The 273,189-nt window shown below is 37.9% G+C and overlaps 15 protein-coding genes and 5 long non-coding RNA genes across 34 annotated transcripts; 9 read left to right on the top strand and 11 right to left on the bottom strand.

The window, feature by feature from the left end:
- Nucleotides 1–15,953: 15,953 nt before the first annotated feature.
- psmc3 (proteasome 26S subunit, ATPase 3) lies at nt 15,954–22,536 on the bottom strand. 2 transcript variants are annotated; one of them, XM_065289490.1, is made up of 11 exons: nt 22,385–22,536; nt 21,739–21,819; nt 21,506–21,631; nt 21,264–21,368; nt 21,054–21,116; nt 18,626–18,763; nt 18,315–18,458; nt 17,960–18,205; nt 17,738–17,883; nt 16,855–16,936; nt 15,954–16,289 (listed from the first exon to the last, which is right to left on the bottom strand). In XM_065289490.1, the coding sequence occupies exons 1-11, from the start codon at nt 22,424–22,426 to the stop codon at nt 16,179–16,181; spliced, it is 1,284 nt and encodes a 427-aa protein (XP_065145562.1). In that variant the 5' UTR covers nt 22,427–22,536; the 3' UTR covers nt 15,954–16,178. The 2 variants fall into 2 exon arrangements, with proteins under 2 accessions (XP_065145562.1, XP_065145563.1); XM_065289491.1 differs by having other exon boundaries at nt 22,391–22,510.
- Nucleotides 22,537–23,926: 1,390 nt separating this feature from the next.
- On the bottom strand, nt 23,927–30,078 carry mtch2 (mitochondrial carrier homolog 2). The gene is made up of 13 exons (XM_065289493.1): nt 29,917–30,078; nt 28,932–29,016; nt 28,586–28,692; nt 28,392–28,415; nt 28,181–28,237; nt 27,875–27,932; nt 27,711–27,762; nt 27,568–27,627; nt 27,300–27,393; nt 27,107–27,154; nt 26,941–27,008; nt 24,882–24,957; nt 23,927–24,701 (listed from the first exon to the last, which is right to left on the bottom strand). The coding sequence occupies exons 1-13, from the start codon at nt 30,001–30,003 to the stop codon at nt 24,615–24,617; spliced, it is 903 nt and encodes a 300-aa protein (XP_065145565.1). The 5' UTR covers nt 30,004–30,078; the 3' UTR covers nt 23,927–24,614.
- An 8,939-nt stretch (nt 30,079–39,017) lies between these two features.
- On the top strand, nt 39,018–47,525 carry LOC135778865 (uncharacterized). The gene is made up of 17 exons (XM_065289496.2): nt 39,018–39,145; nt 39,224–39,254; nt 39,351–39,413; nt 39,492–39,644; nt 39,732–39,849; nt 39,958–40,136; nt 40,341–40,422; nt 40,519–40,640; nt 45,558–45,664; nt 45,743–45,773; nt 45,870–45,932; nt 46,036–46,101; nt 46,341–46,484; nt 46,627–46,744; nt 46,950–47,128; nt 47,209–47,290; nt 47,393–47,525. Exons 1-17 carry the CDS (start codon nt 39,080–39,082, stop codon nt 47,523–47,525), a joined length of 1,737 nt encoding a protein of 578 aa, XP_065145568.2. The 5' UTR covers nt 39,018–39,079.
- Nucleotides 47,526–69,146: 21,621 nt separating this feature from the next.
- LOC135778864 (high choriolytic enzyme 1-like) lies at nt 69,147–175,043 on the top strand. Of its 2 annotated transcripts, none has more exons than XM_065289494.2 (11): nt 69,147–69,289; nt 84,884–84,974; nt 85,053–85,083; nt 85,180–85,242; nt 85,346–85,411; nt 85,651–85,794; nt 85,937–86,054; nt 86,278–86,456; nt 86,545–86,626; nt 86,729–86,853; nt 174,781–175,043. In XM_065289494.2, exons 1-11 carry the CDS (start codon nt 69,198–69,200, stop codon nt 174,789–174,791), a joined length of 1,002 nt encoding a protein of 333 aa, XP_065145566.1. In that variant the 5' UTR covers nt 69,147–69,197; the 3' UTR covers nt 174,792–175,043. The 2 variants fall into 2 exon arrangements, with proteins under 2 accessions (XP_065145566.1, XP_065145567.1); XM_065289495.2 differs by lacking the exon at nt 174,781–175,043 and adding an exon at nt 87,106–87,264.
- Nucleotides 86,351–90,358, bottom strand: LOC141281048 (uncharacterized). Its single transcript, XR_012335436.1, has 3 exons — nt 89,608–90,358; nt 86,708–86,842; nt 86,351–86,461 (listed from the first exon to the last, which is right to left on the bottom strand). It is a non-coding gene; the product is annotated as an uncharacterized lncRNA (long non-coding RNA).
- On the top strand, nt 116,180–122,551 carry LOC135778948 (uncharacterized). The gene is made up of 7 exons (XR_010544665.2): nt 116,180–116,240; nt 116,375–116,444; nt 116,601–116,660; nt 118,408–118,446; nt 119,569–119,607; nt 120,832–121,028; nt 122,423–122,551. It is a non-coding gene; the product is annotated as an uncharacterized lncRNA (long non-coding RNA).
- Nucleotides 149,545–151,614, top strand: LOC135778949 (hatching enzyme 1.2-like). The gene is made up of 9 exons (XM_065289594.1): nt 149,545–149,610; nt 149,691–149,721; nt 149,818–149,880; nt 149,969–150,121; nt 150,209–150,326; nt 150,432–150,610; nt 150,811–150,892; nt 150,981–151,102; nt 151,382–151,614. The coding sequence occupies exons 1-9, from the start codon at nt 149,545–149,547 to the stop codon at nt 151,393–151,395; spliced, it is 828 nt and encodes a 275-aa protein (XP_065145666.1). The 3' UTR covers nt 151,396–151,614.
- Nucleotides 157,266–159,707, top strand: LOC135778867 (high choriolytic enzyme 1). Its single transcript, XM_065289500.1, has 9 exons — nt 157,266–157,280; nt 157,673–157,748; nt 157,937–157,940; nt 158,083–158,148; nt 158,386–158,529; nt 158,675–158,792; nt 159,004–159,182; nt 159,391–159,472; nt 159,575–159,707. Exons 2-9 carry the CDS (start codon nt 157,686–157,688, stop codon nt 159,705–159,707), a joined length of 789 nt encoding a protein of 262 aa, XP_065145572.1. The 5' UTR covers nt 157,266–157,280; nt 157,673–157,685.
- On the bottom strand, nt 164,204–167,432 carry LOC141281853 (uncharacterized). The gene has a single exon (XM_073813657.1). The coding sequence runs from the start codon at nt 167,375–167,377 to the stop codon at nt 164,372–164,374; it is 3,006 nt and encodes a 1,001-aa protein (XP_073669758.1). The 5' UTR covers nt 167,378–167,432; the 3' UTR covers nt 164,204–164,371.
- On the top strand, nt 171,376–174,511 carry LOC141281047 (low choriolytic enzyme-like). Its single transcript, XM_073812655.1, has 8 exons — nt 171,376–171,484; nt 172,435–172,699; nt 172,852–172,917; nt 173,154–173,297; nt 173,430–173,547; nt 173,683–173,861; nt 174,202–174,283; nt 174,379–174,511. The coding sequence occupies exons 2-8, from the start codon at nt 172,618–172,620 to the stop codon at nt 174,509–174,511; spliced, it is 804 nt and encodes a 267-aa protein (XP_073668756.1). The 5' UTR covers nt 171,376–171,484; nt 172,435–172,617.
- A 3,208-nt stretch (nt 175,044–178,251) lies between the features above and the next one.
- LOC135778950 (uncharacterized) lies at nt 178,252–179,136 on the bottom strand. The gene is made up of 2 exons (XR_010544666.1): nt 178,781–179,136; nt 178,252–178,685 (listed from the first exon to the last, which is right to left on the bottom strand). It is a non-coding gene; the product is annotated as an uncharacterized lncRNA (long non-coding RNA).
- Nucleotides 179,137–193,010: 13,874 nt separating this feature from the next.
- On the top strand, nt 193,011–201,756 carry c1qtnf4 (C1q and TNF related 4). 2 transcript variants are annotated; one of them, XM_065289502.2, is made up of 3 exons: nt 193,011–193,187; nt 196,246–196,302; nt 198,418–201,756. In XM_065289502.2, exon 3 carries the CDS (start codon nt 198,423–198,425, stop codon nt 199,566–199,568), a length of 1,146 nt encoding a protein of 381 aa, XP_065145574.1. In that variant the 5' UTR covers nt 193,011–193,187; nt 196,246–196,302; nt 198,418–198,422; the 3' UTR covers nt 199,569–201,756. The 2 variants fall into 2 exon arrangements, with proteins under 2 accessions (XP_065145574.1, XP_065145573.1); XM_065289501.1 differs by lacking the exon at nt 196,246–196,302 and having other exon boundaries at nt 193,014–193,187.
- A 2,527-nt stretch (nt 201,757–204,283) lies between these two features.
- ndufs3 (NADH:ubiquinone oxidoreductase core subunit S3) lies at nt 204,284–207,106 on the bottom strand. The gene is made up of 7 exons (XM_065289503.2): nt 206,976–207,106; nt 206,558–206,614; nt 206,375–206,472; nt 205,814–205,963; nt 205,361–205,486; nt 204,911–205,030; nt 204,284–204,564 (listed from the first exon to the last, which is right to left on the bottom strand). The coding sequence occupies exons 1-7, from the start codon at nt 207,028–207,030 to the stop codon at nt 204,403–204,405; spliced, it is 768 nt and encodes a 255-aa protein (XP_065145575.1). The 5' UTR covers nt 207,031–207,106; the 3' UTR covers nt 204,284–204,402.
- Nucleotides 207,107–207,245: 139 nt separating this feature from the next.
- On the bottom strand, nt 207,246–209,694 carry ptpmt1 (protein tyrosine phosphatase mitochondrial 1). Its single transcript, XM_065289504.2, has 4 exons — nt 209,378–209,694; nt 209,142–209,222; nt 208,866–209,057; nt 207,246–208,073 (listed from the first exon to the last, which is right to left on the bottom strand). The coding sequence occupies exons 1-4, from the start codon at nt 209,522–209,524 to the stop codon at nt 207,942–207,944; spliced, it is 552 nt and encodes a 183-aa protein (XP_065145576.1). The 5' UTR covers nt 209,525–209,694; the 3' UTR covers nt 207,246–207,941.
- An 851-nt stretch (nt 209,695–210,545) lies between these two features.
- On the top strand, nt 210,546–237,509 carry celf1 (cugbp, Elav-like family member 1). 9 transcript variants are annotated; one of them, XM_065289512.2, is made up of 17 exons: nt 210,546–210,704; nt 212,719–212,761; nt 220,410–220,532; nt 224,495–224,682; nt 224,813–224,895; nt 225,123–225,171; nt 225,301–225,435; nt 226,645–226,724; nt 226,948–227,109; nt 228,225–228,282; nt 228,966–229,088; nt 229,453–229,569; nt 229,746–229,934; nt 230,109–230,129; nt 232,150–232,293; nt 232,455–232,626; nt 235,766–237,509. In XM_065289512.2, the coding sequence occupies exons 3-16, from the start codon at nt 220,429–220,431 to the stop codon at nt 232,580–232,582; spliced, it is 1,581 nt and encodes a 526-aa protein (XP_065145584.1). In that variant the 5' UTR covers nt 210,546–210,704; nt 212,719–212,761; nt 220,410–220,428; the 3' UTR covers nt 232,583–232,626; nt 235,766–237,509. The 9 variants fall into 9 exon arrangements, with proteins under 9 accessions (XP_065145584.1, XP_065145580.1, XP_065145583.1 ...); XM_065289508.2 differs by having other exon boundaries at nt 228,966–229,136; XM_065289511.2 differs by having other exon boundaries at nt 228,213–228,282.
- A 77-nt stretch (nt 237,510–237,586) lies between these two features.
- Nucleotides 237,587–242,956, bottom strand: LOC135778874 (acyl-coenzyme A diphosphatase NUDT19-like). Its single transcript, XM_065289516.2, has 3 exons — nt 242,180–242,956; nt 238,502–238,709; nt 237,587–238,105 (listed from the first exon to the last, which is right to left on the bottom strand). The coding sequence occupies exons 1-3, from the start codon at nt 242,954–242,956 to the stop codon at nt 237,876–237,878; spliced, it is 1,215 nt and encodes a 404-aa protein (XP_065145588.1). The 3' UTR covers nt 237,587–237,875.
- Nucleotides 242,957–243,951: 995 nt separating this feature from the next.
- On the top strand, nt 243,952–246,577 carry LOC135778951 (uncharacterized). Of its 3 annotated transcripts, none has more exons than XR_010544669.2 (6): nt 243,952–244,356; nt 244,563–244,673; nt 245,043–245,241; nt 245,488–245,538; nt 245,874–245,979; nt 246,116–246,577. It is a non-coding gene; the product is annotated as an uncharacterized lncRNA (long non-coding RNA). The 3 variants fall into 3 exon arrangements; XR_010544668.2 differs by having other exon boundaries at nt 243,952–244,345; nt 246,116–246,576; XR_010544667.2 differs by lacking the exon at nt 243,952–244,356 and having other exon boundaries at nt 244,420–244,673; nt 246,116–246,573.
- A 1,732-nt stretch (nt 246,578–248,309) lies between these two features.
- Nucleotides 248,310–250,898, bottom strand: LOC135778952 (uncharacterized). The gene is made up of 6 exons (XR_010544670.2): nt 250,500–250,898; nt 250,200–250,293; nt 249,632–249,830; nt 249,335–249,385; nt 248,894–248,999; nt 248,310–248,757 (listed from the first exon to the last, which is right to left on the bottom strand). It is a non-coding gene; the product is annotated as an uncharacterized lncRNA (long non-coding RNA).
- A 2,179-nt stretch (nt 250,899–253,077) lies between these two features.
- Nucleotides 253,078–258,286, bottom strand: LOC135778875 (acyl-coenzyme A diphosphatase NUDT19-like). The gene is made up of 3 exons (XM_065289517.2): nt 257,387–258,286; nt 256,342–256,549; nt 253,078–254,083 (listed from the first exon to the last, which is right to left on the bottom strand). The coding sequence occupies exons 1-3, from the start codon at nt 258,158–258,160 to the stop codon at nt 253,854–253,856; spliced, it is 1,212 nt and encodes a 403-aa protein (XP_065145589.1). The 5' UTR covers nt 258,161–258,286; the 3' UTR covers nt 253,078–253,853.
- A 1,074-nt stretch (nt 258,287–259,360) lies between these two features.
- On the bottom strand, nt 259,361–270,254 carry slc7a9 (solute carrier family 7 member 9). 2 transcript variants are annotated; one of them, XM_065289520.2, is made up of 13 exons: nt 270,020–270,254; nt 268,062–268,218; nt 267,376–267,523; nt 266,576–266,818; nt 266,167–266,292; nt 265,803–265,902; nt 264,949–264,993; nt 264,658–264,781; nt 263,544–263,647; nt 261,642–261,738; nt 261,335–261,484; nt 261,040–261,214; nt 259,361–260,902 (listed from the first exon to the last, which is right to left on the bottom strand). In XM_065289520.2, the coding sequence occupies exons 2-13, from the start codon at nt 268,164–268,166 to the stop codon at nt 260,841–260,843; spliced, it is 1,479 nt and encodes a 492-aa protein (XP_065145592.1). In that variant the 5' UTR covers nt 268,167–268,218; nt 270,020–270,254; the 3' UTR covers nt 259,361–260,840. The 2 variants fall into 2 exon arrangements, with proteins under 2 accessions (XP_065145592.1, XP_073669757.1); XM_073813656.1 differs by having other exon boundaries at nt 259,362–260,902; nt 268,062–268,206.
- Between the last annotated feature and the right edge of the window lie 2,935 nt (nt 270,255–273,189).

The raw sequence follows: 273,189 nt of genomic DNA, 5'->3' as shown, positions 1-273,189 counted from the left end.
CGCAGCAGAACCACGCAGAAACGATTGCAGCACTGTTGCTACAGAGCCGCCCAATTATTTGCGGCTGGCTCCGACCTCCGTTTATATCCGTTTCGAGCCGCGAGCTCGCGCTGCTTATGCAGCGGGGTGCATGCTTGTTAACATGGGCGCTGAGAAAACCACGCGCCGCGCGGCCGCAGCCACTGCTCACCCTTGCTGTGTGAAACCGGCGTGGACTGAAGCAACTCGCGTTGCTACTACTGCGCCGCTTTTTTGGGTCTGACGAATCGACGCGCATATTTTGCGTCGACGTATTTTTTGCGTCGACGTCGTCGATTACGTCGACGCGTTGTCCCAGCCCTAGTAGTGTGCTGTTCGGAGTACGAAGGGACGCAGACCAAGAGCTGTCCGTGACCGTGAGTAAACCATTGGAAACATTCTTGGTGTAAACTTACCTGTGTCTGTTTTGTCGCAGAGTCAGAGGCGAAAGGGTCCGCCGCCCCGTGGTCTCTACGAAAAGGGCGCCCCCGTCTAGGATTCGATCAGGCCTATGGGCATTGGAGATAGGGCAGCGCTCGACCCGGTGAGGTGGTGTGTGACCTTCGCCCCTCTGCTGACTTACGGAGGAGAACCATACCTACCCAGAAAGCTGTAAACAGCAGAGCCGGTGAGAAATACTCGAAGTCTCAGTAACAGTATCTTTGTGTCCTAGTGGCCACCTGTGGAGAGAGAGCAGAACGAGAGTGAATGATTGAAGAACAGACTGTGAACGTGATGCCTACCCAGAAAGCTGTAAACAGCAGAGCCGGTGAGAAATACTCGAAGTCTCAGTAACAGTGTCTTTGTGTCCTAGCGGCCACCTGTGGAGAGAGAGCAGAACGAGAGTGAATAATTGAAGAACAGACTGTGAACGTGATACCTACCCAGAAAGCTGTAAACAGCAGAGCCGGTGAGAAATACTCGAAGTCTCAGTAACAGTGTCTTTGTGTCCTAGCGGCCACCTGTGGAGAGAGAGCAGAACGAGAGTGAATAATTGAAGAACAGACTGTGTAGCGTGATACCTACCCAGAGAGCTGTAAGCAGCAGAGCCGGTGAGAAATACCCGAAGTCCAAGTAACAGTGTCTTTGTGTCCTAGTGGCCGCCTGTGGAGAGCAAGGAGAAACAATTGGAGAACAGACTGTGTAACGTGATACCTACCCAGAGAGCTGTAAGCAGCAGAGCCGGTGAGAAACACCCCAAGTTCAAGCTAACAGCGCTTTTGTGTCGCAGTGACTATCTGTGGGGCACAAGGAGAACGTGGGTGGAAGACCCCCTGCCGACCCGAGGAAAGGTACACCGGCAGTGGAGATCCTCCTTACCAGTCACACCGAAATTATTCTGCCTCCAGGACGGAAGAAGGAGGGCGCCACGGTTAGCAGGGTCCAGGCCGGAGCCTGACGTTTCCCTTTCTCCCCCGGCTTATGGTGGTTGGCACCCCTGTTGCCCTTGCCCTGTCTGCCCGTGGCTGCAGTCTCCCTGGAGGGAGGAGAAGAAACCTATTAGTTTTAATTTCCCCTTTCCCCAATTCCCAGTTCTTTTAAATATTTAAACCAAATAAAGCTTGTTTTAAATTTTACTTACCTGTTCCCGTGTTTGTCTGGTCATTGGGTTGGCTTTGGGGACCTCCTCGAGGTGGGAGTTGAAAAGGGGCGTGGCTTTAGTCCAACATAGCCAGCCCCTGGTGGTGACAGATTTTGGCGTAGTCGGCAGGGCCCCACCTCGAGTTGAGTAACCAAGGTCACCCAATGACTGACAACGCGGGGCCTGCAGCCCCACCCCGTGCCACATCTATTATCATGGGAAGCCCATGGATCCAGAAATATGGAGGAGCAGAGTCGGAGGTACGACTGACCGAATGGAAGGCCCAATTGGAGTACTTGGCCGACTTACAGGGCCTTAGCGCCGCTCAGCGGCTCCAGTTTGTGTTGAACTCCCTAGAGGGAGAAGCACGGCGAGAGGTACAAGCCGCCCCCGAAGCAATCCGAGCCACCGCCCAGACTGTGTTCCAGTTCCTTACCGAGCAATATGGCGACCATACCCCCGTAGCTGTCCTCCGTTCACAATTTTTTAATTGTAAGCAAGGCCCCCGACAACCTATTAGAGCTTTTGCCCTCAGGCTGCGAGAGCAGTTCACTCGCCTGCAGGCCCGACGAGACCATGGGCTAGGAGACGGAGAGACCTTGTTACGCGACCAGTTCCTCCTGGGGATGAAAGAGGGCCCCGTGAGACAAAGTCTGAGGGTCCAGTTTCGGAGGGACTCCGGGCTCACCTTTGAAGACCTAAAGAAGGAGGCGCTGGCCTTGGAGGGTGATGAGGTCGAAGTAAGTGAAACCCCTGTATGTGCAGCCGTAAGTGGGAACACCGCAGCACCACCTGAACACGCAGATTGGAAGCAAGCCCTGAGAGTAGAATTGTTGAAAGATGTCCGAGAGCAGATGTCGGAACTATCTAAGACTCTTCTGGGAGAACTTCGCCAAGGTAGGGCGCGAGAGGAACCGAGGCCGGCACCCCGAGAGCGAGTCTACTCTGAGAGGGGCCGAGAGCCACCGGGGCGCCCGAACCGTTTTAACCGGCCCCGCTTCGAGTGGGATGACCAAGGGCGGCCAATCTGCAATCGTTGTGGAGAACCAGGGCATTATAGCCGTCAGTGTGGGCCTCGCAGGGCATCGGAAGGGGGTTTTTAGGACGACCGGCCACAGTGGGTCGTGTGGCCGGGACCCCTCGAGGAGACCCGGGAAGACGTGATAATTCAAGAGACCAGATGGTTGGGCATAGCCCAATGGCGGAGGTGAAGGTATGTGGCAAGACAGTACAGTGCCTGGTAGATACAGGCTCTCAAGTGACATTGTTTGCCGAAAGTCTCTCGCAGGAAGTATTCGGGAAGCAGAGAACCCAAGGAGGAGAGGCCCCCTGGCTGACGTTGCGGGGCGCCAACGGCTTAGAGATTCCTTACATTGGCTATCGGCTGACGGACTTAGAAGTTCACGGGGTGTTAGTTCCCCAAAAAGGGGTGATCATCGTGGAAGACAGGTGTTTGGGTGTCCATCGAGCCCTATTAGGGATGAACGTGCTCTCCGAGTGTTGGGAGGAGTTATTTCGGGCTAAGCCCGGCCCTAGGATCTCCCCTGTCGAGAGGCCCCTATGGGAGCGGGTAGTCGCCGACTGTCGTCGGGTCCAGATGACCCAGGTCCGCAGAGGCCGGGAAGAAGTAGGAAGAGTGATGTGTCGCTTTGCTTTGTCTATTCCCCCTAGGAGTGAGGCCATGGTGTGGGTGAGAGTGGCCCCCCGAGGAGTTGGCCCCGAAGAGTGGGTATTGGTCGAACCCCACGCCGATTGCCCCCAAGTGGAAGTAGCACGAGGCCTAGCGGCGGTCCACCGGGGGAGGGTCCCTGTAAAGGTTCGAAATGACCACCCCTATCCAGTACACTTACATCGGCACCAGCGGCTGGCCCGACTAACGGGGGTTGCACCCCATCAGGTGAGGGAGGAGAGAGATGTTAGTTTCCGTCAGGTGTGCCCCACTGTCATCGAGGTGGCCCTGACACAGATGGAAGCCCCTTCGAACAACGGGGAGAGGGATGTGCCGAGACACCTGGCAGGTGAGTCCCTGCAAGGGGAAAAGCTGGAACAGGCGCAGACACAAAGACTCCAAGCCCTCCTTCAGAAATGGCAACATGTGTTTGCAAGACACGAGGAGGATTACGGATGCACTAAGGTGGTAGAACATCATATTCCGACTGGAGATGCAGGACCCAGTAGGGAGAGGTACCGGCCGATCCCACCCACCTTGTATACAGAGGTACGCTCACTATTGCAGGGCATGCTGGGGCGGGGCATCGTCCGGGAAAGCAGTAGCCCATGGGCAGCCCCCATCGTACTTGTGCAGAAGAAGTCGGGAGCTTGGAGGTTTTGTGTGGACTATCGTAAGCTCAACCTGGTGACCAAGAAAGACGCTTTTCCCCTGCCCCGGATCGAAGACTCCCTTGCGGGTCTCACGCGGTCTGCATGGTACTCCACTCTGGATCTGGCCAGTGGGTATTGGCAGGTGCCAGTGGCCGAGGCCGATAGGGAGAAGACCGCTTTCACGACCCCGTTTGGATTATTCGAGTGGGAACGGATGCCCTTTGGGCTCTGCAACGCCCCAGCCACGTTCCAACGCCTGATGCAGCGCTGTCTGGGAGGTCAGTTAATGGAGTCAGTCTTGGTATATCTAGATGATGTAATTGTGTACTCCCCAGATTTCGATTCCCACCTCCGGCACCTCGAAGAGGTTTTCCAGGCAATGGAGAAATATGGGCTGAAGTTGCAACCCGATAAGTGCCATCTGTTGAGGCGAGAGGTCCAGTTCCTGGGTCACGTGGTCAGCGCTGCTGGGGTGGCTGTAGACCCTGGGAAAGTCTCTGCAGTAAGAGATTGGAGTGCACCCAAGACTGTGAGGCAAGTACGTTCATTTCTAGGGTTTGTGGGATACTACAGACGGTTCATAAAAGATTTTTCCAAGATCGCTAAGCCACTTAACCAGCTGCTGGTCGGTACAGGGCGGAACCGGGGACGGGGATCACCCCCTATTGACTGGGATGAGTCCTGTGAGGGGGCATTTCAGAGATTGAAACAGGAATTGTTACAGGCTCCTATCTTGGCCTATGCAGATTTTACTCAACCATTTATCTTGTATACAGACGCTAGCAACCTGGGGTTGGGAGCGGTCTTGGCCCAACGACAAGCGGAAACAGAACGGGTGATTGCCTACGCAAGCCGAAGCCTCCACCCAGCTGAGAGGAACGATGCAAACTACAGCTCATTTAAACTGGAACTGCTGGCCCTGAAGTGGGCCCTGAGCGAGAAGTTTAAGGACTACCTCTGGGGTGCTAAGGTAACGGTGATTACGGACAATAATCCTTTGGTGCATTTACAGACAGCGAAGTTGGGAGCTGTGGAGCAGCGCTGGGTGGCACAACTTGCCAATTTCGAGTACCAACTGCAGTATCGGCCGGGGCGAGAACACACGAACGCAGACGTCTTGTCCCGATTGCCAGAGGCGGACAACCCCGGTTGCCGGGGGGGCCAGGAAGAAGAAAGCCAGAGGGAAGGTTATCTGATAGGGGCCGTGGAGGCACCAGGAGGCCAGCAGGAGGCGGTACCGGGGAATTGGGGCTGGGACCCCTGTCGGTGGAAAGCGAGGCAGGCCCAAGATCAGGATGTGTGTCAGGTGAAGATGTGGGTGGAGCAGGGCCGACGGCCAACGTCGTCTGAGAGGCTGACCCAGACAGAGACGGGAAAAAGACTGCTGGGACAGTGGGACAAGCTGGAACTACAAGAAGGAGTACTTTGCCGAAAGGTTAGTGACCCGAAGCTGGACGAAGAGGTGCGCCAGATCGTGGTGCCCGCCGATCAAGCAGCAGCCTTGGTGTCCGCCTACCATGATCAGCTGGGGCACCAGGGACAGGAACGGACAGTATCGCTGCTGCGCAGGTTTTTCTACTGGCCGGGGCTGGAAGCATCAGTACGCAGCTTGGTCCAAGCTTGCCCCAGGTGTATGTTGTTTAAATCTCGACGAGAGGCTCGAGCGCCGATGGTGCCCATACATGCCAAAGCCCCCCTCCACATCATGGCGATGGATTTCCTGACACTGGGCCGGCCACAGGACCGCTATCCGAACATCTTAGTAATCACCGACCTGTTTACAAAATACGCATGGGCAGTTCCCACCCTTGATCAGACGGCAAACACCACCGCAACGGCTCTATGGCGGCACGTCTTCCAAACGTTCGGATGTCCAGAGTTCCTGCACTCAGACCAAGGGGCCAATTTCGAATCAAAGGTGATCCGAGAATTATGCCAGCTGTATGGGTGCACGAAGACCCATACGACGTCGTATCACCCTCAAGGAAATGGTTGTTGTGAGAGGTTTAATCAGACCCTGTTGGGGCTCCTAGGGACCCTGGACCAACGGAAGCAGAGCGATTGGGTGAGTGCTCTACCGAACCTTTTGCAAGCTTATAATAACAGCGTTCATAGTACGACGGGGTATGCCCCCACTTATCTGATGTTCGGCAGACATGTGCGGATGCCCACGGACCTGGTCTTGGGAGTGGCCGCTGGCCAAGAGGAAGGGAGCGTGACGGAATGGGTGGGGCGCCACCACCAACGGCTGCACTTTGCTTACGAACAGGTATCCCAGAAGATACGGGCTACAGGGGAAAAGAACAAGCGGTTGTACGACCGGACGGCCCGGGACGCCCCCTTGTTACCAGGAGAGAGAGTCTTGGTACGAGACAATCGGCGGCAAGGCAAAGGAAAGCTGAGTGACCGTTGGGAGACCACCCCGTACGTAGTCTGCAGGCAACAGAGGCCGGGACAGCCGGTGTATACCATCCGGCCGGAAGGAAAGGCCGGCCCTGAACGTGTGGTACACCGAAACATGATTCGCCCTTGCCCAAATTATCCCGAGGTCGCGAAGGAGGTAGTGGCGGAACCGGCACCGACGGCCCCCTGGATGGAAGGATGGGCTGTGGTACCAGGCCTACCCATGGTGGCACCACCCCCGGCCGCCCCAGGAGAGCCAGAGCTAGCACCTGAGCCAGTTGAACCCCCGGCCGCCCAGAGACAACCAGAGCCAGTACCAGAGCCAGCCGAACCCCCGGCCGCCCAAAGACAACCTGAGGTTGTGCCCGAGCCCGCCGAACCTGACTCCCCTGTGAGGCGCTCCCAACGGGAGAATCGAGGCCGACCCCCTTCCCGTTACGGTGAGTGGACTACTCAAAGGCATTCCAGGGACTAGAATGCATTGGCGGGGGAGGATGTCACGGGGCGACGATCTTTCAGGGCGGAACCAAAAGTTGAGGAAGTTTTGGTTCCGCCCGGATGTTTCCGTCCAGACCGGAGAACGGAAACACCGGACATCCGGCAGATTCGCGGAGGCTGTAATCAGCCGATTGGGCACAGCTGTGCCTAGTTGAAGAGATCGCCGGGCAATTGGATGACTGAAGTACAGAGAGGAGTATATAAAGCACAGTTAGAACACAGTTGGAGGTGCGTAGTGTGTGCTGAGAAACGGAGCTGTGCTCATTGTTGGACGTGGTGGCTGTCTGGTTTCTCTCTCTCTCTCTCTCTCTCTCGTTGTAGTCTCTATTGTGGACCTGCTGGAGTAAACAGGAAAATCCTATGGGTAAAAAGGAACTTTGTTCTAACCAATACTGAAGGAGTAAAGCAGGAAGAAAATTGACCTTCTGGTACAACGTAAACAAAGGCTATTCGCCGTGAGTATACCCTTTTGGTGTGGAGTAACTTGCAAAAATTAACTTGTGTAACCATTGGAAACCTCCAGGAGAAGGAGGGCGGCCCTACCCCTACAATAGTGTGGTGGGCGAGCCGTTAGAAGTACAAATTCAAACAGCCACCGCTACGAGACTTTATTGTGGTCGTATTTCCCATCGCCCCTAGCTTAGCCCAAGCGCAGTGGAGGACACCGGGCGCTTCCCTTGTTGTGGTGCACTTATAGTGTGGTGAGTGAGACTGTGTAATAAATCTTTTCACGTTGGAGTGGTGCTGTGTATTTGCTGTGGGTTGCTGTGTGTCTTGTAGACGAAGCCCCGCATCATCCATTTTCTTCCACTGGGCAGAGGACGGAGAGGCCAACGACCTCAGAAATTACTGTTACCATATGTAGTGTGCTGTTCGGAGTACGAAGGGACGCAGACCAAGAGCTGTCCGTGACCGTGAGTAAACCATTGGAAACATTCGTGGTGTAAACTTACCTGTGTCTGTTTTGTCGCAGAGTCAGAGGCGAAAGGGTCCGCCGCCCCGTGGTCTCTACGAAAAGGGCGCCCCCGTCTAGGATTCGATCAGGCCTATGGGCATTGGAGATAGGGCAGCGCTCGACCCGGTGAGGTGGTGTGTGACCTTCGCCCCTCTGCTGACTTACGGAGGAGAACCATACCTACCCAGAAAGCTGTAAACAGCAGAGCCGGTGAGAAATACTCGAAGTCTCAGTAACAGTATCTTTGTGTCCTAGTGGCCACCTGTGGAGAGAGAGCAGAACGAGAGTGAATAATTGAAGAACAGACTGTGAACGTGATACCTACCCAGAAAGCTGTAAACAGCAGAGCCGGTGAGAAATACTCGAAGTCTCAGTAACAGTGTCTTTGTGTCCTAGCGGCCACCTGTGGAGAGAGAGCAGAACGAGAGTGAATGATTGAAGAACAGACTGTGAACGTGATACCTACCCAGAAAGCTGTAAACAGCAGAGCCGGTGAGAAATACTCGAAGTCTCAGTAACAGTGTCTTTGTGTCCTAGCGGCCACCTGTGGAGAGAGAGCAGAACGAGAGTGAATAATTGAAGAACAGACTGTGAACGTGATACCTACCCAGAAAGCTGTAAACAGCAGAGCCGGTGAGAAATACTCGAAGTCTCAGTAACAGTGTCTTTGTGTCCTAGCGGCCACCTGTGGAGAGAGAGCAGAACGAGAGTGAATAATTGAAGAACAGACTGTGTAGCGTGATACCTACCCAGAGAGCTGTAAGCAGCAGAGCCGGTGAGAAATACCCGAAGTCCAAGTAACAGTGTCTTTGTGTCCTAGTGGCCGCCTGTGGAGAGCAAGGAGAAACAATTGGAGAACAGACTGTGTAACGTGATACCTACCCAGAGAGCTGTAAGCAGCAGAGCCGGTGAGAAACACCCCAAGTTCAAGCTAACAGCGCTTTTGTGTCGCAGTGACTATCTGTGGGGCACAAGGAGAACGTGGGTGGAAGACCCCCTGCCGACCCGAGGAAAGGTACACCGGCAGTGGAGATCCTCCTTACCAGTCACACCGAAATTATTCTGCCTCCAGGACGGAAGAAGGAGGGCGCCACGGTTAGCAGGGTCCAGGCCGGAGCCTGACGTTTCCCTTTCTCCCCCGGCTTATGGTGGTTGGCACCCCTGTTGCCCTTGCCCTGTCTGCCCGTGGCTGCAGTCTCCCTGGAGGGAGGAGAAGAAACCTATTAGTTTTAATTTCCCCTTTCCCCAATTCCCAGTTCTTTTAAATATTTAAACCAAATAAAGCTTGTTTTAAATTTTACTTACCTGTTCCCGTGTTTGTCTGGTCATTGGGTTGGCTTTGGGGACCTCCTCGAGGTGGGAGTTGAAAAGGGGCGTGGCTTTAGTCCAACATAGCCAGCCCCTGGTGGTGACAAAGTGACAGTAACAAGTTACAATAGTCTATTCTTGAGATCAAAAAAGCATGGATAAGCTTCTCTGAATCTGATGCAGACAGCATATTTTTTAGATATTTAGATGGAAGAATGCTGTGCGGCAGACGTTGGAGATATGACTATTGAAAAATAGACTGCTGTCGAACATTACACCTACCGGCAGGTTCTTGACTGTGAAAGAAGGCACCACAGTGCAGCCATCTAACTTGTAATGTGGCATATTTTGTTTGGAGCGATTTGGTTCAATAAGAAGTATCTCTGTCTTATTGGAGTTTAGCATGAGGAAGTTATTTGCCCTCCAGTCACTAATATCGCTAATACAGTCTGTTAGCTTAGAAAACTGGGTTTTGCTAGGATGTGAGGAGATTTAAAGCTAGTATCATCTGCACAGCAGTGAAAACGTATGGTTCCTGATAATGTCTCTTAGAGGTAACATATATAACGAAGATAAGAAGGAACTGGGGCTGCAAATTAGCGTTTGGCTAGAAGCCTATATGTGGAGCATTGGCTGCTTGAAATTGCAGCAATGTCAACACAGACAAAGAAAATATTTTCCCTGTCTTGACTGAATAACTTTTGTAACTTTCCTAAGGATTAATTCAATTTATCTGATTACTTTATTCAGTTTCTGTACTGTAACTGAAAACTGCAGACCAACCTGACAACAAACCCTGGCAGCAAATATATTTTGCGGCCGCTGGGGTGCGTCTAGATTTCTAGGCTAGACAACATGAGCAGCAGTGTTTATTTCCTTTGTATGTTTGTTATATTGTATTTTTTTCTATTGGTCATAATTTGCTTTTTTTTCTACTGACCATTTACTTGTCTTATGAGTATTTGAAATGTATGAGATAGTTATTTATAAAAGTTAAGGGTAAAAAACAATAACAAGGCCTATTTTATTTTATGTACATCATCGTCTACCATGTTTAAACCAAAGAGATATGGCAAAGAGAGTAGTCAGGAGATAAGCGATGATGTCAGCAAGTGGGATGTCTGTGCCATGAATAGAGGACAAAAGTTATGTGCACCTCTGTATATAGGCTACTACCAAATTTATCCAATGGTCAAATTAAGTTACTTCAACATATGGTAACGTTACTGTGTTTTTAAGATCTTCTAAAAGCGCTATTTCCTTACCTAAGAATGAATCATCGAATAACCAGTATTCCCGCATAAACACAATAGCACATCTGAAAAAACAGGTTACAGATTACACAAAGTTTAAGACCGAAAATAAGGTGGTTCAAATGGAACGCCCTAACTTGCACTTGTGAACTTTCCCCACCATCATTTTAACTGTGCAAACTGCAAAGCGCGAGCCGCTGAAGTGAAGTACGTGGCAACACACTGGCGAACCCTGCCGGTCAAAATAGTGTTAAAGCAAGATCTGTCCAAACATTTTACACTTTTACAAAAAATAGCAAAACTTTGTTTTTAAGAAAAATAAATTATTTAATTATGTATTCTGTATTTTAAGTTTCATTTAGGGCAAACAAATAATTTAAAACTTACTCAGTTATGCACGTTTGTCATTCAAATCTTTCTATAAACAAAAAGTAAACAAAATGGTAGTGTTATTAGTCAGAAGGATGAATGCTTAATGAACTTGCAAAATAAAACTGTTTTTTGTGTTGAATCCTCGGATTTTCCGAACATTCGAAACGCGCTGCAAGAACCGACAGCCGGATGACGACAAAGTACCGCGAGAACAATTGGAGAAATCATACGAAGTGTAACTTCGTCTCGCGGCGCGTTGACGTCATCCACTTGACAGTTCTAGCTGCGCCGCATGAAGTCGAACAAGCCTGCCTGATGCCTCGTTTGCTAAAATCACGTGACTTGGCCAGTTTGAAACAGGCTCCGAACCAATGATTCGAAACAAACGATTCATTAATGTTTCGAACCTTTTTAAGAAGCAGTGTTTCGAAAGCGACCATCACTAGTCGTGACTCAGGTTTATGACAGAAGAGGCATAGGTAAGCTCCATTTAATATGTTTATTTATTTTACCTATTTAACCATTGTCCATTGTTCAAATTCACTACCCTTTCGGGTTGTTCGTGGATTAAAACATCCACTGTATTTAACAGCTGTAAAAAAATTTGCATAAACCTTTTAATCAACCTCAGTACTGATCAAAACTACTAAATGTTTACAAAAATTCCATGATTTTAACTCTTTAATTGCCAAGTTCATAAGTGATGAAAAACACACAAAATGACTGATTTTCAATATAAAAAGTAATTGGGCATGTCAAAGATTGTTAAAAACATAGGTTTTGATGTATTTTTAGTTTTTGTGCAGCATCAGATTTTATTTTTTATACTATTTTTGCACCATTGACTTCCATGATAATGACATTTTTTTGACTGCAAAGCAAACAGGTAAAATGAGTCATTTTTACTGTTGATCAGCAGCCTACACACACTCTAATATTCTGTTATACTCCATATAACTTAATGTACAAGTCATTAAGTTCTGTTTTTGCACAGGCCTACTTTTTACAGCAGTTAATGATGCCACATGGTGATCAACAGTAAAAATTACAAATTTTACCTCTTTGCAAAAGGAAAAACCACCACAAAAATTAAAAAATGCATCAAAAGCCAATGTTTTTATTCATCTTTGACATGCCCAAAACTGTGATAAAGGTTAAAAGATCCAGTCCACAATCACTTCTATATTGAAAATCTGTCATTTTGTGTTCCCCCCCAAATCAGTGGCATCACTTATTAACTTGGCAATTTAAGGGTTAAAACCATAACATTTTTGTAAACATTTAGTAGTTTTTTTAATCAGTATTGAAGTTGCAAAATGGAAAAAAGTATTCATCTGATAAAATTTTACAGCGGTTTAATTTAGTGGATGTTTTAATCCACGAACAACCCGAAAGGGTAAAAAATTTGCCAACGGTGTATTGTTTTTGAAAGATTTCAAAGCGTTTTTCAAAAATATGAGGCAATGTAAGATTTGTCACCTGAAATCATTCAATCTGCTGAAACACAGGGAAAGTTGTGGCCAAATTTAACACACAAAAAACCCCCATAATGCTGCATTGACACCAAAGCGAATAGAGCGTCTGGTGCAAATTATTTCAATGTTAAGTCAATGTAAAGATGCTTTACGCGGGTCTGGAGGTAATCCGCCTCATTGCGCCTTTATTTCGAAGACGGCATGATGTCCAATGTCGCCAAATGTGTTAGCAATTAGCTGATATCATTTTTGTACGTAACAGATGCAACAATAATATCTACCTGTTAACATTGAGGGTCGGTTTCCTGGACTAGATTAATCCAGAACTAGGCCTTTGTTATATTGAATATATAACAATATATTGTTGTATATTCAAGTGTTTTTTAGAAACGTACCTTACAAAAACAATACTGGTGTGCATCTTGAGACAAAACAATGGCACTGATATATGTTAAGAAATATCAGTAGCAGATGTTTTTAATCAAGGCAGCTCAAACATGAATTTTAGGAATTGGAAACCAACCCGAGTGTTCAAGTATTGATTTTGCCTATGATCAAACATTTAGTTGAAATGTTTTTATAAAGATGGTGCAGTAATGAGTTAGCTGTGTTAACAGGGCATTTACTAGGTCCCCACTCAAAGCATAAACACATATGACAGTTTATGTTGTCATTTAATCAAGGGTGCCATCCAATGTAATTTTAAAGGCAGCATTATAAAAGAAAAAGAAGCTGTGTGTTCGTAATGAACAATGATGAGTTTTCATTAAAAAACAAACATGTATTTAATATAATAAACCTGCTTAACTTGCTCTCTCTGTAGAGAAGAAAACGCATTATGAAAACTCTGGTTGTATTGGTGTTTGGTCTGGCTCTTCTGGAGCTTGGTATGTACAGTATGAATCTTTACTTAATGTAACATTTAAACATTACTTGTTGGCCAAAATGCACACACTTCCTTAAGACATATCCCAAATAAAACAAATATTTTCATTATTACATTACTAAAAAATGAGTGTTGTTATAATATTTTGGTCTTATATAAAAATGAACGGTCATGTTTTCAGTGTATTATTAGTCATAATCTTTTCTCTCTTAAGGTTCTGCACTTAAGTGCTATACATGCGATAAAGGATTATGTAATATAACTCAGGTTTGCACCACTGAAGACTCCTGTTTGTCTGCCAGTAGTGGAGGTATTTTCTTAAGCATATTATTTTTAATAGTCTAATAGTTTAAATATTGCATAATATACTTTTACTCTATATAATAAATACAACTGTATTGGTAAATTGTAACTATATTTTGTAAAATAATATAGCACATTTCAACTTCTTACATCCTCCTCTCCACTTTTCTTTCAGATAAGAAGTTCAAGCAATGCCTCAAGTATGACGATTGCAACGTGATGAAACTCCTCCAAATGTTTCCTGGTTCTCAAGAAATAAAATTCAGGTGCTGTACGTCAAACTTGTGTAACACAGAATCGGTGTCCGACAACTCACTGTGGAAATCACTGCTTTCCAAAGCACGTTCCTGGTGGGATTCTCTGTAATTGCCGTTGTTCACAAACAGAACATTATGCATCCTTTTCAAGGGAATAATTTTTAGGAAATTAACTAATGTTCACAATTTATAAGTCAAGTATACACCTCTCATCACAAAAACATCCACATAAAAGTGTTTCTTTAAAAAATGCCTTTTCCGAATACTAATAAACCAGTTATTAATAGAAGTCTTTTTTTATTTTGCCTTTTGTTTTTCTTTATAAAGGATTAAAATACATTTAAACATAGTATTACTATTATAACAGAGCAGATGTAAGTCATGTCCCAAGTCTAATGGACTAGTATACAAAACATTTCAGTATTGAAAGGAATAGATAACCTGTAGACTTAAAAAGTGATTATAACCATTGCAGTAAGGTGTTTTGAAATATAATTTTAATACTGTTAGTGATGAGATGAATGGGATCTAGAAATCGACTGAATGCACTAATTCTGTATTACTACGCTTGCTTATTCTACCAGAAAATGCCCTGCCTGAATAAATATGAAGTTGATCAAAGCTTTTTTACATTTATTTTACATTTATCTTGTGGATTGCTATTGATTTTTTGCTCAGAGACTCGGTTCTCTGTAACAAACCTGCTTAGACATGTATATACTTTCTCAGTGAACAACTCACTATTAACCTCAACAACTGCATCTTTAAATATTGTCAGTGCATTGCCTCGTAAATAGTTGCCCTGTTGACTCCATCAGAATATTCTTAAAGACAAATAACTCCCTTTTTCATTCTTATTGAAAGTCTCAAGGCACACATGCACAAAGTCCACAGAAGTGAATGCTTGAGTTTCGGAAGTGTTTAAACAGTGTAACATCCAGACTGATCAAACAGTTCATGCAGACCACAAACATTCAGCTAAAAGAAGAAACCTATAAATCGATTAAACAGAAGCAGGCCAAGAGTTCACACTGAAAGTGTTTGCCTAAAAGCACAAAGACCTCCCATTACCAGTTCACATAGTTAAAAAAGCCTCTCAATTGCTTTCCTCATACACCTTCTAAGACTTTAATGAATCGCTAAAGCAGTTGTAACTTTTAGTTCAGTCTGTCCACAATCGTTGCTCATGTCAGGTATGAGTTTGGGTCTTGCTTCGAAGTCTGAGTGGTCTGCTGCAGAAACAAAACTCTTGACAACTGGCAAAAAAGACAAATTGGTGTTTTTCTTATATGTAAATTACTGACTAAATTGTTATAAGTAAACTAAATGTCAGTAATATGCAGAAGACACAGACAGCTGCAGATACATTAACATAGAAGTAGGCTAACTGGTGTGTCACAGTGGCTGAAAAACAACTGTTTGACCATGATCTGCGCAATGTGTTTTTCAATAAGGAAGGAAAAATATGAGTGGATTTACAATTAAGATCAATCAAAAGGCAATAGAGACAATTTTAAATATTTGGGTGTTATTTCAGATTCTCATTAGAGTGCATGTAAAGAGGCTGTGTAGAACAATCAGAACATTGAAATGTTTTTACATGATTAGACCGTATAGATCTCTAAAACAGCGAAGTTATACATGTATGTAATGGTCTTTTCACATTTATCTTATTGTGTGACTGTCTGGAGTCAGGTTTCTCAACTGACTATGAAACCTGTTAGATCTCTATATAAACAAACACTAAAAATTCCGGTCAAGAAACCAAATAGATGGCATCATTGTAATATTTTACAAAAACATAATTTGTTTTATCAACATTTTTATTAATTTGTCTTTTATTTAATTGCTTTTTAAATGTGTAAAAAATCTTGCTCCTGACATTATATGCCAATTAATATCAAAACACAGTAGTAAGGGGATCACTACATGTGCAACTTCTCGGAACTGTACAGTACCAAAGAGAAAAACCAAATTTGCACAATCCACATTTCAGTTCAAGGTACACTGCTTTGGAACAGCCTGCCAACTGAACTGAAAATACAAACAGAGTTGAACTTTAAAGAAATTTATAAAAAGGGGTTCAAACAAAAGCAGGTTTGTGAACACTAATGGTCGTACAGTCTCAGCTTTTTTTCTTTAACTTTTGCTTGGTTTTTGTGTGATTATTGTTTTACTGTTGTTAAAAATGCCAGAACTGGGGTTGCAAATGAGCCTTTGGCTAGAAACCTATATGTGAAGAAAAAGCTACTTGAAATTGTAGCAATGTTATACTGCATTGTCCCTGTTAAATAAACAAATAAATACAAATAACACATGAATGAAAAAAGGTTTGTGTTTTTAATGGATTATGAGACAAACAACAAGGGTACTGAAAATGTAATCATTGCGAGGCAGTCCAGTTTGATTTTAGCTGATCTGTCTCTTTCAAAACAATGCATTCAGAACACTACTGGATCCAAATGCCAATGTGTGCCTGATCCTGATGTTTACCACATACACGCTTTCATACATACATGTACACAGACAGACAGTCTACGACTGTGTTAAGCATAGTACTGCAGGTTGGCCTTCTTCTTTGCTTGCACCTCCAGAATGCCTTCCATGTAGTCCTCATGGTTGAGTTCAGTGGCCCCACGCCGTAGAGCAATCATGCCCTATCACACAAATCAACATTTTAGAAACACGCAATAACATTCAAGAACTTTGACCCTTCATGGAAGCTATGTTTATCCATCTAATCAGGATAAACAGAGAGATCAAAGCGGTGTGTCATAAAACTACTTTACTACTTTATAAGTGAAATTTGTGTTATCAGATTAAAATATTATTACTTTAAGTGAATAAAATCCTGAATATTTGTTTTCAAGCAACAAAAATTTTGCAGATATAATTTGGCATTAAAGTGAATGAATTATCACATAAAATGTACCCAGCAATAAAGCACATAAATGAGCAGAGTATTTTTTTTACATCAGTCTTAGTGTAAATAGGCCTTTGGAACAGATACTTTTTGGACACAAATTTTATAAATCGTTCCATTAATGAAACATGGTTTGTGGAGTGTATTTGGTTATTATGCTCTACTCTGAACTGTAGTAGATAAGTGCCCCCTCTTAAAAACAGACCTTTGACACATCTCAAGTCTAAACAACATAATTAACATCACTTCATTAAGGTAGTGAAAATGCAGATGTCTTTGCAAGGGTAATTCATACTTACAGCCTCAACACACACAGCTTTACACTGAGCGCCATTGAAGTCATCAGTACAGCGTGCCAATTCTTCATAGTTCACATCAGGGCTGCAGCATATACAGAAACAGATAACACCATTACATGAAACAGCAGGTGCACAAATGCATATTCATGCTTTTATGGAATTACAATCGAATGGATAACAGTCTCTCTTTATATATATATATATATATATAAATAAACAATAGTTGTGCATTTGGAATCTTAAACTAATGATAAACAAACATATTCTAAAGATTTTTTTCAAATAGAAGTTATTATCTGTATTACTATGTTACTAATTGAATGCAACATGCATGGTCGGTTACAATAAAAAAGTAGGTGCAACTCCAAAAGGTATCAAACTGTATGTGTATAACTGTAACAGCATGCTTTTCAAGAGAATGTGTTTAAAAATGAATATTTTCCATGAGCTTTTCTCAGTGCACTCCGTTATAGCTAAAGGCGGATTTATTCTTATTAAAAAAAAAACTTCCACTGGTAACATTAGAACTAAAAATGTGAGTACATAAATAAAACGTCTATTATAAATTATGTATATATAATTTTTTTTATTAAACATTACCATTTAATTAAAAATTTTTATTAAACAAAGGTTTTGATTTAATCCTAATCCAACAGTAAATTTAAAAGATGCTCATGCAGACGCATTGAGTACAAATTAGCCTTAAGGCATAGCGCGCTTTCAGCATTGTTAGGAAAATACCAATTGACAACAAATAGTTGGTTGTCAGAAGATGTTGACTTATCTCTACCATATACAAGCAAATGCTTTTTCAAAACAATTTATATAATCTTTTTAGAAACCCTCACATAAGCGTAGACACAAAAGAACAAACTTTCAGTACCAGACATTCATCTTCCGTGAATGGATCTGCATAATGCGAGCACGAGCCTCCTCATTGGGCATAGGGAACTCAATCTTACGATCCAGACGACCTGACCGCAGCAGAGCCGGATCCAGGATATCAACTCTGTTAGTAGCAGCAATCACCTGAGAACAATAATGACAATGTAATACTAATAAAAAAATGACAGGTCTGTTTATGATCTGGGCCGACTGTGCATACCTTCACTTGCATGTTTGGCTGAAAGCCGTCCAGTTGGTTAAGCAGCTCCAACATGGTCCTCTGCACCTCTCTGTCTCCAGCCTTTTCACTGTCAAAGCGCTTAGTGCCGATAGCATCCAGCTCATCAATGAAGATGATAGAGGGAGCTTTCTCCTTGGCGAGAGCAAAAGCATCACGCACCAGCTTGGCACCATCACCAATAAACATCTGCACCAGCTGTGGGCCAGCCAACTTCAAAAACGTTGCCTAAGAGGGACAGTAAGAAGCCAAACAATGTAACATTTGATGCAGAAACTTTGAAGGCAGCTCCACTTTAGTTTGTAACCATCATAGCGATGATGGCCCTGTACTCTACCTTGGTTTGGGCAGCACAGGCTCTTGCCAGCAGGGTCTTTCCTGTGCCTGGTGGGCCGTACATCAGAACTCCCTTTGGTGGTTGGATGCCCAGATTCTCAAACTTCTCTTTGTGGTTCATAGGCAAAACGATTGCCTCCACCAGCTGTGAAAAACAAACCAGTGAGCTTAGAAATCAATAAAAAATAGGATTATATCTAACAAACAAATTTTACTGCTGGTGACAGGAGTCAGACAGAGACTGTGTATCTGTGGTTTTGTTAAACACTACATTTGAAATCTCTAAAAATGAGCTGTGTCATGAGATGGTACCTCTTGGATCTGTTTGTCAAGACCACCAATGTCACTGTACTGCTCTGTAGGCCTCTCATCCACCTCCATGGCTTTAACTCTAGAGTCGTACTCAGTGGGTAGAGTCTCCAAAATCAGATAGGAGTCTTTATTCACACCCTGTGAACAGGTGCAGAAACACACTGAAAACATCTAGGCAAAAACCATTTAAGCATTTCTAGGGCAAGGAGCATAAAAGTAACTTCTATGTTATAACTAGGGCTGCACGATGTGAGGAAAAGTTGCGATGTGCGATGAAATTGTTTAATGTTGCGATGACGATGTGATTTGCGATAAATATTTTATATTTTTTCCATGTTTTAGAGGCCATTCACATGTCGCGCCTAAAAATGGGTGGAAAATGCTAGACACGTAGGTTATTGTCACATGACCTGCACGCTGCGCTTGTGTCATTCTGAAAAGTTAAAATGTTTTTGAAATACCTGGAAATAAAGAGCGCGTCGCACTGCGTGCGAGTCGTGACCACGGCGCTTCCAGAGCGAACATACATTTGAAATAATGAACTTGAGCGCGCAATAGACGCAATATATGTGAATCACCGCTTCCACAGTACCTGTGTTTGCGGCGTCATCTCTCCTAAATCCAAAATAATTCCAGCTGAAGTGCTGTTCCTTTTTACCACAAGATCTTCGTTTGACAGCACATTTTCCTTACTATTCTCTCCTTTCTCGCCATCATTTTTGCTAACAGGCACAGCTTCGCAACTGACACCTCACAAATCAATCTGAGCGTAGCTGACTTGGGGGTTCCCCTGAACGCGCAAACCATCCGTGCGTCTTAAAGCTGCCGTCGGCAACTCTGGAGGATTGAGCAGTTTCCAAATGTTTACAATTTCATGTCCCTCCCCCACTACCTCCGAGCAACCTCCCTCAGAGCACGTTCTCGTCAGCGCGTGTGCAAAAGTATTATTGTGAACGCATACTTAGCAAGAATACTTAGATTACTTACATAACACTCCGAAATACAATCAATGGTTGATAAAGCACAATTACCTGTCGAGAAGAAATGTGGCAAGCTCTGCATCCAGCTTGAAATCTCGTAGATTCCTTTCAAATGCCGGTCCGATATTGATCCTAGTTTTAATACGGTCACAGTCGCTTTCTATCTTTGTTTCCTTCTTTTCATTGGTTGTTTTCCTAGCTCTAGTTGTTAACCGAGAAATCGGAAGTTTGTTACTGAAAGTTCTCTCCGCCATCACGCTGCATTCAAACCAAAACAACTATGAATTCAGGCGGATGCACGTGATATTGTAACGCGCGCGAGGGGGATGGGGATCTGTGGCGCGTGCAGGTACTGTGATTGACAGGCAGATTTTACACAGCCCTGCGCTGATTGGACCAAATGAACCAGCCTGCGCTGATTGGACCAAATGAACGGGAGCGGTGGATTTTTGCAAAACAAATAACAGGCTCCAGGTGGAGCTAGAAGCGCGGGGTTTTTTCTTAAACAGTCTAGTTGATGTTGTTCTATCGGAGCATAGTGTTGGTTTCAGTGAATATGATCAAAAAATATGATAAAATAAGTTGTCGACGGCAGCTTTAAACTGCCTACTTCCATACTATATAGTATCCAAAGAGTACGAGAAGTAGTGCTTTTCGCCTACTATATAGTATGGAAGTATGCGGTTTGGGACGCAGGGCATGTCTTCAGGAATAAACGTGATAGGTCAAACGTTCATTACATGCGCTTACCGTTTTCCCTTCATTCATCGCGTCAAGGCTGTCTGTTGCGATGTGTTCATCGCGTGAGTTCATATCGCGATGACGATGAAAATTCGATGTATCGTTCAGCCCTAGTTATAACTGAAAAAAAACAGCTGTCTTGCAAAAATTCACTGATTTATCAAATGAGGACCTCGGATGCAAAAGCCACTAAACGCCATCTCTGTCAAAAATTAGATAATGATATTAACCGAATGCTCGAGACATATTATACATTCATCAAATTCCCTTGATGACACAGAGATTACGAAAAATGGGTCTGGATCAATTGATTTTTGGTTCAATCACACTGCTAATGATTTTCTGGAATCTGTACATACATGGGGATGTGAAAAATTGTTGGCCCCTTCCTGATTTTTTTATTTATTTTTTGAATGTTTGTCACACTTCCAGATCATGAAACAAATTTAAATATTAGTCAAAGATAACAGGTAAACACAACATGCAGTTTTAAATTAAGTTTTTTCCCAAACCCACATGGGTCTGTGTGAAAACAATGTTACAAGGTCCTCTTTATGGGAGCGATTACATTTGCGGGACGTGTTTGTGTTTACAAATTTTACGGAAATTTTTTGGGGACCAAACTGCTGTGTAAATGGGTTTTAGAGTGTTTTGCACAACCTCTTCAAATGTTAATGTATTGATTTACAGCACAAATATTCACTTACCACAAGATCACCAGGTTTCAGTTTCTCAGCATCCACCAAACCAATCACAGGCAGGAAATAGGTCTGCAATTAAAGCGCTACATACTTCATATTCCATAAAACTATAAACGTTATATACATAAGATCAATTACAACATATTTTAGAAATGTATGGCCACACGAAACAAGGTAGAGAAGTAGCAGCATGTTCAAATAATCTAACAGACTTACCTGCCGTGTAGAGGTTTTGATGACAGCACACTTGCCCTTCCTCTGTGAATCCAGATCAATGTTGGCTCCATCCTCTTCTTGGTCATTGGGATCTACATCCAGCAGCTTCCATTGAAATACAAAAAAATACTTCAGGTGCTTTAAAGGCTTTCTAGCTGAATTCACAGTGTGCATTTCCAAAACAATTTAAAAAGTCCTTCTTGACTACCATCTTAAAGAAAGCTTTGACAAAATGACCTTACCTCTATGACATTAGAGACAAGGTATGGCAGAGTTTTATTAACTTTGATCTTTTCTGTGTTCTCCTTTATTTTGTCTTTCATAGCTTGCAGCTCATGAGTGACACGCAGAACTTCACTCTTCATGATCTGAAATCAAATACACTATAAATCCAGAGTCGAGTATTTCAGAAACCATACAACATCCAGCCACTCTATGTATATAAATATTACTAACATTAAAACACGAATGCTACCTTAATCTCACTGTCCAGAAGTCGAGTCCTTTGAACAATCTCCTCCGTCGACATCTTAAGGACTTCCTCGCCGATGCCATCCTTTAAAATAAAACATTAAACAATAAGCTAACTGTAATGTAATAACAGAAGCATAAACAAACAAAACAACCATTCGTGCACGTCAATTGTTCATGTGCATGTTTTCAATCACTATTCTGAGTCCATTGCCTCATATTGAAATTATCTCCAATAACTCGAAGAAAATATCTGCTGATCGTGATCTCAAACATGATGCGAGCCACCGTGATCACAGTTAGCATTCTTATGCTACTGCCAAGCTAATGTTATCTTAGCAAACCAACGCTAATCTCCTACTAAAGACTAACTTTTATATACATTTCGATGAAATAACCGATCACAGCTCTTTTGTTCCTTTTATTCATGCCGATTAATGAAATACAGACATTTAAAAATACACATTTATAACGAATGAATGAAGCAGAATAAAATTCACTGTCATGCTGTGCTGTCTGATCAGAAAGCCTTCACACTGCGCGCACACACGCTCAAACATAATTTATAAAAGCTTACACTCAAAACAGAATATACTTCATTATTACTTATGGAATCATTAATTACTACCTATTAGAAACATAAAACAAACCTCCACCTCATCCCAAACTGACTTGTCATTCAGCGACGACATCTTGAATGTTGTTTCTTCGCAGGTCCCCAACACTGCTTTAGTTTATCTCGTCAGTGAACGACACTGCCCCCATCTGGCGCGGAGGAAAACTGCTCTCAGCTCGACTGTCATTTCGAATAACCAAAAATGTTACTTTTCAAAAAAGTCATAATAAATTACAACTGTTTTATTTTAGGAATTTTTTAGAAATTGAGGAATTTGCAAAAGTGTACTATTGGCATTTTTTTTTAGGTCCCACCCTATATTTAATATCTAGATTAAATATCTAGATATTTTTACTAGGGTTTGACAGGGTTCACTTCTATTCTGGGCTTTAATTGGTTGCGTTTTCTTCATTATTCAATCCAAGTCAGACATTTCAAAACATTAAACATTTTGGTTTCGTTATATATTCTTAACGCCAATCTAGCATCTGTGGCCATATTCATGACGAGAACCGGTTCGTCTATAAACAATCAACACAAGTTCATCGCTGTCACAAAAATTGTCAAAATATGTACCCCAGCTGTCAGGGGGGCAGTACCCTTAAAGAAGGTCCTTATACCATTAGGTACAGATATGGGAGACACGAATCTTTTTAAAGCTTCGAATCAATTGAACCAATTGCTTAGAAAATTGATTCAGTTTTTTATTGAAATTTATTGAAAAGATTTCGGGTACAGGATATACAATCCTCTATCCCAGACTCTAAAAAAATCACTAACAAATACATATAAAATTCATATTTAAATTTTTTTTCGAAGCGTTCGAAACACCACACACACACTGGCGACACCTGCTGGTTAAAATAGATTAAAAGCAGTTCTGTCCAAACAATTTACACATTTTTACAACTCCCCCTAGTGGTGAATCATCAGAGTTTCGAAACGTTTTGACCGGTTTTGACCTATGTTTTGACGTAATGAAGCCTCGTTTGCTAAAATAACCTGACTTGGCCAGTTTAGAAATTCGCTCCGAACCAATGATTCGACACAAAAGATTCCAAAAAGTTTCGAAGCCTCATTAAGCAGTTCTTCAAAAGCGACCATCACTACAGATATGTACACATTTGGTACCAATATATGAGGTACTAATTTAATTTTTTTGGGGTGGTTCCCTGGACAGGGATTAACTTTAACCAGGAGTAGGCAAATTAAATTAGAAAATATAACTAGTTTGAACAAACATGCCTTACTTAAAACATTACTTGTGGTCATTTTGAGGCAAAACAAAGGGTACTGATGTATTTTAAGATACTTTCATATGTTCAGTTTGGACAGCTCTTACAAATTGTTTAATCTAGGACTAGTCTAATCCCTGTCCGGGATTAAATAGATCCAATTCTGTAGTTTATGTAAGGTTACCGCCCCAGAGAGTACTGGGGTAAATATATTGACCACTTTTTCCTCACATTGTCATTTTGGTTTTGTAATGAAAGAAATTAGTATTTCATCAGTTATATGTTTATCGATAAGTATGTATATTATTAGTTTGCAGTGTAGATAGACAGCTAAGACAAAAAACATTCTCAGATTTATTTGGGTCAATCAGATAATGAACATAAATTAAACCTGCTTTTGAATGGGACCAGGAGCTTAAATAGAGGTAGAGGTCAACCTCCAAACCATATTGTTTTAACTCACTGATAAAATCACATAATCTCTCTCTCTCACACACAAACACATACATTGACTGAGTCCCTTTGGATTCACTTTATGGTCAGTATACTGTTTGCAGAGTGTAACATTTCTTGTTTGTCTGTCTGCCAGATAGCTAGTCATTACATTAGAGAGCAGAGACAAAAGCAGGTAAAGAAGGACTAATTTACTTATGATCATCATGACGAGGTCAATGAGAACAATAAACAAAAAAGCACGTAAAAGGCCTGTACTCGATCCAGGCATAGATGGAGCCAGGAGAGCGCCCTCAAGTGCTTTACTGATACAATTCTATTGGGGTATTTTTAAGTAGGGCATGTATACAGATCCCAGGGTTTTAAAATAAAACTCTTTATCTTTCCAAATCAAAGCAACAACAATGTAGTGAAAATAATGTACTGATAAAATAAACAGTAATAATCCTAGAGGCTGATTATCAAAAAGAAAATTCTGTTATTGTAGACAAGTGCATACAAAGGATTAGGAGTCCAACTTTATGGGCCAACTCAATTAAATTATTATAATTAATCTCTATGCTGATGGCTTCCCAATCAGAAAAATCTCTTCTGCTCAATGGCATACGTCTTCCCTGCAGGGATCTTTCTGAAGAACAAACTGTTGCCTCTGCTCATGTTGCCCTGAAAAATACAAAAAGAATCAGACTTTATTTATTTTAATTCTTCAGACTGTAGTATTTCTATAAAAACCATTAACACTCTACTAGACATTGTAGTCAACTGGAAGTTGCTCAAGACACTACAAACCAAAAAGGTCACTTGACAGTCTAGTAAACAATGAAATAAAGAATATATGCTCACCTCTCGGCTCAGGTGACCCCAGCAGTAAAGCCAGTTGGGATAAATGTCAGCATAGGGCGGTTTACCTCCAGCCAGCCTAAGTCAGATCAGAAGAAAACTTTAAATACAAACTGGTTTTTACCATTATCTGTTTACATAATAATATTTTTCACCAGTTGTCCTAAAGGTCATGTAATTTCTATGTCACTAAACAGATTTAGTTTCCATTTAGTTTGTTAAAGGAACACGCCCACATTTTGGGAATTTAGCTTATTCATTGTATCCATCAGTGTTAGACACGTAATCCACGAGACGAGACGAGACACGAGATTGGGTTCACGAGAACGAGACGAGACGATATTTTTACACTTTTTAAGAAACCCTCGATGATAAAATAAATGAATAAGAAACTGAAATCATGTTATTTTTAAATGTTTTAACTAATCAAGGACTGCCCCTAACAATTATTTTACTAACTGATAATGAAGTAATTAGTTATTTTTGGGTAATAAAAATAGACCCAAGTGAGCAGTAGCCTTTAAAATTACATAATAACGAAGATGCAATAATAATTGGTTCAAATAAAGTATTAAAACCAAGTTACATTAAACAACATTACATTAACAAACACATTACATTTGTGGTCTATAAATAAATAGCATTATGTATATATTATAACAAATGCCTGCAGGGGGCAATAGTAGACTCGTCTCGGATGCTATCTTCACTTTCACTTTCACTTTAGACGGAAAAAAACGCTTATTTTTTAGCCAAACAATGTTTAAATCCATTTGAATATTTAATATACGTCCATTTCTTTACAATAGAAATGAACATGCAGACATTAAATCATGTAAACTCTGTGATGGTTTAATCTGCTGAGACTTCACATCTGACACTGATCTACAGAAAAACACAACACGTCTCAGACTTCATACGAGCTCCCAAACGAACATTATTGGAAACCCAAACAAAAAAGCAAATGCAGTAAAAGACAGAATATAATGCATGCACTGTAAGAGGCTAATTATACCAACCACGCTTTAAACGCTTGGAAACGCAAGGCGCGACGCACTGCCTTTTAAAAAAAAAAAGAGCAGTGCGTGTCGACGCGGCTTTTAATATTGCTAGGCAACCACCTAGTCAGCTGTCTTGTCAATCAAATATTGAAGCGTGCGCTCTTTTGCTGTTGACTGTCATATTAGCAGAAACTTTAAAAAGAGGATGCTTGATCTGACCTTGTTTGAGGGTGAGAGGTGCACAAACACGCAGGAGAGAGTGAGCGAGTGGAGTCCGGATCTTCAAAGCAACTGTAAACTTCCCTCACCACAACGTAAGGCCCGCATCTCCCCTCATTCGAGTGGACAATGGAAAGACGCGAATGACGTCGGGCGCTTCTCCGCTCTCAGCGTTCCTTCAAAGGCGCGTGCTGCGGCCGCCGGCAAAAACCGCAAGGCGCTCAGCGCGCATAAACAGCACGCAAACGCTCCATGCCCATAGAATATCATTTAAAAAAGGCGCCTGCAACTGCCTCCTCCGGAGGTCGCATATGCAGGCTGCATACGTCATTAAGGTTTATTTCAGATCATTAACTGAGCATTACATTCGCAAGTCGTGAGCATATTACAACAATTTGCGATTAACTAAATTATTAGTAAACTTTATAATTGTTAGTCTCTAAAAAGACAGTCTTTATGAAGTAAATGCAGTTTAAAAATGCGACCTCCGAAGGATGCAGCCTTTTTTTTTGAGAAACGGCCAGAATTTCACCTACACAAGAAATCTCGCGAGACACACTTAATCTCGCGAGACACACTTAATCTCGCGAGATCTCGTCGCACGAGATCTCGTCACATCCCTACTAGCTGGAGCCATTTACTTCCAGGCTTTGTGCCAAGCTAAGCTAGCGGGGGTGCATCAGACAGAGTTACGGCACACGCAGGGATGAAAAAGGTATGTATGGACTTATCTAACTCTGGGGGATATGGCAAATAAGCTAAATTCCCAAAACGTGGGCGTATTCCTTTAAAGGTGCCTAAATGGGTGGGCAATAACATGGAACATAAACAGCATTCCTTACCCACTGTTATTAACAGCCATCAGGTTGGACACCAATACAAACGGATACGTCAACATACTGGCAAAAAACTGTAAATGAGAAATAAAATGTTACAGTGAGATTAATAGCAAAATGCAATAAATACCCAGAGTGGTCATCTGCAAACAGCCAGAGCTATATTACTTACTCCAGTCACAGCCTGAGAGCAGTTCTTTATCTCTCCTGTATGACTTGTCTAGAAGACGGGAACAACCGGACAATCAACTTAAAATACAATGCAATGTAAACACAATGCAAATGATATTGTTATATATGTTTAGAATTGATGAAAAGTTGCCATGTTGTTTGTTCATCAACTAAATACGCGTGTGCTTACATACCGAGTCATCTATAGCGTATGTATTGATGGTGTGCGCAAGCATGTTGCAGATCCATAAGGAAAGAACGTCACCCAGTAGACGAGGAATGAGGCCACTTTGGATCATCAAACACAGATAGAGAATTTATGGACACAAGGACAAAACTTCAGCAAGGTTCTGAAGCAAAGTACAATTAGTTTAAAATATTTCAGCTCAGGTTTGTGATAACAGGTGCTTTGGGAATTGCAGGTACAAGCTAATGTCACCTGCATGTTTACTTAGTACTTACGCAAAAAAACCCAGGATCCCTTCTTCTTTGTAGATTGTAATAATGGAGTCAAATACACCACTGCAGGAAACAAACAAAGACATCAATTAAGCAAAACGGAGAGAGACGAATACAGAGAGGAAAATCAGAAAAGACGAACTAACCTGTATTTGGCTTCTCTACCGATAAACTGTACCATACATCTGAGCGTGATCACTGGAGTGAAGAAAAAATAAAAAAAGTGTATAAAAAACAGGCAACACCAACAGATTGAGAGAAAAGTTTGAATTTACAGTGTTGAAAGCATTTAACTACATTAATAATTTACCATGAAAAGGGTGCGTGACAATTGTGGCACAGGATCGTGCAATCATCTCTTTAGTGGTCTGAGAAGATAACATAAAAAGGAAGATAAAAAAGCCAGAATATGTATTGTAAAATAATCTCCTAAAGGCCACTTTTTGCTATTAAAATGAGACAATGCATCTTATTAAACTCCTTCACGCAAATTCAATAGATTGCACCGTAGTTTTCTCTCAGAGACTGGGTCTTTGAATCAGTTTGGTTCAGATACAAAACAGCTTGGTGTGCTCAGGCATTTGTCAACATAAGGAGGTACAAAAGCCAGTCTTACCTCATTTACTACATGTTGCAGAGAACCATCTTCTGCTTTCTGACTGCATCCTAGCACCTGCAAGAGTAGGAAATAATCATTAACCCAAATGTGACACTAAACAGGTCTGTATAAACCATGACAAACAGTAAAGTTAAATTAGTAAATATAATCCTTGCATTAAATGACCAGAGTTATAAATATATTTCTGAAGACATATACATGTTCTCACCTCAATATTTTTCTCTTGGCATTTCTGTGGGTTAAAATAAAAGGTTAAAGCCAGATAAAACTGAGTATAAATAACTCTTGCTCCACTGTCATGTGCTGCTGCGCAGCCAGATGAACACAAAAGTCACATAGCAACAGCAAGATCACTACAACATACATACACCAATGTTATTATAGATGGTGAGCAATTCATACCTGTAATGCTCTACTATGTACAAGAGTTCCAATGGTCCCAGCACAAAGCCTTGGGGCGAGGCCTTTAAACAGGCCGGACTTCCCATCAATCTTTATGATGTGTTTGGCTATAAGAGACAAATACATTGTGGAAAAACTTCACAAGCTTTCTTAAAATGACCTTTGAAATAAACAGGTAGCTCAACTGATCATTGCGTTAACAAACAGGAAGGACAAAGGTTTGAATCCAAAGGAACATGCATACAGATGAAAGTTACTTTGGATGAAAGCAACTGTCAAATGAAATGTAAAATATAATCCCAGAGATAGTAATACTTAAGAGCAATTAGTAACTTTGCAGTCTTACCGTATGCAAAAAGCCCTGGAAGCTGATACACTTGTCTGCCAAATAGATTCCTTCCTAGAGTGGGAGGGAGGGGTTCATGTCCAACCTATATATACACGATAATACCAGTAAGTCAGAAGACTGTAAATGTAGGGTGTAAATGTCATAACCTGTAATACAGTTTCCCTATGAATAGTAAAGCAGACGAGTTTGCACTTTTTGTACAATGCTGATAAAAAGTTTTTTGAATAACCATTGCTTGTTTATAAGAACTGTATTTTTTTGCAATCCTGTTTAGAAACAAACATGTGCTGTGTTATGTTAGACTATAATCACATTCAGTTTACGGAAACAAATGCGTCTGGTTAACTTACTTTCACTTCTACACAAAAGATCAAGAGACCGTGGCATCTGTGTTTGCCTACTTAACCATACTGGTATTAAAACAAGTGCAGTATGTGATATAACGTTAACGTTACACTCCCGTACTGCTAATGAAAAATCTCAGTAACCTACATTAACCTTAATCAGTGGGCCAAAGGACATGCTTTACCATAACACTAAACAGCTGCTGGTGTACATATGCTCGCTTTGTTTTGACACAAGGAAATATCACAATGTCTTTAATAACACGAGCATTTAAAATGAGTCCTGACAGACCGTACACAATGACTTATTAGGACAAAAACTCATACACTAACGTTAACAGTTGACGTTACGTTAGAGATCATCAATAAACCTGCTAACAACACAATGATGGGAGGATTAAAAACTATAAATAAACACAATTATCTCCCTTAAAAGACGACCTGGACAAAAACGTGGTCGTATCTCAAAAGGAGTTGCTGTCATGTGCATTAAATATATACTCTTATCGTAATTCAACGAACTAGCTAACGCTTATCAACATGCTAGTGAAACTGCAAGTGAAGGACTCTGTGCAGCGCGTGCGCAGGAGTAAACTTAGAACGGAAGCCGTTTTTCAGAATTTTATGTGCAGCCTTACCTGAACTAAAACCTTGATGTACATAAGAGGGTGGGACAGGACAGTTAGTCCGGACCCGAGAAGGATTTGGCCACATGTGTCCGCCATTACTAAGACGATACGATACGATACGATAAGAGACGTCACCCTCCCCGACAGAGCAGGACTGTTGGCATAGCGCGAATCACGTGATCCACTTTGATCACCTGACAGGGCTTTTACCTCATTATCCGGCAGATGGCGTAGTTTCACATGATATGGAACTATAGTTGCTGTAAGAACTAAAGATTTGTTTTAGGGCTGTCAAAAGATTAATCGCGATTAATCGCATACAAAATAAAAGTTTGTGTTTGCATAATATATTTGCGTGTGTATTGTGTGTAATTATTATGTATATATAAACACACACATACATTAAAGAAATTTAAAATAACATGTTATTTATGTATATATTTTAAAATGTATATATAAAATAAAATATATCAAAACTTAAATAAATATAAATATGAATGTAAATGTTTTTTTTTTTAATAAATATGAATGTGTGTGCATTTATATATACAAAGTAGTCACACACAGTGCACACACATAGGCTATATTATGCAAAAACAAACTTTTATCACGATTAATCTTTTGACAGCCCTAATTTGTTTATATCCGCGAATGCAGCGAGCCTCGTATTCCACTACACGCGGCGCTGCATAGACCGATCGGTGTATGACATCAATGTATCACGAGAGCGATTCCAAATATATGATATCGCGGTATTCTGATGTCATGAGCCGGTCTGGCCTGTGGTGGCTCCTCCCCTTTGTTAAGCAAGGTTTTGTGAATATAAAATATATGTATGACCCTAAACAATGTTTAGACCTTGGACATACTATAGTCATTTAAAATGAATAAATAGTGACCTATTTTATTATTGTATCATTCTGCAAAATACTACTATAAAATATCATGTATCAAACATCAGATATTTGCATGCTATCTCACAGAAGTTTCAACTGGAGCAAAGCATAAAATCCCTTTCAACTTAAAGTATTAAAGTGGCCATGGTCTTTGGAGGAATATTTGCATTAAAATTGTGTATCTGTGTGATTCATTTAGTTGCATTATATAGGACTTATAATGGGTTAATATGTATATCTTATTTGTGGTCAGACGTATATTTCATCAGACAGACCCAAGCACAAATTGCGTGACCGCAGTAGTTAAGTCTTGCTTTAGTCATCAATGCTACCCACTGTGCCCTTTTAAAGTGAAACATTTTAAAGCATAGATGTAGGCCTATTACAATAACTATTAATCACAAATAAAGTAATCTAGTATAATCATGATAGAAAATGGGATACAGTATTCATATTCAAAACCAATATTCTTTCATATTTATAAGGACAATGGACAGTTATAGATTTTTGGTGTTCAAGTTGCAAAATGCGGCTGGGCTGAGGCAACAGCATCTTAGTAAAAGACATTTTACAATGCAGACAATTTTATTCAAAGTGACTTACAGGGTATTCAAAGTTTCAAATGTTAAAATGTTTTTTTTTTATGATTTTGATCACTTTTGATCTAAATGAATATGCCAGAATGTTTGAAATTAGGTTTGTTAAGAAAAAATATAATTTCTCTAACATTTTCATTTATTTAATTAGAGAATACATTTTTTTTTAATTATTTTGAAATGGATGAGCAAGTTGGATCAATTTGAAGAAAATCTGATAATAAATAGATAAGTAGATAACTCATACATCACTGTTTAAAAAGCTTGATATAATTAAGCTGCTTGATAAACTTTAGAAGTACCTGTATATTCTTCTAATGCTATAGGCAATTTTTTGAAGATAGAAAAATGTATGAATTTAGATTTGTTTATTTCTAGACTTTATTTTTTCATTTCTAGACTTTATTTCTAGACTAGTAATTCTGTAAGTTACATTTGTTTTATTCCATCATTTTCATGAATTTACTATTGTTCAAAAATGTGAATATAAAAATAATTAATAGTATAAATATGACTGAATGCTACGTTTCAAACCTAAACTGAACAGATGTTTATAAGGATTACTAAACAGAACAAACAATTAAATACAAACACATATTGCTCCCTCTATCTACCTATCTATCTGCCCTATCGTGCCAAAGGTGGTCTTTTGAAATATTTTGAAATATTTACACATCCTCTTTTGCTAACCACATGTATTACAATCTGGTTAATGGAAAACCGTCACTTCTGTGTAAACCAGGTTCGTGTTTTAGATGTTCTGCGTCAAAGAAAATTGCACAAAAAAGTAACATTTCCATTTTTTTGCATTGTCTTCAGAAACCACTATTTACTTCATACAACACAAATACATAGACCTGGAAGCTTGCATAGGTTGTTAGAAAAAATTGAACACATGCTGTTTGTTTTGTAACAAATAACTACAGCATGTTTAATAAACCTATGGAGAATGTATAGACAAAGTATTGCTCAAAAGCAACCGCTTTACTGACCATAAACGTCCTTCTCACAGACCATAAGCATTTCCTTCTCTTTTCCCATAAATTGTAGTTCAGTCATACATATATACAAGTTTAATTTTTTTCTATAATATTTTTTATACTACATATTTTATACAACCGAGTTTCTCAAATGTCTTCTGTGTGAACATCATATCAACATCATACATTCACTACTGGTAACAATTGGTCAAAGTTGTAAAAAAGTTGTTAAAGAATCTCCTGGTCTGAATGATTTTTCTGAAGAGACTTGATTTTATGCTTTTGTTGTTGTCTCTCTCTGTTAGTTGTCTATTATATTTAGAGTTATTTTAATGAATGTTTGCTGAGGTTTGTATGTCTACCCTTACGAAAAAGAAGTTTATTCAAGTGTGCTATAAGTATACTTCTTTTAAACTTAAAATAAAAAAGTATACTTTCAGTTTACTTTTTATGTACCTCTCTAAAATGTACTTTAGGTACTTCTCAAAAATATATTTAAATTGTACTAAAGTATACTTGACCTATACTGACCGAAATGTCTAAGTATATTTGGCCTATACTTGTTTACTGACATATACTTAAAAGTATTAAGTAAAAATGCAAAGCTACATCAAGAAAGCTGCAAAAAGCCATATGAATAGCCCTGGTGAAAAATAAATATACTTTATTGTATTTCAAGCATATTTAACTTTGCATGTACCAACTTTGAATATATTGAAAGTATGCTTACAACATTTTGCTTACAATTAAACTTTTAACATATTTCAAAATAATTATAATTTAATATATTTTCTAAAAGTATACTTTAAAAAAAATATACTTGGAGTTAAAGTTCTATGCAATTTTTAAAGTATACTAATTTGAACTTATTTTAAAGTTTATTTTAGGTATACTTTATCTGTTAAAGTTATCATTATAATAATGCACTGACAGCATATTTATAAAATACATTATTTAGCATCCTTTAGAAACAGTACATTTTTAAGTACATTTTGAAAGTATATGTAGTGTACAAATGTATATTATCTTCATGGAGAATCTTTAGTGTTAGTAGGTTATTAATTTGGTGCTGCAGGTATACTTGCAAGTATTCTTTTACTATACTTTTAGTTAACTAGTGTACTCATACTGAAAGTGCACATGCAAGTGTTCTGTTAGTGTACTCTTAGTAAACTAGTAAGTTACTAATTGTGTGCTGCAGGTATACTTGCAAGTATTCTTTTACTATACTTTTAGTTAACTAGTAGTTTACTACTCAACTTTACTTTAAGTGAACTTAACATCATACTATATATATATATATATATATATATATATATATATATATATATATATATATTGCACTTCAAGTACAATACATTGTTCCTGTGTATTAATTTTTATACTTGACATATACTTTTAATTGTACTTTCAATTTGAAGCTAAATCTTTCGTATTCTATCAGTGAGCTAATCAAACAAAAATAAAATAAAATAAAAATTATATATATATGATGGGACACTACAGTGGGACACTGTAGAAATTGTGAGTAAAAAAAGGAAATGGAATAATTACCAAATCTCATAAATTTATATTTTATTCACAATGGAATATAGAATATATCTGCCCATCTTGACTTCTGAGAGACACTGCCACACTTTTTATACCCAATCATGTTGCCAATTAAGTTAGTTGTTCCTTATGTACATTAAACTTTTATACTCTTATTGCTACCTGTCCCAACTTTTTTGGAATGTGTAGCTCTCATAAAATCCAAATTGAGCCAATATTTGGCATGACATTTCAAAATATCATTTGATATGTTATCTATATTCTATTGTGAATAAAATATAAGTTTATGAGATTTGTAAATTATTCCATTCCTTTTTTACTCACAATTTCTACAGTGTCCCAACTTTTTCTGATTTGAGGTTATATATCTATATATATGGCTGAACCCCCTGAATATTAACTTTCGTTCTGGACTCCATTTCCCATAATCCCGCATGCCTGGACTGATTAGTCTGTCACCTGAAACTCATTGGACAGCCTATATAAACTCTCTGGAAACATTCAGTCAGTGCAAAGTCTTAATTTGTACTGGCTGTCATTGCTGAGCGGTTTGCCTGCCTGCATATCTATCTGTATTTATTGATTTTTATCTGTTTTACCCGGTTTATGCCCTGACCCTTTTGCCTGTTTCATGACTATGAGATTTGCCTGCCCTACATTGCTGTGTTTGCTGTTGTTTGACCTTGCCTGATGGAATATGAGTGTGTTTAATAAAAACCTGCAGATGGATCCTCAGTGTCAAAGTGCTTTGTTACACAAGCAGTATACAATAAGTAACATACTAGTTTACTAAGAGTACACTAACAGAACACTTGCATGTACACTTTAAGTATATGACTAATAAACTACTAGTTAACTAAAAGTATATTAAAAGAACACTTGGAAGTATACCTGCAGCACACAATAAGTAACCTACTAGTTAACTAAGAGTACACTAACAGAACACTTGCATGTACACTTGAAGTATATGACTAATAAACTACTAGTTAACTAAAAGTATATTAAAAGAACACTTGGAAGTATACCTGCAGCACACAATAAGTAACCTACTAGTTAACTAAGAGTACACTAACAGAACACTTGCATGTACACTTGAAGTATATGACTAATAAACTACTAGTTAACTAAAAGTATATTAAAAGAACACTTGGAAGTATACCTGCAGCACACAATAAGTAACTTCTGGTTTACTAAGAGTACACTAACAGAACATTTGCATGTACACTTGAAGTATATGACTAATAAACTACTAGTATACTCATGAGTTCACTTACATTACAAATGAAGAACTAATTGTGCACTAGTTGTACACTTAAAGTTGACTAGTCTTACACTTATAGTACACTTAGAAGTATACTTTTATATACTAAAAGTGGGCCAATTTAGTCCCAAGCGGTATTCAAGCAGTACACTTACAAGTATACTACTAGAACATAAATGTAAGTACACTTACTACATAAAGTATACTTAAAACTATACTCCAACATTACTTAAGTACACTTAATAAAATTAACTTGAAGTGTACTTCTTTTTCGTAAGGGTAGTGTTGAGGTCTAAGGCTATGTTCATACCTGGTATTAAGATGTGTTTGCGTCTAAAGAGTTTATGATAATATAGTGATGCTCGCGTTTGCCAGACACTCGCTTAATCTCATGTGTATTCAGAGTTTAGTGTTAAATGAGTGTCTTGAGAGTATTTCGTGAACTGAAGTGCTTTTTTTATCATAAACTCCTTAAAAGCATATGCAGCAGGCACAAATTTTGACAAGACTCATGATGGACATATATAATAATAATAATAATAATAATAATAATAATATGTTTTATTTATATACCTTTCAATAACCCAAGGACGCTTTACATGAAGTTGGTATACAAACATGTATACATATGAGCAAACAGTCAGTATACAACATGTAATCAAACAATCTACATTAGACTTACAAAAACACCCATAGTGCTGGAGAAGACAGACAATCAATTAACGAAACATAAAGTGAATAAGTAAGTTTTGAGAGCGGTTTTAAAGGTCTGAAGAGAAGAGACATCATGAAGATCTTGCAGTAGTTTGTTCCAGAGCTTTGAGGCAGATTTGCTGAAAGTCCTACCACCCACACTAGATAGACTGGACTTGGGTACTGCAAGCAAGTTTTCAGAGCTCGATCTCACGGTACGGGCAGGGGTATAGGGCATAATCAATTCGGAGATGTAAGGTGCTTAACCATAACAAGCACATGGTTCACATGACGCAACAAGCACATATTTTGAAATGACAAACGACACTCTGTACACACATCTTGAATATGTGCCCCTCGAAAGAGAAGTCACCAGCCGCCACTGCTTGCAAAATAAAACAAAAATGAAAGAGGCGGAGAGCAGACGGTTTAGCAGACACTTTTGTTTGAACACATTTGACCACTTTAGAATCTGAATGTGGTCAAATGTAGACAAGCTCAAAGCGTTTTACACCCCATTTCACCTGTATTTAGTGCCGTCTACTTGTGATCCGATCAACCAAAACACATCTTACTACCAAGTGTAAACAGCCCCTAAGTGTAAGATGCAGTAGGCCTGTAGCTCAAAAATATTCAACACAAACTGTTTAACAGTCACTTGATCAATTTTGAAATTGGACATAGTAAACTGAATTAGGTGAACAACGTGGGTCAAAAGTTGAGTAAACTTAAAAATGTTTTCATGTTTGTTGCATTAAATCAACCTCAGATTTGTTGATTGTGCTGTTAGTTCATGTTACTAATGTTAATGAATGAGACCTTATTGTGAAGTCTTACCGAACCAAATTTGGTGTCTTGTGTTATCATAAACAGGAAGACCTTTGTTTTGTGTATTTTGTGCACACTGTAATCCCAAATCAGTAAGCAGAATTAAAAAAATCTGAAGAAAATGGTCTGTGAAATTTCTTTAAAAAGTAAAATATTTTGAGTAAAACACGACAAGTTCAAAGTACTCAAAACTTTTTAAGAAACCAACTTAAAAATTTTAAGTAAATAATAGTAAAAAAAACAATTAATCTCAACTTAAACATTTGTATTTCACTGTCTTTAATATTTACATAATTATTTGAACACCCTGCTATTTTGCAAGTTCTCCCACTTAGAAATCATGGAGGGGTCTGAAATTGTCATCGTAGGTGCATTTCCACTGTGAGAGACATACTCTAAAAAAAAAACACACACAAACAGAAATCACAATGTATGATTTTTTAACTATTTATTTGTATGATACAGCTGCAAATAAGTATTTGAACACCTGAGAAAATCAATGTTAATACTTGGTACAGTAGCCTTTGTTTGCAATTACAGAGGTCAAACGTTTCCTGTAGTATTTTCAGCAGGTTTGCACACACTGCAGGAGGGATTTTGGCCCACTCCTCCACACAGATCTTCTCTAGAAACACGGAGTTTGAGCTCCCTCCAAAGATTCTCCATTGGGTTTAGGTCTGGAGACTGGCTAAGCCACGCCAGAACCTTGATATGCTTCTTACAGAGCCACTTCTTGGTTATCGTGGCGGTGTGCTTCGGATCATTGTCATATTGAAAGACTCAGCCTCGACCCATCTTCAATGCTCAAACTGAGGGAAGGAGGTTGTTCCCCAAAATCACGCAATACTTGGCCCCGGTCATCCTCTCTTTAATACAGTGCAGTCGCCCTGTCCCATGTGGAGAAAAATACCCCCAAAGCATGATGCTACCACCCCCATGCTTCACAGTAGGGATGGTACTCATCATTCTTCTTTCTCCAAACATGTCTAGTGGAATTATGACCAAAAAGTTCTATGTTGATCTCATCTGACCACATGACTTTCTCCCATGACTCCTCTGGATCATCCAAATGGTCATTGGCAAACTTAAATGGTAAAATGGTAAATGGACTGCATTTATATAGCGCTTTTAACAGACCTATGGCCATCCAAAGCGCTTTACAATTAGCCTCACATTCACCCATTCACTCCCACATTCATACACCGATGGCGGTGTCAGCCATGCAAGGCGCCAGCCAGCTCATCGGGAGCAAGCTGGGGTTAGGTGTCTTGCTCAAGGACACCTCGACACTTGGTCCAGTGGAGCCGGGGATTGAACCACCAACCTTCCGGTTTGTAGACAACCTACATGAACCACTAGGCCACTGCCGCCCCCTTAAGACGGGCCTGGTTTAAGCAGGGGAACCTTCTGTGCCATGCATGATTTCACACCATGACGTCTTAGTGTATTACCAACAGTAACCTTGGAAACTGTGGTCCCAGCTCTTTTTATGTCATTGACCAGCTCCTCTCGTGTAGTTCTGGGCTGATTTCTCAGCTTTCTTAGGATCATTGAGACCCCACGAGGCGAGATCTTGCATGGAGCCCCAGTCCGAGGGAGATTGACAGTCATGTTTAGCTTCTTCCATTTTTTAATGATTGCTCCAACAGTGGACCTTTTTCACCAACCTGCTTGGGAATTTCCTCGTAGCCCTTAGTGATGGGTCATTCGCGAACGAGCCGCTCTAAGAGCTGATTCTTTGTAGCAAACGAGCAGAGCCGAATCTTCAGACGCAGGCAGGGGTGGCACCGTAAGAGCCGGCTCTTCTAAGGGAGCCGAGCCAGAAGAGCCGAATCTATGAAAAGAGCCGGACTGCCATCACTAAAATGTAGAGCCGGAGCTTGAGCCGAAAGAGCCGAATTTATGGAAAGAGCCGGACTGCCCATCACTATAGCCCTTTCCAGCCTTGTGGAGGTGTACAATTTTGTCTAGTGTCTTTGGACAGCTCTTTGGTCTTGGCCATGTTAGTAGTTGGATTCTTACTGATTGTAGGTGGACAGGTGTCTTTATGCAGCTAACGACCTCAAACAGGTGCATCTAATTTAGGACAATAAATGGAGTTGAGGTCGACATTTTAAAGGCAGACTAAATAGGGCTTTGAGAGTCAGAATTCTTGCTGATAGATAACATTTTTGAGTTTACAAAGTTCTTTGACTCATATTGTGTTTATAGTTCACTCATTTTAAATGAGTACATTGCACTGTTTGGGTTTACAGTGCTTTTATGGGGGGGGGGGGGGGTACAAAAAGGGAAGTTAACAGCTCTCAAAAAACTATTTAACACTCAGCTCTGTTTGATCCCAGTACTGCTTTTCTAGAAGCTCTCATCATGTACCTGCTGGTGTTCATCTCTCTTCTGCTGAGCTTTGTTCCAGCTCAAAGTCGTTCTGTTGAGGTGAGAGCAAAGGCATCAGACATATAAAAAACATTTCTTTTTAATTAAAGATACCTAATCTACATGTGTTTAAAACAGATTTTCTTAAGAAGGATCCCTGAGACGCCAGGTAAAAGGGGTTTAATTGTTAAAACAAATATGAATGATGTTTATTATACTGCATTTTGTGTGTTTTATTAATGGTTTACTGATTTTAAATACATAGTTAACAGCACTGAGAAAGATGGCGTTCCAGTTTCTGCAATACTTGAAGCCAACAAAAATGCAGGTAAATGTATATATTTGCTTTGAAAATTACATTCTCAGAATCAACAGGTTGCATGAATAACTAAATTATATCAAACAGGAGAGGGACTGGACGATCCTTTGATCATGTTTGGAGACATAGCTGTAGCAACAGGATTGCAGAATGCAGATCCATGCACAGCTCGTGGATGTAAATGGCGTAAAAGCAGAAATGGAAAGGTCTATGTACCCTATGTCATCTCCAGGCAATACTGTAATTGACAACTCTTACTCTCACTAATTTTGCATTACTTCATGACAGACAGTACAAATTCTACTCAACCCTTTGCTTCTTCCACAGCTCCTGAAGAAATAAGTGTGATTAAAAAAGGCCTGAAGTCCTTTCAGTATTCAACCTGCATTCGGTTCACTCCTCACAGAGGACAGAGGGACTTTGTCGACATAAAGTCTGTCTCGGGGTAAGTCTGTAGATTATTTTTCTCTGTCTGATTTGTGCATATAGTAAATGTGTGCATCAGATTCACAATAAAGATTCCTGCGGTTTTTGCCTCATGTGTGCCATACAGCTGCTATTCGTATTTGGGACGTCAAGGTGGAGGGCAGGTTGTGTCTCTGCAACGCAATGGGTGTGTTTATCACAGTATTGTTCAGCACGAGCTGCTTCATGCTCTCGGGTTCCATCACGAGCAGAATCGAAGTGACCGCGACCAACATGTCCAAATCCTATATCAAAACGTCATACCTGGTACGTCGAGTTCTTCTGAGAAATTACTTCAGATTTGGTTTTAAACTATTCAGCGGGTCAAAGGTTCTAAACAAAATGTATGTCTTAGTGAATCTTACAATTCTGCCAGAATTATTGCATTACCTGTAGTCTAGATTACTCTTTACAGTGTATAAACCAGTTTCACGTTTACAGTTAATAACACGTTCTTATACACTGTAACAGAAATGCAGTACAATTTTGACAAAAAAGAAACCAACAATCTGGGTACTCCTTATGACTACAACTCTGTGATGCAGTATTCAAGGCAAGTTTTAGTTCAGTCTTTAGACCAAAAATTATTTTTACAAACTAATAATAACACTTGATCATCAGTCTAATGTTTTTTGTTATGTGGTTTCAGGTATGCTTTCAGCAAGAACAATAAACCAACCATTATCCCCATTCCAAATTCAAATGTTGTGATTGGTGAAGCAAAAAGTATGAGCAAAAATGACATCCAGCGTGTTAACAGGCTCTACTGTGGTGCGTTAATCCTTTCTTATGTGATGAGAATCCTTTCTCGTTCTCATTTTGTGTTTTCCTGCTGAAATCACCACAATTGCTAAATGATTGGTTGCTTACAAGCAAGACTTAGCTGGTGAGGCCGGTCAACCAGCTTGGTCTTCTTGGTGAAGATGGTTGACCAAGAAAGTGAAGTGTTGCAATTGAACAGCAAACCAACATTTCATGCTATGTTGGTCTTTTCAGCAGGCTTAAATGTTTTATTAAGTGTCATTACAATGTAGTCTTGTCTTTCCAGTCATGTTCATTGCTTTTTATTATTTTTTTCAGATTAAGCAAAATAATGGCAGGCTGCATGAAGAAATTGTTTGAAGAAACTTTTATGTTTTTATGCATTATATTTAAAGACATCTTATTAGAGATGCCACATCCTCTATTTAGCACATCCTTATCCTCTATTTAGCACATCCTTATCCTTATCTAAATCTGTCACATCTTATACATTAACTGTAAAGATAACATGATTCATATTATTAAAATTTTATTAAGACAAAATTCAAATATTGTGGATGCAAATGCTTGAATAAATAATAAATTCATTATGACTTTGTTTGTTGTAAAACATTAATAAAAATATTTTTAAATTGTGTGCGTTTACTTATTTCTTTTTTAACAGTAAGCTTCAACTGTTATCTTCTCTTGAACAGGTACATTTCATACTGTTATACATTAAATATTTTATGGTTATGTAATATTATTTATGCAAATCAGCTTAAACAATGACTTGGTATAAACAATGACTTAATATTAAAATGCATGTACACATATACATTGTACATTGGGGTTACTACACTGGTTTAGAAACTGTAATTATCATGAAGGCTATATTAAACCATTTATCTAATTAACTGACAAAAAAATACATAGCTCGACCAAACCAAACAAACGTTTCTGTCAAATCATATCTCTAGGCTAATATTAACTTGTTTTATCTCCATGTTTCAGTCTTTCTCCTGAGACCAACAGACCCATGCCTGGTTCAGCCTGATTCTATGCTATACCGAATTATGACCACAGAAGGTGATGGAAATCTTATCACAGCATGCAACTTTGCATCCCAAGGTCAATAGAATAATGGCAGACCCTATCAGACCAAATGCTCATCATTACATGTCACACAACTAAAAACAATGTATGGAGTAGACCTATATGTATGAATGTATGCATGCAATGACCCAGCAAACAATATAGTATGGTCATTTTAGCTAGCTTCTACAAATAGTACTCATCTTCTGTCGGAGCAGTGTCATTATAATTTTCCTGTTTTTAAGTTGAGTTGTAAAAATGCAAAAATGTCAAAAATAGAATATAAATGAATTTTATTTATGTGATTTTAATACACAAATTTTATATTGTATGACATTTTATGTAATGGAAAAAGTAGAAAATATAAGAATTTATTTGATGTCTGTTTTGTTTTTAAACTGTTAAACCTTAAGTGCTGCAAAAATATATATACTTGTTCACATAACTTGTCTTGTAAATATACTAATGCCACAATAGTTAACTTGTCTGGAACCGAGCAGATATTCAACCATTATACTGTATTACACTTGCATTACATGCAAAAGACCCCTATGCTATTAGGATTTTGTTTCTCTTTCCCTGTCTTATACTCGAAACCGAGGACACTGAGACTAACAGACACACTTCCTGCTGTCGTGAAGCTCCTCACACCACTGATCTACTGGCATTTCTTCAACGTGATGCTCAGCTGATGCCTGCACAGCGACCACTGCCATTAAATTTACTTGTATTTAATTTTCATTCATTTCATTTTTTTATGACCAATGCATCTGATGTTGAAACAACAATAAATTGTATTATTTTTCTTTTAGTAAACATTAAAAACTGATCACACAGACCCGAACACCACACATGAGTTAAACAATGTTCAGACCTTGGACATACTATAGGTATTTAAAATGAATATATAATATAATAGCCTATATTTTATAATTATATCATTCTGCAAATTATGAATGAAGTTGAAAATAGAATTTCCTAAAATATTACTATATAATATCACATATCAAACAATAGATATTTGCATGCTATACCACAGAAGTGTGAACTGGAGCAAACATAAAATTCTTAAAGTATTAAAGTGGCAGTGGTCTTTGGAGGAATATTAACATTACAGTTTTTCTTGATTGCTTTGACCTGGTTAAAGAAACTAAGATCCACTCAGTTTTCATCATCACTATCTCAGCAAAGCAGAAGACATGTCTTGCAAATGTGTTGACTCTTTCTCATTGGATTGACACATTTTCCCCACGCTTTGTAAAACAGCAAACACGGATGTCATTCAAGCAGTCCAAACTGCATTGTTTTAACCATGGTAACCAAACAGAAACCATCTATTCCTAACTATTAGACACTACCTCTGAAGCACCGGTTTGACACTAATTCACACAAACTTTCAAATAGAAATCAGTCTGCAGGCCTTATAAAAAATATGCCACGTCTGTGTTGTTCTTTGCCAGCATCAATGGAGGAGGTCTAAGGCGTTCCAGCACTATCGCCTTGAAAAATTTATAAATTTATGTCATGTTATCAATAAAAAATGCATCAAAAGCAATTCTTATTCTAGATCAAATTTTGTGCAAAAAGGCAAATTTGACACAGCCAATATCGAAAGACAACAAATGGCACTGGCAATAGGCTACATGGACGGGCAAAGGTGCACTGATTCGAGTATTTTGTATTTTGTTGTCCACTGTGTAATGATTGACTGAAAGAGCTCATATACTTGTGAGCAAGTTGTGTTGTTTGAAGGCAAATTTTGCTTTTGTTGCATATTTGTTTTGGCGCGGTTAGAGTCTTTTGCAAACAAAATGTGTCATTTTGACCATGAGTGCCACTGTTTAGTTCTGTGTGTTAACTGTTTTGAAAAGTTTGAGTTGACGGCTGCGTCAAAGCAATCAAGAAAAACTGTAAAGTTGTGTATCTGTGTGAATCATTTAGTAGCATTATTTATGACTTATAATGGGTATAATGTGTAAAGAAATGCATAAAATTGCCTTGCATTCAGATTGACATATCGGTAGATAAATGCCAGGGGTGGAACAGACGTGCAAGAGGATTTTCCTATTGATACATGGCTAGGGCCAATAAAGCCTGTGATGTGGAGATTCTCCCCCAGAACAAAGACGGGATGTTGAGGCAGAATATTATTTTACAGTTGTGCTGTGTATGAATGAATGTGCCAATGCATACATTGATTGTGTCTTTTTTTGGTCATGTGAAAGGGTTTTTGAGGGGGAGAACCACAAGCAATAGTTTTGGATATATTGTTTTTATTTTATTGCACCAGTGTGTAATACTATGTTATAGTGTGTGTGTTTTTGAACGCGTGTGTGAAGTCTGAGGAAAAAGTTTGGTTTTTCAGCAAGAGAGAAATGTTTTAAGTGTAGAGCTTCATTTTCACATGAAAATAGCATGTTTTGGGAATTGGGTGAGATGTTATGGATTTGTGTTTACTGTTTTGAGAATATGAGGCATAGTTTCAAGAAATGTGTTTATGCAACCGAGAAAAACTGTAGTAAACCTATGCAGAATGTATAGACAAAGTATTGCTTAAAAGCAACCTCTTTACTGACTATAAACATCCTTCTCACAGACCATAAGCATATCCTTCTCTTTTCCCATTAATTGTAGTTCAGTCATACATATACAGTTATATTTTTCTAGAAAAAAATAAGATTTTGAACGCCAAACACATATTTTGACATGATGAGCCACACACATAATGGGCTAAATACATGTTTTGATGAGCTTTGCCCTAGAAAAAGAAGTCACCGACGGCCACTGTTCACAAGTAGATGAGAGACAGATACACATTCCCGTAATGATCCGATTTTAAAGTTGACGCTTACTAATATTATGTCAGAGTCTTTCCTCTACTTGTGTTGTTATTAAGCATTTGCCAGGTACTCGCTTAATCTCATGTGTAATCAGAGTTTAGTGTTAAGTGAGTGTCTTGAGAGTATTTCGTAAACATTAGCGTCTCTTTTATCATAAGCCTTGCAGCAGGCACATATTTCGACAAGAAGAATGATGCACATGGTTCATATGACGCAACAAACACAAGCAACCTACATGACATTCTGAATTCGCGCCCCTCTGAAGAGAAGTCACCAGCCGCCACTGCTTGCAAAATAAAACAAAAATGAAAAAGGCGGGGAGCAGCATTTATTTCAGTCTAGGACAAGTCTTATCCCTGTCCGGGAAACCACCCCTGTGGGTTCACGCTAGAAGCCATGACGGATGGAAAAAACATAGTGCTTGATTGATATACATATTAATTCAATTTGCAGAGAGTAGGCACCTAGGTGGTCTTTTGTGTGAACACATTTGACCACATGAGCGTCTACACTGGAAAAGTAATCTGAACATTGTCGAAAGTAGACGAGCTCAAAACGTTTTACACCCCATTTCACCTGTATTAGTGCCGTCTACTTGTGATCCAATCAACCAAAAAAACATCTTACTACCAAGTGTAAACAGCCCCTAAGTCTAAGATGCAATAGGCCTGTAGCTCAAAAATATCCAACACAAACTGTTTAACAGTCACTTGATCAATTTTGAAATTGGACATAGTAAACTGAATTAGGTGAACAACGTGGGTCAAAAGTTAATGAAAAAAATTATGTTTCTTGCCTTAAATCAACCTCAGATTTGTTGTTTTTGCTGTTAGTTCAAGTTAACTAATGTTAATGAATGAGACTGTATTGTAAAGTCTTACTGAATTACCAAATTAGGTGTCTAGTTTTATCATAAACAGGAAGACCTTTGTTTTGTGTATTCTTTGCATTTATAAGGGGTGGGATACAAAAAGGGAAGTTAACAGCTCTCAGAAAACTATTTAACATTCAGCTCTGTTTGATCCCAGTACGGATTTTCTAGAAGCTCTCATCATGTACCTGCTGGTGTTCATCTCTCTTCTGCTGAGCTTTGTTCCAGCTCAAAGTCGTTCTGTTCAGGTGAGAGCAAAGGCATCAGACATATAAAAAACATTTATTTTTAGTTAAAGATACCTAATCTACATGTGTTTAAAACAGATTTTCTTAAGAAGGATCCCTGAGACGCCAGGTAAAAGGGGTTTAATTGTTGGGACAATTATGAATGATGTTTATTATACTGCATTTTGTGTGTTTTATTAATAGTTTACTGATTTTAAATACATAGTTAACAGCACTGAGAAAGATGGCGTTCCAGTGTCCGCAATACTTGAAGCAAAAAAACATGCAGGTAAATGTATACATTTGACAATAAATGCTATGAAAATTACATTCCCAGAATCAACAGGTTGTAATGGTTGATTACTGAATGGCCTGATGTGTTTTTATAATAGTTATTGAGGAGAATGCTGCTGACTTGCCTGTGGGTGAACTGTTGCATAGAGCCAACAGAGGCATCGGTAAGCATACATCACACACTTTACAACATATATCAATGCAACACAGACACACCAAAACTATTTTATGATTCACATCATTTTGTTTATGTGTGACAGATTCATTGTTTCTTTATCTGTGCTATTTTAACATTAATACTCAGACCAATAAATCAACAAGAACAAAAAATTTCTATCTTGTAGTGGAATACTTTTCATACATGTATTGAGATCACAGCTAATACGTTTTTTTTCTGTTTTAGTTCCTGAACCTGATGAGCCCAAGCTAATGGACGACATTGCTGTGAATTTAAAAAATGCTGATCCCTGCACATCACGTGGTTGCCGTTGGCCCAAGTACAAAGATGGCAATATTTGGGTACCTTATGTCATTGCCAATCACTACTGTAAGTTACTAATATAAAGATTCCTCTTGAAGTCCTAAGAATAAAATAGTAGGAGATTGGAGAGTGCTAGAATTTTATAATCAGTGCAATGTAACTGTGAAGATAAAATATCATAAATAACCTCTGCTCTTTGCCCTCTCAGCACCCAGTGAGCTACAGATGATTCAGCGTGGTCTGGCTTCTTTCACGACTATCTCCTGTATCCGTTTTTTCCCTCGCACCAATCAGAGAGATTACATCAGCATTGAGTCTCGCAGTGGGTACGTAACAGATTAGAAAAATATTACACAAATATAGTTTTGCATCAGCATCAGGTGATTGTTAGCATATCACAGTCACAATTATAAACCAGAAGAGATAAAAGCATAATTTTAATCAGAATAGGAGTAATATTAAACTTTTTAACAGGCGGACACGGATCTGAGATAATGGTAAAGAAATTGATGCATTATTTTGACATTACAGATGCTACTCATACGTTGGTCGTCAGGGAAATGCCCAGACTGTGTCTCTGGCTCGTTTTGGCTGTATTTACCACAGTACTATCCAGCATGAGCTGCTCCATGCTCTTGGCTTCAACCACGAGCAAACTCGCAGTGACCGCGACAGTTACATCAGAATCCTCTGGAACAACATCCAAGATAGTAGGCTACATTAGATCAAAAGTACTTAAAGCCAGTTAAATTTCTGAATGAGAACAGTAAATGTTATGTTTTTTTATCAGACATGAAGAGCAACTTCAACAAAATCAACACCCTTAACCAGGGAACTCCCTATGACTATCGTTCTGTGATGCAGTACGAGAGGTAAGATAACTTTGGCTTAAGATGAGATATGTGTTCACTGTATGTAAAATGTTCTGGATTGTAGATTGTTTCTAACTGTACCTGTGTCCTTTGAAACATCAGATATGCTTTCTCAAAGAATGGCTATCCCACTATGGTCCCAATTCCAAATAGCAATGTTCAGCTGGGCGGAGCTACTCAGATGAGCAAAAATGACATCACCAGACTCAACAGACTCTACAAATGTTGTAAGTGACATGAAACAGACACATTCATTTTTCTCTCTGTTTTTCATTTGTCCAAAACATGCTGAGGTTATCATGCTTCGTTTTTAAGCTCCTTGTCTTCATTCACATTCATTATTTTAAGTGTAATTAAAGAGAATATATGATGGTTGTATATACTGATCACTTTAATGCTATGCTCAAAGCTACTTGAAACTTTCCTATGCTTATTTTAAAAAATTTAACCTTGATGATTGTTTCATTATTTAGAGAGACTTGAATAACATTCAGCACCCTGACATGCAGCACAGAAAACATGCAGAAAAGACATTCATCAAAAAGCCTCAGTCTCTCTGATGGTTTTGTCTCCTGTGCTTACTTTATCAGTTATGTAATAAGCAAAACAATACACCAATAAAGCTTTAATTAATAAGAACATCAAGCCTCTTTGTCAGTTTATTCATCAAAAGTCATTGTGTTTGTAGCTACAAGTTTCTGCAAAAAATCTTTTACAGTTGCTTATAATAAAACCAGTCCTAAAGAAACTGGTTGATCCTGAATTAAGATCAGATTTAACCAGCCAGCATTTGTGGATGGCAAAGTGAACTGTTTCTACTGAGTTTGCTGTACATTTCGCTTAGTTTGAACATTTTTTTTGTTTGTTTTTAATGTATATATAGGTTCATGTAATTGCAAAACATTGCTTGTGATTTTATTTACATTTTTTTCCATAATTTTTGGAATTGGGGTTTGTATTTTTTGTTATATTTAATTAGCCATGCACAAGAATAAATGTTAACAGTTTTTATGAAATGGATTCTATAGTGCCTTATAGTAAAGATTGACTAAGAATGCTTTTTACATAACAGTAATGATACATTACTGTTATACATTACTAATGATACAAAGAAAATACAATAAATACATGTTGAAACTAAATTATTTTGTTTGTATTAATTTTATTTGTATTAATCAATTTATTTATCAAATATCCGTGTAGAACATCAACCAAATACATTAAACAAACTAATAAGGTACTGAAATATACAATCACTTAACAGAATCAATAAGTTAAGAGTCATTAAACCCACATGCAATGTGACATGGGGGGATTTAGCTCTGATTTAGCATTTAAGTTGAATTTGTATACTCTGAGTGATGTGCAATGACCCAAATTGGCATGAATGAGCAGTAGAAATGGGTGGCATTCATTCTGCGGCAACTGTAGCTGCCACGTCCAATAGTGTCCAACTGCAGGCCCACAACACCCACGATTCAGGCCATTGTCTCGTACATATTTCTGAAGGAAGGACTTCATAGAAAAAGGAAGACATTAGCCCGTTTTTAGGATAGTGAAAACAGCCGTATAGAGATAAGTAAATTGTGTGAAAAATACCGAGTTTTTTTACACATGAAACATGAACACATGTTATACTGCCACTGTAAACACAATCTATCATTACCATTACCTGGACTCTACTTACCATTGTCGGATTTCGTCTTTATTATGGTTATTTACCCATCATCTGTGGATTAAAGCTCTGTTAACTGTTACCTGTTGTCCTCCTCATCTGTTGTGCACATACCTTGACAACTCTGCACCATCATGGATGTTTAGATGAAACATAAGCCTTTATCCAATATCATTAGTAGTATCAAGACCCATTCATTTAAACAGCTTGACTATAGCTCCGTTTATGTTTTTGTTCAGCATAATCATTAACACGTATTCATGTCTATTCTTAATTCTGAAAATCTTATTCCAGTATCCCTGTGTAGTACGTTCAAATACGTTGTTGACTTAGAGCTTAGAATAGTTGTAGACATTGTTTAATTTATCCACGTTTAGTTGGTGTTGTGGTTTACCCAGTTTACCGCATAACTTAATCCAGAGCAAACACTTATTTCGGTTGAGATGTGGCTTGGGAAAGGGTAAAAAATACACAATGTCGCCCAGCATCTCCGGATACCTAGTGGCATTGTTGCATGTACCCCATGCACACTGTTTGACTAACACAGTCTCACCCCATTTCGTCAATATTTGACGACACTTGACCATTCGTCATATGTTGACGTGAAGGGTATACCTTTCGCGTCATTTTTTGACGAACTGGGGACTTCAATACTATTACGTCCGTTGCATTCTCTTTCCTATTTTATTACCATTTGCGCGTCGGTTTAGGGTTAGATTACGCAAAATTAAACAGTGTACGCGAAATTAAACAGTGTACGCGAAATTAAACAGTTGTCACCTGGCGTTGGGGTTAGAAACAGTTGTCACCTGGCGTTGGGGTTAGAGTTAGGTTTGGGTAGGGATGTCATTATGTAAATCTAACCCTAAACCGACGCGCAAATGGTAATAAAATAGGAAAGAGAATGCAACGGACGTAATAGTATTGAAGTCCCCAGTTCGTCAAAAAATGACGCGAAAGGTATACCCTTCACGTCAACATATGACGAATGGTCAAGTGTCGTCAAATATTGACGAAATGGGGTGAGACTGGGGTGTGGGCAAGCTACTTGGAAAATGTATTGAGCTATGCTACCAGTTACTTCACATTAAATGAAGCTTCACTACACTGAAGCTACCCCTCTGGGAAATGTAGCAAGCTAAGCTACATCAATAGTAGCTTGCTACGTCCAAGCTACTTTTTTATTTTTAACCAGTTTTTTATTATGTAATTATTTATTCAGTTTCAATTGATAATTTTGGTAATTATAGGCAATACCAGCATAATGTAGGCCTAGGTACTTCACATTTTGGGGCTGTTTGGACTTATCCTTCTCCCAGAATAAAATGCATGTTTGAGCTGCCTTTATTCAAAAACAGCTGGCCCTCACATATCTTAACACAAGGGTCTCTAGAGTCTGTGAGGTGCCCGCCAAAGCACATTCTACTAATAGTTTCAATTGTAATATTTATTACATGTTTATATATTAGCTTGGCTTGGTGACATAACCCAATCAGAGGTAGAGCACAAGTCTTCACAGAATGCGAGTGGTAATGTTTTGTATGAATGAAGGCTGCACAACTCGAAAATACAGAACAAACGACGTCCTGTGTCGATTCAAATGACGTGCTTATTCTCAAATTCAGGACGACTTCAGAAATGTTTGGAAAATTGTAGCTTGTGTGAAAGCTACCTCACTACTTGGTCAAAAAAAGAGCTTAGCTAATGAAAAGCTATTTGATTTAGAAAGCAGCTAAGCTACCGCCAAGCTACTGAAAAATGTAGTTAAACTACTAGCTTCGCTACTTGTAGTGAAGCTACTGCCCAGCACTGCTGTTTGACCATTTTAAACTTAAAATGACAAGAAAAAACATATTAAAACGAATGAAAACCGACTAACTGCAATGCATTTCAATGGACGTGAAAGCAGAGAATGTCCGAGTGGGTTAGCTAGCGCACTGTGATTGGCTCATTGTGTTTGGGGGCGTGGCTTAGCCATAGGTCAATTTAACTTCGACAGTTAATGATGATGTAGAGCGAGAACACAAGGACACAAGATTGCTGAGGAACGCATATTGAGAAACATCTAAAATTGCAGCAACTTTCACAACTTTCACACTGCTGTAATAAATAAAAAACACATTTGTAAAAAAAAATATTTTAGGAAATAGAATGTGCTAGAGTTTTGGCCAGACATTTTTATGTAAGGGATAATTTAGATAAAAAAAATAATTGTGACATGATTAGTTTGAGATATGGGAGAAATAGGCCTACTGTAAACTTAAGCACTGCACAACACAGATGCTGCAGACTGAATATTTTAAGTATTTATTTCAATACTTACAGTATTTCTTACCATAATCAGCTAGAGTACAAGTACATACACTTTGACTCTGAAGAAAAACTACTGTAAAAGCAACAAGAATCCTGTAACTATTCATTATCTCTCCGTCTGGCTGCATCAGGCCATAAGAACATTGCTCCATGGCCTGAATGAGGGGCAAGCGGTCATAGGGCCGCAGTTCATATACCTTACTTCAGGATTCAGGAAGGGGGAGTATGGGGGAAGGTATAAGACTTCAAATTCAGGTTGCTCATGAAACCAATTTTGGACCAGAGCAGCCAGATGGAATGAGACATTGTCCCAAAGGACAATGTACCGCAGGGGTCTTCAACTACTCTTCTTCGGGGGCCAGATTTTAAAATTGTAAATATGACGCGGGCCAAACTTTTACCCCTATTTTAACTTTTGATATATTTTTTACTTTTACATGTGTGTGTGTTGTTGTCGTTTTTGTTACTTTTGTTGTAGTATATATATATAAAAAAACATATTAAAAACATCCATTTAAAGTTGCTGTTCAAACGTGCTGAAAATCCTCCTTTTCAAAATGTACGTTTTAAACGGAAGTAAAGATAACAACCATGCATTAGGAAAATTAATAATTGCTTTATTTAGGCTATAGTATATTTTCTATAGACGTGTAAAACCATATTTTGGGCGGATTGTTTTTTACTTTCATTGTTTTTACTAGTTTGCCTGCCCATTTAGTCTTAATAATTAATGGAACCTAAACGAACTTGGCTTGCTGTTCTCGAAGGCAGCTCGAATCTTGGTCGGGCTCGAGACCCAATTCCAAGTAACAGAAGAGAAGAAAAATGCAGTGAAGGAGGAGAGATGCCAGAAGAATTGCGGCTGGGCTCAGAGGCACGGAGACTCATGTTACCATGATTAATTTATGATTGACACAGGACTGTTTAGGTTCCTTTCAAACTTACGTTAAAAGTGTAGCCGTTAAAATATTATTAGCCTAATAGTTTATTTTGATCATGGTGCTACGATCGATGGATAATTTTGAAGTTGTTTTAAAGAAGAATAAAATAATTACTTTTCAGTCATTTGCGCTGTCACACATTTGAATGTCTCCGCATATGTACATCATTGCGACGTACATTTGCAAATGATTCATAAAGTCATACCTCCGCAATTTTTTGATCGATTGTGTTTTAGAAGTACTGTATGCTCAAACTCTAATGCAGGGGCGTCAGTTTGTTTTGAAAAGTGGTGGGGACAAAAGATCAGATGAAAAAAACATTACAGCAGGAAAGGAAAAATGTTGAATAACGGCCCATCAAAAATGGGCATAGCTTAATAGGCCACTTAACAACACGAAAATACTCAGCATAAAACCCTCAACAATGTCGACTGCACATCTAACAGTCCTTACCACACCAGCTCAACCGAACAGTGCCAAAGCACCATACTGTAGAAAACAGCAGCGCGTAAAGTCAATGATTACAATGAAATTCATCATTATGTAAAAGAAAACACACTATAAGCACACAACACAACATATGTGTCCCTGGACCACAAAACCAGTCGTTCACTGCAAAAAAATATTTTCAATAAAAAAAATTCTTAGTATTTTTGTCTTGTTTTCAGTAAAAATATCTTAAAACTCTTAAATTAAGATGCTTTTTCTTGATGAGCAAAATTACCTAAGATAATAAGTCTAGTTTTTAGACCAAAAATACTAAATGTAAGTGATTTTGTGCATAAACAAGCAAAAAAATCTTGAACATTTTTCTTAAACACTAAATTCAAGAAAAATTCATGAAAAAATTGCTTACCCCATTGGAAGATTTTTTTGCTTGTTTTATGCACAAAATCACTTAAATTTGATATTTTTGGTCTAAAAACTAGATTTTTTTGCTCATCAAGAAAAAGCATCTTAATTTAAGAATTTTTAGATATTTTTACTGAAAACAAGACAAAAATACTAAGATTTTTTTCTTGAAAATCTGACTTTCTTACTTAGTATTTTTGTCTTGATTTCAGTAGAAATATCTAAAAATTCTTAAATTAAGTGTTTAAGAAAAAAGAAATCTTATTTTTAGATTTTTTTCTCACCCTATTGGCAGATTTTTGCTTGTTTTAATCACAAATTCACTTAAATTGTATATTTTTGGTCTAAAAACTAAACTTATTTTCTTTGGTCATTTTGCTTATCAAGAAAATACATCTTGATTTAAGAATTTTTAGATATTTCTACTGAAAACAAGACAAAAATACTAAGTAAAAAAGTCATTTTTGCAGTGTAAGTCGCACAGGTATTGTTTAATTTTTAGAACATTTTAACCAAATGCTTTCAAAAAGTGGTGGGGACAAAATCAGCCATTTCAAAAAGTGGTGGGGACATGTCCCCAGCGTCCCCAGTGTAAATGACACCTATGCTCTAATGACAGCAATGTGATTGCTGATGCGCTGGTAGAGAGAGAGAGGCGGAGAAAAAGAGAGAGAGTGCGGCTCTGTTCAAAAGTGGAAATGATTGATGTTATTTGAAGTCGGCTCTTACAGTACAAAATACCCGATTAAGCTATTACGTGGCTATTATACACATTTTTTTTCGGGACGTTCTTGCGACCCGGTGGCAACTTGTCCACGACCCAGTACTGGGTCGCGACCCGGTGGTTGGGGACCTCTGCTTTAAATGACCGGTAAGCAGGATCTTTCGCCACAAGTGTTGTACACAATGCTGGGCTTACAAATGCTTAGACAGGTTGCTCATCGCGTTGTCAGCAGTTGAAAGACACTTGTCGTGTGGGCATAGTGTGCATTTCACACGAATATTTCTGTCCTTTCGAGCAATAAGCTGAAAGTAATGTAAATATCGCCCCAGTGTCCGAAACCCTCCGTCTTCATTTCCCGCTCCCCTTTGCACTAGCAGCTATGTCAAACTCAATCTCTATTGCAACGGCACACGTACAGGCACACGCATGCACGCACCACTTAAACAGACAGAACTTTACACCCAGGCAAACAGTGCTTGGGTAACACAGGAAAGCGCGTTCCTATAGTCTAGTAAAGTAGTGTAGTTACCAATATTATTAGTGTAATGCGTTACTTTACTTCGTTACCCAAAAAAGTAATATAGTTACTGTAATCCGTTACTTTGTAGCTCGTTACCCCCAACACTGGTCGTTTCTAAATAAGGCTGCAGCCTCCGGAGGTCGCATTTCCAGGCTGCATACGTCATTCCTTAAGTCTTATTTCAGAATTTTAACAATTATAAAGTTGACTATTATTCTTAGTTAATCGTAAATTGTTGTAATATGCTTATGATTTGTAAATGTAATGCTCACCCCGGATTTCCACCGACTGCGGAGCAGCTGCAGATCAGCTCCGCTGCGTTACGGCTCCGCACTCCGTCGTCCGTCAATACCCACCAGATCCGTATTTGTTGCAGAGCGGCTGCGTGCTGAAGTGATGAGGACCCATGAGGTCTCGCAAATTCACGTGAAGATCGCGCGATACCTAGTTCTGTCTCTGCCCATTCCGTTGAATTATGACGTTTTTACAAACCAGCCCAGATCACAACACGAGAACTCACGTAGACAGAGCAGTACATCATATCCATCCAAAATTCAAAAAATAAGGCGGCTGCTAAAACATTTATTTATGCTCTATCTTTAATGTATTTATTTGAAACTCCCACTGGCTCTGTTCTTGTCTATTATTTGTTGTTTCTGTATTAATGACTTTATTTGTGTGTGTTTGTAATGTTTGTATTGCAAATATTTTATAAAAATAAACACGAGTTCTTGCGTATTCAGGTATGATCACGCGATAAAGTCATGGCTCCGCCCTGCGGAGCTGTCCGGCATCCGTCAAAAATAGAAGCTCTGCGTATTTGTGCCGGAGGGCTGCGGATGGCCGGAGCTGTGACGGATTCGGAGCGCAGTCAGTGGAAATACACACATTGACTTGAATGGAAACCGATTGACTCCGCCGCCGTTCCGCAACGGATCCGCAGCCGTTCCGCAGTCGGTGGAAATTAAGGGTCAGTTAACTTAAACTTGATGACGTATGCAGTCTGCATAGGCGACCTCCGGAGGCTGCAGCCTTCCGATTGAGAAACGGCCAAAGGTGACCGGCGGGCCGGATAAAGATGATTGGTGGGCCGCATTTGGCCCGTGGGCCGCCAGTTGACTAGCCCTGATGTACCGCATCTGGTCCACTTGGTTTAATGCTGTGACAATCTTGTGCAATCTGTCAAGAAATGCAAGTATTAGATTGCAATATAGGGTCCCATATTTGCATGGTGGTGGAGGACCCCATTTTGTGTAATAGCAGCGCAAAGGTTGATGTTACCCCCTTGCTGCCCTGACACATTGGTGATTGCCCTGTGTCCAATTACATTTCTTACTCTTCTTCTTTTTCCTACTTCTTCTAGCTCTTCTAGCTTCTTGCGTTTTCAAATTAGCACATGTGTGCTTCCACACCTGGTGGATGTGATTATCCAATTCATTCATTAGTGTGGTCATTGGCAATCCAGGGCTTTGTAATAACAAGGAAGTAACCTCACAATCCTTATCTGTGTCTAAGGTGTGAAAATGTGTGTAGAGTATTACAAATTACTGTGTGTAATGTTTTGCAAAAAGAGTGAAGCAAACATTGTGTGTAATGTGGTGCAAATCTGTGGAGGTGTTTTGCTCATTGGAGTAGAATTGTGTAAACAATCGTAAAAAAACTGTAATACGGTCACTTGCCGCCACCTATTGGTTTTAAAGGCATTATTGATTGTTTTATATTATTTGTTTAAACATCAAAGGTTTAACAATTGTCCTTATACATGTAAATAATGACCTGTTATAAAAATCACAATTAAGCAGATTTAAGTATGTAAAAGATGATGAGAATATTACTTCAAATAAATTGTATTTATTTGTGACAGACATTATTTAACTCTTTCTTTGCGATTGACATTTTATCTCTTCAATTATGAGTTAATATTTACCTGATTAAGACGCTTTCCTGACGGGTTTTTACGGGGAGATGTAATATCGCTTAAATTACCCAATTTATAAAAAAAACTGAAGAAAAAATCATTTTATTCATTTTAAACTTCGTGTAGGCTATGTTTTGATAATCATTCTGAATCTAATCTCTAACAAAATTCCTTTACAAAAATGCAATTTTTAAAGCTTTTTGCTCAAATTTTTTTTTTTTTTAAGAGAAATATCCATGCACCAGAATGCTTCATTTACATGTTTAAATTATAACAATCAGTGGCGGTTCTAGACAAATTTAACTAGGGGGGCCAAGGAGGGGCCAGTGTTTTACCAGAGGGGCACATAAAAAATGGCAAGAAATTATATTTAAAGATTATAGATGTGGTTACAGGAATTAGTTTAAGACAGGACTAGGCCTTAGTTTAATTAGGAAATATAACTAGTTTTAACAACATGCCTTACTAAAAACATTACTTGTGTGCATTTTGAAGCAAAACAAAGGGCACTGATGTATTTTAAGATATGTCAGTACAAGTTGTTTTCAGTTTGGACAGATCTTACATTTATTTTAGTCAAGGACTAGTCTAATCCCTTTCCGGGAAACCACCCCTTAAACTTTATTTTACTTTACAAATTACAACCATATAAATATTTATTTAATACAAGAGTGAGTGCAGGTGCAAAAGAGGAGCTGGAATTTTTTCTAAAGCCCCAAGCGAAAATCATGCGAGCCTACTCAATAAACTTTATGAAATGCAAACTTTTATAATGACTAACGTTTGTTTTAGTTTACATATAAACACACATTGCTAGACAGTTAGGGACCACAATCTAAGCAATATTTAAAATAATATTTATTTTAAAATGTAAACATTTTTATATGTTACATTTAATTATATTCCTCCAATTTTATGCACGTATATGTAAAAGCATAATAACAGCGCTTTTTACAATGTACTATTTAAAAAGTCAGCGAGATGTTGGTTTTGCCGGTTGTTGATGAGTGACAGCTGAATGATCACAACGTGCTTAAGCAGCCACGTCACAGGAGAAGAAGTGAACAGTGTCCCAATGTGATGTGAGCTAGAGTCCTTACCAGTGCCCAAACCTGCATACACATTCACAACATCGGGAGATTGGGAACGAATTAAGACACTCGCCGAGCAGCACCCGCAGAGCCGCTACAGTGATTGGGTGCGCCGCTCTAATTTGCCCGTGTAGAACGTTGCGTCGCATTAGTTCCGCTTTTGGCGCTCCCGTGTAAAATCAAAATAAATGTATACTTTTTTATTTGGTCAGCACGGGGTGGCCACAGGGGTGGCCAGGGACATGTTCACAGAGGCACGGGCCACCCTTTGCCTCCGTGTAGAACCGCCACTGATAACAATTATCTCATGTGGAATAATGCCCCAGACCACCTTACAACAAATTACTTAAAGCTCGGATAGGTAATGTTTGAGAGCTAGCAAAATTAGAAAATGGCACCTCTTCTAAGCTACACCCCCTCTCGTTAGCACTCCGTCCAAAGCTACGCCCCCACAAACATGAACGCGCATCCACAGTCGGAGTCAGCTGCAGGTCACAGGAAAACCGAGTATTTCAACACATTATAGGCATCAACCAAACGACTTCATGTCTCATTCACCTGTAACTCAACTGATTTACACCGACAGAGAATCTAATGTTAGCATTGGGCTAATACTAGCTACAAAAATAGCTACGTTGCCTAACGTAACATTTATCATGGAAATAACAAATCCCCCGAAGCAAAACAAATTATTACCTGTTCAGCAGAAAGACCGCAACCTCGGCATCGCTTTTCAGGCCCTTCAGCTCCCTCAGTTGTCTCCACCGTTCAAATGCTCCACCGATGTTTACGCGAGTTTGTCCTCTGGCTTTATCCAGTACCTGTTTAGTTGCAGCCTTTTCTGCCTCAGATTTTCTTTTTCTAGGTTTTTTATTAGGGCGAGCAGTTACCAGCAAAGCTGGCAGTGGTAGTTTTGGCTGCTTTTTATCTTCCATTGTGCCGGTGCCGCAAACTCCTGCTTACTCGGTGTAGTGTTCAGGGTGACGATGACGTGATTAGTGCACGCAGGGCAGCGCGCGCAGTGGGGCTGGGCCACGAGACATGAAGGCATCTGATTGGTTCTTTACACACGCACCGAATGGCAGTGATTGGTCGGAGTTTTTACTGTCCTGCAGCTGCTACAGAGGTCTGATTGTTTTCATTCCGTTTTCTGAACACATAATGTATTGACTACTCTCAGGATAGAAGGACCATTTCACCCAGTATAATAAAAAATGTATCTGAACAGGATTACCTATGCTAGCTTTAATATGTCACCTTTTTCGCCAGTTGTGAGTTTGTAGGCGGAACCACTCACACCGAACCCTAACCTTGAGGCCCCAACCTACAACCCCAAATCAGAAATATAGCTGCATGCAGCGATTCTGGGGCCAAGCCCCTTATGGCCATTTTTGACATTTGAATTTTAACTTTTTAACCTGATAAGGAACACTGTGCCGTACACGGCACACCCCCTCCCTTGCACGTGAGGCTGCATTACGTCATTGTAACTTTGAAGCATTAAATCTTCAAAATATACGGTCATGCGGCACATCGTTGTAAAGCTTAGACTTTCGGGATTCCAATAAGCGCACACAGAAAGCATAATATGATTTTTAGCCGTCATAAAACTGTAATCTAGTTGTTAGTTACCTGAACCGGGCGGCGCCGATTTAGGATATTTACTTACCTTCAAAATCTTTCCTTTATCCGCTTCGGTAAAATTGTCCAAAACAAATTGTTCATAAATCCCCAAAAGTCCAAGGAAATGGAATATCCAAGCCTTTTAATCCAAAACGATTTGTTCATCTCACAATCTTGACGTTTCTGACCGAATTACGATATAAATAGTGTATACAATAAGTTCACTAACAGACATTCGTTCGAATCTCACTTTTCATTCACGATTTATAATGAATATATTCGGATGTCATGTTTATTGTGCAACGTCTGAGGAACAAATGCGCCCCCTTGTGGATTTTCAGCCGTTCCATAAGAGGCTACACATTGCACAATTCCCATAGTTAAACACTTGCTACACAGTGAATTAATAGAAAACAATCAAAGCTTTAGCCATTTGAATACGGCATGCCACTTGTACACAAATATCCGTTTGAGTTGCAGGAATTAACTCTAAATTACAGAACACTGCACAGTCATCTAAAGTTGTACCAGATGGAAAGCAAACCCAGAAAAACGCTCCTTACACATGAATCGAACCTGAGACCTCAGAATCAACATATGCCAATCACAGAAGGTGCAGAAATGACAGAGCAGAAATAACAGAGTTGCAATGTATTTGAAAATCAGATAACTTTTTGATGACAATAAAGTCAAGAAGAACATTTTGTATAGTAATTCACAACACATGCAAATATTGTCAGATTTGTTTTAATATGACAAAGAGACAGCATCACAGGGAGAGTCAACTTTACAGACCTATTTCAAAAAAATGTACAAGGTAGCACAAAAATCTGTTCGGTCATTTCTGTGCCAATTGCTCCAAAGATTAAGGGGCGGTTTCCCGGACAGGGATTAGACTAGTCCTAGACTAAAATAAATGTATGAGCTGTCCAATCTGAAAACAACTTGCACTGACATAATATGTCAGTGCAAGTTGTTTTCAGTTTGAAAAGCTCATACATTTATTTTAAAATACATCAGTGCCCTTTGTTTTGCCTCAAAATGCACACAAGTAATGTTTTTAGCAAGGCATGTTTGTTAAAACTAGTTATATTTCCTTATTAAACTAAGGCATAGTCCTGGCTACAGCTAATCCCTGTCCGCAAAACCACCCCTATAAGAGCAGAACTTGGCATAAAATAGAGAAAATTTGTAATGCATGAACAGAGCTCATTAACAGAATGTTGGAAAATGACAAACGAGTTGAATACAATTTCACAAAGAAAATGAATATCAGACAAGTATTCAGAAGTTATAAGCAGTTATAACCCCTAGGTGGCACTGTACTCAGACTTCCCAGGTACCTTCAGGACATCATGCTGAAGCTCTCTACTGATTTTTGCACCAATATGTCTAATACTTCAAAACATATAGCAATTTATGACACATTTCAAAATGGCGGACAGGCGGTTTGGTCAAACCCGGCATAATTTATAGACAGATTCGGCATGAGCCAAGGAATCCATAGACACCAAGATCATTAGTAGTTATGGGCAAAAGTAGCCTTTTTTCATATCTCATGACCCATGGTGGCGCTGTCCTCAAATTTGTCATGGACCCCCAGTTCATGGTCCACATGAAGGGTACCACGTTTCATTTCAATTGATCAAAGAATGACCAGGAAACAACCTCAGAACCATTTTTGGGTCATTATCGATACTCGTTCACTACTCGAATTCGGTCGCCACTCGAATTCGGTCACCACTCGGACGCCACTCGAATTCGGTCGCCACTCGGTCGCCACTCAAAATTCGGTCGACAATCGACAATTTTTAGCAAAATATGCGAGTGGCAAAATTGGCGAGTGGGGAAAATTTGCGAATGGCAAAATATGTGAGTGGCAAAATATGCGAGTGGCAAAATTTGCGAATGGACACGGAAAGTAGGGACACAAATCGGCACCGCAACTTTCGAGATAATGAGCAACAAAGTGTTTATTTTCAAAATTTGTGATTTTCGTTTTATTGCAGAATCTGTTAGTTGAGATAACGAAGAAGCCTCTCCATGTTTGTGTAACATCTGGCTGGACGTCAACTGGAGGTCTCTTCAGTCTGGGTCGTTAACGGTTTCATACTGTGACCCTAGATTGAGTTTTGTCACCAGGTCTGCTCGGACGCTTTCATCAGAAGATCCTAATCTCCTGATAACACACATTTCCAGACCTATCGACTCTCTCTGGCTGTTTTATTGTGCCAATCTAAGCAAATTAACACCTCAAAGCAAACTTCAAACCGTGAGCAGAGATGAAGCAGCCATGACACAAAAATGTGTCTGTCTAAGATCACAGCTAAGACCAAAATAAATTGGTTTAAATTGTTTATATTATATTTACTTGTATTGCATGTTTGTATCTGTAATTAACCACTTTCTTGTAACACTATAGGGATGATTTGTTCATCTTAGCATGTCTCATAATTCACATACATGAGATTACTATTTGATGTGTGTTTCAAACCATACCTTGTTTACACTCTTAATAATACCCTTTTCCTTTCCTGATCAATTATGTGGATCATCTTACCATAACTGATATCAAACTTGTTAAATATTAATCCAAATTATTATTTAACAAAATCTTTAGCATAGTCCATCTATGCAAATGAGTCTGGTAAAACAAAGACAAAGTTTTCCTACTCTATCAACACCCTTTTGGATTGGTCATCTGAACTTCAAGGGGTTGGTTTAAGCTCAGGTTAAGAGGCCTGCACCCCAATTCATCGATGCTCACAGCTCACAGTCGCGCCCAGCATGCCACACGGCTGCTCAACAGCGAGGCCGCGGCGCCCAGCCGGGCCCGCTATGAGACCTATCCCTCTAGTTTCGGGTACCCTGCCACTTGGACTTAAACTTCAACTCCTACGGACACCTCCAAGGACTCCGTCATGTGACCACAAACTCAGGAACTCTCTTCCTCGCATACGCGCCCATACAGCTGGACGTACACACGTGCCTCACAAAAGCCAAATTGGCGAGTGGCGGAAAATTTGCGAATGGCAAAATTTACGATTGGCAAAATATGCGCATATGCGAGTGGCAAAATTGCCGACTGGCAAGTAGGAGAAAATGTGAGAATGGCAAAATATGCGCATATGCGAGTGGCAAATTGCTGAGTGGCAAAATTGCCGACTGGCAAGTAGGAGAAAATTTGAGAATGTCAAAATATGCGAGTGGCAAAAGTAGCAAAATATCCAAGTGGCAAAATAGCAAATGGCAAAATATGCACATATTTTTAGCAAAACATGCGAGTGGCAAAATTGGTGAGTGGCGGAAAATTAGCGAATGGCAAAATTTACGATTGGCAAAATGCGCATATTTTTAGCAAAACATGCGAGTGGCAAAATTGGCAAGTGGCGGAAAATTTGCGAACGGCAAAATTTTCAATTGGCAAAATATGCGCATATGCAAGTGGCAAAATTGGCGAGTGGCAAGTGGGAGAAAATTTGAGAATGTCAAAATATGCGAGTGGCAAAAGTAGCAAAATATGCGAGTGGCAAAATATGCAAATGGAAAAATTGGCGAGTGGCGGAAAATTTGCGAATGGGAAATTTGTGATTGACAAAATATGCGCATATCCGGGTGGAAAAATTGGCGAGTGGCGAAAAATCTGAGAATGTCAAAATATGCGAGTGGCAAAAGTAGCAAAATATGTGAGTGGCAAAATTTGCGAATGGCAAAATATGCGCATATTTTTAGCAAAACATGCGAGTGGCAAAATTTGTGATTGGCACAATATGCGCATATGCGAGTGGAAAAAATGGCGAGTGGGAGAACATTTGAGAATGTCAAAATATGCGAGTGGCAAAAGAAGCAACATATGCGAGTGGCAAAATTAGCAAATGGCAAAATATTCGCATATTTTTAGCAAAACATGCGAGTGGCAAAATTGGCGAGTGGCGGAAAATTTGCGAATGGGAAATTTGTGATTGACAAAAAATGTGCATATGCGAGAGGAAAAATTGGCGAGTGGCCAGTGGGGGAAAATCTGAGAATGTCAAAATATGCGAGTGGCAAAAGTAGTCAAATATGCGAGTGCGAATGGGAAATTTGTGAATGACAAAAAATGCGCATATGCGAGAATGTCAAATTTGAGAATGTCAAAATATGCGAGTGGCAAAAGTAGCAAAATAGCAAATGGCAAAATATGCGCATATTTTTAGCAAAACATGCGAGTGGCAAAATTGGCAAGTGCCGGAAAATTTGCGAACGGCAAAATTTGAAATTGGCAAAATATGCGCATATGCGAGTGGCAAAATTGGCGAGTGGCAAGTGGGAGAAAATTTGAGAATGTCAAAATATGCGAGTGGCAAAAGTAGCAAAATATCCGAGTGGCAAAATAGCAAATGGCAAAATATGCGCATATTTTTAGCAAAACATGCGAGTGGCAAAATTGGCAAGTGGCGGAAAATTTGCGAATGGCAAAATTTGCAATTGGCAAAATTGGCGAGTGGCAAGTGGAAGAAAATTTGAGAATGTCAAAATATGCAAGTGGCAAAAGCAGCAAAATATGCGAGTGGCAAAATTTGCAAATGGCAAAATATGCGCATATTTTTTAGCAAAACATGCAAGTGGCAAAATTTGTGATTTGCAAAATATGCGCATATGCGAGTGGAAAAATTGGCGAGTGGCGAGTGGGAGAACATTTGAGAATGTCAAAATATGAGAGTGGCAAATGTAGCAACATATGCAAGTGGCAAAATTAGCAAATGGCAAAATATGCGCATAGGTGAAAAATTTGCGAATGGCAAAATTTGCGATCGGCAAAATATGTGCATATGCAAGTGGCAAAATGGCGAGTGGCGAGTGCGGGAAAATTTGAGCATGTCAAAATATGTGAGTGGCAAAAGTATGACGAGTGGCGAGTGGGGGAATATTTCAGAATGTCAAAATATGCGTGTGGCAAAAGTAGCAAAATATGCGAGTAGCAAAATAGCAAATGGCAAAATATGCGCATATTTTTAGCAAAACATGCGAGTGGCAAAATTGGCGAGTGGCGGAATATTTGCGAATGGCAAAATTTACGATTTGCAAAATATGCGCATGTATGAGTGGCAAAATTGGCGACTGGCAAGTGGGAGAAAATTTGAGAATGGCAAAATATGTGCATATGCGAGTGGCGAAATTGGTGAGTGGCAAAAGTAGCAAAATATGCGAGTGGCAAATTTGGCGAGTAGCATAAGTAGCAAAATTTGCGAATGGAAACATATGCGCATATTTTTAGCAAAATCTGCAAGTGGCAAAATGGCGAGTGGCGAGTGCGGGAAAATTTGAGCATGTCAAAATATGTGAGTGGCAAAAGTAGCAAAATATGCGATTGGCAAAATGTGCGAATGGCAAAATATGCACATATTTTTAGCAAAACATGCAAGTGGCAAAATTGGCGAGTGGCGGAAAATTTGTGAATGGCAAAATTTGTGATTGGCAAAATATGCGCATATGCGAGTTGAAAAATTGACGAGTGGCGAGTGGGGGAATATTTCAGAATGTCAAAATATGCGTGTGGCAAAAGTAGCAAAATATGCGAGTAGCAAAATATCAAATGGCAAAATATGCGCATATTTTTAGCAAAACATGCGAGTGGCAAAATTGGCGAGTGGCGGAATATTTGCGAATGGCAAAATTTACGATTTGCAAAATATGCGCATGTATGAGTGGCAAAATTGGCGACTGGCAAGTGGGAGAAAATTTGAGAATGGCAAAATATGTGCATATGCGAGTGGCGAAATTGGTGAGTGGCAAAAGTAGCAAAATATGCGAGTGGCAAATTTGGCGAGTAGCATAAGTAGCAAAATATGCGAGTGGCAAAATTTGCGAATGGAAACATATGCGCATATTTTTAGCAAAATCTGCAAGTGGCAAAATTGGCTAATGGCGAGTGGGGGAAAATCTGAGAATGTCAAAATATGCGAGTGGCAAAAGTAGCAAAATTTGCGAGTGGCAAAATGTGCAAATGGCAAAATATGCTCATATTTTTAGCAAAACATGCGAGTGGCAAAATTGGCGAGTGGCGGAAAATTTGTGAATGGCAAAATTTGTGATTGGCAAAATATGCGCATATGCGAGTGGAAAAATTGATGAGTGGCTGTGGGGGAATATTTCAGAATGTCAAAATATGCAAGTGGCAAAAGTAGCAAAATATGCGAGTGGCAAAATAGCAAATGGCAAAATATGCGCATATTTTTAGCAAAACATGCGAGTGACAAAATTGTCGAGTGGCGGAATATTTGCGAATAGCAAAATTTACGATTGGCAAAATATGCGCATATGTGAGTGGCAAAATTGGCGACCGGCAAGTGGGAGAAAATTTGAGAATGGCAAAATATGTGCATATGCGAGTGGCAAAATTGGGGAGTGGCAAAAGTAGCAAAATATGCGAGTGGCAAAATTGGCGAGTGGCAAAAGTAGCAAAATATGTGAGTGGCAAAATTGGCGAGTAGCGGAAAATTAGCGAATGGCAAAATTTGTGATTGGCAAAATATGCGTATATGCGAGTGGGAAAATTGGCGAGTGGGAGAAAATTTGAGAATGGCAATATATGCGCATATGCGAGTGGCAAAATTGGCGAGTGGCAAGTTGGATAAAATTTGAGAATGTCAAAATATGTGAGTGGCAAAAGTAGCAAAATATGCAAGTGGCAAAATTTTTAGGAAAATGGCCTCAGCCTACTATTGTGTCTGAGCTGTGCTCATTCCTGGGCTTCTCTAGCTATTACTGCCGTTTTGTGGAGGGGTTTGCAACATTGGCAGCCCCTCTGCATCGGCTGGTGGCAGCACTAGGAGGCACAAAGTCCTGGACTGATAAATGTCAGGGGAGCTTTGAGGCCCTGAAAGGAAAGTTTACCACTGCCCCCGTGCTTGCGTATGTGGATTTCACATTCCCCTTTATTCTTGAGGTGGATGCTAGTTTTAATGGATTAGAGGCGGTCCTTTCTCAAAATCAAAGGGGTCAGGTGAGGCCAATTGCCTACGCAAGTGTTAAACTGGCTATAGTCTTTGGAGAAATATTTACATTAGAGTTGTGTATCTGTGTGAATCATTTAGTAGCATTATATAGGACTTATGATGGGTTAATGTGTATATCTTATTTGTTGTCAGACACCTATTTCATCAGACAGACCCACATGTCTAAATGCCTTTGGTTTCACAATAGCTCAAGCACAGATTGTGTGACCACAGTAGTCGTCTTGCTGTAGGCAACAATGCTACCCACTGTGCCTCTTAAAGTGAAACATTTGAATGCATAGATGTAGGCCTATTACAATAACTATTAATCATAATAAAGTAATTAGTATAATCAGGATACAGCATTCATATTCAAAACCAATATTCTTTCATAAGGACAATGGAAAGTTATTCAGGGTATATGCAAGAATCCTGAAGTAAATTTCAATACCTTTTTAAGACTTTTTGAAGACCTTCTCAAAATATTTAAGACCTCATTGCGCTTCAATTTCTAATCAGCAACAAACCTTTAACTTAATAAACAGTTGTAGTTTGCAAATAAATCTATAGAGCACAACCATAGAACTCACTGACCGAGCACGCTGCTGTTTTTTTAACAGTTATGGGGAGTAAAATAAATATATTCATGCATACTTTTTGAAGTCAAACTCTTTTGACAAAGCTTAAAAAAATTTAATACCTCATAAAATCGGGATTAAGACTTTTTAATACATTTTAAGGGCCTTAATTTTCCCAAAATGGATTTATCAACTTTTAATACTTTTTAAGACCCCGCTTTTTTAGTGTTCAAGTTGCAAAACATGGTAAAACATCTGACATTTTTACATGCAGACACTTTTATTCAAAGTGTCTTAAAATGAATTCAAAGTTTCAAATGTTAAAATGTTTTTTTTTATGATTTTGATCACTTTTGATCTAAAGAATATGACAGAATGTTTGAAATAAGGGTTGTTGAGAAAATTATAATTGCTCTTACATGTTCATTTATTTACAGTTTTTTTCGATTGCTAAACGACAGTGAGCACAACTGGAGCTACATGTGCAAAACTCTAACTACAGTCTGCACTACCAAAAGTCACCTGAGCACAACTCTTAACATATGACTCAAAACAGCTCAGTGCAGCCAAACACAAAGCACAACCCTCACTGAGATAACACACACTGTCACTCACAACACACTGAGAGGAAAAACACTAACATCAAACACCAATACACAAAACACTAACTTTATATCTTTACAGTTTCAACAATTTCAGTGATTTCATACAAAGTAATATTTTCTTCAAATAATTATTTATTGATTGATTGATTTATCACATGATTTATTGACATTTTAGACCAGAACAGTTCTTTAAGGTAAATGAAAATTAGCAGTTTGCTTCAGTAGTCTGGAGTAATTTATGGAATTACAGTAATGAGAAAAAAAGGTAGAAACTAAAACTACATACTGTAATTCAAACAAATAAATGAGGGGCTAATCCTGCCTCTCTCTAGCATCAGACCACTACATGCCACCCTTCTCCCTCCACAAACCCATCTTCCTTGTTCCATTTCCAAAATTTGTCTTTCTAAGCTCTACCTATCATATTTATATAAAAAGTAATATTTTATATATATATGAAATATATATATGACATTGGAATTTATATTTATGAAATTGCAATCAGCAGTGTTTGAAAGGCACAAGGCTGAAATCAATTGTGTTTTGAATGTGTGGTTCACAGTTTTGACAACAGTGTGTTAGCATTTGAACAAAGTGCTGTAAATCCACAGTGTTGTGCAGGTTTTGGTTAAAGTCATGGGTTAAGTGTGTAGAGTTTTGAAAACTGTGTTCAAGCAATGAAAAACGAACTAGAGTTTGGTCCACATGAACTGCTGCTGTGCAGACTGTAGTTAGAGTTTTGCACATGTGACTCCAGTTGTGCCCACTGACGTTTAGCAATCGAAAAAAAACTGTAATTAGAGAATAAAAAATAATTTAAAATGATTTGGATCAATTTGAAGAAAATCTTAAAAATAAAAGAGATTAGATAAGAACTCCTTCAACACTGTTTAAAAAAGCTTGATATAATTCAGCTGCTTGATAACATTTTAGAAGTACCTGTACATTTTTCTAATGCTAGGCAATTTTTAAAGATGCAAAAAAATATAAATTTAGTTTAGTTATTTTTTTATTTCTAGCCTCACTGTAATTCTGTAAGTTACATTTGTGTTATTCCATAATTTTCATGAGTTTACTATAGTTTAAATATGTGAATATAAAAAAGAATTAATAGTTGACCCTAAACTTTTGAATGGCAGTGTACAAGATTCTGTAATGATGAATCACAAATGACTGAATGCAATGTTTCCAACCTAAACTGAACAGATGTTTACAAGGATTACAGAACAAACAATTAAATACGAACACATAATGCTCCCTCTATTTACCCATCTATCCGCCAGATCTTGCAAAAGGTGCTCTTCTTTTGAAATATTTTGTAATATTTACAGATCCTCTTTTGCTAACCACATGTATTACAATCTGGTTAATAGAAAACAAAAGACAAAACCGCTACTTCTGTGTAAACCAGATTCGTCTTTTAGATGTTTTGTTTCAAAGAAAATTGCACAAAAGTAACATTTCCATTTTTTTGCATTGTCTTCGAAGTGTAAACTTGCATAGGTTATTAGAAAATTTGAACACATGCTGTTTGTTTTGTAAAAGATAACTACAGCATGTTTACAGTTTTTCTCGTTTGCTAAAACACTATAAACAAGCTTTTGAACAAAAATTTCCATAAAAGCACACCCATTTTGCTAAACTATAAACACTATCCCCCTGCTTTTTGGTGAACTGTTACTGCAAAACTCTACACACAAATCCTTACATTTCTCAATGCTTACACCATGTGGTCATATGGAAAGCACTAGCATTCAATACTGTTCACTCAAGTCAGCACAGAAAAGGCTCAATTAGCAAACAATTACCAAGGTGGAAACACTAAGACTCAAAATTGAACACACATCAATCAGATCCTTCAATAGATAGATAACAGGGCCTGAATATGTTCACTGAGCTTTGGAACAATGAATCCAGAGAGAAATAAAGAAATAGGTTGAGAAAGAGAAGGAGGGAGAGGAGGAGGAGGATGTGGTGAAGGAGGAGGAGGAGGATGTGGTGAAGGAGGAGGAGGGAGAAGAAGGGCAAGGAGACAAGCAGTCTCAGATGAAATTCGAACCACTTTAGTTGACCATGGCCTTGTCCATGGTATGACTATGAGGGAGGCTAAGCAACGAGTACAGCCAAATTTAAGTCATTTCACCATCGCCTTCATCTTAAAAAACTTCATGGAGGAAAACAGGTAGGTGTACTTACAGACTGCTCTGTACAGTAACTTTAGAGTGCATACACTGGTGGATAATGCTACTGGAATAAAGAAATGAATAAAATTGTGTGTGTGTGTGTGTGTGTGTGTGTGTGTGTTTGAATGCTTGTGTGTGATGTCTGAGGGAAAAGTTTGTTTTCAGCAAGAGTGAATGGTTTTACAGTTTTTACCAATTGCTTTCACATGTTTTCAAAACTAAGTCTCATTTTTTTAAACCTCTACACACAATTCTCAAAACTGCACACACAAAATGGAAAGTAGCTCACATCTCCTTCAAAATGCAACACTGCATTCAAAATGAACACATGTCAGAAAAGAAGCATTTGCATCAAATGGCAAACACTTCTTTCATAATAATACATATTTGGAAATACCATGTAAACACTGCTGTTCTAAATCTTAAGCTCTTTGGTCTTTCATGGGCTATTTCTCATTTCATGAGTCTAAATTTCAATACAATGTTCTACAGTGAAAGTAATCTGTTGAGAGGGGACACAAATGCACTGGAAACGCCAATACAATGTAGAAAAAAAAAATATTTATTAGTCCAAACATTACTGTTGTATACATTAGCATACAACAAAACTATAAACATGTAAATCAAAAATATATTCTTTACAGTAGTATACAGTAAATTGTGTGTGGGGTCTCAGTCCAGGAATTGGCGGGGGGTGGGGTGCAGATTGCAAAAACAGGTAATCTGACCTTTGACCTATTTATAGGCCTATCTATACTACTGTAAAGTAAAGCAGTGATTGGTTAGTGATCAGTTAAGCATTTAGTGTTTGCAAATGTGAGGAGTGTGTCTGTGTGACCTGGGGGCGTATTACAGAAACTTTCTATCTTAGGTCTTAACTTAAGATATGATGTGTTAAGTTAAGATTTTTCACAAATTCATATTACAGAAGCAAATCTTAAATTGATTTAGGATTCTCATCTTATTTCACCAAATCTTATCTCATTTCTAGTTAGGAAATCCCAAATCGCTTAATCATGTTCGGCTATCTACTGTCATGTTTGTTACCAAGCAACCAGCAATGCATGAGCTGCTGATACAGTAAACAAAAGAATTGTCCTTTTAATTTCAATGGGCCAGAAAAATACATTTTATTAAATTCATAGTAATCATAGTGTGTGTTTTTTGTATTACAGTTTTTTTCGATTGCTAAACGACAGTGGGCACAACTGAAGTCACATGTGCAAAACTCTAACTACAGTCTGCACAGCAGCAGTTCATGTGGACCAAACTCTAGTTCATTTTTCATTGCTTGAACACAGTTTTCAAAACTTTACACACTTATCCCATGACTTTAAACACAACCTGCACAACACTGTGGATTTACAGCACTTTGTTCAAATGCTAACACACTGCTGTCAAAACTGTGAACCACACATTCAAAACAGAATTGATTTCAGACTTGTGCCTTTCAAACTCTGCTGATTGCAATTTCATATACAGTTTTTTACAATTGCTATGACAGATTTTTCAATACTTTTAACAAGTTTTCAAAACTCTTAACACAGTTAGCACTACATCCACCTATGTAAGCTATACTATTACAGTTTTTTTCGATTGCTAAACGACAGCGGGCACAACTGAAGTCACATGTGCAAAACTCTAACTACAGTCTGCACAGCAGCAGTTCATGTGGAACAAACTGTAGTTCGTTTCTCATTGGTTAAACACAGTTTTCAAAACTTAACACACTTATTCCATGACTTTAACCACAACCTGCACAACACTGTGGATATACAGCACTTTGTTCAAATGCTAACACACTGCTGTCAAAACTTTGAACCACACATTCAAAACAGAAAAGATTTCAGCCTTGTGCCTTTCAAACACTGCTAACTGCAATTTCATATAAATATAAATTCCAATGTCATATATATATATATATATATACATATATATAATATTACTTTTTATATAAATATGATAGGTAGAGCTTAGAAAGACTAATTTTGGAAATGGAACAAGAAAGACGGGTTCGTGGAGGGAGGGAGAAGGGTGGCAGGTAGTGGCCTGATGCTAGAGAGGCAGGATTTGCTCCTCAATTATTTGTTTGAATTACAGTATGTACTTTCAGTTTCTACCTTTTTCCTCATTACTATAAATTCCATAAACTACATCAGACTAATGAAGCAAACTGCACATTTTCATTTACCTTAAAGAATTGTTCTGGTCTAAAAATTTCAATAAATCATGTGATAAATCAATCAATAAATAAATCACTCTTTGAAGAAAATATTACTTTGTATGAATTCACTGAAATTGTTCAAACTGTAAAGATAAAAACTTAGTAATTTCTGTATTGGTGTTTGATGTTAGTGTTTTTCCTCTCAGTGTGTTGTGAGTGACAGTGTGTGTTATCTCAGTGAGGGTTGTGTTTAGTGTTTGGCTGAACTGAGCTGTTTTGAGTCATGTGTTAAGAGTTGTGCTCAGGTGACTTTTGGTATTGCAGGTTGTAGTTAGAGTTTTGCACATGTAGCTCCAGTTGTGCCCACTGACGTTTAGCAATCGAAAAAAACTGTAACACATTTCTTGATGGTTTAACACAAAATGCATACAATTAACAAAAATTTAAGATGCTTTAACTTCTTTTACAGACAAGCTCAAACAAGACCAAAACAGTAGATTTTACAGTTTTTGCCTATTGCTTGAACACTTTTTGCAAAATTTGGCTCATTATGTCAAAATTCTACACACAAGCCACACAGACATAGCACTTGGAGATTAACAACTCACATCCATGCCAAAATGAAACACTGCAATCAAAACTTAGCACTCCTTTCTAAAAATGAAATTCTTGTAACAAAACCATACACACAAGCACCATTTGAATTACTCTTTCATATCACCAGCAACACACTAATCCGCTTTATATATAACACTGCAGCCTTTGTGGTTTTATTTTTATCGTAATTTTCTTAGACTCAGTCTTTAGTAAAACTCAAAAGTAGATTTATTTAAAGATATATTTATTTGTTTAAATTTATTCAGTAATCAAACAAGAGTTTTTACCCAAAAAAAAACATTCTTAAAGAAATAAAGAAAAATAGAACCACAAGTCATTACATTTAGCCACAAAACAAAAGTAAAAAACAAAACAAATACTGGATAAACTGCTATTGTGGGGAAAAACACACTTGTTTTGTGTTTGTGTGCGCATGTATGTGTGTGGTGGGGGCCTGGGGGGTCTTATGGATCCCTCCCTCTGTTCGTATCTGGGCACAAGACCTCGTCGACATCACAGGCGATGTCCTCGCGGGCTAGGCATCGGGGAAAATATCGTCTTGTGTGCCTAATCCACCCTTGGATGGATCCCACCTCATTGTAACATTACAATGATACTCCTTTACATTCATTTTTGAATAGTACTGTACAGTAATACTGTAATATGATACAGAATCATGTGACACATACAGTAGGTACAGGAGTAGAAACTTGAAGATATACCTGTTCTCCAGTCGGAATGTTCTTAGTATTGACGCTACTGTGTAGCAACTGAGGTTAGGGTGGACTCTTTGCCCACCCTCCCTCATAGATAGGCCATGATGTCATCCGATACACGTCTCCGCACTGGTCCTCGTCTTTGTCCTCTTCCATGTTCACATCCACGTCCAACTCCTCTCTCTCTTTGTCCTCCTCTTACTCTTACTCGCATTGCCTCCATGCTTGCAAAGTTCTCAGAATGTCTTATCTGAGGCCTATTTGTAGTGCTAAGACTCAGACCGATTGGTGTTCTGTTTTCTGTACAAGTGTATTCAGGTGTGTATGTTAGTGCCTATAATTGCCAGATGACTTTTGGATTTTGAACAGAGTGTTTTCCCAATGATAATAGGTGATTTCGTTTTTGAAAAATGTGTCTAATGTAAGAAAACGTGTGTAGTGTTTCGCAATAAGTGTGCTACAGAATTGCAAACAAAGTGCAAAGTTGACAATGTGTTTAAGCTATGGTTACACTGTGTTTAAGCATATGCTACAAGAAGTTTAGGTATTGAGGCTTTGGTCTAAGCATTCGGATTTAGTGTGTAAGCAATAGGCAAAAACTGTAAATGTCAAATTTACAAATGCTTTCACACAGCATGTCAAAACAGATAACATCATGTGCTAAACCTCACTTATAGTCAAAGTAAACAGCTGTTTATATGATGAATTGAAACATAAATATACACCCTTTATTTTATTTCATTTGGAATGAAAAACTACTTATTGTACAAATGCAAATATATAAATCACAGCTGATTCCCACCTAGGAAACAAACTCAGGTTCTTTCAATTACATGACTATATGGTATACAATAGAGTAAAGGAGGGCCTAGGTTGATCTTGTGTGGAAAAGGAACAATATGAGCAACACAAAAAAATAAGATATATGTCTGCACAAGTCAACGGAAGACCACCAGGACAAGGGGGAGGTTTTCCTCCTGTCCCACCTGGATGCAATTGATGGTGCATTCAGAGATGTCACAACTGAAGACTGTCAGGGTGGATAAGACATGCCAAAAGATTCCTTACAAGATGCCTTGCCAGAGAAAAATCAGGTGTAATGTGAATGAGAACATGTGGCCAAATAGAAACGCAATAGATTAGATGATGAGATTTTCCTTTTACTTTATTTTTCAGTGGCTTTTGTTTGTTTATTTTTACTGTAAATGGCAGTAATATTGAATATGCTTGTTATCTTGCAGTAATGTCCTGTTGTAAATACTGTAAAGTCTTTACTGCAACAATTCTACTTTTTTTCATAAACCGTACTCTAAGATGAATGATTCATTTTTGTCTTGAATTGCTGCAGCAAAACAAACATAATACATGCATTTACAAAACCCAAATAAACAAAAATATAACCAAGTTTTCAAAAGAAACTGCAGTGCAAAACTCAGTCTATAATCAATACAATCTACTGTCTATTGTTTAAGGACAGACTTACACATAAACTTATGCAGTTTTTGTTTTTCCATCTTATGTTTGTGTTTTTCATGACATTGTGTTATGATTGACTAAATGTTTCTGTTGGAAGAGAACATGTGTTGGTGATCTGGTATAAAAGTTGATTCTGAAACATGTTTACAGTGTTTTTGTAAACAGTGTGAGAGTTTAGTTTACAATGTGTGATTTTGAGGATAAAATTAACTGTTTTGCCAGTTGTGTGTTTTAGGTGTGTTGGTGCGTTAAGAGTTTAGAAAATTTGTTAAAAGTATTGAAAAAAGTGTCATAGCAATCGTAAAAAACTGTAAATATAAATTCCAATTTCATATATATATTTCATATATATAAAATATTACCTTTCATATAAATATGATGTATATATATATATATATATATATATATGTAGAGCTCAGAAAAACTAATTTTGGAAATGGAACAAGGAAGACGGGTTTGTGGAGGGAGAAGGGTGGCATGTAGTGGCCTGATGCTAGAGAAAAGCAGGATGACACCCTCAATTATAAAAAAAAATTTCATATATGAATTACAGTATGTACTTTTAGTTTCTACCTTTTTTTCTCATTTCTGTAATTCCATAAATGACTGCAGACTATTGAAGCAAACTGCAAATTTTCATTTACCTTAAAGAATTGTTCTGTTCTAAAAAATTCAATAAATCATGTGATAAATCAATCAACAAATAAATAATTATTTGAAGAAAACATTACTTTGTGTGATGTCACTGAAATTGTTGAATCTGTAAAGATTAAAAGTTAGTATTTTGTGTATTGGTGTTTGATGTTAGTGTTTTTCCTCTCAGTGTGTTGTGAGTGACAGTGTGTGTTATCTCAGTGAGGGTTGTGTTTAGTGTTTGGCTGCACTGAGCAGTTTTGAGTCATGTGTTTAGAGTTGTGTTGCTTGAAGTGAGTTTTGTGATATGTACAGTTTAGCTCAGGTGACTGTTGGTATTGCAGACTGTAGTTAGAGTTTTGCACATGTAGCTCCAGTTGTGCTCACTGTCGTTTAGCAATCGAAAAAAACTGTAGTGTTTTAGCACATCATCTATCAGTTACCATTCAATTTAAACATTTAGCAAATGTGACTTACAAAAATTAAAAAAATAATTCTTCCTAAGTGCTAGGATACTATTGTACATTTCAACATTTGATAGAGACATGAGAAGAAATAGATGCTGAGTCAAGTGTGTACTGTATTCACTATAATCCCATCAAGTGTTCACGGATAAGATAACTGTTTTTTAATAATGAGGGATGACAGAAATTGAAAGATCGCTCCACTAGTGAGAAACATTGTGATTATGTGAATGTGTGAAGGTAAAAAACATTCAAAGGGTAATCCAAAAACAAACATTGATGTTTTTCATCCTCCACTTTGTTAAAAATGTAATGTCATTCTCCCGCAGCTCTATCATAATGTGATTGTTTCAGCTGGCTCTCATTAAAGTTTTAAGTTAGGACACCTGTGAGGTTACCCTAAAGTTAAGACCGTTTTTAGGATGTTTTGTCAAGTTAGGATGCTTCTGTAATACCACTTTCCTATCTGCAGTTAAGATAAGATAATGCATTTAGGAACATCATTCTGTAATAGCTTTTGTCTTAAATGAGGTCCTAACTGAAATTACCATGGTTACCAAACAGTTAAGATAAGATTTTAAAGTTAGGACTTTTCTGTAATACGCCCCCTGGTGAATGAGTGTAGCATTTTGATTGGTTGTGTTTGGAAAAAGAAAGCAAGTCACTTCCTCATAGATCTTTGTGTTTTAGGTAGAGAATTGTGTGTAGTGTTTTGAAAAACGTGTTTTATTCAATTGAAAACTGAGTCAAAGGCTGAGAAATAGCTTGGTTTCGAAGATTTGGCATGTAGTTTTGCACTTTGAGTGAGAGCGTTCCAAAATCGTGTGACACAAAAAGATTTTGTATGCAAGCAATCGTAAAAAACTGTAAAAACAGAGAAAACATTGTATAATGCTACATGTTTTTTTAGTGTTTTTTAGGTCATTGTTATGTGGGTGACAAAGTGTGTTTGTCGGATGTCAACCTTTGCTAGTGTTCAGGAAGAATGAGTTGATCTGAGACCTGAATAAAGTGTTTTGGTAGTTGTAGTGCATTTTGAATGTGAAATGAAGTGCTTTGCCAAGCTGAAAGTTGGTTAGGAGAACTGTGTGAAGAGTTTTGCAGAAGTGACCTAAGTATTGAGAAATGTGTTCTAGCGTTTGTAAAAAACTGTAACTTGTTTTTAACTTGTCAAATAACCGTGGTATAAGCGGGATAATCCACGGCTAGCCATGCATTAAAGGATTTTAATGCACTCCGCAGAGGCAACCACCTTCTGCTACGCGTCGGGTGGTTCTTCGCCGCTACGTCATGCATTAAAATCCTTTAATGCATGGCTAGCCGTGGATTATCCCCTACTTGACTTTCACCTGTGCTCACCATTATGCAGCACGGGTGCATCGCAATGAAAATGCGTTGGCAAGTTGTGTCTAAACAGGTGAAAAGTGCTTATGGTTTTGCCAAAAAAGTGATTGATTTAATCAGTGGGTTCAGGCAATTGAGCATTTGGTTCAGGCAATAGGGTTTAGTGTTTTAGCAATTGAGAAACTGTAGTACAGTAATACTGTAATATGATACAGAATCATGTGACACATACAGTATTTTAGCAATTTTGCTTGCAAAGTTCTCAATATGGCTTACATGAGGGCTATTTGTAGTGCTAAGGCTCAGACCGATTGGTGTTCTGTTTTCTATGCAAGCGTTTTCAGGTGTGTTTACATGAACAAAGTGTCTAATGTAAGAAAAGTGTGTAGTGTTCTTTGCCAGCATGGATGGAGGAGGTCTAGTGGTTCCACCACTCTCGCCTTGTCAAGGGGTACAGTACACCCTTGTATGATGATGCTGTTCCTCCCAGCATATTCCCCATTTTTGAATTCCATAGAGAAATTATTCAGTGCTTGGAGGTTGAAGGTTTATGATTACCATCCCTATGAGCAGATGCGCTTGCTGAATACAATGACTGCTGCTGCCCAAGAAATCAATGCAAAGGAATGTCAAGGTTGGCATAAGGCATGCAAGAAGATTTTTCCCTTGGTGCATTGCAAGAGAGGATATGGAATGTGATGTGGATGAGGCCATGTGGCCCCATTGTCAAGACAGAAGAGACTGAGTATCGATAGTGGCTATGTCTTATACTCCAATAGATTTTACTGTATTTTTGGTTTACGTGTATTCTCAGATATGGTTTGAAAGAAAAAGAATGTCATGGAATCAATAAAAATGCATCAAAGCATTTCAAATTCTGGATCAGCAGTTAGAGTCTTTTGCAAACAAAATGTGTCTTTTTTTATGTCACTTCTGACATGAAAATATCATGTTTGGGGAATTGGGTGAGATGTTATGGATTTGTGTTTACTGTTTTGAGAATATGAGGCATAGTTTCAAGAAATTTGTTTAAGCAACCGAGAAAAACTGTAATAAACCTATTGAGAATGTACGATCAAAGTATTGCTTAAAATCAACCTCTTTACTGACTATAAACATCCTTCTCACAGACCACAAGCATTTCCTTCTCTTTTCCAATTAATTATAGTTCAGTCAGACATATATACAGTTTTTTTTCTAGAATTTTTTTAAATATTTTTTCTGGCAAACAAAAGTTTATCAAATGTCTTCAGTGTGAACATCATATCAACATCATACATTCACTTCTGGTCACAATTGGTCAAAGTTGTAGAAAATGTTGTTAAAGAATCTGCTGGTCTGAAGGATTTTTCTGAAGAGACTTGCTTTTTTGTTGTTGTTTCTCTCTGTTAGTTGTCTATTGTATTTAGAGTTCTTTTAATAAATGTTTGTTGAGGTTTGTATGTCTAGTGTTGAGGTTTAAGTCATACTTGGTATTAAAATGCACTTGGTCAATCGGTTCACAAGCAGTGGCGGTCAGTAGCCATGTTTCCATCCACATGTTTTTATCCGAATTAAGTGATATCGAATGAAAAATGCCTTATGGAAACAGTAAAATTCGATTGAATTTCATGAATATCGACTCAAAAGAAATACGTTCGATCTCATCGGATTTTATCTTGATCGATATGTGGCTTATGCGATAAACGCTGATGGAAACGTTATTTGCCGAATAAATAATGATTTGCGATTAAGGTTTAGGTCATTTTATGGTTGCAACCCACACACAAAACAAAGAAGAAAAAGTTTTAGGTCCGCTCTGGTGGCACACATGGCGTGTGTCAACAAAGTCATATGTAAGTGGACACACGACGAGACGAGATTCATTTAAAATTTAATTTACCAGAGAAAATAACGGCTATTTTAGAGCTGAAGATCTTTGCCCGAACCCGATGGGTTCGGTCGGATTCGGGCTTCATTTCTAACATTTTCAACGGGCTCGTGCTCCGCCTTTGCACGGTAAATGAGCGGTCAAGTTCAATCCTGCTGAATGCCCTATCAGTAAGCGCAGGACCACGCTGAAGCCATTTACAGTGGATTTAATAATTTCCTCAACAAAAATGTAGCCTAATCATGGTGAGTAAAGGTTTTTTAATGTTTAACTAAATACATAATTTAGACAGAGGATATAGACTAATGTTGGCATGCCGAAGCAAATCCCACGGAACCTTTATCTTAATTTCGTTATTCTCAAATAACCATCTTATTCAGAATGTATTATCTTAATTTAATTCGTTAAGAAATTATTGTTTTTATTGGCATGTTGGCCTATTTATAATTTATTGCATATGCCTATTAAGAACGAGATGTTAGTTACAGAATACAGATGACTTATTTTTTTTCTTTGTTTCAACTTCCAAGTGACGTGTAGCCCAGTTAGTCATTAATATATAATGTTAAAACATTTGTAAATTACTCATTCTTGATAAAAGCTGTTTGCGTGCGCACATTTAAATAATATCTGGCTGTAAACGGGTTCGGGCTTTTAAAAAGCTTTCAATCTAAATGTGCTTTCGGGTTCGGGCTGCATTCTGTCGGGCTCCGGTTATTTCAGGCCTAACTTTTAAGGCACGATTACAGCTCTATTTTAGATAGCAAAAATCTAAGAAATGCCATAATTTATTAGGAACTCGCAAAGGAAATGTCCAACAATGGTTATGACAAGACGTGGGACGTCCTCCGGAGTAAATGTAAGGTGCTCAAACAGCGATATGTGTTTAAAAAAAGAGAGTTATCTCGCAACGGTGCCAGAGGGAAAATAAAAGCAAATTCGACCTTGATGAGATGGATCCTTGGCCAAAGAACCCTCGTAGTTTCATTGGCTTCCAATATTAACAGCTCAGGAAAGATATTTGTCGTTCTCATTTACGTAAAGCATTGATCCGGACTATCATTTCACGTTAATGCCTCCGTTGTCGTCGGGCATTTACATGCATCTGCATCATCATAGCAATTTGATGTTAACGTCATTTTCTTATTATTATAGCTTGATATGTCGCTATCAGCTCAGCTGGCACATAAGCACTTATAACTTGTATGGCGCAACCCATTTTGTCTAGCAAAACTTTGTTCGCAAATGTTTGCTTAAATATTGTGCGATTCAGTGTGAAAATGAATGGAAACACCTTCAAATGTCTCAAATCAATTCGATATACCAATTTGATCGCAAAACAGCATGTGACGTCATTACGTACAGGTTTTTATTCGCTTTAAAGCCGTTGGATGGAAACACACTTTCACCCGCTTTATTCGCATACGTTTTTTTACCGAACTTCAGATAATTCGATTGACAAGTGGATGGAAACTTGGCTTGTGACTTTTTTTCAAGGAGTGAAAATTCAAAATATGTGTTTGGAGTGTCATGTGTGAATGTCATATGACGCGTCGAACACATATTTTACATGACGAGCCATACACATGAAGGGATAAATAAATATTTTGATGAGCTTCGCCTTCGAAAAAGAAGTCACCGGCCGCCACTGTTAACAAGTAGATGAGAGACAGAGACACATTCCCGTTCACACTTGGTGATCAGATTTTAATTTGTTTCTTTTGTCCACTTTTGACCTCTTCTACTTGGAGGGGATGGTCTGTGAGTGAGTTGTTAAAACACCAGCTGGTAAAATTATGGGTTACAGTTAACAAACACTTATATTATGTGAGAGTCTTTCCTGTGCTTGTGTTGTTATTAAGCATGCTACACAACGTTTTGTACATGTATATGTAAGGGCATTCTTAGATATTAGAGCAATTGACTAAATAAGCTTGTGCAACTTTCACATGCTTGCGAACAGTGGCGGCCAGTGACTTCTTTTTCGTGGATGCACGATGCGAAGCTTATCACAAAATGTATGTAGCCCATCATGTGTGTGACTCGTCATGACAAAATATGTGTTTAGCACGTCATGTGATCCTGTGTGCATCATGTGTCTTGTCAAAATACATACACATATTTTGAAATGAAAAGCAACCTATATTCCTGCTTTGCCCCTAACGACTACTGCCCCATTTACTCCCTGTGCAAATGCATTGATGAAGTTAACAGTTGGATGTGCCAAAACTTTCTTCAGTTAAACAAAGAGAAAACGGAAGTCATTGTGTTTGGAAACAAAGATGAAGTTCTCAAGGTGAATTCATACCTTGACACTAGAGGTCAAACAACTAAAAATCAAGTCAGGAATCTTGGTGTGATTCTGGAGTCAGACCTTAGTTTCAGTAGTCATGTCAAAGCAATAACTAAATCAGCGTATTATCATCTCAAAAATATCGCAAGAATTTGATGCTTTGTTTCCAGACAAGACTTAGAGAAACTTGTGCAGGGGTGAATCTACCGGGTTGGCACGGGGTGGCAGTTGCCACCCTAAATAAAAGCATTGCCACCCCATATGCCACCCCAGCGCTGGTATCCTAATATATACCCGAGTAGGCTCTTTTCACCAGAAAGGCAATGGAGTTTTTCTCTGCGTGTGTTTAGGGGTGGGAGACACGTATCTGACGATGATTGGTGTGTGTGTCTTAGAGGGGTGGGACAACCACATAGCTGATGATGATTGGCTTAATTTCCATCGTTAGCCAACCAGAGGCAGCAGAGTTCATACACAAGCACGAACAGTCAGTCCCAGCAGAAAGTCTTTTACAGTATAAAAAAAGTCTGTGCAGTCTTGCCAACTTGGTGACTTTGTCGCTAGATTAAGAAACTTTTTAGACCCCTTTAGCGACTTTATTAAAAAAGCGACACGGACAAATCTAGCGATCTTTTCTGGCGTGGTTGGAGACTTTTGGAAACTGCGGTGAAAGGATGCATTGCCCCATCCAAGGCACTCACATGCAGCTCGGTTCTCGCGCTGCAGTCCATCCCTTCCGAGTCGCACAAACCCGCAACAACAGAGCGATGACAAGTACAACGATCTCAAATCAAAGGTAGCGGACGCAAGCACAAAGTATAAAAAGCACAGACGTTACTTTTCCATCGTTTCGGTGAAAGGCAAGAATGTTTATGAACGTGCAACTTATGCCCATGAAGAAAGAGTCTCTTCAGGTCTGTAGCAGGTAATTCTGATCTAATAAAGCACCTCACATGCCAAAACATTACTGGTTTCTCTTTAGTGTCTTAAAGTGATTAAGTTGAGCATCACATTAGCAAATCAGAGTAATTGTTGCTTCAGGATAAAATACAAAAATTAAACTGTGATTGTTTAATATTGTCTGTAGTAACGGTATAGTTGCTTGGAAGTTATAACTGAACTGCAGGTTTGTGTAAGCAGTTAATATCTTTTAAGCAGTTCTTTCTAGCCCGTCATGTCTTGTTAGCTACTGCAGCAATCAAAATATTCCATACGTGCATATGAAATCACTCGTTATGATATAGTCTAATGTTTTTATTTGTCTTCATTAAGGAGACAAGACTATTCAGTGTTGTGTATGTTTAGAAAGCTTGAAAGAACTTAATGTTGCATTTTCCAGGATACTACGAAAAGAAAGGCTGATATCCATTTTTTAATACTATGGGAGTGGAAGGTACAAATAAAACAGAAAATATGTTGTGGAAGGGAGAGGAGTAGATGAAGTCATGAAAGAAAGAAACATAGAAATGGATGGTGAAGAGCTAAAAGAAGTGAAAAAACAGAAACAATCCATCATGAAGTGAGTGAAAGGATTAAAGAAGAGGGTTATGAGAGAAAGAGATGTGTGCCTTTCAAATATGTTTTACATTAATATAAACTAGGCAAACCTATTTTATTTATGTAACAGTCTTTATACCATTATGTTCAACCTTGTATGGTTACAGTCAGTGTTTTTAGATAATGGTAAGATGTATGTATTAACTTTTTTAGACAAAGGGTGCTACATTAGAGATGCTAAAGGTAGCTGCTTGGGTACTTATAGCAACATTTGTTGTTGCATTTTTTTATGTTATAAAAATTTGAGGTCCAGCGTATACACCGAATATAGTATATACAGTATATCATCTCTTGTATCCACGACAACCATGCAAGGATGCTTACTTCATTGCCACCCCTCCTAGTTCTCATGCCACCCCCTTGCCACCCCAAAAATAATTTTCTAGATCCGCCCCTGAACTTGTGCATGCTTTCATCACCAGCAGGGTGGATTATTGTAATGGCCTCCTCACTGGCCTTCCCAAAAAGACCATTAGACAGCAGCTCATTCAGAACGCTGCCGCCGGGATTCTGAGCAGAACCAGAAAATACGAACATATCACACCAGTCCTCAGGTCTCTACACTGGCTACCAGTTACATTTAGGATTGATTTTAAAGTATTACTAATGGTATATAAATCACTCAATGGACTAGGACCTCAATACATTGCTGATATGCTCATTGAATATAAACCCAACAGATCACTCAGATCATTAGGATCACATCAGCTAGAAATACCAAGGGTTCACTCAAAGCAAGGAGAGTCAGCTTTTAGCTATTATGCCAGTCGCAGCTGGAACCAGCTTCCAGAAGAGATCAGATGTGCTCCAACAGTAGTCACATTTAAATCCAGACTCAAAACACATCTGTTTAGATATGCATTTACTGAATGAGCACTATGCTGCGTCCGAACTGATTGCACTATATTTTATATGCACTATTTTAATTCTTTTTATTTCTCTTGTTTTTATTCTTATTTTTAACTGTTTTATACTTTTATTCCTGTTTTATTTTTTTCACACATTTAAACAGTTTTTATTAAAATCACATTTATTTTCTTTTGATTGACATTTACATGAAATCAATAAAATCATGACATATGCAAACCATGCAAATGATAATAAATACTGAATATTAACATATTATGACATTACAGATGTATACATTTGAGCACAAACAGATAGATGGCAGTTACCACAGATTCCCATTACCTGGCAGTGGTCATCATCATACAAGGTTGAGCATCAGGCCGAACAAGATTTTTAAGTGTTGGTCATGAGTGAAAGAATAAGACATAGACGAGTTTGCTTCCATACTGTATGTAAAACATGATTTGACATAAGTTTTATGTGATTCTGGTAAAGTTACCTCTTTTGTCAGTTAACAGGTGAATGGTTGGTAAAAGATTCATTTATAAATTGAATTCACTGAATTCACATAAACCACTGTTTATGCCAATGGCGGACCTGCAGAGCTTCAATTATGATCCACCTACAACAGATAGACAAAAATAATAATAAGTAATTCTGCTATTACAAGTAAATGTGCCACAAGATCACACACACAATCTCCAAAATGTTTAAACAGTAAATAACTATTATTTTAATGTCAGCATTGAAAGTAACATGCATACATCACCTTTAAAAACAGGATGTGTCTCTCATATCAAGAGGTCATACGCATTGCCTTCACTCCCAGCAAGATTACCTGAAAACTCTGAAATATCAATTAAAAAAAAACTAAACACATGTTGTACCACATTCTTTTGATATTAACTTTAATAAACTTAATGTACAATATACATGTACTAGCTTTAACAAATCATTTAATATATCATTTAAAACAGAAGCTTACCTGTTATAAAGGGAATGAAGCTTACAGTTATAAAAGAAATAAATTACAATAAGAACACACAAAACTTGTTTTAACAGTAAATGATGACTATTTTACTCTCTTGTTTGTGTTGTTAATATACAGGCGGTTCAGCAAAAATGAACGTGGTCGAAAGTAGACAAGCTCAAAACTTTTTACACCCCATTTACCCTGTATTTAGTGCTGTCTACTTGTGATCCGATTGACAAAAACACATCTTACTACCAAGTGTAAACAGCCCCTAAGTGTAAGGATGCAGTATAGCTCAAAAGGATTCAACACAAACTGTTCAACAGTCACTTGATCAATTTTGAAATTGGACATAGTAAACTGAATTAGGTAAACAACGTTGGTCGAAAATTGAGTAAACTTAAAAATGTTTTCATGATTGTTGCCTTAAATCACTCTCAGATTTGTTGTTTGTGCTGTTAGTTTATGTTAACTAATGTTAATGAATGAGACTGTATTGTAAAGTCTTACCGCATTACCAAATTTGGTGTCTAGTTTTATCATAAACAGGAAGACCTTTGTTTTGTGTATTCTTTGCATTTATAAGAGGTGAGATACAAAAAGGGAAGTTAACAGCTCTCAGAAAACTATTTAACACTCAGCTCTGTTTGATCCCAGTACGGCTTTTCTAGAAGCTCTCATCATGTACCTGCTGGTGTTCATCTCTCTTCTGCTGAGCTTTGTTCCAGCTCAAAGTCGTTCTGTTCAGGTGAGAGCAAAGGCATCAAACATATAAAAAACATTTCGTTTTAATTAAAGATACCTAATCTACATGTGTTTAAAACAGATTTTCTTAAGAAGGATCCCTGAGACGCCAGGTAAAAGGGGTTTAATTATTAGAACAATTATGAATGATGTTTATTATACTGCATTTTGTGTGTTTTATTAATAGTTAACTGATTTTAAATACATAGATAACAGCACTGAGAAAGATGGCGTTCCAGTGTCCACCATACTTGAAGCAAAAAAACATGCAGGTAAATGTATATATTTAACAATAAATGCTATGAAAATTACATTCACAGAATCAACAGGTTGTAATGGTTAATTACTGAATGGCCTGATGTGTTTTTATAATAGTTATTGAGGAGAATGCTGCTGACTTGCCTGTGGGTGAACTGTTGCATAGAGCCAACAGAGGCATCGGTAAGCATACATCACACACTTTACAACATACATCAATACAGCATTGATACACCAAAACTATTTTATGATTCACATCAATTTTGTTTATGTGTGACAGATTCATTGTTTCTTTATCTGTGCTATTTTAACATTAATACTCAGACCAATAAATCAACAAGAACAAACAATGTCTATCTTGTAATGGAAAACTTTTAATACATGTATTTAAATCATAGCTAATAATTTTTTTTCTGTTTTAGTTCCTGAACCTGATGAGCCCAAGCTAATGGATGACATTGCTGTGAATTTAAAAAATGCTGATCCCTGCACATCACGTGGTTGCCGTTGGCCCAAGTACAGCGATGGCAATATTTGGGTACCTTATGTCATTGCCAATCACTACTGTAAGTTACTAATATAAAGATTCCTCTTGAAGTCCTAAGAATAAAATAGTAGGAGATTGGAGAGTGCTAGAATTTTATAATCAGTGCAATGTAAATGTGAAGATAAAATCTCATAAATAACCTCTGCTCTTTGCCCTCTCAGCACCCAGTGAGCTACAGATGATTAAGCGTGTTCTGGCTTCTTTCTGGCATGTCTCCTGTATCTGGTTTTTCCCTCGTACCAATGAGAGAGATTACATCAGCATTGAGTCTCGCAGTGGGTGCGTAACAGATTAGAAAAATATTACACAAATAATGGTTTGCATCAGCATCAGGTGAATGTTACTGTAGCATATCACAGTCACAATCATCAAAATTATAAATCAGAAGAGATAGAAGCATAATTTTAATCAGAATAAGAGTGATATTAAATCAAGTTTTTTACAGGCGGACATGGATCCGAGATAATGGTAAAGAAATTGATGCATTATTTTGACATTACAGATGCTACTCATACATTGGTCGTCGGGGAAATGCCCAGACTGTGTCTCTGGCTCGTCATGGCTGTATTTACCAAAGTACTATCCAGCATGAGCTGCTCCATGCTCTTGGCTTCGAACATGAGCAAAGCCGCAGTGACCGCGACAGTTACATCCAGATCCTCTGGGACAACATCAAAGATAGTAGGCTACATAAGATCAAATATACAGTAAATCTTAAAGCCAGTTAAATTTCTGAATGAGAACAGTAAATGTTATGCTTACTCATCAGGTAGCAAAAACAACTTCGAGAAAATCAACACCCTTAACCAGGGAACTCCCTATGACTATCATTCTGTGATGCAGTATCAGAGGTAAGATAACTTTGGCTTAAGATGAGATATGTGTTCACTGTATGATAGATGTTACAGATTGTAGATTGTTTCTAACCATACCTGTGTCCTTTGAATCATCAGAAATGCTTTCTCAAAGAATGGCTATCCCACTATGGTCCCTATTCCAAATAGCAACGTTCAGCTGGGCGGAGCTACTCAGATGAGCAAAAATGACATCACCAGACTCAACAGACTCTACAAATGTTGTAAGTGACATGAAACAGACACATTCATTTGTTCATTCAGTACATGCTTGCAGAGCTTTTGTTTGTCAAACAATGAGGTTATCGTGCTTAGGTTTTAAGCTCCTTGTCTTCATTCACATTCATTATTTTAAGTGTAATTAAAGAAAATGTATGATATGTTTACTGATCACTTTAATGCTATGTTCAAAGCTACTTGAAACTTTCCTATGCATATTTTTTAAATTTAACCTTGATGATTGTTTCATTATATAGAGAGACTTGAATAACATTCAGCACCCTAACATGCAGCACAGAAAACATGCAGAAAAGACATTCATCGAAGTCTCAATCTCCCTGATGGTTTTGTCTGCTATGCTTACTTTATCAGTTATGTAATAAGCAAAACAATACACCAATAAAGCTTTAATGAATTAGAACATCAAGCCTCTTTGTCAGTTTATTCATCAAAAGTCATTGTGATTGTAGCTACACGTTTCTGCAATAAAATGCATCTTTCAAAGTTGCTTATAATAAAAGCGGTCCTAAAGAAACTGATTAAGATCAGTGATCTCGATCATTATAACTTTTAGATACTGTCTGTAAAAAAGAAATAAAATTTTTACAATTTAAGATAAAAACAAATTTATTCATAATGGAACATTGCATGTTTTAAAGGTGCTGTAAGCGAATTCACGCGTTTTAGACCATAAACATTTTTTGTTACATACAGCAAACATCTCCTCACTATCTGCTTGCTGCCTGTCCGCTGATCAAACTGTGAAAAAACGCGATCTCTGTAGACAGCCCAGGCTCCACAAACTGCAATAAAACACAGTGGCCAAACCTAGCATCACGAAACATAAAAAGTGTTCCCGCCAATAAATGAAAGAAGGATTTGGGGGTGGGGGTTGGGCGCGTTCATGAAAGCACGAAAGGGAGGGGGAGGAGTTAGCTACACTCCGTTTGTTTGAAAACAGTTCAAACATCAACAAAAAGTGACGTCTCACAGATTCGCTTAGAGCACCTTTAACTGAAGACCATTTTAAGAATAATTATTACATTTTTAATTTGATTGCACAACAGATCTGGCATGTCCGGGTCTTGTTTCCTTCTTTGCATAATAGAGCTTTAGCCAGCCAGCCTTTGTGGATGGCAAAGTGAACTGTTTTAAAAAACAATGATTTCTGGAGGTGTTTCTAAACCCATCATGCTATCCGCTGAGTTTGCTGTTTACATTTTATCACATTGTCCACAATTTTTGAAATTGGGGTTTGTATTTTTTGTCAAATGGATTCTATAGTAAAGATTGACTAAGAATGTTTTTACATAACAGCAATGATACATTATTAAAACCATACAAAGAAAATACCATAAATAAATGTTGAAACTAAATGATTTAGTTTGTATTTATTTTATTTTTATACACCAATTTATTTATACTAATATCCGTGTAGGACATCAACCAAAGACATTTAACAAACCAATAAGGTACTTAAATGTACAGTCACTTAACACAGTGTTTCTCAAACTTTTTCTGCCATTCCCCACTTTGGAGGTAGGGAAGGGTTTCGAGCCCCACCTGTCCCTAATCGCCCAAACAAAATGGTAATCAACTAGGCTTTAAGTTTAACTGTTAAAATGTATTTAATCACATCATATTATAACCCATAACAGCATAAACACTTTCAAAAGAGCAAGAAATGTGCAAAGGTGTTATCCCTTTGCATGAAATTAGACTTTTTTCAAATGTAAAAAATTATATTGCAACTGTTTGCATTTTGATTCTTACAAAATTCATCATACTTTCTTTTTGGCTGGCTTTTTGGTTTATTAGGTCCACTGACTGTCTTGGTTTTCTCTGCTGGTGCTGAATCCAGTTTTCTTCTCATTTCGTGTCACAAACCTATCCATTATTAACTTTTATACCCGCTACCACCTATACTGCCTCTCAACATTCAAGTTTTTGATCAGCTTCAATTAACATTCCGACATTTAGTTATCTTTGAAGGGTTTCGCGTGACATTTTCTTCACAGTCTGATGTTGTTTTAAGTAAGGCTTATATTTAAATGTGTTGTTTTGAGTGTATGGTCAATAAATAAATAAATGAATTAATAGAGATGGCTGTGAATGTAATACGGTTTTACCAGTATTACGTTCGGTGGTTATAATGTGTGTGTGTGGGGGTAGGTGGGTGTGGGCGCACCTGTGCATGACAGTTTGTGCACGCACGCGCAATGATGCATAGAGGCTTATATATAATGCATATATGTAATTGGAAAACTTGAAAATGTAAACAAGGATCAGAAATACGCTTCTTAACAAACATGCATGTTCTTTTGCCACCGGTGGGTGCTGGTCACAACATCAAGCAATGCTTAAATTAGGCTACTTACCAACGACAGACACTCTGGAGCGCCCACGCGATTTAAAAAGAAAGAGGAAAACGGCGCAATTACGTTTATTTGCGTGGTTTTAGATGTGAAATTTGAGCCAATTGAGAATATGTGCTTGGCCATGACGGGCCAAATAGCGCAGCCGTTTGCGTTCGCACAAACTTGAAGACATCTTGCTGGCGAGATTGTACTGTACTTAATATTTTTCATAGTTTGACAACCGTCACGTCACAGCCTTAATGGGCACAAAAATGACAAAAATGTCCTCCCGTTTGTCACGCCCCACTTGTAATGTTCCCATTCCCCACTAGTGGGGCCCGCCCCACACTTTGAGAAACTCTGACTTAACAGAATCAATAAGTTAAGAGTCATTGAACTCACATGCAATGTGACATGGGGGGATTTAGCTCTGATTCAGCATTAAAGTTGTATTTGTAAACTCTGAATGATGTGCAATGACCCAAATGGACATGACTGAGCAGAGGAGTTGTGTGCCGTTCATGCAGCGGTAACAGTAGCTGCCACATCCAATAGTGTCCAACTGCAGGCCCACAGCACCCACGATTCAGGCCATCGTCTCAGACCGGAAGTAAGGGGCAGGCCCACAGCAGATGTTTTATGAAACACGCAGAAATGCGTAAAATTATAAAAACATAGACAACACGGTTATAACATTTATAGTTTTTCTGCTATTATGTCATGAACAATCACTAGTGAAGTGTTTATATAGCAATGCTGACATCGCGGGCATGCACGTCAAACTTCTGGGTCAAAAAATCTGTTTCAACCTGCTTGTTACTTTAAAATGCGTGTCATGCAATATCCACTTCTCGCTGCATAGTTGTATGTTTTTATGAAATACTACAATAAATACGTGAAGAAGAACCACCAGAAGTGTTTAATATTTTGAGCTTTCAGTCCTGTTGTGTTTTTTATTTTACAAAATTTGTTTGAAAATTTGTGTAACTTTCAACCGGCTGGTGTGCTTCCGCTAGACTCTGGGCACTAATGAAAGGTCGGGGTGACAAAAGATATATCTTTTATTTTGATACTGATAAAATTTCATCTAAACCTATGGAGGAGAAGGTATTTAAATAAATTGCAGAAATTTGGTAGTCACGTTTGTGGTGGTAGATTGACATCAGAACTGCAGGCATCGTTCTTAATAACCATGAATCTGAGTCTGAATTTGACAAACTAATTTCAACTAAATGGCCCATTCCAACTAAAATAGTAAATGTTCATGATTTCATTTGAATTTAATTTTAATTCTAACATCTGTTAAAATTTCATGCAAATATCTGATAAAATGAGAAAGTTACAAGCAAAATCATGTGAATAAGCAGCCTTTTCAGTCACACACCTTCCATTGACATCCATATATAACTTTTTCCTCTAATATTAAAAATATCATAACTTTATCAGTCCTTAACAGATTTTTACAATTATGATATCTTTGTAAATGGGAATGTCTGCTCAGTTTAGTCATGTGATTAATTTTGAGCTTTGGGGTTTTTGAAAATGTTGTCATCATACGTAGTACTTTGGCTTCATACCTAGACACTAAGTACTGATTTTGTGAACATCTTTTTTATTATTAAACATTAAACCTATCGTCTTTTACCGTTTTTTTGTTTTTTTTGTGTGTGTGTGTTTTTAATTTAGATTTAAAAATCTCATGGAACAGCTGGAAGATTCCAGGGAGACCTTAAAGTCACACGTGTTTCCTGATCCCAAACTGATTTTCAAACTAGTTAGTGTGTAATGTTGCTGTTAGAGCATAAATAATATCTGCAAAATGATAAAGCTCAAAGTTCACTGCCAGGCGATATATTTCTTCAACAGAATTCCCCCCTCAAAGCCTACAGCGAACGGCGGGTTTGGACTACAGCCCTCTACCTACTGCTCTAATGACATCAATAAAACAGTTTTTGACTAAACTCCGCCCACAGGAAGACGTCAGTCGCCAGCTACAGCTCAAACAGTTGCTAAGCTAAGTTGCTGGTCGAATCACAACACACTAAACAAACTACACAATCAGAACTCGTTACATATTTCTGAAGGAGTATTTTTTAGTATTTCCAGATATTGTTTTCAAATAATATACATAAATTCCATTAAAATTGATTTAAAAATAAGAACGCTACAAAAACCATATATGGTCATCACTTCCGGCCTGAGCCAGGTGGCCTGGAATGTGTGGACTGAAATGTGGGTGCTGCGGGGCTGCAACTGGATATATGTCGCCACGTTAGCAAGAAAATTCCTCTTAGTATAAGGCTTCACCCCAAAAAAACCCATTCATTTAAACAGCTTGACTGTAGCTCCGTATAGGTTTTGTTCAGCATAATAATTAACACGTATTCATGTCTATCCTTAATTCTGAAAATCTTATTCCAGTATCATTGTGTAGGACGTTCAAATACGTTGTTGACTTAGAACAGATGTAGACATCCTTGTTTAATTTATCCACGTTTAGTTGGTGTTGTGGTTTACCGCATAACTTAATCCAGAGGGCTATTTTGTAGCACGCCCGCCTTCCAGCTGGCAGTACTGCAGTAAATTCTGTTTAATAAAACAATGAGAGAGACAAAGTTGTGCTGTTGTAACTCACGAGTCGCTCATGTAATGGCGTCTTCTTCTCCGCGACTCAAAGTTACCCACACAGACTCTGTTCAGCACATAGTCTCCCCCTATTGTCCACTGAGGGTATTACGCATCACGAGTCCAGCATAATAACAGCAATTGAAACGATATCATCAATACAATAGAATAAATCAAATACACAAAGAGGAAAAAAATATAATTATTCAAAAAATATAATTATTCCTGTGACTATAAAAATATAATTATTCAAAAATATAATTATTCCTGTGACTATACATACAGGGTGTCACACTCTCCCTGACAAAAGAAATGGCTCCAAACAACACTGACCCTTTAACCCTTGTAAACAGTTTACTCAAGAACACAAACATTCCTCTCACATTGTAACCAATTACAAGATTTCTGTGTCAGAGTGTATTATATCAGGGTGTTTCTTGTTCACATGTGCGTGTGTGTGTTTTCTTGTAACTTCTAATTCTCTAGTATACACTAAATGCATAAGGTGGTAAGGTAGGATAAGACCCTATCTGATAAGGAAATGTAGTTGGGACGTGAGCACAAGTCACATATACAGGCCCCTGTACCCCATTAGAGTAATATGGTAACTGTTGTGTCTGCATCAATTGAGCAGCTCCTATCTCAGTAGGCAGTTCATAATTGGGCTGACCCAAGGAGGGGTAAGTGAAGACTCGTGTGGGTTTCCTTTCTCTGTTGGATCTCCTCACATATCCATCTCCTGAATCATTTCTCAATGGGCTAATCATTTGATTTCCTTCCTCCACAGGTACCATGTCTCCAAGCTCATCATCCATCCTCTCAGATCCTGATGCAGCTGGTAAGTCAGTCAATGAGTGGTTTGCCACTGGTTCAGGTAAGTATCCTTCCTCGACTTCTAGCATAATCTCTTCCTGTCTTACAGGCCCATCCTCACTATTTCTTCGTCTCCAATCTCCTCTTTGGTAAGTGTCAGGTTTAGCTTTCTGCTTAGATCTCTGCTGTTCCGAGGAGCGCAACCAGTAGTAAGCTCTCGGAGCATCACTGTCATCCGAGCATGTATCACTTGAATTTGCTTCTTCAGGTTCTCTTGCTGGTTTTAACAATCTTTGTCTCCTTCCCTTAGGTCTACATGACTCATCAGCTCCCAAGGATGACGGTTCTACAGGTAGGTCATTAACCAAGTGAAGCAGGTTCCGGTGCAAGGTGCGTATCATTCCTGGATCTTGGCCTCCACTGGACTCAGGGTACACTTGATAGACTGGTCCATCTCCTATCCTTTCTTTGACCACGTGCACAGTTTTCTCCCAGTATGATCTCAGCTTTCCAGGTCCCCCCCGCTCGCTCAAGTTCCGAACCAGAACTCTATCGCCGGGTTGCAACACAACGCCTCGAAGATGCTGGTCATAGTATCTCTTGTTCCGTGCGCTAGCTTGCTTACTGTTGTCTGAGGCTAGTTTGTATGCATCAGCCATCCGTTGTGCCCACTTCTGTGCATAGTCTCGAGGTGAGTATTGGTCCTCTCTTGATCTTAGACCAAATACTAAGTCTACAGGCAAGCGAGGATGACGTCCATACAAGAGGAAGAATGGAGAAAACCCCGTCGCCTCATGTTTTGTGCAGTTGTAAGCGTGCACTACCTTTGGAAGGTGATCTTTCCATCTTTCCTTTTCCTTCTCCTCCAGGCTCCTCAACATTTGCAAAAGAGTCCGATTAAAACGTTCTGCTGGGTTTGCTTGGGGGTGATAAGGTGTTGTCCTGGAGTTACTGACACCTGTCATCCGTTGCAAAGTCGCGAAGAGATTGTTCTCGAATTCACGGCCTTGGTCATGATGGAGTCGACACGGATAGCCAAACCGTGGGATATAATCGTTAAATATCCTCTCTGCTGCTGTCCTTCCAGACTTGTCTTTCGTCGGGTATGCTTGTGCAAATCTCGTAAAATGGTCCACCAGCACCAGAATATATTCATATCCGCCCCGGCTCCGCTCCAGGTGCAGATAATCGATGGACACAAGGTCCAGTGGACAACTTGAGGTAAGACTCCCCATCGGAGCTCTGATCTTCACAACGGGTTTCTTCTGCTTCACGCATTGGCACTGCTGGGTGACATAGTGCTCGATCTCCTTTTTCATAAAAGGCCAGTAAAATCTGTTCCTTGCTAAGTCCAGAACTCGTTCTGTCCCTACATGGCCCATGTCGTTGTGTAGCTGTTTCAAGACCGACTGCTTAAATTTAGCGGGGAGAACAAGTTGAGATCTATGATTGGTCTTACGATAGAGTAGTCCCTCTTCAAGATCCAGTTTTCTCCACTCATACAACAGTCTCTTGAGGCCTCCTTTAGCAGTTTTTGTCATTTCAGGAGTCAATTCTCCACCACTCTCCTTTAATTCTATCACCTTACTGACCACAGGATCTTCCCTCTGTGCAGCTCTCAACTCAGAGCGGTCAAGTGTCATGAAATTGTTTTCAAACTGACACTCTGTATTCTCTTCACGTGCGTTAAGGGCCGCAACCCAGGCTACATCATTCTCTTGGTCTGCCTGACTTCCTTCCCAGGTAGCCCGGACCACCTCCTCAGTCAGCACTTCTGTACATGTGGTCATCAACTTAGTGATATCGAGGGGACAGCGAGAGAGCATGTCGGCGTCTGCGTTCACTTTGCCTGGTCTGTAGCGAATGTCGAATCTGAAGTCTGCCAATTCTCCCACCCACCTATGTCCAACAGCATTGAGTTTGGCTGTCCTGAGGACATACGTCAAAGGGTTGTTGTCGGTGTAAATGGTAAAGTGTGGCGCATAAAACAGGTAATCGCGGAACTTCTCGCAGACTGCCCATTTAAGCGCAAGGAACTCCAGCTTTCCGGAGTGGAGTCTATACCCTTTCTCGGCAGGAGTCAACGTTCTGGAGCCATAGCCAATGACCCTGAGTTTGCCCTCTTGATGTTGGTACAGCACAGCCCCGAGCCCCTGTTCGGACGCGTCTGTATGGAGCACAAACGGAAGTTCAAAGTTCGGGTAAGCAAGTACTGGGGGGTTTGTTAAAGCTCCAATGAGTTTCTCCAACACACCTTGGTGCACACTTGTCCACTCTACTTTTGCACGGGATGACAACTGGTTCTTTCTTTTCTCAGTTTTGCCCGACTTATTCTGCTCCCCAGAAGCTACTGAGCTCGGAGACTGGAGGAGTTCGTATAGTGGCTTAGCAATCCGTGAAAAATCCTGGACGAAGGTGCGATAGTAACTGAGGAACCCCAACAATCGCCGCAGCTCGCCAACAGTAGTGGGCTTTTGTTCTTTCAGGGAGAGGACTGCTTCTAGGTCTTTTGGGTCGATGCGGACACCATCCTCCGAAACTAGTCTCCCCACGTACCTGACCTCTCTCTTGAAGAGTTCGCATTTTTCAGGCCTCAACTTCACTCCGTGATGGCGCAGTACTCTGAGGACTCTCTTTAACCCCTGAACATGGTCACTGAATGTTTTACCAAAGCAGAGTATGTCGTCAAGATACGGGATACATAATTCATCCCTCAGTGAGTCCAGCATCCCCTCCATACTCCTCTGGAATGCTGCTGGTGCATTAGCTAATCCGAAGGGTATGCGGACCCAATCATATAGTCCCCAGGGGGTTGTAAAAGCCGTAAGGTGCCGAGATCCCTCCGCCATAAACCCCTGGTGGTAGGCCTTTCCCTGATCCAGGATTGAGAACCAACGGTAGCCTCCCAAGGTGTCAATGAGGTCCTGGATCCGGGGGAGTGGATGTCGGTCTGGGACTGTCTTCTGGTTTAACAGCCGGTAATCTATACACAGTCTCAGTGTGCCATCCTTCTTCCGCACGCACACCACTGGGGCTGCGTATGGAGACTTCGACTTGACCACCCAACCTCGAGCAAGTAAGTCCTGAACGTATTCCTTCACCTCCTTATATAGGGGTTTGGGGATGGAGGCATAAGCTCGCTGAACAGGAATGTCATCCTTCAGGTTAATCGTCATTTGTAAACTCGGGATACACCCAATATCGTCATCTCCATGAACAAACACATTGGATTCTTCATAGAGCATTTCTTTGACTAATTTCTGCTGTTCTTCTTCCAGATGGCTTACATCAACAGGCGGATGCCACAAGCTGTCTACCCTGCGGACGTTTTCTTGACCTTGGAAACCTGGTTCTTCTCCACGGCTCACTGGTAAGTCAACTCTGTCTACAAAGCCTTGCTGCTCCGTTTCGATAATGCTTGATATGGGTTGAATACTTCCTAGAGGTGTACGTCGTCTGATAGTAACTTCACAAGCAGAAGGATTTCCCAGGGGAATCCTAACATAGGGCTGGTCAGTCCCCTCTAGTTCCATTAGACCATCTCCAACATCGAGTTGAGTTAGTGATGCACTCTCCTCACTGGACTCGAACAGTACTACTGGCTCTGAGCATTTCAAGCTAAGTGGAACTTCACACTTAATATGAGTCACCTGACCGGGTGGTACAACAACATCTCTAAGGCCCACTGTGACAATAGCTGTAGGGTTCACAAAGGGTGGTTCCTGAATGAAGCTCACTATCGCATTGGCTTGTTCACCTTTTATGTCCAGGGCCATCCTTAGGAGTTCTGAAAATGTCCATAGACCAGACTCAGTGTCCTTCTTTCCTCTTATTATCTCCTCGACAACATTAAATCCCAGCAATGGCCGCTCTAATGGCATCTTCCCCACGAGGAAAGGCACTTGAATCGCCAGACTTGGGTCATCATTCCCGGGGAGGTTCACTGTCAACTCTACCCATCCCTCGAATGGCAATGGTTCTCCATTAACAGCTGAGACATTGATGTCACCCCCATCGATTATCTCTGACAGTGGTCGCAGAGTTTGATCTGGTAAGTATTTACTCTTCCAGTTGCAGTCGATTATACTAACTTGTGCTCCTGTGTCTAGTAGAGCAGTTACTGTGAATCCATGAATGTGGCACTTAATGATAGCTTTCTTTCCAATGAGCTGGGCTACTCGATCACAGGGACTTTGTCTTTGATTTGGCGAATCAGGTGTTCTACTGCTCCGAGCCTCTTTCTCCTTAAGCTGGGACTGTGTTTTCTCGGTCACTGGTCGCCCCTCATCAGTGGCCGTTGGTCGTTTCCCGACCTCTTTTCCCTTCTTAGACAGCCCACCGCTCGATGTCCTTCCTCACCGCACACAAAGCAATGATTGCAAGAGGTGACATCCTTGCTACTACATTTGGGACACATTCGTCGACGTTGCCTTTGCTGTGGCTGGCTATCGATGGCTTTGCACTGGCCTTCTGTCATCCTCGCCTTTGCAAGTGATTCAACAGTCTTTGTAAGAGCTTCAATTTGTGCACTCAACTGACGTATCGTTTCAGTTTGGTCATTTTGTTTACTGTCATCTCTGTCTTTACCTCGGCTAGACTCACACTGTGCACTGAGGGCATTCGATACTCTCTGACGCGCAGCTTGCCCCAACCGACGTTGTCTTTCACTCTCGTCACTGGCTATCTGGGTTACTTGACGTAGAAGTGCCTCATCTGTCACCAGGCGGTTTGTGAGTAGTGGCTTCAATTCAGTGCGGAACTGGTTGTACTTTGCACCCATGCCCTGATAAATCGTCCTCAAAAAGACATTTTGGATTGTTTGTTCGTCATACTCCAGGTCTGTAACAGCTTGTTTGGACAGAAAAATTAGTTTCTGTTTCAGTCCGATCAGTCTATACAGAAATTGTTGGGGGGTTTCATTGTCATTTTGTTTCCCACACATTAACTCCTGGAAGAGCTCAGAGCTACTCCTCTCATTTAGATGCGACTGAAGGAAACTCTTTAATTCTGAGATAGTCAGTGCCTCCTTGTTTATTAACATGTCCTTAAAGTTTCCTGGCTTAATGACTCTCAAGACCCCTCTGATGATGTCATTTTCACTGTGATTAGCTGCCAGTCCCTCATCTATTTGTTTGGTGACACTTGTGTAGCTTATATCAGAAGTACTATCACTAATCTGCCCCCCTTGAATTTTGAACTCTCTATGCTGGAATGGCAGTAGCTGAAGGTCACGGAGGGAGATCATACTTTCTCGTTTCCCACCACTGGCCTCACCGGTTACATTCACAGGTAAGCTACCACTACTTTTGGGAGATTCTGCTCCATTTGGGTTAACATCAATCTTGTATTGTGCTAATTTTCTCCCTAACTCTTCATAGCAGTCTACCAAACAATTATACTCCATTGGCTGTATCTGTGTATTTGTGGTGTGTGTAAGTTGTTGTGGAGGTGTAGATGGCTCAGTATCATGCAAAACAGTTTTTACATTACGTTTCTGAATTATAACATCAACATTGTCTTTCAACAGTAACAATTGAGACAACCCTTCATCTTCTAACTCCAGCAGAGATTCACTGTTCATGTAAGCAACAAAGTATTCAAAGCAACACTCCTCATCAGTTATATCCAACCTGTGCTTTCCTGAGTCTGCAGATGGCTCCAAACAATCCAGCAGGCTGACCAGTTCATCACACGTGAGCTGATGAAGTGCTTTCTTGATTTCCCAGACTGTTGCTTTTCTTTCGCTAGAAGCCATCTTTTCGAAGTTCCTGTTGCTGATGGGTTCACACTCGGCCTGCACCACGCTGCACTACTCGTCCCCAGCCAGGAAACTCTTTCACTGCCGTGCCTTGGTTCTCCTGCTGCTGTCGAGCTGCACTTCGTGGTCCTGGTGTTGTTTACCCGTCACTCCGCCGTTCTGTGATTCATTTACATTGGATCCGCATACCAGCAGGTGGCGCTAGATCCCGGACGAGCCCCCAAAATCTGTAGCACGCCCGCCTTCCAGCTGGCAGTACTGCAGTAAATTCTGTTTAATAAAACAATGAGAGAGACAAAGTTGTGCTGTTGTAACTCACGAGTCGCTCATGTAATGGCGTCTTCTTCTCCGCGACTCAAAGTTACCCACACAGACTCTGTTCAGCACATAGTCTCCCCCTATTGTCCACTGAGGGTATTACGCATCACGAGTCCAGCATAATAACAGCAATTGAAACGATATCATCAATACAATAGAATAAATCAAATACACAAAGAGGAAAAAAATATAATTATTCAAAAAATATAATTATTCCTGTGACTATAAAAATATAATTATTCAAAAATATAATTATTCCTGTGACTATACATACAGGGTGTCACACTATCATAAAACTCACTTGGAAAAGTGAGGATTAAAGTTACAAACCTGACTTGAATTTACCTAACAAATGAGGCAAGGCTAAAGCGGTTTCAAAAAAGGTTTCCGCAATCCAACTAATTTGATCCAGATTTCCCTAGTCAAGATAACTGCGCGTGCACACTATTCTTGAGCAGCCCTAGAGGTTGAGCGTGAATCAAATCGATCAAAGTTAAAGAGAAAGCGGTGATTTGTGATAAAAATGTATATAGAATTTACTAATGACTGAAAATTATAATACTGCTGCAATAAACAAACCCATAAAATAGCTGGAAAGTCCCTATGGATTAAATCCTTTCATGCAGCAACTAAATTAAAATCTATTGTTATATTTTAAAACAATCACATGAAAGCTTGAAATAATATCAGAAATGATAGCCTAGTGGTCAGTGCTCTCAACAGCGCATTCATCGTTCCGGGTTTAATCCCTGTCAATGTTTGTGTAGCTCTATTTTGCTTCTACTTTTTCTGTATTTTTTTTACTTTTTTAATATAACACAGAGCTTAACTTTTAAAAGACAATATGTAGGTTACTAAGTAACCTATATAATACATATTTAATAGATGAATGATTTTAATACATTTAACTTTAAATGTAACTTAAATTTAAAAAAAATTATTTGGGGGTACATTTCAAAAGCAGCAACTTGAGTGAACAAAAATGTAACAGGTGAAAATAAAACATAATTATATTGTTCATAAGAAGTGTAGTTGATTTAAGCATAATCATATGCTAGAAGTGTCTAATCTCATAGGGCTCCATCTTGCACCCGGCGCAATGCAGCGCAAGGCGCAACGCAAGTGTCTTTTGCTAGTTTCCACTCTGCACAATTATCATTTTTACGTTTAACGCCAGGTTGTTTAAATAGCAAATGTATTTGCGCCCCCTTTTGCGCTCATGGGCGTTCTGGTCTAAAAACGACGTGTGTTCAGGCACATCGTTGGCGCGTTACTATTTTGAGGCAAATAAAATAGACTACGCCATTGACCAACAAAAACCTGGTCTAAAATCTAAAGTCAATGGCGCAATAAAGCAATAAGCCCCAAGAAGCAGTGGGTTACCAGTGCATTTTATAACAGCTAAGGGGTGTTGTTAGGCACGCGAAGCGGAGTGCCTAAAACCCCCTTAGCTGTTATAAAATGCACTGTAACACCACTGCTTCGCGGGGCTTATTGCGTTTATAAAACGGTTACTTCATATGCATAGCAGGGTTTCATAAAAAGAAACACAAATAAGTTGTAATTATATTAGTACAAATATTACTCTTCCGCCAAACAAAGTAGTTCCTCAGAATTAAGTGTGGCTGAAACAGAGCATAGTTCCCAACCAACACAGACGCAACAAAGACACAATGAAAATATGGTTGTTTTTTATTTTTATAAATCAACATCCATCTAATTTATACATTAACATTTATATAGTGCAACTGTTGAAGTGATGATCAAATATGCTTGGAAGCATGCTTAACTCTTTCCCCGTCAGCGTTTTGTAGCGAATCAGCGGGAGGAGGAGAACGGCGTTATTTAAAACACCATAAACCTCCAACCGAAACACTACGGGAATTTAAGGGAATTTGGGAAATTCCCATATTTAGCTCCAATGGAATAATAAGTATAATTAACTGTAATTAATTATACAAATTATTAAGATTTTAAACTGATTTAGCAGAATAATAATAACAATTAATGAATGTATTGTCCAGCAAATACTCATAATTGTACATTTAAGAAGTTAATTCTGTGGCCTTTAGAAAATAACATTCTTACTGCTATAAAGTATTTTTAAGCATGTAACTTTAAGATCTTAATGGCAGATAAAGTGACATTTATTTCATGAGCATTAAACACAGAAACAATTCAATTGGGAAATGCAAAACCGGTTTATTAAACTACGTTACACTACAAAAACACACAAGACTAACTATACATACAAACAAGAAACATATGAAAGAGAAAGAATGGAAAATTAAGAGAGAGAGAGAGAGTAAAGGAAGGGCAATATCACTATAGACTTAACTTCTGCACAAATCATCAGAACTCTACGAATCACCTTAATTAAAAGGGGCAATAACTTTTACAGCGAATGAACAAGCGATACTTGCGTTTGGCTTTTGTGAGGCACGTGTGTACATCCAGCTGTATGGGCGCGTATGCGAGGAAGAGAGTTCCTGAGTTTGTGGTCACGTGACGGAGTCCTTGGAGGTGTCCGTAGGAGTTGTTCCTTTTTGGGTTAATCCGTCGGTCTGGTTAATCTGTGGCGATTAATTTGTCCAATTTGTTAAAGTTTGTCCAAGTGTCAGGGTGCCCGTGAAAATAGAAGGATAGGGGTCCCACAGCAGGAAGCTGAGCTGGGAGCTGAGCTGGGAGCTCAGCTCCACGCCGGGAACGGCGTGTCGTCGAGAACTGTAGGCCAACTGTGTGCTGATGAGCATCGATGAATTGGGGTGCGGGCCTCTTAACCTGAGTTTAGACCAACCCCTTGAAGTTCAGATGACCAATCCGAAAGGGTGTTGATAGAGTAGGAAAACTTTGTCTTTGTTTTACCAGACTCATTTGCATAGATGGACTATGCTAAAGATTTTGTTAAATAATAATTTTGATTAATATTTAACAAGTTTGATATCAGTCATGGTCAGATGATGCACATCGTTGATCAGGAAAGGAAAAGCGGATTATTAAGAGTGTAAACAAGGTATGGTTTGAAACACACATCAAATAGTAATCTCATGAATGTGAATTATGAGACATGCTAAAATGAACAAAGCATCCCTATAGTGTTACAAGAAAGTGGTTCATTACAGATACAAACATGCAATACAAGCATATATAATATATACAATTTAAACCAATTTATTTTGGTCTTAGCTGTGATCTTAGACAGACACATTTTTGTGTCATGGCTGCTTCGTCTCTGCTCACGGTTTGAAGTTTGCTTTGAGGTGTTAATTTGCTTAGATTGGCAAAATAAAACAGCCAGAGACAGTCAATAGGTCTGGAAATGTGTGTTATCAGGAGATTAGGATCTTCTGATGAAAGTGTCCGAGCAGACCTGGTGACAAAACTCAATCTAGGGTCACAGCATGAAACCGTTAACGACCCAGACTGAAAGGACCTCTAGTTGACGTCCAGCCAGATGTTACATATTCCCCCCTTCACGACCGTTAAAGTCCAGGGAGACTTTGGCGGGCGATGATCAGGCAGGTCATGAAGTCTGGATGGCAGGTGTATCTTAATTGTCTGCAGCGTTCTGTCAAACAGGCAAAGGGTGATTTGAATGAGATTGGGCTCTGGCTCTGCCTGGGTGTGCTGCCTTCCACGGTTCCATTTGAATGTCCAACAGGATGACAGCTGTGCACCTGTTCGCTGAACTCTTGCATCCCGTTGACTCTTCATTATGGGATGAAGGTTAGGCTGAGAGTAAGGATGTATCCTATTCCTGCGGAGAGGCACAGTACCGTGTCAGTCCAAGATCAGACAACACAAAGGCTGTCTGTAGTGGGCATCCGAGCGAGTCTCTGGAGTACAGTGTTGAAGGCTTTGACATCAACTAGTTGGGTCCCCCCTTACGCAATCCTCATTTTCAGTTCAGGGTTTACAATGAAGTGATGGTCCCTGAAGAAAGTTGGGATTTCCACCTTGATGTGGTATTACTCACTGGGAAGGTGATCAAGTACCAGGTCATCAATGTGGAGAATCACATCCTTTGGAGTTTGAATCCACTTTGTCTGGTTGTGCAGACTGATGTGGGTGGTTTGTAGGTTAACGTGTTTGTGTAGGCTGGGGTGTTGAACAGCCATCAGTCACCTACGAGTGTTAGTGGCATCGGCTAGTGGTTTAACCGAAGCGGAGCACTGGGAGTCGATCTTCATGGGCTGCAGCCCACAGATGTCATCAGTGTTGTCCCGAGGAGAAGGAATGTTTGGGCTGAGATAGTGAATGTCTTTAGTGAAGCTGCACCTGCGCGGGTTTGATGCAAGATGCAGCTGTTGTTTGGTGGTGAGGCAGTAAGGAGGCGGTTTGGTCTAGTTGGAACTAGTCCCCCCTTTTCTGTTATGCCTCAATGTTTAGTGTGTTGGTTGTGTTATGATGGACCCATCTGAAGATTGTTTCTTTCTGCTCCCTGTCCATCCTGGTCTGGTATGCAACAGCAGAGATTTGTCCACAATCTGATGGGGTCCTGTCCAGCGTGGCAGAACTTCCTTTGACAGTCACTGGTGAGTTGTGTGAAGTGGCTGTGCAAAGCTGTTGTACCAAACATCGTCATCCACGTCCAGTTCCTCTCATGATGACTTCCAGTCGTAGTATGCCTTCTAGCCCTCAGCCATCTTCTGTAGCTGTTCCCGGGCGGAAGCGAAGGGTTCCAGATGCTTGTGAAGTTCATTGGGATTCTGGTGAGTGGTGTTGGCTGTGATGAGATTGGAATCCCAAGGTTGGTACAACAGGTGTACTGGCAGTGTCATCTGCCGTCCCGTCAATGGTTTGAAGGGAGACATACCAGTAAATTAATTTGGGGTCGATCTGATAGACATAACACTAAAGGGGAGTTTCCGATCCCAGTCCATCTGATTTGCTGAGACACATTTCTTTGACATGCTAGCCACAGTCTGCTTGGTTCTTTCACTTGGTCCGATGAGGAGGGATGATGCTGATGTGGAGTTGGGCGTGTGCGCCTAGGGATTTCCACACATCTTTAATAATTTCAGCGGTGAAATGGGTACCTCTATCTGAGTTGACTCTCAGTGGCAGTTCGAACCTGGCAAAGATGTGGATCATGTGTAGAGGTGCTGTGTTTTGAGCAGTGTCATTGGGTGCTGGGAGGCTCGACCCACTGTGTGAATTGGCAAATGACCATGAGTAAATGTTTGTTGCCCCTCGTCGACCTGGGTAGCAGTTTACCCAGCCTAAAAGTCTTAAAGTCTGACCAAAATTAGCACCTGTTCTTTGCAGTGGTGCTCTGTGGTTTGGGTTAGCCGATTGTAGTTAGCAGCAAACCAGGCATCCTTTGATGCATTCTGCTAAGTCCTGCTGCATCCAGGGCCAGTATGCCACCTGTTTCAGTGGTTTGTACGTGGCTCTTGCAACTTGGTGTCTGGCACATGCTGTGTCATGCGCATACATCTGTAGGACCCCCCTATGTCAATGAAGAACCACAAGCTTAGGTGTAGTGCGGTCGTCAGGGACATATAAGAGGATGTTGTGTTGTATATGCAGCAGGTGTTCCATGTCATTAAGACATTTAAGGGCTGGTGTAGCAATGAGGTCAGAGTTCATGATAGGGCAGGTGGAGGGGTCTGAGAGGTGGTTGACATAGCTTGTATGGTGGTGTCGGAGTCATGTGATGCAGCTATGTCCTTTTTAAGCTATGTGGAGCCATTGTAAATGGCTGTGTGATGGGCACTGTGGTAGTGGGCATGTGTTGGCCGCAGGACAGTGCAATCACAGTTGGGCGGGTGGGTGGATTGTTTGTAATGTGCACAACAGTGAACTTGAACTTTTGGTCTGAGACGATGTTCTCGCGACTGGCTGCTGGGTAATCCATAACTTTGTGACTTGGCAATGTACTTCAGATGATTTTCTGAGTGAAAAGGTAGAAGTTCTCTCACCTGAGCCCAAATTTTTACTTTTTAAAGTCTGTTAAAGGCTCAAAACTATCTAACAAGTCTTTGCCAATGAAAAGAGGATATGTGTCCACTGGTGAGATTTACACAGGGTGTAGAAGTCTCATAGGACCGATGGTCAGGTGGATGGAAAGCACCTGTTGCAGTTTGGCTGTGAGACTGCATATTCAGCATACACCTTTGTGGGTTGAGGGTCAGATCTTGTGCTTCATCTTTGTTCTGGAGTCTTGTGAAAAGCTGGAATGACATCAGCATTAGATCAGCTCCAGTGTTGGCGAGGGTTTCCAATCTGACCTTGTGTTTCACGGTGGTTGCTAAATAGAGTCTTTCAGCTACTCCTCTCTCATTCAGGTTTTCCAGGGCCTTAGTACCAGGTTTTGTGTGGTAACTGGAAGGCAGTTAAGGCTGGTCTTCAGTGATTCTGTAGGGAAACAGATGTCTAACACAGCACTTTTCTGGTACCTGCTGAATCTGACTGGTTGATGTTTGAAATACAGTTTGTGTGCCAAAGTCTCTGATTTTTGCGATGACTGGATCGATGGTAACGTGATGAGTGGCAGAGATTTAAGTGTTGCTTGCAGGAGGGTTTTCTGGAAAGTTCTTGCTGTATTCCAGTGCTGCTGCTAGTGATAAATAGTTCGGTTAATCCTCGCGGTTCTCCTTGTGAGGCCTCCTTTTGGATTTGACTTCTTCACTATTTTCAAAATCTCTGCTGACTCAGATGTGTATGTGTCGCTTTGCTTTTGTGACAGTTCAGACTTAGCTTTGTTCACTGTGTGTCGAACCTGGTCCATCTGTTGACTGTTTGGAATTCTTATTCTGACAGGTGCAGGATGGTTTCCATGGACGCTGTCCTCTGGCTGTCTGATGATCTTGGCTGTGAAGTCCTTCGATCCTCTTGGCTCTCTGCTGAAATGTCCTTCACTGTGGCGCTGTTGTTCGCCCTCCAGTGGCCGTTTTGGGGTAATTTTCAGAGAAAGAAAGGATGACAGTCTTTTCAGAGGTGGCTTTTGTTTACCGTAGGCTTTATGGATAAAGTCCTGCAGCTGTCTGGATGTCGTCAGGTGAGGGTAGGCCATAAATCCTAAGTGTTGCATTACGGTAAAATAAAGCTTTGCAGGGGGAGGATCTTGATGTTTCCTCCATTCTTGGCTCGTTTTGTGAGCTGGAGTAGACTGAAAGTCAGTTGTAGTAGTAGGCCTGTGGAGTTTCATTTCTGCTTTGTTTTAAGTCCATTGCAGCGATTAGTCCTCATCGTGATTCTGGATCTGAAAACTCTTCTATCAAGGCCATTTGCAGCTCCTTATAATCCAACTTGACACTTTCTGACTGCCGGTCCAGGAAGCTCCTCACCTAATGGCTGGAAGTAATCCATAGCAGATACAGCTGGTCTCTCGTGGTTACATTCGGCAGCGTGTGCACATAAAAGTCAATGTTCTGCAGGTAAGCGTGGATGTCATGGACACCTGCAGTGTTTGGACTAAATGTTGGACTGTTTCTAGCCAGCTTGTCAAGGTCTTTGGGCCACGCCGTGTGTCTGTAGACATTGTTGGGAAAGGTGTTGGCCCCACCCCCCTTGTGTTCTTGTGAAAGGGTTGTGGACGCTGGCTGGCAAAGTTCTTAACAGTGGGCTCTCACCCCCCTCTTTTTCAGCAGGAAACTTTGGTGGGGGAGTACAGAGACACTGATTGGATGAGAGGAGAATGATGCTTTCTCTCTCAATGGTTCAGCTTGCATTCTGAAACCATATAAAAGTTCTTTTTGGACGGAATCACGTTCGTCCTTAGGTTGGTGATGTTGCTGAACAAGAACTTGAATTTCAGCTTGAGCAGCTTGCAGGTGGTTTTCGTAGGCCTTGGCATCACGTTTTTTCTGTTCTGCCTTGGCTCTTACCAGAAGACTTTCGGCCTGCAGGAGCTTTCCCAGCTCCTCTTTGGCGGTCTTTTCCTGCTGCTCTCTGTGCTCGGTGTCTGTGTGGAGTTGCGAGATGGCCTTGTGAAGTTGTCCCGCCTCATTCTTTATCCTCTTGTGTTCCTCCTCAATCAGCTGATGCTGATCCTTGGATTCCTGTGTCAGCCGATCTAGACGAGTCTGCGCGTCCTCCTGATTCCTCCAGGCTTCTTTTGCTTGGAGCTTTAGCGTTGCTGCATCCTTTTCCAGGTGGGCGACGTTCCTTTCGTCCCGCCTTAGCTGGATGATGAGGTTGTGAGCGATGGCACCTGTGATCCTTGCCATCTCCTTGTGGCTGTAGCTCTGTGTTGAATCACGGGCTATGATCTCGTCCAGGTTGCCATCCCGTTGCTCTCGGTCTCGGCGCTGCAGATCATTGGCGACATTGGGCAGGAGGTCAGATGTCAGATCGTTGAGCCATGCCTCCAGCTGGTCACAGTGGTTGGCAGGGCTGGGTGATCTGGACACGTTGGCGCACTGGTGGGTGACAAAACACAAAGAGCCAATACAAGTCCGCAGAATTTTAACGAGCTAAAATAAATAAATAAAAATATGGGGTATGTGGGTCTAACTGACGTGATCAGCTAGTGGCACAAATAAAAACTATTATCGGGGCCTTGCTTCGGCGGCGCAGATAATTAGTGTGGGTAAAAAGGGAAAAAGTTTAGCGAATGGACGATGTGTTTTAACCTATTGGTCGCTTCAGACATTTGGTTAATCGGTCGCATTACTAATACATTTTCTCATGGTTTGTGCAGATATGGTCTTTCAGCCCAAAAATAAAAATACGATCAAAATAATTAAAGTTAATTAATTATAATGATAAAATAAAATAAAAAGCAAATAGAAGGTGAGAAAGATAAATTGCTGAAAATAAAACAAATTAAATAAAATGGATAAAAATAAAAGAGATTCAAATAAAAATAAACTGAAAAGAAAATAAGAAAGCCAAACAGACAAAGTCAGAAGGCTGAGAAATGAAAAGGATGTGAGAGGAAAATAGGGATGAGAAGGGGATCCCTGTTTTAGCTTAGCAGGTTCTCTACCCTAGATTTAATGACAGGGCCTTACAGGGAGAGGGCACTATGAAGTCATGCGAGCTAGGGGAGTGGCTTAGCTAGAGTGGCTGGGCTAGGCCCAACTTGCGAGGGACAGGGGGCTTATCCTATTGCACCAGTTAAAACATAAATGAATTCACTGAGAATGGGACTTATGGGGCTAGATTCTATTCACAGTAAAGAATTAATTCAATTAAAATTTAAAATAAATCAAACTGCATTAAATTTAAATTTAAACTTAATTAAAATACAATCTCTACAATAGAAAAGAAAATAGGAAAGTAAGGAGCGGGAGAGAACAGCAAAAATGAAATAAAATAAATCAAAATAAAATAAAAATTAAATAAAGAAATAATAACTTAATAAAGGCATAGCAATATTAATTATTATTTATAATTTAAGACCATAACATTCACTATGTAGGAAATAAAACTACAAAGTAGTAGAATAACCTAGTTATCAAAGTAAGGTCAAAAATCCCAGTTTGACTCCTGTCATACACTCCCAAAAGAGTTTATGAGAGGACCAAACGAGCTTTCCCCACCAGATGGCGATATTTCGCCCAACAAACAAAGAAAGCGGAAGTCAGGCGTAAAGTGAGAGAGAAGGAGAAGTGTTAGACACTCAAGACTGACATCTAGTGTTAGAACTAGGTAGTACGCTTTAAACTGACAAAGATTCGCTTCCATACAATAATTACATCGGCGACCGCTGCGTTGCTAAGACGACGGATGTAATTTGAGCTGTGTTCGTCCGGTGCCAGTTTTGGCTTACGTTACCGGGACACACAATAAATAAAAGTCTAACGGGCTTTCTTCTCCGTTGACATAAGTTACTTGATCAAGGTTTATCTCCTTTAAAATTGAAAAGTCTTACCCTCGGGGCTTACAATTTTAAAAATCCACGTACGTGAATAAAAATGGAAACATACAAATAGACAGCTTCTCTAATTGTAATAATTTCCTGGAGATTTAACAAAAAGGCCTTATCAGATGGGAGTACTCACTCGACCACCGCTTCGCTCTAAATAAAGGAATTATACTCTTTATTAGGCGGAATCAGACGGTAATGCGGTTACCTTAAAGACTGCAGTTAACTATACATAACAGGGGCGCTAGTCTGTTATGTCCTGAAAATGATACAGGAAATTACATTTTCATTCATACCAATATAAGAACGAACACAGTTAAAGCTGATAGTTCTGTTCATTCACACAATGCAAAACACATTTGACCTGTTAACTGTTTTTGCTCAGAAATAATGTTTAAATCTGCCCGCGCTTTCTCCACCATTAATATGTAGCGAATCAGCGGGAGGAGGAGAACGGCGTTATTTAAAACACCATAAACCTCCAACCGAAACACTACGGGAATTTAAGGGAATTTGGGAAATTCCCATATTTAGCTCAAATGGAATAATAAGTATAATTAACTGTAATTAATTATACAAATTATTAAGATTTTAAACTGATTTAGCAGAATAATAATAACAATTAATGAATGTATTGTCCAGCAAATACTCATAATTGTACATTTAAGAAGTTAATTCTGTGGCCTTTAGAAAATAACATTCTTACTGCTATAAAGTATTTTTAAGCATGTAACTTTAAGATCTTAATGGCAGATAAAGTGACATTTATTTCATGAGCATTAAACACAGAAACAATTCAATTGGGAAATGCAAAACCGGTTTATTAAACTACGTTACACTACAAAAACACACAAGACTAACTATACATACAAACAAGAAACATATGAAAGAGAAAGAATGGAAAATTAAGAGAGAGAGAGAGAGTAAAGGAAGGGCAATATCACTATAGACTTAACTTCTGCACAAATCATCAGAACTCTACGAATCACCTTAATTAAAAGGGGCAATAACTTTTACAGCGAATGAACAAGCGATACTTGCGTTTGGCTTTTGTGAGGCACGTGTGTACATCCAGCTGTATGGGCGCGTATGCGAGGAAGAGAGTTCCTGAGTTTGTGGTCACGTGACGGAGTCCTTGGAGGTGTCCGTAGGAGTTGTTCCTTTTTGGGTTAATCCGTCGGTCTGGTTAATCTGTGGCGATTAATTTGTCCAATTTGTTAAAGTTTGTCCAAGTGTCAGGGTGCCCGTGAAAATAGAAGGATAGGGGTCCCACAGCAGGAAGCTGAGCTGGGAGCTGAGCTGGGAGCTCAGCTCCACGCCGGGAACGGCGTGTCGTCGAGAACTGTAGGCCAACTGTGTGCTGATGAGCATCGATGAATTGGGGTGCGGGCCTCTTAACCTGAGTTTAGACCAACCCCTTGAAGTTCAGATGACCAATCCGAAAGGGTGTTGATAGAGTAGGAAAACTTTGTCTTTGTTTTACCAGACTCATTTGCATAGATGGACTATGCTAAAGATTTTGTTAAATAATAATTTTGATTAATATTTAACAAGTTTGATATCAGTCATGGTCAGATGATGCACATCGTTGATCAGGAAAGGAAAAGCGGATTATTAAGAGTGTAAACAAGGTATGGTTTGAAACACACATCAAATAGTAATCTCATGAATGTGAATTATGAGACATGCTAAAATGAACAAAGCATCCCTATAGTGTTACAAGAAAGTGGTTCATTACAGATACAAACATGCAATACAAGCATATATAATATATACAATTTAAACCAATTTATTTTGGTCTTAGCTGTGATCTTAGACAGACACATTTTTGTGTCATGGCTGCTTCGTCTCTGCTCACGGTTTGAAGTTTGCTTTGAGGTGTTAATTTGCTTAGATTGGCAAAATAAAACAGCCAGAGACAGTCAATAGGTCTGGAAATGTGTGTTATCAGGAGATTAGGATCTTCTGATGAAAGTGTCCGAGCAGACCTGGTGACAAAACTCAATCTAGGGTCACAGCATGAAACCGTTAACGACCCAGACTGAAAGGACCTCTAGTTGACGTCCAGCCAGATGTTACAGTTTTGTTTTAAGTTGCCACCCAGTTTTAGTTTAACGCCTTACAGAAAAACGATCTTCTTTAAATAAACATAAAATATCAAATGAAAGAACAGACCCTCCTGGTTTATCCTAACTTTATTTGTTCACCCCTTCAATTTTCAGCTAAAAGCGGAGATAATTCCATTTTTGGGAAGAACTTTTGTAAGAGAGATCAGATTCAGAGCCTTTTACACAGTGTTTTTAGTGTTGAGTGAATGCGTCAGTGTTTAAGTTGGGTAAGATCGCAACACAGTGGATAGCGGAAATATGAATTTGAGGTAGAAACTCCTCAGAGAACGTTTTCTCTTTATTGACGAGATGACTCAACAATATTTATTGACATTTATCTGGATATTGCTATTAATTGTGCAATTGTAGACAAATTAAAAATATGATTATAGACTGTGGTGTTTATTTTCATAAATCAGTACTCGGCAACAGTGGCGCAGTGAAACTTATGTAATGCGGTCTAAACCGTGGGTTTACCGGGGTATTTTATCACAGCTTAGAACGCGTTTCAACCAATCAGAATAAAGAGTTTTTGTTATTTAAAGAGTGCATTAGTAATATGCACCTATAAATGGCACGACAACGCGGGTTTGCTTATCACATAAATGAATGTGCAACAGCACAAAAACGCTTTTAAATATGAAAGATTAAAGGATTGAATGTAAAATATTATTATTGAGTCTCTTGGACATAAATGATGACTAATTATGAGACGTTAGAAGGTGCAAAGAGCTGCTTCACCTGTAGCATGGTAAGTAAATAAATGCTTTGCTTTAAACAAATGCATCTGTTTTTTAATGTTTTTAAATGCTACGGATTTATTGTACATTATGACACTGTACCTGTGGATATGGTAAGATGAGAAACATTTTAAGTAATGCTTTGTAAAAAAAATCCCATGGTGCTGTTATAATGCTGAAAGGCAGGAGTGGGGAACCCTGGGTCCTGGAGGGCCCACTGTCCTGCAGAGTTTACTTCCAACCCTAATTAAACATACCTGCATTTCACTTCCAAGTAATCCTGAAGACTTAAATTAGATGTTTCAGGTGTGTTTAATAAGGGTTGGAACAAAACTCTGCAGGACAATGGCCCTCCAGGACCAGGGTTCCCCACCCCTGCTGAAAGGCTTCGGCTCTCTGCACGTTCGTAAATCCTTTATCTCTTTTTTGTATTTTTAGAGAACAAACCTTTTCTTGCATATTTGCAAATTATTTTATGAGATTACATTGATTATGTAGGATATCAATACATTTACAGCAATGAAAAGCCTGCTATTTGTCTGCTATGACTGAAAGAAAAAGGCTTTTAAAAGGTTTTAATTCAAAAAATTAAAATTTCAATAAAAATGAAAACAACACATTTTTAACATTATTCTTAAACTGTGGTCTTCTTCCTCCGCTTATTTTTTCAGTTTACAAGGTCCGTCATCTAAATGGGGATTACCACAGCGCCAGTACAACTGGCTTTCGAAGGGGATGAGAGCTGAGACTCTCATTGGTTTATTGCACGTTACGCCCAAAACAAACCCATTACTCAATAGGAAAATATGAACAACCCTTTTCGACCGTGAGCTCGGCGCACAAACCATTTTTCCGTCGATGAATTAGCAAAAGTGGCATAGGACACGCCCATTTAGACCATGCGCGTAAGCTTAAGACGATGCGCTTAGATCTGCAGCACTTTACTCCTGCAGATGAACTGTTCTTGAAAGAAAAAAATGGGGTCCCTGAGAGCATGGTGGGTGGACAGCATCTGCATATCTGAATTAACAGTAGTACAAGGAATAATTGTGTAAAATAATATATGTTACACATATTCTTGACCAATCATTATTACATGACATGTTACTCAAAACGTTTTTGATGGCAAATTATGTGTGCGTTAGATCCACAAGTCGTCATGTTAAACCCTGGGAGTATGAGAGATTTGAAACCACTGGTTTATTATCACACTGTTAAAAAATTAGCTGTAGTTATGCAGCTGTTTGCCAGTAACTTATGTAGATTTAAATGTATGTTATTTACTGGCAACAGTTTGTTCAAAGTTAAATGAACATTAAACATTAACAAGTCTATGTTTTTACAGAATAAAACTATACAATAACAGCCCCATGCAAAGCATTTTGGGAACCATAAATCCTCATCAACCTTTTTCTGTTGTTTCCTTCATATTTTGGTTCCCAGAATGCAAAGAAGAAGAATGATTGAAGAGGAGTTGGAGCAGCTTAAAAAGACAAGACAGGGCATCCAGGAGGTTGCGGAGCAACTGAGGAGGGATGCAGACAAGATGGCAGAAGAGGCTGAGGGCAAACAAGGCAACAAAATGCAGAGCTAATTGCCAAGTCAAACGCGTTGAGAAGAAGCCACGAGCAGAAGTTGACAGAACTTAAGAGCATGAGCGAAAAAATTGCAACCAAGGCAGCAGAGCTGCGAAGGCTGTAGTGTTCAATAGGTTCAAATATATTTGTTTATTTTTGTTTATTACAAAACAAATGTGAGTTACGCTGTTGCGTATGTATTAAATATAACTGATAATTTAAATTAAATGTTTTATTTAATTTATATAATTGTACAAAATTATTTTCTAGGGTTCAAAATTTATACAGATTTGACATTTTCCCCTCATACTTCTGTTGGAATGGGTACAAAGTTGGCATTGAATTTTATTTGAAATGGTATTAAAAAGTCTTAAAAATTCTTGAATTACAGGGGGTCCCCTATATTAATCATCTTAAAAGCTTTATATTTATTCACTGTTCATGATTGAAAAATTCACTATTAATGAATAAAAATGACACTTTATGATGATAGCTTGGCATTATACACAGCAAAATCACCAGTGTTAAATCTACACTGTTGGTGTTTATATAAGCCCTATTGTATTGCCTTGTCTTTGTCTAGCTTTGTTAAACTGTAGGTCATTGTGATTGGTGAGTTATTAAACATGTTATTTATCCAATGTCATGTTTTTGTTTAAGTTTATGTCAAGTTTAGTGTTTGTATTAATTATGTTTTATTAAAGGGATAGTTCACCCAAAAATGAAAATTCTGTCATCCTTTACCCACCCTCATGTTGCTACAAACCCACGTAGATTTCTTTGTTCTGATGAACACAAAGCAAGATAGTTTGAGAAATGTTTGTTAGCAAACCGTTCGTGGACCCCATTCACTTCCATAGTATTCTTTTCTCATACTGAAGTGAATGGGGTCCATAAATGGTTTTGTTACAAACATTTCTCAAAATATCTTGCTTTGTGTTCATCAGAAAAAAGAAATCTATGTGGGTTTGTAACATGAGGGTGAGTAAATGATGACAGAATTTTCATTTTTGGGTGAACTATTCCTATGAATAAAACTGCACTTGGGTTCTACAATGCTCGCCTCTCAGACATTCATTACAGAAAGCTAGACCGACCATGAACCCAGCAGTTAAACTACTGAGGCTACGCCGGGGCAACTGCCCCATCGAGGATTATGTTAAGGACTTTCTGGAACTGAGCTTTTAGGTAGAATTTAATGATATAGCACTCATAGATATTTTTTCATTTTAGTTTGAGTCATGCTATATCCCATCTGTTGCCACACAATACCTCACACTGGACTTTGTGAAGATACATATACTTTGCTTTGTTGTTGAGTGGCTCTTTCTTCACTGTATGAACTGTGGAGGAGGAGTCACCAAAAGACAATCACATAAAATGATTATTGATTACACAATATAAATTTCCCAATGCTATATCATGAAAACATCTACATGTACTTCCTCATAAACATAATATATTAACATAATCAAGAACAATCAACCCTTACAGAAAAAGCACATGCATTTCACATGTTTTTCACATGTTGTTCACATGTGGTCACATGTGACCACATGTTATCACATGTTATCACATGTGGACAACATGTGCTCACATGTGGACAATTTATGGTCACATGTGGAAAATATGTGCTCACATGTGGACAACATGTGCTCACATGTGGACAATTTATGCTCACATGTGGAAAATATGTGCTCACATGTGGACAATATGTGCTCACATGTGGACAATTTATGCTCACATGTGGAAAATATGTGCTCACATATGGACAATATTACCACGTGTGAACAACATCTCACCACATGTTGCAACATAATAGCGCACATGTGGAACATGTTATAACAAAGCACATGTGAGAAATGTCTTGCAATACTTTCAACATGTGGATCACATGTTACCAAACCACAAGTAGGCTAATGTTTGTGTAAACATCAACTTTTGGCTTTACTGTGCATCAACAAGTGTGATAATGTGTACTTTGGTTCCAATGATAAATTGTATAAATACATTTGAAATCTGCACAAAGGCAATATACACACAAATGTGGTAGCAGATTTTTTTTTTATCTTTATTTTGACAAAATTATCTATTTACAAAAATTGACAATATATTTTTAAAAAGATATTTGGTTGCTGGCAGGTGGCATGTTGTAATAGAATAAGACTTAATATTTGGAGAAGGGTTTGCAGACAATATTGTCAGTCCTACAATTGCAATAAAGGCAATGGAAGCTTATTTGTACAGTGCCATCACCTTGTCATCATCAACCTGGAAAAAAGCCACCCTGTTAGTTACAGGGCATTATCATGGAAAAAATATGCATTAATTGCAATCTTGCATATCCAAGGAACACAGAATTATTTGATGGCTCTGCTGTGCAAATAAGGGGTATATTGATCCGCATTTAACCAATCCCAGTGAGCATGCGCAAGCACACACGCACGCACGCAGGCACACACGCGCACACACTCCTCTTTTTTTCTAGGCGGTTCCAATCTGTTCTGTGTATTCATCTTTATTTACAGTCTATTCTATCTATAAGTCTATAAGTCGACTTCATACGGCGCCAAAAGAACTGACAGGCCGATGACGTCAAAGTATCGCGAAAGCGATTCGAGGAGTCTGCTTTCAAATCGCTCTCGCGGAACTTTGACGTTGTACGTCTGTCAGTTGATCTGGTTAATGTGATTCGCGCTCTTTATCCGTTGCAACTTGCTGAGGTAAATCTAAATAAGACGAGAAAGTTGAACCGTGCTCATTAAATGGATAAAAGAAAACAATGTAAGAGTTGGTTTGGATAAATATGCGAAGGACAATACATGTTAAGTGACCCAAAGACGGTTGGTCTTGTGGACAACGAGGAACAAAACGCCTAAAGGCGGTTGGAAAGCGTTTCCAGCACAAATACTCAACGTGAACGGTAAGTGAATTTCATTTAATTCGTTTATTTAACTTTTATAGGTTTTAAGTCGCCTCATGGTAAACATGTTTATTTGATAAGTCATGTTAAACATGCTACGCAGGCTGCTATTTTTAAATGTTGAGCTAACATAAATGGGAAATATAACAACACGCGCCTCCCACCTTAAACTGAACTCAGACCAGCGCTTGCACAGCAGTCTGACAGGACCGATCTCCGAATTGATACAGGTTATAAAACCACAACTTGTGAGTAAAGTTGTAAAAAAAACAATGTCGTTTGATAGCAACAGTATCTACAACAATGTATTTTTGAGGTGATTCCATTTCTGACAGAAATAGGTTTAAGTTAATCAGGTAACTTGTTTTTAACAAATAAATTTCATTTATTAAAATGGAAAGTCTATAAAATATTTTTATGCTTTCATTTATGTTATTTTATACTCTGCAAGATACTGTTGTATAATCACTTTTGCTTTACTTCAATACAGAGAGCCTTGGGTAAAAAAGGCAGAGTACCAGTGGTTAAAGACACACAAAATGTGGACGTCAAAACAAATGGTATGTTATGCTATAATTGAGAGATATTGTCCTTCAAATTAAATATTTAATACATTTCCGTTGTCATGCTCTCATTTTGTCTCTTTTCTTATATCTTTTCATATATTACTCTCATTTGTCCTCTGTCCTTTTAAATGTGCTTTGGTGTTTTGTAAGGCTACATTTGCTCATGAGGAAGATGATAACGAAGAGGATGAGACTCCTTCAAACCATAAGGTGAATATGCAACCCGGTATCACCCCAAATTAGGTACGTTTACATGCAACCAAATAATCCGTTTGTAATCATATTGATGGCTCAATCGTATTGAAAAGTCATCATGTAAACACCTTAATCAATATGATTGAGGACGATCGGATGCAAATTTGGATAGTATTGAAGTGGTGTACTCCGATCTGTGATCCGATCAACGGGAGAAAAGTATGCATGTAAACGCGTGAATCATAGTATTTTCTAAATCGGATGCAAAAATACATTGTGCACATGCGCTGAACATTTGCTCCAAGTTCACGTATTATATTTACCTCTTATATCACATGATTCTCGTCACAGAAACACGCAACAACAAGGTAATGCATCACGTAACGTTAATGGGGTCACGCGCTGTGCACGCAATGTACTAAATTCTGCAGCGTTTATGTGTACTTTTAAAACATTAGGCTACTTAAAGTAATTAATATAGCGTTGTGCCTTTTAAAAAGTGTGTTTTCATTACCTATATCTGAAAACTTCTTAAGAACAACTTTCTAACTCAGTTTTAACTTTTATCCAGAGATAAAGCGTGAACTCGACGAGAGATGCTGTCCGCAGCGTAGGATTGCCAAGTCCTCTGCTTTTTTTCGAGTTTAGATTTGGGCTACTGTTTAAACTGTCTCCAGCAGTTGTTTTTTCTGCGGGTTAAAGATTAAATTATTTCGTTTTGGGCTGTGAATAGTCATTGGGATGCTTTTGGGCTAGTTTTGAACATCCATTCGGATGGTTTTGATATGCGAGTCTGGCAATCCTTGCGGTGTGCTTGTGCAGACTTTCAGTTCGGATTCTATATAATGTACATGTAAACGAACATTTAAATCAGATTGCAATGTTTAGGGTGCATGTAAACTGTATCGTCGTAACTTTCAATCGTATTAAATTCAGTCGGATTGACAAAATTTTGTGCATGTAAACAGAGCCATTGTGTAATAGACAGTTTGGTCCACTAGAGCAGGGTTTTTTCAAACTGGGGTCCCTCAGGTTGTGGTCTAACTGTACGTTAACACTGCTGCCGACTTGAGCTTCCAAAAAAGCTCAGGCCGCCTGGTCAAGGACATTTGTCAATAAGTATGCGGAAGCTTGTTGACGCTTTGGCCGCTCTGAAGTCTTTGTCACCATGAAATGTTTCTTCGGAATCAGCTAGCGAAGAATGTCTAGGCTATATTCCGATTGGTTGCTGGCGTTTTGCTGCTGCTTGCCGCTGAACCGCGTCATACCTCATTACCATAAAGTTGAGCTTCTTTCAACTTTTTGATTGATGCTCTGGTCGCTCAAAACGCGACGCCGATGGATTTGACGCTCCTTGCAGCTGATAGAAGTCAGCTTTCATTGTAAATGAATGACTTCCGGTAACTTTGGAAGCTCAAGTCGGCGGCTGTGTCAACGTACAGTAAGAGATTCCCCAGCAAATTTCAAGGGAAAAAGACAAATCAAAAATGGTAAACGTATACACAGTAGTAGCAAATTATTTGAGTTTGTAAAAAAATTGCTGAAAACATAATTACAATGTTTCTTTACAAAATATGGATAAACACTTTAGAAAAGCGGTCCCTCGCTAAAACTTTATCATATGGGGTACTAGCTATCATACCGTTTAAAAACTCCTGCACTAGCAATACCTGGGTTTGTAAACAGCTGATAGATGTGCAATTTTTCATAATCATTATTTAAAATACTGCTGACCTCAACACTCCATACACTTCTTTTTCAGATAGTGGATGATTCACACTCAACTGCAAAGCAATGAAAGGTAAGCCAAATAAAACAGAACCTGTTTTGTTTACATTCACTTGCTTAAAGGGATAGTTCACCCAAAAATAAAATTCGGGAAATTGACCCACTCTCCTGTTGTTACAAACTTGCATCATTTATTTGTGCTGATGAACACAAAGGAAGATATTTTGAGTATTGTTTGTAACCAAACTGATCAGAGTAACCAAACTGATCAGAGGCCCCATTGACTTCCATAATAGGAAAAAGAATACTAGAAGTCAATGGGGCCTCTAATTGATTTGGTTACACACATAGACTGTAAAAAAAGATGGACGACGCCTGTTAGCTCTCTTCCATTGGTGAAAAGTGAAGCCGCCAGTGTCTCGATATGGCACTGACATCTTGGGTCTTGAGTCTGCGCAATAGCGATTTCGGGACCAGTCATGCGCAGTAGTGAGCAGGAAAGGAAGCCGCGAAGTCAAAACCCCGCCCTCGCTCTCGTAGAATGCGCATATCACACGATATCACAGCTGTCAATCATGACGTGACACCACCGTTTTTATATCATTAAATAACTAACTAAACACAAACCTATTTTAAAAACAAACATTTGAATTTACATCAGCGTGATAAAAACTACAGTAAATGACAGAAACCAGCTTCGGAAAAAAGATAATTGAAGTGTAATTAATTTTTTTAGTTGGTCTCAAGTCCCATTGAATAACATGGGGAGGCGGGGTTTATGACCTATACTGGGACCAGTCACTGGGGGGCGATCGAGACGTTTTGGCTTCACTTTTCAGGGCTTGTGCGGCACGCTTGGTTACAAACATTACTCAAAATGTCTTCCTTTGTGTTCATCAGAACAAAGAAATGTATCCAGGTTTGTAACAACATTAGAGTGAGTAGATTATGACCATTTTGGGGGGAACTATCCCTTTAATTTAGAGGTGCCCAAACTAGGGCCAATGACCTTTAATTTGGCCAGTCATGACACGTGAGATAAGGAAACATCATTGACGCAGATGTTCATATTTCTAATTAAACAGTTTTTAAAATGCAATTTTTTTTATTTATTTGTGCATTACAAAAATGTAAATTGAAATTAAATGCAAGGAATTAAAATGAAATAAAAAACATTTATTTTTTATGTACATAGATACTTGAAGGTGTGCATCACGAAACTCAACGAACTCAGGTACCCTGCACTATAGGCTAATAATGGGGAGGTCGAGGGAGTGGCACACAGACAAAGGAAAATGTAAAAATGATTGGCAAAATTATTTTCTCAGTTACCTTTGAAAATAAAACTGTATTAGTTATGCATAAACAGTAGTGCTGTGTTCAAAATATCGATACAAAGATACATCGTCATGAACGCCTGACGATGCGCGCATATATACCTCACCTTCCGTATCGATTCAGATGCACTTTTGAAAGTAGCATGACGAATCGCTGTTGATCGAAAATACGCATATGACTCGCGGAATATGTAGAGTTAAAGTTAAAGGGCGCACGCGTCTGCACAACTTGCAAACTTCTATTAAATACAGTAGTATTAGGTTTGACTGCATGTGTATACATTTATTCATAGATATAGAATAATTAAATGAGAGACAAATATAATGCTTAGAGTAAGGTACTATATTTGTAAATCTGCTTTAAAAAAAACATTATTTAAGTATTACTTAAAGTATTTCTACGAATTACCCCAAAAGCTAATAAATGAATGTCAAAAACACAACAGTTACAACACTGCTTATTCAATGTATAATAAACAGATAATAATAATAATAATGTCACTAAATTCTGAACAAAATGTAATTCAAAATATTATTGTATCGTGAAGTGCATCGTATCGTGGCCTTGTATTGGGATATGTATCGTATCGGGAAATTGTTGGCATCAAAGTAATGTTTGCTTATTTATTTTTTAAATATTAGAAATTTATAAATTAGGAGAATCATGGCAACTTCAATTTTAATATATAACACAGCAATATTTACTTTAAATTCTCGGCTCTTAGTCAGGTTGGATTTTTGGCCCTTGGTAGAAAAAAGTTTGGGCACCCCTGCTTTAATGTGCAAAAAAGTATATTTTAGACAGGCAGTAAAAGTTAAGAGAAAACAAAACACAATTCTTTGTTTGTCTCTTAGTTGTCCTGAGCAAAATTAAAGAAGCATAGGTTTTGGCCTTATTACTTTCAGGGCAACAAAAGATTCTACAAAGTTCTCCAGGCCTTTAAGGGCAAAGTGCACCCTTACAAGAAAATTCTGTTGTCATTTACTCACCCTTGTGTCGTTTCAATTCTATACACTTATGTTACTCTGTGGAACACAAAGAAAGGTATAAGAAAGGTAAAATATTTTTCCAAGGTGGGCTGGCCTGTTAATATAGGATTATGTTTTTTTTATCTTTACAGAACACATCTGTCACTAAATTGAACCCAGTCACCTTGGATTATGCCCAAAAGTGTGAGAATTACAAGAAACGCACCAGAACTGTGATGGACTCCATTTCCACCTTAGAAAAAATGACAACATGCTCCGTCACAGGGAAAAAAGGGACCACTGGTGAACAAAGACAGAGTCCTGACAGAGAAAGTGAAGCTAGTAATAGGTAAGGATGTTACAATATTGTGAGTTTTGGGCAAATTATAGTTTACCAACTTGTTTACACAAATATTATTCCTTTTAACTATTACATTCCTATTCTAATGTTGCTTTTCCATTGCATAGTACCCCACGGTTTGGTTTGGTTTAGTTTGGGTTGGGTCAGCTTACTTTTGGGAGCTTTTCCATTGGGTGCAGTACATAGTACCCAATACTTTTTTTCGTACTACCTCAGTTGGGGTTCAAAGCGACCCGAGCTGATACCAAACGTGACGCGAAAACACTGTAGATCACTGATTGGTCTGAGAAAATCGCGTCATCCTATAATGTAGATTAGCTTTACCTGTGCTAGCTTGCGCTGTCTCGAGCAAACATGTTGTCATCTGTGCTCTGCTATAAGTTCCCAAACTCCCTTTTAGCTATGAAAAACATCCACAAGTTGAGAATCAGGAACACCATAACAGTTTTTTCCAAACTTGCAGTTTTTGGCAGAACATTCACATCGAGCACTTCAGCATTATATGCTTAAATGCAACTTCATTGAAGCTCAGCGGGGCGCCGTCGACTGACGCCGCGGTGTTTGAACAGAAACTGTCATGTGAGACAGATGTAATGTTAGTGATAAACGCGATGTGCAAACATCTATTTGTGGTGGCCAATTTTAATTTTGTGGCGGACTGAGAAAATAATAAATGTATGAAAATGTACAATGACACTCTCACTTGTATGATGTCACAGCAGTATGCAGCGCAAATATAATGACACCCCTATAATCCCTCCCACTAGGAAGTGATACTAAACTCGATGGAAAAGCTAACCACACCAAAGGTGAGCTGACCCGACCCAAACTAAACTAAACCGTGGGGTAATATGCAATGGAAAAGCGCCATAAGTGCAGAGTAAGATCATACACCAATACAAATAACAATACTTACTAGGGTTGGGTATCAAGAATCAGTTTCATTTTAGAACCGATTGAAACTTTAAAGAACCGGGGATTCGTTACGATGCACGCATTTTGATTCTTTTGATCGATTCCTGACTTCATGCATTCTCGCATGGCAAAACAGTAGTGAGCATTTTATTGTTGTATCTACCTGTATATGCCAGGACCTGCGACAAGAACAGGTGTTTCATTATGCACATGCATAGTTCATCATAATCAATATTTAAAAGTTGTAATGCTAACCAAATGCTGCCATAACCACAAAAAATAAATAAACCCACACGATCATGGTTTCATAATCGATCGTCGATGCCACATTCGAGTGGCCATTCCTACAAAGACCATACAACTAAAAACAGCTAATCCTGAAATTCAAAAAGAAAAAGTAAATGCTATCAAGAGAGACTGATGCTTGTACTGCTCTAATCTTCTTTTTTTTTATTATCCTAAAACAGGGAGCCTGCTGGAAGAGAATCTGAGGACTGATGCACATATAACAATGGACATGCATAAAGACACATATCTCTCTCTCTCTCTCTCTCTCTCTCTCTCTCTCTCTCTCTCTCTCTCTCACACACACACACACACACACACACTCAGATATACAGTTGTTGTTGTTGTATGGACAGCATTTTATTGATACTTGTTTTTTATGAATATGTTTGGATACTTGTTAAAATTTGCTGTATGTTTGCAAATAAATTCTCCATTTGAATCAGTTTTTCTTTACAGTAAAATGTGTCTTATGTCAAAGTCACATCATGGTGCCTTTATTTTATATCACCGACATCTTAGCAAGATTATAGCTTACCCTTGGGGTCAAATGGTGAGTTTGAGTCCTGGGTTATGATAAGAAAATGTATGGCCTACTTTATATACTTTAACTCTCAAGTTCACATGTGAAACAATACGTGATCACATGAGACCCATGTGATCACATGTGCATAATGTGATGACAATTTTTTGTTTCACATGGGAATTTGCATGTGTTTAACATGTGATCCCATGTGCTTCACATGGAAATTCACATGTGCATAATGTGATGACAATTTTTTGTTTCACATGGGAATTTGCATGTGTTTAACATGTGATCCCATGTGCTTCACATGGAAATTCACATGTGATTCACACAAAAGTGTTCCAAAAGCACACATTTCCCATGTGCAAAACACATGTTCTGCATGTGATTCTAACATGTTTTCATGTGTCACATGTGATTTTAACATGTTTTCACACAATAAATTTCACATGTGAAATATGTGCTTTTGGAACATTTTTGTGTGAATCCCATGTGAAACACATGTGATCACATGTGCATAATGTGGTGACCATTTTTTTTACATGTGCCACATGTGATCCACTAATTTCACATGTGTTTCACATGGGATTCACACAAAAATGTTCCAAAAGCACACATTTCACATGTGAAATTGAAAGGGAATTTGCATGTGTTTCACATGTGAATTTGCATGTGCTTCACATGTGAGCCCATGTGTTTCACATGTGATTTGCATGTGTTTCACATGTGATTTGCATGTGTTTCACATGTGAATTTGCATGTGTTTCACATGTGATTTGCATGTGTTTCACATGTGAAATTGAAAGGGAATTTGCATGTGTTTCACATGTGATTTGCATGTGTTTCACATGTGAAATTGAAAGGGAATTTGCATGTGTTTCACATGTGAATTTGCATGTGCTTCACATGGGAATTTGCATGTGTTTCACATGGGATTTTGCATGTGTTTCACATGTGATCTCATGTGTTTCACATGGGAATTCACATGTGATTCACACAAAAGTGTTCCAAAAGCACACATTTCACATGTGCAAAACACATGTTCTACATGTGATTTTAACATGTTTTCATGTGTCACATGTGATTTTAACATGTGTTTACACATTAAATTTCACATGTGCAAAATCACACACATGTGATCACATGTGGCCACATGTGTATTGCACATGTGAGCATGTGTATTGCACATGTGGCCACATGTGTATTGCACATGTGAGCATGTGTATTGCACATGTGAGCAGATGTGTTTTGCACATGTGAGCAGATGTGTTTTGCACATGTGAAATACATGTGCTTTTTCTGTAAGGGAAACTCCACTTACAGACAGTGCCTCGATAAGCGTTGTTAATCTGATGGACTGACACAGCAAATTAAAAAAGTGTGCTACCATGTGCTTTGCCTGGAAACTGAATAAAACATATTCAATCTGCAGAATATAAAACTACCAGCAGGGGGAGCAAAAACATTAAAATAGGCAAAGCCAGAACAGTCTAAAATTCAGAAAGTTAAATTTAAGTCCTTAAAAAATCTTAAAAATGCCCAGATTTTTATCCTAGGTCTTAAATTTCGTATCCCTTCATTACCGAAAAGCGGTATCCGCATAAAATAAAATAATAATTTAAAACGCTGAAGAACTAATCAGTGGCAGAGGCAGAAAGTGTTTGATGGGCCATCATGGGTGGGCCTCTAATAAGAAAAGTTCTGAACTCCGCAAGTCACTGGATCGCGCTTCAATCCAGTTTTTAATCATTTTTTTTAAAATAATATACACATGTAGGCTATCATAATCCACGCAAATCGTGCCAAGCAATATTTCAGGTGTTGACTGTGTTCTGTGGGTTTGGTAAGAAACAAACCTTAAATTTAGTTTTTTGTATTCTTTTCTGGGTTAATTTAACCAACTAGCCCATGGCTTACCTGAACATTTGCCAGGTTCCGAAAACATAGAGGACCCGGAAATAAAAAAATCAACACTGCTTTATTTAAAATAAACTTAAACAGTCGGGCCGTCGAGTCACAGCCATTGAGTCAACTTTAGTGTTACACAGTTTTCACTAGGAGGCTTTTGTTTACCTCACTGCTCCATGCACGTTTACGCCCTTGACTTTCTCTCTTTTTTTATCTGCTCTCAATGCACTCGAACCTAAGGCCGTTTCTCAATCCAAAGGCTGTAGCCTCCGAAGGTCGCATATGCATGCTGCTGCATATAGTACGTCATCAAGCCTGGTTTATTTAATTTAAGCATTACATTTGAAAGTCGTAAGCATATTACAACAATTTTGTACACAAACAAATGGGGGGAGTGTTTTTGGCTCTATGATTCTGCTGGTTTATTAAATGAAATGCAATAAATTCATGTATTGATAACTTGTATTGATAAAAAGCATATATTAATGTGTTCAGGGATTCATAATAATTGTGTTCTGCTCCAAGTTTACTTGTCACTTGTATTGTATGTATATTCAATGTGTTAATCTCAATCTACTTTGATAAGATAACTTTTGTATGAGTCAATATTTGAATGTGTGGTCAATTTCTCGGTCATCTGATAATCCCATTTTAGTAAATTGATGACATTGATTTAATTTGGGCTATTTTCAGACATACTTACATGAATGCTCTTTAGTCATTGGTTAATTTCTCTGATTGTTGTTTATTTGCTGTTTTTTGCAGTTTTACTCTTAATTCATAATGTACCTGGCATCTTATTAAACGTCAAAGACTAAGATGAATCCTGACTCGTCTGTACTTTATGGATGGAGTTTGGCTGGCTGTTAAATTGCATTGGTAGTTGCAATCAGAACAGTACAAATTGAAAGTGATATTTTGTTCTTTGTATATTTATTAGGGCTGCAACAACGAATCGATTAAATCGATAAAAATCGATTACTAAAAGTGTTGGCAACGAATTTCATAATTTTGCTTGGAAACTGGACAAGTTACAAACTGATAGAAAGGCCAAGCTAAATAAAGCAAGCCTCATAAGGAAGTTAATTCAAGATTTAATGGTAAAAAATGATAAAACACAGGTTGAGAAAGCCCTTAAAGAATTGATTGAATTGTGTAATGAAATACAGTGTATACATGAATCTCTGTTGGAACTGTTATCAGATGTTGAAAGGGACAAACATATAACATGGTTTAAAGCAAAAATGATGTTTAATGGTGAATGTATTACTAATGCAAAGTTGTGGGTTTCTCACTATGATACAGATTGTGGGTATATTCATCCAATTCAGAATGTTGATTTAATTAATGATAAGGATGATGTTAATCCAAATGATAGTATTTCCAATGTTGACACTGGTAGTAAATGTTCAAGTCGAAGGAGTGATATGAGTGGAGTAAGTACCACATCTTCAGCAAGGGTAAAAGCTGAAGCAGAAAGAGCTGCGCTTATAGCTCGTGCAGGGGCTTTGAAGGAAAAACATGCTTTGGAGGAACAGGAGCAACTGCTTAAGAGAAGAAGGGAAGAGCTGGATTTAGAAACTGAATTGGCTGCATCTACTGCCAAGTTGGCCATATTACAAGCCGCAGACCTGAAAGATTCTCTCCAAGCACCCTGTGATGCCATGAATTCCTACTTGGAAAGGGAAAAACGGAAAGCGCAATCTAATATCTTGAACCCTACAGTACAGGAGTATAAACCTGGATCCAGGAAACGAACGCAAAATATTGAGTCGTCAAAGGAACTGTTACCATCTATTGACCCATTATCACTAGATGTACGGAGAAAGGAAACAGAGCGGTGGTGTGAAGCCACGTCAAGGCAGTGGTATAGCCACAAAGAACAGCAACAGGAAAGTAATATGATGGGAACATCTCAGCATTTTCATCACCAGTCAATAATAGCACCATTGGAGGATGAGCAAAGGCAAGTCTCATACTATCCAAGCGGTCAAGATTCATCCAGGGACCTCCTTACCATCATGCACAGGCAAAATAATATAACTGTGGCGTTGGTACGACAGCAGCAATCATCATCTCTGGCACCTCGAGAAATTCCAACCTTTGAAGGCGATCCACTTCAGTATAGAGCATTCATTAAGGCCTTCGAGCAAGGAGGATAAAACTGGAAAGGCAGACTGCTTATACTATTTGGAGCAGTTTACAAGAGGACGACCACGAGAATTGGTGCGTAGTTGTCAACATATGGCTCCAGATCGTGGTTATACAGTGGCAAAGGATCTTCTACAGGAACACTTTGGAAATCCTTATAAAATTGCAACCGCTTATGTGGAAAGGGCTCTGGCATGGGAAACAATAAAATCTGAGGACATTAAGTCACTTCAAGCTTATTCCCTATTTTTGCATGGTTGCTGTAATGTAATGGAGGAGCTTCCGTATATACAGGAATTAGATATGCCAGTGAATATGAGAACTATCATTTCAAAGTTACCCTTTAAGATGAGGGAGCAGTGGAGGACCAAAGCACGCGACATTATGGAAAAAAACGGTCACCGAGCTCATTTTAAGGATTTAACCACATTCATTGAACGGTGGGTCAAAATTCTTTCAGATCCTTTGTTTGGTGACATACAGGATCCATTATCGGGTGCTACAGGGATGAAGGGTCTCACTAGGTCTAGACCACAGCCCAGGGATAGAGTAAAGGGAAATGTCGTTGCCACTACAGTAACATCTATGGATTTGCCTGAAGGAGTGTCTGACACAATTCTAGATTCAGAGATTTTGGAGAAAGCAGAGTGTCCTTTTTGTTATACACGTAATCATACCCTGGAGGAATGCAACCAGTTCCAGAGAAAGAAGCACAAAGAAAAGATTAGCTATTTAAGGGAGAAAGGAATATGCTTTGCGTGCCTATGTTTTGGTCATATAAGTCGAGATTGTGAGCAGCACTTGACATGTAAAGTGTGTGGTCGAAGCCACCCCACCGTGCTTCATATTAAAGGACAAGCTGCAATGTTGGAGCAAGTAGAGGGATCTTCTAATAGCCAGTCGACCTTGTTTAAAACATGTGGCCGTACTAGGGCCAGAGAAGACTGATGTGCTCTGTCCATTTTACACGTAAAGGTGAAATCCACAAAAGGGAATCGCATTATAAGAACATATGCCTTCTCAGATGCTGGTATCTCAGCTACATTTTGCTCAGAAAGTCTAATGCAAAAGCTGAATATAACAGGCAGGATAACTAATGTTAGGAACGACAAACACAAGGATCCCAGCGCAGAGGTGTTTATTAGATGCAGAGATGTTAGGAGATGACACTCAGTGATATGTATAATAGAAGACACTCTGTGAAAGTCAATATGTATATAAGATGACACTCTGTGAAAGTCAATATGTATATGAGAAGACACTCTGTGAAAGTCAATATGTATATAAGATGACACTCTGTGTTCGTGATGATGTATGCGAGGAGACAACACAGGAGAGACAGGCTCAACGGAATCCTTCTCGGGAAAGGCTCAAAGTGGGAAACACAGCACAGCCGTAGAACGTCCACTCGCACATCCGAAATCCTCCAAGATGAAATCCTGGCAGGGCACAGAGAGAGAGAGAGAGGCGGTCAGAGTCTTCAGAGTCTGTGCTGGACAGCGCACAGCGGTAGTCCGAGTCTTACGCAGAATTACGCACCGAGAGCGCACTGCGGCTGGACAGCGCTAGATGTAGACAGCTCGGGAGAGACTGACAGCGGGGCAGGGAATCTAAAGGGGTAAAGGCAGCAGAGAGCACGGTGAGTAATCCAAAATCTATAATTGGGGACAGATACAATGACACGACAGGACTAGAACTAGACAAGCTAGCGGGCAGGTACATACAAAGACGAACTTGCAAAGAACAAAGGAAACGAGGGGAATTTAAATCAAACCAAATTGGGCAATAACAAGGATCAGGTGTGGGACGCCGGTGCGAAGAGTTAGAGACAATGAGATCACCAGGTGGAAGGCGCGCACGTGTGGAGCTGTCAAAACAAAAACACAACACAAGTGAAACAAAGACAAAGCAGCCAATAAAACCGAAATCATGACAACTAACTTCCTGTTGAGGACTATGGGGCAAGAAAAGATTGTTCCAGCTTACTCCTTGACTGGTTTAGAGATATCTGATCCGAATAGTGACGAATTTCACATCCTTCCAGAGGTTCTAACACAGAAAGAAATGCCTGTCACTGTTAATGACATGGTAACATCTGCAGATCTACTTAAATGGCCATACCTGCCAAAGGTGCACATCCCAAGTACAAAGGCAAATGTGGAGCTGCTAATAGGAACCAATGCACCCAAGATACTAGAACCTTGGGAGGTCATCAACAGCCATGGGCAAGGTCCATATGCTGTTAGGACAAAGTTGGGATGGGTCATTAATGGACCGTTGACTGAAAATGGTGGAACCTCAGAGAGGCAACTCCCTTCTGCTACAGTGAACAGGGTCTCTCTGTGTAAGTTAGAAAACATGCTGAATGCTCAGTATAACCATGATTTCAGTGAGAAATGCAGCGAGGAGAAGGAAATGTCAAGAGAACACCATAAATTTCTGGAAATAATGGAACATTTAACTAATCTTCAGGAAGGAAGGTATTGTTTGAAACTCCCCTTAAGAAGAAAAGAAGTCTCATTGCCAAACAACTTTACAGTGGCCAAGCAAAGGATGCAGGGTTTAAAACGAAGGTTTCTGAACAACAAGGACTTGCATCAGGAATATGCAGAGTATATGAATAATCTCATCAGTAAAACCTATGCAGAACAAGTATCGCAACAACAGCTACCCGGCCAAAGTGGGAAGGTATGGTATATTCCCCATCATGCAGTCCACCATCCAAGAAAGGGCTCACTTCGAGTGGTGTTCGATTGTGGGGTCACCTTCCAAGGAGCATGCTTAAACAACGAGCTGTTACAGGGTCCGAACCTAACTAGCTCATTGCTTGGAGTCCTTACCCGCCTTAGAGAAGAAACTGTGGCATTCATGGGTGACATTCAAGCCATGTTCCACCAAGTAAAGGTTGCTGAAGAGGATAGAGATTTTCTTCGATTTCTCTGGTGGCCAAATGGAGATATCACTAAAGATCTAGTGGAATATAGGATGACTGTGCATTTGTTTGGCGCAGTATCTTCTCCCAGTTGTGCTGCCTTTGCACTAAAAAAAACTGCTGACGATAACCAGTCCAAGTGTTCAGTGGAAGTAGTTCGATCTATCAATCAAAATTTCTATGTCGATGATTGTCTAAAGAGTTCTGCCACGGCTCAGGAAGCTATCCAGATGATTAAAGAATTAACTGCTTTATGTTCAAAGGGAGGCTTCCTTTTGGAAAAGTGGATTAGCAACAGTCGTGTTGTTTTACAAGCCATCGCCGAAGATCAAAGGGCCCAAAACCTAAAGGAGTTGGACCTAGATCGAGATAAGCTTCCAGTGGAAAGGGCTTTAGGCCTACAGTGGTGCGTGGAGACTGATACCTTTAAGTTCAAGATGGAGATGAAGAAACAGCCTCTTACTAGACGTGGCATGCTGTCAATCACCAGTTCAGTTTATGATCCCATAGGCTTCCTGGCACCAGTCAACCTACTTGCCAAAATGTTACAGCAAGAACTTTGTAGGAGGAGATGTGGATGGGATGATGATTTGCCACCTGGTATTCTGCATCAATGGAAAGGATGGTTGGAGGATCTGGATTTGCTGGCAACATTTAATGTGACTAGGTGCATTAAGCCGGCGAATTTCGGGACGAATATGTTTGCCCAATTACATCACTTTGCGGATGCAAGCGAAGGTGGTTATGGAACTGCAACATATATTCGCATGTTAAATCCATTGGGCGACATTCAGGTTTCCTTTCTCTTGGGCAAGGCCAGAGTGACTCCACTAAAGGCCGTAACTATTCCCCGGCTGGAGTTGACAGCTGCGGTTCTTGCTGTCAGAGTGGATTCAATGTTAAGAGCAGAGCTGAAACTTCAACTGAGTCATTCTGTTTTCTGGACTGATAGTACTTCAGTCTTGAAGTACATCAACAATGAGGATAGGCGTTTTCATACATTCGTCGCAAATAGAATTGCAGCTATCAGAGATGCATCTGAGCCATCACAGTGGCGACATGTTCCTACCCAAGATAATCCAGCAGACGATGCGTCAAGGGGCCTTAAGGTGGCAGACTTATTGAAGAATGACAGGTGGCTGGAAGGGCCTGCGTTTCTGTTGAAGAATGAGGAGGACTGGCCTAAAGTTGTACTAGACACCCGTGTGGACCCCAGTGACGTGGAGATTGGAAGGGAGGCGACTGTAAATGCTATTAATGTGTGTGATGAGTTGAAGCCTACGGACTACCTCATGATATATTTTTCTGATTGAAGGCGGCTTAAGACAGCAGTTGCTTGGTTTCTCAGAATAAAGTCTATGTTGTTGGAACAGAGTCGCTTGAGAAAGCGGTTGGAGACTTCTGTGACTGGTAAACTGAGGACAAGCAAACAAAATAAGATGACATCCTGGCACGGTATTTTAACGCTGGATGAGCTGTCAAGAGCAGAGGTGGTTATCATTCGCTATTGCCAGCAACAACGATTCAACGAAGAGATTGCTGCACTATCCGCCCAAGCTACCATTAGGCGTCAGAGTCCTTTGTACAGGTTGGACCCAGTTCTGGATAATGGACTCTTGAGAGTTGGAGGGAGATTGAGTAAAGGAGCAATGCCTGAGGAGGCCAAACATCCGTTCATTCTCTCAAAGGATCAGCATGTTTCTTTTCTCATTCTCAAGCATGTGCACCAGAGTTTGGGCCATAGTGGACGCGCACACACATTGTCTACAGTGAGGAAAAGGTTCTGGATTACAAATGCTAATTCTGCTGTACGTAAGGTCATCACTGAATGCAGCTTTTGTAAACGCTATAATGGTAGACCAATGGAACAAAAAATGGCAGACCTTCCAAAGGAGAGAGTCCTCCCTGATTTACCACCATTCACTAATACGGGAGTGGATTATTTTGGTCCAATTGAAGTAAAGAGGGGAAGATTGACCTGCAAGCGATATGGAGTTATATTTAGCTGTATGGCAAGCAGGGCTGTCCATATAGAAGTAGCAGGGTCATTGGAAACAGACGCTTGTATTAATGCTTTGCGGCGTTTCATCAGCAGAAGAGGGCAAGTGTTACAACTAAGGTCTGATAACGACACTAACTTCATTGGAGCAGAAAGAGAACTGAGGGAGGCCGTTGCTGCTTTGAACCATGCCCAAATTCAAGGAAAACTTTCTCAAGTTGGAATTCGCTGGAATTTTAATCCGCCAGCACATCATGGAGGGGTGTGGGAGCGAATTATCCGCCTGATAAGAAGGGTTCTAAGCTCCGTGCTACGACAGCAGAGATTGGATGATGATGGGTTGCATACAGTGCTCTGTGAAGTGGAAGCCATTTTAAATGATCGTCCAATCACCCAGCTTTCAGATAATCCAAATGATTTGGAGCCACTCACTCCCAACCATCTTTAGCTTCTGAAGGGTCAACCAGCTTTACCACCTGGAGTGTTTGGGCCTCATGATCAGTACACGAAAAGACGATGGAAACAGGTTCAGTACATTTCGGACCTTTTTTGGAAAAGATGGGTACGAGAATATTTGCCATTGCTCCATGAGCGTCAAAAATGGAATCAGAAGAAAAAAGGCTGAGTACTGGAGATATTGTGGTGATAATGGATTCATCAGCCCCACGGGGTTCTTGGCCCTTGGGCAAAGTTCTTAAGGTCTTTCCAGATAAGCAAGGTCATGTACGCTCTATGAGGTTACAGACCAAGTCCAGTGTAATTGAAAGACCTATAACAAAGCTGTGTTTGGTGTATGAGGTTTAATCATTTGTTATGTCTGTTTGGCCTTAACAAATAGGGGCCGGTATGTAGCAGCCAAATTTTACTGCTGCTATTGAGAGGCTATGTCTTCTTTATTGCACTAGGTGTCGCTGTGTATCTGTGAATGCATCAGGTATATAGATAGGAAACATATTTGTTGAGGTCAAGGTGTTTACCCGGAAGGGCAAAGGGTTTTTGACCGTTCTACCGTATAGGTGTATTTGTCATGCTGTTTTAATGTTTTGGAATAAATGGATTGCACTCTAAAGCAAGGACAACGCTTGGGCTCTTCTTAATGGTAATTAAAGTTTAAACGCGTCAACCAACTCATTCCGGGAATAACATCGTAAAAGATTAACAACGGGTAGATCTTCTACAACAATAAACATGCATAAACATTATGGGGTGGTTTCCTGGACGGGGATTAGTTTAAGACAGGACTAGGCCTTTGTTTAATTAGAAAATATAACTAGTTTTAACAAACATGCCTTACTAAAAACTAGGGGTGGGAATCGCTTGGACCCTCATGAATCGATTCAGAATCGATTCTTAGGGTCCCGATTCGATTCAGAATCAATTCTTGACGTACTAATTTGCATATCTGTGACGTCATTACGTCGCATTGCTTTCAAAGCCAGGTTAATGTTTGCGCTTTTGCTAGTCTCTGAACTGTCATATACTGTACTTTAATGCAACTAGGGATAAATAATGTCATTCTTATATACATACATGTCCTGTTTCTGTTGTAAGACATTAAAACCAGTAAAAATATTAATTTAACGTGACATATTAATTCTATATGTTAACCGGCATTAACTTCCACGAACGTTAAGCGTCTAATCATCATCATTATACACAGTGATTGGCAGTATTACTGTATTTATATAATGCAGCGCACCCAGCGACTGAATAACAAACTATGTGCATATTTTTACAGAAGTATATTCATGTTATATCTAAACAGTCAGCGGATGGTTTAGGGCAGGGGTGTCCAATACGTCGATCGCAAAGGCAATGCCGGTAGAACGCACAACTGCTGCTCCACGCGCAAAATTGTCATTATGGTCTTTTGGAGTAATTGTGAAACATGCAGGTCTTTTTGAGTTGCTGCGCCTTTCTTCTCAAATGTGTTTTGCCAGGCCACTGCAGCTCAGTCGTCTTTAACTTCCAAAATTCACATGGATGCGCATTCTTGCCTCACGCAGTTGCTGATTCACACGCACGGTGTGTGTGAGCGAGCAAACGAGAGGGAGAGAGAGGCAGCGTAGTGTGATTTGTATGCTTCTGAAACTGTTTGTTTCACTAAACTGCATCTCCGCTATTTTAAGGAGTACTCGACATGTACTCAAGGATTTTTTTTAAAACTCCTCAAAAAGAATAGAGTAATGGTGACAGCCCTAAATTCAATGTAGAGATATATGCAGTATAGTCCTACAAGCATTTAAAGTGTTCTTTCTCTTCTGCTCTTGTAAGCTCCGCTATGCGCTCGTACAGTGCGCGCTCTCTTAAGTTGTCCGTGTGCATCACCGCTCCCCCAGTTGAGTTCCGCCTTTTGGTTCTGATAACGTGACGTTATTTTGTAAACTAACATTTAAGAATCGATTCTTGACATTTGTGAATCGATTCAGAATCGTCCCACGTCCGAATCGCGAATCATCTAAGAATCGATTTTTTTGCCCACCCCTACTAAAAACATTACTTGTGTGCATTTTGAGGCAAAACAAAGGGTACTGATGTATTTTAAGATATATCAGAGCAAGTTGTTTTCAGTTTGGACAGCTCTTACATTTATTTTAGTCTAGAACTAGTTTAATCTCTGTCTGGGAAACCGCCCCTATAAGCTTAGTGTGATGCATTTTAAAGCTTTAAAGTTGTATGAGGCAACGTAAACGTTAACAAGGCACAAACCAGCAGCTGACCATACTAATCTGGTTATATTAGTGGATTTTATCTGTCAAAAAAACATCGTTGATAGAATTTTATAAAAAAACTACTTGCACATATTTGTGTGATTTATTGTAAATAAATGCATTTCTTGACTATTAATTAAGAAAAATCACAGCTCTTTGTCTCTAACTCACTGTATTTTAATGGCTCACTATGAGCTTCCAGGAACTAACTGAAGTCTCCATGAATCATGTGATGGCCAAGCGTTTTGGACTTCTATTGTCACTTTTATTGCCCACTTATGTCAATTTTATTACCAAAAAATCTGATTACTTGATATTATCAATTACCAAAATAATTGTTAGTAAAAAACCCTAGATTGTTTAAAAACAACATTTTGTGATTGCAATTAAATAAAAAGCTATTTTCTATTCTAAGGCTGTAACGTGCAGAGACATAACCAAGTGCAGAAGTTAATTAATAAAGCCAGGCAAACAAGACAAAAGGGTAATACAAAAGGGTAATCCAAAGTATGCGGTTTCGGACGCAGCCTGAGTGTCCAATGTCCAGTTGGTGGAGAGGGTGCCACCTGGTGGTAGGACTAGGATGAATGGCCTCTTACCATTCATTGCAAAGGCTATTCTCGTCAAATTTTCGTGAACCCAGTCTCATGTCTAGTTTCATTTTACAGAGTGTCTTTTCCCACCCTGAGAAAATACATCTTTATTTTTTGTCATTGTTACGGTCCATCACCTTAATTGTCTAGGAGTTATGGGACACGCAACATAAAAGGACAACAAGGGTTATCCAAATAAATCATTTATTAAATTATGCTCACAATAAAGTCAAACAAGAACGAGACGGGGAGTCCTAAAACATAGGACCAACACAGAACAAAACCTAAATAAGCAAACTAGGACTCCCCGCTCCAAACTAACGTAACAAACAGAAACTGAACAATGGGATATTCTAACTCCCGTATTGCCAGATAGCCTGTTCGAACTCTCCTGCCAACCAAATCAATAATAAACATATTTAGGCTGGAGGAGTGAAAATTCATAATCCTACACTCAAAACAGCATGCGCTAGTGTCTGCGCTGTGACATCTAGCTTATAAAATCTTGCAAAAGTGTGCAGTGAGGACCAACTCGCCACATCACAAATGTCCTGTATTGTGACCCCATTAAAAAGAGTCCACGAAGTCGACATTCCTCTAATCGAGGGTGCACGTAAACCAGGCGGAGCTGTAAGCCCCTTACTGGAATATGCCAGTGAAATTGCATCCAGAATCCAGTGCGATAACCGCTGTTTCGTTATTGGTTTTCCTGAACGCGGTTTAGCCCAAGAAACAAACAGCTTCACTCTGTCTGAACCCTTCGGTCCTGCTCACGTAGATACGCATAAGGAATTTAATTTGTTCGCTCTTGGTAAAAACTGTAATACTGTTCACTAAAGTCAGCACAGCTTAGGATCAATTAGCAAACAATTACCAAGGTGGAAACACTAAGGGCTCTATCATACAAGGGATGCACCGAATCCAGATTTTTTGGATTCGGCCGAATACCGAATCCACTGTTTAAGATTCGGCCGAATCCGAAACCGAATACCGAATCCTACTCGCATCCTTATTCCATTACAGGGCTTGCAAAATGTCAAAATCCCTGGTAGCCCTTCGGGCAGGCACTCTTCAGTTTTTGGTAGCCCGAAATTTTGCCAATACAAAGCCAATAGGGCCTCTAACCACAATGTTTAATCTGCTTTTCTTGTTATTGTTTTGATGCTGTTGGTTTTTTTAACAAACAAAAAGACTGGATTTCCATGTAAACCAACTGTTCCTGCTCATCCCCACACCAGATATACTCACCATTTAAAAGTGGTTTAGTGGGTCACAAAACTCACAGTTTGAACCATCCAGTTAGAGATTGGATCATTTTTTCGATCAGAAAAACAGGGGCTACTGTCGCTTTAAGAGCGATTCTGCGTCACTCTCTTCACTGGCCGTATACAATCTATATCACTTTAAAGCTTGCTGCAAGAGATTTAATTTTCTTACGTGAGGATAGTAATGACTGACAGGACGAAGTTGAAGGATTTGCACAAAAATCCATGACAAATCAGTACGGATTGCTTCTTGTACAGCGGCTTTGCCCGATCGCGAAAGTGAAAGTAAAACTCGAGCGCGCGCTCAAACGCAATTTAAATACCCAATGGCTGAATTTCATGCACCACAATTATCCATCCAAATCTGTGAGAGGATACATAAGCATTTAAATATTTTTTTTCCTCCCCATAAGTCAAGATAGCCCGACGGGCAGGGCGGGGATGCATTTTGATAGCCCGACTGCAAAGCACAATAAAAGCGATGCTGTGCGATGCGTAAGTTTTTCCAGGTGCGTCCACGAAATGTGAAACGCCCCAGGCTCACTGGAAAAAAACAATTATCTCCACGTCCGCACCTGATGTGTGTAATCAACGGCCGCGTGACGTCGACCAGCGCAACGCAAGCCTAGGCAGGGGCGCCGTAAGGGGGGGAAAAGTTAGGACGATTCTAAGGGCCCATGAACTTTTGAGGGCCCCAGCCAAGGACTGTGCCGCACACGCAAACCCCTTAAGCTGAGCCCTCTTAGCTCCGCCCCGTCTTTACTCTGCGTTTTAGCGCCGTCTTCAATCCACGGTCTCACAGTGCGCGTGAACTTCAGAAGAGAACAAGGTGTGTGTATTTACTGCTATTTCCTATGATATCTGCATATGTGCACTTCCTTACTATAAATGCAGTTTACACAATGTGACGCTGGAGCAATACAATGCAGTTTTCTTTCCACTGTAAAGTCTTCGCTCTGTTCACCCCAACTTAAAAAGGCACAAGGTGATTTACGTTCCCTGTTTTATGTTATGATTCTAACGCGAAGTCAGCCCTTAAGCTGTTTAAATTAATGTAGCCCGTATAAGCTAATTAACATTAAATAGAAATGCGATCGGTTACACGCTGTTTTGTTTTGTAACGCAATATGCCAAGGAAGGATTTTTATGCAGTCGTAAATCGAGTTGGTTGTGATAAAACTGAAATGCAACTAAGGCTAAACTAGTCCAGTTATGTATATTAAAGCTTCTCAACTTGCAACAGGGTTAAGAAATCAATGGAAATCTGTGTCGTAATCTGCTATAGTTGTTATTCATTTCATTTTAGAGCCCCGTTGATTAAAAAACTGAAGAATCATTTAATAACAGTATAGCTGTTTTCTTAAAGAGTAACTAAACCCTAAACCAACTTTTTTTAGTTAATGATCTGTAAGAATGGGGTTTTATTAGTGCTGTTCATTGATTTTAGTAAGTTTTTTTGACATTTGGATATAAAGTGTTTCAATACTACAAATGGTGTAAAAACGTCTGAGTGCTGCCCTCTTCAGGTTGAACGGTGGCTACTGCAGTTGAATTTTTCTATTGAATGTTGGGTCCAAAAAATGCCTCGACATGTAAGCAGGTTCAAGCTCAGCACGCCGCTTTGGTCAAGCATTGTTGACCCAGTCTTATTTCAGGCAGAATGTACATAGAAAAGATGCATTGTTGTTGTTCGCCATTTTTAAATGTTACAATGTCGTGTGTGTAACAGCTCAAGTATACAGTATGTCACTAAGACTGTCTCTGAAAATCAGACTAAAGCCTCAAATCTTATTGTGAGATAAAAAGCATCACAGTTTAATTTCAAGCATTAATTTCACTATGATTTCAATCGCTGACATGACATTACTCAGTCAACATTAAAGATATCAAGTTTATATTTTCACAAATGTTCTTTACATTATATAGGATGATTTTATGTGGAAAACAGTAAATCACAAAGAAATACTTCAGCTGGGTTTTCACAGGCATGGTCACATTTATCTTTAATCTTTAAGAATGTTGCATTTTCTCTGAATATTTGATTTAATGTACTGTATTTTTCAATTAAATTTGCATTGCACTATAAATTATCTTAGCTGCAGACATTTAAGGTATCTATAAATACTGATAACTGTGGTCAAAACAATAGCAAAATAAATAGTTCTGTATTATTAAATTACAGACAAAGATTTTGAATAGCTACAGTAGGTTGGATTGTATGTTTGGTACGAAATGGGTATGGGGGGGCCTGACCCCCTATTTTTCATAAGGCCTAAAATTGCTAGCGGCGCCCCTGAGCCTAGGGTTCGGTTCGGTGAAAAAAAATCTAAGATTCGGCAGAACCCGAACGTCAAAATGCCCAGTATTCGGCCGAATCCGAATCCTGGATTCGGTGCATCCCTATATCATACACCCGGCGCAATGCAGCACAATGCCAGACGCAAGTGTCTTTTGCTAGTTTCAACCTGGCGCAAAGATCATTTTCACATTGTACGCCATGTTGTTTAAATAACAAATGCATTTGCGCCCAATTTTGCGCCCATGGGCATTCTGGTCTAAAAACGAGGTGTGTTCAGGCGCATTGTTGGCGCGTTGCTATTTTGAGGTAACTAAAATAGACTACGCCATTAGACTTTAGACCAGGTTTTAGTTGGTCAAAGTCAATGGCACAATATGTTTTTTTGTTATTTAAAGAGCGTGTTAGTTATTTGTGCCTATAAACGGGACTACAACGCAATTGAAATGTAAAAGATTATTATTGAGTCTTTTGGATATAAATGAGGGCCAATTATGAGACGTTAGAAAGCCTAAAGAGCTGCTTTTCCTGTAGCCTGGTAGGTAAATAAATGCTTTACTTTAAACAAATGCATCTATTTTAAATGTTTTTTTTAAATGCTATCCCACTGATTTATTGTATATGAAGACTCTGTACCTGTGGATATGGTGAGATGAGAAACATTTTAAGTAATGCTTTTTTTAAATCCCTGGCGCTGTCTGAGTGCAAACACTTCGGCTCTCCGGACGTTTGTAAATTCTTTATCTCTTGTTTGTATTTTTAGAGTACAAACCTTTTCTTGCATATTTGCAAATTATTTTATGAGATTACAATGATTATGTAGGATATCAATACATTTACAGCAATTAAAATCCTGCTTTTTGTACTTATATGACTGAAAGAAAAGGGCTTTTAAAGGTTTTAATCCAAAAAATTTAAATTTCAATAAAAATGTAAACAACACCTTTTTTTAACATTATTCTTAAACTGGTGGTCTTCTTCCTCCGCTTAGTTTTTCAGATCCGTCATCTAAATAGGGATTATAGCGCCAGAGCAAGGGAATGAGAGCTGATTCTCATTGGTTTATGGCACTTTACGCCCAAAACACACCCATTACTCATAAGAAGAATAAGAACCCTTTTCGACCGTGCGCTCAGCGCACAAACCATTTTTCCCGTCGGTAAATTAGCAAAAGTGGCATTGGACATGCCTATTTAAATCGTGCACCCTGCGCTTTAGACAATGCGCTTAGATCATGACAGTTTTTTACGATTGCTATGACACCTTTTTCAATACTTTTAACAAATTTTCTAAACTCTTAACACACCAACACACCTACAACACACAACTGGCAAAACAGTTAATTTTATCCTCAAAATCACACATTGTAAACTAAACTCTCACGCTGTTTACAAAAACACTGTAAACATGTCTCAGGAACAACTAGTTATATCAAATCACTAACACATGCTCTCTTCCAACAGAAACATTTAGTCAATCATAAGCCGGCGCCAGACCATAACTACTGTAACAGGGGGCACTCGGCTTCCAACGGGGAGGCACGCAATAGCAACAATAACTTGCAAAAACAAGACATTACAGTTTTTTTCAGTCGCTAACAAGCATTTGTCCAATCAGTTGTCACATTTTCAAAACTCTAAACACAATTAGCACAGCATCGGTCTTTTGTGGCCATACCATTAATTCATTTCATGTCGTTTTCACACAATATGCAGTCAGTAAACACATTTCCACAATGCTTACATTTTTTTAACAGACAAGCTATACCTCCTACCAAAATTATGGATTGTTTTTGTAGTATTTACAAATGCTTACACACAACATCCCACAATAGCAAAAACAATATTCCAAACCATAGATACAGTATAAAAACCTTAATATTGGGTAAATTGGGCAAACCACAGCTGATTCCAGTCTGGCTTAGATTATTTTTCTTTTACATTGATACTTACAGTATACAGTAAAAGCAGGACTTTGGGGAGTGATGTTTTTGAAAACAGAAACAGACAAACACTGTAATGTCTGGATGAGGAAGCATAAAAGCAAGGGGCACATGGAGAAGAGCAGGCCCAGTGAGAGGTGCAGTGAGAGGTGCAGGACAGTGAGAGGAGGAGGGTCAGGGAGAAGAGCAGGCCCAAGGAGAGGGCAATGTAGAGGTGTAAGAATGCATGGTGGTGGCATTTCAAGGGCTGCAAAAACAGTAGTCAGTAATGAAATTCACTGATTTCGGTAAGAGAGGCTGGTGAAAGAGTGCAGCCCAATTTTAGTAGGTTGCCTCCATTATACGCATCTTTCAACAAATCAACAGGTAAGTATTGCATTTTACATGGATTGTTTCTATTCTCACTTGGCATATCAATAAGGTCATGCAGTAATGCATATGTAAAAAAATGTTGTCCCTCTAAAGAATGCAACGTCTTCCACCCTCTGGGGGAAGAGGAAAGCTCCTCAAAAATGATCAAGATCAATACTGTAAAACTTTTTCTGTTCTATCATATTGTGTTTCTACTTTACCTACTGTAGTCAAGAGCAAGGGGAAAAACTGCTTTTTACTGAAATGCTTTTGAATGTGAACATTGCTGTACATGTGGACACACAGTTTAGCGTAAAAGACATTTAGCGTAAAAACGGTGGATTGCATGTTTTGCATGCAAATACCTGTAAAACAGCTCATTTCCCGTATAAAGTGCAAAAGACCACAAACTCCGCTGCGCTCGCGCTTTACTCGACGCAACAACAAACCGCCCTCGCGCGGCGCAAGCCATTGAAATTAATGGGTTTCATAGCGCAGCGCACACCGCGTCCTAGCTTTAAAAAAGCCGCTTTACCATAATCACGTCGTAATGCTGTTAACGGTCTATAGCCACACTTCACATTTAAGCTTACGTAATTTAAAACAACGCTAACTTACCTTTGAAATAGCTGAAGACGGCGTGTACGAAATTGAGCCGCCAGCTGATAAAGTTTGGCTGAGCCGGCTAGAATTATTTGCAATCAAATAATAATTCTATCACATAAAGACATACACACACAAAATATATAAACAATACACGAGATCCATTTTCCGATTGGTTTCATAACAGCACAGTCTTGTGCTCGCTCGTTGCTACAATACACAGAGGGGTTGCAACCTGTGGAGGTTGCATATGCAGGCTGCAAACGTCATCAAGCCTGGTTTATTTAAGTTAACTGAGCATTACATTCGCAAGCCATACGCATATTACAACAATTTACGATTAACTTATAATAAGAATAAACTTTATAATTGTTGATATTTTGAAATAAGACAGTGTTGATGACGTAGGCAGCGTAAAAATGCGACCTCCGGAGGCTGCAGTCTTCGGATTGGGAAATTAAAATTGCTCGTTTTCCGTACAGAAGAAGTGATGCATTAGTAACGTGCGCGTCACGACAATGCATTTCAAAAATAGACCGTGTTATTTTTATTTTTGACCAATGCGCGCGACCAGCATCCACACAGGAAAAAGCTGCGAGTAAATTGTATGTATGTTTCCGGGTGCTGGATGCAGCATGTTCATTTTTACTTTAATTTTGTATTGAAACTGCGATTTGGAATCGGTGAAGTCAAATATAGACGCGTTTCTTATAAGAGCGTTTCTTCTGGGAAGTCCGTGGCTGTATAACACTGACTAAAGTGGTCGCAATCAGGTCCGGTAGCGTCGCACACGCATAATTCTGCGAATGAGAGCACTAAGTAAAAGCAACAGAAAGTTCTTTCTATCGGTCTCCCATGCTGCTTGAACCTCAGAAGTAAAGAGACTTTTAAAAAGCTTGCCAGTAAAATCCATATCACACCAGCAATGACAAGGTAAGCTAACGTTGCTATGGTTACAGTCCAGATACATAATAGATTGCTAGGCTATTGCTATGCTATCTACAGTTTTATTACAAACAGCAACCAAAACTACAACGTAAAATTAGTGTAGACTTTTAAACATCAATGTTTTTACCAACCTTTGTATGGGAACCTATATTCATTCATTCATTCAACCCAGTGCATGCCAGGTTTGTGCTGTGAATCTGAATTAAAAGTGAATTAAAGAATAGAAATGAAAAGAGGTTGCGTGTTTTGCCATGTTATTAGTCTATAGGTAGCATTATAGTGGGCTCTAGCTCTATTGTGTTTGGTTATGTGTACCATAATTTACCAGACTTTTACCAGATCATTTGTCTTATAATTCTGACAGTGATTGTTATTGTATTTTGCCATAAGTCTTCACTGTGCCTATTCAAAGCTCGAGGGCAAACACAAAACTTCTAGATTTATGCAGCAATAAACTACATTTTAACATTTAATAATGCCTAGTCATACTTCTGTTATTTTTATGAAAGTAACTCAAAAGTAACGTAACTCATTACAGTTCAGAGACAGTACTATTGTAATGTGACTAATTACTTTCAAATTACAGTAATTTGTAATATATAATGTATTACACTTTGTAAGTAATTTTCCCAACACTGTTAATCAGTATAACGTAGACATCTGTAGACATGTGGCAGCTTCAGCCATTTGCAGCTATGAAAAATTTGGCGGCTACAGCAGCCATTTAGGTTTCGGCTGAGCCGGCTAGCCAGCCAATAACTTCATCAGCCAGCCATTATTCTCAAAACAAATGGCTTCGGGGTCTAGTCTAAATGCCTTTGGTTTCACAATAGCTCAAGCACAGATTGCGTGACCCCAGTAGTAAAGTTTTGCTGTAGGCAACAATTTTACCCACTTTGCTTCTTAAAATGAAACATTTTAATGCATAGATGTAAGCCTATTACAATAACTATGAATCATAAGGTACTCTAGTATAATCAGGATACAGTATTCATCAAAACAATATTCTTTCATAAGGACAATGGAAAGTTATTGCTTTTTTAGTGTTCAAGTTGCAAAACGCGGTTGGGCTGAGGCAACAGCATCTTAGTAAAACATCTGACATTTTTACATGCAGACACTTTTATTCAAAGTGATTTACAGTGCATTCAAATTTTCAAATGTAAAATGTTTTTATGATTTTGATCACTTTTGATCTAAATGAATATGCCAGAATGTTTGAAATTAGGTTTGTGAGAAAATTATAATTGCTCTAACATGTTATTTTCTTTAATTAGAAAATAAAAAATTAGTTTAAATGATTTTGAAAAGGATGACCAGGTTGGATCAATAAAAAAAGAAATTAGATAAGAATTCCTTCAACACTGTTTAATCCTTTAACTTATTGAGTGGGGGGATGTACATTTTCAAAATTAATATAACTCTGGCATTTTTTGGTCTAGAAGCCTCATTTTGGTGTTGTTTTAAAGAAGACTCTTTTACGTTTTTTACAGAAGTGACTGATATATATATATCACAGCAAGCCAACACAAACCTTAGTTTTTTGATAATTTTATGTATTAAAAATAATACTATATTGCATGTTTTATTTATTACAAATAAATGTAAACAGGTATATAATATAAGAGTTTTGTTGCAAAACGAGATAAATCTGTTTTTAACATTTTTGTCAGTCCTTTGAATTATTTGAAAATAATGCACACCTGTGGTGTAACGGCACTCTGCTTCGCGTTGTGCCGCATTGCACATTGGGTGTGCATTATTTTCTTATAATTCAATGGCCCGTCGTAAATTATTCCTTACTTATGGTGCTACTTAGCTGTATTTTTTAACTTATGAAGGTTTGATATAGTATTATTTTTAATACATAAAATTATCAAAAAAACTGAGGTTTGTGTTGGTTTGCTGTGAGATTTGCTGAATACTCTTGTCACAAATGAATAAATTACAGTTACTGCATTATTATTACTGCTAAAAGGTTTTGAAATAAGAAACCTTTCCAACAATATATAGTTTGTTGTGATAGATTTACATCTACATGAATAATATTGAAGTTAATGGGTTAAAAAGCTTGATAATTAACCCCGGAGAACCTACGGGGTCAAATTTGGCCAATGTTAATTGCTGCTACTCAAAATTTTCTTGGGTTCTCCAGGGTTAAGCTGCTTGATAACATTTTAGAAGTACCTGTACAATTTTCTAATGCTAGGCAATTTTTTGAAGATACTAAAATGTATGAGTTTTTTTTTTTTTTTCTAGCCTCATTGTAATTCTGTAGGTTACATTTGTGTTTCAATAATTTTCATGAGTTTACTATTGTTCAAAAATGTGAATGTAAAAAAAAATAATAGCTGACCCTAAACATTTGAATGGCAGTGTACAAGATTCTATAATGATAAATCACAAATGACTGAATGCAACGTTTCCAACCTAAACTGAACAGATGTTTATAAGGATTACAGAACAAATAATTAAATACAAACACATAATGCTCCCTCTATCTACCCATCTATCCGCCCGAACTTGCCAAAGGTGCTCTTCTTTTGAAATATTTTGTAATATTTACAGATCCTCTTTTGCTAACCACATGTATTACAATATGGTTAATGGAAAACAAAAGAAAAAAACCGCTACTTCTGTGTTAACCAGATTCATCTTAGATGTCATGCTTCAAAGAAAATTGTTCAAAAAAGTAACATTTTCAATTTTTTGCATTGTCTTCAGAAACCACTATTTACTTCATACAACGCAAATACACAGACCTCCTAACAAGTGGAAACTTGCCTAGGTTATTAGAATAAATTAAACACATGATGTTTGTTTTGTTAAAGATAACTCCATTTGCCGGTTTTTTCATTTGCTAAAACACTACAACCAGGCTTTTGAACTAAAATTTCAAAACCAAAACGCCATTTTTCAAAAAGCACACCCACTTTGCTGAACTATAAACACTATTTCCCTGCTTTTTGGTAAACTGTTACTGCAAAACTCTACACACAAATCCCTACATTTCTCAATGCTTACACCATGGGGTCATATGGAAAGCACAATACTATTCACTATTCAAGTAGCAAATAATTACACTAAGTTGGAAACACTAACAGTCAAAATAGAACACACATCAATCAGATCCTTCAATAGATAGGTAAAAGGGCGTGAATCTGTTCACTGAGCTTTGGAACAATGGATGCACAAAGAAATGAAGGAATAGGTCGAGGAGGAGGAAGAGGAGGAGGGAGAGGAGAAGGAGCACGTGGTGAAGGAAGAGGAGGAGGACGCGGTAAAAGAGGAGGAGGGAGAAGAAGGGCAAGGAGACAAGCAAGTCTCAGATGAAATTCAAGCCACTTTAGTTGACCATGTCCTTGTCCATGGTTTGACTATGAGGGAGGCTTAGCAACAAGTAAAGCCAAATTTGAGTAACTTCACCGTCGCCTCCATCTTCAGAACCTTCAGGGAAGAAAACTGGTAGGTGTACTTACAGTAAGACTGCTCTGTACAGTAACTTTAGAGTGCATTGTTGGATTATGCTATTGGAATAAAGAAATGCATACAATTGCCTTGCATACAGATATAAATATCAGTAGATGAATGCCAGGGGTGGATCATGCAAGAGGATTTTACCCTTGATAAATGGCTAGGGCCAATATAGCTGTGATGTGGACGATATTCTCTGGCCTGAACCAAAACCAAGAGGGGATGTTGAGGCAGAATTTTTTTACAGTTGTACTGTGTAGCACATTAATGAATAAAAATGTGCCAATGCATACAGTGATTGTGGCTTTTTTGGGCACGTGAAATGATTTTTGAGGGGGAGAACCACAAGCAACATATTTTTGGATATATTGTTTTGATTTTATTGCACCAGTGTGTAATACTATGTTGTTGTGTGTGTGTTTTTGAAAGCTTGTGTGTAAAGTTTTTCAGCAAGAGTGAGTGGTTTTAAGTGTAGAGCTTCATTTTGATATGAAAATATCATGTTTGGGGAATTGGGTGAGATGTTATGGATTCGTGTTTTCTGTTGTGATAATATGAGGCATAGTTTCAAGAAATGTGTTTAATCAACCGAGAAAAACTGTAGTAAACTTATGGAGAATGTATAAACAAAGTATTGCTTAAAAGCAACCCTTTTACCTTACTTCAACCCATTTCCTTCTCTTTTCCCGTTAATTGTAGTTTAGTCATACTGTACATATACAGTTGATTTTTTCTAGAAAAAAATAATAATTTTCTTCTGGCAAACAAAACTGAGTTTCTCAATTGTCTTCAATGTAAACATCATATCAACATCATATATTCACTATTGGTCACAAAATGTTGTTAAAGAATTTGCTGGTCTGAAAGATTTTTCTGAAGAGACCTGGTTTAATGCTTTTGTAATTGTCTCTCTCTGTTAGTTTTCTATTGCATTTAGAGTTACAGTTTCTTACAATTGCTAAGACAGATTTTTCAATACTTGTAACAAGTTTCCAAAACTCTTAACACAGTTACCAATACATCCGCCTATGCAAGATACTATTTACACATTTCTTGTTGCTTTAACACAAAATCCATATAATTAACACAAATTTAAAATCCTTGAACTTCTTTTACATACAAGCTCAAACAAGACCAAAACAATAGATTTTTAATGTCAAATTTGCAAATGCTTTCACACAGCATGTCAAAACATTTAACATCATGTGCTAAACCTCACTTATAGTCAATGTAAACAGCTGTTTATATGATGAATTGAAACATAAATATATCCCCTGTATTTTATTCCATTTGGATTGAAAAACTATTTATTGTACCAGTGCAAATATATAAATCACAGCTGATTCCCACCTAGGAAACACAGTCAGGTTCTTTCAATTGCATGAATATATGGTATACAATAGTGTAAAGGAGGGCCTCTTTAGGTCGATCTTATGTGGAAAAGGAACAATTTGAGCAACACAAAAATTAAGATATATGTCTGCACAAGTCAACGGAAGACCACCAGGACAAGGCGAAGGTTTTCCTCCAGTCCCACCTGGATGCAATAGATGGTGCATTCACAGACATCACACCTGAACACTGTCAGGGGTGGAAAAGACATGGCAAAGGATTCTTCCCAAAATGCCTTGCCAGAGAAGATATCAGGTGTGATGTGAATGAGAACATGTGGACAAATAGAAACGCAATAGATTAGATGATGAGATTTTCTTTTTTACTTTACAGTTTTTACAAACCCTAGGACACATTTCTCAATACTTAGGTAACTTTTGCAAAACTCTTCACACAGTTCTCCTAACCAACTTTCAGCTTGACAAAGCAGTTGATTTCACATTCAAAATGCACTACAACTACCAAAACACTTTATTCAGGTCTCAGATCAACTCATTCTTCCTGAACACTAGCAAAGGTTGACAGCCGACAAACACACTTTGTCAACCACAAAACAATGACATAAAAAACACTAAAAAACATGTAGCATTATACAATGTTTTCTCTGTTTATAATTTACTGCAATATATGTTACTGGAAAGAATCAGACATGATGAAGAATTCTTCTTTCTTTATTTTATGTAGGTTTTTTTTGTAATTCCAAAATACAATAATTTGTATACACACACACCATCCACTGATACAGATACAATAGTAATGCTAATCTACTCGGTCTTCTACATATGGCCGTTTGTTTTTATAGCATTTAATTTTAATATTTTAAATATATTTCATATTACTGTAGAAATGTAGCAAATTGATGTCTTATTCAGTTTTGTATTATGTTGTTGTTTTGAACATAAGTTTAACAGTTTTGAAAAAAGTATATAAGCATGTGCAAATTTGCCTGTATGTATAAAGAGTTTTGGCAGTTGTAGTGTCTGAGTGAGAAAATAATGCATGAAATTTGAGAGATGTAGTCATTGAATGCATTTTGTGCCAAACAATGATAATTGATCCTCAGTTTAGCCCAAATAGACTTCTGTTGTGCTGACTGTGTGAAGAGTTCAGCAAAATTGACCTAAGTATTGAGAAATGTGTCCTAGCGTCTGTAAAAAATTGTAATTTTCAGTGGCTTTTTTGTTTGTATTTTTTGTTTACTTTTGTACTGTAAATGGAAGTAATATTGAATATGTTTGTTATCTTGCAGTATTGTCCTGTTGTAAATACTGTAAAGTCTCCTTTTTTTCATGAACCGTTCTCTGAGATGGATGATACATTTTTGTCTTGAATTGCTGCAGCAAAACAAACATAATGCATGCATTTACTAAACACAACTAAACAAAAATATAAACAAGTTTTCAAAAGAAACTGCAGTGCAAAACTCAGTCTATAATCAATACAATCTACTGTCTATTGTATAAGGACAGACTTACACATAAACTTATGCAGTAGTTGTTTTTCTATCTTAGGTTTGTGTTTTTCATGATATTGTGTTATGATTGACTAAATGTTAAATGTTGGAAGAGAACATGTGTTGGTGATCCGACAGAGCGACATCTGGAACTTTGTACTTTATGGGTAGTATGAGCACACAGTGAGTGCGCAGTGTGGTTACACTTGTAGGACACTCTGTGACCAACACATTGTGAGAACATTATGAGGATCTTGTGAGCTCATGGTGACTTCACTGAGAGATCAAATCTCAGTGACCACATGAGCACATATGACCACATGAGCGTCTACACTGGAAAATAATCTGAATGTGGTCAAAAGTATAATATGCAGTATAGCTCAAAAGTATTCAACACAAACTGTTTAACAGTCACTTGATCAATTTTGAAATTAGACATAGTAAACTGAATTAGGTAAACAACGTGGGTCAAATGTTGAGTAAACTTAAAAATGTTTTCATGTCAAATCAACCTCAGATTTGTTTTTTGTGCTGTTAGTTTATGTTAACTAATGTTAATGAATGAGACCGTATTGTAAAATCTTACCGAATTACCAAATTTGGTTTCTAGTTTTATCATAAACAGGAAGACCTTTGTTTTGTGCATGTTGTGCATTTATAAGGGGGGGGGGGTACAAAAAGGGAAGTTAACAGCTCTCAGATAACTATTTAACACTCAGCTCTGTTTGATCCCAGTACGGATTTTCTAGAAGCTCTCATCATGTACCTGCTGGTGTTCATCTCTCTTCTGGTGAGCTTTGTTCCAGCTCAAAGTCGTTCTGTTGAGGTGAGAGCAAAGGCATCAGACATATAAAAATATATTTATTTTTAATTAAAGATACATAATCTACATGTTTTTTTAAACAGATTTTCTTAAGAAGGATCCCTGAGACGCCAGGTAAAAGGGGTTTAATTGTTAGAACAATTATGAATGATGTTTATTATACTGCATTTTGTGTGTTTTATTAATGGTTTACTGATTTTAAATACATAGATAACAGCACTGACGAAGATAATGTTCCAGTGTCTGCAATACTTGAAGCCAACAAACATGCAGGTAAATTTATACATTTAACAATAAATGCTATTAAAATTACATTCACAGAATCAACAGGTTGCATGAATAACTAAATTATATCAAACAGGAGAGGGACTGGACGATCCTTTGATCATGTTTGGAGACATAGCTGTACCAACAGGATTGCAGAATGCAGATCCATGCACAGCTCGTGGATGTAAATGGCGTAAAAGCAGAAATGGAAAGGTCTATGTACCCTATGTCATCTCCAGACAATACTGTAATTGACAACTCTTACTCTCACTAATTTTGTATTACTTCATGACAGACAGTACAAATTCTACTCAACCCTTTGCTTCTTCCACAGCTCCCAAAGAAAAGCGTGTGATTAAAAAAGGCCTGAAGTCCTTTCAGTATTCAACCTGCATTCGATTCACCCCTCACAGAGGACAGAGGGACTTTATCAACATAAAGTCTGTCTCGGGGTAAGTCTATTTTTCTTTTTTTCGTTTTGTGCATACAGTATAGTAAATGAGTGCATCAGATTCACAATAAAGATTCCTGCGGTTTTTTCCTCATGTGTGCCATAGCTGCTATTCATATTTGGGACGTCAAGGTGGAGAGCAGATTGTGTCTCTGAAACGCAAAGGGTGTGTTTATCACAGTACTGTTCAGCATGAGCTGCTTCATGCTCTTGGGTTCCATCACGAGCAGAATCGAAGTGACCGCGACAGATATGTGAAAATCCTATATCGAAACGTCATACCTGGTACGTCGAGTTCTGAGAAATTACTTCAGATTTGGTTTTAAACTATTCAGCGGGTCAAAGGTTCTTAACAAAATGTATACCTCAGTGAATCTTACAATTCAGACAGAATTTTTACATGATCTGTAGTCTAGATTACTTTTTACAGTGTATTACCAATTTCACGTGTACAGTTAATAACACTTTCTTATACACTGTAACAGAAATGCAGTACAATTTTGACAAAAAAAAAACCAACAATCTGGGTACTCCTTATGACTACAACTCTGTGATGCAGTATTCAAGGCAAGTTTTGGTTTAGTCTAGACCAAAAATGATTTTTACAAACAAATTATAACACTTGATCATCAATCATTTTGTGATGTGGTTTCAGGTATGCTTTCACCAAGAACAATAAACCAACCATCATTCCCATCCCAAATTCAAGTATTGTGATTGGTGAAGCAAGACGTATGAGCAAAAATGACATCAAGCGTGTTAACAGGCTCTACTGCCGTACGTTACTCTTTTCTCATGTGATAAAAACAATTTGTTTTTTCCTGCTGAAATCCCCACATTTTAAAGTTGATTGGTTGCTTACAAGCAAGACTTTGTCAACCAGCTTAGTCTTCCTGGTGAAGATGGTTGACCAAGAGAGTGAAGTGTTGCAATTGAACAGAAAACCAACATTTTGTGCCGTGTTGGTCTTTTCAGCAGGCTTAAATGTTTTATTAACTGTCATTACAATGTAGTCTTGTCTTTCCAGTCATGTTCATTGCTCTTTATTTTTTTCAGGTAAAGCAAAATGATGCTAGGCTGCATGGAGAACATGTTTGAAGATACTTTTATGTTTTTATGCATTATTTTTAAAGACATCTTAGTAGAAATGCAACCTCCTCTATTTAACACATCCTTAAAATCTGTCACATCTTATACATTAACTGCAAAGATAACATGATTCATATTATTCAAAATATGAGACAAAATTCAAATGCTTGCAAATGCTTGAATAAACAATAAATTCATGATGACTTTGTGAGATTTTATTTTTTAAAACTGTTTGTTGTAAAACATTAATATAAATAAATCATGCCTAAAAACATCCATAGTATTTAACTTAAAAAAACTATATAAATATATATAATATATTATATGAAAAGTTTTAAACAGACCATTCTGTAATGACATTAGTTGAGAAATGCATGCATACACAAACATCTAAACGTCTAACGTCACATTAAAATTGTGATTTTTTTTTTTAGTCAGTCACCCTTGGCTTGCTCACTGGGGGCCTAAAGACAAAAACATTAAGGAAGTTTCGCTCAACAGGCACTCCAAGGCACTTAAATCTTGATGTTATGAAGTAATCTAATTGTGAAAACCTTTTCTGTTAAATAATATCCTTTATTTTGTAACATTTTCTTTACAAATAGTGAATGCTCTCTTAATGGCCATCTTGTTTCATTTATATTGTGTGTTTTAGTACTTTAGGTGTTAAATAGATTTGCAGAGGTGTAAAGTACTTGAGTAATTTTACTTGATTACTGTACTTAAGTATTATTTTTGGCGATTTTTACTTTACTTGAGTACAATTTAAAATCAGTACTTTTACTTTTACCAAATTACATTTTTTAAGAAAAAAAGTACTTTTTACTCCTTACAATTTTATTTACAGTCAAAAAGTACTTATTTTTTAGAGATCACTTTATTCTATTTTCCCTTACTCTTACCAAACCAATTGAATTGTGCTGACGGACAGTTTAATTTAAATGTTATTTATTTTCCTTGGCCGAGATACAGCGTGCCACTCCCTGAAATTCATACGGTCGTAGCTCAGGCACCTTAAGTGCGGAGTGTTCGCCCCTCGGGTCCCTTATCCTACCCGAGAGGGCCTTTCCAACGAGCCAACCCCTGACTCCCTAACCCTTTCTGTGGCAGACGGTCTCCTGAATTTCAAATGTCCGTGGCTCGGTCGCTTTATATCCTAGGCATTCGCCCTTGGCGTCCCTTATCCTTCCTGAGAGGGCCTTTCAAACGAGCCAACCCTGACGCTCTAACCCTTTCCCAGGCTGAGATACAGCGGTCATTCCCCTGATTTTCCCACGACCGTAGCTTGGATGCCTTTGGGTCGCTTATACCCGAGGGGACTTAAGGTGCCCGAGCTACAGCCGTGGAAAAAATCGGGGAAAGGTCCACCGTATCTCGGCCGGGGAAAGGGATAGAGACTCGTGGGTTGCTTGTTGGAAAGGCCCTCTTGGGTAGGATAGTATATATACTATCTATATACTACCCCGATATATATATATATATATATATATATATGTATCTCTCTCAAGGGTTTTTTCTCCTCCTAGGAGTTTTCCCCCTGAAATAGCCAGGAAGGTTTTTCTCCTAGGGGTTTTTTTCATCCCCTGGAGAGTCCGCCACCTTTGGCTTAACTTACTACTTTACTGTATACGTTACATTATTACTATGCTCGTCTTTCTATGCTTTTCATACATCTATTAATGTAAAGCTACTTTGAAACAATTAACTATTGTGAAAAGCGCTATATAAATAAAATTGAATTGAATTAAATTGAATTAAGCCAGCAAAGAGTTGGATGGATATCTGGCCTGAGTTTCAGACACCAGGAAGTCTCTGCTCACGTTTCCTGTATTTTGCAGCCTCTCTATCAGGACTAAGACCTTGTTCACGCTGTCAGTCCAAATCTGATTTTGTTGCATGTCTGACTGGACAGACTCACTGTCCACATTGTGTATCACAACTGTTTAGATCCGATCTGTGCGTCCTGTAGGGTTTTGCCATTTTCTGGATTATCTGCATTGTTTCTATGGCAATGACGTCACACTGGCACAACAATCGTGTTTACATTTTACGTGACGCAACAGCATGACGTAACCGAAAAGCTACAAAAATACGATCAGAGCGGTCAGACTTAAATGTATTTCTGAAAATGTGATTTGAAAAGTATTTCAAACCACCTCTGGATATAGCTAGAAACAGAAAAAAAAACAGATTTCATGTGCTTTTTGGCCGTTCACACGTTCTAAATGTGACTGGGTTCCAATCGAATATGCACCAAAATCAGATTTAGACTGACAGTGTGAACAAGAACTAATACAACTCTTTCTGCACTGGCTGTCTGTGAGATGCTTGATACTCAATTTTGAAAATCAGCTTCTGCTTTAGTTAAATTCGAGGTTTCAAAACTTTGAGTAGCATGTTGCATACTGAAATTAGGTCGTTTTATAGTTTGATAATGAAATACAATTAAATACAAACAGTTGTAAAGCATGATAAAACCCTGTATGTGGTGCATTCACTTCATGTTTTTAGAGATTAAAATTAAAATTTTCCTGTTACTTTTACTTTTTTAATACTCAAGTACAATTTTAATGTGGTACTTTTTACTTTTACTCAAGTATGATTCTCGCCAGATACTTTTACTTTTAATTGAATAAAATTTACACTCAGTACTTGTACTTTCACTTGAGTAACATTTTTGAGTACTTTTTACACCTCTGTAGATTTGTCTTCCCTAAGCATCACAAAATATAAAACTGTAGTTGGCCCACTATATGCATGCCAGTCATGGCTCCTCCTGCCTAAGTTTAATGCATTTGACAGAAAAGGAAGCACTGTATTTCAAACAATATAATTGAAAAGTGAGTTTTACAGGGGTTTTCAAGTTTAAAGAAATGCAACAAGTTATACAATCAGAGAAATGGCTAAAGCCAAAAATTCAGTTTCTACCAAAACACTGACTTAAAATGAATTGCCCATATCGGATTAGTGTGGTTGCTCATAAGAGCAGGTAGAATGTAAGAATAATAATTTTTATTCCCCTTTTTTCAAACAATGTGAAATGTATATGACATCTAGCACAACCACTTATGATTAATTAATAAAGAACATTAATAGTTAATTTACAGCAAAGAGTCCTGTTATCGATTCCTTGTCCTGTGAAGCCACCTACTGTGACAGGGAAATTCACACCTGTGAACTAAGATAAAGATTACAGACTGAACATGTTTATCAAAAATTCTGTGAAGGTTACAAAGATAATGTTTCATTTGTACCAGTTCCCTGTTTCATGCTTTCTGTATCTGTATACGTGTAGTTCAGGACCTGTGATTAGATCTTCTACTGTATTGTTTGACAAATACTTTAAACACTATAAAATAGCATAATTTTTTTATTTATTTGATTCTTATATTAAGGGGCAGCTTCTCAACTTATCCCAGTCCCAGACTAAAATGCATGTTCGAGCTGCCTTAATTTAAAAACACATTGCTTATCTTAACATATATCAGTGCCATTGTTATGTTTTAAGATGCACACCTATATTGTTTTTTTTGTAAGGTGTGTTTGTTAAAAAGACTTGGCTGATTTTGTCCCCACCACTTTTTGGAAGCATTTGGATAAAATGTTCTGAAAAATCAAACAATACCTGTGCGACTTACACTGCAAAAATGTCTTTCTTACTTAGTATTTTTGTCTTGTTTTCAGTAGAAATATCTAAAAATTCTTAGATAAAGATGATTTTCTTGATGAGCAAAATTACCTAAGAAAATAAGTCTAGTTTCTAGACAAAAATATAAACTTTAAGTGAATTTGTGATTAAAACAAGCAAAAATAACTGCCTATGGGGTGAGAAAAAATCTAAAAATAAGATTTCTTTTTTCTTAAACCCTTGATTTAAGCAAAATGTTCTCACAGCATTGGCAGATATTTTTCCCTATTTTGTGCACAAACTTACTTAAATTGTATATATTTTGTCTAAAAACTAGACTTATTTCTTACGTCATTTTGCTCATCAAGAAAAAAAATCTTGATTTAAGAATTTTTACATATTTCTACTGAAAACAAGACAAAAATACTAGGTAAATAAGTCTTAGTATTTTTTTTTTTTTTTTTTGTAAAAATATTTAAAAATTCTTAAATTAAGATGCTTTTTCTTGATAAGAAAAAATCTAGTTTTTAGACCAAAAATATCAAATGTAAGTGATTTTGTGCATAAAACGAGCAAAAAATCTGAATTTTTCTTGAATTTAGTATTTAAAACATGTTCAAGATTTTTTTGCTTACCCAATTGGCAGATTTTTTTGCTTGTTTTCTGCACAAAATCACTTACATTTGGTATTTTCGGTCTAAAAACTAGACTTATTTTCTACGGTTATTTTGCTCATCAAGAAAATCTTAATTTAAGAATTTTTAGATATTTTACTGAAAACAAGACAAACATACAAAGAATTTTTTTTCTTGAAAATCATTTTTTGCAGTGTACGACTGGTTTTGTGGTCCAGGGTTACATAAGTTGAAATTATGATTTTTACAGTATGGTGCTTTGGCACTGTTTGGTTGAGCTGGTGTTGCAGGGACTGTTACATGTGGAGTCAACATTGTTGAGGGTTTTATGCTGAGTATTTTTGTGTTGTTGACCGGCCTACACTATGCCCATTTTTAATCTGCCGTTATTCAATATTTTTCCCGTCCCGCTGTAATGTTTTTCATCTGATCTTTTGTCCCCACCACTTTTCAACACAAACTGACACCCCTGCACACTGCAGTATATGTCAATGACATGATGATTTTTTTGCTCAGAAGAAAGAGCAGGCCAGATTCTGTAATAGGCTTTAGGGTTTTGTTTCGTATCAGTGCAAAGCAATATGATACGATTAAAATCTGCTCTTTTATCCAACCAGCAAAAGATTTGTAGATCTTCAGTTACTGTACCACAGTGTAATATTTGTGAAAACAAGGGGAAATAAACTAATGTTGTATAAGTACATTTTGTAGATAATGGACAGAACATAACACAGCTTAAGTACAAGGATTGAAATGAGGAGCTCATATGCAAAAGTCACTAAATGCCACAAACGCCTTCAAAAATGAGATGATATTAACCAAATGCTCGTTGCATGAATTCTATACGTTCGTTAAATACTTTCACTACAAATCGCAGAAGAATCTTATTAAAAGTCTGAGAAGTCAAATGCACTTAGAGGGTTTTGCATCTGAGCTCTTCAAATAAAACAATTAATCAGTCTGGTTCCTTTTCCAAAAGTTTAAAAACAATGTGCTTCCCATTAAACAATGAAGAGTGAGGGAATTTTACATCTGTTATTTTACAACAAGGTTAAACAAACAAAATTATAAAAATATGTAGGAATAATGTATGTATAGATTTCAGATGTCTATTCAAAGTCATGTGCATGTTATATGGCTATTTATGGCTGTGTGAGTTTTTTTATTAAGGTAAAACAATGAATAGTAGCATAGTCCATAATAACAAAGTACAGAAATCATGATATTAATATGAATTCTTAGTCTGACCTGAACATTTTCCTACTTTTCGCTACCCCTTTAATTTACTAAAGTACTATCAGAACTGCATTCAATACCCAGACGTACAGCAAAAAACAAACAAACAGATAAACACAAAGTTCACTCAGGATCCAGATTTCAGGTGAGGGAATTTCACACCTGTTCGCACCAAGGTTATATAAATCTCAACATGAAAAAATCATAATTGCTATTTATGGTTTGTGCAAGTTTTAAAGATAACATTTTTAGTTTATGTCAGCATTTGCTATTGCCCATATATGTAAAGGTCACATTAATACAGACTCACATCAGGGTATAAAAACATTTTGTGGCTGCAGTGTTGCATTGGCTTTGGAAATTTAAGGTGAGAGAACTGCTGTGTTTCTCATATTGAGGACTGTTTTAATATTTCATGAAATTGTTAAATGTCAGTATAAGAGCTGAGGCAAGGCATATAAGTTTGATCCTATTGTAGATTTTTTGTAAGTGAGATATTTTTAATTTTAACAGATTTTTGAACTGGTGAGTCTGAAGTTTTAAAGTAACATAAAAGTCAACAGAGGTAGAATAGCATTGATATTCAGTAGAATATTGTAGCTTTGTGTTACCTCAAGACTGTTAGATTTTTATATTTTTAACATCATTATCTTTAACATAATTGTATACACATTATCTTGTTATTTAAAAAAATGAATATTTTGATATAGGGGATGACTAAACATTTTCAAACCTGTTGTGCTGTGGTTTTGTCTGCAGGTCTTTGGCTGCCATGTTGTCCAAGGTGACTTTTGGCCTTTTGGCCCTGCTGCTGGTCTTCTCTGTTGAAGGGAAGGTATGATGTGCTTACACATACAAACACTTATATTGGTGAATTGCAAGTAAAGAATATATTGTTTTATGCATTTTTTAATTAACCTCAAATAGTTATAATAAATCAGAATAAAAAAAGACTTGAATCTTTTAATGTTTCTATTTTCATGTCTTCGTTATGTCTGGTGTTTTGGCAAACATCATATGCAGCCTGGTAAGTCAAATACTACAAAATGAGATGAGAATATTAACAACTTTGATATAAAACATTCAAACACAGAAACTATTTTGACATTTATCATTAACTGATGAAGTAATAGTTAATTAATGAATGTCCTGATGTGTTTTTATAATAGTTATTGAGGAGAATGCTGCTGACTTGCCTGTGGGTGAAGTGTTGGATAGAGCCAACAGAGGCATCGGTAAGCATACATCACACACTTAACAACATACATCAATATAGCACAGGTACACCAAAACTATTTTATGATTCGCATAATTTTGTTTTATGTGTGATAGATTCATTGTTTCTTTATCTGTGCTATTTCAACATTAACACTCAGATCAATAAATCAACAAGAACATACAATGTCCATCTTGCAATGAAAGACTTTTCATACATGTACTTAGATCACAGCTAATAAGTTTTTCTGTTTTAGTTCCTGAACCTGATGAGCCCAAGCTATTGGATGATATTGCTGTGAATGAAAAAAATGCTGATCCCTGCACATCACGTGGTTGCCTTTGGCCCAAGTACAGCGATGGCAATATTTGGGTACCTTATGTCATTGCCAATCACTACTGTAAGTTACTGATATAAAGATGTTTCCTCTTGGAGTCCTAAGAATAAAATAGTAGGAGATTGGAGAGTGCTAGAGTTTTATAATCAGTGCAATGTAACTGTGAAGATAAAATATCATAAATAACCACTGCTCTTTGCCCTCTCAGCCTCCAGTGAGCTATCGATGATTAAGCGTGGTCTGGACTCTTTCTCGTCTGTCTCCTGTATCCGTTTCTTCCCTCGTTCCAATGAGAGAGATTACATCAGCATTGAGTCTCGCAGTGGGTACGTAACAGATTAGAAAAATATTACACAAATATAGTTTTGCATCAGCATCATGTGATTGTTAGCATATTACAGTCACAATCATCAAACTTATAAACCAGAAGAGATAGAATTAGAATTTTAATATGAGTGATAGAATCATGTTTTTTTACAGGCGGACATGGATCTGAGATAATGGTAAAGAAATTGATGCATTATTTTGACATTACAGATGCTACTCATACGTTGGTCGTCAGGGAAATCTCCAGACTGTGTCTCTGGCTCGTAATGGCTGTATTTACCAAAGTACTATCCAGCATGAGCTGCTCCATGCTCTTGGCTTCAACCACGAGCAAACCCGCAGTGACCGTGACAGTTACATCCAGATCCTCTGGGACAACATCCAAAATGGTAATTTTTTTATCAGAATCAGAAAGAGCTTTATTGCCAAGTATGTTTGCACATATAAGGATTTTGTTTTAGTGTCACAGCTTCCAGTAGACAGAGACAACAACGTCACACAATTAAATAAAAATTTGATATGAATAAAAATATACATTAAATTTAAAGCCTGTTAAATTTCTGAATGAGAACAGTAAATGTTATGTTTATTTATCAGACATGAAGTACAACTTCAACAAAATCAACACCCTTAACCAGGGAACTGCCTATGACTATCGTTCTGTGATGCAGTATGAGAGGTAAGATCACTTTGGCTTAAGATGAGATATGTGTTCACTGTATGTAAGATGTTACAGATTGTTGATTGTTTCTAACTGTACCTGTGTCATTTGAAACATCAGAAATGCTTTCTCAAAGAATGGCTATCCCACTATGGTCCCTATTCCAAATAGCAACGTTCAGCTGGGCGGAGCTACTCAGATGAGCCAGAATGACATCACCAGACTCAACAGACTCTACCAGTGTTGTAAGTGACAGGAAACACATTCATGTTTCTCATTTGCCCAAAACATGCTTGCATAGTTTTTGTTTGTCAAACAATGAAGTTATTGTGCTTAGGTTTTAATGGCAATGTCTTAATTCACATTACATTGTTTAAAGTGTAATGAAAGAGGATTAATGATGGTTATGCTTACTGATCGTGCTATGCAGTATGTACACAGCTACTTGAAACTTTCCTATGCATATTTTTTTAAATTGAACCTTGATGATTGTTTCATTATTTAGAGAGACCTGAATAACATTCAGCACCCTGACATGCAGCACAGAAAACACGCAGAAAAGACATTCATCGAAGTCTCAATCTCCCTGAGGGTTTTGACTCCTGTGCTCACTTTATCAGTTATGTAATAAGCAAAATAATACACCAATAAAGCTTTAATGAATAAGAACATCAAGCCTCTTTGTCAGTTTATTCATCAAAAGTCATTGTGATTGTAGCTACAAGTTTCTGCAATAAAATGCATATTTCACAATTGCTAATAATAATAACGATCCCAAAGAAACTGATTGATCCTGATTTTTCACATACTGTAGGCTTAAAACATGTTTTAAAAGGAACTTTTTTACATTTTAGGATGAAAACAGCCGACCTTGCAAATCTCATAAACTTATTTATTCATAATGGAACATTGAAACATATCAAATGTTTTAACTGATGACCTTTTTTTATTGAACAACAAATTTGGCATGTTCGGGTCTTGTTTGCTTCTTTGCATGATAGAGATAGAGCTTTAAACAGCCAGCATTTGTGGATGGCAAAGTGAACTGTTTTGAAAAACAATGATTTCTGGAGGTGTTTCTAAACCCATCATGCTATCCTCTCAGTTTGCTGCACATTTCGCTCAGCTTAAACACTTGATATGTTTTTTATGTGTCCACCATTTTTGAAATGGGGATTTGTATTTTTGTGTTAGATTTAAGCATGCACAGGAATATAAGTGGATTCTATAGTACCCTGTAGTAAACATTGACTGAAAATGTTTTTTTTACATTACAGCAATGATACATTATTAAAATCATGCAAAGGAAATATACAATATATTAATGTTGAACCTAAATAATTTAGTTATGATTTAGTATCTATTTAGTATTTATTTTATTTTTATTAATTTATTTATTTATGCTAACATCAACCAAAGACATTAATCGAAACTAATAAGGTAATGGAATATAGTCACTTAACAGAATCAATAAGTTAAGAGTCTTTAAACTCACATGCAATGTGACACATGGGGTGCTGGTTTATTAAGCCAGTGTCAGTACATATTTAACAAATTGCATGTCTCCTACTACAGTGTCTACAGTGTAAATAACCGAGATAACAAATGTTATTTGTAATTGCAATATTGTGATGAATGATTCATGTAAATATTGTAGCACCAAACTAAAGGAGAGGTACTTTTGGTAAAAATGGTAAAAAAAAAGCTTGTCCTGTATGCAACTTAGACCTGTACATATTTAATTTTTTCATGATAGCAAAGAGATGCAGTTTATCGCGTTTACACTGTGACCTGTACATTTTTGCCTGGAGCTAAAGCTTTTCATTGACCTTCTCAACAATAAAATTATTAATATAACCCCTCCTTTTGGTGACTTTGAGATGATATATAGTCTTTTTGTCTCCAAAAATCATCAATTGCAATTCAATTTCACTCCTGTGAAATGTCTCCTACTGTGACAGCTGCCATAGCGCCTGTCACCGAATGTTGATTGTTTGTCCGGTGAGTGGAGGGGGCGTGTATTGGCCAGGTCAAATCAGCTTGCTGAGCTGATATTAGTTGCAGAATTTCCCTTGCATATTGCTTTCAAAAGATTACAATTTAAAAATGTAATTTATGTATTGATCATAAAATCCATGCAGTTTCCTCTGCACCATCATGGATGTTTTAAAAAAGTCATGAAACATAACTCTTTATCCAATATCATTAGTATCAAAACCCAATAATTTAAACAGCTTGACTGTAGCTCAGAAGCCTACACATTGTCTGTATTTGCTTTTGTTCGGCATAATCATTAACACGTATTCATGTTTATATCCTAAATTCTGAAAATCTTATTCCAGTGTCCTTGTGTAATTATTAAGTATTTTACATTCATTTATTTTTTCCTTCAAACATCACTGATTATTCATCAACATGCTTTTTACTTTTAAAATCTAACATTCCACCCTCATTGGTCTGAGCCTTGCATTACTCCTTCAGTATCAGTGTCTATTTCTGTATCATTGTCACAACACTTTAAAAAAATAAAGTCTCTATCAGGGTACATTGTTTGCTTATCTCTCTTAGCCCTGTGTTTTTTTATCAGCTTGTTCTTTTCTCCCCCATGCATGCATTTCTGATGTCATTGGGTTATTAGAAATCATCATTCTGTGCTTAAGTTTTGCAACTATTTTTACTGCCTCTGATTCATTTTTAGTTTTTAAATCTTCAGATAGCTTATCTGTAAGCTACTTCTTCTAGCAACAACCAACTCACATTGCTTAAAGGCACCTTGAATTGCACTGGCTTGATGAGGAGAAGATCTACAGGGTTTCCCTTCATTCTTCACGTCAATCGTCAGAATCCAATTGTTCAGCTGTCGTTCCATCCTGCCGGCTACTCCAAATGTTAGATCCAACCAAAATGGATAAATCCCACTATGGACATGGCTTGCAGATATTATAGGACTAAAAGTCCATCCTTAAATTATTAACTTTTAGTTGAGCCACAATGAAGATACAGAGATGAATCAGAAAACAGCATGCAGAAGACGAAGTAATATAATAATAATATAAAGATGGTTTATTGAAAAATCTTAGTTGTGATCAATGCTCAGTTTAGCTTTGTCAATGGTCTTGCTACCTTAGTTGATGGTCAGACTAACTTTGTCTGACTAAAAGCAGATTTAGCATTTAGTATAGCAAACACAGAAAATGTAATTTTACTGTTCCCAGCTTCTCATGACGTTAATAAAAACCTCGAGATGGAGACCACTGGAGACTCATATCAGCATTCAAAAACAATACAGCACAAACAGTAAGATTAAACAGGATAAATAGAATGAAATTAAGTAAAGAATAATTGATGACGGGCTGTTGAATTATTAGAAAATAATGCACAACCAATGTGGTTAAACCGTGTGTAATCATTATTCTCAAATAAGTCAAAGGACCAATTATTTTGTTCATACCACGGTTACCACAGACTTTGCTAAGTCTCTGTTTTTTAAGACATTTTACAGGTCAGGTGTGCGTATATCCGATAATGCATACCCATGAGAATTTCTCAACCAAACAGAATATAGCATTTATATAATGCTTAATGGTATAATAATTTTTATTTGTAGTTTGATTATCTTCTATAATGTTCTATTATAGGGTTTTAAAGTGTACTTTAGTTTTATATTCTGCAGTTTTATTGGGGAGTTGCTCTGATTCAGTTAATGTGATTTCTGTGTGACATGTCTATGTTGTTATTTATGGAAAAAGTCTATTAGCAAATTCCTATTTATTCTGTATGTGAGCTTTATCGCTAAAATTTTTTGTTTAAATCAGCATTTCCTATTGCCCATATATGTAAAGGTAGTATAAATGCAGACTCAAATAAGGGTATAAAACCATTTTGGGGCTGCACGGTTGCACCGGTTTTTGGAAATCTAAGGTAAGAGAACAATACTAGTGTGGCTCTTAAGACAAATCAATGGCACTGATATATGATAAAATATGTTGGTGCAAGATATTTTTTAATTCAAGCCGCTCAAATATGCATTTTAGTCTGGTACTAGGATAAACCCTATATGGGAAACTGCCCATATAGGTTTAAAGGCATCTCATTTGATCCAGAAACATTTTTAGTTATGCTGGTTAAAAGTCTCCTCACATCCTGATAGCATTCATTAAGTTGTTTAAATGTATTTGTAGAATTGTATGTCATCTGTGAAAGTCATAGGACCAAAAAATGTTCAACCAATCCTAGATCTCGGTCCGAATGAACGTTGCCTTTTTTGTCCCTCATCCGTAAGCGTAATTTGAATGCCACCGCGCAGCCTGTTCACACAGACACCATACGTCATCAGCACGTTCACGTGCGCTCACTTCCTGTCTGTGAACAGAGGGAGAATGGCAACTTTCCTGCTGAATTAACAACCTGCACAGGAGCCAGAAAATGAAAGACATGTTTTATAACAACAACAGCAAAAACTGCCTGGATCAGCAAAAAAGAGCAAAAACCCAAATTAACATCGGTAACTTTACTGCTTTACCACGAGATGCAAACAGCTGCAGGAGGCAAAGGGTCTGAAAGGATCATTGCACTGTTTATTTTGGTTAGGTACGCGATATGTTTGTATTTAGATGAATTCAGATATTCTATTTTGATGAAACATTGTGTTGCTTATGAAATTTGTGTTCGTTTACAGATTAGCGTAACAATATAGTTATTAGATTAGATATTCCTTTATTCGTCCCACAATGGGGAAATTTCAGTGTTACAACAGCATAAGAATATAATAAAACATTATAAGCAAAAAAAAAGTATATATAGTTTATAGACATATTGCACCCAAAAGATATTGCACTTTTTCAAAATTTCTATTTTTGCCCATGTCAAAAATTTCTGTATCAACAAGATGTACTTATAATGATGATGACTGGTTTACTAGGAGCAGCTCAGATTGTAAAGTCTTATAGCAGCAGGGAGAAAAGAACGTCTGTATCGCTCTTTCAGACACTTAGGATGTAACAGTCTGTCACTGAAGGAGCTCCTCAGAGCTGAAACCGTGTCATGCAGTGGGTTAGTGTCGTTCTCCAACAATAATGATAGCTTTGCTACCATCCTCCTTTCTCCCACCTCCTGTACGGTGTCCAGAGGAATCCCAAGGACTGAGCTGGCCTTTCTGATCAGCTTGTCCAATCTCTTCATTTCTGCAGTAGAAATGCTACTACACCAGCATACTACACCATAAAATATGGCTGAGGCCACCACAGAGTCATAAAAGGTTTTCAGTAGCTCTCTTTGCACCCCAAAAGACCTTAGTCTCCTCAGCAGAAAGAGTCTGCTCTGCCCTTTCTTGTAGATTGCCTTAGTATTATCTGTCCAGTCCAGTTTATTGTTTAAATACACACCCAGATATTTATAAGAGTCCACTCTCATGATGTCCTTTCCCTGAATATTCACTGATGGTAAGGAAGTCTGTTTACGCCTACGGAAATCCACCACCAATTCTTTGGTTTTCCCTGCATTTAACTGGAGGCAGCTCCGTTGGCACCAGTCCACAAAGTCCTGGATCAGTACTTTGTACTCCCTATCATCATCATCTGAAATCAAACCGACGATGGCAGAGTCGTCAGAGAATTTCTGTAGGTGACAGGTTGATGAATTAAACTTGAAGTCTGCAGTATAGATGGTAAAAAGAAACGGAGCCAGAACCGTTCCCTGCGGGACTCCAGTGTTGCAAACAACCATGTCAGACTCACAATCACGGATCCTCACATACTGTAATCGGTCTGTAAGATAGTCCAATATCCAGGAACACAGATTATGGTCCACTCCCATGTACATCATCTTATCCCTCAGAAGCGTAGGTTGGATAGTGTTAAAAGCACTGGAGAAGTCAAAAAACATGACTCTCACAGTGCTCCCAGCCTTTTCTAAGTGTGAAATAGCACGATTCAGGAGGAAGATGACAGCGTCTTCCACTCCAGTGCCAGGTTGGTAAGCAAACTGAAGTGGATCCATTAATGGGCTCACTAGAGGTCGCATATGAGTTAGCACCAGCCTCTCTAATATCTTCATCAGATGCGAGGTCAGCGCTACTGGTCGATAATCTCCCAGGTCTTTTGGGCGCGACGTCTTTGGTACAGGCACCACACAGGATGTTTTCCATAGCTGTGGCACCTTCCCCAGCTTGAGGCTCAGTTCAAAAATGTACAGCAATATGCCGCACAGCTGGTCTGCACAGGTATTAAGTAGTCTGGAGCTGATGCCATCTGGTCCTGTAGCCTTCTTTACTTTGGTTTTCCTGAGCTCCATTCTCACCTGTGCCTCCGTAAGGAACATTGTGTATTGGTTGGAGTGGGGGCTGGGGGGAATTAGCAGGGAGGGAGAGTTAGGTGTGTTATGTGTAGGCTGTGAGTTAATAGCAGTGCAGAGAATGATGGGGCTGGAGCAATCTGCTATGCAAGCAGAGAGGGGAGGTTTCAGCAGAGGGAACTGGATGGAGGTAGGTGAGAGTGGCTGGTCAAATCTATTAAAAAATAGATTTAGATCATTCACCCACTTGAGGTCACCCTCAACCTGAGAGTTGGATTCCTTATGACCAGTGATGGTTTTTAGCCCCTTCCACACACCACTGACGTTGTTCTGCTGCAACTGATCCTCCATCTTCCTCCTGTAGCATGCTTTTCCTTCTCTGATCTTCCTTCTCAGCTCTCTCTGGACATTTCTCAGATCTTCCTTGTTTCCAGATTTAAAGATCCTCTTCTTCTCTTTAAGAAGTGTCTTTATATCAGGGTTAATCCATGGCTTGTTGTTGGAAAAACACCTTACAGTCCTGGAAGGTACAGTATTTTCCACACAGAAATTAATATAATCCGTAATACAGTCTGTTAAATTGTCAATATTCTCTCCATGATTATTACATAATTCCTCCCACATAGTTGTTTCAAAACAGTCCTTCAGAGCCTCATTGGTCTCATCAGACCATTTTCTCACTGTACGGAAAACAGCTGGTTGCCTGCATACAAGAGGTTTGTACACAGGTTGGAGATAAACCAGGTTGTGGTCCGATTTACCCATAGGGGGGAGGGGTGCTGAAGTGTAAGCCTCCTTTGAGTTTGCATAAAATAAATCCAATGTTTTATTGTCTCTAGTATAACATGAAACATACTGGATAAATGTGGGTAGAGTAGAGGATGGCGGGGCATGATTGAAATCTCCAGAGATAATGAGGAGGGCGTTTGGGCTCTGTGTTAGCAATTTGTTGACAACAGAATGCAGGACGTCACATGCCGATTCACCATCGGCCGAAGGGGGAATATACACCACTATCACGATAACGTGCGAAAATTCCCTAGGCAAATAGTACGGCCTCATGCTAACAGCTAGCAGCTCAATGTCCTTATCACAGATCTGTTCTTTAATAGTAATATGACCAGATTTACACCATCTATTATTCACAAAAATTACCAGTCCTCCTCCCTTTCTCTTACCGCTCTCCATCGTTCTGTCCGCGCGCAATAGTTGAAATCCATCCAAAGCCACGGTCATATCCGGTGTTAGCAAAGTTAGCCATGACTCCGTAAACAACATGATGCTACACTCCCGGAATTCCCTCTGATGCCGGGTTAGAGCCGATAGCTCGTCCATCTTGTTGGTTAAAGATCTCACATTTCCCATAACAATGGACGGGAGAGTTGGTCTGTAGCGTCTCCTTTTAATCCGACACAGAGCCCCAGCACGATTTCCCCGTCGTCGCCTTCTTAGCTCCTGGGGAATGTCCGGTTTTTCCTGTAGTGGCATCACCGTGTTACGGAATGCTAACAGCTGATCCCTGGTGTAGACAATATGACCGCTGCTGTGAACAGAGTTTCCAAACGCGACTGTAACCAAAGTCCAAAAAAGTAGGAAAAGTAGAGCAAACTCAGTGCCTTTGTTATTGTCCATCTGTGCGGTTTGCGATTTTACACATATACACTAAAAAAGAAAAAACACAAAGTGCCTAAACCCCATAGAATAAGTACAAAAAAATACAAACTTAGTAAGAGCTGCTGTAACAGGCTGCCACTTGGGCGGCGCCATCACTTGCGATTAAGTCTACACAACCGAAAGTGTGCTTCAACTAATTCTGATCTAAACCAATTATTTTGGTAATGTTATTCACTTTGTACTGCAAAGTTTTCTCACTGGTGAATGAGATGTGGATGTCTGATCTGTGCATGTTCATGTGTTTTGAAAGAGGTGTGACTTTGGATGGCGATTTGAATGGAGGGTGGGATCGTGATTTCATTGCTAGTCGGCTACGGTTAGGATTTTTTAAAATTAGATACCCTTTAAATAGGGAAAACATGGAAGTGATTGGTGGCTTCTAAATTCATTCTTGTTTGGATTCTAACGAAAGAATGGGGCTTGGCTAAATGCTAACACATTCACAACGCACTGTACAAAGATTAAGTGTACGCATTGAAAAAGCAACCTGATCTCACGAATTTCCGTGGCATAGTCACGGAATTTTTTGCTCATTTTTCCGTGGCATTCTCACGGATCTCCGCATATTTCCGTGGCATTCTCACGGATTGGTAACTCAACTGTTTTGTCCTATTTTCTTACCATTGTCGCTTCGGTTTAGGGTTAGATTTACATAAAATGACATCCCTACCCAAACCCAACTCTAACCCCAACGCCAGGCAACAATTGATTAAAGTTTAGAAAATATAAAAGAATACATCAGAAAAAATAGTATAAACCAATTCTTAAAGTGACAAACTAATGAAAACACCAAATCTAACCCTAAACCGAAGCGACAATGGTTTGAAAATAGGAAAAAGCAGTTGAGTAACCAATCCGTGAGAATGCCACGGAAAAGAAAGTCCGTGGCAGGGCCACGGAAATATGCGGAGATCCGTGAGAATGTCACGGAAAAATGAGCAAAAAATTCCGTGACTATCCCACGGAACTTTGTGAGATCATGTTGCGAAAAAGATAGGTATGCATTAATTTGTCTAAGTTGAGGTAAGAACATATAAAATATCCGTAGTGCAGTTGCGGATGTATCAGATCAAGCTGGTTTCCTGATCTGTGAGTGGCAGCATAGTGAAGTGAGTGGAGTGAACTTTCAGCTATTGTTAATGAGCAAACCTGTGCCACCACCCCGGCCTGATTGGCGAGGGGAGTGAGAGAAATAGTAGTTTGTGGAAAGGGCAGCGGGTGTGGCAGAGTCCTCTGGATGAATCCATGTTCGGTCAGTGCTAGGATGTTGAAGGCTGACTGCGTGGCAAAGGCATGAAGTCTGCAGACTGACAGTTCCAGAGTCCTTTAGAAAAAGACAGAGGTGTTGGAGGTGAGTTGTAGATTCCTTACTGAAAAATCCAGCTAAAACCAGCTCACCAGCTTATGCTGGTCTCCCAGCTTGGTTTTAGCTGGTATTGCTGGTGTAGCAAGCTGGTCTAGCTGTGTTTTGGTCACTTTTAAGCTGGTCTAGCTGGACTTAGCTGGTCAGGCTGAAAGATCAGATGACTCACCAGCTTGACCAGCTTTGCCAGGCTGGGAGGACCAGCTTAAACCAGCTACTGCCACCTTAAATAACTTATTTTTTGCATGATACAACTTTAGTCAGTTCTAAACTTCAGCTTAAACCAAAATTTAATTTGTCTGTAAAGAGTGTGCATATAGAACAGGTAGAGGAAGTTAGACTTCTTGGAGTTATTCTAGACAGTAGGCTAAAGTGTTCGAAACAGATGGGAAGAGGCCTTTTAGTTACTAAGAGATGTGCAAAATTTTTAACTCAGTATTGTATCTCTCTAGTTGTGCAAACAATGGTTCATACTCATTTTGACTACTGCCCAGTGGTATGGTCAAGTGCGCTAAGCAAAGACTTAGGAAAATTACAGTTAGTACAGATTAGAGCTGCACGACTAATTTTGAACTGAAACAGAAGAGTTAATATTATGAGAATGCACAAAGATTTAGGTTGGTTAATGGTGAAGGATAGGGTAATTGTTTCTCTGCTATGTTTTATAAGAAACATTGCCGTATCGAGAGATCCAAGAGTATTGTACTCTAAATTCTTGTATAGTAATGTTATAATGTCATAATTTTAACATCAGGCATGCATTAAAGGGATATATTTTGCTTCCTGTTTCAAAAACGAATGCCAAGCAAAGGAACGTTATGTAGAGGAATGAAAATATGGAATAAATTGCCATCGGATATAACATGTTTTTTAACAAGTAAAATGAGGTTTAAAAACAGTACTCAGTAAATTGCTGATTGTGATGTTTTGAATGAATTATGGGTTTGTATGTTTTATTGTATTGTTTTTTATTTTGTTTTTATTTTGTCTGGATTAATTTAATGTAATGTAACTTGGTTTGTACTTGTTGGACCCCGGGAAGAATAGCCACTACCTTGGTAATGGCTAATGGGGATCCAAATAAATAAATAAATACTGCCAGCACAGTTTGTTTACAATTCCTTCAGTTTCTCCAGCTTTAGAAAGATTGTAAATAAGCATAAATTGTTAAAAATGCAACAAACTAAATGAGTCATTTATGCATGTAAAACCAAACATACAGTCAAAGAGCATCAAAGACATATTTTAAAAGCACAAAACCTCAATGACAGCAATCACTGCTTGATGTCACAAAATCACAAGTAATGAGAATAGCCAAATGAAGAGAAGGTGAAAAGAGATAGAGAAGTACAGAAATTGGAGGAGGTGGGAGATTTGGTAGGCTTCAGATTAAGATTGAAGATTTTTCTTAGGGGCACACATACACAAGAAGGCACACACACATTTCTTATCACGGACTGCTTCCACGAGGCATGAGGTTTGGCACCTCTCATACCAGCAGCTTGTGTTACTGATTTCATGTTGCTCACTTAACTTCCCCTGGCTGTCAGGCTAATGTAGTGCTTTTAGCAATGCTCATAAATTAAATAACAGTTTGTGTTTGCCAAGTTGCTGTTCTTACTATTGTATGACTGACTTCATTTTTGTAGATGATAAAAAATGTAAGAAATAATAATATCACAGGTTAAATGCACTGGATTATATTTAACAGGCAATCGGCTAAAGTGCAGACTTCAGAGGAAAACAAATAAAATACAGCAGTTTTGGATGCTGTCCAGGTGCTCTATGAAGCACTGCAAAATGAGGGAATTTTGCACCTGTTCTTTTTACAGCAAGGTTAAACAAATTAAGCTTGATAAAGCTGCAATTTATTAATAAAATTATTTTTTAAAAAGGTAAAAATAAATAATAGTTTTATATGGTATTTTAATCTGTACAGTCAGTGTCTTACAAAGAAAAATAACTTTAACATTTTAACATAATTTTTTTTCTTAATCATTGGCTAGAGCAGTGGTTCCCAACTCCAGTCCTCGACCCCTCCAGATTGTTTTTGATGTCTCCATATATAAAACACCTGATTTAGTTCATCAGATTGTTAGTGTGTTAATTAAAGAAACGTTTTTGAAACATTCTGAAAGGAGCCTGATGAGTGGAATCAGGTGTTTCGTATAAGGAAACCCGAGGACTGGACTTGGAACCACAGGGCTAGAGTGTTGATTTTGGGGTAGCATCCTGACTACCCCTTTTGTGCCATCAGAAATGCATTCAATACCCAGACATGCAGGAAAAAGCAAACATGCAGACAAACCGATGAAGTTTACTGAGGATCCAGGTTTCACCCTCAGATGTGACAATATTTACAACTTGCTGAACCCTGCATGTTTTTTCCCACACAATTTCAGCTGGATTATCAGTATCGCCTCTTTTTATTCTATAATGATTGTGTCTGACATGTTTTCTTCCTTATCAACTTACATGGTAAGGGAATTTCACACCTGTTCAAACCAAGGTTAAACAAATCTCATCATGAAAAAACTCAACATGATTGCCATAAAAACTTGTTTATTAGCGTTTAGTTTATGTCAGCATTTCCTATTGCCCATATATGTAAAGGTCATATAAATGCAGACTCAAATGAGGGTATAAAAACATTTTGCGGCTGCAGTGGTGCAGCCACAAAATCTAAGGTTTGGAAATCTAAGGTAAGAGAAATGCTGTGTTTCTCCCATTGCGAACTGTTTTAATATTTTAGAAAATTGTTAATGCCAGTATAAGCTGAAGGAAGGGCACATAACTTTAATACTAAATGAAAAATGATGTCATCTATAATTTTAAAGTAAAGTAAGTCTACAGAAATCATGCTGGGGTGCATTTCCTGAAAGCAACTATGGTTGCAAGTTTTGTCGTTACCAATAGAGTTTAATGATAACAACGACCATAGTAAGCTAACGATGCTTTTGGGAAATGCACCCCTGAACAGTACTGACATTAGAATATGTCTGGTTAATAATTTGAGCTTCAGTTCCAGACTGTTAGAATATTATTTTATTATTATTTTAAACATCTTTATCTTTAAAATCATTTTATGTCCTTATTATGTAAATCTTTAGGCTGTTTCCCAGACAGTGTTTAGATTAATCCAGGACCAGACCTTAGTTATATTAGATTTTTTTTTACAAACATACAAAAAACAATACTGGTGTGCATCTTGAGACAAAACAATGGTCCTAAAATATGTTAAAGGATAATTCCGGTATTTAACACTTTGAGTCTCATTTCTGGTTTGTTTTGTATGAACTACAGTGATGGACACAGAAATTTTGACAATGGGTCGTGTCTTGACTTTTTGACTCGTTTAGAAGCGTCTCTTGACTGCTTCAGAATGAAAGTCAATGACCATGCACAATGACCAAGTCAATGACCAAGGTGACTCTTGGTAATGTCAAGTTGTCATAACAAAGACATCTCAAACAATGTCATCTCTGCATTAAAAATGACATAACTGAATGAATGACACTAAATGACAGTTGTCATAAACGTCCATAAAATCTCCTTCATGTTAATGGCACGTGTCATGTCATGATTATGAAGGTGTTATATCAGTGTTACTCATTTTTCAAACCACATTGATGTGCTGTGGTTTTGTCTGCAGGTCTTTGGCTGGTATGTTGACCAAGGTGACTTTTGGCCTTTTGGCCCTGCTGCTGGTCTTCTCTGTTGAAGGGAAGGTATGATGTGCTTAGACTAACAAACATTTATATTGGTGAATTGCAAGTAAAGCATGCAAAAAAGATTGTTTTCCCCATGACACAAATATATTAATGACAAATGTAAAATGACTTCAGTGAATCTTTTAATGTTTCTTTTTTTATGTTGCAATTATGTGTGGTGTTTTGGCAAACGTCATACGCAGCCTGGTAGGTCAAATACTCCAGCAGCTCAGATGATATAAATGAGAATATTAAGAGCTTTGATATGAAACATCAAACTCAGAAATGATTTTTACATTAATCATTAACGGATGAAGACATGGTTAATTAATGAATGGCCTGATGTGTTTTTATAATAGTTATTGAGGAGGATGCTGCTGACTTGCCTGTGGGTGAACTGCTGTATAGAGCCAACAGAGGCATTGGTAAGCATACATCACACACTTATACATCAATACAGCACAGGTACACCAAAACTATTTTATAATTCACATCATTTTGTTTTATGTGTGATAGATTCATTGTTTCTTTATCTGTGCTATTTCAACATTAATACTTAGATCAGTCAATCAAAATACAACAAACAATTTTCATCATGCAGTTTTTCTTACTTAGAAAATAAATATGTATTTAGATCACAGTTAATATATTTTTGTTTTAGTTCCTGGACCTGATGAGCCCACGCTAATAGATGATATCGCTGTGAATGAAAAAAATGCTGATCCCTGCACTGCCAACGATTGCCTCTGGAACCAGTCTGGCGACGGCAATATCTGGATACCTTACGTCATTGCCGACCACTACTGTACGTTCCTAATATAACAATTTATGTTTCCTCTCAGAGTAGAAAGAAAAAAATAGTAGGAGAGTGCTAGAGTTTATAATCAGTGCAATGTAAATGTAAAGTTAAAATCTAATAAGTAACCTCTGCTCTCAGCCTCCAGTGAGAAAGAGATCATTAAGCGTGGTCTGGACTCTTTCAGTGATATCTCCTGTGTCCGTTTCTTCCCTCGTAACAATGAGAGAGATTACATCAGCATTGAGTCCCGCAGTGGGTGCGTAGTAGACAATATCACAATAAGAAAGGGCATCATCAAAACAAAAAACTGAATAAGAGAAGTAGAATTCCAATCAAAATAAGAATGAAATTTAACCAATTTATGCATTAATGCATTCATTTGTCCTTACAGATGCTACTCATATGTTGGTCGTCAGGGTTACGGCCAGGTTCTGTCTCTGGCTCGTAATGGCTGTATTTACCACAGTACTATCCAGCATGAGCTGCTTCATGCACTTGGCTTTAACCACGAGCAAACTCGCAGTGACCGCGACAGTTACATCAAAATCATGTGGGAGAACATTATAGAAGGTACACTGATATATGCACTGTAAAAAATTGCAGTAGTTGCAGCTGTTCGCCAGTAACTTATTTTAGATTTCAATTTATGTTATTTATGTTAAGTTTTTGTTTTTACAGAATAAAACTATCAAATAACAGCCTCATGCAAAGCATGTTTTTACTTCAGATTTTGGTTCCCAGAATGCTTTGCATGTTGCCAGTAAATAACATAGATTTAAATCTTACTGGAAAACAGTTGCTAGTAATATTGTAATTTCTACAGAAATTTTTTAACAGATCAAAATTACATTTAGTCTTAAAGTCTCTTAGATATTTAGTGGGATAAAGTGATGTCATGTTTGTTCATCAGACAAAAAACACAACTTTAACAAAATCGACACCCTAAACCAGGGAAGTTTCTATGACTATGGTTCTGTGATGCAGTACGAGAGGTAAGATAACTTTGGCTTAAGATGAGATATGTGTTCACTGTATGTAAGATGTTATAGATTGTTTCTAACTGTACCTGTGTCCTTTGAATCATCAGATTTGCTTTCTCAAAGAATGGCTATGCCACTATGGTCCCTTATCCAAATATCAATGCTCATCTGGGCGGAGCTACTCAGATGAGCCAGAATGACATCGACAGACTCAACAGACTATACAAATGTTGTAAGTGACATGAAACAGACACATTCATTTTCTTTCTCATTTACTCAAAAAAACTAAATTCTTGCTGAGTTTTGTTTGTTAAACAATGAGGTTATCGTTAAATACTATTATTAGTATATATGCTCCTTATCTTTATTCACATAACATTACTTAATGAATGATAATAGGGGATTTAAGATGGTTATTCTTACTGATCACAAAATGTTTTGCACAAAGCTATAAAACTTTCCTAAAGATATTTTTTAAATTGACCCTTGTTGATTGTTTTATTTTTTAGATAAACCTTAACAGCGCCCTGCAACCTGACATGCACGAAGGAAAACATACAGAAAAAAATTGAATCTTCTCTGTCTCTCTGATGGGTGTTGTTTGTTGTGCTTAAACTGCATCACTTTATCAGTTTGTAATAAGTAAAATAACACACCAATAAAGCTTTAATGACAGAGAACATCAAACCCATTGTTGTCATCCTGACTGTACAAGTTTTTGCAGTGAAATGTAACATTTGTTAAAAATGAATAAATCATATTTAGCATTGTATATATTTAACAGTTCAGAAATTTGATCATATTTCCTGTGTGATCTTTTACATAGACTGAAAACATTTTAACGGTTTTAAAAGAAACATTTTATGTTTATAAAGTTATAAATATGTATATTTTTCCTACAAAATCACATTGATTGCCCTCAGATAGCCTTTATTAACCCAGTGGAGTGTAGATTAATTCTGTGAGGGATATAGACCATTTCAAAAGATGTACAACACTGGTCCAGAAGCACGTCCTGTTTCAGTTTTTTAACACTAGATAAACGTTGGGATAAAATAAACCAACAGAACATATAAGTTAAACAAACATCTTAAAGATAATGATATATGTGAAATTAAAAAAACGGTCACAAACTGTAACAGGAAGTGTTTCTGGACCAGTGTTGTTTACATCTTTTGAAATGATCTATAGTTTTGGGCTTCAAAATCTTAAGCCCTGTTTACTGCTGTTATAAGCTTAAAGCTTGAAAAAGCCAGGACATTTTCTTATTTAACTCCGATTGTGTTCATCTGGCTAAAGATTATCATATGTATCACAGATGGCTTGATAGTGTCAGGCATTGACCAAGGCCAACATACCAAATTAATAATGTAATAAAGTTGGTAATCTGTGTTTTCATCAGAGAGCATTTAACATTTAATCACCATTATTAAATTGCACTATTTATAGAAAATGTCACTGTCATCTTGTTTACAATTTTCCTAAGTTCAATGTTTGATCACAACGTATTTCAAGCCATGGGCTTCTCTTAACCCTTAAACTTCCTCTCAACCAGATGGTGGAGCACATTTTTAGTCAATATATTTTATTGTGATGAGTACCTAAGCTGATTGAGCTATCTCTATCATTTGCTTGAAGTATGTTATGCCAAAAAATCCACTAGATGTCAGAGTGTCAATCAACAGCAAACCCTCCTGCCATGTGAACTCTTCTTAGTGAAATTTTGCAAGGAAAGCATATTTTTGACATATTAGTAAGAACCCTTTACTTTACAAAATGTTAAAAAAAAAATTTGTTAAAAAATGTTACTTGGTGCCATGAAAAAACTTTTCTTATATGTTTTAAATATTTTTTTTAAAGCGTGCTCTACCAACCAGTTGATTTGTCACTTTATGGTAAAAGTAGAAAAGCTAAGCTAATGTTTTCAGATCATCCATTTCGGAATGTACTATTTCCTGAGAAAAATACATTTCTGATCATTCACAGCTATGAAACCCAGGCAGTTAAAGGGATAATGATTTCCAGTGTTACCAGGTCTTGCGAGACAAATACAGAACCTTAGCTTCAAAAACAAGCCCAATTATTATCAACATTGTTTATCATAAATGGTTTATCAGTAAATTAGTCTAAAACACATTAAACTAGTTTACACCTTACATTTAAAATAACATCCTATTCCAACATAGGACATATTCATAAACAATCACCTTAAAGCAAAACAAGACGGAAGATGGAAAAGGTGAAAACGAAAAAAAGAAAAAACAGGCTTTATTACTGTGTGATTTATCGTTAACCCCTACCTAAAAGTCCTTCACGGTGCAGTCGTGGATGAAGAGAAGTTCCTCTGCCTTCAGATGGTGCTAAGATTGGAGGCCTAAAAAGTGCTGGACAAAGGTCAGGAATAACATCGATGTTGTGCGTGTACCTGTCCTCCACTAATCATCCCAAAATTTTGAACAAACTCTGATTTGAATTATTACGTTGAGCAAACTCTTTATTGTTATGTAAGGTGCCGTAAAAATGGGAATCTCAATGTTGCGATTGCATACCTATAACCACTTGTGAAAGACCGCGTCCAGTCATTTTAGGTGCTGGCAGAGGTGTCAAGTAACGAAGTACAAATACTTCGTTACCTTACTAAAGTAGATATTTTGGGTATCTATACTTTACTGGAGTAATTATTTTTCAGACGACTTTTTACTTCTACTCCTTACATTTTGACGCAATTATCTGTACTTTCTACTCCTTACATTTTTAAAATCGCCTCGTTACTTCTATTATTTTGGCTTGTTTTCTTTTTTTACATTCCGGCTTGTCATCGTTAAAAAAAACTATCTTGATAAATTGCATCATCCATGAATGCGATTGTGGTTGGATGAGAAGTATAAACATACACCATTCCGACCATAGACATCATATAGGTAGACGCCCTATCGACCGCTACTGCCTACTGGCGCGGTGAGATATGGGGCCGCCATCTTAGATCGGTCACCCGCTCCACTCAGTGTAATCTGTATGACTGGTGGATTGAGCTATCAGCGCATTTAATTAATCATATCTCAGTGAATACCGAACAGATTTTCACGCGGGTTTTTTTGCTGCAAAGGTCATTCATGGAGCTATGATATAGGACACATGGTTCGGCGTATTTTAACCCCTTATGTGCCGCAAATCCCGTTTGAGTGGGGGTGACAATGTGATGTACATCTTTAAATGAATATTTCTCTGGGATTCTTTGGGCTAGAAACCTAATCTTGGTCTTGTTTTAAAGAAGACAATTTAGGGTTTTTCACAAATGAGTTAGAACGTAAAAATATTAAATATAAATATTTTTATAGCCGTTTACCTTTATTTTAATATATCAAATTATGCAGTAACATATTAATTTATAAATAAAATTACATAAAAGTTAATGTTTCACACAATAAATAATGTTAACATGAAGCAATATGTCTCAAGTAGTTGTGATCCAAATCACAAAAAAATGATGTTTGGGTCACAATTTTAATGGTTTTACCAACAACTGCCACTAGATTTTGCCACATACTCTTGTATACTCACAAACTAATAAATTACTGTCACCGCAATATTATTCATGCAAAAAGATTTTGAAATATTAAAACTACATTCTGAGAGCTTTCCGGTGATATATAGCTTGCCATGATTTTTTAGGTTTAGAGTAGGGTTTTAGTGTTATATGCAAAAACAAATTTGGCCTACCTGTGGGCCCGTAACATTTTTAGAAACTGACTCTCATTGTGTCATAATTTTCCCCAAATGGTAATGAAATATGAAAATTATACTATTTGAGCTTTCCAACAATATATAGTTTGTCAATATTTAGGTTTAGAATCTTAGTGTTGCCAACACTAATGTGGACAGCGCCACTTAATGTTCATAGTAGGAATAAATGAATATTCACTAAACAGTAATAAAATATTCTGATATAAGATATAAAGTGAGTCCAAAATCAAAATATGTGGTGTAGGACATAAGATATTTTATAAATCACACACTATAAATATGACAAAGATGCAGAAACAGATAGTTGCAATAAAATAAGACTTTTTAATATGGTGAAGAAACAATTTAAAATGATTTGTAAACCCCCCCACACACACACGCGCACGCACGCACGCACGCACACACACACACACACACACCCCTGAAAGAGGACTGTTTTCCAGAGATTCTTTCCCGTGCTCCCTTTCTGTAGTTCAAGAGAGGTGAGTTTGGCAACATGGTGGAGCCTTATCTTTAAAAACACAGACACAACCAGTGACAACGAGTCAGACTGATAGTTGTCGATTCCAAACCGAGTCTACTCAATGTCCTCCCTACGAAGGAAAACATCCTCTGTTCCTGTTGACATCTCAGCTTTTTAAAGCTCGGCGGATCACGCAGCTCACAGCACCTTATAATAATAATAATAATAATAATACACATTTATATAGCGCTTTACACAATACTCACAACAGATAAACTCTTGTAATTATTACTTTACTTTACCCCACTCTCCTTGCAGGGTGAACAGCGGCTGGTGCAGTAAACATAGCCTAGCGAACGTTAGCTGGCTACGATTTCAGTACAGTAAAATCAATAAGCTGGCTCTTTCTCAATTTTCTGGTAATATTCTATTCACAAAATACAACCAATAGTAGCGCGATGTTAAAAAGTACTTGTGAAAATAATCCTCCGGGCTCTATTTGCGATCGTCCGCCGATTAGAACAGGAAAATGCTCCACAGTGCTCTGACATCTTATCTGCTGCCATGCAACGAAACTAGGAGAACGACCGGTTTAAGATGGCCGCCGTATTTCTCAGTCCCCAGCGGCCAATAGGGCATCTAGTCTTCTATATGATATCTATGATTCCGACACCCTATTGGTTTGTACGCAAACCCCGCCCCCCCAGCTGACTGCAGATGATCAAAAGTTTGTTCGATGCTGCTGCACAGAGGAACATAAAAGAACCGCGAGAGCGATTAGAAAGCATGCGGAGCAGTTTGCTCTGATATCATTAGTCCCTTTCACACATACAGTCTTTACTGGTAATTTACTGGTAAATTGCAGTTAACATGTCATGTGTGAACAGAACCTTTCCGGTAAATCAGTGCTCCCAATTTACCAGTAAGACAGGTTGTAAGATTAACGGTAATTTGCCGGTAAGCGCTGTTTGTGAACGAAAAATATAGCATTACCGGCATTTAGATGACGTCAGACCGCGCTGACAGATCGGGCGGGCCAATCAGAAAGTTTTTTATACAGGTGACGCAGACTGTTTACGGACGTTTCCACACACATGTTGCTTAAAAGTCGAGCACACCTGAAGTTAACATCCACATTTCTTCACCAAAGTTGTTTAAAACAGCTTACCATCTAATTGCCAAATTGCCGACGTCCTTAGCACACCATCTGTGAAGCCTAATGTGCAAACGCGCAGGTTCCGTTTGACGCCGCCTAACGCAATGTTGTTTGGTCACGAGCAACTTCGCGACCGTTTGCCACAGATGTGAAAACAACAAAATACGGACCGTGGATATTAAGTCATAACCCGCCGTTTACAAATACGACACGGACGGAGCTCGCCGGCCGCGCGCCATAGGTAACTTCCGCTTTCTCTCCGAATTTACCGGTATTTTGATACTGATGTGTAAATGATGTCTTACTGGTAAAAAGACGGAATGTCACTGCATGTGTGAACAGCACATTTTTGTATTTACTGGTAAATTCATTCTGGTAAATTCATGGTAATTTACCAGAATTACTGTGTGAAAGAGGCTATTGTGTGTAATGCATGTATTAAAGCATATCATAGTTTCTGTTCCATCTATCTCTATTAATTTTCCTAAAATCCAGAGGAGTTTGTTCAGAACACTAACGGGATGCGGTTGTCCTGCTCATTAGATCTAATATGGGAAATGGTGATAGTGTACCTGTCACAGTGAGTGATCTTACTTCATTAAGTTCGCTGTTTAATACACTGACTGCTTTTTCATGACCCCATATGATCGTATGTGTTGTCAGGTTGCAGATGTCCTGCAGTGTGTAGTGGAAGAGAACAACACTGACCCCTGCAGGTGAGTCAGAGCTGTGCGGCGCTATATGAGAGGAGCAGGCCTGCAGCTGTGGCTCAAGCCAGGTACACACCACAAGATGAATTTGGTTGTAAAAGATGATGTAAGCGGGACGGATAGAGTCAACAAATCGGAATCGTGCATCAAGATATGAAGTGTAAATCTAGGCTTTGAGAAAAAGTTAGTGGGTCCAAAATTGGATCTTGTCCCACCCCACCCCCATGTTTCAAGCCCTCAGCTATAAAATTATAATACTAATACTTTAAATGTATATTTATTTTATTATATGTAAAACAGCGACCAATAACATTGAACCAAACTAATAAATTTATAAAATATCTCGTCTTTAACCACACAGGCAAAAATTGTGACAAAGCTGGCCAACACATTATATGCGAGTGCGACACAAGGGGGCGCTGGTTTACCCAGGCAACTTCAGTATCAAATGAAATTTACTGTCTTCGGAGAAGTCATGCACTTAAAAGTGTAATGTTTGCATTTCTGCATTAGGAAAGCTAGCAGTCCACAGGTATGTACTGTTTACTGAAAGCTCAACATGAAATTATGCATACCTGTTAGTGAAAGGACCTGCATTTTAGGAGAACTTTGTGTTGATTCTCTAAAGATAAATGTTTCTTTTGATCAGCATTTCTTTTGAAGCACTAGCTAGGTACTACATGTGTTGACCTGTGTTTATTCCAATGTTTCATTTGACATTTTGGTGTGGTTTCAGACAGGGTTTAGATTAATCCAGGACTAGACCTTAGTTATATTAGGACATTTAAGTTTTGTTTACAAAAAAAAACCCTTTCCATCTTGAGACATATATATATATATATATATATATATATACATATATATATATATATATATATATATATATATATATATATATATATATATATATATATATATATCAGTAAGTCAAGGTGTTTTTAATTTAAAAGGGACATTTCACAAGAGTTTTTTAAGATGTCAAACATCAGATGTCAGAGTACATATGTGAAGTTTTAGCTCAAAATGTCATGTAGATAATTTATTATAGCAAGTTAAAATTCAGAGGCGGACACTACTTAAGTATTTTTACTTTCTACATAATAGTTAATTTTTAAGTATTCGTATTTTATCTGTTTTTTTACTTTGGAAAACATACATACCAAAGCATATTATCATAAATTTTACTCCACTACATTTCATAATTTTAAGTTTTTGGTTTATATTTAATATTTAAGTACATTTAACATGTACTATTTTTTTTACTTTTAGTTAAGTACTTTTGTACTTTTACTCAAGAAAAGTAAAAGTACACAATTTTATGCAATTAGGTATTAAATCAATTTTAATATGCAATATAAAAGGAATACACAGTATGATTCTATGCTTTAGAATGTGAACATTTTTTAATAAAGTAAAGTACATTTTTTCCCAAGACAAACACTCTGATAAAGCACAGATGCTTGGAAAATTTACTTAAAATACTCAAGTAGTGTCCGCCTCTGTTAAAATTGTACTTTGTAGGTGTGTGTCAAAATTGCCATTTTGGGTGTGTCCTTTAACATGCAAATGAGCTGATCTCTGTTCTAAATGGCATGGCGTGGTTGGATGCAGATTAAGGGCTGGTATTATCCCCTTCTGACATCACCAGGGGAGCCAAATTTCAATGACTTATTTTTTTCACATGCTTGTGGAGAATGGTTTACCAAAACTAAGTTACTGGGTGGATCTTATTCACATTTTCTAGGTTGATAAAAGCACTGAGGACCCCAATTATAGTACTTAAACATGGAAAAGGTCAGATTTTCATGGTATGTCTCCTTTAAGGCAGCTCAACATGCATTTTAGTTTGGCACTAGGATAAGCTTTGTCTGTGAAATCTTGTTATTATATATTGTAATGATATATTTGTTATGTATTAATATCATTGTTGTAAGACTTTAATTGTCTTTAAGCAATTTCTGCATATTCTTTGTGAATATATTATAATATTTGTGTAGACCTATTATCTTTATGTGCAGCCATAATCACAGCTGACACATTTAACCAAATTATAAAATGTGATGAATGTGGTCTTACACTTGCCAAACAAATTATTTTTTTATTATAGTATTATTAAGAAAAAATTACTGAGACCATGGTGCAAGCTATAAAAGCATAATCCATAAATAGGATGCATTTATTAGATTTATTTACTTTATTAGATTATTATATGGGTAAAATATACAGTATTTCAGGCAAGAAAATAATCCCTGTATCAGAAAAACAGTTAAAAATCGGTTAACTTACCCTGGAGAACCCAAGAACCCTTTTATTAGCAGCAATTAACATTGGCCAAATTTGACCAGTGGGTTCTCCGGGTTAAGAAAAGTTGTAATTGCCTTGGCTCTGAGCCCAGGTGTCTGTAAGGTTTACCAACCCTGCAGTTTACAGTAACTGCATCTATGTCATGCTCTCTCTCAGATATGCTTTTCTTTAAGAATGGCCAAGTAAATGTTTTCCTTCCCGAACAGCAGCATGCTTCTGGGTTTACAGTAACCCCGATGTGCCAGAACATCTGACTCAACAGCATTCCAACAGTGCTGTGAGTAACAAACACAAACCCTGAATCACACACTTCTATGTCCATTAATATTCTGCATATAATCACAAACTGCTTAACCAAAATCTCTTATTCAAATGCAGATGTTTACTAAATGACATGTTGAGGTTTGTACAGTATGGATGCGCCCTAACAGACAAGTATTCCAGAGGTATTTGAAATGTGTTTATAGCCATTTAGACTCAGAAAATGTCTCTTTTGTACAGGTCAGATATTTGTTTGTATCCAGTCTAAGGCTTTTTTGCATAAATACTCCTTTTCACTATAGTCAATTTGTCGGCAATACATTTTTAGGTGCTGTACATGGCTTTTCTGTACATGCAGCATCAGCTCTTTTTGTTGTTCCTGGCAAGTCTTTTCATTAGATCCCACTCTCTTATATTGTAGATTCTAGTAGCAAATATTTATTAGCTTCAAAAAAGTTTGGTTAAATATGTAAAACACCTCTGGCTTCAAATGCCAGATCATCTTACTTTATTTTCACTTGTGCTTAATTCCAAATATATTTGGCATTTATGGGTTATTAGACAACATTATTGACGCTGTCTGATGTTTTCATCAGAGGGCATTTAACATTTAATCACCGTTATTAAATGAACTGTTTATTTATATAAAATCCCACTGTCCTCTGTGTTGATTTGCTATTTTCCGAAATCCAATGTTTGACTGGAGTGTATTTTAGACTTTCAGTTATAAAATCTTATTAAATGCATCATTCTAATGAGTGATCTTGAAAGTAATACATCACAGCAAAACATCCAGTGTTAAATTAAAAGTGTTAATAATCCACACCCACTAACTGAATAAGTAATTTTTTGTGTATTCTTCACAGAGACCATCGCAACACTGCTCTATTATGGGGTTAAGAGTGCGAAATTAAATCTAAAATGACAACACTCCTATGATCAGGACAGTGATTATACCATGATACTAATATCAGCATCAAAAAGCAAACAATATAATTTTGGCTTCTTTGGCTTGGCAAAAAATAACACTAATGTATGTTAAGATAAAAAAAAATTATTAAACTGAAACATGCCCTTTGGTCTGTGACTAGAATAAGCCCCCTTACTGTATACCATGTAGGTACAAAAGTGTATACATATGGTAACAATATGTACCTTTGAGCTACTTGTATGCACTCTTTGGTACAAATATGTACCTTTGTTGTCCTATGAATTCTTTAAATGGGAATGGGTACAAAGGGTACACTCCCAGTGACAGACAATTTTCTGGACAGTGTATATGGTGTTCAGTCAATAGTGGCATGTAAATGCATGTTTTCTATCATGTTTGAAGTGTATACAACTACATACAAGTAACTGTATCCATTTATGTACATATTTGGATAAGCATACTGGCATTCAAAATAAGGTATTGACCTGAAAAAAACAACCCAGTGAGCAAACCAGTGAGCAAATAAACAAAAATGTATAAATATATCTGTGAATGTTTAACAGACAAGTCTGCAATGTGATTCAACTTTTTGGTTTGTTTTGCTTTTTAGTTGCTAAAATATGTATGATGCGACTTTAAGATGAGGTTTTTTTATTGTGTACGTGAAGGTACACATCGCTCTCTCCTGGCAGAGGGTGTGAAACAAATGCACGCGGGGGATGCACGAGGTGGTATGTGGCAGGCTGCTGGTCTCTTAGCAACAGCACACGTACAGGAAAACCAGAGAAATGAAATCGCTCTTCAAAGTGATATGTCTTACACTTACTGATACGATGATACCATCTCTACAAAGAGATTCAAGTTGATAGTAATAGAAGGATTTCCTTCTCTAAACCCCAAATCCCAGAAAGGCTACACATGAACTTGACCTAACCTAACCCAAATATTATTAACAATATCTATAACAGTCTTAAGCACTTCAGAATCCATATTCAAGTGATGCTGTAACATTGATTAATTTAAAACACAGATTTCAAGGAACGTTCAAAGTTTATAAGCTTATGGTTAATAACAGGGACACTTTGCTATTTGGAATGGCATTAAGAAATAAACTAGAACATTATTAGCTTTATTGCATATGTTATACTGATTCCATAATTAATTCTTCCACTTAATATGAAAATCAGTGTGAAAATCAGAAAATTTTTGATCTGATTTAATGTCTTAATTTTCTGTCATTTTTGAAAAATGAGCAAATTACTGACAGAAATAGGTCAGAACATGAATAGCAAACAAAATCCCATGACCTATTTACTCTTAGTTTCCAAACAATTATTAAACACACATACACAGAGAGAACATACTCTCTTTATTTTCTTTACTCCTAAAAAGAGCAAATGTTGCATATCATCAGTGGTTCACAGTTCCCTTCTGCAGTTTCACCTAGACAACTGTGCTCCAGTTTGTCCAAAACTGTCCCTCCCTCCCTTCCTCCCCCCATCTGCTCCTCAGGAGGTGAGAATGGGTTTGAGAAGTCCCCCTGAGGGCTCTCTCTCTCTCTCTCTCTCTCTCTCTCTCTCTCTCTCTCTCTCTCTCTCTCTCTCTCTCTCTCCTTCTCTCTGATATTTTGCACTCCCTCTCTCTCCCTCTGTCTCTCTCTTTTTTTGTGGCAGATGGAGGTTCATTGTGAGAGCAGCAGATCAAGACCTAAACAAATGCTCATCAAAATCTCCACTCCCCTTTCTCAATTCATTCTAGTTTAGATTGGATTGACCAGAGAGCTGTTGATTTGATTACTAGAGCACATTTTAAGGCTTCCCATACATCACAGACTCTATGCTTTGTTATAATACACCATAATTACACTGCATATTCTTAGTCATTAAGCAAGCATGTATGAAGTTGTTTTTAACTAAATGTGTATATTAATAATACTAACTGTAAAATAGTTGTAGATTGTAGTCCAAATGATAATTTTATATTGCTATACAAATATATATACTAATATGCACATCAAATTTTAGGGTGTATCTTAGTGATGCTTACTGTGAAATAGGCAAATTTTCTGTCATTACAGTAATTGAAACACATTAGAAGACTGTACAAACTGTATTTCTTTCTATCACTTCTATCTTTAAAAAAATTATGCGATTTCTGTATGACATGTTGCTGTCCATGGTGCTATTTGTGGAAAGTAATTTTTAAAAATTTTCACCTTAAATTTTCTCATTTTAGTGAGACTTTTTTATGTGTTACCAATTCCAGTTATTTGTTTAAAGAGATCCAACTTTAACTTTTTACAGTGGCACACATATGAAAATTATCATGATTAGAATAAATGAAAGCATAATCGCTGTTTTTCAGCTGTGTAAATGCTGAAGTTGGGTAAGATTTTGTTTTGAATACATTCTCTATTCTGACATTTTAACTGAGGGTTTTTTCCTGTTTTTTCTTTTTTCGTAGTGTGGTGTTCTTCTTTAGTGTTTATGATAGGGTTTAAAGTGTACTTTAGTTTTGCATTGTGCACTTTTATTGGAGATGGATTGCTCTGATTCAGCTCATGTGATTTCTGTATGACATGTGTTGCTGTCCATGGTGCTATTTGTGGAAAGTCAGTCTCTCTCTCTCTCTCTCTCTCTCTCTCTCTCTCTCTCTCTCTCTCTCTCTCTCTCTCTCTCTCTCTCTCTCTCTCTCTCTCTCTCTCTCTCTCTCTCTCTCTCTCTCTCTCTCTCTCTCTCACACACACACCACACACACACACACACACATTGGTGTATGTGGTTTACGGGGACATCTCCATAGACGCAATGCATTTTATACTGTCCAAACTGTTATATTCTATTCCCCCTAACCTACCCCAATCCCTATCCCCAATGTCACAAAAACCTGTTGCCAGTCTTTAATCTATGAAAAACTACCATTTAGTATGTTTTTTTAGCTTTTCCGTTTATGGGGACACTCTCTGTGTCCCCGTAAACCACGTTTATAGCATAATAAACATGTCATTATAAACTATTCATGTCCTCGTAAACCACATAGAGCAACCCACACACACACACACACACAGTTTATTTACAAGTCCGTCAGTTTTTCGAGCATCAGAAAGATTGTAAATAGGTTATGATAAAAAATACAACAATTACCAAAACATTCACCCAGACAGTCAAAGAGCATCACATATATCACCAAAGCACAAACACTCAATATGGCTGCAGTCACTGCTTGAAGTGACAAACTGATGAGATGAGAAGGATGTAAAGGGTGTGTGAAAAATGAAAGAGAGGTTTAGAAGTTGGGAGATTTGCTAAGCTGTAGATTAAGTTTGTATTTAGTCTCTTTCTTGAGGGCTATCTCTGTCTCTTCATCCATTTCTGTCTGAAGGAGTTATTCTGAGGAAAGGAAATAAGTGGAGTCAGAGAGAAGATGGTGGGGAAACTGAAGCTCTGGAAATTTGTTCCATCTAATCCCCGTAACTGTAGAGGTCTGTCAAGGATTTTTTGGCCTCCTTTTCACTCTCTGCTTCACACTTACACACACACACACACACACACACATAGACAGACACATAAGCAAACACACAAGCAAGTGCACAGACACATTTCTTGTCACGGATTGCTGCCATGAGGCATGAGGTTTGGCACCTCTCGTTCCAGCAGCTTGTCATGGTCTGAGCATGAAATTGAACGCATGTTTTACTGATTTCATGTTGCTCACTTAACTTCCCTTGGCTGTCAGGCTAATGTAGTGCTGTTAGCAATGCTCATAAACTAAATAACAGTTTGTGTTTGCCAAGTCGTTATTACAATTTGCTCAATAAATCACCTCCTGAATAAAACTGTGAAACTCGATCCCTACAGCAATTTGCAATCTATTTTGACATATGAGAAATAAATTAAATTAGATTATGAATTATATTAGTATTCTAATATTCTTATCATTTAAAATGAAAATATTTTGTTAGCAGTTGTGTTAATGTCTTCATTTCTTTTAAGTTATTGTAAGCACTGTGACAAAGTGACCCATTGGTATGCTGATTATAATCCTAATTTAAATTTGAATTTTTTTTCACATCTTGGTTATAAACAAAGAGAAATTTATTCTAAAAAGATGTGGCCTATATTTGCTGTTTGTGTTTTGAGAGAATGTTCAATCTAAAAATAACTTGCATTCATCTTGAAGCATCCTCTCAAAACACCCTAAAAAAGTTCAAAGACATTAAGCACTGAAAATGTCTAAATGGGTTTAAAGCTCGATCATTAATATAAGCTTGAGGCGCAGCTGAAGTGTTTTTATGTGTGTTCAGTATTGACTCTCATTGTAATAACGCCTCTTAATCCCATGAATTTTTATGTTTGGGATTCACCAATACAAAATGCTGATATCGATATTCAATTACTTGCAATGACATCTGCCGATAGGTATCAATGGTTTTGTTTTTTACATCTTGTTTCAAATTATTATGTTGTGAAATCCTAGACGTGCAGAGCTTACAAACTGAATTTTGGTTTTATTGTTACCCAATTCAAAATAATCACACAGCATACGCTCTGATGCCTTTTTTCATTTTCATTGATTGCCAGGATATAATCTGCTCTGTTTTATTAAACAATCAGACAATTTCGGACATTGGAAAAACATGTTTTTTTCTGCTGATACAGTTTATAGGCCGATATTGGTGCATCCAAATATTTATGTATTTTATCGGATGATTGTGGATTAGGGTGACCATATGTGCCATTACACGTCCTGGCCAGGATTTCGGGTGTGTCTTTCAAGAGGTCGCATTTGTCGACCGCAAATGTCATCGAGGTTTATATCTCAGGTTGTATTTCAGAAAAGCAACCGTTACATTTCATAGTAAGAAAATGTTATAATGTTTGAACTGTACAAAGAACAATTCCCGCACACTATCTGCTTGCTGAAAAAATGTATTTAATGAAAGTTGCGTTGCAACGTTTCGATCAACTGATCTTCATCAGGCAACAATAATGTTTGAACTAAAATGTGAGAACCTCGATGACGTATGCGCAGGGCCGCCTTAACCTAATGTGAGGCCCTGGGGCTGAGGGGTTTTGGAGGCCCCCCATCCCCTAAATTTATAGTGTTATTTAAAAAAAAAAGTGTAATATCTAGGAAATCTACATCACAAAATGCATTAGTTTCTTTCAATACATACAACAGTGAGTTTTCCCTCTTTGACCCAGAAAACACCATAATATCATTATTAACATATCACTGAGCCCACTTGAGCATAAACACAAGACACTTTATTTAACAACCACACACAGCAACTTGTGGTGAAAATAAAACCAAAATGTATGAGAGTATATATGCTTATATATCTTTATGTTTATTATAGTTTTTGGAATATACAAATTTGCAGAAAATTGCCACTCACTAAGTGCTCACCACAATTTTAAAAATATAAGAAGTTAAAGTTAGTTTTAAAGTGAAAATGCATTAATGTTAACAAAAGATACGTCTTTATAGACAGAATCTTGTTTTTTAATCAGTTATTTATTTTGTAGGCTATTGAAGATATAGTATGCATTGTATTTAGTATTTATGCATACGTATGTAAAACGAACACGTATGAATATGCACAAAACAGACAGGGAACATACCTGTATATAAGATCTTTAGATAAGGAGATTATAAATATGAATGGTGCGATCAGGGGATGATTATTTGAGATGGTCTTGTCGCGCTTTGACTTGCACATTTACCGTTGCGTCGTCTTTTTAAACGAACAGATGTGTGTACTGTGAGCTTACATCGCGTCAAACTACATCGCTCCAGCTGCGCACTGATTTAATCGCGAGTAAACTTAAACTTTATAACAACGAACAGCATTAATATGTTCGGGAACTCCTTTCTTTATTTGGCGGCCGCGGCACGTATCTTGCGCACAGTTGGAGAGACTTCTGCATGCCAGAGACGCAGCTGCACGAGCACAGAGAGAGCGCGCGCCCGCGCGAAAGAGAGAGAGACCTGCACATCAGTGCTTATTATGAAATTTCATAAATTACTCTTTCATTTGATGGTGGATTATTTCCTGTTTCTCTGTCACACTCAGTCTAACATGCAGGAATGGCAAGTTGACAACGCGCACTTAATTACATTATGCGGAATAGAAAAATCTGTTACGTCTGATATTTTATTTCACAGTAAGTTACCACGGACCAATCAGCAGCCATGTAACGTGCAGTTAGAGTGATTGACAGATAACCTGACAAGTTGCAAAACAATATGAACGTGAACTTGGGAGGCCCCTGAACTTGGGAGGCCCCTGGGCTTCAGCCCAGGTAAGCCCGTGCATTAAGGCGGCCTTGCGTATGCGGTCGACAAATGCAACTTTTGGAGGATGCACCCAAAATCCTGGCTAGGATGTGTCCGGGAAAAAAATGGCACGTATGGTCACCCTATTGTGGATGAAGTGTAAAGCGAATGTGACTGTATGTATGGTTTATGGTTACACCTGAAACTTAAATGGTCAGCAGAGACACAAATTGCTGTTTAAAACCTGTTTAATTGTGTCACCGATGTATTTCCTGTGAATAGCAGAGGCTCACTACAGGTACATATGTCACTGTACAACATGTTAAAAATGATATTTCAAGTAAGAATTCTTAGTTGTTGTGTCGAACTGGCAGTTTACTTACATTATTGAACTGATTCATTTACAGGTAAGATGTTGGCCTTTCACAGTTATCTGGGTCACATCAAAACCGATTAGCATTTAAATACAAATGTAGGTTGATGACAGGTGTTTCTGGATACAACTGTCACAGTTTGCTACCGTGATTGGTCTGTGTATGTCTAAATTGATTGTTGTCACCTGGACATTCTGTTAAACACTAATCATTATCATTCCCTGTGTATCATTTAGTCTGTGTATTTATATGCCTGTCTTTTGTCTCTTTTCTGTCGGATCATTGTTGTAGTGTCGCTGTTCCATGTCTCTGTTACCTGCCATAAGGTACATTCACATTATAAGCGAGTTTGTCGCTGTGAGTCGCTCATCTCTTTTAAAAGAGGCATTTATTTCTGGTATAAACAAATGAGTAACGTCCACTCCAGTAACTGACGAGAGAGGAATGACGTGAACTCCCCTGCTTCGTTCTCATTGGCAGACGCTCGCGAATGTCGCTCATAATTTGCATAAAGTTAAACATTTCTCAGCTTTGTCGTGCGACTGGACACGCCCATCCAGCCATCAATGGTAATTGTCGCCCGTGTCGCCGGATGCCGCAGAGCTTTCATTGAAATCAATGAGATTGTGTCACTCTTCTACTGCTAGTCGCTTATAATGTGAATGTATATAGTGTTAGTGTTCCTGTTTATGCCTAACTGTTATTTTAAAGGTGCTCTAAGCAAATTCACACGTTTTAAGCCATAAAACATTTTTTTGTTTCATACAGTAAACATCTCCTCACTATCTGCTTGCTGGCTGTCCCCTAAACACACTGTTAAAAAACACGGTCTCAGACAGCCGAGGCTCCACAAACTGCAACAAAAACAAAGTGGTCAAACCTACCACCAGGAAACATAAAGTGTTCCAGCCAATAAACGACAAGAAGGATTTGGGAGTGGGGGTTGGGCACGCATGACTTTCAGAAAGCACGGAAGGGGGAGAAGTTAGCTACCCTGCGTTTTGTTTCGAGCATCAACTAAAGTGACGTCACACAGATTCGTTTAGAGTGCCTTTAAATACTGTTTTGGTCTTATGTGTTATATGTAAAATAAATGTCTTTATAACTTGCTCCTGCAACCCCGCTCACCTGTTTCTGGAGTCGTGACAACAACTATCCCTTTATGTGGTTTGGTTGGTCCAATCACAATCTGACCGATCACATGTTGATGTCAGGTGTAAAGAGGACATGCACGTTTCATGACAATAGTGATATCACTGTATTAACACCTGTTTCAGTAAAACATCATAAATAAGAGCTCAGCCCAGGCAACCATGATGGTTCAGGAGCTTTAAAGTGGCTGCCGCTGATGTTTAGAAAAGAGTCCATCATCATAATAGAGTTTCTGTCATGACCAGTTTAGTCTTCACAGGAGCTAACATAAGGATGGGTGAGAACAACTTGCTTTCCTCAGATGCTCATTTCAAGCAGCACTGAGTCACAGTGAGAGAGAAAACTCATCTAACCACATGACCCGTTTGAAAGTCAAAGAAATTCTTCCGACTTTAACGGCCTTTTGCACTATAATAAGGATAGATTCAATTTCCCATCTGAATGAACACCTTCAAATCAATTACTAAAGAAGACCCTAAAAAAAATAATCCCTAAACTTAGCTATTATTTTCCCAAATGCTCATCTTCCAAGGACAAGATACAAGCATTCACCACGGGTAACAATGGTAGGGAGTGAAAGAATGTTATGGAAACAGATAAATCCACTTGGTGCCAGAATGAGCAGGATGGGGAAACTGCTGGGAACAGAAAAATAGAGCCAGTCCATATGGTGCCCGTAGAGAGAGGGAGAGAAAGAAAAAAGAAAAAGCAAAAAACAAATCGTAAAATTATGTAATTTTATCAAAGCAAATACAGTGTTAAAGCAGAAATGTAATATTGCAATTATTGCAATAGTAAATTACCTAACAAATCAGTCTTTCTTTCCCTGTGTAAAATGTCTCTCCTCGGGGATCCAGAGTAATGACTGTTATTATGTGCAGAGGTGTGAAATTACCCCAATTGTTGTGGCAAAACTAAAGTCTGTGTATATTACAGTCTGCCGTTGCACTTGAGTCTTGTGAAAAAAAGATGCTCGCAGCTGTAAATGACCGTGATGTGTAGGATCAAGTCCAGCCATTTTCATATGGTTTAAGTGCAAGTAAATATATGCACATCTAAAAATAAGATCAAGTGCATCATCATATCCAAGCTGGCTTGCTGTTAAACAGATATTCACACATACAACACCTCTAGGACTCTCCCTATTGATAGTCATTCCAGCATGGCCGTTTGTTCATCTGCTCCGGAGCCCCCCAATCAGCTTGCAGCACCCCGATTGCTCTTAAATCCTCCAATGACTGTATTGAAGTGAGAGAGAGAGAGCAAGAGAAAGAGAGAGAGAGAGAGAGAGAGAGAAAGAGAGAGAGTGTGTGTGTGTGTGTATGTATGTGTGTGTGTGTGTGTGTGTGTGTGTGTGTCCATGAATGTGTGGGTGTGTGCTGCACCAGACATCAGCAGCAGGTTGAGAGCCGACACACAGAGAAAGCAAGAGAGAGAGAGAATAAAGGAATAAAGCCAGAGAAAGAAAAAGAGTAAAAACAGTCCTTCATTCACCTCTCTGTGATAACTTCAGAACAGCTTCTTGCAGCCCGGTGCACACAGGTAAGGACAACAGCAGCAGGATATATAGGAGATCTTCTTTTATCTCTCTTTCACTTTCCCTATCTTGTGATGCAGTGGTGATCGCATCAGCTTCGTCGCTTTGTATTCATCTTTTATCTGATCGGCGTAAACACTCCATTAGTTTTGAGCATGCTGCAATTTTTATGGTGTATTGCTGTCATTTTAAGCTTGCACGAGATAAAGGAATTTGATTTACTTGTGTATTTTTCTCTTGTGCTCTCTGGTTCTCACTGATGCTGACGATGCCGTTGTTGAATAGAGCAGAGCTGCAACAGAGGGAAACCTTTAGCTTATCGCTTTGAACACAGCACACGTGGGGTTGATGCTGACAAAGCCAGGTCATACTCTCTCCACGCTCATATCTGCATCACCTTAGGAGAGAGTGGGGCAGGGAGAAAGGCAAAGGAGGAAAGGGAGAGAGGGTCTTTGTTGCTGATAGTGATCTGATATGGATCTGCACAACAATGGATATTTCCCTAAAGACTCTCATTCAGCTTGCACCCGTGCGTGTGCGTTCGTTTGCGTGTGTAGAATCTGTTGCAATCAGAAACTGCTGTCCAGTGAAAATGAATATTTAGATCACAGATAAACTCATTAAAATTGTATGGATTTCTGGACTATCTGGCTACCCTTCGGTTTATTATTTATAGATCTTAGCATATAGGTTAAAACAGTAGATGTCTATTTTACAATTTCTATCTATCTGTATCCAAATACTGAAGCACATGCATTTCTTTGCTTTGATTAATATCTCTTGCAGAAATATAAAAAATGCATAGTCAATGCTGATATTGTTATTTTGTTTACAAACTAAACATAAATAATGGTATATACATGACTTACATTTATTGCATTCATTTATTGCATTTATATTGCTAAGTACTGTACAATTTGTGTAAACCAGGGCACATATATTATTATATTTAATTTTATTTAATGTATTACGTTATCCAGAGTGCTGTACGTGTTTAACAAAACATCATTAAAAACTAAAAGAAATATGTTTTCCTACTTATATTGTTGACATGCATAACTAGGTAATAGTATCGTAATAAGTTAGCCTTGTTGTTTTTGTATCTTTTTCATAAACCCGAACGCTGCTAATTACACATATCACAAGTGACAGATTACAAAGACGCGCATGGGCGGCAAGCAGGCTGCACTGTTAACCCAACTTTATTTAATTGGACTGCTACAAATTATAAAACGAAAGCAAAGGATGAAAAATATGCAAATTGATAGGGGTTCAATTTACAACCACATGGGTCTAATGAAATGCTGTAAATTATGAGAATGACTGATCCCCTTAATAGTGGGAGTTCAGTAGACACCAGCTGTTGAGATCAAGCCCTCATATACACAGAGTTGAAGCTTTTACAGTCCCAATATTTCAATGATTTTACACATCTGTGTTTCCTCTTTCTCACGTTCTGCCTTTGACTCATGAAGCCACATTCTTCTGCTTCTTATCTGCAGCATGAATATCCTTCCCTTCTGTAAAGACAGATAGATTTTGTGTATATGTGTGTGGTTCTGCCTGGATGATTCGGTAAGAGTGGCAGTATCAAGGTAGAGAGGAAAGGAGATAACAGGACCCTGGAGCTAACGTTTTTAGGCTCTGAGCTCCTCGGTGTACTTTACAGACCCTCATTAAATATCAGCTGTCACACACTGCACTTTTCACAATGTGAGTGGGTTTCACAGGGTAAATGGGACTAAGTGTGTCCACTCCGCTTCACCTGCTATTGTGTTTAATCTGATTGGTGCTTTTGTTTTTCATGGATGACATATGAGGAGTTGTAAATGCATCTGAGCATTTTGGTATCAGGCTCTTAGGTTCAGTCATTTCACTTTATTGGCAATAAAAAGGTTATTAGTCAGTAATTAAAATGCTTTATTCTCACAAATGTCACTTTAGTCATTTCATTGGTATTTAACAAATATGATGCAAAACCCTGTAAGTGCATGCAAGCTTTTTAACAAAAACCTCCACTTAGACAAGACTTGTAACAAGTTGCAAAATCACTTAATGTGCAACTAGAAATACTGCAAATGATTAAATGATATTTGGGTCGTATTCAGGTCCTAGTACTCACAAGGGTCCCAAGTTTGAATTTGTTTCACGGTCGTTTCACATGGCATAATCACATCCAGTTCATCTTCCGTGCACTAAGAGGACTTTGCTTATAAAATACACAGATTCTGCCATTTAAGCTGTATTTCTGAAAGATCGGGATTCGGGATTTGAATCGAAGGTATTTGATGAACCTATAATACGTCTCATTTTTGACGGAGGTGTTATTAACTGGCTTTTGCATCTGAGCTCCTCATATTTTGCGATAAAATGCTTGAGAATTGGAAATAGCCATGTACCGTATATGCGGAAAACAGTACAATATAGGGAAGATGTTTTAATTCATTCAAACGGCAGCAAATTTATAGTGCATAAAATAAATACACTTACCTAAAGGATTATTAGGAACACTATACTAATACTGTGTTTGACCCCCTTTAGCCTTCAGAACTGCTTATGTGACATTAATTCAACAAGGTGCTGAAAGCATTCTTTAGAAATGTTGTCTCCAATTGATAGGATAGCATCTTGCAGTTGATGGAGATTTGTGGGATGCACATCCAGGGTGAGAAGATCCCGTTCCACCACATCCCAAAGATGGTCAAAATCTGGTGATTGTGGGGGCCATTTTAGTACAGTGAACTCATTGTGATGTTCAAGAAACCAATTTGAAATGATTCGAGCTTTGTGACATGGTGTATTACTCTGCTGAAAGTAGCCATCAGAGGATGGGTACATGGTGATCAAAAAGGGGTGGACATGGTCAGAAACTATGCTCAGGTAGGCCGTGGCATTTAAACGATGCCCAATCGGCACTAAGGGGCCTAAAGTGTGCCAAGAAAACATCCCCCACACCATTACACCACCACCACCAGCCTGCACAGTGGTAAAAAGGCATGATGGATTCATGTTTTCATTCTGTTTACGCTGAATTCTGACTCTACCATCTGAATGTCTCAACAGAAATCGAGACTCATCAGACCAGGCAACATTTTTCCAGTCTTCAACTGTCCAATTTTGGTGAGCTCCTGGTGGGGGTCTTCTGCTGTTGTAGCCCATCCGCCTCAAGGTTGTGCGTGCTGTGGATTCACAAATGCTTTGCTACATACCTTGGTTGGAACGAGTGGTTATTTCAGTCAAAGTTGCTCTTCTATCAGCTTGAATCAGTCGGCCCATTCTCCTCTGACCTTTAGCATCAACAAGGCATTTTCAATCACAGGACTGCCGCATACTGGATGTTTTTCCCTTTTCACACCATTCTTTGTAAACCCTAGAAATGGTTATGCGTGAAAATCACAGTAACTGAGCAGATTGTGAAATACTCAGATGGGCCTGTCTGGCACTAACAACCATGCCGCGCTCAAATTGCTTAAATCACCTTTCTTTATGACATTCAGTTTGGAGTTCAAGAGATTGTCTTGACCAGGACCACACTCCTAAATGCATTGAAGCAACTGCCATGTGATTGGTTGATTAGATAATTGCATTAATGAGAAATCGAACAGGTGTTGCTAATAATCCTTTAGGTGAGTGTATGTTTTAATACACACATTTTCTATGACCCTCTATGCTAAAGTATTTTAGTGTGTTCTCAGAGGAGTCGGCAGTTTATTGGTGAGGAGAAAGATGATATGGTTAAAACAAGAGAAAAGCATTGACAAATTGATGTCCCCCTCCCCTGAGCTCAGATTATCAGATCATGAAAACTCAGCTAGAAATAGAAATCAAACAACAGGAGGTAAACATCACTATTTTTTATTAGATTGTTATTTAACCAGCACACTTTAATTATAAAACTCAAACAATAAAAATGAGCACATGAATGCTGTTTAAAGTCATTTTAAAATGTTAGGCTACCAACGTGTTGTCAACCCATTACACATCATTTACATTCCAATGCCATATATGCTAGAATAGATGATAGATATGAAGAACTGTTTTTTAGAATGTTTTTTAAAAACACAATAAAACTAAATCTAATTTCCTTATATGACATTTCACTTGAATATACTTAATCTGTCCAAAACCCAACAAAAGGCAGTCACTCTATTTTTAGTGCAGGCTGTTTCAACAAAAGTCCAACTTCTCTGGTGTCTCAGGAGATCTCATTAAAAGCAAAAGCCTCTTTTATTATCTTTTCATATTTATTCATATTTCATTGGAGTGGAGGGATGATGAGTCTCTTTCCACATTTAAATCAAACCGAAGCCGCTGAATTTATTGTTTTATTTATTCACCCAAGACACCATGAACACTATAATTTGTACATTGCGGCAGTGAACGTCCATGCATGTATACCAATGCGGACTGTAATTAGCAGCAACGTATAGACAATAGTCACCAGGTGTCCATGACCACCCGCTGTTAGAAATATTGTATATGCGCTGCTCTCCCCTCAGGCACGTGCTCCTATGGCATGTATCTGTAGCTTATGATGATGAAGGGCTAGAACAGTAGACGGTAGACTAGCGCTGTCTGCATCATAATGTGATTATCTGTGGTGCTGAATGAAGCTCATTAGCAGTCTGTGTGCAAAAATATGACAACCACTAAAAAAACATGTCTTTCCGTTTTAAATCACACAAATGGAAAAATGAGATCTGGTTATTAAATGAAGACCATGTTGCAGCAGTTCTCTTGATCAGAAATGAATTTTGATGCATGTTTAGTTTTCCTGTTGTAGTGCTTGTGATATTGGATCCGTTATAAGTTATGGGATGAAATTTTGCTGCGGGCTAAGAGGATGTTATTAAAAACCAGAAAGCTATGCAGAAATAATGTGAAATTTCAGTCTCTGTGTTTTGTCACCTCCACTGTTCTACGTCAACGTGCTGATCCACTGTGTGTCCTATTAACAGTTATCTCAGGGGAAAGGAGAGGGTCTGATAATAACCCACTGATCCTGCTGTATCCAGCAAAGGCAACGATCTGTTCTGTTTTGATCTCACCTCCTGCTAGCACTTGTACGCAGAGTGATTGTTTAAGTCTTTTTTTTCGGCAGCCAATGTTTCAATAACAAATAGCATCTATCATTTACAGACTTAATTGAAAGTGCTCCATTTAAATATCAGTGTTAACTAAATGCCTGCTTATGAATTGTATTTGTCAACTGATCTGTTTTAATTCTCCCTGCAGTTACAATGCTGCCTGGTACCAGGCCCCTGCTACTTTGCATGCTGTGTCATGTGACCATCACATGGGCGTTTTACCGCATGTCTGACGCTGTGGAGCTGCGATCTGCATTCTCTGTGGCGCGTACCAGCAGCATGGAGGGAGGACCTAAGATGGTTGTCACTTTTGACAAGGTCTATGTCAACATCGGTGGTGATTTTGATCTGAAGTCCGGCTTGTTCCGCTGCAGAATTCCGGGCGCCTACTATTTCTCTTTTACTGTGGGGAAGTTTCCTCGTCGAGACCTGTCGGTCATGCTGATGAAGAACCGTAATGAGGTTCAGGCAATTGTGTATGATGAGAACGCTGGAGAGGAGCGTAAAGTGCAGAGCCAGAGTGCCATGCTGCAGCTGGATTTCGGAGACACCGTCTGGCTTCGTCTCCACGGAGACCCACGCTATGCCATCTATAGCAACACCGGTCATTACACCACCTTCAATGGTTACCTGATCTACCCTGATGTATATGGCTACCAGGAGCCCATACACAAAGAGCACAACGTTGACAATCAGCCACCCAAAACCATTGATCACATACTGCCTGAGCACGACAATACAATTATTAAAGACACGAGTGTGAGCATGAAAGAGGAGAGAAGACGTGAAGAAATACAAGAGCAAGAAGAGAGAGATGTAGAGGAAGATGACGAGGACCAAAGGTCTGCGTTCTCAGTGGGTCGCACTCAGAGCATTGTGGGAATGGATCAAGGATACCCCGAGCACCATCCCATCACCTTTGACACAGAATTCGTAAACATCGGAAACAACTTCAACATGACCACTGGTATCTTCAAATGTAAAGTGACAGGAGCCTATTACTTTTCATTTAATGCTGGCAAGTTGCCCCATAAGACCCTGTCGGTGAAGCTGATGAAGAACCACTTAGAGGTACAGACCATGATCTATGATGACAGCGACACTGAGAAGGCCTTGCAGAGCCAGAGTCTGATGTTGTCTCTGCAGCATGGAGACACCGTCTGGCTCTATAGCCACCAGAAAGATGGATTTGGTGCTTACAGTAATCATGCCAAGTATATCACTTTCACCGGCTTCTTGGTATATCCTGAGGTCCACCGAAGCAATCTTCAGGAGCAGAAAAAGGATAAGACACTGTAGACCAGCCTAGTGTGGGCCTTGGGAAGGGTTGGTTGAATGTATACTTATCAGTGTTTGCATTAAGTGTATGTTCTTATACACTTTAGAAATCAAAAGTCTTCAAACTAATGGTTTGCTGTTTAAGACTTAATATTCCAAAATCTCTCCAGTTCTTGTTTTGTCTTTTATTATATTATATTAGAGTACCCATTACAGTTCACTAAAACTGGCTAACAGAATGTTCTAGGGTCAATACAAGTTAAAATTGGTTTACAGATACAATAATTTGGCTGTTTCCATATTTAAATTGTAAAGAAAAAGTAGTGGGCAAAAGTATAATGCACTTACACTATCAGAAAAAATGCCATAAAATGTTCCCTTCTGTCACTGGGCCAGTAACCCTTTAAAAGGGGTCCTAATATGTACCATTCAGGTAAAGATATGTATCCATTTTATACCAATGTGTACCTTTGAGGTACTTATATAGACTTGTTGGTATCAATATGTACCTCTAAGGTACAAATATGAACTCCTTAAGTGCAGAGGTATTTTTTGAAAGGGTCCCATTTTAATGACAGCTAGGGCCCATTTTTTGACGTATGTGAAGTTCACATTAAAATAATTTAAGCACTTTGTTTAAAAACATTATTTGAACAGTGCTGTCAATTGAGTTAATTTATTGAATGCATTGAACCGAGAACATTCTAGGCACTGGTTCTCAAACTTTTTTGGCGTGAATTAATGTATTTTAAAAATGTAAAACTGGCTTCGCCCTGGCACCACCTCACAGCCCCAGTTTGAGATCCACTGTTTTAAGGAATTAATTATCATATTTGTATAATTAGAAAACACAAAAGCCTAATTTAAATAAAAAAATATGAAAATCATATCCAACTTTCCAAACTATCTTAAGATACATTAATTAGACCGGTCCAATCTAAATCTGTTTCATACTCTCTCAAATCAAATAAACTGAAATCAAATAAACTGATTAAATGCATGCATACTTTAAGTGAAAAAATGTTTTGCACGAACGATTTGCATGAGATTCTTATGTTTCGGTTGGTATTTCCATTGTAAGATCAGTATTCATTGCACAAAAATTAGGCAAAATTTGCACTCTGATAAATCATATAGGGGTGGTTTCCCGGACAGGGATTAGACTAAAAAAATGTAAGAGCAGTCCAAACTGAAAACAATTTGCACTGACATTTCTTAAAATTAAATACATCAGTGTCCTTTGTTTCACCTCAAAATACACACAAGTAATGTTTTTAGTAAGGCATGTTTGTTAAAACTAGTTATATTTCCTAATTAAACTAAGGCCTAGTCCTGGGGCAGATCCATAGGGGCCACCCTTTAGGGGCAGATCCCGGACAGGGTTTAGATTAATCCAGGACTATATATAGGCCGTAGTTGTATAAGGACACAAGTAGTTTTTACAAGCAAACCTTACAAAAAAAAAAAAAAAATTACAGGTTTGCACCTTGAGACAAAACAACAGCACTGATATGTGTTAAGATATGTCATTGATGTGTTTTTAAATGAAGGCACGTCAGACATGCATTTTAGTCTGGGACTAGGATAAGCCCTGTCTGGGAAACCGCCCCATAGTCCATATTTTGAAATAGCACTACATTTCAACTAAGGATTGCTTCTGTAAATTTATCGCATATGGCCAGAAATTTGCATTGTGTGCAGAGGTGAAAAATGCTAAATGTACAATGATTTTATTTACAGCCAATCATATTTACATTGCTGATGTTAATGATTTTGAAAACCAGTTAAACGTGCTGTAATATTATGGTAGTACATTTTAAAAAATATATCAAATCGATATCAAATCGATCAGATCAGTTAATTTAAGTTATTTGATTTTATACTGTTCTGTGTATATGGCCATAAAGATTTATTTAGGTAAAGAAGCATCAAGTGTAATTCAAAAATGTAAATACTTTTCTGTTTTCTATCCATTTCTATATGAGTGAACATATGATTTTCTAATTCTGTGCCTGGTCTTATCTGTATGGGTTTTATCCAATAAGTAAACTTTGTGAAAAGAGTGCTGAATAAGCTTTTTGGTGTTTGTGCAGTATGAGCTACATTGTTAAGTACTGTAAAAGTGGATCAGTGTGTGCTGGGTTCTTACTGTGGAAGGAACCAGATATCAAAAGCAAACCAAATAAAAACTTTAAATGTTAACATTTAATTTGGCGTCATCAACGTAAAGTGATGTTATTTCACTTAAATATATATTATCATGTAGTTTTTTTGTAAATGTTAATGAATAAACTGTCTATATACAGTATAAAATGATAACAAAACAGAATTGCTTGTGTTCGCTCACATTGTTTAAATACACAAATGCATGATGTTCATGAAAACTGTCAACTTCATAGAATAGGTTAAGAATATATAACCAACATATAGCATTGTATCCACTGCAATGTGAAATGAATGTGGCATGGCCATACTGTATACTGTAGGTCAAAAGATCTTTGACTGAAATAGGAATCCATTTAAATTACTAGTAACTTCACAAATCCAGCATCTTTAGATATCTTTCAGACTTTGGGTTAAATTAATCTACACCTTAAATGAGTTTGCTGGTTTCATTGTATTAATGCTGTATTTTCAATAAAGCATTACTGTACACTGTAAAGAAATTTGTTCAACTTATGAACTAATTTACCTGGTTGCCTTAAAATTAACTTAAAAATATTAGTTGACACAACTATTTTTACAAAAAATTTAGACTAATATTTTTAAGTTGAATTAACTCAAAATTTTAAGGCAATCATGTAAGGCTGGCCACACGTGAAGATTTTAAGCCTGATTTTCTTGCAGTCTAGCCAAATCATCCAGTGTGTGTGCGTTCTGAGAATTATGTTTTTAAATATCATTTGATCGTCTAGTGTGTCCCAGGCCTAGCTTAATTTTTTAAGTTAAACCCAATTATTTTACAGTTGACAGTATATCAGTTTAATATACCTTTTTCAGTATTATTAACATCACCTTTATTTTGGTAGTATCATAACAAATTTTCACTGAACAATGGGAAAATGTTTCAAGAAACATATGGAGAACCAACATCTGCTTCCAGAAAACACTCATGGTGGAATGAGAGCACATTTACCAGCATGCAGCTTATATTGAAGACTTGGCTCAATCAAGCAGTAATTTAGAAGCTCTTAGTCACTAACTGACTTGCTAGTAACTGTAATGAGATTTCTAAATGGAAAAGATGCACTTAATTATGGATGAGAGACAGCAATTTTGCTATTTGCAATGACATGCCTATTAAACATTATTTTAGTGGATAAAAATCTATTTTGGAAATGTCACACCATATAACTAAGGCAACTGGATATGTTAATTTGGAAAAGTAAAACAATTCTACACTGTAAAAAGTGTTTCTGTGCCTTAGTAGATTTAACTAAATAAAATGAGTAAACTGTGTATAAATTGTTTTAATTTTTATTTTTTTACTCAAAATATGAGTTAAAATTACAGAGTAATTTTATTAATTTGAGTAATTCTAAATGAACACATCATTGAGTAAATTCAACTTCATTTTGTTATGTTTAATCCACTTAAATCTGTAAGAAGGAAATTAACTTAATAATTTTGTCTTGAAACTATGTGATTTTATTATTAAACATAACTAACAAGGCAGTGGACTCGTAGTTCCCAGCATACTTTGCACAGGACTGCATTTGGAGAGTATAATTTGAATTTAAACTTTATTTTATGTGTTTTTAACTAAAAAGAAAAACTTGTTAGTGTTTAATGTTCATTAATCTTCGAGATATGGAAGAGTTTCTGTTTCTTCTATTGAGTTTTGTAGTTACCATTGTTCAGAAGACTGGTGCTTGTAAGTATGTTGCACTTTAAAGCTGCCCAAACAAATCTGAGTGGGTGTGTTGACTGACTACCATCTCCTTTCTAGGACCTTTTGGACTCCTTAACCCACAGAGGTGCTGACAGTGATCAAAGACTGTTAAAGGATGTTCATATATTTGAGGTTTGACAATTCCCTAGTACTACAGTGGTTGTTAAATATGTTCTTATGGACAATATAATTATCCAGATTTGGTTTAACACACAATCAAGCAAAGAATTAAAGATCATTGTAAGGTGTGATCTGGCTCTTGAAATTGGATTCTCATCTGGCTTTGTGCTGCAATCTTTTACTGAGTTCTGGGTATGGCCACTACAAAAGCACTCCTTAATGTCATTTTTTACAACACAGACTTGAACATTCTTCCTCTACCTATTCTTTATCTTTACTAATACACTTTATACACACTGTAAATAGTTCATCTTACATGTATTACTATTTTAAGTAAACTTAACAGTGAACCATTTTAAGAGTAACCTCAGGTCAGTACTGTTAATAAATATTTCACCTTTAAACCTTACCAAACTAAACCAAAAACCAAACTACTGGCAAATAAGTCGTGTTTAATATAAAAAACTACACATTTCAAAACAAAAGTCATGTAATTGTTCTTATTTCCGTTTCCATTAGGGCACTTCACAAGAAATACAGTTTAATGCTGTCAATGCCATTTCGGCATACCTACAGCACAGATCACTGTAGTGAAACCAGCCTTGGGGTATATTGCAGGACTGGATTACTAGAGCACTGCAGTTTCTGCTATACAAATAAAACTTTTGATGGACTTGTTTGGAAAACCTGTATGAAACATCTTAAAATGACATGACAAGTCAGGAGCTTTTTAAACCTTTTTTATTTGGATGTAGCACATGGCCTTTTTATTTACATAAATACGTCTAAAGAAAATCTGAGGGTGTGATTAGGGCTATCCCAGGTCACGATGTTAAGGTGAGGTTACTTGGCCGGATTGTCCCCAGACTCCAGCTTCGGTGCGTCTTTGGGCTCCCGGTATGCGGGGAATGCTTCCCATGGACTGTTCAAGTCATACTTTCGGAACTCCTGTGCAAGCTCAACAGGTTCAGCCACAACACGCTTCACTTCATCATCATAACGGACCTGAGAGGGGAAAATTAACTCAGCATAACTAACTATGCATTCATAATTGCTCTCTATTCAAAAGATATATATAAGGAAGAGACATTTTAATTTATCAAAAACAGATGTCATAGTTTTGACACCTATAATGTTTTTTTTTTCTTGTTTTAAACCTGTATGACTTTTTTCTGTGTAACACAAAAGTTAGTATTAGGTAGAATATTAGAGACAAGACACACTCCGTCACCTTTATGTTCTTGTTGATAAAATGAACAAATGTAAAAAAAAAATCCAATTTGTTCCACAGAAAAATTAAGTTAATATCAGTTTGAAAAAATACAAGTAAATGGCAACTTGGCATATTTACCTCCACGTATCCGGACAATGGAAAGTCTTTTCTAAATGGATGTCCTTCAAACCCATAATCTGTTAAAATGCGTCTCAGGTCTGGATGGTTTGAGAAGAAAACTCCATACATGTCCCAAACCTGGAATAAAACATTTCGCAGTGATTTTCTTATATTCAGCATGAATTCTTTTAGCTGTATAATCTCACCATTTTTGTGTACAGCTAAAGCCTGATTTCTATATTTTTCAGTGCTTTACTGTAAATTCAGCCATTACTGCTAAGGAAGGAAGCTAAAGAAGTTGCTTATCTATGATCTCATGGACTACTGACATCCCATTGACAGTCTACAGGATTTATTGACTGGTGGTCTGTAATTGCATAGCCTAAATTTAGGAATAGAAGCAATGCAAATTTTATTCCAACGCATGTTGTCTGCATTAGCATTGTGGCTTGTTTATGCAACACATACCTCTCTTTCATACCAGTTAGCTGCCTGGTGCACAGAGACTGATGAATCAACAGGAGTCAGTTCATCGGTGTAGGTCTTCACACGGATACGAGAGTTATAGCGCAGGGAAAGCAGATTATACACAATCTAGGAAAAATTTCAAACATCCAAGTTGATAACATTCTGTACAAATGTTCCAGAAACATTTAGGAAAGACGTGGATAAAACTTTAATGGACAGTAGTTTATTGTTGTCTAGTTCTTTAATGTTTGTACTCATTTTGTGTTTAAATATGCTATTTATTATTTTGTACCTTTTAAGTTGTTACTCTGGTGCACCACTTCAAAACATGCTAATGGCCTTATATATAAAAAATAATAAAAAGTACCCATAATTTTTCTCAAATATTTGTATTGCTAAAGGATAAATCTAAATGTTTATGAACCTTTTCTGGTTGAGACTGAGCATTCTTACCTCGAAGCGGTTTTGTCTTGTAGGGACATCCACAGCTGTTAAGTCAGTCATGTTGCGGAACTGAGCATTAGTGTGATCCCTCAAGAAGGTGAGAACAGGGATGACACCCTCTGGGTGGATCATCACCTCCAGCTCATTATAGCAGGTCACCTATAAATATAAACAAATTTACATGAGAGAATAATTTTGTACTTGAACAAGTTGAAAGAATCAGTGACATTTATACAAAAGGTAAAAATCATACTGTAGTATGCCATCAAATGTCAGGGTCATACAGAATCTGTGTGTGCAGATTTACACTTACAGTTCCCCTCCTTATGTTTATTTATTACACATCATGCTCAATTTCAAACAAGTGTATTATGATTTCTGGAAACCGTAATGAATGTAACAATGTCAGCACCTTTAACCCTGTATAAATCAATTTTTGTCAATAATCAGTGCAAAAGAATGTAAACCAATTTTTTCACAGGTATGGTATACTGTATTCACTTGTTCAGTACATCTACATGGCACGTATCGGTAATGTTCTGAAAAACCAAAACAAGAGACTGAATTTACCTGGACTTGCTGGACATATTTGGGAAGTATCTCTGCAATATATTCTCCAAATTCTGAAAGCTGCGTTTGGGTGACCGGATCCTTGGGCATCACAGTAGCTGATTCAAAAACAAACACATTTAAATACACAAAGAAACAAGACACCCCATGAACAAAATTACAAAACTCCCCAAATATACTTACGTCTCGTCTCGGTGGTCGTTGTTCTTGTTTGGCCAACAGCAGCACTCTGTCTAACAACTACGCGAGTGACAGGAAGAAACGATTAGGACAAGTTCAATGCATTTAATTAAAATGAACTCAAGTCAGTGCGCCAGTCTGTATTCCAAAACTGACATTTGTACACTAATAATAACGCAGTAATAAACCTCTAATACCAGTAAGTTAAATGATGACTGCATCAGTCTACATTGATATATAAGCTAGTGTACACAATTGTATGTATACTCTTCTCGTCTAGCGAGACTGAGGAAAGGTCAATGTCGACCATCAAATCCCTAAAAACAGATTCGATTTGCTGGTTCTCTACAGTGAAAATATTAAATAGTGGAGAAAAGTATTCATTGTGAGCAAGTTAATTCTGCACTTGTTTATTTCTTACCGTTTAGACTCCTGCCTAAACCGCTGCGGACAAATCTAACCAAGGAGGCCGCCATCTTTACTCCCTCACTGCGCTTCTTCCTCGCGGTTAAAGTCACTAAATTCCTTTTACAGTACACTGCTGCCACCTACAGCAATGTGTTGATATTACCCTCGCGGTACTTCCACGTCAAAGGCAGATCAGTCTCCGCAGCGCCCAAATGGTCGACCACACATATGTTTTTTTCTTTGTTGTTTGTTGTATATTATCTGAAAAATTCACCAACACATGTTCTTTTTCATAACATTTATTAAAATGTATTTCAAACAGTTTTCAAAGTCAGTACGCGAACAGATGTACATATGTCTATTTTATTAAAGTGCAAAACGATTGACTAACGTAATAAAATTATTACAAAGCTTTGGTTTGCTAAGTAAGCACGATGATGATACGGCTATGTAGAAAGGTAGTTTTGTCAAACAAAGACCCTGGTAATAAATTGATCTGTTCTCAGCTTAGCTGACAAAGCATTCCTTCAATTCTGTAAATATGGTGTACCATTATAAAAAAAATCAAATGAAGGAAAAGAGCTATAGAAAAGACAGTGAAACAGGCTTTTGTGTGGATTGTAAAGAAGTCATAATACAAACACACCAATTATGTAAAATCAGTAAAAAATAAATATGATTTAGCAATGTACTGCCTAAAATAGCTAAAAATATAAAATGGTAATAGAACAAGACTGTTTTATTCACAATGTAGCTGCTGACCCAAATGGATATAATCACAGTTTAAAATAATGTCACATAATGATCTCAAACGCTTATTAAACATACAGTGTGTCTTTATGTACGTATAGCATACAAATTCTTAAAAGTCTTTATAGAAAATCACTCAAAAAAAACAACATTAAAGATCTATGGAAAACATGTTTCACACACAAAGTATGTTTTCAGCATACATGTCAGCATTTTTGTTTTGTATCTTCTAGCTGGACTCTGAGCCAAACACTTCCTTGTAGTATTTCTGCAACATATCCAGCTGCCCTGAATGTATCAAAACGTGAGGCCGGATTGACACTAGCATCTTATATGCCTCCTCTGGAGTACAACCATGTAGCTGTAAAATAAAAATAAAGGGTTTTACATAAAAAGCAGGATTCAAAGACAGTCTAAAACACTTTTTGAAGCCACCTTTCTTTAGATTTTTAGATCAATAACATTTGTGAGATGTGTATTTAGGAACTCTTTAAACTGATCTACTGGTGGGACTGTTGCTTGTTAGATAATATTTTATAAATACATTTGAATCATCTTTGGAAATAAGTAGTAGATACACATTCTCATAAAAAAGCCTCCATGTCTCACATGGGAATTATGTATATTTAAAATAAAAAAGCAGAAGTGATGCTGTGGTGTAAAAAAAACACCTTTATATTTTGTATGTGTGGGTTTCCTGTACAGAACTGTAGACCTAGCTATCATTGTCTTTTTAAACAATTCTCCACTGCAAAATTCTTCATCGACACTGTGAAAAGTGGTGACCTATGACATACAGCAAACAGCTTTTGTATACGATGGCATATGTTGTCTATGGCAGTGGTTCTCAAACTAAGGGGGGCAGCGAGATGGTGCCGGGGGGGCCCAGTTTTATGCCATTTTATAAAATAAATTAATTTATCATGAATTCTATGCAATTAAACAAAAAAAAATAAGGCTACTAACCAACAGCACTACTTTGTATCATTTAATATGTTTTGTTTAATTAAAAGTTGAGTTTAAGAAAAAAAAATTCATAAATTTTCTTTGTGGGGGCCGCAAAGGAATGTGCCATACACAAGGGGGGCCGCACACTGAAAAAGTTTGAGAACCACTGGTCTATGGTGTTGTATGAGATGGTATAGATACCCACCCTGATAAGGTATGCAGCTGCAATAGTCGCACTGCGTGAGCGGCCAGCCTTGCAGTGAATATAGACACTGGTGCCTTGCTCTCGATGTCTTAAGGCAAACTCAACACCCTGGTGGATGTACTCTAGACTAGGAACACCTACCAGGTCCACTGTGCTGAGTCTGATTTGCTCCACGCCTGCATCTTGCCACTCCTGTTATATATAACCAACATAAAATCGTTTGGTACACAGAACTTTACAGTGTGAGTACAGTAGTTGGGGATGAGAGACACTTACCTCGGCTGAATTGCAGAAATATTTCGTTTCAAATTCTTCATTCATTGTAATAACTCCTCTTACTTTTTCTTTTTGGACGAGCTAAACAACGAGAGTCAAACATATGGTGTTAAGGCTGAGTGATTGACATGCGGGTTATCGCTGTAATCTGGTGATTTGCCTCTATATTTTGTAGGCTGAAACATCAGTGATGTCCTTAAAACATGTTTAATGTATTAGAAGAAGGTTAATCTTACCTCTTCTGTCATTGATTTAAACGGAAGGGCACCAAGTATGACAGTCTGATCTACCCGATTGAACCACTGTCTCGAGCTGATCTTTTCCATGACGACATTGTAAGCGAGTGTGGGATAAAATAAAATCCTTGATGGTAGACCCGACATTATTTCTCATATAACACACGACACATACAAAGTTACACCTGTCATATGAGTTTGTTTTTCACGGGTTTTTGTCAATCACGTCACACGAGTTTCATTTCTCACTACTCCAAAATAACTACTACATGCTAAGTTTTTCCTCGACGCCTCTACCTGACCATCCAGAACAGCTCTTGCAGCGCCCCCTCTGTTTCGGAAGTGATTGTCTAGGGAGTAAACCAGATATTGCAACATGATTATTGCCTATTAACTGGACCTAACCTATTAATAAGATGGTATTGCTGAACGAACAAACATACCAGTCAGCACATACTCCCAATAATGATCGTTGACGTGTACAGGGTCTATAAACTGTGTTTATAAAATGTATTTAAATGCGCTTTGCTCCCTACTGCTTAGCATTGTGAAATTCAGTTTCTAAAAATAAAACACATCATTAGCATATTATCAGCCCAGACAACAAAAGCAACGTTGATGTTTTTTGTTGACAAGAGCGTTTACCATATGTAAAAACCTATAATCCAAATTAAAACATTATTTAGAGATAATAAAAGATGAATCATTCAGCTGGTGAATTTTAAACGCTGACATAATGGGGACAAATGATAACTGTAATATACAGTTGTAATAATTGTTTTATTTATATTTACATATACATAAATATATATTTGGTCGTACACTCTGTTCAGTTAAGGTCTATCAGCTACACACACTTATATTATCGCATTCACCATATCTCACACACACACACCTTCTTGGGCTTTTATTGACTTCAGAGACCACGTGAAGGGAAACGCTTATGTGTCTCTTTCAGAGGGGGGGACTTTTCTGGCCATCATTTGCCTTTTAAATATTGTAAAAAGTATTTACAAGGAAATTTATGAAAAATACAAATATATACATTGTTGTACTAAAGCCCATCGAAGCATTGACACGAAAAGTACATATTTGACAAATAATTTCGCCAGAGGCTCCACCCCACTCCCCTTTTAATAAATGTGATGGTGCATGCAGGAAAGACAGCCATTTTGCACAGTCCCTCTTCCACCCAGAAAGTAGGTTGCCGTGGGAAGACGTAATCAGAGAAAACTACTAACTCATAAATCCCACTATACACCCATTCCCCTGTGTGAGCATACTATACCTACTTAATTCCCACCGTTTGACAAAGGGGGCATCGAGGGTAAGTGTTGATTGATCGTGGCTATAGCTGCACGAGCTAACTGGTGGTTGTTTACGGTGGTTAGCACGCGCTAACGTGCGTCATTATGTAAGAACAGATCGACCGCCGCGCGCCCACGGTGCACGGGCTTTAACGCTCATTTACGTTAGATAGCACGGTCTGATCCGTAGTGCATGCACAGTGGCGTCAAGTGTTGTCCTAATGAGCTGTTCCGCTAAGTTTGGCATAATTGGGGCAGATAATCTTAAAACGATGCAAAGCACGTAATAGGATTCATGTGTGGAGTAAATCTGTGTTTCACGTGTGGTGTTTATAAATTGCATGTATCTTAATAGCTCTATAAATACGCAGAAAACGCCCTGCTAATTTCACACAAACCGAACAGATGTGTATAATCTACAGGCGGGCTACAGGCAGCTGCTAACTTAGTCGCAGTGTTAAGTTTCTATAGCAGAAGGCCTGTCATTTTGCAACAGGCTTCCCATTTGTAAAGGTTCATTATGCATGTAACCAACAAAGCCGTGCGATTTAAATCGCATATCGATTGAAAGAATTAGTGTAGCGAGTAAAGACTTGCAAAGTACTTCGTGCGAATGAAAATGTCTCAAGCTAATGCGCTAATCAGTAGTATAGCACACGTTCATGTTAACCACCTTCGAGATCGTCATATTAAACGTCGTGTAACGAATACATTTTCAATTTTGGTCATAGAGTTGCTGTTTTACACGAGGTCTGTCTTGCAAGACCATGTTTTATATGTGTAAAGCCCCTTGCCCGCTGTTTTTAACACAGAGGCCTGTTGAATAGACGGCTGCTGCTGTCACGTGAATCACTATCATTTGATAAGAGCTTACAACAGTCTGTATCATTTAATCATCCTATAATGGATGATTGTAAAACTGTATGGTATTAGGGAAATATCCCGCCCTACTTAGTAGATGAGGTAGATGATTCATGTGTTGTATGATACAGTGGTAAGTAAACTAACCTTTGGACAGCGTGACATGTGATATGTTTGGTATAGAAATTTGTTTTAGCTGTGGGAGCCTTATAGCACAAAGCTTTTTAAGGGTAAAATAAAATGTAGGCAGATAAACGTGCTTTTGAATGAAATTGATGCTAGAATAAGATCCATGTAGTTACTTGTAATGAGATTTTTGACATGTTCTTTGGTGTGCTATTCTTTTGTATAAATCTTGATCGAGAACTATAACTTCAGCTTGACTTAAGAAAAAGTAGATGTGGGTTTTATCATAAAGATGTTTATGGAATATATGTTAACTTTTAATATTGGTATGAATTCTTATCTACATTTTTAAAATGAATGCACAGTGCATTTCTTTGGCATAAAGGTAACCAGTCACAAGAAACAACACAATTTTTTTATGTTGTCTTGAACGGCAGCGCTTTGTGTGTTCTTCATTTGCATTACATTAGGATACATTGCGTAAGGCCTTTGGCAGCATAGACTCTCTTTTTAAGATCAGTGTAGCTGTGTCCCAGTTCGAAGGCCGTTTTTTTTTTTTTAGAAGGTCTTCGAAGGTCGCAGCCTCTGAAGTCAACAAAGAGAACTGAAATGAGATGGCCAAGGTTGCATCCCCTGCAGTTCCCTTCCACCGCGCCTGCTCTCGAGACACAGCAGAGACGTTTCTGACTTGGGTCAAATATGAAACTAGAACATTTTTTATTTTGTTTTAGAAAAGGTTACATTTTAAACATCCCTCAGATTGGGATGGCTTTACTAGCCTTCAGTCGCGCCGCTGTGACGCAATCGGTCCAATTTCATAGTCGCAGCCTTCGAATTGGGACACAGAATTTGTCTCCAAGGCTGGGTTGTCGAGGTGAAAACCAGCTCTAATTGGCCAAGTTGAAATGATACACAAAACCGTCAATAAGCTGTAACATCTTACTCAGTGTAGTTATAAGTAATGGTAAAAGTGTCCACTTATTGAAAATCTACATGGATGTTCATTAATGAAATGCTAGGCTAACCTTGTGACTGTTCTTTTCACAGGTTTACGGGAGCAACGTTTCAGAAAAGCAAGGCCACAGAGAGGGTAAGTAGTTCTCACGGTTGTGTGTCCATGTATAACAATTGACTACTTGTTTCGCAAGACCTCACGGTGTCGTGTGGAAGGGGAAAAGGTAGATATGCATGTCATTCCCAAATGACTGGAGCTCAGAGATACATGATTTGCCTAAAATCATCTAACTGAAATGTTCAACTGGAAAGTCAACTAACTTGTTTGTGTTGTCACAGTTGAATGTATTTTCAGTTTTCATAAAGTTTGAGTGAGCCTACTAAGAAGTAGTGATGCACTATAAAGAAAAGCTTTGCTTTTGAAATAATTAAAAAAATACAGTTTGAATAATTGAAAGTTGTATACAAGAACTTGTCAATGCTGATCTAGGCAAAATTGACTAGACAAGCTATATGTTTCAAACTATGATCAATGTTAAAACATGTTGGGGCAGTTTTTCCGGACAGGAAAATATTACTAGTTTTAACAAACATGCCTACTTACTTAAAACATTACTTGTGTGCATTTTCAGGCAAAACAAAGGGCACTGATGTATTTTAAGATATGTCAGTGCAAGTTGTTTTCAGCTTGGACAGCTCTTACATTTATTTTAGTCTAGGAGTATTCCAATGCCTGTCCAAGAAACCGCCTCGTTGTCTTTTCAGATAGTTTGACATTTGTTCATATTTTCAGCCAGGATTATAAATATGTATTATCTTCCGGCACGACACATAAAAGCATTTGGTAGTTTTAGCACATTTATACCAATTAAGTATTTGCTTGAACTGCACAAACAACTGTATTGATCCCTGAACTTTAGTTTTTATCAGTTAGTATTCATGTTGTCCGAGAGATTGTATCTTGTGTACCTTGGGCTATTTGGATGCTCTGGTCTATCGTGGTTGCTTGCCCAGAGCAGAGTTTTCAGTCGTATTTTTCAGCATAATTTTTTTCCATAAGCTCTCATGCTGCCCTCTTTTCTGGACATTGTACTGCTAAATAATATTGGCTTAGAAGTAAATTTCTGTTGATTATAAGCAGATATGTGCACATGTGAAGGTCCAGATTATTTTGCACCACCATTGCTGTTCATCTGTATGTCATAAGCCATGTGTTATTAGAGAGCTGCATGAAGCATTAAATAAAAACAAATGGTTTTCTTGGTTACTTGGTCTCACACACATTTGTACATTAATGCTGTTATGCTCGCTGGGATGGATTTTTGTCCTGCATGGCAACACCTCCATTATCTGCAACTGCAGAGTGGGATTGCCAGGAGGCTGTGTGCTCATATTTGAGTGTGTATTTGCATAAATACTAACTGCTTTGAAAAGAGTATTTGGCTGGTGAGTCGTAAGCATGAGCGCAGTTGTAAGCATGAGTTTGTGAAAGCACATCTCAACGTCAAGGGGGTTTCTGTCTCCATTACAGGGGGAAGGGATGTGTGTCATAGTGCAGGCTCTTTAAAGGAGCTATCAATCATCTACAGCTTTACCTTTAAGAGACTCACGAGAGGACAAAAATACTCGTAGCATGTCCTTGATGCTTATTTTTTTACTTAACATACTAATGCTTACAGGTAAACATAGGAGCTCTTTAATTTGGACTTGATGTCAGATTTCGCAGTAGTATGTGTAAGTCTTGTATTCTGACAGTTGTTGTGCCGTGGCAGCTGTTAGTCTTAACAACGCTCAACAGGAGGGTGTTACCACATGGAGGTCAGCAGCACCTGTTGGGAACATTCTTGCTTATGCTTCTGCTAATGTGGCTAATGAGTGCAATTTTAATCCCTAAATAATTATTTCCTATTTTTCAAACATCTCAAACAAATATTATTGTCGTACAAATGTTAAAAGTACAAAGTGTATATTGTTTCGCACCTGCTTCATGTAGAATAGCTGCAAAAAACAAAATGGGCCAGAGGCTTTTTGCAGTTTTAGATGTAGCACATGCGACCGCAAGAAATGCTTCAGTTTAAGGCTAAATAAATGAATTTAAACCAGGCCCCTGTATTTTAGCATGCAAGCTTGCTTTGTATCATTGTTACTGTCGTTTGCAAACCTTGGATGTTACACATCATAGTTCGTGTCTTTAAATCCACAAACTAAGCTTTACTTCCTGAGTTGACAGAAAATAAATGTCTGCTGTTGATCTGAGGCCAATTCACCCGTGGTGAGAGTTTCTCTGGTTTGACTGTGTAACGGTGGATTCTGCTGATAGCTAGATAAATGTCAGTGTTACAAAGCCTGATAGACAGCTTTTGAACAAACAGGAAATAACCACAGAGCACACATTACGACAATATGGTGTAATATTTCAAAAAGGCCATCCATGTAATTAAAAATCGAAAGTTCAGTTAAAACGGTTTCTCAAACTAGCTGGGGGGTGAGATGGTGTCATGGGCCTGTGGTTTTATAACATTTTATAAAAAACATTAAAAATCAGGCTACTAACCAAAAGCACAACAATGTATCATTTAATATTTTTTTGTTTAATTTTAATTCTAAGTTTTTTTTATTAGGCTCGTTGGAATGCTTAATTCTGATTGGCCAGTCATGACATTTGCAGGTTTCTTATTCCCAGACAACTGCTCAAAACTAATAGCACATGTTAGCACCTGTATGCTACAAATCTAGGGCTGGGTTTCGATTCAAATTTCAAGAATCGATTCGATTCCGATTCTCAAGGTCTTGAATCGATTATCATTGTTCGATTCGATTCGATCTGATCCGATCTTCGAGATTTAGATAAGTGTTTTTTGAAAAAAGCCCAAAATGGTGCCAGATAGGGGTGGGCGGAATGACCAAAAATCTATTCCACAGAATGAGTCATTTTATTTCACAGTAACTGTATATTTCATGGTATACATGTTTTCAGTTTATATTGTTTTTGGATTATAAAATATGTTTTAAGTTTTAAAATATGGACAATTTAAAGTAAATAATGTTAAAGTGAAAATGCCCAGAGGATAACAACAAGTCTTGATAGACAGAATCTTGTTTTTAATTGAGTTATTAATTTTATAGACTATTGAAGCTATAGTATGCATTGTATTTTGTATTTATGCATACATTACATTAAAAATAAAGGTAAAATGAACAGGTATAAATATATGCACAAAAATACTGACAGGATAAATACCTGTTTATGAGAGAAGGAGCTCTAGATAGAGATATTATGACGGGTGCTATATGTGATGAAGTCTGTTTTAAGGTCTTGACGCTCTTTACTTTCTCTATTACACATTAACATTTGCGTCTCTTTCTCGTCTTTCTGATCAAAGATGTTTGTACTATAAGCGAATTAGGCGTCAAAATGCAGCGCACGTGTCACTGATATAAACGGGAGTTTTGTCTTAGCTTGCTTAAAGTTCAGAAAACTTTACAACTATTAGCATTATGTGCAAGAAGAACTCTTTATTTGGCGACCCGTTGCACGCGCCTCAAGAAACCTCTGCCCGTCAGAGACCGGCTGCATGAGCACAGAGGGAGGGGGAGAGAGAGATTCGCTGGAGACCTGTGGTGGATTCACTGGCGCTTATTATAAAAATAACACGAATAACTCGTTAATTTGTTATGAGTGGATTATTTTACATATAGATCGCAGCTTTGAGCGTTTCTAGAGTTTTCAAAACAACCGCTTGCTTAACATTACTGACCGCTATGTTCGTTGTTTTAATGTCCTTCCACCTCGCGCGTATGCGTGAATTCAATGATGCGGCAAGTTTAAGTTATTAATTATTAAATCGATTCTCTGAGTTAAGGATCGATCTTTAGTAATTAACATGAAAATCGATTCAGAATCGGTGAATCGATTTTTTCAACACAGCCCTATACAAATCAGTAAACTGTTTTTTTTTTGCGGAAGGTATGCATTCGTTAAAAATTAGCAAATAAAATATTTAATGTTTCTTACCTAACTTATGAGGTTAAAAGCTGTGTATTAAGCGGGACAATGTACAGGCAGCCAATTGTTATCGTGAAATAAGCCTTTTAAGTGTGATACAAGACCCTCCGCTGTTTCCTTTTAAATGTAAACGTTAAAGGGAGAGTTAATGGTATTTTATGCATTCTGACTTATTGACACAGTTTCAGAGTTGTAATCCTCATGCTAAACAATTGCAAAGTGTCTTAAAAGTAGTTGAGCTTGTGACAGAGTATGTCTGGGTAAAACTCATGCAGTTTCTTTCCTAAAAGTTTCGGAAAGTTTTTTCGAACATGGGACCCCTTACGTACCATGGGTAGGCATTACGTATCATATTCCTTTTATGGACACTTCTTCCAGGAAAACACGCCCACACATCAATCAGAGTGAGCGCAAGAACGATGAGCTTTGTTTTATACTAAAGCCGAAAGTATACTCGGGACGTCCGCGTATGCGCGCCGTCCGCATGACGTCATTTTCGTCATCAGGAGGGTGCGCGGACGGCCGCGCGGACCGTCCGCGTGAAGCCCAAAATTTGAGACCGCGCGGACAGTGCGCGTACAGTCACGCGCATGCGCTGTCGTACGCGGAAAATATTTAGACAGGACACTCCACTATAAACAATTATACAAAGGAAATAAACAGCATTTGCACACACACTATCGTTTTTCTTCTTTAACTTTTACTTCTTCCAAGAACAGAAAGCTCTGGAGCATGTTTGTTTGATTCCTGTTCTTTGTTGTCTTGTTTGTTCTAAACTGTGTTTGCAATGGTGGATCAGTTACTTTTCTTCACCTATCCTAATGTTTTAATGTACTGTACATGTCGCCAAATCAGTGCTGCCCTGAGAGCCTGTTAGACTAATAATTTGAATAAGAAATCATTTGTATTGCGTATAGTGTCGAACGCGGCCATCCGCGTGTAGCCGCGGGGACTATACCCGGAAAGCTGCGCGGACGCGTGCGCGGAAAAAAAAGTATACCCGGCCCTTAAGACTTAACAATGGAACGAAAGAGGTGTGTTTTGGATGTAAGAAGAAAGCCTTTTCAAGTAAGCTAGCCCTTATGGAAACAGTGGATATAGTTTGTTTATCCGGGGTAGCAGCGAAGTGTTGCGTGTGTGTTTGTTTAACGCTGGAGTCTTGAGTTGCAGGTGGTAGGTAAAACCGATGCTGTGTAATGTTGGAAATTGGCGTGTAAGTGCATATAATGTAAACGACACAAACGTAGTAAATCATAAGTTATCCAGAGATAGTGGGTTTGTGTTTGTTTGGTTTGTTTGTTTGTTTGTTTGTTTCTTGTGACTCGCTCCTCCCGCTGTACGCCTCGAGGGGGTCGTGTTTTTCCGGAAACATTCACTAGAGCTGATCTGTTTTGTATAAATCTAACAGAAATAAAGACTCTTCGGAGATATGAAGGATGTAATACTACTCTATAGGTATTCAAGATAAACATGAGATGAGATGTGCTAAATTTCTTACCTAAAAATTATTACAAATAATTCCTGTTCCAGTTTTAATCGTGTGCTGTCCACCATTTTCTCTATACCTCAGTAAAGCTCAGGATGCACTGCACGGTTATGTGATCGTGGCTCTTCGTCGGTGTTCCTATGTTGTACAGTGAGAGAGATTCAAAGACCTTTTTCATGGTCTTGCGTCCAATGATAGCCTACAATAGTTTCGATAATGATAATTTCAGCATGGTCACCGCAGTGTGTGTTTGCTGCTACGACCCGTGTAGTGGTAATTGTTTACCACTAGGGCATGCTGGTGACGTAGCGCTAACGTGTGACGCAGCCGTCGAAGCTTCCGCGTCATTATTGTACACGTCTACATAATTGTCATAAACAAGTTTAAACGATCCATGTCACACATTGTGATAAGGGTATGATCTTATAGGAGTGCAAAAATCCTGCAGTGTATTCCGAGCTTAAGACACGGACTCTTCTGTAGTGGTGTTCTTGTGAGTCAGTGGTAGAGCATTGCGTTTGCAGCACAAAAGAATGTGGGTTCGATCCCACGAATTCAAATTGATAAAATGTATACTTTGTAATGCGTCTGCCAAATGTGTAAATGTTGTGAAACATTTTTACTAAAACATGTAAGAGATTTGCTGCTTTTTACACAAATGTTTATATTTACATGGTGAAATACAGTTTGTTGCTCACTTCCAGTACATGTGTGTGACTGTCAGGGCTACAGTATTAATGGAGAGTTAATCCACTGATGGGGACTTCATTCCATATTGATTTTTGTAAGCTAGTTTTTATCTTGGAAAATATGCTCTTGTATTTTTTAATACTGTTGTGTCATTGACTGTACTTAGGCCACACTGCTTTGTCAAGATGACTAACTGTTTTCTGCACAGTTCGCTATAATGATGGCATCACTTTCATTTCTGGCTGTGAAGTAACCTTATGTTTTGGACAGCGAGTGGGCTGCTTCAATAGGCTACAAGTTTATGACCCCTGGCATTCTGAAAGACTGAAACAGGGTGCTGCTCTAATCAGGGTTTAAAGAGTACAGGTTCAAGCTGTCTTACAGGAAAGAAAATATAGAAAGCAAGTGCCCCACAAAATGACTAATGGGAAGTTTGGGAGTCATCCACTGTGAGATACTCCATTCTGAAAGTGATGTCCGCTGCATAGCTTTTCCAGATCCCTCTGTAAAACTCCATTTGTCCATTGTGCTTTCTGTCTGTACTAGTGTTCGAGAGACAGGAGTGAGTTTGTTGTTAGATGAACTGTTCTTTCTGACCATATGCTCTAACCCCCACCCTTTACCCCAAAGGCCTTTAACACTGCCTTACATAGACAAACCATGAATAAGCCATACAGTCACTCAGCAGCTATTAAAACATGGCATGGCCTGTGATCTTTTTGGAATATTCTCACTCTTCTTTCAGGGTCAGAAGTCACTTTTCATGACACTGAGGATTAATATAACGTTATAAATTAGCTACAAGACTTGACTGTCAGATGATCTCTTTCAGGAAGAAATCTGTACTTCCTGAAATGGATCTTCTGGCTGTCAAGATGATAAAGTAGGGCCTGACATGTTGTAAAAATTCATGTTTTCTCAGTTGTTCAGTACACATCTGTCTGAGTCTGTCTGTTAACCACCATCTTGACGTTAAGCCACCATTGTATTTTTAAAAATATAGCATTACATGATATCAGTACTATAAACACTGTTATGATGTTGCCATACCAAAGCTAGTTACATGCACTATAAATCTGATATGCAAAGCTTTTGAAGACTCCAAAAACTTTTTATAAAAATTTCACTCTGAAATGGTGGGACAGTAAAACTCTGGACTTGCAGAAGCAAGCTTAGTATACGAAGTGGAAATGCATTAAATGAACAACAAGGTTTGTTTTACCTTGTTCCTGTAGACAAATTAATTTTTTATTATTCCACCCACAACCACCACTTTCCTGTATATCTATTGTTTTGCCTATCAAAATTGCCCCTCTGTTTACTGATTTCCTCAGGAAAGACAGGAAAAATTACGTGGCTTAACACTTACTGTCTGTCTGTGGTGTAAAATGATGATTCCATCCAGTGACTGTTCTCCATTTTCTTAAATGCTCCACATCTGTGTTATCTGTCTGCATGCAATTTTGTTACATGCAGTTTTCATGCTGTCTATCCCGTCAGAAGTCGTCTCTCTTGTTCTGTTCTTTTTCCTTTCCAGTGTTTGTTTTCCTGTATGTATGTGTCTGATGTTTGTGTCCTGTAATGTTTGGTGTGTTTCTGTAGTGTTTGACAAAGACACTGGATGGATAGCATCGACGCCGAAACCCTCTACCTGACCACAGCGCAGCACGGGCAACCTCAATGCGAGCTTTCCCTTCCTGCTGTGGAAGTACCTGCCCTTGGCGGGTAAGAACTCATGCATTTCACCATTTGTTTTACACCAAAGATGTGAGGATGCCCTGCACCAACATGCTTTATCATAAAGAGAAGGGAAGCTTCGCTTTTTTAGATTGGAATGAGAAGACATTACCTCAGTCTCTCACTTTATGTAATTTTTCAATTGTTGTGATGTTAGCTTGCCTGCAGTAAGCAAGACGACAGATTTGCGTGGCCAATGCTTTCATTGACAAATTTCTCCATCAGATTTTTCCTTTAGGAAGAACATTATGTATGCTGTGTAGTTATGTACTGTATAACATACTGATTCATTTAGAAAATATTCCAAGTTAGGAATTTTTAACACCGCTAATGACAAATAACTTTCCCACAGGAACATAAAATACACTTGAGCTTGCCTGTGGCTTGTTTTGTTTATCACCTATATACCGACCCATGTCGCATGACCCCAAACAGCCCGCATCCCCTCCCTTCCGCTTGCTCTCTATGTTGGAATGGTGCACCATCCGTGGCCTACCGCCGGAACCTGATTGTGTCCTGTGGGGAGCTTCAGATCAGGGATTACCAGTGTGCTGCCTGTCCCTATTCATTCCTGCTGCTCACTCACGCTTATCAGCATCAATCTGACACTTTATTTATCTGACACTGCACTCGGTTCTGCTTTGCTAAGAGAAAAACTCACAAAAAAGTCCCCTGTCATCAGCACTTTTCTTTGTGGGTGCAGGGGTGCAGCATTTAGTAGCCTGTTGGGCCTGTCCTAATCCTCAGTCCCTGCCCAGTGACCAGAGCTACGGCCTGTGTTTGTCATCTGGCTTTCCGCCGAGCCTCGTCGTTGTCCCTCATTGCTCTGTTCATTTGCGTTTTGTATCCGATCCGATTGGCCTCCATGAGGTGTATGCTTGTTTCCTTACTGCTATCTGTTTCAATGTCACTTCTCGCAAGTTCTGAACCTTAAGCGGCATTTAACTTGACTGATAGAAGCTGTGCCTATTTAAGTGTGACAAGGATTTTTTTTTGCTCACTGATTCTTAAAAAGCGTGGAATTCCTATGAAGAAAATGTCTTCCTTTAAGCTGGATTTTCTTCCAGAGATGATGGTGGAGCATTGCACTTTGAGTTCCAATTCAATGTGAGTATAGATTAATCTGGGTTTAATTTGGGCTTTGTTTAGTATTGAACCACTATAAGCAGAATCTTATATATGTAGGGGCTAGGACAGTGCAAGTAATAGTTTTAGGTTTTCGATTTTGAATCCAGGCCTTCATAATCAGCTGCATTATGGCCTCTCTTTTTCTGACTCTCTCTGTCTCTCTCATTTGCACATGCAGGGAGCTGCGCTCTCATATCTGTCTAAAGTCAGAATGCTTACTACTAATCCTATTTATGCTTGTAAAGTTTTATGCATTTCAAGCGAGTTAAGGCAAAACTATCCTTAGCGTTTAAATACTGATGTGTTGATACAAGATTCATCAGAAAATTCATAAGCAAAAAAGTTGGATTGGCAGAATAATGTTGTACATTTGCATAATGCCACCCATTAAAAGTCCTGGAAGGAAAATGGAAAGAGAAAAGCATGTGATATGAGCAAGATTGCTAAACCTTTTTTATTCTGCTTACAGAGGTATAAGTTTGTGGCTCACAGTGATGTTTTATAACCACAAAGGGAAAACTTTAAGACAGAGTAGATTAAGAAACTGCTGACTACCAACGTGTGTTTTATAACATCCTCCTGGTCTCGTGTACTGCTTTATTAAATTGACTTCTCTTCTCTTGTCTTATTTGTTGTGTCTAAAGCACCACAAGGAATGCAGATTTTTAGTCCTTGAACCTAAAAATGATTATCAACAATGTAGAACATTTACATAAATGTGAGGCAATGGTGGGAGACATCAAACATCTTATTTTCTTGATTTTCCGATTATAATAGTGTTCTTATCCAGTTTTGTTTTCTTAAATCAGTAGTATGTTTGAACCTGCTTAATTGAGTCAGTTTTTTTTTTTGGTTCTCAACATTAACTGCTTAGTTGTCTGGGAATAATCTACATGAAACCTTAATCACAGGTGTTGGTAATTTTTTCAATTCTAGAAGTGTTGTTGTCCATGGAGCACCCAGTATGTTGCTCTAATCCTAGGTCGATCTTTTTGTGGGGATTCTGTGTTATCTGCTTGTCTGAACAAGTTCTTGTTTCTGGAAAATCGACAAAGTGGATGGTTTTATTAGCTCTGCAGTCCTCAGATCGATAAACACCATTAATCTGGCTTTTAGCTGCTGGCTAATGCTGCTCTTTGTCAGCAGCACAATGCTGTGTTTATCTTAGTCGTCTGTCACTCCTCTGATCAGCAGCTGCTTAGAGAGACTGATGAAGGAGTGATATCACCCCACCTTACTGTCTGTCAGGCACCGGTTCAAGACAATGACCTCTTCGGTGATCAAACATGTTCTTATCACAGTCTACGTCTAAGATACTCCATTGAGATATTGCGATTTAAGTGTCTTTTCTCAACAAAAGTATTTGGTTTCTCTAACACCATGTTGCTGATTAAATCTGGTTAGTAATGTAGTAATGTATCGGTGCGTGAACATGTTTTTGAATTAGCAGTGATTGCCCCAGAAAATGTATAATCTGAGAAAACCATCTAGGAATACTTGTGGTTTCATTGAAGTTAAACTACATTTGGACTTTAAAGGCCTCTTAGAGCCCTATTTGTAATGACTAGCACTGTTAAATGCAAACGAAATGCATTAGCAGAGAGACATTGCACATAAATGTTTATAAATGTACAATTAATTTGATACTATTAATGAAATAATGCAGAAGTTTGATGTAGTGGACAACCAATATTTTTTTTTTCTATTTTTCTATCTGTTGATATTTAAAGGTATAGTTGTTTTAAACCTGTATTGAGTTTCTTATTTTGATAAAAATGGTAACCATACAGTCGACGGTACCTAAAGACGGTATGCATTGATGTCGCTTTTCCACATGACCACGCCTGAGCTGACCCTGTTGAGTGGCAAAACTTTCAATAAAATGGCTGGTTATCATGGTGGCTGCTGCGAAAACGCCAGTAAAACTGACTATTATCAGATTAAATTGAATTTAGTTGGCGTTAACAGTGACCCTAACTACTTGCCAAACAACCAGTAGTCTGTGGACATTGGCATATGGCCAGACATTGCTTTTCCTGACATATATGTTTGCCTTGCCTAACACTATTAAACCATCCCACCTTTGTAAAACACAAGACTCATCATAATGGATGTTTTTAAACGAAGGCTCACTGACAAAACTTTCCATTTACACAGAATAAGAGAGTTTATTGATGTGTTGTTAGAGGATTTTTTATCCCAAAATTTTCCATACCTGACATGGCTACTGCTACTGATTAACTTCTCCTTTGAGTGTATTTTGCAGTCTGGATAAAGACCGCTCCAAATTTACTACTTCTCCCAATTTAGATGAGACTTTTGTTAATGTTGTTCTTGGGGCGGCTACGAAAATATCAGTGTAACTGACAATTATTTGCAATTTTTTATTTATTTAGTTGGACTTGATAGGGACCCTAGCAACTTGTCAACCCAACTGTGGTCAGTGGATGTTGGCATGGACGATCTATTTACTTCTCCTTTCGATCTGTTAAACGATAGCTCTGAAGTCACGTGCATACCCTCTATTCACCATCCACTGTGCGCTTGCCATGGTTTGGCAGAAAATCTTCTTTTGTGTTCAACAGAATAAATTAACTCATACAGGTTTAAAACAACAACGTGAAGGTGTGTAAATAATTACATTTTTGGGTATCCAAATCTGTCACAGCACAACACTGTTAGTAAATGATGCTACATGTAATTATACTGTTCTTACACAGCATTGCCATGAAATCATTGAGTCCCTTTTTAGCATCCATCAGGGAGCGTCTGAGGTCTTCACAGAGTTGTGCTTTAAACAAATTGTCCTTTCTTCTGTGCAGAACAAAGAAGATGAACGGGTCTCTGGACCACCCAGACCAGCCTGACATTGACACTATCAAGATGTTTGTGGGTCAGGTCCCTCGGACGTGGTCAGAGGATCAGCTGCGTGAGCTGTTTGAGCCCTATGGTGCAGTATATGAAATCAATGTTCTTCGAGACAGAAGTCAAAACCCCCCACAGAGTAAAGGTACCTGATGCTTCGTAAACCTACTGAGACTGGATCAATCCTGTCAACATTTTATTGTGATAACTCATTCTCTGTGGAATAAAAGCCATTTTCAGTTTATTGCATTTTTCCCCTCTCTTTCGGTTTGTAGGTTGTTGTTTTGTCACATATTACACCCGTAAATCTGCGTTAGAAGCACAAAACGCCCTTCACAACATGAAGATTCTTCCAGGGGTGAGAAAAGCATCTATTTATATTTGACTGTGTCAATCTATTCCCACGTGTGCCATCAGATGAGCCGGTCATCTATTTATTGCTCTTTAAAATGCATGCATATTGCCTTTACAAACGCTTTTCGGCAAACCCGACGGAACTGTAACAAACCCTTTTTAAATTGTTTATTTCTCATGGGCATTGAGGCTTCTTAGTGTTCATAAGTCACATGTGAGTTCTCTGTGCAGATGCATCATCCCATTCAGATGAAGCCTGCAGACAGTGAGAAAAACAATGGTGAGTTTGATATGGCATTGCGACTGGCATCTGTCGTTCATAAGTAGCTTAAGGAATTTTCCAGAATGACTTTCAAACACATGTGCAAAGGCTGTGCTGTTGTAATAACATGCTGCTTATGTATTTCAGCTATAGAAGACAGAAAGCTGTTTATTGGAATGATTTCAAAGAAATGCAACGAGAATGACATCAGGCTCATGTTTTCTCCTTATGGTCAAATTGAGGAGTGCCGCATACTCAGAGGTCCTGATGGACTGAGTCGTGGTAAGTCCATATGCATACTACGTGAAATGTAATTTGTCAATTGCATGCACTAATGCCGGTACATGGAGTACTGTGAAAAAGCTTTTACATGTAGAATATTTGGAGCAAATTTGCTTCTGTTGCTTGACTAGTAGAGCACAATGTTAGCGACACCCAAGTCATGGGTTCGAATTTCAGAGAATGTAATGATAAAGTGCATACCCTGTTTGTAGTGCGTTTGCATTTGCTGTAGATAAAAGTGGAAAAACAATTCAGCGGCTTACCACCAGTAAATTTAAAGGTGCTCTAAGCGAATTCACGCGTTTTAGACCATAACACTTTTTTTGTTACATACAGCAAACATCTCCTCACTATCTGCTTGCTGCTTGTCCGCTGATCAAACTGTAAAAAAAGCGATCTCTGTAGACAGCCTAGTATAGGCTCCACAAACTGCAAAAAAAAGAAAGTGGCCAAACCTACCACCAGATACGATAACAAAGTGTTCCAGCCAATAAACTACAAGAAGGATTTGGGGGTGGGGGGTTAGGCGTGTTCATGAAAGGAGGGGGAGGAGTTAGCTACGCTCCGTTTGTTTGAAAATAGTTCAAACATCAACAAAAAGTATCGTCACACAGATTCGCTTAGAGCGCCTTTAAGTCCATCTTCACCGGTCATGGGTCACTGTGATTAGAGTCTTTTTAAAGAGGCGATGTTATGCAAAATAGTCATAGATACAACCCATGAGAGAATCAGTTGGAGAACATCCTGTTAGCTCAAATGAAAATGTTTATTCATATCGACATCAATGTGACAACAGGGTATCAGAGGTTTGCTTTAATGTGATTGTGCTCGACAAAATGAAAACTTATGCACTGCGTCGCTTTAATCATCCAATTGGGATTTTTAACCTTGTCCCTTTATTCTCCAAATTTTTATCTGGCTGTTACCCGTGGCGAAGTGAGTTGCTGATGTAAATGTAACTAAAATGTAACCAAGGGAACATTACGCACATTGAGACCCACGCGACTTCTTTTAGATTTGACTGCAGTGAACTCTCTGCTTATTACCATGGGAACTGCTAAAATGATGCACCTTTCGACTTTACCCTTCTGCATTTCCCAAAGACACCTGATTAAGATCTTTTGATGGGGTCGGAATGACCACAACAGCAGACAACAGTAGTTCAGTAGTTGCAATCAGATTTTTTTTATTTCTCATCTCTGTCCACAGGCTGTGCCTTCATCACCTTCACAGCGAGACAAATGGCCCAGTCTGCCATCAAATCCATGCACCAGGCACAGACCATGGAGGTAAACACAATCTGCAATTTTGCACTTTAACTTCATAGTTAATTTCCCCAGGATACAATCAGTATTGATTTTATATTCCTTTACAGATACTATGAGTATTGAAATTAGAATATAGAAATTGGCTATCGAATCTTTTGTTTATTTGCTCCGATCCACTTATGGTTTAATGTTTTGAAACATTACACTCTGGGCTCCATCTTGATATGTTGCTTGTATCCCTCAGGGTTGTTCTTCTCCGATTGTTGTGAAGTTTGCAGACACACAGAAGGATAAAGAACAGAAGCGCATAGCTCAGCAGCTGCAGCAACAGATGCAACAGCTCAACGCTGCCTCCATGTGGGGAAACCTCACAGGACTGAACTCACTTGGTCCGCAGTACCTTGCAGTGAGTACACGTTTAAGTTCCAGATCGGCATTATTACCTACAGATGCAATGGGGCGCATGGGATTGTGACTATGCATGTAAAAAATAACTTTTTGAGTAACAAGAAATCTCTATTACTGTTAAATGCAGTTTTATTTACATTTTAGTATATGAGAGCTGCTCTGTTTTTCATTTGCTCGTATCCAAATTGAGGCATTATTTCTTGCATTAGTTTTTAAAATTCAGGGTTAGATTTATTAAAGCCACAATATGTAGATTTTTGTAATGGCACCAGAGATCACCATTACACAATAAGATGATAACAAAGGTGAATCTTTTTGGAGATCCAGAGATGAATGGAATTTGCTAATCTTGTTTATGGATGAGGTAATGATTTTTTTGTTCATGTTTGATCACATTATTTTATGCTTCTGCAAACGGAAACTGAGGATATATATGAACTCTTTTCCTGCCATTGCAGAGTTTATCAAGAGAAAATCCATACATCTTACAAATCATATATATTGTGGCTTTAAATTAGTCTATTTTGAAAAGTTGCTGTGTTTTTTGCCGTGTTTAAGCACATGGGCTACAAGTCTATGTTTGGCCATTATTTAGCTGCCTCTGATTTGGCCTTTCAAATTCCTTTTGGTTGTGTATAATTGAAAACTCTAAAACGATTTGTTATTGTCACTGGCTTGTTTACTCAGTTGTGCCAACATAGATGTGAAGCCCTATTTGAACGTGTTAGTGCTGCTTCCATGGGTGTGCTGTGAAAACCTCTTCTATCTTCATCTTTACCCTTTCTGTATCTTGTTAAATCCCTTAACACAGATCTCATGAATGTTCATGGTCACACTTCTTTACCACACTTTCTCCTGCTTGTTTTTTAGTTTGCCTTATTGCCTGATTCTTTGCTTTCCTCTTCTACTCCTCATCCGCATCTCCCTCTTCCTCTACTAATCTATCCTCTTCCTCTCAGTCTGTCCCCCTCCTTCTCCCTCTTGTCTTCTTCATTTCATCCTTCTCTCTCACTTTCTTTTCTCATTCCGTCCCCCTCCTTAAATCACAGTCCCGGATGCAGTCCTGACTATCTCTGTTCTCTGTTTTGGTGTAATGTCTAGCTTTATTTGCAGCTTCTACAACAGTCGACGTCCTCTGGAAATGCGCTCAACAATCTCCATCCAATGTCAGGTGAGCATCTGACACAAACTTTCTCCCATTCAGCTCCAGGTACAATGGCTAGTAAGGCAATTGCAAATTTATTTATTTTTTTTAAAACTGTAAGTGAAGAGTTTGGATGCAAAAGCCACTAAACACCACATCTGTTAAAAATGAGATCATGAAGTTTGAGTGAATTCTTTCAGCACATAGTATACTTCATCAAATACTTTTGCTTCAAATCCCAGCCTGACTGAATTTTTGAGCCTTTTATCTTTATTCAGAAAGGACGTGGGATTAGGAATTTTGGGTTTGGGTTTATTTGTATTAATAAGGCATTTTTAAAAAACAGTTACTGGCTATTAACACTTTCATTACAATTAAAGTGAAATCATGGAACCGAAATCTAGAGCCTGTAAAAAATATGCTAATTTACAAGAAAACATGTCAGAGACACACTTATGGGCAGTTTCCCAGACAAGGATTAGATTAAACCAGGACTAGACTCTTATTTTAGGATATGTCAGTGCGAGTTGTTTTCAGTTAAGACCACCCAAATATGCCTTTTAGTCTGGAATTTAAGCCCTGTCTGGAGAAATGCCCCTTTTTGCATCTGAACTCTTCAAGTATTTTGTATTTGTTTTATTTAATTTGTCTATTTTCTTAAATTTAATGTTAAGGTATCATTGCATTTGAATATAAAATTGTGCATCTAGGTTTGAATGCCATGCAGAATCTAGCTGCATTAGCAGCAGCAGCGAGCGCTACGCAGGCAACGCCCACAGGTAGCAGCGCTCTGACCACCTCCAGCTCTCCTCTAAGCGTCCTCACCAGCTCAGGTACGCCCTCTGGACAGCCTGCTCAATCTGCCTGGGATGCCTACAAGGGTTGGTCCCGCTTTTTAATCTCCTCCTGCTATAACCTTTGCTTCTTATAGGCCTCATCTGTAAAATGTGAACAGCTGACTTGCTAAAAATGGCTGTGTACTGTTGTAAAGATCTCTGCTGTTAATGCACCACTCCATATACTCCTGCTTCTTTGAGTGGCTTGTTGCATGCAGAAAAACAGTACTACATTTTGCTTTTCCTTCTCTATTTTTTGTGTAACATGGCTGTGTGTGATAAAAGTGTGTGAATCACTAAAATGGATGATGCTTAGTAATGTGTCTGGTTAGTAACTCTTGTTTTTTCTGCTCCACCACAGCAGGTTCCTCTCCCACCTCCAGTACTAGCTCTTCTGTAAACCCTATGGCGTCTTTAGGTGCTCTTCAGTCTTTTGCTGCAGGTGCTGGAGCAGGTCTCAATATGAGCTCACTAGCAAGTAAGTATTAACAAGCGTTTATTATTTTACCCGTTATGTTAGCACAGAACAATGTTTTTAACTTTTTGGGCCTGTTTCTGTTGTCTCTGAATGCCGTTTTTCTGTGTCAGAGGTTTTCTGTGCCCTTCCCTTGTGTTTGTGTGTCTGAATGCTGAGCTGTGTTTCTCTGTGTGCAGGTATGGCCGCTCTGAATGGTGGTCTGGGCAGTGGAGGTCTCTCTAATGGCTCTGGCAATACTATGGAGGCTCTGACTCAGGCAGCTTATTCTGGGATCCAGCAGTACGCAGCTGCTGCTCTGCCCAGCCTCTACAGCCAGAGTTTATTGTCCCAGCAGAACGTCAGTGCAGCCGGCAGCCAGAAGGAAGGTGAGTGCTAAAAGTCTGATAACTACATGGCTATTTGGGTTGGTAGGATACAGAGCTGTACTGAAGTTAGGGGGTGGCTTGTATCTCTTGAGATGATGATTTTTTTTATTTGTGTATGTGACCCTTGTTATCAACTTATAAAAGTTCATTCTTGTTTTAAATATGCTGCAACAGCAAGTCACAATCAGAACGCGGGTAAGATATCATAATCATATTCTCCACAATGTTCTTTTATTTTTATATATATATATTTTTAATTTCCATTTATTTGAAATGAGTGGAGATCCATTCCAGCTGCTCTTTGGAAATAAATTAAAGGAATATTCCAGGTTAAATTCAACTGCTAGCAACATCTTTGTCAAGCTATATTGCCAATAAATTAATTGTAGAATCCCTCAGTTTGTGAAAGCCTCTTTCTCTTATTAAAAATAAAAGGCTTAATTGCAGTCATAAAGTGTGGGGAGAAATTAAGCACCTCTTCAAAGTCTAGCTAATGCTTTTAAATTCTACTTATCTATGTTTTCTTTGGTCTTTAGCAACCGAGGCATGACTTATATAGTTGTTTAACTTAACATGGGATATTCCTTTATCTAGGCAAGGAGAATACATATTGAGTAGGGGTGTGACGAGACGCTTGCTCCACGAGATTGGGTTCACGACTAGACAAGATTTTTACACTTTAAGAAATCCCCAATGATAAAATGCATGCATGGGAAACTGAGAACACATCATTTTGAAATGTTTGAACTAATCTAGGACAGTCCCTAACAATTCTTTTGGTAATTTGGTATACATCTAATTTTAAAAGTCATGGTTACTTGGGTCTATTTTTATTACCAATAAATAAGGATGATGCAATAATAATTGGTTCAAATAAACTATCAAAACTAAGTAAACACATGGTTTGTTAAACAAAAACATTCGTATGTAATTAAAACCAGCATTATGTATTCTAACAAATGCCTGCAGAGGGTGCCAGCGGACTTGGGAATGTTATTTACACTTTCACCGTAAATTCCCGAATACAAGACGAGGTTTTTGTCCTAAAAATAGGCTGAAAAATGGGGGGTCGTCTTATATTCGCGATAAAGACAAAATCCCAAGGGAAAGGGAGAAATCGGGGGAAACAGTAGAGGGCGCCAACACAATGGGTTAGATTTGATTAAAAGCAGATGGTTATTTTCTATCTATCGTCACTGTACCACATTTATACATGGGCCTACATAATTATTGCATTTTTGTGGAAAGGTTATTCATTTTTGTCACTCATTCACTGACAGAGTGCACTTTATTTTGTGACAAATTAATCCAAATATTTAATGAATGGTGTTAAAATGTTTTTCCAATGAATTATCACTAGAATTTTCAAGTAATTTTGTTTTCTGTTGAAAACCAGATTTTTTCCACTTATATAATTTTCCCCAAAAATAAGTCTGGAAAATGGGTCTTGTATTTGGGTATATACGATAATTTCAGATTGAAAAGAAAACGTTTACTTTTGGCCAAAAAAGCATTTAAATCTTTAATATTTGTGCAATTCTTTACAATAGAAATGATACAGCCACTATTATTCTTGAGTAAGAACATGCAGACATTAAATCATCCAAACTCAGAGTGAGGGTTAAAATGCATGAGACGCTTTACATATGAATGATCTACAGGCAAACACACAATGTTTCCCAAACAAACATTATTGGAAACCCAAACAAAAAAGCATGCAGTAAAAAGTTTAAATACAAACTCAACTTTATACTGATATTAATCTTGCGAGATCTCGTTGCACAAGATCTCGTCACACCTTTTATATTGAGCCTAACTGTACGTTCACACCGCTGCTTGCGAGAGCAACAAAAAACGCTTTGGTTGCCCTGCCAACAAAGATGTAGAAAAGAACTAATGGATGCTCAAATGCATTGTCTGGAATCCTCTCAGGTGAAAGACTTTTATGGTTTGCCGCCCAACGTTTCGGCCTTCCGACTGGTTACTGTTAAACCACATCATAGCTCATTACCATAAAGTTGAGCTGATTTCAACTCTACTTGACTTTCACACCGTCCAAGGCGTGCCACTGAAAATGAATGACTTCCGGCCACTTTGACACTCCCGTGGGTGGCTGTGTGAACGCACAGTAATGAAGAGGTTATAAAAAATGAAAATATGTAATGTCATTTTTTTTCTGTCTTGCTCTCTATTTCTCCTTATGTTTTTATAATAGGCCCAGAAGGAGCAAATTTGTTCATCTACCACCTGCCACAAGAGTTTGGTGATCAAGATCTGTTACAGATGTTTATGCCTTTCGGCAATGTAATCTCAGCCAAGGTCTTCATTGACAAACAGACCAACCTTAGCAAGTGTTTTGGTAAGTCAAGAATAATTTTTTGTTTATTAATTTGTGCCTGCTTGCTGTTTGAGTTTTACATTTCCAAGTTCGCAAATCTGAAAACTTTAGCTGCTATAGCTTACGTATTATGTTCTGTCCTTTTATATATATAACTGTAGGCTGGTTCTGTTTTATTACAGGCTTTGTAAGTTACGACAATCCAGTTTCATCCCAAGCGGCCATTCAGTCAATGAACGGTTTTCAGATCGGAATGAAGCGGCTGAAGGTGCAACTTAAACGATCCAAAAATGACAGCAAGCCATACTGAGTGCTTTTACTCTCAAATGGACTTGGTTTGAAAATGTTTTTCTGGTAAGTGGAGTGTGATGTTGGAAAGTTAGAATGACCCCCTTAACCCCCCACCCTCCCCCTCCTAATGCTTCTTCTACTTCTGGCCTTTCCTACATATTTTCTCTTTAAACCTTCGAAAGAAAGACAACATGCAAATTGTTAACATTTTTAGAAATTTGTTTTCTGAGGGGAAAAAGTGGGTTCTTTTTTACATTTTAAATGGATTGTTTTTTTGTTTTGTTTTTTTCTGGTGCCATATTACAAGTTTGCTGTGTATAAATCTTGCGTCAAAGGATGTTGCACAATGAAAGTCAGCCTGTGTGACTGCTTTCAGTCCCTTAGACTGTTGATCACCACGGTCAGACCCCTGTAGATGTTCTCCTGTGTTTACACTAGACTTTTTGTAGTACATTTGGACCGTGTAATGCTGATGCCTCCTTCGAAGCTGCCTTTCTAGAACATGAAGGAGGTTTGCTGCATCGGTGCAAAAGATAATCAGTCACCTGAATATTGTTTGGAGCATCTTGAAGGTCAGACCGCTCTCCACTCGACTCAGTTTTCATGGATGCCTTTTTATTTAAATCGTTTATTTATTTCACTAATTTATTTATTTATTTTTAACGTATCTGTGACTTCACAATGGTGGTGTTGTAACATTTGCTTCAAAGCCTGTTTTTGATGTATTCTAGTAGAGGGCTCAGACGCAACAATGATGCTGTTTGTTTGTTTGTTTGATGGTTTTCATAATTCACATTCTATAAGGAAGAGCAAGCACTACAGTGTATTATACGTTTATATGGAGAACAGTGGTTAATCAGCCAGTATTGGTAGTTTGCTGGAAATCCTACACTTACTCTCAGGACATTCTCACCTTTTTGTCAGACCAAAACTTTTTTGTTCACTCTTGCCCTTCATTCTACCCTTTTAAACTCGCCTGGTAAATAAAGATGCCTGATTTTTAAATATTAATGAAATAACTGATGGGGTGCATTTAAATCTGAAGCCTCCAAACTTATTCAAAACATTTTTTGGAAATGCATTTTTGTTGAATCGCATAGTAGCACATAGGGTTTTTTTTTTTTTCAAACACACAAGCAATGTCAATTTATTTAATTTTTGTGGTCATCTAATATGATCCTACTCCTTAATTCAAGAATTCAAGTGTGTGGCGTTGAAGCTTTTAGCAATATTTTCATCTCGGAAAAAAATGGGAGAATTGATGAATTTTGAAAAGATGTAGCCAAGAACAGAAGGAAGCAGGTTCACTAATACTTAATTCATTGCCACTTGCTTGTCAGAATACTCTGAACAAGAATAATTTCTTAATTTCGTGGAAAGTATTTTCTCAGCGTTGCAGGTACAATTATCCTCATGGCTGCTGGAACAAATCCTGCAATCCTGTGGCACTTAGTAAAAAGAGTTAAGGCAGTATCATCGTAATCAAATGTTAATGTCAATCTGACTCCTGCAGGGTCGTATGGTGAAGACGGTTTTTATGGATGTGGAGGAGAAAACGTTATCCAGATAGTGTATATTACTTAACTATTATGCCTTTTCTATTTTTATAGAGGTTTTATAATATTGCCTAAATAATTTCTCTGAATTTAAACAAATCACTCAAAAGATTCAACGGTGTTTTTGTAGAATCCAAATGTGAAGTTTTGTGAATCCATTTCACTGATCGTTTAAACAACTGATGTGTGGCCCTTTTCACTAGATGTAGTTTATTGTCTGTTTAGTCTAAATTGTATGATGACTGTCCAGGTGTACAGTAGCTGGGATGTTTTTAAAGGTCTTATGCAGGTCCACGGTTCAGTCTAAAGTATTACACAGTTTAGTATCGTAAGTCACATGTTTAGTTTCTTTACGACACAAGTCACAATGTGTGAAAATTGTATTATACAAATTCTCTTTGACATTTACCTCACTATTGTTTTCACTGCTTGTATTGAGAATGGTGCTTTTAATTTTTTAAAGCCACTTCGTGTTACACTATTTTTGTTTTGTCAAAGTACGGATGCCTCATAAAACAGATTTGATTTTAAATAATAACTTTTCACTAAAAATTAAAAGGGCAACATACATACCTTTTTTGTAAATTTTACAGTTTGTTTCATTCATTTCAGAAGCTTTAGACTGAACCCAGTTGTTAAGTTATATGTCGAAATGTTTAGATGGTAGTCCAGGGAATGACCCATCCCTGATCTGTGCCTCTGTTCAAATTCCTGATATAATTGCATTAAAAAAATTAGGTAGATCTAAAATGAGAAACCCTTGGATGTGTCCAAGCGTACCACTAGTCATGATTTTTAAAAGTCCAAAGATTCTTGTGAACTTGTTTTAGGCAGAGATTTTGTTTGTTTGCAGTATCTTATCATGGTTTATTTTATCCAGAGCAGAATGACTGGCGTTTGTGTAAAGGTCTGCTCAGTTGTGCGCCTTGAAAAGGCTCACAATGTGCCAAACACGTTGAGTCTTAAATTACTGTATACATTGTAATTATACTCTGTTCCATCATGTTTATCCAGTTATTGTCCTTCACGGAGTTAAATGTATCGAAATTGTATCCGTTTGTGTTACCCATGCCAGGTGTTTGTGTAAAAATAACCAGTATGAACTGCTCCAAATATGCATTACTACATAGTCCCACACAATTCAAGTTGAAGCACAAAATAAAATGACATTCATTCAAAGAGCTGAAATACTGAAGCACAATTTTTTCCCTGTTTCTTGTTCTTTCCCTTGGTCTGAAATTAAAAAGAAAAATGTGATGGTGAGACTTTTTTTAACATTTTAAAAAGGCATTTATAGGTGTTCAATCTAAATCCAAATGTTGCTGAAGATTTTGTTTTAAAGTTTTTTTTTTTTTTTTACACATCAGTATTCAGTTGATCTAGCTGTATTAGGCAGGCTGTGTTGTCCTCCTGGTGGTGTTTAATGTTATTCCCATTCATTCACTATTAGCATGGTGCTTCCTTTTCCCTCCTTCCCACTTCATTGTTTCCTGTGTTGCATTCAATGTTTTGTGTTTAGAGATGTGTACCTTTTTGAAATCCCTTCCCCATGCAAAAATAATCATTCATAATTTTCTTTTTCATCCCTCTCCTTTTTCTGTTGTGCTTTAACCTAGGTTTGTTATTCGTTTTTTGTTTTATTCTAGATATCTTCGTGCCCGTTTGTCATCGTTTGCCTAGCATGTCGATGTGACGTCAAAAGTTCATCGTCCAGTCCGTTGTCCTCTTCGCTTCTCTGACGCTTGAAATTTCACACTTGACCCTTTTTTGTTAACTTTTGACGCTGTTGATTACTTATTTTGTTTGTTTGTTCCTTTGTGTGATGTTCATTTCTGTCATTTGTGCTGCCAATAGGGAGCGCTAGAAAGACTGCTAACGTGTAAAAAGTTTCCTGAAAATTATTCTGCGCAAAAAGAGTCTATTTTTCTAGAACGTTAAAAACATAACCACTAGATTTTTTTAATTTTCGATTGTTGAATTTCTGTTGTTTCTCTTTATCAAATTTTTATTGTTTTAGAGCAGTCTTCCTAGCGCTTCAAATTGTACTCCTTTTTGAAGTTTTTGTTTCTTCTCAAAGCAGCCATTCAGTTTATATTCACTTTTTTGTGTGTTCAAGTGTGGGTGTGTTTCCCTCTTTCTTTCACTTATAGTTCTAAAACTTTTAGAGGATGTTTTCGTCACATTTTGCTGAAATTGAGGATAAACTTTGTAGTTTTGTGTTAGGTTAGTTGGCATGATGTAATTTTGGGAGATTCTAATAACAGAGTGACATTACAATAGACACTTGAATTGCCTTTTTTTCTTTGTGTGTCGAGCCAATACGGGCACATGTTTTTATTTCCTTATTGTGTGAAAATCAGGATTAGTCTGAAATAAAAATGCATAGAATGAGCAGATTTGAATTTCTTGTCACAGGTAAATATTAAGCATGCATGTTTTTGTTTTGTAAGTGCACTGAAATCCTCAGCAAAATGTGATTTAGTTCTGTTTCAAAGTCGAAGATGAATAAAGTGGTGCCAAAAGTTTTGCATGTTGCTGTTGGTCACATTTTCAGTATATGTTTCACATTATGCTACTGCAAATAAGTTTAAGAAAAGCTAATTACATTGTGTTTTTTGGTATAAAGTGGGATTTTTAACATTTTTAAGTGGTCACTGATGAAATATAACTTATTGTGCCTACATCAGTAAAATCATCATCATTTTTTTAAAAATGTATTCAGTTAATGATCTGTTACAACCATACAGTACATCTGTTTTACTTTTTTTAATCTTTTATCATTTTGACATGTGTATTTGTTGTGATTAAAGTTGTGAACTGCTTAGCAGAGCTGAACTGCCGTTTCGGGGACAGCCCTCTAAATATCCATGTTCCCGTTAATGAAGAGCCACATTAGCGATTCTTTACCCCCTTCCTTTTTCATGCAGACAGACTAATTGAGGTGGTGATGTTTTCTTTGTAGATTTATAAGCTGCTGTTTTGTGAGTTTAAATTTCCTGTGGGTGTTTGTCATTATTGGTACAGAGTGATTGTATTTAACGTTTAAGATTTGTACAGATTTTGCCTTTTCTACTTCAGAATTTTTGTTTCACACATGTAAAGCCCATTTACGTAGAGCATGTAGACCATAACATCATGACCAAACATCAACTGAAAAATCAATTTCACAAACAGCCTTTGAGTTAAGAGGTGATTTCAAGTTTTTTGTCATTTGTGTGGTTGGCAGTGTAGAGTGTTGAATTTATTAGATGTCTGAACAAAGTGTGTTGTATGGGTTTGGTTTTTTCCTCGCTACTGTTTATACAGAAATATAGCACAGTGGACACTCAAAGCAGCCATCTGCTAGTTTAACTTTAGTATATGTATTAAAACTGTTTGAAAAGATTCACACACATTGTCTCTGAATTCATTTTTTTATCTATGCTAAAGAAATCATAACATACATTTTAATACAAGATTCAACCACAGCTTTGATCGTGTAATCCCTGAATTTTTGTTATTGTGTGTCATTAATGCAGTAGATTAAGGTTATGCAAATTTGAATTTAGCCAATATAATGCAGTTGTTAAAATGATCTGCAGAAGCTTATGACGTACTACGCATGCACATATCTGAAAGGCTAATAAGTAGGCATTGTTCAATAAGTAAGAGGTGCAACATCACTCTCTGAATGTAATATTAAAGCAAGCATCAGGCTGTCTTCGAGAAAGACACTGATCCATGTCCATTACGCTTGCACCATATGACAGGTAAGTGTCAGAGTTTGCTGCTTTTATCATGGGCACCCACAGTTTTACTGAAGAGAAGAGCAATATGGTTATATTTGGGACTGATGTTCATGTGGACAGATGCAGTATATGGATCTTGAAAAATGATGTGATGCAGGTTTGAACTTTCCTTCTGGAAATCTTCAAGACTCTTCTCTATTCTCAACACCCCATCACGCTTTCCATACAAATCCACTTCCTCTGGGTACAGATCATCACCTACATGTCAGAAGAGAGAAACTTTTAACAGTTTAATGATTTAATAGAACTTATCTACTGTTGTAAATCGTTATCAAAAGGTTATTTTTACTACATTCACTTATGCGGTGGTTTCCTGAACAGTGCTTATTCTAGTCCCACACTTAAATGCATGTTTTTTAATATTAACATATATCAGTGCCATTGTTTTGTCTCAAGATGCACACCAGTCTTGTTTTTTTGTAAGATATGTTTGTAAGAACTCCTTAAATGTTCTATTTAACTAAGGCCTAGTCCTGGATTAGGCTAAATCATGTCTGGGAAACTGCTTTAGCTGGTAAAATTGAATCAGTCTGTTAAAGGCCTTGTTTTCATCAAAAGACAAAACAGAAATTTTCTATTCAACAAAATAATGACCTGGCAAGACAGAGATGTGGCAGTTGTCAAACTTCAGGTGAATAGGCAGCCACTGCTCGCAGCCCTCCAGAGACCTCTGGCAAGCAAATTGATGAAGATCTTTGAGAGCTGGAAACCGGCACATTCGTCCTAGGTCATAAAGCTGGGGTGGTGCTATCCATATTTCCCTTGATTTATAGCGGTTCAGCACTTCAGAGGGAGTGGACCACTGCAGGACAGAACAAATGTGTTATTTATTAAGAATGAATTAATTAATCACAATAATTATTAATATGTGATGCCATGCATAGCTTGTAGGACTATTAAAGGAATAGTTCACCCTAAAATGGAAATTCTCTCATAATTTACTCACCATCATGCCATCCCAGATTTTTTATTAACTTTAGGTGTACACAAACTAAGTTATTTTTATGAAATGCCTTACTCGCCATATAGATCCAACAGCTCAGACATCCATCATAATAGTAATTAAAACCCATATGGTATGTATAGACGGGTTCAGCAGTAACAACATAAACACGCAGCTTTCGTGGTCATCATGTAACTTCCGATAAACTCTGCTAAGAATAAATAACAACAAAGTCCTTTTAAAGTAGTTTACTTATACAACAAGCAAAATAAACAACATGTAGATTACATAGTAACCCAAAACATTTGTTATTTTCGACGAGGTTTTTGTTTAAGAGTTCAATTTCAGCAACTAGTCAGACCATTAAACTAACAGAAACCGGAAGTAAAGTTCGGACCAGACGCTTATTGCGTCATCGCACGTGCGCCCGATGAAACAGTCTATAAAGGTAAATTAAAGGTGTGTGTGTGTAAGAGAAAACTATTATTATTTTGCCCTTTATAGCTAAACTGTAAGTAAAACAAGCATATCCAAGCTTTAAATTCTCATTTCATAAAAAAATCTCATAGGTTATGTGTCTCTTGGCCGATCATGTATTTTGTCATGCAACACGCAAGAACCAATGAGATTTAAATTAATGATGTTACCACATTTAAAATGTAGCAACCAGATAATCTTGTTTTGTTTTCATATCTTTAAATAAGCAACAAATATGAATCCTTTCTTACACACATCTATTGTTTCACATCTAATCAGGGCTGGACTGGTAATCTGGCATACCGGGCAAATGCCCGGTGGGCCGACGTCCTTGGGGGCCGGTGAATATAAATGATTTTTTTTATTGGCCAACGACCGGCCCATAAAGCATGGACAGCGGCCCATTGGTTCATTTTCCATACTGACACTGGGCTGGCCCAATCATCTCTTAACAAGCTACACCCCTCTGTTTCTTGTGCCAGATGGACAGAGCGATGATCTGACGCAAGAAACAGAGAGCGAGTATCATACAGACTTATCATACATCTCACACTACTTTTGTCTGACTAGCCCATAACACTTGTACATAGCGCAACGCAGCCCGTTGCTTTCTTTCTTTGTTTCTTATTTGTTTTAATGCAATACATTAATGGCGCTAAAAGGCGCGGTGGCAATGTACTGCATTTTTCAGAAAAGTTAGCGTAAGATGTTTTTTTTCCGGACAGACCGGCTCAGGAGACACCTAATCAGCAGCCAATTGGTTCTTTTTTATTTGACATTTGGCTAGCCCAATCACAACTTTTGGTTTACGGTAAGCAGAACTGCTTTTAAAACACTATTGTTAGATATCTTCGCAGTCAAAAACACAAGTGATAAACCAATGGCTGTTTGCCAAATGACAGTGATTACACTGCAATAAAATACAGTGCGGGCAGAATTATTAGGTAGATACATCAAACTTTTGATCACAGTTTTTATCAAACATATTTTACTAATTCCAAACCAAATTAATCTTAATAACTACCATAAATTTTATTAATAAGGCATTTATAAGTAATACATTATTGTTAATGATGGCTGGCTGGAGAAAGAATTATGAGGCAAATTTTCTTTTACATTTAAAATGGGCCAAAAAAAATGTTTAACACACACACTGGAAATTCATTTTTTGATGTCCATAAGAAAGATGCCATGCATGGAAATTGCAAAATTGAGGTTTGACCTGACCATTATACAAGAAATCCTGATTCGGGCACCTGTGGCATAAAATAGGATGAAAGGAAAAGATATATACAAACTTAATGTTGATTATTAAAATTGGAATTGGTAAAAGGTGTTCAGAAAAAGGTGATCCAAATATTCTGCGTACACAGTAATGGGACTCGTGGCTCATCAGCGAGACTGCAACTTCATTGTAACATTTATCAGGTCAGTGTTATCATAAGGTGTTCAGAATGGTTAGTTTAAACATTGTGCACTCACTGGCTAATACTATTATTTTTAAAACCTGCAAAGCCTTACTTACATTTTTGTAATGTCAAGTGTCAGCTCTTATACTTTTCTACTTAATCATTATATGGAGTTTGTAGTCAAGGTTGCACAAAGATTTGTGATCCTATGTAGTGGGCCGGTCTGGGCCAAAATGGGCCAATTTTTTGTCCCAGTCCAGCCCTGCATCTAATGGAGTCATTTGGATTACTTTAACGATGGACGGATGTGTTTTCAGAGCTTCAACATTTTAGGATCTATGCAGTTTTGTTTCAGCCAAAGACACAAATACACACACACACACACACACACACACACATTCTGGTTTCCATGTTTTGTGGGGACATTCCATAGACGTAATGCATTTTATACCATACAAACTGTATATTCTATTCCCCTTACCTGCCCCATTCCCTAACCCCAACCATCACAAAAACCTTTCTTGTACCTTAGATTTTCAATAAACATCATCTTGTTAGATTTATAAGCTTGTTTCCTCATGGGGACATCAAAATGTCCCCACAAGGTCACAAAAACACTGGTATTCCTATCTTTGTGGGGACAATTGGTCCCCACAACGTCTACCAGGTACACACACACACACACACACACACACGGGATTGCGTAGAGACAGAGCGCACCCTGTCATAACCTGTAAATCACGCCCACCAGGGGGAAACAATCAATCCATCTCCACTGACTTTGTATTGCGAGAGGCTTGTCATTTCTGGCTTACAACAAAAAACAGAATAAGGCCTGAAAGCTGCTGTGTGACAGGGTGTACAGCTAACAAGAAAAAAAAAACTGAAATAAGTTTTTATAAGCTGTCGACCCCAAAAACGAGCGTTTAAAAACACAAAAGTGGAAAACAGGCAGCTTTTTATGGACCTCATATTAGTATAACTGCGCCCACTAGAAGGAAACGTAGTCGGCGATCCACTTTTTTCTACTTAAAGGCTGGGTTTTACGGCTAGACAGCTTATAAAAATTATTTCTGTGTTTTTTGGCTTGTTATCTGTACATCCTGTCACACAGCAGCTTTTCGGCATTATTCTGTTTTTGTTATAAGCCAGAAATGACAAGGAGGCGGTCTAACGCAATACAAAGTCAATGGTGTGCGTGTTTTCAAATTAGCATAATCGCGCTCTGTCTCTGAGGGTGGGTTAATTTACATATTTGGGTCTTTAGGACACAGTAGGAACTTTATCTTCGTATTGGATAATTTCATAACTTTTTCTTTACAAATGTTTACAGTTTCGGCAATTTAACTACCTTATGTCTGAATCAATTTTAAATATAAAAATTTATCTTTATCACAATTATAATCATCCTGGGTTCAGATCAAAAATCTTAAAATATCTGACCTTGAAGTGAACTATTTCCTTCTCGTCTTGAAGTGTATGTGGAGTTTCCTGCAAACAACAGATGTAAAAAGCAGTGTCGTATCTGTTTTTGCCTGAGAACATCACTGTGGAAGTCAACCAGTTCCCCCACTCATGCAGAGCCCAAATGTTGGGCAGACACTGCAGCTCCTTACACATCTTTATAAAATTGGCAGGGTCACTGATAACTAAGGATCTCCATTTGGTCAGTACGTCTCTGTCCCATCGTTCGCATAACCTGGTGAGGGCTGACCTGCTGTCACCGTCATTTGTATTACCTGTGTGTACATTAATGTGGCTTTCCTCGGGTTTGGGAACCACTAGGAGTACACCAGACTCCTCAAACGTCTCTCTCACCGCACATATCCTAAAAGCAACGTCTCCTGGTACCGGAGATCCCAGTTTTATTCTGTCAGTGGCAAAAATAGGTGGTCTGGTCTCTGGCGGTTGTTTCACGACTCCTATGCCGTAGTTGGGCGCTTTAATGAAGGATTTAAAGATCTCCTGCCACTCACTTGAGAAGTCGGACGAATCCACCACCCCACCGGGAAACACATAGGCGTTGGGCATAAACCCGCTCTTACCGCTTCGTTTCAGTAGCAGCACTTTATAATCAAATGTAACTTTAGATGTTTGCGGTAAAGCAGTAGTAAGTTTATCCAGACCTGCTCTGAGACAGTCTGCGGTCTGAGTGTGTCTTATCCCGGCCGTCAGGATTACAGTCGCGGCCTCCCGCCAGTGTTTTAATGCTGTGTTCATTTTGATCCTTTATTATATGTTAATTTTAAAGTCTGTCAGCCAAAAAAATTTTAGTCGACTTTCGCCAACTGAACCTAACAGGATGTGAAGGACATTAAAAAGACAAAAGCTTTGTCCCAGTTCAAGGGCTGCAACCTTATAAGCATATGGGCTGCAGCCTTATAAGCATATGAGACCTTAAAAGGTGAGCAATCGGTCTTTCTAGGTGGAAGCCTCAGAAGTTCGCGAAGGGAACTGAAATGAGACGGTCTAACCTACGTTGGACCCATATTTGGCGTCACCTGCACGCGCCCACCGCGCCTGTCAGCAGGACACAGCGGAGACGTTTCTGACTTATTAACATAAATATGAAATCAGAAAAATATTAATTTATTTGAGAAAATATGACAGGTTGATGTAGATGAAACTATTCAACAGTATATCAAATTAATCAACCTTAGAAATAAACACAACATAAAAATAATAATATTAACACAAAAGAAAACTTATAATACTAAAACAGTGACAAGAAAAATGTTTTCTGATCAATACACTTTAATTTGATAAAGGTTTTAATTGTTTATTTTAGAATATGCATCCATTAAAATGCAGCCGTTGCAGACGTTGGCAACAGCAGACCGGATTGTTTTTTGCATTTAATCACAATCTTTTGTCAGAAGAGGAGTTTTTACTATGGTATGATGTAAATAAGTCTAAAAACCTAGATTTAAGCAATACTTGAAAACGTTGAATACTTAAAAATCGTTAAAATAAGCTTAAATTTAAAACATTTGAACACATATTATATAAAAGACTTGTGGCACAATCATGAACGGATGCAATTACAATGTCATATGCCATGAAACATAAAATGTATTTACATAATCTGTCATGTTGTAGCGACTACGGCAAATCAGCTGCTCTCCCGTAGTAGACCGTTAAAGTAGAACGTCGCAAAGTAGCAGTTAAATTCGCGCATGCGCAATACAACGCCAGAATGCCGTTGCCTTTCGGTCAGGGGATCTCTGGATAATCCGTAATTCGTTTGTAATTATAAAACGAAAATACCGCTTTTCTGTTTTTTGTTTCAAAACGAAAAACCAAATAACCGTTTTTGGTGTCAGAATCAAAAAACGAAAAACCAATTAAAAACGTCCCGTTTGTCGTTTTTTGGCGATCATTTTATCGTTATTCCTTTTTGAACAAAAAATGAAGAGTGTCTTTGAACTTCAGTCAATTCGTTTTTCGTTTATTGCAAGTGGTGCCCGCTGCAGAGCCAAATGGGCGGAGCTGGAGCTCTAGCGAGGCGGGGCACCCTCGCTGGATCTAGTGGGCGTGGCAGCATCAAGTGCGCAGGCGCAAATAGAGTTTGTTTAAACTTCCCGTACAGCCTGTATCAAGTATTGCACGGTAAGAAAACGGTAATTTAAAGATAAACTGAGCTTTAATATGTATATTAAATCTTAATCTTACAATTATCGCTGTCTCGACGTGATTTTCGGGAGTATGTTGAGTCTCGCGTTAAACACTCGATGTGCTAACATTCTCCCGTCCACCACAAGTGGCACGTAGTGTTTTTATTGTAGTTTTTATTTTTTGTATTTAAATATTTGTTGAACCTGCACAGGTGCACCAGACAATACTTTTGCGAGGACAGGATCTTCTGCTCTCTATATCACTGTGCCTACTGTAAATAAGCATTTACACGAGCTCTGAAATCATGCAGTTCAACAAAAAGGTATGTGTGTGTGAATTAAATATTTTAATTATACTGTGTGTGATAAACATCATGTTTGTTGAACCTTTCTGTTTGTGCATGTCATAGTAATTTCTTTCTTGCATTTAAAACTAAAAACATATTGTTCATTTAATATTTTCTTGTGTTGTGAAACCTTTGGGATGTCTGAATTTAAACTACTTTATTTCAGTTGTTATAATAGTTTTTCTGCGTTACATTACTTATGACAAGTTAAAAACATGTATAGAAATACTCTTTATGTTGTGCTCTTGAGCAAGGTTATTCATCACGAAAGCTGTTTATATGCAATGCACTGTACAAAACATGTAAACAAGACAATGATGCTAATTTATGCTTTCTATGTTTTAGATTTTATCATCAAGCATGGTCTCAAGTGCAGACGATCCCACACTTTCACTGCTGTTACTGTACATCAACATTTTAAAATGTGTAAAAATCCAGCCTCTGGACAACCTTCCATTGGCTGCAACACCACCTTCATCCCCAGCATCAGCATCCCCACCTTTATTTCCCCTCGACATTGGAACATGTCTGTACTGATTTTGAGGTACAGCTTTTTAACTTCTTGCTGCTTGTAAACTTGTTTAAATATCTTTAGTGGAGTATTAAGAAAGAACGCAGTACACAGTTGTCACAAATAACCCACTGAGGGTCAGTTAAGTAAACCAAGTACACATTTTTAACAAAACTGTAAACAAACAGAAAGACTTAACTTAAAAAAAAACAATCCCTAGTTGTGACCGCTATATACTGTATTAATTGTATATCTAATTGTATTGTCTATAATTAACAGGGTTACCCTCTACAGCTAGGAGGAATTGATTGTGGGGTATTTATGTTGATGGTAAGTGGTCTTTTATTTGCTGTACACCTGTCTCTGTGTACTAAACACAGCATTTGTTAATATTGTTTTGTTTTTTCTATGCACTCTATGTTATGACTGTGAGAAAACATAAAAAAGAACTATTAAGATTTTCGATTGCTATCTTTTGCCAGTCTGACACACCAATAATCATGAAGTGGTGGTGCTCAGTTAATTTAGACATTTCCTCTGACAAAGTATGATATTAATAACTATACTTCTGATAAAACCTCCATTATGTGCATTTCCAGTAGGCAGACAATATAAATAAAGCAATGCATGCCTAAAAACATTCTAATGTTTGTCTCTTCTTACAGTCAAATCCCACACCTACTCACCCAGAAAGTAACATATGCAGATAACATGAAATTCACTCCACCTGAGTCAGATGTCATGGAGATCATCCAGACACCAGAAGTAGATGTATGTAGCGGGAATGTTTATGTACTGATTGACTTGTTTAACTTGTTAATGTGTGTATTAACCTTTCCTGTTTCATGAATTTGTTTATGAGCAGCACATCATTATTAATTATATTATTATTGGGATTCTTATATAGCACACAGGACTCAGCGGTGATGAGAAACATTCAGCTGACCTGTGAGTGGGTAAAGGAGACCACTTGCTGGGAAGATGAGCTGCAAAAGATCTAAAGGATGATGCCCAGTTGGCTATAACAATGTTGGACTTGTTTATAAACACCGTGTTTTATGAGGGTGAAAGGAATGAAAAAGATATTTCGACTCCCTTCCCTTTTATATTTTAGAGAAGAGCAGGAGATATATGAGACAAAAGAGTTATTCGTGGGTTTTGTTTACACAAAAAAAACCCCTGTCTTGTGAATCTACTAGTGGGGATAGACTAATGTAAAAATTTATTTTTTTGATTGGTTTTGTAAAATACCATTAAACGTTTGTGTGAACTGTAAAGTGATGTGTTCTTGAAATAAATGTATAATATTTATTATTGTATCTTATTATACCATTAAAGTCTTGTGTTCTTGAAATATTCATGATATTATTTTATATCTTCTTATTATAACATTTTATATAGATTTATTTTATGTTAGATGCATATTTTGCTAAATTTGGGTTAATAGAAACCAATAAATCCACTTGTAGGACAGTGGAGTATAACACTTGTACACCTGAGTATGTGACTATTAAATTACATTAATCTTCTACAAAAATGTAGTTGAATCGAATGCTTCACTAATGTCAAAGCACATCGTATATCCTCTACTATGAGAAGTCACATGGTTGGTTTTAGACTACTTGTCTGCTTATTCGTTAAAAATAGCGTAATGCATAGCCTATCACATAAAGGTTGAATCTTTGAGTCAATATTCCATTTAAATTTGCAATATCATTTTTACACCTTATGCTTTCACATTTACATACAATAAGGGCAGGTTAGGTAACCTAGTCTTATTTATTATTATTATTATATGTATTTATTTATAGAATTAATCAGATGATTTCGTAATACAACAAGGTTGTATTAAACATTAGTAAATGCTTTAATGGCCTTGTTGTCACTTTCAGATATTTACATCATGGTTTATGGTAAGCCACAGGAACTAGTATAAATGTATAAAAGTATAATATAACCTTAACATTATAACACAAACAGAAGGTTTTAGTCTTCACTCATCCACTATGCTTGTAAACATTATAACACAAACAGAAGGTTTTAGTCTTCACTCATCCACTATGCTTGTAAATTATTTAAGGGCATATATGCAAGTGAAAGAGTTGCAATGCAGAGCCCTGCTTCACTGTACTGTTGTACATTTGTATTTAAAGACATCATTTGACATCATCCAATTCCACAAAGTAACACAATTCAGAAATGTGGCTTACCATAAACCATGATGTAAATATCTGAAAGTGACAACAAGGCCCTTTTATGGAGGAAAGAGTTGTGTGCTGCTTTGCCAGTGAAAGCTTACTATCTGTGCACCCCTCTTTATTTGTGTCCACCGCAACGTGTGGGTTGTGAACTAATCTAAATGATCGATAAGATTAGTTAATGCATTAGCTAACATGAATACTTCTACAGCATTTATGAATCTTAGTTCATGTTAATTTCAGCATTTACTAATACATTTAACAAGCGTTGTAACTGTTAACATTAGTTAATGCATGAACTAAATAACTGTATTGACATTAACTAACATTAACAAGAATTAATACTTGCTGAAAAGCTATATTGTTAATTATTTTTCATGTTAATGCATTTACTAATGTTCATACTACCTTGTTGTATTACGAAATCATCTGATTAATTCAATAAATAAATACATATAATAATAATAATAAATAAGACTAGGTTACCTAATCTGCCCTTATTGTATGTAAATGTGAAAGCATATGGTTTAAAAATGATATTGCAAATTTAAATGGAATATTGACTGTAACTTTGAAAAGATTAAACCTTTATGTGATAGGCTATGCATTATGCTATTTTTAACGAATAAGCAGACAAGTAGTCAAAAACCAACCATGTGACTTCTCATAGTAGAGGATATACGATGTGCTTTGACATTAGTGAAGCATTCGATTCAACTACATTTTTGTAGAAGATTAATGTAATTTAATAGTCACATACTCAGGTGTACAAGTGTTATACTCCACTGTCCTACAAGTGGATTTATTGGTTTCTATTAACCCAAATTTAGCAAAATATGCATCTAACATAAAATAAATCTATATAAAATGTTATAATAAGAAGATATAAAATAATATCATGAATATTTCAAGAACACAAGACTTTAATGGTATAATAAGATACAATAATAAATATTATACATTTATTTCAAGAACACATCACTTTACAGTTCACACAAACGTTTAATGGTATTTTACAAAACCAATCAAAAAAATAAATTTTTACATTAGTCTATCCCCACTAGTAGATTCACAAGACAGGGTTTTTTTTGTGTAAACAAAACCCACAAATAACTCTTTTGTCTCATATATCTCCTGCTCTTCTCTAAAATATAAAAGGGAAGGGAGTCGAAATTTCTTTTTCATTCCTTTCACCCTCATAAAACACGGTGTTTATAAACAAGTCCAACATTGTTATAGCCAACTGGGCATCATCCTTTAGATCTTTTGCAGCTCATCTTCCCAGCAAGTGATCTCCTTTACCCACTCACAGGTCAGCTGAATGTTTCTCATCACCGCTGAGTCCTGTGTGCTATATAAGAATCCCAATAATAATATAATTAATAATGATGTGCTGCTCATAAACAAATTCATGAAACAGGAAAGGTTAATACACACATTAACAAGTTAAACAAGTCAATCAGTACATAAACATTCCCGCTACATACATCTACTTCTGGTGTCTGGATGATCTCCATGACATCTGACTCAGGTGGAGTGAATTTCATGTTATCTGCATATGTTACTTTCTGGGTGAGTAGGTGTGGGATTTGACTGTAAGAAGAGACAAACATTAGAATGTTTTTAGGCATGCATTGCTTTATTTATATTGTCTGCCTACTGGAAATGCACATAATGGAGGTTTTATCAGAAGTATAGTTATTAATATCATAGTTTGTCAGAGGAAATGTCTAAATTAACTGAGCACCACCACTTTATGATTATTGGTGTGTCAGACTGGCAAAAGATAGCAATCGAAAATCTTAATAGTTCTTTTTTATGTTTTCTCACAGTCATAACATAGAGTTCATAGAAAAAACAAAACAATATTAACAAATGCTATGTTTAGTACACAGAGACAGGTGTACAGCAAATAAAAGACCACTTACCATCAACATAAATACCCCACAATCAATTCCTCCTAGCTGTAGAGGGTAACCCTGTTAATTATAGACAATACAATTAGATATACAATTAATACAGTATATAGCGGTCACAACTAGGGATTGTTTTTTTTTAAGTTAAGTCTTTCTGTTTGTTTACAGTTTTGTTAAAAATGTGTACTTGGTTTACTTAACTGACCCTCAGTGGGTTATTTGTGACAACTGTGTACTGCGTTCTTTCTTAATACTCCACTAAAGATATTTAAACAAGTTTACAAGCAGCAAGAAGTTAAAAAGCTGTACCTCAAAATCAGTACAGACATGTTCCAATGTCGAGGGGAAATAAAGGTGGGGATGCTGATGCTGGGGATGAAGGTGGTGTTGCAGCCAATGGAAGGTTGTCCAGAGGCTGGATTTTTACACATTTTAAAATGTTGATGTACAGTAACAGCAGTGAAAGTGTGGGATCGTCTGCACTTGAGACCATGCTTGATGATAAAATCTAAAACATAGAAAGCATAAATTAGCATCATTGTCTTGTTTACATGTTTTGTACAGTGCATTGCATATAAACAGCTTTTGTGATGAATCACCTTGCTCAAGAGCACAACATAAAGAGTATTTCTATACATGTTTTTAACTTGTCATAAGTAATGTAACGCAGAAAAACTATTATAACAACTGAAATAAAGTAGTTTAAATTCAGACATCCCAAAGGTTTCACAACACAAGAAAATATTAAATGAACAATATGTTTTTAGTTTTAAATGCAAGAAAGAAATTACTATGACATGCACAAACAGAAAGGTTCAACAAACATGATGTTTATCACACACAGTATAATTAAAATATTTAATTCACACACACATACCTTTTTGTTGAACTGCATGATTTCAGAGCTCGTGTAAATGCTTATTTACAGAGGCACCGTGATCCTGTCCTCGCAAAAGTATTGTCTGGTGCACCTGTGCAGGTTCAACAAATATTTAAATACAAAAAATAAATACTACAATACAAACACTACGTGCCACTTGTGGTGGACGGGAGAATGTTAGCACATCGAGTGTTTAACGCGAAACTCAACATACTCCCGAAAATCACGTCGAGAAAGCGATAATTGTAAGATTAAGATTTAATATACATATTAAAGCTCAGTTTATCTTTAAATTACCGTGCAATACTCCGGAGTACTTGATACAGGCTGTACAGGAAGTTTAAATAAACTCTATCTGCGCCTGCGCACTTGATGCTGCCACGCCCACTAGATCCAGCGAGGGTGCCCCGCCTCGCTAGAGCTCCAGCTCCGCCCATTTGGCTCTGCAGCGGGCACCACTTGCAATAAACGAAAAACGAATTGACTGAAGTTCAAAGACACTCTTCATTTTTTGTTCAAAAAGGAATAACGATAAAATGATCGCCAAAAAACGAAAAACGGGAAGTTTTTAATTGGTGTTTCGTTTTTTGATTCTGACACCAAAAACGGTTATTTGGTTTTTCGTTTTGAAACAAAAAACAGAAAAGCGGTATTTTCGTTTTATAATTACAAACGAATTACGGATTATCCAGAGATCCCCTGACCCCTTTCCACCAGATGCTGTTGCCTAATGTCCCTGCTGTGTCCCAATTCAAAGGCTGCGACCTTGGACGTATTTTAAGACCGAGTGCGTCAAAGCAGCGCGACTTGAGGCCTAGTAAGGCCGTCCCAATTCAAAGGATGCTAAGAATGAAGCCTCATAATGCCTCCTCACTTCTCCGCGCTGTTAAGGATAGAACGAATGGATCCTTAACAGCCGAGGATATTCAATTCAAGGGCTGCAACCTTATAAGCATGCGACCTTAAAAGGTGAGCACTCGGTCTTTCGAGGTGGAAGCCTCAGAAGTTCGCGAAGAGAACTGAAATGAGACAGTCTAACCTTCGGATCAGCTTATTGGCGTCAACTGCTGCACGCGCACACCTCGCCAATCAGCAGGACACAACTGAGACGTTTCTGACTTATTAAAATAAATATGGAATCAGAAAAATATTAATTTATTTTAGAAAATATGAAACGTTTATGTAGATTAAACTATTCAACAGTATATCAAATTAATGAACCTTATACGCAAAATAAAAAGAATAATATTAACACAAAAAATAACTTATAATACTAAAACAGTGAAAGAAAAATGTTTTCTACTAAATACACTTGTATTTAATTAAGGTTTTAATTGTTTATTTTAGAATATCCAGTCTATAGGCAGCCGTTCTGTACGCGCAATGACTCTTGGGATATCCTCGGCTGTTAAGGATCCATTCGTTCACAGCGCGGAGAAATGAGGACGCATTTTGAGGCTTCATTCTAAGACGGCCTTACTACCCTCAAGTCGCGCTGCAAGAATCTTAAAATACGTCCTTAGAAGGTCGCAGCCTTTTTATTATATTATTTAAATAATTTTTTTGTATTTTCATATTTGAACTGTAAATGTTTATGGTGCAATGTGTCTTCCTTTGACAAATCCATTTTGTTTGTACATTTGAAATTCCAATAGGAAAAAAACAAAACAAAAAAAAAAAAACAAAGAAGGTCGCAGCCTTTGAATTGGGACACAGCCAAAGAGTCAAGAGGTCCCATATTTTCTAAGCTTTTTAGAGTTTTATTTTAGGTTCTGATCTCCTTAAAAATATATATTTGCAGTTTATGTACCAAAAACAATCTCTATATATTTAACAGCTCCTCTTTCAGGAGCTCTGCTAAAAACAGGTTGTTTTGGCCTGGAATAATTAATATTCATGAGCCTCTCTTCTGATAGGCCTGTTGTTTTATAAGTGAAATACACAGTTGAAATAACGTTACCCATGGAAGTATAATAAATGTTAGACGACAAAAGAAACATGTAAATTCGCTAAAATAAACTAGGAAACATCTTAATATTTAGTTATATTGTATTGCTTGTTTTGTCTATTAATTGTCTAAATCATTTTAAGTCATGCGGAGGCTGCTTTGTAAGTTTGATGAGGTCTCAGGTTGAGAAACACTGATCTAAAAAACTGCCTTCAAAGAAGTAGTAGTTTTCCACAAGAGGGCGCCTGACGGCCAATAATCTGAATCCTCTATTTGGTCACATTTAAAGGGGACATACCATAAAAATCTAACTTTTTTTCCATGTTTAAGTGCTATAATTGGGTCTCCAGTGCTTCTATCAACCTAGAAAATGTGTAAAAGAACAACCCAGCAACTTAGTTTTGGTAAACCATTCTCTGCAAGCATGTTGTGATGTCAGAAGAGGATCTTATTATAATAATACGAGACTGGGGTCTCTGCAGAACAAAAAGAGGCGTTTTCCAATTTTTGTGTCTTTTTAAAATGAAATAGGTGTTGAAAAATATTGATGTATGCTTTTCAGCCTGGCTTCCGTACTTTTTTGATTGGATGGTTAAAAATACCTAATCCCAATTTGAAAGCTCCCAAAAAATTGGGAAACGCCCCTTTTGGTTCCGCAGAGACCTATACTTCAATAATAACGCCCTTAATCTGCACTATCCAAAGACAGCATTGTCATTTAGTGCCAAGATCAGATCATTTGCATTTAAAAGGATACAAAAACGTCAAATTTTTTGCTCACACCTTCAAAGTGGCAATTGTAACAAACTGAATATAATAAATGATCTATATATGGTATTTTAACCTAGAACTTCACATAAAGTAACATACTCTCTGCTCTGGCGACACCAAAGATTTATTTTACCTCTTAAAGTCTTGTGAAATGTCCCCTTTAAACATTTACATTAATTTATTTAGCTAGTACTTTTATGCAAAGTGACTTACAAATGAGGAAACATTTAACATTTTAAGGAGACAACAATATGCGTATAGTGTATAGACTGTAACACTATGACAAACATCAACTGAAAAATCAATTTCACAAACAGCCTTTGAGTTAAGAGGTGATTTCAAGTTTTTTGTCATTTGTGTGGTTGGCAGTGTAGAGTGTTGAATTTATTAGATGTCTGAACCAAGTGTGTTGTATGGGTTTGGTTTTTTCCTCGCTACTGTTTATACAGAAATATAGCACAGTGGAGACTCAAAGCAGCCATCTGCTAGTTTAACTTTAGTATATGTATTAAAACTTTTTGAAAAGATTCACACACAGTCCCTGAATAATTTTTTTATATATGCTACAGAAATCAAAACATACATTCCAGTTTTTAATACAACCAGTTACAAAATTCAACCCCAGCTTTGATCGTGTAATCCCTGAATCTTTGTTATTGTGTGTCATTAATGCAGTAGATTAAGGTTATGCAAACTTGGACTTAGCCAATATTATGCAGTTGTTGAGATGATCTGCAGAAGCTTGTTGTGACATACTAGGGATGCACATATCTGAAAGGCTAATAAGTAGGCATTGTTCAATAATTAAGAGGTGCAACATCACTTTCTGAATTTAATATTAAAACAAGCATAGGTCAAGGGTAACATCAGGCTCTCTTTGAGAAACACACTGATCCATGTCCATTAAGCTTGTACCATATGACAGGTAAGTGTCAGAGTTTGCTCCTTTTACAGTGGCCACCCACAGTTTCACTGAAGAGAGGAGCCAGATGGTTATATTTGGGACTGATGTTCATGTGGACAGATGCAGTATATGAATCTTGAAGAATGATGCGATGCAGGTTTGAACTTTCCTTCTGGAAATCTTCAAGACTCTTCTCTATTCTCAACACCCCATCACGCTTTCCATACAAATCCACTTCCTCTGGGTACAGATCATCACCTACATGTCAAAAGAGAGAACATTTTAACAGTTCAATGCATTAATACAGTGATTTAATTTATCTACATTTGTAAATTGTTATCAAAAGGTAATTGTTACTACATTCACTTACGCAGTGGTTTCCCGGACAGGGCTTATCATAGTCCCAGACTAAAATGCATGTTTTAATAACAAAAACATCATAACATATATCAGTGCCATTGTTTTGTCTCAAGATATTGTTTTTCTAATGTATGTTTGTAAAAACTACTTAAATGTCAATTTAACTAAGGCCTAGTCCTGGATTAAAGGGATAGTTCGGCCAAAAACGATATTAAACCCATGATTTACTCACCCCCAAGCTGTCCGAGTTGCATATGTCCATCGTTTTTCAGACAAACACATTTTCGGATATTTTAGAAAATATTTTATATCTTTCAGTTGATTAAAGCTGCCGTCGACAACTTATTTTATCATATTTTTTGATCATATTCACTGAAACCAGCACTATGCTCCGATAGAACAACATCAACTAGACTGTTTAAGAAAAAACCCCGCGCTTCTAGCTCCACCTGGAGCCTGTTATTTGTTTTGCAAAAATCCACCGCTCCCGGTTCATTCGGTCCAATCAGCGCAGGCTGGTTCATTTGGTCCAATCAGCGCAGGGCTGTGTAAAATCTGCCTGTCAATCACAGTACCTGCACGCGCCACAGATCCCCATCCCCCTCGCGCGCGTTACAATATCACGTGCATCCGCCTGAATTCATAGTTGTTTTGGTTTGAATGCAGCGTGATGGCGGAGAGAACTTTCAGTAACAAACTTCCGATTTCTCGGTTAACAACTAGAGCTAGGAAAACAACCAATGAAAAGAAGGAAACAAAGATAGAAAGCGACTGTGACCGTATTAAAACTAGGATCAATATCGGACCGGCATTTGAAAGGAATCTACGAGATTTCAAGCTGGATGCAGAGCTTGCCACATTTCTTCTCGACAGGTAATTGTGCTTTATCAACCATTGATTGTATTTCGGAGTGTTATGTAAGTAATCTAAGTATTCTTGCTAAGTATGCGTTCACAATAATACTTTTGCACACGCGCTGACGAGAACGTGCTCTGAGGGAGGTTGCTCGGAGGTAGTGGGGGAGGGACATGAAATTGTAAACATTTGGAAACTGCTCAATCCTCCAGAGTTGCCGACGGCAGCTTTAAATGTAATGTTACGGGGTCCAGCAATAGTCCACGACCTTCAAGTCCAAAAAAAGTGCGTCCATCCTTCACAAATTAAATCCAAACGGTTCCAGGATGATAAACAAAGGTGTTCTGTGGGTAATCCGTGCGGTGTTGTTGTAGAAATATCCATATTTAAAATGTTATTAACGTTATAAACTACCTTCCGGTAGCGCCGCCATCTTAGACTCAGGAGAGAGTATTAGCGTAATGGTGCGTTCCAGGCAGGTTTTTAAACCCGTGAGTTACGACTTCAAAACCACGACTCACGACCCTAAGCGTTCCAGGCAGCCTGTAACTCGTGTTTTTACAACCTTCTACCGGTGAAAGTGCACTGGAACGGCAGTCAAACCCGTGACTTCCCACCCGTGAACTCGTACTAGATCGATGTACTCCCAGTTCAAAGTCGTGAGTCGTGGTTTTGAAGTCGTGAGTTACGGGTTACAGGTTGCCTGGAACGCAGCATAAGTGTACGCACTTTTCTTAGTGACGTATGACAAATTCGGAGGGCGGGGGCACAGAGCAGCAGCAGAGAAACTCTGTACGCTGCGTAAGCTCTCATCCTGAATGCGGATCACTCCAAGATGGCGGCGCTACCGGAAGGTAGTTTATAACGTTAATAACTTTTTAAATATGGATATTTCTACAACAACACCGCACGGATTACCCACAGAAGACCTTTGTTTATCATCCTGGAGCCGTTTGGATTTAATTTGTGAAGGATGGACGCACTTTTTTTGGACTTGAAGGTCGTGGACTATTGCTGGACCCCGTAACATTACATTTAATCAACTGAAAGATATAAAATATTTTCTAAAATATCCGAAAATGTGTTTGTCTGAAAAACGATGGACATATGCAACTCGGACAGCTTGGGGGTGAGTAAATCATGGGTTTAATATCGTTTTTGGCCGAACTATCCCTTTAAGCTAAAGCATGTCTGGGAAACTGCCGCCAAATGTTTTAGCTGGTAACATTGAATCAGTCTGTTTTAGGCCTTCTTCCCATCAAAAGACAAAACAGAAACTTTCTCTTCAAAAACATAATGACCTGGCAAGACAGAGATGTGGAAGTTGTCAAACATTAGGTGAATAGGCAGCCACTGCTCGCAGCCCTCCAGAGACCTCTGGCAAGCAAAGCGATGAAGATCTTTGAGAGCTGGAAACCGGCACATTCGTCCTAGGTCATAAAGCTGGGGTGGTGCTATCCATATTTCCCTTGATTTATAGCGGTTCAGCACTTCAGAGGGAGTGGACCACTGCAGGACAGGACGAATGTGTTATTAACCAGTAGTTAACCAGAAGATGTATTAAATTGGATGATAATTTAATTCATTGTTCTACAATAATTATTAATATGTGATGCCATATTCATTGGTAAGTGGGCATGGCAAAGCTTCAAGGTTATCAAGACTTGACTTCTAGACAGTATTAAAAGAATAGTTCACCCTAAAATGGAAATTTTCTCATAATTTACCCACCCTCATACCATTCCAGATTTTTAATAACTTTGATTGTACACAAATAAAGTTATTTTTATGAAATGCCTTAATACATAGCACATCCATCATAATAGTAATTCAAACCCATATGGTATGTATAAAGGGAAATTATAGGTGTGTGAGAGAGAAAACTTATTATTTTGCCCTTTTTAGCTAAACTGTAAGCAAAACAAGGATATCCAAGCGTTAAATTCTCATTTCATAAAAAAAAATCTCATAGGTTCTTATGTGTCTCTTGGCCAGTCATGTATTTTGTCATGCAAGAACACGCAAGAACCAATGAGATTTAAAGTAATTGATGCGTCACCAAATTAGAAATTAAGCAACCAGATAATCTTGTTTTAGTTTCATATCTTTAAATAAGCAACAAATATGAATCCTTTTCTTACACACATCTATTGTTTCACTTCATACCACATTAATTAACCCATGCAATAGAGTCAATTGGATTAATTTAACAATGCATGGATGTGTTTTTAGAGCTCAACATTTTAGGATCTATGTAGTTTTTTTCAGCTAAAGAAACAAATACACACGGGATTGCATAAGGGTGGGTAAATTCAGGTTCAGACCAAAAATCTTAAAATATCTGACCTTAAAGTGAACTATTTCCTTCTCGTCTTGAAGTGTATGTGGAGTTTCCTGCAAACAACAGATGTAAAAAGCAGTGTCGTATCTCCTGTTTCTGCCTGGGTACACCCCTGTGGGAGTCAACCAGTTCCCCCACTCATGCAGAGCCCAAATGTTGGGCAGACACTGCAGCTCCTTACACATCTTTATAAAATTGGCAGGGTCACTGATAACTAAGGATCTCCATTTGGTCAGTACGTCTCTGTCCCATCGTTCGCATAACCTGGTGAGGGCTGACCGGCTGTCACCGTCATTTGTATTACCTGTGTGTACATTAATGTGGCTTTCCTCGGATTTGGGGACCACTAGGAGTACACCAGACTCCTCAAACGTCTCTCTCACCGCACATATCCTAAAAGCAACGTCTCCTGGTACCGGAGATCCCAGTTTTATTCTGTCAGTGGCAAAAATAGGTGGTCTGGTCTCTGGCGGTTGTTTCACGACTCCTATGCCGTAGTTGGGCGCTTTAATGAAGGATTTAAAGATCTCCTGCCACTCACTTGAGAAGTCGGACGAATCCACCAACCCCCCGGGAAACACATAGGCGTTGGGCATAAACCCGCTCTTACCGCTTCGTTTCAGCAGCAGCACTTTATAATCAAAGGTAGATGTTTGTGGTAAAGCAGTAGTAAGTTTATCCAGACCTGCTCTGAGACAGTCTGCGGTCTGAGTGTGTCTTATCCCGGCCGTCAGAATTACCGTCGCGGCCTCCCGCCAGTGTTTTAACGCTTTGTTCATTTTGATCCTTTATTACATGTTCATTTTAAAGTCTGTCACGCGAAAACTTTTAGTCGACTTTCGCAACTGAACGTAACAGGACGTGAAGGACGTTACAGAGACATGATGTGTATTTGTCTGTATATTTGATGAGCGCCATCTACCGCGACGGATGAACGATTGTTTCATTGTCCACATACGTATTAGAATGCCCCATTCACTCAATTTAATATTCAAAACGAAAGAAACATTTGCGCTAAAATAAACAAATACTGGGTAACATCTTGATATTTAGTTATATTGTATTGCTTGTTTTGTCTATTAATTGCCTAAATCATTTTAAGTCATGCGGAGGCTGCTTTGTAATTTTGATGAGGTCTCAGGTTGAGAAACGCTGATCTAGAAACTGCATACAAAGAAGTAGTAGTTTTCCACAAGAGGGCGCCTGACGGCAAATAATCTGAATCCTCTATTTGGCCACATTTAAAGGGGACATATCATGAAAATCAAGTGCTATAATTGGGTTCCCAGTGCTTCCATCAACCTTGAAAATGTGAAAAGAACAACTTGGTTTTGATAAACCATTCTCTGCAAGCATGTTAAAAATTAGTCATTTACTTTTTGCTCCCCTTGTGATGTCAGAATGCCCCCTTAATCTGCACTATCCAACTACAGCACTGCCCTTAAGTGCAGAAATCAGCCCATTTGTATTTAAAAGGACACTTTTTTGCACACACCTACAAAGTGGCAATTTTAACATGCTATAATAAATGATCTATATATGGTATTTTAAGCTAGAACTTCAGATAAAGTAACATACTCTAGCGACACCAAAGATTTATTTTAAGATTTATTTTATTTCATTTATTTTATTTTTTCTTAAAGGGGTGGTTTCCCGGACAGAGATTAGCTTAAGCCAGGACTAGACCTTAGTTTAATTAGGAAATATAACTAGTTTTAACAAACATGCCTTACTAAAAACATTACTTGTGTGCATTTTGAGGCCAAACTAAGGGCACTGATGTATTTTAAAGCAACACTATGTAGTTTTTCGACCTTTAAATAATGTCTCTAAAATTATTTCAGGGATAGAACAACTTTTAACTGGACAAATTGTACTGTTGCTGCAACCTGAGCAGCCTCCTAGCTGGTATAAGCACACTCTGAAAGTGGCAGTGGAGGGTAGGAAACACAGCCCCGCCCCTCCCCCTGCCTGCAGAAGAGTGTCTGATACCAGGCACTGTTGCGCTTTTCAACCACATGGGGGAGCTGTAAGTCATTTTTACATGAAAACTACATAGTGTTGCTTTAAGATATGTCAGTGCAAGTTGTTTTCAGTTTGGACAGCTCTTACATTTATTTTAGTCTAGGATTAGTTTAATCCCTGTCTGGGAAACCGCTCCAAAGTCTTGTGAAATGTCCCCTTTAAACATTAACATTAATTTATTTAGTTAGCGCTTTTATCCAAAGTGACTTACAAACGAGGAAACATTTAACATTTTAAGAGGCCAACAATACGCTTATGGTGCATAAAACTATATTAACCAGCAAGCACTTAAAACTTTATTAACCCTGTAAAAGGAAACTTATTCGCCACTATACATTACAAAGATACAATAGACAATAAAAACATTAGACAATATACGCGTCCATACAAAATTAAACAACAGTTTCTAAAACGCTCTGTGAAACACTGGGAATTAGGCCTAGTGTACACTGAATGACATTTTAGGTCCACTAAAAATACTACAGGAACAGAATGGGTGAATGATTTTATGAGATATTTGGAGCCTCGTTATGAAACGACCAGCTGTCACTCATTTACGAAGGTGGCGGGAAAGTTCACACATTTACCAGAAGTGGCAAGCGCCGGGCTAGGGGCTATCAGAAATTTAATACCCCCCCACCCTAAAGTCGTGATTATGAGCTTGTTGTTTTCGGGTGCTTTGTTGTAAGAAATAATGGAGGACACTAAGTTCATACGTCTAGGGAAAATGTTATTTAAACACAATATACTACTTCAGTGTTGCTGACAAAAACTAATAAAGCCAAGTCACACATAAATCCTTCTCCATCCCCCATTTTATAGTTTGAGGCCCTCCAATCTTGGGATATCAACATTATCTCCGAACTTCCCAGAGATAAAAACGACATCAGAGACAGTACTTAACGTATTTAAAAACTATTTACGATTTATTTCCAATGGAGCACATAAAGGTAACATAGCCTTTAAACTTTTAACTTTCAAATGCTTTCCCAAGGTAGTTTTCTTATAGTTTCAGTACAAAAGTTGTTGTAGGAAGTTGTTGAAGTAGAACAAAACAAAAGTCTCTAATAAAGTAATTTTAACAAACTGTATTTTCAATATTAATCACATTTTCATTTCATGATTAATTCATTTGAGTTTAATAAAGTTCAAAAATATATATTGCTATTTGGTGCAATGTTTACAATAAGTAGGACTATATCTAGGAATTTAAAGTAGTTTATGTTAATATTTTATTAACCCTGTTACCCAGTACGACCAGTACAACATATGCAAAAACAACACAAGGCACAACAGCAGGAATTATAAAAATAATAAAATAAAAATATGTCCATATACAGCCAAGGTCCCTTTAAGAATCCTCTACCAACATGTCCATGTATTAGTCATTTGTCTGACTAGAATATTTGTTTCTTTCCTTCAAGCTGAAATCTGTTACTCAATCTTTTCTGTTGGAACGACTTCCAGTAGCAGCTGAAGGTGCAGGGTAAGTGGACCTGTAAATATAATTGGTTAATGATTAGGAATTAAGTGCCAAGTTTGTGAAGAGACATCTAATCAAATACTCAGAGTTGTTATCAAGTCACTGATTAAACCATTTTCTTTTACTACAGTCACTGTGTCTGGTACTTACTCATGATGCGGTGAACCCAGTTGAATTTGAAGTGAATGAAGGGTACATATAAAAGAAGGCCGCTCACTATGAACACTGTACAGTACAGGTACTCAAGTTCAGGCTTGTCTATGATAGGAGCAAGTACGAGGTAACAGGACACAATTACCACCACGACAGGGATGATTATAGGCACCTATGAGGAAAAGAGATGCTACATTAGTTTAGTGTTAGCATTCCCAGTATTCGTTTCTGTGCATTGAAGACTGTGAAAGCTCTCAAAACTGATGGGACACCATTACTAATGTGTTCTAACCTTTACAGGTCTGTGAAGCTCCTTTCGAGTGAATCTCATAACGATAAGCGCGAGACATGTGAGGCCGTAGAAAAGCCACTGGGCAAAACTGAAATAATTGATGAGAGTGTTTATGTCTGCTGGGATGATGTAGATGATTGACAGGATGCCCTACAAGTAAAATTGAAAAGATACTAAATACTTTATCAAAAAAAAATTGTTACAAATAGACATTTTTTTGTACTCATCAATAGAAGATAACAAAGTGTTGTTATTAAAAGTTGTGTATAAAGTATAAGAAATACAGGGGACGTTACATGGGACTTACATTGAACATGAGAGCTGGCGCAGGTGTGTAACGGTTTATACTGATGTATGACAAGATGCTAACCATGTGACCTTCCCGTCCAGCTACGTATGTCAACCTAACAAGTGAACAAAGTCATACCGACAGTAACAGTCAGACCCATAAAACAAATTTCAGCATCAGTTAAACTTATTTAATGTCGTTTTGAAGTTGGGGCACAGATTTTACACATCAAATGACATATAAATCTAAATAAAACAAACTACTTAAAAACAAAAACACTGAAACAAAAATAAATGACTCTAATAGTATTTTTGTTGCACATGAACGACTGAATCATATTTGATTTATTTTTAATTTATTTGTTCATGTTGAAGGGTAGCCTACTACACAACCCAAATACCACAGAGTTTATATGGATGGCTTCTAAGGCCATGTTTACATTAGAGCATTTGCGTTTTAAAACGGCATTTTAAAATGAAAACGATCGTCGTTTATACTGGCATTTTAAAAAGAATCTTCATCCACACTATACACCACCATAAACGCATGAAACATGACCAATCATGTAACTGGGCATGCGCATAAAAGTGTAAAATAACTTATTACTCTAATAATAGCTTACCTGCACGTTTACGCAGCCTAGGGGTGTGCGATATTGACAAAAATTCATACCTGGGTCCTTTGCTGGCAACTATAGACACTATTTTTTAACCTATAAAAATGTGTTTGGGAAAGTCTTATACTGTTCTATCTACCCCCTACAACATATTAATATGATTAATAGGTTAATTTTTATTTTATAACTACAGAAAGGTCTTTATGATTTAAAAAGAAAGCATTCAAGTGAACAGTACTGAACAGTAGCGAACTTGAAGCAAAAATAAATCAGCAAATTCAAACTTCAATCAAACATAGTAAGAGGTGAAGTATTGCTTTAGCCTTTACCAGAAATGCTTATTGCATTAATTTTTAAAAGTGTGCGAGGTCCGTGCACGTCCTCCGCTAGCAACACAGAATAGCTAAAAGCGCAACGCCTAAAAGAGCATTATATATTAATGACGATGAGTTTATTGTTTTTATTAATTTATATTCACAAAACTTATCAACAAAACATCGATTCAAATTAAGAGACAAATTATCTGAAACGAAATTAATTTTAAAATAGCAAACAAAACTTACATTAAACTGGAAAATAATGTCTGACCCATTACAATTCTCCCTTCATATTGGCCTTTGCAACGCCTATATGGCATTTAAAATTACAGTCTATCTTTCATAAGCTAACTACATTTAAACAAAACATAAACACATTAAACCCAACAATACTCAAACATTCATATAAAACAGACATTATCTATAAGGATACATGTTAAAACTATCCGATATAGCGTTTATAATAGCTGGCTGGTAGATGTTTACTATTTTTGGCAAAACCTCCGTAACAAACCAACATTTACATGAATAAAATAATTTTTACTTTGAAAATGATGCGCTGTCACGTTAACATCAGCTGTTCGTTTACATAAGACTCCGTCTATGTTCATTTACACTCAGAGCAACGTCTGAGTTCTCAAACTAAAACGGGGTCTTCAGCGTTTGCGAACGAATCCGTTTATGAGGGTCGAAAACGGTGATGTAGTGTAGATGAAAGGCGTAAACGTAGCAAAAGTAATGCGTTTTAAAGGATAAACGCATTAATGTAAACATAGCCTAAGTAACAAACAATATAAAACAGGCCTGTACCCCTTTAAAAGTTGTTGAGCATATTTATTTTCTCTTATAAGCATGTAAGGAATATCTTTACATGCATATTGTTTACATTTGGCAGTGTTGTTTTTACTGCTGTCTGTTGACCAAGTTTTAGGTCATGAAACACAAGTTAAACATCAAATGTTTTATACATCAGTGTAACTTCCTTACCTGCCTGAGGTAAAACAGCTCCCATTGGCTGCACCAAACGTGGAGAAGACCACAAATAAAGGCACAACCCAAGATAATGGGTACAGCACTCTGTCACCAAAAGTCTGTGGAGAAACCAATGATTTAGCATATCAATAAGTATACAGTACCCGAGTTTTCTTTATTTATATATATTTATCAGTAAAATATAGCAAACTCACACTGAAAATAATGATTCAATCAATTTACTCATTTTTTTAAGGTAAGTGGTTGCAATCAATTTATTTAAGCTACATTTAAACAAAAGTTTTTTATTTTATTTTACTTTACTAATCTTTTTTGTTTAAATGTAGCTTAAATAAATTGATTGCAACCACTTACCTTAAAAAAATTGAGTAAATTGAATGAATCAATTTTTTCAGTGCATAAAAAATATAGAATAACACAAAAATAATAAATTATTTTGTGACTAAAAGAATCTAAAAACTATTATATTTTATCAACAGAAGTTTAGTCACTCTTTGCCTAAAATTAGCAAAACTTAACTTGTGGCATTTATTAACAAGCTTCTTGAGGTATTACCCTGAGATGCATTTTAAACAATACTGAGGGAGTTCACATCTATTATGCTCTTTTATTGGCTGTTTTTTCTTCAATACTGAGTCTAAGTCATCAATTTCAGAAATATTTTATTTGAGCTTTCTAATGAAAGAAATCAATATGTTTGGTACAACTATATTTTTGTCTGCAAACAACATTTCTAATTTTTTTCTCACTGAAAAAATGATTCATTGAATTTAATCATTTTTTTAAAGTAAGTGGTTGCAATCAATTTATTTAAGCTACATAAAACAAAAGTTTTATATTTTATTTTACGTTACTAATCTTTTTTGTTTAAATGTAGCTTAAATAAATTGATTGCAACCACTTACCTTAAAAAAAAAAGATTAAATTCAATGAATCATTGTTTTCAGTGTAAACTCACGTAAATACACCTTCAGTCTGAAAGATTTGTAAAATTATAGGAAACATTTCAGTCAAGTTTTTCCAAACTTTTGTCAGGTAGTGTTAATTTATTAATAAACAGCTAAAGACCAAAAAACAAATCAAGATTAAGTATTTGTCACAAACTAACCACAGCAACAGCAGGAGATTGCAGAAGTTCAACAGGGGTCATGACACTGAAATATGCAACGTTGACAAGTACATAGCACACAGTAACCAAGGGAATTCCAATAATGATTGCCAGGGGGAGGTTTCTGTTACAAAAGAGTTAATTAACACAATAAAACATTAACTAAAACACTGTTACATGAGCACATTACATAGGGTTAAAATTTTCACACATACAGTTCTGCAGCATTGCATAATACACGTGTTTAGCAAAGCAAACCTTTCACATCAGATTTGCACTGTCATGCATCACCTGTATGGATTCTTCAGCTCCTCTGTAATGAAGTTAAGCTGATTCCTATAAAAAGATAAGTGTCTTTAAAATATTTCACAGAATTAAAAGTTTTACAAGCATTTGAAACCATGTTTCTTATTCTAGCATACACAGCAAAAAAAATGAAAGACCACTCTAATTTTGCCTTTAATCATCATTTCTACATGTATTATGATTGTTTCAGTCCATTGTCTGTTGAATTATAACAAAAGCAAAGCTCAGGAGTGACAATAATGTCACCCAACAGCAAATTTAAAAGATTGAGAGCATGCCAAGAAAGACTCATAAAAGATGTTTTAGAAAATCATGGTTTTCCATCAACTATACATTTTTGAATTCTTAAATTGTGCTATAATATGTAAGCATTGTGTTGATAAAAAAATTATATAAACTTGTTTCCCTTTATCTAACAACTTTTAAGTTTGTCTGTTTTCAGTTTTTTGCAAATAAAAGCATTATTTTTATTAGGAGTTAGGCAGAAATGTTGTCAGAAGTTTTTTTGCAAATAAAAGCATTATTTTTATTAAGAGTTAGGCAGAAATGTTGTCAGTAGTTGACAGAATTAAACAAAATGATCATTTTATTTTAATGCATGCCTATAAATAGTAAATTTAGCAAAAGTGAAAATAATCTTAAAGTGGTCTCTTTTTTGCGGCAGTGCTGAAAATTCATGCAGATATAACAGAGGAGTTTCATTCTGTGAATAATTCCCAGGGCTGACGTACAGTACAGGAAAAGTCTACCAGATTCTTGGAACATTGCCAAATCCAAACATGTTTAATGTGTGTTACATGATGCTTATATGGCATTTTATGAGCTAAACAATAATTTACCATCCATCATAAGCCCAGAGACCGTTGTAAAAAGCAAGGCCAATTGCTCCAAATGATGTTGTTGCCCCTGTAAATGGATCTTTAAGATTCTGTGTATTCCCTAAAAAAACACAATAAAGGAGCACGTTTTATTGACCTTTCATTAAACATTTACAAAGCTTACATCACACACATCGAATCTCTGGCCATATAGTCTACACTGAGAAAAAAAGAAATGTTTGACTACACAATTAAACATCATTCCTTCCTAATCAAAAGAACTGATCTCAGTTTATTTTATTAAATAATAAGCTATATCTGTCAGTGTCCAAATAGATCAGATGACAATAAGATATCCGATATCATCAGATGTAAAGAGAGATACCTTGAGCCAGCAGAACAATGCCTGCAACCACTATGACAACAATAATCAAGAGTTTGGCTGCTGTGAAGAAGTTCTGCACACGGGATGCCAGCTTCACACTCATACAGTTCACAATTGTGATTAAAACTGATGAAAAGAACAGAGACACAAAAGAAAGATTATAGTTCACATAATCCCAACAAACGCCAACATTTCATGTCCAAAGGGCTCCAACAAACACCAATAAACTTGCACTTTAGTAAACGGCAAACAAAGAGTGTGTAGCTGTTTAAAACTTTGATACTGAGCTGTTTAGTTAGTGAAAATAAATGGCAATATGGTTAGGTGCATAAAGTTTATTGGGCCAATGCAAACAAACCTTTAGAAGCTATTCAATATAAATGTTAACCAATCATAGACAAATACATACAGATACATGCTGCAGCCAAGCATTTGGTGATGACTTGAGGAGGGGTGCATCCTGGATAAAATGGTGCTGAAGCATACTCCGCACAACTTAATGCAATGATGGCGAAAGATGAAGGCTTTAACACCATAATTGTGGTCCAGGAGTATAGGTATGCCAAAACTGGCCCAAAAGCCTCCATCAGATATGGATATTCTCCACCAGACTTAGTGATCATTGTGCCGAGTTCAGCATAGCAGAGGGCCCCTGCGCACACAAATGTATAAGGCTTTGTATTTTTCAGTGTTCGTATTGAGTTCAGCGAGTACATTACCAAAAGAGTTAGTATTAAACTAAAGAGGATTTCTCTGTCTTGGGAATTTTCCTGACTTTAGCAGTATGTGACTTTAGCAGAAAGTGTGACTGGGTGTTTCTGAATGAGTGAACATATCTTATTAACCTCATTGACATCAAAAGTTCACTCAGTTATAATCTCAGCAGTAAGTGCTGGATAGAATAAAGGAGAATAAAGTTACTTAATAAAGCAAAAGAAAGGACATACTTTTGGACATACTATGTTACATTGTGTTTATGTTAAAAACAATTTGTATTCATATTTGCTTTCAGAAGTTATAGCTCATAACAAGTTAATACGTCAACACCTCATATACGTCAGAGAGATTATAGTGTTACAAAATTGGTACTAATTACGATACATGCCGTTTTATAAATGTTCCCTTATCTTCATGTTATGATGGTTTATTATGCACGTCAGTTTTTATTTTTGTAAAACACTGATAATGACAAGAATTGCGGATACTGACCGAGAGTAGCCAGCACACCACATGCAGCCCACACACTTAGACTTGGACCCACTGCACCGGTTCCCTCGAGAACTGCTTTAGGAGAAATGAAGATCCCCGAGCCGATCATTGTTCCCACTATCAGACAGATTCCACTAAAGAGACCCACCTGAAACATATTTAAAAGTAGCAGTGAAGGGTTTGGTTTTCATTCGGTAGAAAATGCGCCTTTTATAACATTATTCACAGGTATAGGAAGGATGAGGCCTGTATTTGTATTCTATATCGCTTATATTGCCTAGTTGATTTTCCTAAATAAACAGTCTGCACTATTAAAGTGAAATTTGCAGCTTCCTTGGGGAACCAAAAATTTTTTTTCAGTGGCACCACTATGAAAAACTTACGAACATGTCATTATAATACAAGTAACATTTAAATGGAAACTGTTTACCTGGCTATAGCTTTTCATTTCATGTATTCAAATCCATATACACATATCGTCTAGTGTCTTAAGACTAGACGATAGGGTTTGGAGGAGAAGGGATTACATCAATGTGATGGAGGCAGGCACTGCCAAACTAAATCACACTTATACCCTTCACACACTCATTTATACATAGTGTTTGAAAGGAGAAATTCTCCAACATTTGTTTGTGTAGTCATATGAAATGAGATTTTTGTTTTAGCTTTATTTTTTTCATACTCACATTCTGCTGCAGAGCTGCTGCTTTTGGTTGATCTTGTTTTTTGGCTTCCAGAACCCCTGTGACGCTCCCATTGTGAGAGGTCGACTTTTTCTGCCCTTCACTCATTGCCCACAGAATCCACAATCCAGGCTTAAATTTGAGCAGCTTGAAAAATAGACTGAATAAATACAGACAATGCTATATAATACAATGCATTCATCAAGTTTAGTCCTACTGCAGCAAACAATAAGATTTATTAGATTTATAGAACAGCAATTATTCTTAAAGACAAATGACTTGCTTTTTTGCACATCTTATATACTTGAACAGCACAATTACTTCAGCTTTAATGTATATAATCCCTGCAGACCTCAGGGGAATATACCGTTTACATTTACCTTCACCCTGTTCACACTCTATTGAGGTAATGTTTTACATGTTTTATCTCTATCCAGATCCTTATTCTTATTTAGACTCTTTAGACTTCTTTAATTTCTTATCTTACTTGATCTTTATTATTGTTATTCTGTATTTAATTATTACTTTCTTTTACACATGTGACCTTATCTGTGAAATGCATGCTAAGGTTTTGTAATCTTATTATGCATTAAATTTGATTCTTATTTATTTTCCTTTTTTCATGTTTGACAGGATCTTACCCAATCAAGATATTATTTAAAAAATATGAATGTTATATTTTCACAGAATGTTTCAAAATGTGCACTTACATTTTGAAGTATAATCAACTTAGATTTTTTTATCTTGACTCATGAGTTGCTGTAACTGTCAACTTTATTTTATTACAGCACTTATCATTAGTCAGAATAAAAAAAAATCTAAGTTGAAATGACTTGTAAATCCAAGTTGATTATACATAAAAGTTAACTTTTTTACAGTGTATAGGATGGTGTAATGTAGAAAAATAATGATCTGGGCTTTCACAGGCAAGGTCACATTTGTACTTGCAATCTACTGATCAGATCTACAATTGCAGATCTACTGCAAATGTAAATGTTTATGTAACAAATAAAAAAATTTAAGTGATAAAGAGGTTGAGATAAACCAAACCACTGTCAATCTGTACTGATTCTTTGTGTTTTCTTGCTAGATCATTGTGTCAGGTTACTTAAAACGCAGGCAAACTGACATTATAATGTTTTAAGTGTTGTTAAAGCAGGTGACTGTAAGTCAAGGTAAGACTGTAAGACTCTCTTACAGATTTGTTTACCCTTACACAATAACATCTGCTTCACATCCAATCCAATATCAATTTGTCTCCTAGCAACTACAGTAAAATAAAGATTCAAGGAAATAGTCAAAGGTTCAGTTATACTACAGTTATGAATCACTGATTTCAATCCACAATAATAAAATATATATATAAAAAACAATAAAAACAAATCTGCCGGTATCCTTGCTGTCAGATCATATCTATGAGTGACGTCAATAGAAAAATACAATTCTCTATTAAAACTGCTGTGAACTCTGTTGAAGAGGTTACACTAATAAAGTGGATAAAGGATTATTTTCTAAACTGTATTTATGCATTGGGTACTGTGCAAATAATTACTTAATCACAATAGTTATAATGTTTTTAATTGTTTAATTCTCGCAAACATAATAAATATAAATTTGTATATCAATTTAAAGATTGATACAGCAGCGTTGTAATTATCTGGAATTCCCATTATGTGTCTTGATTAATAAACCAAGTGAAATTAAGATTTATAAATAAACACATCAAACATTTATTACACTAAGGCATAAAGAGAGATTGTTGGAAAATAAATATCTTTCAATACTGAAACATCATGGACAAAAACTTTGATCTGAAAAAAAAATCCAATAAATGTATTTTTCAGCTACAGTTAGGCAAGACCATCTGTACGTTTACTTTAAGAATCTTACTTTCAGTCCAACAAATTCCAGGGTCACACAAGAATCATGTTTATCTGAAACACAAGACAAAAACGACAAACCTGTAAAGCAATCAGTTTTTCCAGAAGATATCCTAAGAAGTTTTGATCCATTTCCAAATTCGTCTGTTTAACAACCAACAGAAGGTGGGTGTGACCTTCAATGTAGTTATTGTACTGCCTGACTGTGACATGTGACAAGAAGGAGGAGAGAGAGATCAGGATTGGCTAGAGGTGTGCAGGTCTAACACAATAACCCTTTGAAAAAGACACTTGATATGGTTTAGTTGGAAACACTATTAAGACAGACCAGTTCACAGAGCAGTCCCAGATCAAAAGTCCCTTCACTACAATCTATATAGCTCAAATATACAGTATACTGGCTTGTATGCTTTAACCAGTTCAATAACAAATTCATTAACCAATGCTATTGCCCTACTCCTAAACTTATTTATGTCATTTTAGAGGTATGGCTGGTAATGTTTTGGCACTACATCTCTATATTTGTACAGGCTTAGTCTTGATAAGCATCACTGTTTGATTTCACACACTGATTTCACATTGATTTCAATCTTTGGCATGACCTTACTCAGTCAATATTAAAGATATGCCATATTTTGTATTTCTATTTATTTACTCATTTAGCTGACGCTTTTATCCAAAGCAACTTACAATTGCTATATATGTCAGAGGTCGCACACCTCTAGAGCAACTAGGGGTTAAGTGTCTTGCTCAGGGACACAATAGTGTGTCACAGTGGATTCGAACCCTGGTCTTTCACAACAAAGGCGTGTGTCTTATCCACTGCACCATCACCACCCCTATATATCACAGAATGTTCTTTACATTATGTTGTTACAACAGAAAATCACAAAAATAGACTTTTTCAGTCACATATAAGGTGACCTGTGACTGAGTTTTGTTGCTACTGTACATCAGTTCATATCAGTCTGCATATTTAACCCTGAAGTAAGAACATAATGTTTCTCTGTATGCCAGTATACTTACAGTGAGAGATACAGTGTGTGGAAGACACAAACTGTACTCATGCAAACCCTCTTTGGTAGCATCTTTGTATTACATCCTCTAGATTTTTATTACATATAATAAAATATTTATGGTAGTATATGACCATTTTTATTACGACTGAATATATGTTGTATCTTCACCCCTGACTTCCAGAAAAGGCTTTAAGATTGCAAACATCACAGTCTAAAGATTTATATATAATGCGTGACTGACTTTCCTTGTATCTCTCTCTCTCTCTCGCTGTTCAACATTTTTTGTAACAACAACAAATTCTACCATAAACTATAAGATAAAATCAAAATACATTTTGTGTGATCAGCTGCAGCCTTCATGTGTTCAAACTACATGCTCTGTCTGTCATCTCCAATTTTTAGGCATGCTGAAAAATCAAGAAGATAAAAATAAAGTTGTTGGTTATAAAAGTTCTACCCACCTCTGTCTGGCATTATTAAACTACCTGTTGTATTATTATACTTTAACATTTGTATCTGAATGATATCTGCCATGTATCTATAACAGATGGTATAATTGTACACTAATGACAGATATGCCATATCTTTACCCTGATTGCTGCAACAAGCTACTGTATGTTTCAATCAACCCTGCACAACATGAAACACTTAAAGCTTTAGATATTACATTGTTATTATTTAATAATTTTCTCACTGGCAGTTAAAACCAGCTTATAAATGAGATCTGATGTGCTCCACAAGGTTTTAATCATTACCCTTAAAGGTCTTTGAACTTCATGTATATCTTTGTTGTTTTTTCTATAAATCATTTCTATGTAAAGCACTGAATAATGTGCTATAAAATAAACTTGCTTTGCCTATATTAATACATTAACTTACACTCTGAAATAGTGCTCTTACACACCCCGCAACACTGATGGACAATAAGCATTGACAGGCCTCTTTACATTTATAGAAGGAATATAAATAATAAAATGAGGCTTACCTTATCTTAAGATGGGCCGGGTCCACTTGATTTGGCAAAGCCAAACACAGATAGGAATCTACAACTGATACAACACAGACCCCACAATGCACAGATTGAGCTAACAATTAACCTAAGTGTACAAGAGGGACACTTCTGCTTATTTAACTCCTGTGCCCAATAAACACTCCAATAAACATAAGAGGTTAAATCATTAAAAGATCAACTATCACAAACAACTCAATTTAGGCTACTTTAATAAGAAACATTTAGGGCATTTAACATAAAATAAAGGCATTTTGTAAATGTTTATTGATTTCATAATGTTTATGTTTATTGATTTCATCATTTAAAGGCACATCATTTACAGTTTAAGTGGCTATAACGAGCATAAATTTGAGTACAATCGATCAGTTGGTTGATGTTGGTGCATTATAACAAAGCTTTGTATTTGCCAATCAGTTAAAGAGAAAATTAAATAGGAGTCAGTCTAAAAGACAGTCAAGATTAATTTTTAATGAAACAGAAATCTACTGCAATTTTAATTCTTTTATTATGGTTTCACACTAGTAACAATAAATGCACTATTTATTTATTATTATTATTAATGTTTTTGAATATTCAATGCAAATATTTCTAAATGAAGCCTATAGTGTGAGATGCAATAAAAAAAATGCCATCGCCTTTTCAGTTTAGTCTCTTTATTAGATCACATTAAAAGATAAAAGAAATTAATCTTAAGAAATACAAAAGACTTAAGAATAGGCATGCATGTCTCCTCTGAATTTTTATCTTCGTTGTCAAAGTCACCACTGGCTGTAGGCTTTATTCATAACAATAGTCTGACTGAGAGCCCAGAAAGGGACACAGCTGACCTCACAACTACACAGGGGCGTCAGACTGGGGGTAAAATCAGTACTGATTACCAGGGCCCCAAAGAAAGAGAGGGCCCTTGAAAAGTCTGGAATATATTATGAGGGTGGGGCATGTGGGTCCATAGGGCCCGAGATCTTGTGCAACACCCCTGCAACTACATATTAACCTAGATACAGAACTCTAAAACAGATGACGGGAACTTTTTCAAGGCTTTTGTGTTTAGCAGGAGTTGTAAATTCATAAGTGTTTGAGGTTATCAGCTACTGTGATGAGTATGCCACAATATTATTCCTGCTGGTTCTAAGATTTATCTTGAAAAAGCTGTAAAAGATTTCAAATAGTTTTTACAGCATATTTGCTTTTCATCAAAACCTGTCCTTTTTATATAACTA

This window comes from Paramisgurnus dabryanus, chromosome 2, assembly GCF_030506205.2.
Source record: "Paramisgurnus dabryanus chromosome 2, PD_genome_1.1, whole genome shotgun sequence".
Lineage (NCBI taxonomy): Eukaryota > Metazoa > Chordata > Actinopteri > Cypriniformes > Cobitidae > Paramisgurnus > Paramisgurnus dabryanus.
This window is presented reverse-complemented; position numbering and strand designations above follow the sequence as displayed.

Coding starts and splice junctions, on each gene's coding strand:
- psmc3 (XM_065289490.1), bottom strand. CDS start 22,426: ATGTCGTCGCTGAATGACAAGTCAGTTTGGGATGAGGTGGAG. Junction 21,820..22,384: donor CAGTTTGGGATGAGGTGGAG/GTTTGTTTTATG, acceptor TTTATTTTAAAG/GATGGCATCGGCGAGGAAGT. Junction 16,290..16,854: donor AAGCTGTGTGTGTTGAGGCT/GTAAGTATGAAT, acceptor TTTGTGTGATAG/GGCATGATTGCTCTACGGCG.
- mtch2 (XM_065289493.1), bottom strand. CDS start 30,003: ATGGCGGACACATGTGGCCAAATCCTTCTCGGGTCCGGACTAACTGTC. Junction 28,238..28,391: donor GCCAAGAGAAAAATATTGAG/GTGAGAACATGT, acceptor CTACTCTTGCAG/GTGCTAGGATGCAGTCAGAA. Junction 27,628..27,710: donor GGTAGAGAAGCCAAATACAG/GTTAGTTCGTCT, acceptor TGTTTCCTGCAG/TGGTGTATTTGACTCCATTA.
- LOC135778865 (XM_065289496.2), top strand. CDS start 39,080: ATGTACCTGCTGGTGTTCATCTCTCTTCTGCTGAGCTTTGTTCCAGCT. Junction 46,102..46,340: donor TAGAGCCAACAGAGGCATCG/GTAAGCATACAT, acceptor TTTCTGTTTTAG/TTCCTGAACCTGATGAGCCC. Junction 47,291..47,392: donor TCTGTGATGCAGTACGAGAG/GTAAGATAACTT, acceptor TTGAAACATCAG/ATATGCTTTCTCAAAGAATG.
- LOC135778864 (XM_065289494.2), top strand. CDS start 69,198: ATGACTATGAGGGAGGCTAAGCAACGAGTACAGCCAAATTTAAGTCAT. Junction 85,412..85,650: donor TAGAGCCAACAGAGGCATCG/GTAAGCATACAT, acceptor TTTCTGTTTTAG/TTCCTGAACCTGATGAGCCC. Junction 86,627..86,728: donor TCTGTGATGCAGTATCAGAG/GTAAGATAACTT, acceptor TTGAATCATCAG/AAATGCTTTCTCAAAGAATG.
- LOC135778949 (XM_065289594.1), top strand. CDS start 149,545: ATGTACCTGCTGGTGTTCATCTCTCTTCTGGTGAGCTTTGTTCCAGCT. Junction 149,611..149,690: donor CTCAAAGTCGTTCTGTTGAG/GTGAGAGCAAAG, acceptor TTTTTTAAACAG/ATTTTCTTAAGAAGGATCCC. Junction 149,881..149,968: donor TGAAGCCAACAAACATGCAG/GTAAATTTATAC, acceptor TATATCAAACAG/GAGAGGGACTGGACGATCCT.
- LOC135778867 (XM_065289500.1), top strand. CDS start 157,686: ATGTTGTCCAAGGTGACTTTTGGCCTTTTGGCCCTGCTGCTGGTCTTC. Junction 159,183..159,390: donor CTGGGACAACATCCAAAATG/GTAATTTTTTTA, acceptor TTTATTTATCAG/ACATGAAGTACAACTTCAAC. Junction 159,473..159,574: donor TCTGTGATGCAGTATGAGAG/GTAAGATCACTT, acceptor TTGAAACATCAG/AAATGCTTTCTCAAAGAATG.
- LOC141281853 (XM_073813657.1), bottom strand. CDS start 167,377: ATGGACAATAACAAAGGCACTGAGTTTGCTCTACTTTTCCTACTTTTT.
- LOC141281047 (XM_073812655.1), top strand. CDS start 172,618: ATGACTTCAGTGAATCTTTTAATGTTTCTTTTTTTATGTTGCAATTAT. Junction 173,298..173,429: donor CGTCATTGCCGACCACTACT/GTACGTTCCTAA, acceptor CTCTGCTCTCAG/CCTCCAGTGAGAAAGAGATC. Junction 173,862..174,201: donor GTGGGAGAACATTATAGAAG/GTACACTGATAT, acceptor TTTGTTCATCAG/ACAAAAAACACAACTTTAAC.
- c1qtnf4 (XM_065289502.2), top strand. CDS start 198,423: ATGCTGCCTGGTACCAGGCCCCTGCTACTTTGCATGCTGTGTCATGTG.
- ndufs3 (XM_065289503.2), bottom strand. CDS start 207,030: ATGGCGGCCTCCTTGGTTAGATTTGTCCGCAGCGGTTTAGGCAGGAGT. Junction 206,473..206,557: donor AACGACCACCGAGACGAGAC/GTAAGTATATTT, acceptor TTTTTGAATCAG/CTACTGTGATGCCCAAGGAT. Junction 204,565..204,910: donor CATTGTCCGGATACGTGGAG/GTAAATATGCCA, acceptor TTCCCCTCTCAG/GTCCGTTATGATGATGAAGT.
- ptpmt1 (XM_065289504.2), bottom strand. CDS start 209,524: ATGTCGGGTCTACCATCAAGGATTTTATTTTATCCCACACTCGCTTAC. Junction 209,058..209,141: donor ATTTCTGCAATTCAGCCGAG/GTAAGTGTCTCT, acceptor TATATATAACAG/GAGTGGCAAGATGCAGGCGT. Junction 208,074..208,865: donor CAGCTGCATACCTTATCAGG/GTGGGTATCTAT, acceptor TTTATTTTACAG/CTACATGGTTGTACTCCAGA.
- celf1 (XM_065289506.2), top strand. CDS start 220,429: ATGGATAGCATCGACGCCGAAACCCTCTACCTGACCACAGCGCAGCAC. Junction 225,172..225,300: donor AGACAGTGAGAAAAACAATG/GTGAGTTTGATA, acceptor TATGTATTTCAG/CTATAGAAGACAGAAAGCTG. Junction 229,570..229,745: donor CAATATGAGCTCACTAGCAA/GTAAGTATTAAC, acceptor CTCTGTGTGCAG/GTATGGCCGCTCTGAATGGT.
- LOC135778874 (XM_065289516.2), bottom strand. CDS start 242,956: ATGAACACAGCATTAAAACACTGGCGGGAGGCCGCGACTGTAATCCTG. Junction 238,710..242,179: donor AGGAAATAGTTCACTTCAAG/GTCAGATATTTT, acceptor TCTGTCCTGCAG/TGGTCCACTCCCTCTGAAGT. Junction 238,106..238,501: donor CCACATCTCTGTCTTGCCAG/GTCATTATTTTG, acceptor TCTGACATGTAG/GTGATGATCTGTACCCAGAG.
- LOC135778875 (XM_065289517.2), bottom strand. CDS start 258,160: ATGAACAAAGCGTTAAAACACTGGCGGGAGGCCGCGACGGTAATTCTG. Junction 256,550..257,386: donor AGGAAATAGTTCACTTTAAG/GTCAGATATTTT, acceptor CCTGTCCTGCAG/TGGTCCACTCCCTCTGAAGT. Junction 254,084..256,341: donor CCACATCTCTGTCTTGCCAG/GTCATTATGTTT, acceptor TTTGACATGTAG/GTGATGATCTGTACCCAGAG.
- slc7a9 (XM_065289520.2), bottom strand. CDS start 268,166: ATGAGTGAAGGGCAGAAAAAGTCGACCTCTCACAATGGGAGCGTCACA. Junction 266,293..266,575: donor CTTGGCTGCAGCATGTATCT/GTATGTATTTGT, acceptor TCTTTTCATCAG/TTTTAATCACAATTGTGAAC. Junction 264,994..265,802: donor CTCTGGGCTTATGATGGATG/GTAAATTATTGT, acceptor ATCTTTTTATAG/GAATCAGCTTAACTTCATTA.